Here is a 288,358-nt window from a genome sequence, read left to right on the forward strand (position 1 = left end):
GATAGCCATTACAAATTAAACGGATTCAACATATATTGTAGCATAGTTTGACACTTTTAAATATACGGGAGCCAACGTTGGCATGTTCGAGAAGAGGAAACTGAAAACAATGGTGAACCCGATCAAAGGCTTTCGCTAAGTCTACTTGTAGTTTTACCACGTGTTCATGTTGCACACGAAAAAAAGAAGACACAAGGAGCCACAGGTAGGAGGCCCAAATAGGACGTATGTGTCATACCTGTGCTCCGTGTGTCGTTTTGGGGGTGATGCTCCCTATGCCATGGGTCGTGCGTTCACGATGTATGTTGTAGTCGTCGTAGTAGTAGGCAGCCACCTCCGCGGCCGGACTAGATGAACGCCACCAACGCCGACTAAATTTCAAGGCCGAAAGGCTGCCGCAGTGATGTCAGAAGGTGGGGGCGCAGTTACGCCGTGAACGCGGCGGAAAGCCTGTGTTTCACGCTCCCGGTCTCACAGCTGCTGCGGCTAGATTGGGCCGAATAAAAGATGTGGAAAAAAGTTTTACTGAGCACGCTCAGTTGAGAAACTGGGCCCCGAACCTCTGACGTCACTGCGGCAGCCTTTCGGCTTTGAAATTTAGTCGGCGTTGACGCCATGCACGCACCCTTTTTAATTGAGGGGGAAACCCGTGCGCGTTAATCATAATTAAAAAGATGGTTGTTTCTGATGAAACATCTCACAGAGACGAGTATTGGCGGCTTAATCTCCAAAGAAACTTGACATGACTTCGATGCTTACTCAAAAACTAGTGTCAGAAGGACGCGCAATGAGCACTATCTCACCATGCAGACAGGGTTAAACGTTAAGCTCGCTCGGCGTAATCTCTTTGGTTTTAGCTAGGTTTAGTTGGGGTTGGGCTGCAGTGCCTTGGATATAGTGAAGTGTATATAGCGGTTCATAGCCATGAACTAGAGGCGACAAAAAGTTGGAAGTAGGCACGAAGCACAGGCTGTAAGAAAGTGCGCAAGTGCCACCTCTCGTTTACTCCTTGGAATGTGCGCTGCATAGCGGCACTTTTATACGCTGAATATATGATGAAAAGATGCGAGATGGCAGTATTTTAAGTGTTGACTAGATGAAGGGACGGATGGATGGATGACCAGACAGACGGATGCACGGACGGACCCACGGATCAATGGACGGATGCATGGACGGACGCCTGGATGGTCACATAGACAGATGCACGCACGGATGGAAGCACGGACGAACGAATGGATCCACTAATGGACGGATGGACGCATGGACGGTCGCACAGACGGACTTAGGATTGGATGGAAGCAAGAACGAGCGGGAGGATGGACGCTTCGCCCCACTCATCATCACGCACTCCGTGATATGCTGGGATTTCTTTCGCGTGCGATTTAGCGCGTCGCGAGTGTCAACCGAGTCTCAGTCCTAGTGGTTCTGATTGAGAAAACTTTTGTTGAGTCTATGATCCACAAGCCAGCTTGACGGAGATATTGATCTGACCATAGCCTCCTTTATTATTTATTAGAAAATAAAGAAGGCTATGATCTGACTGAGTCCGAGATAGCCCGTTTGAGAAAACTTTTAATGAGTGTCAGTTCGAGTGAGTCTGGTTGAGGAAAACAGCAGTGAATCTCAGTCCTTAGTTTGATTGGAGAGATATTTCGTGAGTCTGTCCGGGTAAGTCTGATTAACGAAAATTTTGACCAGTCCGATTCCGAGTGAGTTTGGTTGTAAAAAAATTATGCCAGTTTGGCTTCGAGTGTGTCTGCCTAAACAAAGTTTTAGTGAGTCTAAATGAGCCTTAAGCGTGAAAAATATATTTAATGAGAAACCCCCGTATTCTAGAACGTCCCTTCACTCAACGTTTCACCTTCACGTGAGAAAGCCGATGGAAGCGCCCTCTCTAGTCACGGCAAATCACTGCATATCAGCGATAATGTGACGTGATTCTCGAACAGTGCAGCGTCATTTTCAGCCGAGCAGCGGCGCAGTGCTCAGCTCTGTCAAGTGAACGGTGAAAGTTGAGTCGAGGAGTGTTTGTTAATACGGGGGTGAGCCTTAGTGAGCTCCATCTGTTTTGTCGACCTTTGCTCGTTACCAAGGCGTCACGGTTCCCGAGCCACTCACGCAATCTAGCGTCTTGTGTTCTTACGCTGACTCTGTTATTTTTCGCATTGCTCGTGCTGTTCCTCGTTTACATGAACCTGTACCAACCAATCCAAGTAAGCACTCTAGTGCTGACGCTTCTATGAACAACACCGTATACTTAGCGTCTTAATGGTCGTGTCATAAAAAAAGTGCTGCTCAAAAAAAAAACACACTGCACGTCTCTTCGTTGTCTGCTTGTCCATGTTTCTTTCGCGCAGAGTTTTGTTTTATGGCATATGATAAACTCCCCAACAACATCTATTATTTATTTGTCGCATATGAAATGACTCAACAAGAACTGAAAGCTTGCAAATAGTCACACCGGCAGCATCTCTGCTGTATTCGGCTGACCTCTCGACAGCGAGTGGTGCCCATGAAATACAATAGAGGCGTTCAAATTGGCTTCGGCAAAAGCAGAGATGAAAACATCCGAAAAAAGTTCATTCCTGAGTAATCCCTCTCACCGCCTTGTTTACCCCTAACTCATTCACCTCGAGAGTGTGATTGAGTGAGCGGAAACTATTTTTGAGCAAAGGAGCCGATACTGGACAGGACTGGACGGGACTCGCTCACTGGATTTCTTGCCGACTGGTCGTGCCCCCGCGATCTCCGACGACTGCGCATCTCTGGCCGACTGGGCTCGTCCTACGCCGTCTCCTGATGCCAACAAGAGCTCTCGCCGAGTAGTGCCCCGTCCTCGGACTCCTGCGACCGTGTCCATCTTTCCTATCTTCTCCTTACTTCCGGATGTCGCTGCCCCTGCGCCACGCTCTCTCCTTCCCCCTCTATCTATCTCTATACCTCTTAATCCCATTCTTTTATTGCTTCCTTACCACCCCTTTCGTTAGCTACTGTTGAGGTGTCCTCCCCCTGAGAGACAATTACGGGGCTCACTTTTCTCTTCTTTCATTTAAGAATCACTCCCCCTCCCCCCCCCCTGGGACTGGACGCCCCGCTAGCTCAGTCAGGTGGGTCCACTGAGGATGGTGTCGGGAGGTAGGACCTCCTTGCAATATCCCGGACCCTCTAAACGGCCAGGATTTTGTTGTTCAGTTCTGCGCTTCACGTGGTAGCCTTTCAGATGTTTTGTCTAGTAGTTATGACCCCGTGTTCAAGGGCCACCTCCAGAACACCGCTTTAGAAATACACTACTCGTCGTGAGAGTGCGAACTATGGGGAGAAAACTCCGGTGCAGGTAGAGTCTGCGTAGTATATTTGGTGAGATATACAATTTCATCTGTAGTTGTCGAAGTTTCATTGCTTGTCTTTTATTGAAATTATATTGCTAAGGCATGTTGCCGGGCTAATTGGTGGGGTTCATTATTTATATGGCCACAGCGCACCACGACAAGGACACAAACAAAGAAAGACACGCACACACAGCGCTAACTTACAAATAATGTTTTACATTATTTGTAACTTACAAATAATAATAACGTACAATAACAGTAGATCGATAAAACCTGAAAAAGGTCATGCCCGTATAAATGACAATTCAGGTTTCAGATGGAGGAAAACTGTTCACCCTAGTTTATGACATGGCGTTATCTCAATAAGCGAAGTCAATGAATCCTTGAAGTCTATTGACCTCCCTTCATTTCGCGTCTGGAAGGGCTGCTGCATCGAGATGTTTTTTAGGCTTTCGACTTTGTTGCCAACGGTTCTTCAGTCAACGCGGCAGCTCGTAGCGTACTGGTCTCGTTCGGCGGAACCAGTTTATTTACACAACTTCGCATTTTTGCAACTTTTTACACGAAAGTGTTTGATGCCGGCGTCCACTTCGGCCCTGTTGACGTACTTCCATCAAGAAAGTGACGCTGAAAAAAATTATACTACGTGATTTTAAAGGAAAAAAACTGGCAGATCTCACGTACAGTGGGAATCGATGACATACGAAGCACAAATGAGAAATGTTGAAATATCACTTTAAAATCAGCACAACGTTACGAGGTGGAGGTAAGTGATGTCGTATATGACTTCGTGTCATCATTATCGTGTTTCGACGTGTCGCTCACTATTTTCATACATTTACGTCACGTGATACCAAACTTAGCATACGTGGAGCTAGCAAAACGGCCATGAGAACGCTATGAGCGTGTTATGTTAATACATGACACGCGTGTCAGGATTATCATGTTTGCACCATTCATATATTTTGTAATTCATTGACGTCAAGTAAGACCCAATTCTGTATAGGTGTAGCTAGCAAAACGCCCGCGAGCGCATCATGACGAGCCCTATATACTCCAATGTAGCGTAAACGCGCGCGCACGCTGGACACCACGACGCTACGTTAACAAAACGCGAGCACTCGAAAGCCGCGTTCACACTGAGCATTCCGGCTGCCGAAAGTGCTCCAAATCCGGTCCGGCGGCCGCGAGATCCGCCGAAAGGTCCCTCTCCACGCTGATCGCTCTCGGACCGATTTTTGCGGCGTCTGCCGCCGAATCGGTCACCGCGGACCAATAGGAGCGCTAGTCAAAGAATTTTGAAAAATGGCGGCCAAGCCCTCCTCACTTGTTATGCCGCAGTGCACGCAACTGAATGTTAAAACCAACGAGAGTTTAACCTACTCTGTGCCTACTTCGCGTCCGTATTTCGTGGAAGAGGTGACCGAGCCTGCTGTTGGAGTGACCGAGCTTGTTGCGGTCCTGCAGAGCAAAACGAACCCACCAACGCCGCTGGCGTCGGTGGTTTTTCTGCTCTTCGTGCATTACAAGACAGCCACTTGCCAGCAAAGTAAGCAGTATCGTCTTTTCTTGCTTCTTGCGTACGAGAATCGTCGAAGTATACACCACCGGATAGCGTAGTAGCGTTTGCGAGCCGCGACAACAACCGAGTGACAGTGCATCCAGCCCGCGTTCGCCCCGTAGTAGATGACATATTCGGCGGCGCGGGGCGCATCCAGTGCGAACGACGCTGCGTTTAGGCGACAGGGGAATTTCGGTCACTGTAGAAAGCGGATGTTTCAGTGTGAACTAGGCATAAAGTCTGACGCCATGCGCAACCAGCGTCCGTCGGCGCGGCCCGACGGCAACCGGCGTGAAATTCGACATGCTGCATTTCGCACTGAAGCGTTACCCAGACAACACTGCGTCTCCCTCTTTTGGTGAAGGAGGGACGCCGGACGCGTTGAAACGTGCATGCGTCAAAGCAACGCAGCGCGGCGCGAACCTGTGAATATAAGGCTAGGCCGGCGCCTGTCGTGGCAACCCCGGCATGACGCGACGAAATCAACGCTGGGGAGCACGTGCACCACGCCAGGTCGAAGTGTATTGGTGCGTTGACTGTGACATGAAGTCATGTTCTCACATGACACGCATCTCATAATTATCATGTGTGCGCCAGTCACATACCTTCGTCATCCTTTGGCGTCACGTAATACCAAATTTTCATATGTAAAGCTAGCGAAACGGCCGCGGGCGCATCATCATTGTGGCATATAGTCATGTTTTTACATGGCATGCATGTCGTGATTATCATGTTTGGATGTGTCAATTACCTTCATCATCCATTCGCGTCCTGTAATACCCAATTTGGTATAGGTGAAGCTAGCGAAACAGCCACCAGTGCATCATGAGCAAGGCATGCAGCCATGCTGTTACATGACACACTTCTCCAGATTATCATGTTTGCACTAGTCACATACCTTCCTCATTCATTCACATACTGTAATACAAAATTTGGTATAAGGGATGCTGTTACATGACACTCTTCTCATGATTATCATGTTTGCACTAGTCACATACCTTCCTCATCCATTCACGTACTGTAATACAAAATTTGGTATAAGTGAAGCTAGCGAAACGGCCGCCAGTGCATCCTAAGCGTGGCATGTAGTCATGTTGTTTGATGACAAGCATCTCATGATTATCATGTTTGCACCAGTCACATACCTTCGTAATCCATCGACGTACTGTAATACCAAACTTGGTATATGTGACGCTAGCGACATGGCCGCGAGCGAGCCATGAGCGCGGAATGTAGTCATGTCATCACATGACACGCATGACATTATTTTCATGTTAGGGTCTGTCACCTGTGTTCGCCATGAAATCATGCCATACCATACCAGTTTTGCAACATGCCATGTCAACGAAACCACCGCAAGAGCTGCAGGACCATGTAGTGTAAATTATGACATTTATGACTTGCATGTCATGATTTTTATGTAATGAATAGTGAAATATGTTCCTCATACAGTCATGTTATGCGATACCAGGTTTGGTTTGGTATCGATACCATTATCAAAACGGCCAGGAGAGCTAAAAGTCGTAGGCGGCTAGATAGATAGATAGATAGATAGATAGATAGATAGATAGATAGATAGATAGATAGATAGATAGATAGATAGATAGATAGATAGATAGATAGATAGATAGATAGATAGATAGATAGATAGATAGATAGATAGATAGATAGATAGATAGATAGATAGATACGCTCAATGTCGCCGAAGCTCGCTAAGAAATGCTTCGCATTTGAAAATTGGCCCCGTATCTGCATGTTAATCTGCAAATATCATCAAAAAACGATAGTCTTGCGTGTGAAGAGAGTGAGCAAAACCTTTATTGATGTTCTGGGCAAGAAAATCGGTGTATGGTATTCTGAAGGTGTTGCAGAGTGCCTCAAGCGTGCAGCGGAGGTGAATGAGCGCATCAATTCATGTCACACTTGAGAAATGTGCGCTATCTGGCAGTTTTCTTGGAAAACGAGACGCGCGGCTCTGAGACGGGCGTGCGCGCCGGTTTTATAGGTGATAAAGTGGAGAACGCAAGGCGGTGGGTAGGTGCCACCACCGTGTCGTCTTAGCAAAGCGTTGCTAACACTCGTATTTTCGTGAAAGCGTTGCATGGTCAGTGCCGCGTGATAAAAGCTACGGTAGTTAGAATTACTTATGTATGCCTTTTCTAGTAAAAGAAGCACATGCAGAATATATTCGTGTTGTTATGGTGCCTCACATATGCACAACTATTCCGTTTTAATTGACAATCCCACAATTATGAACGCTGAATTTTGAGCAACATTGGTGGGTGCTGTGGATGGAGTTGGCCGTTTGGCGTATTGACTGATGCCATTCAGAATACCCGGTACCGTTAAGGATGTACCGACAGACAGACAGACAGACCAAAATTTTTGCGTCGAAGGTCGTCCACGAAGCGGCCGCCAGGTACTCCCTGTCGGTCCCTACGTGGGAGACGCCCGCTACGCGCTAAGCGCGTCCTGCAGGACCGAAATAAAGTTTTTTCATTCCATTCAAGGTCGCCTAGAAAGACTATCGTCTTTAAAAAAATTGGCCCTGTATCTGCATGTTATTCTGCAAATGTCGTCGAAAGACAATAGTCTTGCGTCTGGAGAGAATAAACAAAAAGTTTATTTGATGTTCTGCGCAAGAAAATCAGAGAATGGTATTCTGGAGGCGCTGCGTTAGAGTGCCTCAAGCGTGCGGTGGAGGGGAACGAGCACATCAAGTCATGTCACACGTGAGAAATGAGCGCTATCTGGCAGTTTTCTTGGAAAACAAAGTGCGTGGCTCTGAGACGGGCATGCGCGCCCGTCTCAGAGGTGATAAGGTGTAGAACGCAAGGCGAGGGGTAGGTGCCACTATCGTGTCGTTTTAGCAAAACGTTGGAAATGCTTCCCTTTTCGTGCAAGCGTTACATGTAAAGCGCCGCATGATAAACGCTTCGGTCCTAGAATAACTTATGTATGTCTTTTCTAGTAATACACGCACATACTGATATATACGTGTTGTTATGGTGCCTCAGATATACGCGATAATTGCTTTTTAATTGACAATCGCAGAAGTATGAACGCTCAAGCTTGAGCAATATTGTTGGGCGCTGCGGATGCGGCCGGCCGTTTGGATATTTACTGCCTCCGTTTAAAGTGCCCTGTACCGTTAAGGGTGCTCAAACAGACAGACAGACAGACAGACAGACAGACAGACAGACAGACAGACCAAAATTTTTGCGTCAAAGGTCCCCAAGAAAAACTATCGTCCCTAAAGTAGAACGCAAGCAAATATTGCACTGAATCGAACCAGCAATCTTGTTTCTTAGCGCACGGCGCTAAATACTCCACCATGGATCATACGTTGTCAGCAGTTCTAATGGCAAGCCATTTGTATACGCCATGCGCCGTTTGGCAGCCTTCAGAGCTTTGAAACTTCAGCGCGTTTTCTTCATCAGTGGTGAGATGGCGCTGCAGGCTCGTGTTCAGCGTGCCCTCAAGATCGTAGCCTCCACGGAACGTTGCCTCTATGGAGCGTGGTCTCTCCTTCGCGTGCGCTCATCGCACTTTAATGGACCTCTCCAAAAATTTGTGCGTGCCTACTACGGCTGCTGCAAAGCATTATTGCAAACTATAGCGTTGTAGGAGTGTCGTCTGCTCACGGAAGCGTTGGTTCACCCCGTTTTCAGCAGCGCGCGGGCATACAAACGCATTGTTGCGGGAATATCACGCGTAATAACCCTGCTCTAATCTTCACTCACAGAAGAGGCACAATGCAGAGCAACGTGGAGCAAGCAAACGCTAGTATCTTTGATTATGAATGACCCGGGAAAACGCCCACTTACCCACGAAAAGGTTCATTTATTTGCAAAGTTTTTTCGGCTTTCGTGGCAAATCCCGTGTGCTTTGTTGATCGTATTTCCGCGTAGCAAAAACTTTCTTTGTTTGTTTTATTGTCGCATGACCATACTACTTCATTATTTGTATTTTATGTCGGACAATATCACTCGTCAAATACTTTCTCGCGATACACAGTGCAATACCGTGCACATCGCGAATGATATTGAATGTCGAAATCCCACCGTTATAGATGGCGATATTTATAGCGCGAGAACAAAACGACGACACAGAGACAAGAAGGACACGAAAGACACGAGCGCTACTAGTTGGTATGGCCAGACGATAGTTATAGCGCGAGAACAAAACGACGACACAGAGACAAGAAGGACACGAAAGACTAGCCCAAGCTGCCACACTTCTAAGTTATAGATGGGTTCGAGCCCCAATATGCTCCGTAGATTTCAACAATAATTCGCCGTTTCAAGTGCTGCGTGTCAGAAACGTTGGCCTTTGAATGCTGAGAGTAGTAAAAACCAGGTACCAGGACGTCCATAGAGCGGATACTTCGCATGCAGTATTTGTTTTTAAACAGCATAAAATATGCTGTCTCTGCGTAGTTCCTGTTTTCACGACTGTGAGTTGGAACTTAACTGAAGCAGTTTTGAACTGACTGCGCGATGGTCATGGGAAGTTAACAAGTGAAAGAAATTTTTAACGGAATGAATGTCAGTGTGCATGATTTACAGAAAATTATATTAAACTGTTTGAGCTCCCGTGATCTCTTGTTTCGTTCCAGTTCATGAGTATGCTAATTTAGTAATTTTTCGCTTGAATAGGTGCCTCTCCAAGCTACCTAAAATATACAAGCTTTTCTGTCCCTTTTGCCAAAAAGGCATTGGACAAAACATCTGAAGGACTTGTCACAGGCGTATTCAGAAGGAAAATCTACCGCAGCGTCTACATTCTTATTGTGCTAATAAGCACTCAGCATCTGAACACAGTGTTTTTAAGCCAAAAAACATTTATACGTATAGCTGTGGAAGGCTGTTAACGGTAAGGCTGAGTTTAAAATCAATAACGAAAGCCTCTTTCAGTGTGGGAAACGTATATAAGGCCACAGCATTCACATCAGCTGGAAATGTGAAAGAAACTGACGGCGAGTGTAGCTTTTATCGATAATAATGAAACTACAGGTAGCCCTATTTGTTTTCACACAGAGAAAAAAATTGCATGCGCAAAGCCAAAATAGTCGAGGTCTGTAGGTGTATGGTCAATAACAAGCAGATTCGATTCAACGTAACCATGTAGTAAACCCAAAAATAAACCCAGCGTAGCAATATGTAATAGAAAAACTCAAATTCACCCAAGGTGATATGAAGGCGACAGACAGACGTGTGGCTTTTTTTTTTGTTCAGTCAACTAAATGTCCCCCCTCTTCCTTCAAAAGTTTTTTGCACCTCATGTGGCTTCGCACTGGTTGTCAAAATAATTTTTAGGAAGTTACGAAGCGATATCTTGAAATATTAATCTTTTTCTGCGTGAAGGGCACGTGTGAGGCCATCCTGCATCAGCCTTATTTTGCTTTTCTGTTTATGCTTCGTTCGGGTTGACGCAAATAAAGTGCAATGCTGTTTATCTTGCAGTTTATTTGCATCAACCCGCCACGGTGATCTAGTGACTAAGGCACTCGGCTGCCGACCCGCAAGTTAGACTCGCTTTGCGCTCCCGTGAAAGTTAATCTTGTTTCGGTTTATTCAATAAGGTTTTGTAGAGAAAAGGAAAAAAAAGCGCGACACACCGGAAATACAGGGCCTCTCTTCTTTTGCTAAGTGTATCTGAATGTATATTGGCCCCACAGCAGTGCACGGCGTAGTGGTTAAGGTATACTCAGTTGCGGACCCGCAGGTCGCTAGATCGAATCCCGGCTGCGGCTGCTGCATTTTCAAAGGAGGCAAAAATGCTGTAGGCCCCTGTGCTTAGATTTAAGTACACGTTAATGAACCCCCGGGTGGTCCCAAATTCCGGAGCTCTCCACTACGGCGTCTCTCATAACCAAATGGCGGTTTTGAGACGCTAAACCCCAAGTATGAATCAAACAACTAATCACAACTTCTAGTCGCGTCGGCTGCAGTCCGAATAAACAGGGTGGCATCTCTAGACATGCGCAGACACCTGGTCAGCTCAAACGGCTTCAAGTGCTGCCGTGAAAAGACATGATACGGGGAGGCTGCTGTACTAATCCACCCCTTTAATTTTTGCATCTTGGTTCTGGGTATGTCCTTTACAAACTAAATAGCATAACTTGCTCACCACCGTTTCTGAACGTCTTTTTTATATCAGCCGAGCATTTGGAGCCTGCAAATGTGGTTCTATCACAACAATAAGTGTTTTCTCGGGTATATCGAAAAGTATAAACGTACGAAAGAGTTTTTTTTTATTGCGGCCTGCAGCAAACTCACCGTAAATCAGTGGTCTCTTCTGTAGGCTTGAGGGTACTTATCAAACTACGTCTTGGAGTTGATAAAATGATCATTTTATTACAGAAGGTACAATATAAATATCAACGCTTTTGGACACACATGAGGATATACAGAAACACTTGTAGAATTTTTTCTCGATAAGCGATGTTTCACTGCCGGCAGCTGTAGACAAAACACAATTAGCATATTGGCTCCCACTCCCATCATATAGCAGAAATAGCAAGTAGGCGTACATTTTCAAGGAATATTACTATTGTGAGCAGTGTAACAACAACCTTTAAAGTTGGTTGTAAAGAAAGTGTTGCAGAAACAGTGTCACTTTCATAATTGACCAATGTCCTGTTGTTGCAAAGGTGAGGACTGCTCATTCCTATTCCCGCAAAATATGTTCAGATTATACAGTGGTATCAGGTGGGCTTCAATATTTTTTGGACCTATAGTTCTGCGGTGGTCATCTTATGCTATGGTATTCTGTTTATCGCTTGGAATAGTTTATAGCATAACCTCGAAGAGAACACAAGTGCAAGGAGAGCCTCACTTGTGGTGGTGCTGATGCCCTGCACCAATGAACCAAAAACAATGTGGATTATGTTATTACTTTGTCAGGCTAATGAGCAAGAGTGGGTTTCGCACAATTTCATCTTCCATTTTATTTGTACACTTACCACAGCGAATCAGCAGTAGAGTAGTGCGTCCTCGGTGCTTTTGCGACTTTAATCTAAAAATATGTTTCTTATCATAACCAGGCCAACTTACAATCAACGTTACTTGAAATTACAGTGCTTTTAGGACGCTTATGGCAGTTGCTGCATAGGTTCATCTGTGTTTGCATTCGTAGCCGTCACGCCATGTGATACTTCGAAAGCAATCTTTATGCGAACTATGCAACAATGTTAAAGAATCCGGAATTTGTTTCCTAGCATGCTGACCTCAAGTGTGCGTTGCACAATAGCGGCATACTAATTGTCGCGGTGGTGTTGATAAGACCTGTTCATTCTCGTATATGCTGTGTCACCCTTCTTCGATGTAAACCCCTCTTTCAACAAAAAGGAATGTCAAGTAGTACAGTCACAACACTTACCTCACATTAAATACCAGAGCCAATGCTTTACACAGGCTAATAGTTGCCTTAAGGCAAAGAGACCGAGGAGGTGCGCGTTCACTATCTAAATTTACGTAAAAGAGCCCGGAAACGATCCTATGTTTCATACATAGCCGACAACTTTAACTTCCAAGAAATCTAGCCGAATATATATTGTTGAATATAGTTATTAGCTGTTGAAGATTACTTTCGGAAATTTGTGTTGTATGCGATTGCGTAGTTTCTTGCTAACAAGAATGACAACATGTCCAGAATTGCGCCACTTGTCACCGGAAGAGCAGTGGTAAAGAAATCACTGTGTGCGCTACCGAGAATAAACATGACACGAAATCTTCATGAAAAAATAAGATCTGGCGCCTTTTTACTCCTTAAGCAAGGCTAATACGAGCGTTCAAACGTCTTCTTAATTTTGTGCTTAACCGCTTTGTCGCCGAAAAATAGAGAGCAGTGTTTTTCTTTGCGTACTACTTATTGTTTGATAGACGCTTCTTTATCGCATAAAAGTTTGATGCCAAGCAATCAGCAATCAATGATAATAGCACAGAGAAAACACGTAAAGTTGTGTATGAGTAATGATACAGAAGAATATACACGGACGGACACTCAAATGAAATGTTGTGATAAGATAACATAGAACGTAAAATGCAAAGTGCAGTCTACATGTATAGGTCTTCCCAAACAAGAATCATAGAAGAAAGCTTGTGTCAAACTGATAGAGATGCATGTAGGTCTTGTTTTAAAAATTCAGCTTGAAGTATACACTTTCTTATACACGAAGCCCTCGCTACAACGTGTGCATTTCTCAGCTCCTTCATGGAATGTAAAAGTTACTTGTTTGAAAGGACATGGACATACCAGATGCGTGGTGGACGACGACATATGTTATGTGTACGCAGGCATGTGGGCCAATATATGGTCGTCATTTTACGCCATTTTAAACAGCACTAGATGTATCAATATTGTTGTAGCTCGCTCAGGTGGCAAAGAAAGCACTGCATTGAAGGAATGGTGAAAGTTCGAGATTTTAGTAGAAGCTGACAGATTTCGGTAAGTTCATTCAAAATCCACAAGGGCTTTGATGAACTTACTGATTGGAGCGCACAATCCTGTGTGCTTTTACCAGTAATTTAATTCTTTGAAAATGTAGTCTTCGCAGAGTGTTTTTTTTTTCTTCTTGCATGTGTTTCACGAGACTGTTGCAATTAAAGGAAAGACTTCGCTTTCGGAGATGAATTGCTTGAGTAAATTCGTGCATTGGTTTAAAATACACTTTGTGGAAAACGCAACTTGAAGTAATTGCCGCTCTGAAATAAACGGCACAGTAAATACATTTTCTGTCAAGGACCACGTGTCTCTGCCGAAAAATCATCCAAAAAATCACCCTGTATTGAGCTGTTGATGAAGTTTCATGAAGCAGGATCAAAATATAATATTGAAGCCCTTCTAAATTCTATAGCGTACAAACATTTACACTGCTTGATTATATTGCTGTGCCAACGCACAGTTAAAATATTCATTCGGCAATCCAGTAAACAAATGCTACTAATATAGCTGGCTGACATCAATGACCTGAACTTTACACAAATTCAGTTTACTTGAGCACGATGCCTTTTAGTGCATTCGTCAGGTTCATGAATAGTGACTTGTTGACATGTCTCATAATCATACTAACGTTTGACATAGTCCATAGTTATGCTGTATGCATTGTTATTTTCTGTGCGAGCATAACGAGTCAACACGTATCTTTGGCTGTAGGAGACAGTAATTGTACCACCAATGTGCAGAACGTACAGCGTCATATGAAATTAAGTGGCAGTAAGGCAACAGGATATTTTCCCAGATTGCCAGCTAAGACATTGCCGGGCTTGAGTAATGTGCCGGCAAAAACTAAACTTTCGAATGCCATGCTCAGATAATCAATAAAAGACTATTTTTCTGTAACTGCGCTCTGCGGGACCACATGGGTGAAAGAAACAGCTGAGATTTTCATTACAAATGATGAAATGCTTCCTTGTTCACCTTCCTCAACCAGTTGAGCGTCCGAAGACCTCCACAGCGTTTGCGCCTGGCGTTCATCTAAGGATGCTTTTCTTTTTTTTTTTGCCTACATGCGTAGTTCGCTTTGCCAGCTGCAATGTTCGTGTTATGGTAAACGCATGCTATGTGGTATTCACTTTTTCACGGCTTGCTTTTTGCCGTTGGAGGACCCTTTGCCGAAGTTCTTCCTCGTCCCCTTGAGACTGCGTACCGTGGGTTCGAGGAGGCCTAACTGACGCGCTCGTTGGCGTTCTTGAATCTTCTGCCTTAACGTCAGTAGTGTCGATGGACTGGCCCCGGTACCGTGCTTGACGTGCTTGCCCGTTAGCGCGCGTGGGGCTCTCTTGCGCATCCCGCAGTTGTAGGACTCCAGATGGTTCCCAGCTGCTGGTCCCAGTTCATCCTGCTCCTCGAGTGGTTCCAGCCCAGGCGCCATGGGGGAGGCCAAAGTCACCTGTGCGAGGAGTGGATTCGGCATCACACCGGACGCAGCTATGCCCTCCAGGTGCCGTTTCAGGAGTTCGTGCTCGTGCAGCCGTTGCATAATCTGGGTGTAGTAAGCGTATATGCTTAGCGGAAGTGCAGCGGGGGCCAGATGCCGCAGCTGTTGCAAGAGAGTCTCTTGTGGCGCCCTTGGGTCACAGATTGGGGAACATGGTCGTGAGTCCGGCTTTGAGATAGTTTCGATGTGAACCCGTGCCTGCTTGCAGTCAGCCTCGTCTTCATCTTTTGTGGAACCTCGCTCCGGAGTTTTTATTCCACCTAGTATCCTTCTTTTAAGCGTCAGGGATGGTGATCGCTGATCCCGTGGTGGTGGAGAGGAGATCGAAAGTTCCTCGTTGCTGGAAGGTTTCATAGTGTCACTATTTAGGCGGTTCTGTATTTCGCTATCAGACTTGCAGCGTGCTCGCATCAGCCGCTCCACGAGGCTCTCACTGGTGATCTCGAAGAGCTTTGAGCAGCTTACTGCCCTCTTTACCGCCTGGTCTTTGTAGTTATTGCTCTCGGTTTCAGGCATGAACGACTTGTTTGATGATAAATCCTCCGGTGCATCATTCTCCTGCCGATGCTGATGAGCAGAGAGCGCACGTGACTCGAGAAATCGGATGAGTGTAGGGTTAGAGTCCTTGTCTGTGCGGTACGGGCCACTCATAAGAGGAGCACGGGTTTGTGACTCGGGTCTGGTATCTTCTTTTCTCAAGTCTAAGAGATCATTCCCTGGGGCTCCATCGTTTCGTGCACGGCACACGCAAGCGCAGTGATTTTCTTTGTTATCTTGACACCGTTTGTGGGTGGAGCCAGGGTCATCACTCACTCTTGTCATATTATTTGTCGCTGAATGATGTTCACCGACATCCATGAGGCGTGCGCTGAGTTCCGTATACCTTCCGACACCATGTTGAAAAGCAGCGGCAGGTGTCGGCAAAGCGTTTAGAAGTATCTTTTGCCAAGCATGATTGAGCGCCCCCGGGTGAATGGGGCGTCGGCGCACTGCTGTAATAGTCTCTCCTTCTTCACATTCCTCGTCGCCTGATTGGTAGTTTGGGCTCTTAGGCGACTTTTTCCGCAGGTCCATGGGAAAGTCATAGTAGCCATTGTCGTCGGTATCATCTCGACACAGGTCGCTCTCTGGGGTGGATGATGACGAGCACGATCTAGGCCTGAGCAGGACATCGCCGTCGCAGGACTCCTGCTTCATAGCGTCACCACACTGGCCTCTCCTTGTTGTCGGGGTTAGTCGCCTTTCTTCTTCTTGCGAAGTGTAACCACACCTTCCCAAGCCATCCTGGCTCAGTTGAACCTTCTTCAGTAGATGAAAATGTGCTCCTTGTGCCTTTAGTTCAGGGTTTCACCGCAGCCAGTGGAAGACGCAAACACAGGGCAGAGGAGGTTGCACTCAAGCCTCATTCTTGAAGAATGTCCGTCAAATTATAAATCCTGCATGAAAAACAGAAAAAAACCATGAGTTACTTACATGCTTGTTTTTCATTGACAGTATGTACAAATAAAATTTTCACGATTGCGACAACCCTAACTACTGTGAAAATCAGAAGTGTTTGTAGAGTATTTCAGTATTTATTTTTTGTCAAATAGCTCCAACTACTCTGCAGATCACATTGTCTCGACAAATGAAACGCGTTGTTCTGTTAAGAGGTCAAGATAAGGCAAAAAGTGCGTCTTGTAGCTGTAAACACGAAATTGTAAAGGCGCGCTGGCGCATCTTGTGGTACCAATTTAGCAGAAGGATTCAAGCAACAGTTATGAGACTCTGATCTATGACGTCACAACATTATAGGTATGTATTTAGTGCCTTCATCTACACGCTCAAATAGGCTCATTCATAAGTTATTCCTTTTTCGTGTTTTGCTTACATTCAGGTTTACATCACTTGTATGATTGCAAACTGTAATACTGGCTTGCCTTTATAAATATCAATCAACAAGCATACCAAGCGACAAAACACCTCATTATTGAACCTTAATGAATATGCAAAAGCACATCAAAGTCACTTTAAAGCTAACAGTAGTTGAAAGCAGCGCCTTTTGTAAAGAGGATCGCATTGTTGACAACATTGATGGTATACCAGTTATTGGCCTTGCGACCAGCGTTTTCATCTGAATGAGATAGGAATCTATGTACCAAGGCATCCGTGTAGCAGGCTGCTGTCTGTTGCCGAGTTTCCGAAAAGGGAACTGCAAGCTTTGCTCACTGAAATAGCCTGTTGTTAGTTCAATCCTACTTGCGTTTCTTTTTTCACTCAGCTTCAAATATCTGACGCGTCATTGTGCTTCGCTTGATTCGTTGGTTTTAGGACATGCTTGTCTAGAGGCGTTCGAGAGCCGATATTGTTAGCTTTTCATAAAAGGTCACTGGTGATAGCACCGAGAGCTGAGTATTAAAAAACATAAAAAAGGAATAATTTAGCTGGCTGGCATGTCTTCATTTGGTGAAAAGGGAGCTGATGCACATACGTACGAAGGAATAAAAGAACGACAGTGGTCGCAGGAGTTTATCGCTCTGTTAGCTGAAGTTCTCTGGCATGAGGCTAAAACACCCCACTCCGGTGAGCCACCCGCGTCGCAATCCTGGTGCCACCTCAAAGCTTTACCCTATATCCACCATACATCCTACAATTTGAAGAAGATTAATTGCGAGCCGTTGCAATGTGCCGGGAGTTTTTTCTGCCCCGCGCAAACTGTCAAAGCTCTGCCCAGCTAACGGTGGCTGCATTTCCGATGGAGGCGCAAATGTTGTAGGCCCGTGTGCTCAGATTTGGGCGCACGTTAAAGAACCCCAGGTGGTCTAAATTTCCGGAGCCCTCCACTACAGCATCTCTCATAACCATATAGTGGTTTTGGGACGCTAAACCCCACATACCAACCAACCTGCCCAGCTAACAAGAATCCTTTAAGAATTTCTTCAGCTAACAAGAATACTTGAAGCTGTGACATGAAGCACCAGTTACCTCATGTAGCCTGCGCGGTTATCGTTCTTTATGATATTCCACTCTCACGTACAGAGTCGTTTGTCATACAAACTGATTGGTGCATCAATGTTCGAGCAAAGAAACATTAATTGTCTATAATCAGTTAAGAGATGGCACATTTGGCTGTGGACGTCCCACATAGAAAGTGTCCCGAATTTCAGGGGCGTCAGACTTTTGGGCACAAGCCATGAATGAACGGACAGGGAAGAGATGGAAGCCTTTTATATCTCGACAAGAGGTAATCGCTGTGTTATCCAATCTTCGGTTTCGTTATTTGGCGGTTATAAGAAGTTCTTGTACGTGATGTTGTAATCTACAGATTGTGATAATGGTATGATTGTTCATTTCTATTACATGAGTGATGAGCGTACATAATCATTACTTATGAAGAAAAATAAAGTTAGTTGTAAGTTTCCGTTTGTCGGTGTCGGCCATTTCCTTGCAATCTAAGTACGCAGCCATATAGTTACATACTAAAACACTGGTGCATGGTGCTGGATAATCTACAGCGCGGCCACAGTCATCTGTTTGTTTATAAAAATCGAATTGAATTATTCCTAGCTTGCAGTTAATTGAATCCTCGTGAAGTGGGTTGGAACAACGTCTGAATCCATTCGAATGATAATTTTTGTGTTACTGCGTTAGAGGCTACTTCGGAAAGCGCTTCGCATTGTGCGTAGGAGAGATCTTAACGATAAATAAAGCGGTAGACGCGGTTACTGTGAATAAATTCTGTTGAAGTTTAGCCAAGAAATAGTGTTGTGGCCATTTCAACTTATTCAAACAAAGATGTTGATTACCACGACAGTACAGTCTTGCTGCTTATAGTATATCACATTACACGATCATTTTAAATGCTCATTCAGTTTTCGAGCCTCCACGGGTTGTTACCGCGACTGATAACCAACAGTGAGGGAATCTACATGCAAGGCTAGACAGGCAGCCTACCCTCCGGGTAGGGTTGTATCTATCGATGCTACAACCATTTTGCAACAATATTCCAAAGCTGAAAACAAGCGTACTGGAAAAACAAAAGGCGACTCTCACGAGAGATGCAGCAACAGAATGAACTCGCCGTAGCACACTGCTATTTAGAGTGCTCCTAGGAGTGGAGCTTGACAAAATACATTTGTGCAGCTCAAACTGTTTTAATTACGTGCCTGACATTTCAACCAAGCAAAATTAGCACATACGAAAACAGACATGAAGACAAGGCAGACAAGGTCAAGGGCTTTAATCAAATAATTGCACCCTTTCTGAAACGGCCATTAGAATAACACTATGTCAATTTCTGAAAACCAAAAAAGCCCTTCCAGTACTAGAAAACGTTGAATCTGTGATATCAACATAAAATAAACCAAAGACTTTTATCGAAAATATAGCTCAGGGCATAAAAGTCGCTTCATGACTGTTCTCTTATAGCACCCGCCGTCACTCCATAGGAGTGAGGACTCGGAAGCGGTTACAGCCGCAGAACTGCTAAATGAAGCGAGAACACGGCCTGAATTCACTGCAGGTCCTGATGGTATAATGACGCAAAGTTTGGGATTAGGCTAGTTGGTATTCCAATATTAAACTGCTCAGCGCGAAACATTTTAGACAATGAATACAAGAAACGAGGACTAGCGCTCACTTTCAGCTTATTTATTACTACTAACAATACTACAACTGATTTATGACTATTAATATTACTACAACTGATTTAATACTACTGGACGTTTCGGTGATTTATTATTTAAATAAAAACCTCCATAAAATTTATCCCCTGGGCGCCCTCAAAATTGTTAATCACGCATTTAGAAATTCTTGGATTCATTACCTGATGGCGATTTGCGAAAGAATCACATCATTCAAAAAAGGCAAGGTGCTGAGTTTACCTCAAATATTATCAGGCCTACAGCAGTCACATCGAATCTTGTAAAACTTGGAAGTGCGAGTGTGACAAATTGCCGAATGTTTGAGTTCCACGGTTTTTTGTGTGAATAATGGTCATTTCGCCTGTCAAGTACTGTCTCCTACTGGTGAGCGCAAGGCAACCAGATACCGGAGTGACCACGGGTGTTGCTTTCAGGACAGCTCCGAGAGCGGAACTGGAAGCGATGACATTGTACACTACTACGTCAGCAGTCAATAATCGGGGGATGACACCTTAGAGATTTTGAGGAGCCGCAATGGAAAGAGACGATTTTTGAGCATGTCTCCAAATTGGAGTGATTCCATCATACAATCTATATGGAATACCAAGGTATTGACCCTCATAATAATGCCAGTTCTTACTAGTTACAACATGAGACGCCTCAACCGGCAAGCCGTGTCTGTGCATCTGGAAGCACTGGTTTCGAACGATGCAAAAGAAGTCAGAGTGAATAGCCGCAAGAACATCATGGCGAGTGACGACAATCATATAACTGCAATAGATATATTGCGTAAAATTATGGAACTTGATGAGATGGAAGTCCACTCTCATATATCGCTGGGCAAAAAAATGAACACCGGGTTATTGTAGGATGTTGACGAAGCCATTACCACATCGGGCATACCAGCCTTGATCAAGCCGGCTTCTGAAGATACCATTATGGCAAGTATGTGTCGTATCGAAACATTACGACACATAGGGATTACATTTGAGAGCGAATCACTTTCATCACACGTAAAAGCGGGCTGTTTCCAACACGCAGTTCGCCATTTTGTAACAAAACCGCTTCAGTGCTGGAAGTGCATGAAATTAGGTCACGTAAGTGGTGTGTGCACGAACTCTGCCGACTGTACTTGATGCACTGGGCACCACATCACGAACTCATGCCAGGACACGATACTGAAGTTCTCAAATTACAATGAGCCACGTAATGCTTCTTCGAAGGACTGGCATTTTATTTTGCAGATGACGATTGGCCTGAACACCGAAATATACATGCACCTGATGATGCACCTGATGATGCATCAGACTTCGACACTTCATCGATTTTTCATTAACCTGATGGACGAAAACGAAGAAGTTATCGGAATGGTCAGCACCCTAGTCCGACACCTACAGCCCGAAGCTTTTTGCAACTGCTGCTGCGCACTATCACTCAAGTTCTTGCAAGCTTTCAGATGCCTGCTGCTTGAGAACGCAAGCGGCACAATCTTGGCTGCACCATCGGCCAGCTTTTGGGTGCATGGGGCTGCTCCTACAAGTTACGTAATGCAACGAATGTGCTCATTGGATTAGGAGACGCGTTTGACTCACCATCTGTGATAATGAGCACAAAAGTGCCGTTATGTCGACGGCATCAGTGACTTCCCTCTCTTTCTCTCGCTTTCCAGCTTTTTTCCTCCTTACCCCTTCCCCAGTGCAAGGAAGCCTACCGGGGCTCAGCTATGGCTAACCGCACTGCTTTTCTTTCTTTTTAAGCTCTCTCTCTCGCGCGCTCTCTATTGAAACTTGTCGAAAAATCTTTACATAATCATAAAGATCGTTGGATGCCAGAAAAATGACACCGAGCCCTTGCCGAATTGGACGCAGGCATGCTCGCTCTATTTGGTATGCACACGCTGATACCGAAAGTAGAATATAGCTTGCCCAATATCAGAAACAAAATTGTGCTTTAGTAATGTTAGACGTCACGAAATCCTACGATAGTGTAGAGCATGTGAAACTAATAGATTTGCCTGAGAACTTAAGATTGCCAAACTACTTTGAGGCATGAATCTATGGATATTTAGACATCATGAAAGCCTATTCCAGTGTACAGCATGCGAGGCTGATACATTTGCTTCAGAACTTAGGACTGCCACAATATTTTGTGTCATGGGTTTCACCGTTGTTAAATAGTAGATAATTCCATCTCAATTCTCCGACATATACAAAAACGCAAGGTCTCCCGCTAGGAAGAAAGTTTAAGCGGAAAGACAGAGAGGTTAGCCAGTTATTAGACCGGCTGGCTACCGTGTGCTGGAAAAAGGAATGAGGGGAATAAAAGATGATAAAAAGAACTGTTGCGAAGAGAGAGAGGGAGAAATTACAAAAAAAATAGTGAAAGAGAAAAGGCAGCATCAAAGAGTATAAGACACTAAAGTCTGTCTTTGAGGCCAGTTGTCTGCAAAAAGCGTAGCAGAGCTTTCAAAGCCTTCTATGCTGGGGATGGGCTCGGCCAATGACCCAGAATCTTTTGTTCCGACAAAGTCCAATTCTCCAGCCTATCGAGAGCTGCAGTGACTTCTTGTATTTGCGCGTTGAAATGGGTGCACTCACATAGAAGGTGCGTGATGATTTCTTCGCAACTGCAGTACGGGCATGTAGAAGAGCTGGCCATTCGAATGAGATAAGGTCCCGCTAGGGTCAGTATTATAATATCACCGCTACTACCGTAAACACAGGATCCAGCCAGCGCCACCACGGGAGGCTGTGGAGTGATAACTTTAGTCAAGCTTCCTGTATAACCGACGCTCCTCACCAATACCTCCAGTTTACCCGGTGAAACCGCTGTCAGCAGAGCTCTGATTATGCGTTTTTTAATGTGCTGTCAGGGAAGTCACTACTCTTTATGTAAGAGTGATGATAAGATTATATATAGGAGTGATGATATATAAGAGTGCCCACATAGACTATTTAAATTTGAATCGCAGTGTTTTCATATCTGCAAGCTTTCGCTATGTGGGGAAGTTGAAGAAAATATTGGTCCTGATATTGCCAAGATGCTTCAAATGCTCATGGATAGGTCTACACAAACCTGCATAAAATGACTTGGCTGACGTTCTAAAAAGACGACGAAACTCATCAAAATATTCATCAAAATATTGAGTGTCTGACCAATACATCGTCGCTAGTGCAAAAAGAAGTTAAGAAAGTCTTAAAGCAGACTAATACTACTGCTGACCTAAATGCAATACCAGGAGAAATAAAGAAACTATAAAAGCGCAGCAATAAAGTTGGTAGAACTAGAAGACTAAAGTGGAAGATCTAATCTAGTACTGTTCAGAATTAAAGCAACCAAATATGGAATGTCCAACATGCGAACCTCATTCAGAAAGTTGTCAAACAACTAAGAGAAGAGAAGCTTGGCGTTTGCTGCACATCTATTGCACGAGCACATGGACTAAAAACGCCGTCATGAAACAGAACTGTCATCGTATACTTTCAAGATTACTTGGCAAAACAAGTCTTAGGTAATTAAGCGCAGTTAAAATGCACACGCATAATTCTTCAAACGCTGATACACTGTGCTGATATTTTTTCTTTATCGCTCGCGCCATTTTTCACTGGAGTTGCGCGTAGCTCATGAAGTGAATAATGGCACGCGCTTTGTTTTGTGCGTTGTTTGCTGGCGATATGTCTTGTGGCTGCGCCTATAAGTACAGCAACCAGAATACAATTGACTGTGCTTTTTTTTTTTATCGAACTTGAACGCGATAGCTTTAGTAAGAAGCAGTCTCTGCACAACATCGTCTGAAAGAACGTAATTCCGTCATAGAACACATTCCTTGCGAATTACGGTTCTGTCTTTATTGCTCATGCTAAAGCATGACTGAATGCTGTATGTACATTAGCGTGCTTCTTTTAAGATAAACGTACTTTTTTGCGGCTAACATTGCATTGCATAACAGTAGGATCTTTCTGAATGTGGCCAATATTCTGCCGAGACTCCACCAAATCGCATATTGGCAACGGTTATTCCTTCTTGAACAAGCTACAGAAACTGCTTTACGAAGCGAACAGTTACCAGCTATGATAGAGCTTCTAAATTGCACCTATCGTGATTGTTAGGATCCGTTGGATATTAATGCGGAGAAAAGTGAATGAAGGAATATATCTAGGCTACACTAGTGAGGATCACCAAACCAAATATTTTTTAGGGGTTGGGGGATATTCGCAAAGTAATGACGCGAGTGCGATCTGACGCTAGAAAAACATTAAAACAAGCGTGGTCAGAAAATTCGAGAAAAAAACACTGTCTTTCTAATACCTAAAATGAGCTGGTATGGCACGTAGCTTAAGTTACGTATCGTCACTGCACTGTGACGTCATTATGACCACGAATTTCTTGACATGTAGTGAATTTCTGTCATATGGTGACGTCATCTCGTGATGATCGTTTTTACATCACCCGTTACCGACGACGCGAGACGCCGACCATCATATTTCACGTTTAACGAGGGATCTAAGGCTTTCGTTAAAACGATTAGCACGCCCGTGATATCGCTGATGGGCAGCGCCAGTTGTCAAAAATTTATTTTTTTTCAGTTAATTGTTTACTTTTGCATTGGCATGTCAACGCATGCATGACTGGATGCCAACTATTATTTAGATTTTCGGGGACCTTTGTTTATTGACGTAACACGAGACCAAATTATAGCATCAATGAGTTTGGCCACGAAGATTTAGCAGTCAGTTAAGATTATGATTGTTAGGTAATAATTCAGAGACATTCTGTACCAATACTTTTAGCTTTGCAACAAGTTAGTCACTTGTCCTCTTTTAAACAAATATATACATCGTGTCTAAACGATCAGCTCCTTTCTGTACGTTGTTGCTATATTTCATTGAAGACCAATCTGAGCCGCATATTTTGCAACAATTTTGGGATAAAACCTGAAACCTGACGCAGTTATAATATAATTTTTCCACCACCTTGCCGAAAGCACAGGAAGCCGCCTAGACAGAGACATGGATGGATGGAAAAACTTTATTTCGTCAGAAAGCAACTGAGGATGATTCCGTGTTAGATGGCCATCAACCCAAGGTTGGCGGCGACCTGTGTGGCCCACTCCACGACCCTTAACTGGACGACTGGGTCTGAGCTGGTCAACACGGCCTCCCAGTGCTCAAGAGAGGGATCACGCATAATATCCACCGGCGGCGGCACTATGCTACATTCCCAAAGTATGTGATCATATGATGCCACAGCCTGACACCATTTGCATTGCGGCTTAATCTCCTCCGGGTACATTTTGTTCAACACGTAAGGGTTGGGAAAAGATCGCGTCAGCAGTTTTCTCCAGACGCATTCCTGTGCCTTAGTCAACCGCTTGTGCGGGGGCGGATAAAACCTCCGCTCTAGTTTATAATGATTCGTTATGTCATGAAAGGACACCAGCCCATCTCTCGCGGACCTCCCCGGAACTGGCGGCTCACCTACCCGGCTGACGAAACCTTGAGCATTCAGGAGAGCCGCCTCGTTCCCAGGGTTCCCAGAGTGTGCTGGTACCCAGACAATTTCTATTTCTCTCATTTCTCGTCCCGTGGCCTTATGCAGAAATCGTGCAGCGGTCGCCGATATTCTGCCCCTCGCCAGATTTCGGATGGCTGTCTTTGAATCACTGAAAATCAAATCTGACTGCGAATTAGTTATAGCTAGCGCTATTGCCGCTTCCTCTGCAGTTTCCGAGGAGCGGGTTTTGACCGATCCAGAAGCGATCAAGCGCCCCCGCCTGTCCACCACCACAATTACAAAAGCGTCTATGTCCTTATATTCCGCAACATCTGTATAGACTGCCGCTTTGTACTCGCCGTACTCAGCGTGTAAAGCTCTGGCTCTTGCCTGCCTGCGCTGCGTATGGTGAATCGGATGCATATTTTTGGGCAAAGGTTTTATGTACAGGGCCTTGTGTAACTCTCGCCGCACCTGAATTTTAGTGTCCCCAGTGGGAGCCTCTGCTCCAATGCCATTCCTTTCCAATATAATCCTGCCCGCTTTGGTTGTCGAAAGCCTAGCGTGCTGCATCACCAGATGCGCCTCCCATAATTCATCCAGGGTGTTGTGTACCCCTAGTTTTAACAGCCTTTCTGTAGGCGCGTTGTTAGGCAACCCAAGCGCTGCCTTGTAAGCTTGCCGGATCATAGCCTCGACCTTACCTTTTTTTGCGGCATCCAACTTCATATAAGGTGTCGCGTAAGTAATCCTGCTGAGCACAAACGCCTGTACCAGCCTACAGAGTTCTTTTTCTTTAACCCCGCTCTTACGGTTAGCGATTCTTCTGATTAGCCTGACAGTAGCATTGACCGTGGTCTAAAGTTTTTCAAGGGCCACCCTATTCTTCCTGTTAGTTTGCAGATATAGGCCAAGAATTCTAATCGTTTGAGCTTCAGCTACCGGCCTACCCCCTACCTTTACCTCTAACGGTGGTGGCGGAATATAGTGTCTTGCATGTAGCCCTCTGGGTTTGTCTCGAACCACAAAGAGCTCGGACTTTGGCTGAGAGCATGAAAGTCCCGCCTCCCCTAGACAGAGACATGAATCTCGAGCTTATGATATGGAGTGGTTGTTGCTACCTGCTCCTTTTCACGTCCATAGCACTTGCCTCAAGAAAAATTATATATGATGTGATCTTAAAGCATGCTATCAATTGAAAAAAAAAACATCTGCATCACAGAACTCTCCATGAATCTGGTTTTAAAGTAGCAAGCCGTACTTACAAGGCTTTCAGAAGAAAATAATTTTCTAATGAACATTCATTGCAGTGTTCTCTATCATATGATCATCATTTTTCTGAATTCACTAAGCTACCGGGGTGCACAAGGGGCACAAAATCATGCTCCTTCAATGAATTTGGCGGCGCGGCGAAAAATGACACCGTGTGCAGCACGTGCCGAAGGCGGAAAGAAAAATCGAGGAGTAAACGCGCGTGGCGAAGAGTGTTGTTACTTTCCTAATCGCGGGCAATACTGAACCTGAGTCACTTGCGCCATCTCGCTGCTGATAATCGAAAACTAAAACTTACGTAGCTCAGATGTCTGTTAAACGGTGTATTTGTATATCATAACGGCTTGCTGTTAAATTGTGGATAAAAGTTCGTGTTGTGACGTTGTGGCTAGCGTCCTTAGGAGTGCGAGGTAACTGACTCGACACCTACCTGCGGGGCTATATTCGTTTTTATTTCTTTGAAATATGCTAGTATATATTATACTACGTCATATTCTTGACGAAAATGCGTCAGCGAAGCTGTAGTAAACCCCGGCCTAAAACACAATCGTGTTACGATAAGTTCAGTTGTCAATCAGCGCTCGTGTTATCTCTTTTTGCCTTCCATTCCTCACCCTCAGTGCGATTTACTCCCAGCACTTTCATGCTTTCGCAGCAGCCCCTACTCCCTTGTGGCTAGAGCCTTTTGTCCATGACCTCACGGGTCGTTGGCAGCGCGGGTCTCTCAAGTAGGAACGTCGTTCACGCTTCCTCGATTATGAACTTGACGAACGAACTGCAGTAGCACCTACCAGCCGAGTCATTCGCCAACGGCGCCAAGGCCTCTTTGGTGGTTCCATGGTACCACCGAACGAAAACCTTGCTACCACCTTCGTGTGAGAAGGCCACGATGTTTGGTCGTATGGAAACGTCACGTACGCTTCGCGCGACACCCATATTATTGCTAAGACTTTTACAACGCGTGAGCATCCGCATGACGCTGTTCAAGCTTCCTTGGCGTACACGTTGCCGCCAAGACAGCGAGCACCTTTCTGCTGTCCGGTGACACTTCTCACACTTCCTGTTGCGAAAACCTTTCGCCAAGGCCTTCATCAGTGCCACTGAGGAGTGCTGTTTAAGCTACCTCAGAAGAGCTACCCAATACTGCAAGCCCAACGACCACAACACGCGGATTAATATACAGTGCCACGCACTTGCTGCGTGAGATTGCGTGAATCCGCGTCACGGTGAATGTCATAAGAGCGTCGAACTTATGTGGTTCTTAAATGAAAAACAAGAGAAAAGTGAGTCCCGTAACTGTCTGCATCAGGGTGTGACGCCTCCACAGTAGCTCACGATGAGGGGGGGTAAGGAGGGATGAAAAGTGTGGGGCTAAAAGGTATAAAAATTAGAGAGGAAGGAGAGAGTGAGGTGCAGGGACAGTGATCGACGGAAGTAAAGAGGAGATAGAAAAGATGGGCATGGTCCCAGGATTCTGGGGACGGGGCACAACTCGACGAGAGCTCTTGTCGGCGTCAGGAGACAGCGTAGGGCGAGTCCAGTCGGCCAGAGCTGCATTGTCGTCGGGGATCGGCGTCAGGAGGTGGCGTAGGGCAAGCCCAGTCGGCCAGAGCTGCGCTGACGTCGGGGATCACGAGGGCGCAACCACTTGGCACGAAATACAACGAGCGAGTTCAACAGCGTCGAGTTCTGCGATGTTTTCTACCATTCTGCCGGGAATTAAGTGCCGCTGACGCCCTGCTGGATGTAGCCACCTCGCACAACTTGGAATCCCATCCTGCCTAACAACAAACGGAGCTTCGGGGTGCCCTAATACAGCTCTCATACCAACTGGGCTGCCTCGCGTCCGCACTCTCTTGTTTTTTGAATTCTGCTTTACCACTTCAAGCTCCTTCAAAATTTGAGGACTTCTCTGGATTGCAGGACGACGTGAACGCATGGTTAGAGAATGTCAATGCACTCAACTCTCGCTATGCCTGGTCTGGTTATCAGAAATGGTTGTTGCCATAGACCATCTTCGAAGCGAGGCCAAGGCATAGCACAACTACGATGACATCATGTGACAGCCATGGTCGGAATGGTGTACAACTCTGATTGCTCCTTTCAGCCCTACTTGCTATCACGCCGCCAACGTATGTGACACATCTCCTACCGATGTGGAAGCTCAAGAAGGCCATCTCAATCAGGCTGAAACTGCGAACTACAGCTCACCATAAGATAGATGCACAGCCGAACTTCGTACAGCACCCGTGCTCAATATGTACTCAAAGTCTCCCTCATCAACCGACGCCACCGAAATCTCTGCCAGTGACCGAGAGTAGTTACTTACCACATTCATCGGGAAAGCCTCCCCCATGCTCTTTATCACTCGGGCACTAGAAGTAACCGGCATGTGTCGTACTGAGCACCCTAATAACGCACCCATATCTGTACACGGATGCCGGTAACACGATGGGTTCCCGAACATTCAACGATCCAGGCATATCCAGTGATGCTGACAAGATGGGCCTCGACCAAGCGAACCCGTATGCCTGGCCGCCACGGCAGTAAATGCAAAGCAAGCACGTGGACGTTATACGCAAAGTTTTTTGAGGGAAGCCTCCATAGACGATGCGGACGTGTCTTAGACGCTATGGTCAGTACTATTGAAGATTTCTTAGTGAAGCCTGAGTTCGATGCCAGTGACATAAATTCTAAGTGGTACGACTCCAATTTTTGTAGCACTTTATTGACTGCCGACACTTCGAGCACCTCAGAGCGGCCGCAAGATCATAAGGTGCATAGATCATCAGCTCACATACTCGTCGCCACTTTTTCACCACCACCATAACTCATCCATTCACAAGCGGCGCAGCCAACTGAACACATTGCGACATTGAACAATTGCAATTCCGCAATGTCTTGCGCTGTTTTTAACCAAATGTCAATTGGATCTGTGGTGATCAACAGTCCAATACGCCCGACAGAGACATCTTCGGTACGTTTTCACAAGACAAAGAACGGAAGAGGCCAACTGCACCGACAGAACTCACCTCGCCCGCCGGAAAATACACTCGCTGATCGCCAATCATTGAGTCGAGTGGTCGGTGTCGTAAACCACCCCATCACAATGTTTACGCCACGCTACAGCGCCCACAGGAAATTAGCCAATGACCACGCGGTGGCATAATCAGTTCCGGCCACGAGAACCATCCTTGAGAAATTTTCGGGCAAAGTTCAAGCATGGCCGGGTTCGGCCACTTCGAAATGGTCAGTGTCGCCTACCGGCGACATTACCAGCGGTCCGCGCACTCGCAGTGATGGTCAAGTATGATCACGAAATGCGGCATCGAAGCCCAGGCGCGAGGAGCTAGTGGGAGAAAGAAATTGGTAGAATAAGAACAGCCCTCCCGCGAATGGGTGTTGCCTCTTGTTTTCTGTCTCACTTTTGAAAGCATGTAGACGTGGTAAGGTGCCCTTTAAGCGGAAAAGGAAAATCAATTACTTTCGCATCAGCCAGTTGTGAGATATATGCTGGGTAGATTGCTTTGTGTGCTCGTTTAGCCTTCTTCTCTTCTTTTTTCTTTCGCGTGGTGTCTTATGTAGATATATGCGATCACCTCCAATGAACAATGAGCTGTTACTGATTTACTCAGAAGACTACAGATCAGGACGGGGCGCTGTGCCCCATCCTGCTCTGTAGTCTTCTGCGTAAATTTTTTCTCTGCAGTTTCGAGTTTTGCTTGAACAGTTTAGGTATTTGTTTCGTATTTATACAAGTGTAATATAATGACGCCTAGGCAAAGCCTTCTTCCACTCATGAAGCGTCAGATAGTTGTTGTTGGCTCGAGTTCCTCTCTGGACGTCCGCGGTCGACATCGTTCGCTAGAAAAAAAAACACGGCACGTGATAGCAGCAACATCGTTCTCAAAAACGCAATAAAACACCGAAAGAGAAGAACTTTCGTGGATCAGGCGTTTATAGGCGCTGACGCTGTGAACCAATGCATACCTAAAACAGGAAATGTTTCTCCCACTGTGGGGTATCCTGGAAATGGTCACTTGTTTAACAACAGCTAGTTGAACTGATCGATATATGGGGTTTAACATCCCAAAACCACCGTATGATTATAAGAGACGCGATATGTTAGGGCTCAAGAAATATCGACCACCTGGGGTTCTCTAACCTGAATCCAAATCTGTGCACACAGGCCTACAGCGTTTTCGCCTCCATCAAAAATAAACGACTAGTCGGTTGTGCCACTAGGCTACCCAAGCCAACGAAGCATACAAAGCTTTTAAATTTGGTCTCGTCATCATATTAACTGGCTAATTTCATGATGGCGTGGAACTGCTGGTGACACATAATGAACAACGTGGTATTGCGTCATCAACAGTCGAGGATATAAAGCAGATGTCCCACAAGTTCATTGGGCTAAGCAGGAAACTGTTCTTAGTACTGCGGACTAGTTCTGATTAAAGCACATTTTGAAGTGGCTGTCCTGCACTTGTGTTCCTGCCTTGCCCCAAACTGTGCTTGAGCATTGCTTATGAAAGTGTGTTTATGCTCAAGTTGCTGTTGTGAGATGATGTGCAAGTTTACCCTGCACCTACACAAAAAAATTATTTGAAAAGCTGCTTCAGGGCCAGAAGGCCTTGCAATGTGACCCAAATAAATTAAGAGCAGAAATAGTAGACACGTAAAGACGTTGGAAAAACTTAACAATAAAGATCAAGAAAAAAGCAACGTTTTCTTCCTTTTCCAATTCCAAGTGAGCTCAGGATACATTTGATAGCTCATACCCATTTACCTGTGGCATCATTCCCTCTCCTCGAAAAGCATTACCTCAATGCTGGTAATGGACATTGAAAAAAATGATTGGGGGTTCAACGTCCCAAACCACCATATGATTATGAGAGACGCTGTGGTGGAGGGCTTTGGAAATTTCGACCGCCTGGGGTTCCTTAACGTGCACCCAAATCTGAGTAAACAGGCTTACAACACTCCTGCCTCCATCGGAAATGCAGCCGCCGCAGCCGGGATTCGATCCCGCGACCTGCTGGTCAGTAGCCGAGTACCTTAGCCACTAGACCACCGCACACCATGACTCCACGACGCATTGTTACGACATTTTGCGCTCACAAGCCGAGACCCTAAGCAGCTACGTACCAAAACTAATCTGCAGACAACAACAGGGCAAATCAACGCCGAAGTGCGGGCCTCACTACCAGGCACCATCGCAAATACAACGCTTGTCTTTACTTCTGTTGTTTGTGGTGTGGTGCGCAGTTCACACTGCAGTTCTAATTTTCGACGAAACCTAAGTATTCGCACCAAAACGCCGTAACAAGTCATCCGTACTAGTATTACGGTAGTGCCCAACCAGAATACAGGGGCGCAATCCCAATGATACCAACCACTGAAGTATAGAATTCATGAAAACCGGGAACAAAGCGACAAGGTAAATACAAAAGCCTACTACTACTGTAACAAACTTCCTAGTGTGCTCGTGAATATTCACAATGGCACTTCAGACATCAGACAATAGAATAATATCAGTTGCCCTCTTTAAGCTGACAGCCTTATCATGAGTTAGTGGCTTAGCTGGCTCTACCAAAAACAGTCCCGAGAAAAAAAACACACGTGATAAAAGCCAGACGTGAGCCAGAGGCATAAATCAAAGATGCAGCGCGATGACTTTGTTTGTTCGGTTCAGAATAACTATTAAGCTGACTGGTCTTAAGCGCAAATAACCAATTCATTCAGTGTCTCGTTTATGTGTTTGCTTTGCTTCGCAATTCCCGTTCTTTTTCATCACTGTATGATACTTGAAATTATCACTTCGAAATTCACAACTCCGATACTTGGCCAATTTCGCAGTGTCTGTACGACTCATGTTAGCGAATGAACGTAAGGATCGCAGCCATGTCTATGAGCAGTTTGTTAATTAATGGATATGTGAAGTTTGTGAACAGATACGTGAAGGAGTCCTTATGAGTTCGAAGCATTGCCACGTTTTTTCTTACTTGGCACTGGAGCATATAAAAGAAGTGGGGATAATAGAAATACTCAAAAAATTGCTTTGAAATACACCACGATAGTAGCCTGATAGCTGTCGTAGTGTGATGTGCTGGCGTTGGATAATGTCCATCCTATAGGAAGCTCATAAACAGCATAATTTCATCGATGAACATAAAATATTGAAACTCGAATGATTAAGTACAGCGTTCTCTGCCGCTTTGTTAAACTGTTTACCGCCATATCAACTGCGCACATGTAGATATCTTGCTTTGATATGGTTATCATGAAAAAGGAAGGAGCAGAAGAGAAATAAAGAGCGCTGCTTCATGTCCTCTTCTGCTCCTCTCTCTTTCACGACATGTTTTCCGCTCCTCAGGCATCCGTACCTTTGCAAGTTAGGCATGAACGCGCAAAAAGAAAAGTCATTTTTTTGTGTACAAACTCGTGCCAGAAAGCATTTGGTTGTCGATCAAACAGTCTCATTGTGCTTCTTAACAAAAAGTATTCACTTGAAGACAATGAACTTAGGAAAATCACGTATTTTGTGAATCTCTTGGTTGCATTTACTCAGGTGTAATAGCTTCTTGCTCTTCGGCATTGACAGCGAAATAACCGTCACCCTCACTTTTGCAAATACTGTTGTTGTTTTTCACCTATTGATAGTGGCGCATACCCACTATGGGGGCCTGGCCAAGAATCGAGTGGTTTTAAAAATTACTGTTCAGATTTGGAATGATGGAGGTATAACAGAAAGATTACCGATAGCCTAGGAAAGTGTGGTGCTCAATGTAATGCATACAAATATTTACATGAACGAATTTTTTCTTAAAACAGAGCAATATTCTGATTTTATACGTATATAATTATGCGTACATGTTGGGATAATGAAACTGGTTAATTAGTCGACCTATTAGTTTCATCAGTATAGTCCCGGACGGCTGCGCATACTGTCGCATTAGAGAAACCAGAAATGGAACCTCCAAAAGACAAAATGACAAGCACAGATAAGTCCATACCAATACCGCGTAAAGGTAGTCCTAAACGGGATTTTCGTAATGCGTTAAACCACCTGCAGGTCGAAAAGAAATTATCTATTCTTTCCCGTTCATCACAAAACGCGCACAGTGGCGAAGGTGCCTGAACACACCTGTGTTTATAGAAATTTAGATTTGGCAGCCGGCAACGGAGCCTTGTGATAGCTACTTCTTGTTTACGAGTGCGGCAAAAGTCTCTTCGCCAGGGATATAACAAATGGCGAAATTCTGTACAGTTTGTCAGTGCTGAACCTTTAAAGACTTCCATAAGCGTATGTCTGCGGAATCGAGCAGCAGTAACATAAGCGGATGATGGACAGTGCGGTAGAATCGATTTGTTGATTGGCGACTTAGCTAAGGGATCGACTATTTCATTTAGAAATAAACCTTTATGTTCAGGCACCGAAACTAATCGTACTTTTCTGAAATGTGCAGGTACTAGTGCACGGAGCGCCTTTGTTACTTGATTATCAGCACCAACAGAAAGTGCCGCACAGAGAGATAAAGAATATGTTATTATGACAGCTGATGTGATTGCTGTATCTAACTTGCGTAAGGCGAGCACTACTGCCGGAAATTCTGCCATAAAAACGGGTATGAAATCAGGTAGTCGAAGGGAATAAATCCAATATAAAATCGGGCTGAAAATACCAACCCCTGACTTTTCATCATATTGCGATGCTTCTGTAGCAATAATAACGTTCGTTGTAATACTGCGTAGGTGATCGTGTAGTAAACCATCCAAAATATTATAGGGAAGTAATTTGGCAGTATTAGGAAAAATGTCGCCAAACTTAATTTCCACCAGAGCTGAATTATTACGACTCGGTATGATGTCGCATATACGTACGTTTAGAGGCTCCAGTAAATTTTGCACAAATATATTTTGTGGGGTGTGAAATCGCGGCCATGTAGCAGCAAAAAATGATTTCAGGGTGTAAATAAAGGCTTTTTCTGAATGTCCTAATGGTGACTCATAAATTCTTGAGAATGTCTGAACAGTGAGAAGGCGAATTCTGCAAGAAAGCGGAGGGACCCTCGATTCGAGATACAACACATTGTTAGCAACAGTTTTGGGAAGGCCAAGGCATAAGCGCAAAGCTTCTCTTTCGAGAAGAATTAGAAGCCGCAACTTATAAGCTGGAACTCCAGAGAAAAGTACACAACCAAATTCCAAAATGGGACAAACGTACATGCGATATATCAATACCAATGTGTCTCTTCTCATACATATGCGATAGTTGCTTAGCCTATGTAATATGCCAATGGCCCGCACACCTTTTCCTGTGATATATTCGATATGAGGTTGCTATTTAAGCGATGTGTGATAAAATACTCCAAGGTATTTACCAGATTCCACCTGTGGTATATTTTCATGATGGTAAGACAGAGAGGTGTTCACAGACTGTTGCAGCGGGAAAACAAGGAGAGCGCATTTACTCGAATTAAGTAGAAAGCAGTTGCCATCAAGCCAGCTCTCCAATATACTAGGGTAAGTTTGCAGCCGTTCATATAAGGTCTGAATGTTATCTGCCATTGCAAAAAAAAAAATGCGATATCGTTTGCAAAAACACAGGTTGTTATATCCTGCTTACGTGGAATGGTGCTCATTACCTACGGTACTTCCCTCGTTTGGGTATGAGTAGATGATGAAAACCCATCTTTAAGACAATAAAATTTTCTGTCTGCAAGAAAATTGTGAACTCACGCTACTATGTATGATGGAAAATCAAGGTAATCTAATCAATCTATCCAAATACAGTGCTCCACATTATTATATGCTTTGGCGATGCCTAAGGTAACTAAAGCTGCATATTTTTTTATGTAGCCGAGCTAACTGAAGCCTACTTTCTAAATCAACGTGGGCATCCCAAATTGGAACTTCCTGACTATCTACTGAAAAGCAAAGGCCTATCCCTATTGTAGGCTCTCCGCATTATCTCGGCTTCCAAAATGACTTTCTCTCCCATGATTCCTTCTGCTCGAAATCAGGCTCCGTGCCCTACTCCAGCTTCTATTTGATATACTGAACAGGCTTTAGTGCCTTGCTCTGTTCGTGTAAATTTTTCTCTGCTTGGCCGTGGTTTTCTGTGTCGTCCGCAGTTTCAGGTTCAAGTTGAACTGTTTTCGTAGGTATCAACATAACTTTTTAATGAGAGAAATGCCATTTCACAACCACTGGTTGACAGAGTCAACTTAATCAAAATAATAGGTTAAGTGACTTCATTTTAACATTTGGTCTGTGGCGTGGTTCAGACGAGCATTGTGTTTTTTTCAAAGGCAGCACTTTCTTGTTCAACAAGAACTGCAAGTCCTAAGCTATTAGGTTTGGACCTTAAATGGTGTAATTCTGAATCGTTCATAGAGAATGAGCTGACATACTTACATCTCCAAAGTTAGTTACGTTATCAATGTATCCAAGACTTCTTTTAATGGTAAGCACTTGGCTTGCGGAAGAATACGAAAAGTCACACAGCTTTCCCTCAGCCTGTCAGTATAGCAGATGTCGGTGTGCTATTCCTGGTCAAGAAACGAGACCTTCGTCGAACGCGGAACTGAGAAAATAAACTACGAGCTTATAGCAACTGCGCGCACGTAGATCTCTGCGCCCGAAGGCGTTTTTCTGCAGATGAAACAATTGTGCTGGTGTCATCGGTGGAAGTTGAAATGACAGGTCCACTTATTGTTCGCGCTGAAAAGAGAGCAATATGCTATTCTGGGAGAAATAGAATTCTTCGTCGCTTGTACACACGCCCTTGTTGAAGTGCACAAGGAAGCCTTCATATACAAAGCAACAGTAGCACAAGTACGTCTAGACAGTGTGAAAAGACATATCTTGAGCAACAAATTGGTCTCAGAGCTTTTGTTCTAACTTTCGAGAGACCTTCCCCATTTATAGCGCAGTGCTGTTGCGAAAGCACTTTAAAACTGAAATCTTTCAAGATGTCACTAAACGCAAGTAGGCTTAGCAGTTCTTCCGTTGCATATGCAGATAAACTTAAATGACGTCTTTCAAGCGTACCTTTAGAGGCAATCTTGCTGTTAACATCTGTGTTGTGCAAACATCACCCATTCCATAAAAAGCGGCTAAAAGCGTTAAACAGTGCATATGCAATGTTCTAAATTTTTCAGGAACGTGAAGCTCTAAAGAACTCTCTCTGTTGGCTTGTTGGATGTTTGATTAATGATATATCTTGTACTGGCTCTCAAAGACACCATTTATTAGTTATCTTTTATTGCACATATCTTGCCGACGCGCAATATTGTATTGTGTAAATTTCCCCCTCAAATCATTCACGTACGCTACCAAGAAAACACCTGGCAGCAGCAGCTGTGCCTAGTGTACACTATAACAATTAGGAAGCAATGGCCCGGTGATAAGTGAATTCAGCAATGCCTACCGCAATAACGAAGTGTTTAGTTAGGTTCATTGCCTATCCAAACAACAATGAAATAATATTCCAACACGAATGACGAAAACCTACTCTTCATGAAGTCAAGGAAGGTAAAGCAATTATAGTACTCTATTAATTGTAGCTATTTTGATATACGTATAGAGAAATTCAAGTGAATGAAAAGACAACTTGCCGCCCTCAGGGACAAACCTTCAAACTTCGGACAAATCATCTCGTATATTACCGGTCCATATGCGTTCGCCGTCGTCCTCTTGTGCCATGCATTTATCCGCATGCTCACAGGCCAGGCTCAGTCATTGCAGCTGCTAGCCATGACTGACTCCGTATAACAATTATTAGCGGATGCATGACGTAACATATCATCTCCATACGAGTGTACAACTGAGCGTGGCATGTGGTCTTACAAAGACAAAAATTACCTTTAAGCTCTCGCATCTTACTTGAAGGCGTGATATTGTTGCGCTTGTTTATTCGAATCATTCGGGTTTCACTTTAAAAGACTGATAGCAACGCCCGGCGACGACCACGCTGCAGTGTTTGAGAAGCTTCACGACTGTTGATGATTGTTTTGTTAACACTGTGCGCAAGACGTGGAATAATCAAGTTTTCTGAGACCTTACACCAGCACCAGCGTCAATGCTGTAAGATTCAGTGGCTCCTACGTAAAATACGACGCATTATTCTGATAATTGTAGTCCGAACACCGGTGCCCTGATCACCGCCCTCAGTGTGTCGCGTTAATTGCTTCTGTCTTGCCTTTTCATTTTTCCGGGCACAGGTTCACCCGAGGGAAAGTTAAGTCTTGGATGAACTAAACAGTGCCTTTTTCTACGTCACATCCCTGTGACATTACTTCTAACAGAAGGCTCGTTCATGAGCTGCCTGCTGTTTAAAAGACCACGTGCTACTTGACACTAGTCAGCTAAAAACATAGTTCTGTACCCGCCATCATGCCTACGAGTGGCGCAGAATAGCACTCATGGGTTGGCATGCACATAAATGCTTGACAATGTTGACGAGGAGAGGACCGTTGCCGTATCTCGATTGGGAAGAGCATCGTGAGCCCTGCTGGAACGTTGCAGCTTTAGTTCCTGTTGGTGGCACGTCGTCTATTCATCTACTTGTTTTTTTAACATATTTTACTTCAAATCATTATCATAACTGCTAAACATTTATAACAGTAGAATTCAAATCTTCTATGGTGCCCTTGGCTTCGTTATCTGTTGGTTACTTCTTTTTTAAAATCTCTAAGATAATTACTATAGCACCCCTGAAACTGCACAATATATATCTCCTATATGTATATATACCGGGTGTTCAAAATTAAGCTTTATGATTTTTTTAAAATTAGGCGCTCGAAGGCACGTGAGAACCACTTGTGCAAATAAGTTAAGCGGCCAGGGGGACAGAAAGTTAGATGATAATTATCGCTGTCAGCAGCCCAATTAACTAAAATTTAATAATTAACTTTTTACTGGCTGCGGTAAGTTGGCATGTTTATATTGAAAAAATGTAGGCAGTGGTGTTTGTACACAGTTTCAGTTGGAAGATTTTTTCTAGCACGCCTGTGTTCCGAGATATCCGGCTCCAAAGTTTAATTGTCTTTCGCACGATTACGCATGCAAGAGGGTGGGGGTCCGCGCAAAGCTCCTCCCTAAAGTGACGCATCTGTTGCGTGTGGTGTTTAGTGTGTGAAGAGGGTGGAAGCGTAGGCATAGGTGATAGCAATTACCCTTGCCCTCTTCGGCCGTCGAAATCAAAAATCGAAGAACGCTTGCAACCAGTGTCGTAACACGCAACTGCAGAGCCTCTAACGATAGTGGCAGATACCATGCCGAGATAATGGTGCGAGCGGAGAATCTGGATGCCAGTGCGCGTGCGTAATAATCACTAGAGAAGCATGCGTGGTCGTTGCCTGGGCTACGCGAATAGCGTGACTGCTGATGTCCGAGTACTGTAACTTTTATTGAAACAAGAGCAACAACTCCACCAATAATAACTGAAACAGTTTTATCCTTGCTAACGCATATTTCCTGCTGCTACATAAGCATATTTCGGTCATGCACAAATCTCATCGAAACTCTTCACCTCTCAAGACGTCAATGCCCCAAAAAGTGTTCAAAATGCCTGCCTTCGGCAGCAACGCAAAGCATGAACCGCTGTCGCGTCGACTCGATGACTCGGCGCAGTACTTCTGCAGGAATACTCGCACAGGCAGATGTTATCCTGTCCTTCATGTCATTAACATCGCTGGGCTCTGTTACGTAAACTCGATCTTTAACGTAGCCCCAAAGGAAAAAGTCGAGCGGAGAAAGGTCAGGTGATCTTGGTGGCCAAAACATCGCTCCTGCGCGCCCAATCCACTGTTGTGGAAAACGTCTGTCCAACCAGTTCTTCGCCCTGGTAGAAAAATGTGGTGGTGCTCCATCGTGCTGAAACCATACTTGGCGCAGGTCATTCAGGGAAAGACTGCAGACAAGATCATCAATGACAACACCTAATATTTCTTCTGTGTACATCTTTCCGTTCAAGTTGTCCTCAAAAAAGTGAGGTCCGATGATCCTGTCCCCGAGTATGCCGCACCACACATTCACACTCCAGCGAACTTGATGCTTGTGCTGCCTCAGCCAGTGTGGGTTTTCTTGTGCCCAATAATGGGCGTTGTGAAGATTAACACTTCCATTTCGGCAAAACCGAGCTTCATCAGTCCAAATTATTCTGTGCAAAAAGTCATTTTCTTGATCAGTTTTGATGAGGCCCCAATTGCAGAAGTCAACTCGCCTTTCAAAGTCCGCCTCATTTAGGTCCTGATGAAGGTAAACGTGATATGGATGGAACTTGTGCTTTCTTAAAACATTTGTGACTGTTCCGATGCTGCGACCGCACTGATCGGCAATCTGTCGGATGCTGAGCTCTGGCATCGAGGTTACGCACGCGACAACGTCGATTTCAAAGTCTTCATCGACGATTGCCTTCCTGGTCCGTCTCGGAAGGTGGACAGAGCCTGTTGTGCAGAAGCGTCGAAACAGGTTTGTGAAAGTGGGCCTTGTTGGAAGGGGACGGTGTGGGTGGCGAGACGCGTAAAGCTCCATTGCTAACGAAGCGTTGCCATTCATTTCAGCCATTGCAAGCACCACGTCTACTTTTACTTTGGTAGAATACCTCACGCCAGAAGCAGCCATATTAGCTCGAAAGGACTCCACGTGGATTTCCTTGGTAGACCTTCAATGCAGAGACGCTGTGCTCTAACCGGAGGCACCCTAGTGCAGGACGGTCCTGCTAACGCGTTCACAAGAAGATGTCTCAGTGTGATCTAAAGTCACGAAAAAACGTCGCGAAAAATGGTCTCCTGTTATCGCGTTCATCAGGATCATGCGTAAGGCTCATGGCGCACCGCGCTGTCACATTTTGATTTCGCCGGCCGAAGAGGGCAAGGGTAATTGCTATCACCTATGCCTACGCTTCCACCCTCTTCACACACTAAACACCACACGCAACAGATGCGTCACTTTAGGGAGGAGCTTTGCGCGGACCCTCACCCTCTTGCATGCGTAATCGTGCGAAAGACAATTAAACTTTGGAGCCGGATATCTCGGAACACAGGCGTGCTAGAAAAAATCTTCCAACTGAAACTGTGTACAAACACCACTGCCTACATTTTTTCAATATAAACATGCCAACTTACCGCAGCCAGTAAAAAGTTAATTATTTAATTTTAGTTAATTGGGCTGCTGACAGCGATAATTATCATCTAACTTTCTGTCCCCCTGGCCGCTTAACTTATTTGCACAAGTGGTTCTCACGTGCCTTCGAGCGCCTAATTTTAAAAAAATCATAAAGCTTAATTTTGAACACCCGGTATATCTGTTATGTATAACTACTTATATATATATATATACATATATATATATATATATATATATATATATATATATATATATATAATATATATATATATATATATATATTTATATATATATATATATATATATATATATATATTCTCAGGTTTCATTATCTGCCTTACATGTTTCACTCATGCAACGAGGTACGATTCACCCATTCTCTCTCAGATAACCTTAAATAAATTCATTTATACCTGGTACCTTTAGGACTGTGTTTATTGTTACAAGTCTTGCGACACGTACTGGCCGGATCTTATTACTTAATACATCTGTACTTTCAAGAGGCACTAATGACACATAGTTCAACTATGAACTGCTGTATATAACCACCAAAACCTTATATTTTGTTCGCGCGCAAGCTTACCCTGTATAAAAGACTCAAGTGTTCTTCACGAAATTAATCTCTGAAGTACTTATCTTAAACTATTATTTGCGACAAAATTATTTGGTGGCGATCCCTCTTCGTTGACCTCGTAGTAATTAATTAACGCCTCTTGTCAAAACACGTTCGCAGAATACTTATACCGAGTAGGGCTGAACCTTTGCTTCCGAGTGTTCTGTCGTTGGGAGCTCACTCGTTGACACATTGTCACGCGCATGCGTGCCTTGCTGCGAAAATATTTTATTTACTTTATGACAAGTCTTTTCATCATTTTGGACACCATTGTTTTTTTCTGACCAATGGTTTATAAGCTGTGCATTTAAATTTTTTATAAGCATCGGCATTTGCGCTATTGATACGCAGTTATCTACTATAGTAGGCGTGAACCACGTATGGCAGTAAGCAAACGAGCGAAATAATATGAAGCAGCTTTTAGGTGTTAGCGCTGGATTGCTTTTCTAGTATACCCATAAGTACTTAAATAGCAGGGAAAAAAACACCAGGCCTGCGTGGAAGCGCAGCACAGTCACAGCAAATGCTGAAAGATTGGCCTTTCAGAGGCTTTTCGAAACACTTTTTGGTAACTGCTACAAGCACACTGCTCGGTACCTACTACGCCATGAATAATCATTGTGTAGTAGGACAGCATTCACTATGCTATCCTTCTTAATTCTTTGGAGAAGCATGATAGCCGCTGCACACGTGTTACGAGTCTTGTTCAATTTTTATGCTGTGGATAACGACGATGAACAATTATGCCCGAGGTGGGTATGTGCCACAGCTTATAATTCGCAACTCAAATGACCTTGAGAGGGCACTGCGGAGTTGCAGCATGGCGGATTCACAGAGGTCACCGCGTCCGCTGTCGCTAACATAAATATGGAGTTTTCTGTAGGCAGAGTGCAGTTGGCGCAGTTTTGTAGGGAGGGGGGGGGGCTGTTGACGCTGAGAATCTTATTTTAGTCGGCCCCAGGGGTCCTGCAAGCGCGAGCGGCGTTCTTCAAGTGGTCGCGTTGTGTGTGTAATGCACATGGCGCACCGCGTCTCTGCGAAATTCCTTTACATACTTTGGGCACCGCAGCGACATGTAATCACTGGATACAATGGTCATTTAATAGTTTCGAGATAACAACTTAACACTGGGGCCTCAACTGGAAAGAAGAAGTCAGCTTGGCCGTTCGTTTTTTTCTTCATGGGTGGCACCATCCTACCGTACTCTTACCGTATAACACTGGCGCTTGGACTGTTTGGACCAGCTTCTCTATGCAGTACGCAGCTTCCCTATATTGCCGCTAGGTGCCGCATGATTGCTAGAGTCGCGAATAGGTGAACAAGAATAAGTTTTCTCGCGGGTTGAAGCATCGGACTACCCACTCGTTACGCAACTCGCATTGTCTGACGCCTGGCTGTTCCTTTTATGTTTTAAAATAATTCATTACATAAACGCTATAATAAAGGAAACACACTCAAGGTGTAAAGCTTTGGGAATAGGCATCAATAACTTCAAATCTACTGTTGCCAACATTTCTAGAAAACATTAATAATTCTTCTTTACTAATGTATCAGGAATGGTACCTTGTAGACAGTTGATGGGTATAGGTAGCTTAGTATCACAATAACGAATACCTAAAGTGGCATACACCTATTAATAAAGTGTGTTCTAGGGCTTCACAGAAGTCGTATTTTATACAAAAAGCTGCACGGAGAAAGTATGGACTTAAAGCTTCTTGATTTGAAAACTTTTAGAAGGCCGATAATAGAATATGCCAGTATTGTCTGTAGTCACCACCAAAATGGGCTGGTAAGTTAACTTGAGTGCGTACAATGGTTTGCGGCTCGCTTTAAATACTCAAGATTTAAGCAAAAACACTCAGTCACAGAAATGTTAAAAGTTTGTGATCTGGAGGCACCGCACAAGCAAAGACGTAAAAATAGATTGAAGTTTCTTTTGTCAATTAGCAGACAGTGAGTTTAAAATAACAGAAACGGCTTGAGTTTAAAATAACAGATCAACCTGAGTACGTCCACTGCAGGACGAAGGCATCTCCCAAGTTCCGCCACTCAACTTGGTCCTGTGCCTTATTCGGGCAAACTTCGTAATCTCATTTGCCCACCTAATGACAAGCTTTGGCCGCAAATAACACACACACAAAGTAAATGAACACTCAACGAGAAGCACAAGGGGCTTGTGCTTGTCGTTGAGTGTTCCTTTACATTGTGTGGGTGTTATTTGCGGCCAAGGCATATCATTAAGCAACTACCAACTAGGCCAACAATCAGTATTGCCCACATAACTTTCTGTCTCCTACTAACCCGCTTGCCTTCGCTGGGGACCCATTCAGCTATCCTTAATGACCAGCGGTTATCCTGCCTACCCGCTACCTCCCCGGCCCTTGTCCATTTCTTCTTCTTGATTTCAACTATGATATCCATAAAACCGATATGTTCGCTGGTGCAATCTGCTCTGTGCTTGTATCTTAAGGTTAAACCTATCATATTCGTTTTCATCGCTCACTGCGTCTTCCGAAATTTAGGTTGAACCATATTTGTAAGCCTCCAGGATTCTGCTCTGTAGGTAGGTACTGGCAAGATGCAGCTGTTATATACCTTCCTCTCGAGGGACAGTGGCAATCTACCCGTCAAGATTTGAGAGTGCTTGCCAAATGTGATCTCCCTTCTTTTTCATTCCACTAGTTACTTCGATTTCGTGGTTCAGCTCCGCGGTTATTACTTGTCCTGAGTAGACGTAGTCTTTCATAACTGTGTCATCATTGTGTCATTCGTGTCTTTTATTTACTGAATTTTTCTTTTTAGTAGTGGTTATGGGCACGGGTGGCCTCCGCGGTGGACTACTATGGCACCGAACGTGACCCATGTTCTGACTTCACAAAAACTGTCGCTTTAGAAGGCACTTGTCGCATGAAAGCCGGCGTGCATTCAGTAGATTCCATAAATATTAAGGTTCGAACAACCATCAAACCAAATATTCTAAGCGGAGGTTACAAGGATCCTGCCACACTTTTTGACACACACACACACACGCGCACATACACACACACACATATATATATATATATATATATATACATATATATATATATATATATAGAGAGAGAGAGAGAGAGAGAGAGAGTACGAGACACGTTGGTTTTGCACGGTATATTCTGACTAACGTTTCGGCTGGTGGACCAGCCTTTGTCAAAGTGCACCAGCCGAAACGTCAGTCAGAATATACCGCGCAAAACCAACGTGCGTCGTGCCAGCGTTACTTCCTTGCAGCAACTATATATATATATATATATATATATATATATATATATATTTATATAACGATCTAACACACAACAATAAGGCGAATTAAAGTATGGGGGAAGTTATTAGAGTGAATTTTGTTGTAAGTGTAAAGAAAAAAGTGGATGCAAAGATAAGTTGCCGTAGGCAGAAATAGAATCTGCGAGCTTTGAATAACGCGTTCGATGCTCTACCACTGAGCTACCAGAGGACTATCCCCCCAGTCAAGTTATTTCGTATATATGTGAATTTAAACTCTTTATGAGCCTGTTTGGCGTCACTTAGCACATGAACTTATTATGAGCTGGCTGCTGGCCAACAGTCCCTCGTATACAAGGATGCCAGTACGAGACCCTCGTTAATATATTAGGGAAAAAATTGTGTACTGAATAATAATATAATATCACAATATTATATTATTACAATAATATAATATCTAAGAAAAAATAATGCCAAGGAAAGTATAGGGGAAGTTATGAGACCGAATTGTAATGCAAATGTGAACAAAGAAAAGTGGTTGAAAAGATGACTTGCCGTGGGCAGGAACCGAACCTGCGACGTTCGAACACCGCAGGTGCAGTTCCTGCGGTGTTAACGGTAGCAGTACTTCACGGGGAATGAAGTCTTTCTTTAAACAAAATTCGATGAACCTTCCATGGCATACCGAACAAGTAGTTTGGTCAATGTAGGGGTATATACAATAAAAAAAGTACTAAGCAGCAAAAATGGCGGCCATTGTCAACGAGAACCTCAATATGTCTTCTCCCTCTTCTTCTCTCACTTCATGATTGTGATATTTGAGAACTCGCAACATTAATAATGTCGGTCCCATAATCAGGGAGGCAGTGAAGTACCAGAATTGCATAACACCTTCAGTTATTATTCAGACTTTGAAGATCACCATTCCAGTAATGCGTTCTGTGCAGACACCGAAGTGATGTGCTTGGCGATAAGTCAAAACTGTCGAATTCATGGCTTCAGCTTGGCGGCAGTGGAAGTTAACCTGTTGGCATATTCAGTTGATAGTGTGGTGTGTTGTACGAATAAAGATAGTGTAAAGGAAAAGATAAGTGTCGTCAAATAATTTTGTAACGTCACAGGGAGTGTGTGAAATAGGGGAAATCTCTTGGGCTTTTGCATGGTAGGTGTTCCTCAAAGCCGGACAATTTTGCGCATGTGTACAGGAAAGAAGCACCGACAACATTCCTTGCTGTAGCGCTAGAATTCTATGAAGGTAGCGAGAGTATTGGTCGTGTCCAACAAAAGCGTTGATGTGACGATGTAGTTAACAGACAAGCGGCAAGGCACGAATTTGTCTAGTTTTGCAAGGGAAACTGTGGGAAATATGTTTTTGATCACTGAACTGGGGTATGTTGTGCAGGTGCTACATTCTTCAAGAGTCAACGTGCGAAGGCTGCACAGAGTGTTCGTAGATTTCATACGGGGCTCGTAATGGCGCTCTTAAAGGCAAAGGTGCAACCAAACCAATTCGTTGAGGCGTGTGAAGGATGGTAGTCTGGATTTGGCGCAACTCTTTGTGCGACAATTAGTTTTGCTCTCTGAAAATAGATCATCGACGTGGTGTCAGAGATTTATTTTTGCTTAAATTATACTAACTCAGGTTAGGCACTGCCTTACCAGAACTTCGTATCACAACGTATAGCAGGCCCATGACGTTGTGTGGCTATGTCAAGGAAGAGGTAGATGGTGTATGTTTTTCATTAGTTCATTCTTGGGGGGTTATCTATCAAGTGTGAGAAGAAAAGAATTGAGTGTTTATAAAAAGTGGCTAACAATTTCGAGTACTAGGTACTCTATTATGGGAGAACGTAAAACAGTCCCTTGGGCCTCACACGTGATGAGGCCGTGTTGACAAGTATTACGTGTGCGTACACAATGATAGGTCCACGCGACACGTTGGCGTACAAAGACGTATGTGATATGGTTTTGCCAGTACCACTGTGCAGAGTCAAATACGGTTGAATACCAGGACAAGATGCTCTGAAGTGGGTTGAAAACATCCAGGTACTGACAGGTGTTAACACATTTTTCGGGGGGTTACGAGCAGGAACACTACCATGAAAACATTCACGAGAGATTGGGGCTGTTTTACATTGTGGAGTTCACACTGCTTGATATCTACGAAGCCAAAACCAATAGACTAAGTTTTTTGCACTAACGGCACGTCGTACATTTTCGCGACATTTTGCAGAGGACCATAATGAAAGACCATCCACTAGATGTACACAAGATAACGTATCTCGCCGTAAAAAAAACGAAGACGGGGTCCCGTTTGATGCAGTGATGTTGACTGTTCTCCTCTGTATAAGGCGTGCACGAATGACCGTATACCACTTCAATCCGGATGCGAAGCCAGCAGTAATTTATTTTACCCGATGCATGTCTTCAGTCATTGAGTGTAGCAAAACACAGGAGGAGCTACCAGAATGGTTGCCAAGGTTGGAACCTCTGATAACCCTTAATTACGTTCATGTCAACAGCACCTGACGAAATCAGACTGTTGACATGTTTGTTCATGGTTTCGGGAGTCTATATACTTGTTTTTGAGTGTGCATTAAATTAAAAAATGAAGAGCACCCTTGTTAACACAGCATATTGAGGGGTAAGACATCGCTTGTTCGAATTTGTGGTATCGTGTCTTGAAATCGTTTTCTGAACTAGTTTTCTTCGTGCCTTTTACACACAAACACACACACACACACACACACACACATATATATATATATATATATATATATATATATATGTGTGTGTGTGTGTGTGTGTGTGTGTGTGTGTGTGTGTGTGTGTGTGTGTGTGTGTGTGTGTGTGTGTGTCTGTGTGACGTAAGAAGGTAGCGACGGTTGGTAGAAGCAGATGAGGAAGAAGTGCTTTTAGAAAAAACGTGGCGTATGAGCCAGGCCACGTCGCCCATTCATCGTAGCGTCACACGAGTCGACAGGATGAAGACCTGGCGGCCACTTCATCAACCAGCCACCATCTCCGAACGTCTCAGCAAGACGCAGTGACCGAACGTGGACCACGAAAGTACAACCCAACACTACACCAAGACCAGCATTATGAAAGCACCATCAGACGACCTTCCCATCCCCAAGTACACCGGAGCAGCGGACGATGGCCCTGTACAGGACTGGTTCGACCTGTTCGAGCACCACGCAACCGCTGCATCTTGGTCGGAACGGGAAATGGTTACGAACTTCAGCGACTACGTCACCGGTGAGGCATTTAAATTTTACCTCACCCACATATTCGACAACGATGAGTCTTGGCAAAAGATAAAACAAGAAATGATCGTTTGGTTTAAAAAATACGATAACGACTACGACGAAGGCTTGCTTGTAACCCACCATCCACAGACAACTGCACTCAGTCGTCAATTTTACAGGCAGTCTTCAACCATTCGAACGCACAACAAGATTCTCACTCTGACAAAAGATGAAGTGGCACACGAGTTCAGTGGCAGACGACAACGCGTATTTTGGGAAAAACAAAGCCATCGAGCACGCCTCCCTTCTGCACGAAAGTCGGCATTTGCGAAGTCATCGCTTCAGCATATCACCCGAGACGTTGCCCAACCACCTGATGGCGTTCACTCATCGTCAGGCATACATGGTCCACCACCTGGTTTTCTACGACTCAGCTCTTCAAAGGCTCCTAACGGTCACTATTCGTGTCATAAGGACGCCTTGTTCATGGTAGACCAGCTGACACATGGGGAAAATACCAAACAACGCCAAGATGACTCAAAGAGTGAAAATCAGTCTTCACGCATTGGAGCAGCTTACTCCCCATCTCGCAGACTTGGCCCGCCTCCTGGTTTTTCATCGCTTGGCTCTTTCGTGACTCACAATGTCCATCTCACATCTAGCACGCTCACAATGGTCGAGATAGAGCTGCGGAACTCGGACGATGCTACGCCAAGCCCTGGACTTACCACCCAGATTCATGCGCCAGAACAGCACGCTTCGTTAGTTGCACAGAAAGAGGGCCATTCACAACTCAAACCTTACCGAACTACCCCTTTTGCGGTGTTGCCGTCCAGTGCGCAGCCACCAGAAACTCCAAACACAGAAGGCTCAGACGCATCGAAAGTCGCATGCTACCAGGCGCAAGAACCACTCATAGTGAGCCACGAAGAAGAAGCCCCTGATGAACTATCTGTCAACTCTGAATGTTTTTTGTCGCAAGAGTTCGTTTCCACGGCACCACAGACTTGCCAAAATTTGCATTTTCAACCTGGTGACGTCACATGCGGTTCCCTCATGCAGTGGTCGCCAATCCAAGAATCGAACCTATTCAGAAGTACATGATACATCAAACCTCGTACACAGTTGTCTTTTGGATGCGCCCTTCATGAAACCCGTCACCAAAGCCTCTGAAGAGCAGGCTAGCAATAATGACGCACCACCAACCATGCCCGATGAGCAAGAAACCTGTTCACCATGCATCAGCTGTCTACAGGACGCTTCAAACCTGAAAGTAAATGAATGTCCCATTCCGGAAGGCTTGCCACTACAGCCATCTCCTGAGCAGCATCAGCAAAGCAAGCATAGCCAAGCGCGCAACCTCATGCGACAACAAAATAGACTGCAACGAAGGCATCGACGAACCCGAAATTCAACGGAAGCATACTCACCAATTGAAGAACAGCGGAAAACAGGAATTCTAACCCAAAAAGTATTCGAAGACGTCAAATTTTTTCGCACAGAGGAAAGTCGCCAGAGACGCTCCCTGCGCCTGCAGTTACAAAGACCGCAGCACCACGCAAAACGCCAAGAAAGATGCGGAAGCACTTCTTGCATACTGCCAGCCCACAGGCATCACGCCGTCACAATCCGTCCACGAGCACGCATTTTAGAAGCAAAGCGTCTGTCGCAGCCACGACTCAACTTCCAACGCATGAGACATCCGACCTTCCAACGCTACAAGGACTCCTAACCTCTTTCGTTCCTCAATACTAACCAGGTTGTGCCATCATCATTTTTTAACGCTGAAGGCATGGTTATGCTCTCCAGAACGCAACAGCCAACCTCGCCCACCAGAGGTCTCCTAGATATCACCGGACTGCCTTTCCTGTGAACACTTTGTGCAAGTGCATGGAACCACCGTGTGGCATGGAACTACTGCATTTTCTGGCATTATTTTTTTATTATAAGACTCCATTTGTTCATGCTCTCTAGATTGTAGCTCGCGCATTCTTTCGGGGGGAGAGGGAATCATGTGACGTAAGAAGGTAGCGACGGTTCGTAGAAGAAGATGAGTAAGAAGTGCTTTTAGAAAAAACATGGCGTATGAGCCCATTCATCGTAGCGTCATATATATATATATATATATATATATATATATATATATATATATATATATATATATATATATATATATATATATATATATATAATATATATATATATATATGTATATGTGTGTGTGTGTGTGTGTGTGTGTATTGTAATGAAGACAAAAAGCCGTTGTTTCTGTGTTTCTATCCTCTGGCGCAGTCGTTGAAAACACTGCCTTAAACCGGACACCACGGTGCTTGTGCATCCTCGGCGTTCCGGAGCTGCGACACTAGAAAAGGCGTCCGTCCTTTCAAGAATGTGGAACCTGTCTACCCAGCACCGCACCGACCCCAGTTTTAGAATGGCTTCAAAGCCTCCTCATCACGTCAAACCAAGCCGACGTTTCAAACAATGTCCAAGGATGACGTTAAGGCCCCCTTGCTGGCTGAACTTTTGTTCGTCGGCGCCGCGACGCCAGTTCATGACATTGCATCTACCGGGCACCTCTCGTCTGCACCTTTCGTCGGGGAACATGGCTGACTCTCCCATCAGCGTCAATTTCATGAACTGGTGGCGATCATCCAACCAGCCTCCAACGGACGCCGTCCCCTCACCCTTGGCTATGGGTTACGCTGGTGTGAGTACGAGGTCGCTCTACCATCCGCAGATGCGAGTCTTGAGGTACGAGAGACGAGACGGCGGTGATGAGCCCGTGCCGAGATCAGCGCTTTTATTTGGGACGCGGGCGTAGGCGGAGTCGCCGCTGCAGCGTCCAACCAGGCCAGGAGCTAGGCTGTTCTTATATCTCGTGGTTCGCGCTTCACGAGGCACGCGGTTTTCTTCTTCTTTAGTGCGGCAGCCGGCCAAGATTGGCGTGACGCTACATAGGCTCCACCCCTAGCACTTTGCACTATTTCAAACTTATACAAAATAAAAATCAAGAGAAATCGAATCTATGTAGCATGAGCGGCAGTCTGAGGTTTGTCCGTGAGGAAGTCCCAGTTGTCATCGTGAAAAAACTGGGAGATCCCACGTTTAGCGGGAATCAATGATATGCGAAGAAGGAATGAGAAATGTTATGCCACTTTGAAATCAACACAATGTTACAAAGTGGAGGTAAATGATGCCATACATGGCTTCTGTGTCATGAATATCATGTTTCAATGTGTCGCTTACCTTCGTCATCCATTCACGTCACGTGATACCAAATTTAGTATATGTGGAGCTAGCGAAACAGCCAAAGGCACGCTATGAACGTGGTATGTTGTCAATCTCTCACACGACACGCGCCATATATTTGCACCAGTCATATATTTCGTCATCCATAGACGTCACGTAATGCCAAATTCGGTATATGTGGAGCTAGCGAAACGGCCACGAGAGCATCATGAACGGCTCAATATACTCCCATGTAGCGTTGAAGCGCGCACACGCTGGGCACAGTGACGCTACGTTATCAAAACGCAAGCACTCAATAGTCTCGCGCGAGGCGCGAACAGCGTCTGTTGGCGCGGGCCGACGGCAACCGGCACAAATTGCGACATGTTGCATTTTGCGCCAATGCGTTACCCAGACAACACTGCGTCTCCCTCTTTTCGTGATGAAGGCACGCCGGACGCTCTAAAACGCGCATGCCTCAAAGCTACGCAGCTTGGCGTGTGCGCCTGCGAGTATATGACAGGACCGGCGCCTGCCGTGGCAACGCCGGCGCGACGCGACGAAATGAACGCCGGTGAGCACGCGCACCGCGTCACGTCAAAATGTATTGGAGTCTTGACTGTCATGTAGTCATGTTCTCACATGCCACGCATATCATGATTATCGTATTTACCCAAGTCACACAGCTCGTCTTCCATTGGCATCACGTAATACCGAATTCGGCATATGTCAAGCTAACTAAATGGCCCCGAGCGCATCATCAGTGTGGACTATAGTCATGTTGTTACATGACACGCATGTCGTGATTATCATGTTCGTATGTTGTATGTTTGTATGTGTCGTTCGTTCGCGTCACGTAATACGAGGTTTGGTACTTGTGAAACTATCGAAGTGGCCACGAGCGCATTATGAGAGTAGCATGCAGTCATGTTGTTACATGACACGCATATCATGTTTATCACGTTTGCACCAGTATCATACTTTCCCCATTCGTTCACGCCCCGTAATACGAAATTTGGTATAAGCGAAGCTATCGAAGCGGCCGCCGGCCCATCATGAGCGTGGCATGTAGTCATGTTGTCACATGACATTCATGACATGAGTTTCATGTTAGGGTCTATCAATTGTGTTCGCCATGCAATCATGCCACACCATACCAGTTTTGTAACATGTCATGTGAATGAAACTACCGCGTGTTGAGCGACCATGAAATGTAAATCGCGTGACTCATGACACACATGTCATGATTTTCTTGTTATGACTAGTCCATTATGTTAATTTTAAAGTCATGTTATGCCATAGCAAGTTTGGCTTTGATGCAAATATTGAAACGGCCAGGAGAGCTAAAACTCGTAGATTAGATAGATAGATAGATAGATAGATAGATAGATAGATAGATAGATAGATAGATAGATAGATAGATAGATAGATAGATAGATAGATAGATAGATAGATAGATAGATAGATAGATAGATAGATAGATAGATAGATAGATAGATAGATAGATAGATATCCTCCAAGCCGCCGAAGTTTGCTAAGAAGTGCTTCGCATTTAAAAACAAAAAAAGTTGGGTCTTTAGCAGTTCTGGTGAGCGGCACTGGGATACGCAGAGCAGGCTAGGGTGTCGAAGGGCGAAGACTGCTGAAATCAAAGGTGGTCGTCCGTATGGGCGGTTGACGCAAGTTACGTGCCTACGATGCAAGTGTGACTGTTAGCGATAACCAGAAGCCAAATGGTGCGTTGCGTGGCGTGTATGCTGATGGCATGGGGCCACAGGCCGACATTTGCTGCAACGTGGCGTAGCAATGTTCCCACGACGCCCACCGTAGTTAGTAGGCTGCACCTCAAATCGCGAGGTGGCGCTGGAAATGCGGCATTCATGTTGCTGGTGCTGCGCGCGACGTCGTTGCCACAATGGTGACTGCGCATGCGCGGAGCACTGATGCCAGCCTGTCTCCCACATTTCACGACGTGTCTGAGGGTGCCTTCGCCGTACTTCCGCCTTCTTGCGGTGAATGCCTGCACCCTGGGGTACCTTGGAAGGGTGGGTAAAAAAGCTGCCCGTGTGTTTTGCTCTCGCTACGATGACGACACTGTGTTTGAGTCTCAACTCGGTGACGTGTGAGGTCGCAGCCGGGTTTTGGAGCATTAGAAGCCTGGGCGCTTGTATTTCTGGGGCCTGGCAACTGGCGTGTCAAGGCCTCGTCCAGGAGGATGTCGCGAATTGCAGACCCTGCGGTAAGACTGGACTTTGAACCAGTGGTTGTGGTCCCTTGAAGGTTCCTTGACGACCAGCATGTGGGCAGGAGAGCATGCTGATCGATTGCTTGCGTGTCTGTTGGAGCATGCGCACGTGGTTCCAAGCCTGGCTGGCCTGGCCTGGCCGGAAGGTCGAAAGTCGGCAGTTGCCATCGACAGTCTTCGTGGTGCTGCCAAGGCCTGGCATGCCTACGAGATCGTCCGGCAGGGATCCTAGTCCGAGTGGTTAGCTGTTGACCAGCCTGTTTCGCCCACTTTCCGCTAACTGCGACTACCCGCCACCCCGCTAACTCACTGCCAACTGCGGACACCAGTTGTAAGACGCACAGCATAGACAGTAGAACTCAGGCCCCTACCACACTTCCCATCGTTGATGACACGGATTCGAACTATTCTGACACTGAAAATGACGGCAACTGAATATTCAACCGGCAGTGTCCATTTATTTGTTATCGCAATAAAATTATGGTTCCAGACGTATCAAGCAAAGGATTGTTTTGGTTTCGGCACCGGCGACAAGCTAAGTTCCATCATAGTTGAGAAACTAGCTCTAACCTATGCTAACCATAGTTAAAACACTCCATTGAACACGATCGCAGACTGCTGGTAAAAGGAGCTAGGATTGAACTCTACAACCTCCAAATCACATTAGTTGGCGAAATGAATTGATCTTTTCAGCAGTGCACAGTGGCACTTTAGAGACATACGTCAGGATTTATGCAGTGAGGAGCGGCGGAGCGAAAATATTTAGAAAAGCGCAACTGGTTGGAAAGTGTTGGTAATATAACCATTGGAACCATTGATTTTGCTATGACCAGCTACGGCAAACTATTCAGGCAGCCCCTTGCCTTCTCGCAGTGATGCACATTCGCAAAACAATTGTTTCTTTCAACCATGACTGAATAAAGAAAGACCACGCCTATCTTTACAACAATACGGCGTTTGAAGCTTTCTAGTCCTACAATGTCCTTTTTCTTGTGAATTGGAGATTAAAGTTATTTGAGAAAATTAATCGCTGATAGACGAAACGCTTGATAAATAGAAAAGCTAACCAATGCAGTGAAGTACAATATCGTTAGATAAGCGTTTTAAAGTTCAAGACCTGACAATCAATGACGTGTCCTGAATTTTTATCGTTCAAGGCCACACAAGGTGAGTATTTTTTTATCATAAAACACACGTGACCATTTTTTAACATATACAACTACTCTCCTAACTAGACTCTCTTCATGTGCACATCAATATTTTTAACAAGGTGTAAAAATTTTCGGTAAAACAGGCAGCTGGGTAGTTTCAAGGCTTTTGATTGCCCAAATGCGTTAAAGCTCGTGCAAGATGGATACATTCATGGGGTGGGATTGCTCATGGACGCAGATATGAACGTACTCTAAAAGACAGGCCATAGAAATGTTGAAATGGAACATACATGCATAACTTATAAATTTCAGCACCGAAGAAGCAGTACATAGTCATTTCACAATGTTCTGCAGTGTTCAGAAGATAACTGTCAACAAACTGCTGGCAGTGTGTTTTTCTAAAGAAAAACATCCCACAGTTGAGCATTGCTATCGATTGCCACCTACATGCTTTCCCTTTAAGCAAACAACATGATGTCTAAAAAAAGGTTGCTTCAGCACTAAAAATGATTGTTCGTCTCACAAGTCAAATCTATAGTTTACAAGATAACGGTTAAAGATTTAAGGGACAAAGAAAACGGAAAGTTAAATAACTTTCCAAATGTAGCGTCTTTATTGAAACTCTTTTACACAGCATATTTGAAACACAATATTTAAGCACTCTGTTGGAGGAAAGCAATAATGATTACCTTTAGGTAATGAGAAACAAACCACTCTTTTAGCCAATTTTTACTTTTTGTTTGCAGGCTACAAAATAAAAAATTTCCTACCTAGCTCCTAACATAGTTCACCTTCGCAATCACGACGCGAACCCTCAGATAAACCTTTTCATTCGCTACTCACGTTACTCTGAAGCTCATCCCGCACAGGCGCTACACCTTCATGCGAGTACGCAATGAAATATTTTTCAGGAACCTGACCGAGCAATGCACAGATGCTACGAAAATGTACGTGAGAAATGCACAACTTACAAAGTGTTGCCGTAACATCCTTGTCAAAATATTGTTATTAATAAATGGAGGCAAGCGCGATCCCTCTGATTTTGAAGAAACTCTGTTTAACGTAGCACATTTTTAGCTGATAACCCTAAAGTAACGCCTTAGAAATCGAATGAAGGAGTACATAAGCACTTGTGAAAACAATATTTTGGAATGTTAAAATACATACGCGTGAACGCTTTTGTACTAAATCTAACCTGTCTGCCTTCTCTTAGCATCAAGATAGCAAGTATCTTGACGCTTCATCTGCTCTTTCTCGTCTTGCAGATTCCTTTGTTTACAACATTTTGGGATTGCTTTGTTTTGACAAGAAGGGCGGCTGTCGCAGACTTTTGCCCTTACCCTCCAAAGGTCAAGCCTAGCACTTTTAAACACACATCTGGTTTTATTTTGAGTTCATGAAGTCTAGCTCATTGCTCGCTGTTTGACTGTTAGAGATCGAATTTACAGAGGGTAGCTTGGCATTTCGTCATTGAAAACTGCTTCCCAAGATATACCTCAATTCTTATGGAGGAATCTTTCAATGACATATGAAAGAGGCATTCTCGCTATGCAATAGACGTTTTCGATTCACTCATGTTTCGAGTGAACTGCCTACAGTGCTCTTAATGTAACTTTACTCTTCAGATTTACTGTAGGCACGAAACGCGCATGTTTCCAACAAACAACAACCTTCCGTAAAGAATGGCCGTTTCAGAGGTGCCTCCTCACCTTTCCTCATACTAATGAAAGCAAAGAAAAACACCACAAGCCCCAAGAAATCCGCCATAGCATTGTAAGTGTTCGCTATGTGTCCTTTGGGAATTTTACAAATATATTTAAGAGTGTTCTACTAAGTGAAACTTATTGCTTAGGTCTTCCCGTTCTTCCGAAACCGCGGCGTTCCTGGCCGACAGTGGCTTTTCTATGGAAAAAATTGGGACACCTGCGTGGTGTTTCTGTGAGCGGACTGATAAATGGCTTGTCCGGCCTCCTTGCTGAACCAGACGGTGCCGCTAACATTAGGAGAAATGCCGCCGCAGAGACAGCGGCTGGCACAGAAGCATTTGGTTGCTGAGACAAGATACATTCTAACGACAAAGCACGGAAGATTTTCCGCTTCCTAATGCAAATTTGATGCTACAGCGTTAAAAAGCTCGTTTCTCTTCAGAAATTACGACGTCGGTGTCGTTGGTAGAGAGCGAAAAACTACGAATCTGTGCGGCACCAAAGAATCGATAAGTTTGCTCTTAAAGTAAAGAAAGAAAGAATTCTGGGTCTGGGTGATGATCGATCTTGAATCATTTGCGTGGCAAGCAAGTGTTCTACCACCAATACGCACGCTTGCTTGGAAATACAGTGAAAGTAAATAGCATGCTTCACAAACACACGTGTCTTGTACACATGCTTCACAATACCATGTGTAATATCGCAATAATGATCCGTGGTACAAGCTTACATTGCGATCGGGTGCCAGAACATCCAATTATCATGAATTCATGGGTAAAAGCGGCCCACCCACTACAAAAAGCACACACGTTACTGCGTATTTTCGCTTGAGGCTACGTAGTGGGTGCATAGCAAGTCTTAAAAGATTTCACGCGCACAATGACCCGTGGTTTAAAGCACGCAAACCAGCATACAGAATACAGCCTTATGCGAAAGATTTACTGACACAACCGATTGTATACTCAGTACACACTGGAGACAGGATATCGCTATCACGTGCAACTCCTAAAGGCGGAGCTTAAGGATCCCCCAATTGTATAAATATGTAGAATACTTCTTGCAACTACCCTTTCCTGACCGGTAGAAAAGAAGAAAACGTTTCAAAATGGGCCACTTTTTTCAGTCATCGTATACAGCTTTTATATCAGAATAGAAGAATACCACTATTTCAATGCAATACCATTTCCTTATATTTCTGATTGCACAGACAGATACCACGTGCGCCGAATCAGAGGTGGCTATGCAATGAAGAGCCAGGCACAAGATGAGGAGAAGAAATAAAGTGTATTAAAGGAACATGCACCAGTAGGGCAACCTCTCATCGAAGCACACCATTCAGTGGAGATAGTCGTTATTGCACGTGCGACCATCTTCAGATAAGAAGCAGCTTTTTCTCAGGTCTTTGTTCGCCCCTCAGCCACTGTCCGCTTCCCTACAGCGCGTGCATCAGCTCTCGCCCTCTCCTCTCGTGAGTGCAAGGAGGTGCGTGGGAAAAGGTTGCAGAGCGCTCAGTGCCACCTACTAAAATAATTCAGGCCTGCTCAGGGAATGGCTTGTGATTCCTTTCAATTTTGACCATCTCCTCTTGCCCTGTAGACGTGCGAGTGCGCTTCTAGGATTTCTAAGTTTTTCGAAGCCTGTAGTGGAGTGCTGGTGTATTTTTTTTCTGTTTGCGACTGCTTGAAGATAACCAGTTTTTTGCAGTTGCGAACAGTAGCAATACCAGGATTTGTAACATCTGCACGTAGCGCCATATGTCGTTAATAAAAGCGGTGGCCTGCTGGAACTGAATGAGAAATAGGCAAACAAATATTAGCTGACAAAAAAAAAACTAGTTCTTAGAAACGACTCTCAGTTTCATACTGTAGAGATTTATTTGAACAGTCTGGCAAAGTTCGAGTGCCAAACTACAAACTTCGTAGCTTCTCAAAGGGATTATATTTAACGAGGGGGTCCCATGCGTGTCTGTGGGCCGCATAAAATTGTCCTTGGAAGCCACACGCTTCTTAATGCGATACTGCAATTTTACCAATATTTACCAGTGGGTCTCTGCTACGTATAACGCGGAGTCGTTTTGGATAAGTCGACTTTCTCAATAGATATCTCTTTTTTCACTAATTTCATATTTGACAGGCTGCCGCTCCTGCAGCCGAGAGGTGCCGCCACGTTCATATGCCCGCAATTCCTAAGAATACTTGGTGATGTGGTGCGGTTCGTTAACCGAATGTTGGCGTGGTTTACACTTGCAAGCTCTCGAAATGATGCAGTGCTGCAGGGTTAACTATCACCAATACTGACAAGGTCACAATGGTACGAGGGTTTTCATATTCAAAGGACGATACAAGTGGGAAACGAGAGCAAGCTGTTCATCGGGATGGTATCCAAATACGTTATTTCCGTGTTTTGAAGGTATGCGTGGCTATATTACTTGTTCGTGTTTCATGCTCCTTTTTTTGTGCATTTGTCTTACCTTGTGGTACTGTTTCTGTAGTATGAATTCATACCGACTGGCCCAGTTTTCGGTCCTTCTATATATTGCTTGCTTTTCAGTTTTACGAGCAGTACATCTAAAAGATTCAGTTGCTCTTGTAAAACCACGTCGTGTGTGCCCCGAGTTATTTGCGTAAGCCTTGACATTCAACACATTTAGCTTAGCGTCGCTCAACCCCATCCCCCTTGATAACGTAGCGTCCCGAGACATTGCTAGGCAGGGTTACCACTGAGGTTCAAGTGAAACTCGCAAAACAATGACAGAAATGTGCTGAAAGTCTCCATTTTTCTTCGAATTTTGCCATAAAAGTCACCACTCTACATATGTGTGGCATCAGTAGTAATAAACAAGCCAAATTTTGCAGAGACTTGAGGAGTACGGTACAAACCAATAACAATGAATTATATTGACGTTTTAGAAAGCCAGTCATATCACATGCTTCACCATAGTAGCCCTGAAAAAGGACATGCATGCATTAGCAGCATCCTTAAATGATAGTGCCTCATAACGTTGTGTAGGCTTGCATTGTAGCGAATACTGGATGAAGCAATCACTACAAGAGATTGGCGTGCGTAGACATACTGCAGGTTTAGAGAATTTCATGGGCTTGAATTCATGCACCTGATGATGAAATAACATAATTTAAAGAGAACGCAAATTAATTCTGAAGTATTGCGTAACTGTCGCAATGCCCGCACAACGCTTTATGGGTGGTTATGCCTACGATATATTCACCACACTGCGATTTCTGACGGCTGCCCAAAGAAAGTTGATTTGTTGGCCCACACAGAAACTCTCTTAATTACACATATAAGCTCAATATAAAAAAATTGGGGATACTACAGCACGGAAAAAGTCGACAAGATATTCACGACAGTTGAAGCTGTGGTCAGAATACGCAGCCTTACCGTGCCCTAGCCACTCCAGAAGCGAACCTTTAAATAAGCGTAATCCTCTAAAAGCACCTCAAAATGTAGTATAACCCTGCCACCTCGCGGCACGTGAAGCAGTCCACTGACCTATATTTTGATGTAAAATTGCTGGCGGACACATCAGTACGCCAGTACCCCAGGTGAACTAGGATATACCCACGAGAAACAAGACAGACATACTAAATCGTTCATTAGGTGCGCTTTGTACCGGTGCCGCGTCTAAAACTACGTAAAATAGAAACACTTTTGTTACCTATTTGTTGTAAAGACACTAAGTATCAAATGCATAACTCAGTCGACACCTAAGCCGAAAAGCGCCGAAACTACGCTATGCCAGATTTTAGGTCACTCCATGCCTCTCAAATTCGCCAAACTGGTGAAAAGGAGCCACAAGTGGCAACGCTGGCGCTAGGATACATCGCGCGCATTTCGTGAGCGCGTTGGCCAAGGCATGGTCTGCTTGGCAGAAAAACGATGGCGTTACGGAAACGACGCACCATCACGCTTCACTCAAACACGCTCTTAATAAAAAGATTGGTTTATTCACTAAGTACTAGCCCGTTACTTCTCACAGAATCCACTAACCAGCTAGTAAATGCAGCTAGTAAAAGTAACCCGAGTCAAAGGCACTACCTCGTTGCGCTCGTAACAAACACTAGCCCTAATACTAACAGGGTGTTCCACCACTACGTGGTTGGGTAGTTCAAATTACTACCTAGTTAGTAAGTAAGTAATGCTGACTCGAGTAGTTAGTTCATTACTAAATTCTTAGTAAGGCTCGCAAATTGAGATTTACGCCTATTTTAATAAATGTTCATGTGCATCGCCTTAATATGATTCTTTTACAGAAGTATACAGAAGTATAGGACAAAAACGAATTACCATGGCCCTCGTAAATTATTAATGGCTTTAATTACATCACGTAACTATACTGGGGTAAGTGCGCATCACAGCACCATACTTATAGAGATTTGATGACATGATCATAGGATCAAATCAGATTAACTTATGTATGATCATATGAGAACCTCATATGCTCATATAGATTCATATAAGCATATTATATTGTCATGGGGGTGAGAGAATGAATGAAATAAATATATTTACAAAATATACAAGGAGAGTCAGCTGCAGCCAAGATGGAAGAACAGCAGCAACAACAACACGAGCACGGTCGCTTTCATCGTCTTCATCGTCTATGATGCTCTTTCGTTGCCGATGTCGTGTAACATATAAACCCCCGCTGCTGGCAGCGCCGTCTCGGCGCCTTAATCAGAGTAGGATTATATGCGGATATGTACGGTTTGAGGCGGGTCACGTGGACGACGTCAGTGGCAGGTGCGGACGACGACAACTGACTGTCCAACGGAGCAATCTCGTATGCGACATCGGTAAGCCGGCGTAAAACCTTGTAAGGCCCTGAGTAGCGAGACAGGAGCTTCGAAGAGAGGCCAACGTGGCGGCATGGTGTCCAGAGGAGGACCAATGAACCTGGAGAGTAGGAAACTACTCTGTGTTGGCTATCGTAGCGGGCCTTTTGAGAGAGCTGCGAGCCAAGAAGACGTTCCCGTGCGATATGGCGGGCCACTTGAGCCCGAGCGATGGCATCCCGGGCGTACTCTGTAACCGTTTGCGTAGTTGATGGAAGAAGAGTCTCGAAGGGTAACGCTAGATGGCGGCCGAACAATAAATAGAAGGTTGAGAAGCCAGCGGTGTCGTGGCGTGACGAATTGTACGCGAATGTCACATAAGGCAAAGTACTATCCCAAACAAGGTGATATTTGGAAACGTACATGGAGAGCATTGTTGTCAATGTTCGATTTAGGTGCTCGGTAAGACCATTTGTTTGTGGGTGACAGGCCGTAGTGAGCTTGTGACGCGTCGAACACGAGCGAAGAATCTTGCTTACTAATTTTGAAAGAAATGAGCGACCACGATCAGTCAGCAGCTGTCGAGGAGCGCCATGGTGAAGAATTACGTCATGAAGCAAGAAGTCCGCGACGTCAGTGGCACAGCTTGTCGGTAGCGCTCGTGTGATAGCGTATCTTGTGGCGTAATCAGTGGCTACGGCTATCCATTTGTTTCCAGTCAGAAAAGTAGAAAATTGATATATCGTAGATTATCAGGTGCAAGCGCCGAAGAACATACCGATAACACGTGCCTCCACCCCTCGCCACGGCGCATGCTCCGGCCTCGGGCCAGGGTATTAAAACCAAGACAGCAGCCTCGTGAATAAACATTGTTGTTCCTTCTTGTTCTGGCCATGCATCGTCTTATTCTTCGCCCTTACGATACTACAGTGGCAACGAGGATGGGATACGGTTAATTGCACTCCGACGCTGAGACCAGAAGAATGGGATCCCGGCCCCCTGCCTTCGACGACGCCGTGAGTAGCTGGAGCACGTATCGTGTCCGGTTGGAAGCCTACTTTGAGGGCAACGATATTACCGACGTAGCGAAACGCCGGGCCCTACTGGTTTCCTCGTTGAGCGACAGTGTCGTCCGGATATTGCAAGGGCACCAGCCGGGGGTCGCCATCAACTTCTTGACGTACGATGACGTTGTGAAATGCTTGGAAAAACATTTCAACCTTCAGGCAAACGAAATAGCAGCAAGCTATTCTTTCTTTATGCGAAAACAAGATGAGCAAGAAAGCGTCCGGGACTACATTGCTGAACTGAGAAGACTGGCCGTAAATTGTAATTTCGGGGCGACACTGGACTGTATGTTGCGGGACCGAATCATTTGTGGGATTCGGGATGAGGAAACGCGCCGGTGCCTGCTGGGCCGCAAGAACTTGACTCGTGAAGAAGCCGAAGAATTCGCCTTAGCTTCTGAGAAAGAGAACGAAGACGCTCGGGGCATGCGTACTTCATACGCCCGGACCGAAGGTGGCGGCGTCAACGTGATACAGCAACAAGGCAGACAAGAACAGAGCAGTACCCGCTTCCGAAAATTGACGACATCTTTGCGGCGCTATCAGGAGGCGAAGTGTTCAGCACACTCGACTTACGAAACGCATACAACCAGCTTCCCCTGGATGATGATGCTAAGAAGATAACTGTGTTGAATACACACAAAGGCCTCTTCGGCTACAACCGCTTGGCTTTTGGCATTGCCTCAGCGCCTGCGCTGTTTCAGCGGCGCATAGAAGCCGTGTTGCAGGGTATACCAGGGGTGAAAGTTTACCTGGACGACATTATTGTAGCAGAAAAAGAGTATGACACAACGATACTGCGGCAAGTGTTCGAACGACTTCGGGCGAACGGCCTAACACTGAACAAGGAGAAGTGCCACTTCCGGGAGAAAGAAGTGGTATTTCTAGGGCACCGAATCGATGCAAAAGGCCTCCACCCACTGCAGGACAATTTGGAAGCAGTGCTAGCGGCACCACCACCGACTTCGGCAAGCCAGCTTAAATCATTCTTAGGACTGGTCACATACTATTCCAAATTTCTACCGAACTTGTCGTCCACTTTGGCCCCGTTACACCGACTCTTGTCTAAAGGAGCACTGTGGTGTTGGGGGCCCGCACAGAGAACAGCATTCCAAGAAACCAAGCGCGCCATGAGAAGGGCGAACTTTCTTGTGCATTACGACCCCCAAAGACCCTTGCGGCTTGAGTGTGATGCGTCGGCCGAGGGTATAGGCGCAGTTTTGTCGCACCGCATACAAGGAGTGGATCATCCCATAGCGTTCCGCTCGAGAACTCTAACGTCGGCGGAACGTAATTATTCACAATCGGAAAAGGAGGCACTAGCGCTGGTCTTCGGCGTTGTAAAATTTCGAGATTATTTGTTTGGCAACAAGTTCACTCTGGTGACCGATCACAAGCCTCTGACTGGTTTGCTAGGTCCAGATAAACCCATTCCGCAAATGGCAGCGGCCCGCATTCAACGTTGGGCGCTGCTCTTAGCAGCTTATCAATACGACTTGGAATACAGAAAAGGAGAGCTAAATGCAAATGCCGACGCTCTAAGCCGGTTGCCATTACCGGTTCGCGATAATGGCTGGGAAAATGAACTAGCCGAATATGTCCTGCATGCGCAGGCTATGGATGATTTTGTTTTGTCTGCGCAGAGTATTTCAGACCACACCAGCAAAGATGACGTACTTCAGCAAGTGAAGACTTGGATCTTGCAAGGCTGGCCAAGGCGTCTCGGTTCAGAGGAACAGCAGTACCAACCGTATTTTGCACGGAGGCATGAATTGGCCGTGAGTAACGGGATACTTTACTGGGGCCACCGTGTGGTTCTGCCTAAAGCTGCCCGGCAATTTGTTTTGAAAGAGTTGCACGATACGCACCCAGGCATGACGGCAATGAAAACCTCGCGCGCTCAATTTTCTGGTACCCAGGGCTAGACGGTGAAATTGAAATGCTTGCAAAACGGTGTCCCCAATGCGTGCAGTGTTTGCCCATGCCCCCAGCGCAGGTCCCGGCAAACTGGCCAAAGAACAACAGACGGTGGTACCGCCTACACGTGGATTTTGCTGGTCCCGTGGAAGGGCATATGATCTTCGTCCTCGTCGACGCCGAGACTAAGTGGATCGAAGCAGTGCCCTTGAAGACGGCGACAGCAGCGACTACGGTAGACACACTTAGGTGCATTTTCACGCGATTTGGCATACCACGGACTGTCGTGTCGGATAATGGTGCGCAGTTCACCAGTGCAGAGACAGCGCGGTTCTTCCGGGAAAATGGGGTGCGCCACGTAACGACGGCCCCATACTACCCGCAATCCAACGGTTTGGCGGAACGGGCAGTACGCACCATCAAGGAGGGCCTGAAGAAAAATCGGGTGGGAACGCTGCAAAGTTGGCTTGCCAAATTTTTGTTGCGTTACAGGACAACACCGACCCGAGAGGAGCAGTCGCCCGCGGAAAGGCTTTTTGGATTCCAACCACGGACCCGCCTGAGCACCTACCTGGCAGAGGAAGACGGGGCGAAGAGGGAGGCTACCGTCAACGGAGTTCCGAACTCTGGAAAGAAAGAGTTTGCACCAGGAAGGGAGGTGTGGAGTCGACAGTACAGTCAGCTAGGTCAAAGGTGGCTACCCGGAACCGTGACAACAGTCGAATGCAAGCGATTGTTAACCGTTAACACGCCAAGGGGGGTGCAACGTAGACACGTCGATCAAGTACGACCACGCGACTCGTCGACACCGGTTAAGAAAGAACCGTGCGAAACGCCAATGGCCATGGAGCAATTGCCACTCTCATCCAGCGGCATCCAGTCAACTAGCAGCAAAGCCATTCAGGCCGGTCTGTCCGAGCCTGGTGAGGAAGCGTCTGGCGGTGGCATCGAGCCAGCAAGTCCAAGGTCCACGGCAGAACCACTCCCACTCCGACGCTCCACCCGTGCCCGCAAGCCGCCGGATAGGTTCTAGCTCAGATGGGAGGAAGTGATATATCGTAGATTATCAGGTGCACGCGCCGAAGAACATACCGATAACACGTGCCTCCACCCCTCGCCACGGCGCATGCTCCGGCCTCGGGCCAGGGTATTAAAACCAAGACAGCAGCCTCGTGAATAAACATTGTTGTTCCTTCTTGTTCTGGCCATGCATCGTCTTATTCTTCGCCCTTAAGATACTACAAAAATGGTCCAACGAGATCAAGACCGACGCGGTAGAAGGGAACAGTGGATATGTCTATTGGTTGGAGCGGACCAGCTGGTGGCAAGGTGGAATGTTTGGAGCGCTGGCAGGACTCGCATGCAGCAACGTATCGGCGCACAGAACGGTAAAGGCCTGGCCAGAAGAATTTACGCCGCACGCGATCGTACGTGCGCGTGACCCCGAGATATCCTGCGGTTGGGGCGTCGTGAAGCTGTTAAAGTACAGCGGAAAGGAGTGTCGCAGGAACTACGAGTAGTAGCTCTGGTCCATCGGCGCTGGTGTTGTGTCGGTAAAGAATTCCATCGCGTAAAACGAACAAGTGTAGCGACGGGTCTACGTGGGGCAAGCGTAGACTCTGCATGGTAGACCGCAACTGGACATCGCTGAGCTGTTCCTTGCGTATGTCGGTGAAAGCCGAAACGGCGAAGACACAAGGGTCAGAATCATGTGCTGAAAGGTCAGGTGGGTCCACGAGGTGACGGGATAGACAGTCGGCATCCTGATGCATTAGGCCAGATTTGAATGACACGTCGAAGCTATATTCTTGTAGTTTCAAGGCCCAACGGCCAAGTCGTCCTGTTGGATCTTTTAGGGACGACAGCCAGCACAAGGCATGGTGATCTGTAATTACCGAAAAGGTGCGGCCAAACAAGTATGGTCGAAATTTTCCGACTGCCCAAACTTGTGCGAGGCACTCACGCTCTGTAATGGAAAACTTGCTCTCCGAAGGAGAAAGGAGGTGACTAGCATAAGCAATGACGCGATCCTGTCCTCGTTGCCGCTGGGCGAGAACAGCATCAATTCCAAGTCCGCTGGCATTGGTAATAACTTCTTCAGTTTGGGCTGACGAGTCGAAATGGGCCAAGATGGGTGGGGAAGTAAGTAATGTTGTAAGGGTGCTGAAGGCAGTTGCTTGGCCAGCACCCCAATAAAAAGGCATGTCCTTCTTCAGTAGCTCCGTAAGTGGTCGGGCAATGTCAGCAAAATTCTTCACGAAACATCGAAAGTAAGAACAAAGGCCGATGAAACTCCGTACATCTTTTGCAGAACGTGGTATGGGAAAATCTTTGACAACTCGAATTTTGTCAGGATCAGGTTGCACGCCTCAAGCACTGACAAGGTGGTCCAGCACAGTTATTTCCCGACAGCCAAAGCGACATTTGGAAGAGTTGAGCTGAAGTCCTGCTTTCCGGAAAACTTCAAGAACATCCGTTAAGCGGCTAAAGTGGCTTTCGAATGTAGGTGAAAATACGATGACGTCATCGAGATAGCACAGGCACGTGGTGCATTTGTATTCACGCAGGAGAGAGTCCATCATCCTTTCAAATGTAGCTGGCGCACTACACAATCCGAATGGCATAACCTTGAACTGGAAAAGTCCATTCGGTGTGATGAATGCGGTTTTCTCACGGTCTCGATGATCGACAGAAATCTGCCAGTATCCTGATCGCGAGTCGATAGACGAAAAGTAGGCAGACCTATGTAGGCAGTCGAGAGCATCGTCAATCCGTGGCAGTGGATAGACGTCCTTACGTGTTACGTTGTTTAAGTGACGGTAGTCTACGCAGAAACGCCAGCTGCCATACTTCTTCTTGACTAGCACGACCGGCGATGCCCATGGACTGCAGGAAGGTTCGATGACGTCTTTTGTGAGCATTTCTTTAACTGCGTGCTACATAACTTGTCGCTCAGCATTAGACACGCGATAAGAACGTCGTCATATGGGGCTGGCGTCTCCAGTGTTAATCCTATGAGTTACAAAGGATGTCTGACCCAAAGGGCGGTCATCAAAATCAAAGATGCTGCGGTGTAATTTCAGCAGGTGCCAAATGTCAGCTGTCTGTGCTGGAAGAAGGTCCGGAGCGATCATCTTGTGGATGGTGGCATCCGCTGTGCTCTTCGAGGATAAAAACAGAGCAGAGAACGAAGAAGATTCAGCAACGAACGCCGAAATGGCAGCATCTATAGAAAAACCTTTTGCCAAAGTCATACCACCTGGGATAACTTGAGCGCACCAGCTGAAGTTTAGGATCGGAAGAGATGCTGTATTTCCCGCGTCTGTCAAAAGTGTGTGAGGCACGGCAACATTTTTGGCCAGCAGAGCGTCAGCAATAGGTGTCAACATGTAGTCATCATAGGGAACCGGAGGGACAGATCTCAGGTTCACGTAAGTAACGGCTTGAGGTGCTAGGCGAACGTGATCTGTAGAACACAGACGGGGTTGAGCTGGTGTTGGGTCGTCATGGCAACAAAGTAAATCAAGTTGAAGCATGCCAGTTTCAAAATCAATAAGGGCAGAGTGGGCGGGTAAAAAGTTCATGCCGAGGGAACATTTCCGAGTTCGTGGGAACATTTCTCAAGCACAGCAAATAGCACTGTCGTGAAGCAATCAGCCACACTTATACGCGTGGAGCACATTCTAGGCATGGGGAACGTGCCGCCGTCGGCGACCTGGATGAGTGGCACTGTGGGTGGCGTTAAAACTTTCCTAAGGCGGCAATGAAGTTCTGAATTCATCACTGATACGTGAGCCCCGTGTCCACAAGTGCTACAACGGGTGTGTCATCTACTTCAACGTCAATAAGGTTGCGTCGAGTCGGCAGCATGGTCAGAGGACTTGGCGGGCAAGTGGTCGATGCAGCATCACCTCTGGGAGCTGCATAATCGAGTTTTCCGCGGCAGGTGGTCAGTCGGCGACATCGGTCGGCGTAATTGGGGCGAGCGAGACGATGGGCGACGGGAGAGCGGTGAACGGGACTTGTGAGCATGCGGAGATGGAGAGCGACGACCATATGGCGGCACAGAAGGAACGTCTTAACTGGTGGCCTGAGGTGACTCCCGGTAAGTTTGAAAGCGTCCATGATCCCTCTCTGGCCGATGGGGGTACCCATAGAATGCCTGATGCCAATACCACCGAGTGTTGCAATGGCGGGCCACGTGTCCCATACGGTGGCAGTTGAAACAAATTGGGCGATCGTGAGCAGTCCTCCACTCGGCTGGATTGCGAGGGCGCGCCGGAAGATTTTGGCTTTGGGCATACGAAACAGGGGGTCGACGACGGTTGATCGGCTGAGAGGGAGCTGTAGGGCACTCGGAGGCCAGTCCAGCATTGGAAAGCTCTTGTCGCACAATGACATGTACCAGTGGCACCATCTGAGGGCTAGAGTCACAGGCATGGGAGCACGTGGACGCAAAAGACAGAGCTTCAAGTTCACGTCTGATGATCTTGGTCACGTTCTTTATAGTTAACCGCGTTTGTAGCGCAGGCCTGTCTTCGCACGACCAGGTTGCTGCTGTGTTTGGTAGTCGAGTGAAATTATGGGCGATACGTCGACTTTTTTACGGCCTCAAAACGCTGGCACTTCTTGATGATAGCATGGACCGTGTTGCAGTCCTTGCATATGAGAAGGTTGAATGCATCATCTACAATGCCTTTCAATATGTGAGCTACTTTTTCGGTTTCTTCCGTACCGTTGTCCGCTTTTCAGCAAAGGGCAAGCACGTCCTGTAAGTAAGTCACGTAGGACTCTGATGACGGTTGCGCACGAGATGCCAACTCCTTCTTGGCTGCTGCCTTTCTACCCACAGACTTGCCGAAAAGGGTACGCATCCCAGATTCTAATTTCATCTTCGTGGTTCTCGAACCACACTTTTGCTGTTCTTTTCAAGTAGAACAGGGTATTGGCTAACGTAAGAGTTTCATCCCAGCGGTAATTCTTACTTGTACGTTCGTACAACGGCAACCATTCTTCGATGTCGACATTATCTGTGCCACAGAACGTGCCAGGATCTTTTAGCTGCGGAAGGACAACACTTGTTGTTGCAGTCGCCTCGGCGGGAGCCGGTTCCTGGTTTGCAATTGTGGAAAAATCCAAGCGTCTGCCACTGCGGAGCTCCGTTATATCGTGTTGTACCCCGCACCACCACCAAATGTCACGGGGGTGAGAGAATGAATGAAATAGATATATTTACAAAGTATGTAGGGAGAGTCAGAGGCAGCTGCAGCCAAGATGAAGGCCCAACAGCAACAACAACACGAGCACGGTCGCTTTCATCGTCTTCGTCGTCCTTGATGCTCTTTCGTTGCCGATGTCGTGTAGCAACATGCTCATATGAATTTAAAAGAGCATATAATTTTTATACTCACATGATTATATGCTCATAACATTTTCAGAACTCACATGAGGGGATCACCAGAACACCTTTCCAAGTAAATCTTGAAGACTTGGACATAGCAGAATTCTACTGTAGCAGCATTGAAGACTGTTTGTTTCTTGTTTTCTATGCCTCATCATGTCCCCTTTTATTTGCTTATGTGTGTGCCATTACGTAGCACGAAGCTTCTCTTCCAAGGTAGTCAATAAAATTAGAGCTTCACGAAATATTGCTAAAGATGTCACTATTGCGGCAAAATATACTGCGGAATCTACAAAAGATCTGGCAATGTGGATGGCATAGTAGTTGCTTAGTTGAAAGCACTGAGAAAGGTTCCCTGGTTAGTTACGGCCAAAGTTACTTGCTCTACTAGCTGGTGGCTAGTAAAAGTATGCCGCCAAGGTAATAAAATACTCCAGAAACTAGTAAACACACGCGTTCACCAACTGATTACTAACTATTTTTTAAAAGTGCAGCTTCACAAGCGGAGCAAAAGATGCGTTTTATGTTCCGCTGCTTGAGCACCGAACACATCAAAATTAAGCAATCAACGACCATGCAAAGATGCTCTAAGAACAAGCGTTCGTTCTTCCGGTTTGATAACCATTTCGCTATTTGCGCATTTCACCGTGGGCAATTTGTAACACATTCACCTATATTGTTCGAAATGAGAAGGAGGGCTGGCGCGGGACGTCGTGAACCTTTATGCACTGCGTAGCATTTCATACTGCTGCTCAGACCACATCTTTCAGGCATTGTACTTATGTGCCAGTCTCACGAGCTTCTTCACCGAATTTATTTTCTTGAATTATGCACTGCTGTCCGTGAACTAAATTTTGGTGCCTGCAGACACCTGAAATATTTTTCAGTTTTGTAACTTCGCAAGAAAGGGCAATGTAGGAAGTTAGTGATAAAAAACTTTCTGTTATGTTTTTCAGGTGTGTGAGCTTTATTTCAAGCCAGAATACCTAATGACGACTACCAATTTTACAAATCCAAGAACCGGCACGACTGTGCAAATGTGCTCACTCGGCAGATAAAAGAGCAAACATTTTGCCAACGGTAGGAACGCTTTCCGTTGGCCTCCTTTAGAGTGTGTCATGTCATGTCATGCCAAAATTTACTTTAATAATTTCGCACAATTATTGGGCCATCCAATTCGCTCCTATAAATTGGTTGCGTAATTATTAGGATAAATTATTTTCATAAAAGAAATAATAAATCGCTTACAAAGATATAGACAAAGAATTTAAAGCGTAATACGTTCCTTGAACCAGCGCTAGCCGAGACGTAAAGGTTAAAATATAGTGTTTCACTTGTAAAACTCACCGCTCAACTTTTCATGCAAGGTAATGGTGCCAGTTGCTTCACAGCAGCCCGTGAACACTCGTTCGGTCAAGCACGTGACGTCACGGTGGCAGTGAGCAGGCCAATAGTTAGTTTTCAAAGTTGCATTGATCTGCTGCCTCCACTTCATTTCTCCTCTCCCGTTTATGTCTCCCCGATAGATGTGACCCGCCGTGGTGGTCTAGTGGCTAAGGTACTCGGCTGCTGACCCGTACGTCACGGGATCAAATCCTGGCTGCGGCAGCTAAGTTTCCGATGGAGACATAAATGTTGTAGGCCCGTGTGCTCAGATTTAGGGGCACCTTAAAAAACTCTAGAGAGAGAGAGATAAAGATGCAAGGAAAGGCAGGGAGGTTAACCAGACGCACATCCGGTATGCTACCCTGCGCTGGGGAAGGGATAAAGGGGAGAAAAGAGGTTGCGGAGAGATGAGAAGGTACACACAATCACGAGCACACTCGGGGAGCACACACAGTCTACAGGCGGTCACTAAGGTTTGTTGACTTTAGGTAAAGTAGCAGTGCTTTAGTTGCTTTCTGCGCAACTGAGGCAGATGCCCAAGGTCCTTGTATCTTCTGCACACAAAATGGTCCGGGGTCAAGTTCATTCAAAACCATCCGGAGCTGGCATCGCTGTGTGTCGTAGCAAGCGCAGCTGCACAGGACGTGTTCGATGGTCTCTTCAGCTCTGCAGTAGTCGCATGTAGGAGTGTCTGCCATACCAATGCGAAAAGAGTACACCTTTGTAAATGCAACACCCAACCAAAGGCGGCATAACAGTGTCGCATCGGAGCGGGAAAGTTGTGATGGTAGCTTGAGCGAAAGATCCAGTTTATAAAATTGACACCTTTGGAAGCTGGTAGACGACCAGAACGTGCTTGTGAGATCTCGAGCCAGAAGGTAAAGTTGTCTTGCTGCATCATTCCTTGATAGAGGAATCGGGACTACACGGGTTCCTTCATGGGCTGAGCGGGCTGCATCATGGGCTAATTGATTTCCGGTAATACCGATATGTCCAGGCAGCCATTGATATATAATATCATGCCCTCGTGCTAGAGCTTCATGATGCCAATGTCTTATTTCTTGTACCAATCGGTCATGACTCCTCCTACGCATGGCAGACTGCAAACTCTGAAGTGCTGCCTTTGAATCACAGAATATGACCCATTTTCTTGGACGTTCTTGAACGAGATATTTTAAAGCAGCCCTTATAGCAGCAAGCTCTGATGCCGTAGATGTAGTCATATGCGACAACTTAAACTTGATTGTCATTGCTGCAGCCGGAATTACAGCGGCACCTGATGAGCTGCTGGACGAGACGGACCCATCAGTGTATATCTGCGTTCGGTCTATGTACAACTCATGTAATAATAGCAGTGTTGCTTGCTTCAATGCTACTATGGAGTGATTGCTTTTCTTTTTGATTCCCGGAATTTCTAGACGTACTTGCGGCTGGTCGAGGCACCACAAAGGACATGCCATTCTCGCAGGTGGCATATATCCTGATGGAATGCTGTTTAGGTGCTTGGCTATGACGTCTTAAAACGTAGCACGTGGTCTTCCGGAAGATAGAAGGGCCAAGTGGTGGTCGGGGACACGGCTAGCATGTCTAATGTGCGCTCTGAGGCAATTCACAACTCTATATGTCCTGACCGGTTGGTCTATGGCAAGCATGATTGTGGCATAAGTAGAAGCGCATCGGGGCAGTCCTAGGCAGATACGCAGTGCCTGACCCTGCAAACTCTCCAATGAATGAGTATTGGATTTGCAAGTGTTAGTCAGTACCGGCAAGCTGTAGCGCAATAAACCCAGAAATTGTGTCGTTGTACAGCTGTAGCATGGAGGCCACAGAAGTTCCCCATGCTTTCCTGCACATAAGTTTCATTATATGCACAATAGATAGCAGTCTCTTCTTCAAGTACGCACAATGTGGGCTCCACGGAAGACTTCTGTCGATTATTATGCCCAGAAAACGATGCGTCCGGGCATATTTGACACTCTGCCCATTGATGTAAACAGGGTATGGCGTCATTGGTTTGCGTGTAAACGCCATCAACGCACACTTCACAGTTGATATAGTTAGGCCTTGTTTCTGAAGGCCTAGTTTCAGGCCTTGTTTCTGAAGGTAGACTGTTGTGAGGGTTGCTGCCCGCTGTATTCATGCACGCACCTGAGGGCGAGTAACTGCAGCGCTCCAGAGGCAAATATCATCGGCGTATATGGATAGGCACACCGACTTTGGCAGAACCTTCACCAGACCAATGAGGGCAACATTGAACAATGTCGGGCTTAAAACACCTCCCTGAGGTACTCCGCAGTAGGTGTAATGTTCAGCAGTTGTACCCTCATATGTTTGCACAAAGAAACCCCTGCCAGATATATAATCTTTTATCCATTGAAACATTCATCCACCAATGCCCGTTGCTGCGATAAAAGTGAGGATGGCATCGTGAGCTACATTATCATATGCACCCTTCACGTCAAGAAAGAGTGCCACTGATATGCGCTTGCGACTTTTTTCTTGTTGAACAAATGTCAATAAGTCAAGGACACAGTCGATGGAGGAGCGGCCCGGACGAAAGCCTGCCATGCAAGAAGGGTATTTGGTGTATCGTTCCAAGTACCACTCGAGACGAAATAGAACCATTCTTTCCATCACCTTTCCGAGGCAGCTTGCGAGGGCAATAGGGCGATACGCTGTCAAGTCCAATGGTGATTTTCCCGATTTCAAAAGTGGTATTAATCGACTTATTTTCCATTCTCGGGGAACACGGCCGCTGAGCCAGGAGTTGTTGAAGCCTGTTAAAAGTTCTTTTCTGGCTTTTTGTCCAAGGTGTCCCAACGCACTATAAGTAATAATATCAGGACCTGGCGATGACATGCGCTTAGAAGCAACTAACGCACCTTCCAGTTCTTCCATGGTGAATGGAATGTCCATTTCTGGTAATCGCGTCTCAGGAACGATGACGGCGTCGATGCTCTCGTTCATAATATTCCCGGCAACTCTCGTGCAAAATTCTTCAGCCACCTCGAGTTCTGTTTTTCCATGATGGAGTGCCAAAGCTTTAAAAGGGTGCCTTTGCTGCGGAGAGGAGCGAAGACCACGAACTGTTCTCCACATATATGACAGCGGTTTATGAGGGTCTAGAGATTCGCAGAATGCTTTCCAGCGTTCGCTCTCCAGCTTGTAAATGCGTCGTTGAATCTTTTTCTTGAGCCGCCTTGCTTCCCTCAGATCGTAAATTGATCTTGTGCGTCTGTATCGTCATTCAGCACGCCTTCGTATAGCTCGTAATCTTTCCAGTTCGATGTCAAACTGTGTTATTTTAGACGAAAATGGTAATTTACATTTGGACGCTTGCATAGCTTCTGCTGTTGTATTTTCCAGGCTGCAGGCGAGGCCTTCTTGGCAAGCGTCCTCAACACGCGATGTAAACATCGACCAGTCAGTGCCAAATACAACACCGGAAAAGAAATTTTTTATGATACCATCGATCGTCACGTAGGTGGGTATGCGATCACTCCCATGAGTCTCAATATCGCAAAACCATTTAACTTTGTGAGAGAAGCACCGTGACACCAATGTCAGGTCAAGGCAACTGCCATACGTGAGACCCCGCAGATATGTGGGGGTACCATCGTTCATGATGGAAAGGTCGTAATCGGAAGCGAATGTAACAATGTTCCGGCCCCTGACATTCATTGTAGTGCTCCCCCAAAGCATGTGATGGGCGTTGAAGTCACCGGTGATGATTCAAGGCCCATCGGTCCTCATTAGGATGTCTTTTAATCTGTCGCAGTGAAATCGCGATGACGGAGATATATATCCACCAATAAGCGTGAACGAAACTGCATTCTTCTTCACACGAAGACACACGTACTGATTGTCGTCATTTGAATTCATTGGGTGCGAAAGATAAGTCAAGTCTGTGCGAATGTAATCAATTACTTTGCTTCGTTCTTCGCAAGCGGCTGAACAAAAAGCTTCATAACCGGACAATCTATAGAAGTTGATACATTTTGTTCACATATGACAAGTATAGGGAATTGATTGGTCTAGGTGGTCAAAATTTCCGGAGCTCTCAACTACAGCGTCTCTCCTAATCATATGGTGGTTTTTGGACATTAAACTTCTCATATCAATGAATCGATCCTCGACAGCTCTGCGCTTTTTTAGCAGCGCTGGGTGTTCGCTTTGAAGAACACACACGGTAATACACGCAAATCGAAGGGGTGTAACATAACTGGTACACAGCATAAACATAACTCTATAAGCCAATAAAACATACACTGAAATGTACAAATAAAAACAATAAATCCAAACACAAATGAGTACAAGTGCTGCTTCGCATCCGCACATGGTTCCTTTTAGTGGCAGATGACCGAATTTTTCCAATGCGAATGCATTTTTAGTCAGGCTGTGTCAGGGATCCGGCGTTGTCCACGGTGGTGTCTGCGAGCCAGCAGATGTTATGTCTCCTCTCTCACTCCTTCTCTCAAAGCAACAGCTGTGGGGCGTGCGCTTTGCCTCTGTCAACCGGAGCATGTGTTGCGAGAGAGTGTAGGAGGAGGTAGGCGCAGTGCTTCGCCGCTTCTCTTTTTTTTGCCGTCCCCTCCTTCTCCTTCTTGCGCCTCACTCTCTGGTCCGCTCATGCCTCACTCTCGAACATTCACTGGCTGAGCGCTTTTCAAGAACATCCGGTATTGTAGGCTCGAGACGCCGCTGTGAAACGCCAACACCGAGCCAAAATTGCGGGCGCCTCACTTTCGCGTGCACTTGCTCCTCATCGTCGACCATTCGCTGGCTGGGCGACTCTCAATGCGATGGCAGAAGTCGGTGAAGGCAAAAATCTGACGGCAATAGTCCCTTCTCTCGGTGCAATCGATGCATTCAAAATTACTCACGATTCGCTTCGGGTAGGGGAGGGGCATTTTTTTGTTGACGACGAGTATATATCCGTCATTTTCTTCAAACATTCCATGGTCACTATGCCTCTTAACGGCCAAGAACGGGTTAGATGCCTCAGCTTCATCTATATATTCAATGTGATCTTTTTCTAAGTATTTTGTGGTGCCAGAACCGGTGTTTCTCCACAGCCACAAGTTTACCGACAAGTGATACAACTGAGCTGAACAACGATGAAGTGTATTAAATCAAAAACGACACTGTTACGTGGTGAACTGCAGAAGTTGAGTGAGCAGCGCATGCTGTTAAATACACTAGAGACTTCTTGGAGTTATTAAAACAGAACCTCGCCAAGACAGTAAAGAATCATTAGGCGTCAAACGTGAAAGAGCTGTAGCAAAACTATGCGCTCATCAAACCGCACGTTAGTGACAACGACTTCACAAGAAAGTACACAGCCGTCCAGAAAAGAAAGGCAGATCCCACGTACAGTGGGAATCAATGATATGCAAAGCACGAATGAGAAAGGTTGGTATGTCACTTTAAAATTGGCACAGCGCTACGAAGCGGAGGTAAATTATGCCGTAGATGGCTTTCATGCCAAGAGTATCATGGTTGGACGTGTCAATTACCTTCGTCATTCATTCACGCCCCGTAATACCAAATTTGGTATATGTGAAGCTACCGAAATGGTCACAAGCGCTTTCTGAACGACTCACTATAGTTCTACGTAACGTTGACGTGCGCCCACGCTGGCCGCAGCGATGCTAGAAGACAGCACAACGCGCAGCACTCAGTATAGTCTGACGCCAAGCGCGACCGGCGCGACCAGCGTCCGTCGGTGGGGTCCGGCGGCAACCCACACGAAATGCGACATGCTGCATTTCGCACCGATGACGTTCCCAGACAACACCGCGTCTGCCTTCGTGACGAAAGAAAGCCGGGCGTGCGCAAACGCGCATGCGTCAAGCAGCACAACGCGGCGCGTGCCTGCATATCGCCGCCTGGCGGGGCATCACCAGCGTGACTCGACGAAATGAACACCGCGCACACGTGCGCCGGGTCCCGCCGAAGTGTGTCAGCGCCTTGAGTGTGGCATGTGGTCATGTTCTTACATGACACGCATCTCATGATTATCATGTTTGTACCAGTCACACAGCTTCGTCAACCATTCACGTGACGTAAGGCCAAACTTATATGTGAATCTAGCGAAACGGCCGCGAGCACACTATGAGTGTGGCGTGTAGTCACGTTGTTACATGACGCACATGTCATGATTATCATGTTAGGACGTGTCATTTACCTATGTCATCCGTTGGCATCACGTAATATCAAACTCGGTACATGTGAAACTAGCAAAGCAGCCGCGAGTGCATCAAGAGCGTGGCGTGTAGTTACAATTTTACCTGACACGCACCTCATGATTATCATGATTGCACCAGTCACATACCTTCATCATCCATCTACATCCTGCAATACCAAATTTGATATAGGTGAAGCTGTCGAAATGGCCACGAGCGCATCATGAGCGTGGCATGTACTCATGTAGTTATGACACGCATCACATAATTATCATGTTCACCAGTCACATATCTTCGTCATACATTCACGTTCCATTGATATGTGGGGTTCAACGTCCCAAAACCACTATATCATTATGAGAGACGTCGTAGTGGAGGGCTCCGGAAATTTAGACCACCTGGGGTTCTTTAACGTGCACCCAAATCTGTGCACACGGGCCGACAACATTTCCGCCTCCATCGGAAATGCAGCCGCCGCAGCCGGGATTCGAACCCGCGCCCGGCGGGTCAGCAGCCGAGTACCTTAGCCACTAGACCACCCCGGCGGGGCCATTCACGTTCCATAATACCAAGTTTGGTATAAGCTAAGCTAGGGAAATAGCCGTGAGCGCATCATGAGTGTGACATGTAATCATGTTGTTATATGGCACGCATGTCATGATTTTCTTGATAGAGTCTGCCGCTTGTGTTTGCCATGCAGTCATGCCATACTTCGCCAATAGTGCAACATGTCATGTGAACAGAACCGCCGCAAGAGCAGCAAGACGATGAAATGTAAATCATGACATTCATGACATTCATATCATGATTTTCATGTTATCACTAGTCAGTCACGCTTGTCATACAGTCATGTTATGGCATACCAAGTTTGGTGTCGATACCATTATCGAAACGGCCAGGAGAGCTAAAACTCGAAAGCGGCTAGATAGATAGATAGATAGATAGATAGATAGATAGATAGATAGATAGATAGATAGATAGATAGATAGATAGATAGATAGATAGATAGATAGATAGATAGATAGATAGATAGATAGATAGATAGATAGATAGATAGATAGATAGATAGATAGATAGATAGATAGATAGATAGATAGATAGATAGATAGATAGATAGATAGATAGATAGATAGATAGATAGATAGATAGATAGATAGATAGATAGATAGATAGATAGATAGATAGATAGATAGATAGATAGATAGATACGCTCAAAGTCATCGAAGTTCGCTAAGAAATGCTTCGCATTGAATAACAGGCCCTGACACACCATGCAGACTCAACTTGCATCGAAAAAGCATGCCCAGTGGATGTACGAAAATAGAAGCCCAACTGCCTTATCGTCCTCCAGCTTAGCATGATTCCGCAGACTGTCGGAAACGAAACTCTAGAAGTTTTTCAGTGAACGGCTTGAAAAGAAACCCCACGAAAACGATGCCCCTTCAAGCAAGCTATAAAAAGGTACTCACACAAAATCCTTCGCCTCGCGTTTTTCTGCTGCAATGCGTTGCTGGGGGCCTGCTAGTCATGACACAAAATATCGTTTGCTGCAGGACACGACAGATAAATATACAGGCTGCTCATTATCAATCAGTTTCAGTTTCTGTTTGAGAGAGTTCCAAAAAATGGGTGCAACTTTCACCACCTAGCGTGTGCAGCTCTTGACCACGTCAGCACACAAAACTGTGACGCGCTTCCGAGCAGTCCGCATAAATAATTACTTTCGAATAGGAAACGGGACTGAAATGTCGCCAAACACATAACTTTTTAAGCGTACGCCACGGCCATGCACTCGCAACCAGCCGTCGAGAAATATAAACTCCGGGAACAAACGTGGCATACGAAAAACGGGTCACATCATCATAACTTCTTTTGTTGACCGTAGCGTGGTGACGTGAGAGAAGTAGGGGGTCACTTCGGGGTCTCTTCCAATGATGTCGCAAGCGCTTCAGAGTGGGTGGCTTACGAAAGCTTCAAGATGAACTTAAAATACCATCCAAGCTATATTCGCTCTTGATATCGTGCAGATGATATACGAATGTTCACGAGAATCGACCCCACAGGCTATCTCAGCCCCGAAACTTTGTGTCAGTACCCCTTTAAGCATGCTTTGTGGCGGCGTGTGGCGTCGACAGATGGGCGGCAGGAACGAGCCATAGAGACATAAAGGGAGCAGTCCCACCACCAGTGCCTGCTTGTACACAATAACAGTTGAAGCAGATCATGTGCAAATGCTCCCACAAAATAGTTAACATAATGGTATGGCTCATTTATTCACGGTAACTGATTTACAGATGACATAAGGGACACTGCCACCGACCCAATGCTACCTTAAGGACCCACAAATACTCAAAATATCAGACACATAATCGTGAGTAGCTAAGTTTTGAATCCTCAGGAATTGCTAGCCTAAGTAAACAGTGTCTTCGGGTAGGTCCTACAACGCCCGAATTATCAGCCGGCCTGAACAATGTGTTGGTCCACGTGGCCCTGTTATGTGGTGAAGTCGGCACGCAGCGATCTTGACGATGTTCAAGCCGTCTGGAATATAGCGAGTTCCGGTATACCAGCGGATCGCCAATCGGCGAAGAGTGAATACGTGAGACAGTTTTATTCCTTCACTCAGCCGAGTCGACGAGTTCTACGATGCAGACTTTGCATCCAGACCAGACTTTGCGATGCAGACCAGACTTTGCATGCAGACTTTGCGATGCAGACCAGCTTTCAGCAATTGAGGAAGGAGTTGCACAACTCCCAAACTCTCCGTAGACTTGCGGAAAATAGTCGTTGGCCTTTACCACCAACGAAGCAGCGCACCAGTCGAAATATCGCTACTAGTTGTCGCACTTATCTTGGAACTATGAAGCATGAAAACTTGAGCAAGTTGGTAGATTGACATAATTGAATATACGAACAACGCAACCGACAATGACAGAGGAAGATAACAACATAGAGTACTGATGTTTAACAATAAAAATGACATTTTGGAAAGTGTCGCGAGTTGAATATTTGTGCACTTTGAGATCGCATAACCATGCCGCTCTAGCAGCAAGAAGTTACCTACGCCGCATCACCTTGGTTTGCACACGCGATAATTTTTTGGCACTCACCGAGCTGGAAGTAATGAGGGTGGAAGTTGGCACTAGTCTGCCTGCAAGGTGCGTCAGCCCGGGCAAACCAAAGTAGAGTGACCTGCTGAACCAATCCATCATTAACGCGAGGTGGCAATGAACTACGTTTATTCGGCAGAAAGTATGTTAAAGATGCTGTCCTTCGTCCGAATAGTCACGGCATCTATCGCTGACAGCTGCCTTCTCAAAGGAAAGGTTCGAAAATTTTGACAACTGTTCGTTGTTTCATTGAAGGGAATAATGGGCAGACGCGAACAACCATTTATGAATTGGATGGCACTACCAACAAGAACGCGAGAGGCAAAGAGCGTGGCACGGGGGATTCAGTGTCAGGAAAGAGAGACATTCTAATAACAAAAGCTCTTTAAGCCAGCTTTGAATGTGCAAAATAAGTCTCTATTATTCATAAACTTCGATGTGCTCAAATATTGACAACAAGCCTTTTGAAAACAGTTGTCAGCCATTCTCGGGAAGAAATTTTTCGTGAAAACGTGAACTCTCGGAGTATGTGCGCAAAGCAACGTGAATATTACCAGCAAATTTGAGGAATATTTGTACGAGCTGGAAGGCAGATTCGGCATCTCTGCTGTTATACGCAAAGTGTTGGGCGAAGCGATGTTCCATTAAGAATGGCGTTTGCTAAAACAAATAGTTCTACAGTGGGAATTTTATTGCGAAGAAATAAGAGACTTGCTTATAAGCTAAGAGCTGAAGCTTGTTGGAGCTAGCTCGTTACACGCCGTAGAGCAGCAGTAGTACTCTTTGTCAATGTAATATACAAAAAACATCATTATCAGTTCAAAGGTAACATAGCTGACAGATAAGTAAGATATCTGTCAACCTAAGATATCTGTCAACGAATAGGTCGCCGCCATACACAATGCCATCAGAACGGCAATTTCTGCGAGATTTTTTAGCAATCGCTATCTCCTCAGATTACGTTCTTTAACTGTGAAAATGAAGTAAATTTACGAATGAGTGGCCAATAGACTTACCATGCCTGAGATTCAGGAAAAGCAATATAATCAAAATACAAAAATACAATTTGAAACCTGTGACGTAACGCGCAGAAGTTTGTAGTTCTAATTTCTAAAACACAAAACTTAAGGCTTGATATAACCGTCTTAAAATATAGGAGTCATGCTCAAGACACGAACAACACAGCTCTCGCAGCTCCATTTTTAATATAAATCGATTCACCGTTGACTTTCGCATAAAGAAAAAGTGACCACTTCAGCTAATGAAACGACCTTCGTGGAGTCACAATCACAATCGTCTAGAGCAGTCAAGTGCGGATGCTCATGCCACCTGCCAGCTGGTACCTCACGTTAGCTTCGCGCTTGCAGTATGTGTTAGTTTGGTATTATTGCGGCGTCGTTCGCCAACATTTTTTTTTCCAAAACAAGGCAGCCCGAGTGGTTCTAGTGAAATGTGATTCCAGCTGCAGTGTATATAACCATGACAAACGAAGCCATGGGATCAGGCCATTGGTATAATACATTTTCCTGTCAAGATACAGCACGGTAAACCAAGCCCGGCCAAGGAAAGGGTGGACTTGCTGCTAGCGACGTGCAGCTACCTACTTCTCGCCATGCGTTTCACGCACGCCAAACACGGCATTTACGTTCCCTCTTCGCTTGTAGGGGGCCATTAGGTTGCCCTACCAAGCCTTCATTGGAAAACAGAACACACAGTGCGTGGGGTGATGATATTAACTTATACAGAATCAGCATAAGGAACCTCACAGCGGCACTGGCACTGATTTTATAAACATGCTGACAGCATTCACACACCTGCGATCGCAATAAAACAAGTGATAAATTTAATAAATATTTCATCACATCAATGGCAGAAAGGTTACAAAATGTGAAGTTTGCAGTTGAACAGGTAAGAAGGTGAGCTATAATGTCAAGGCTCTCATATAGCTTACTACTCTGTCATTGGAGCTTCAGTGGTTTGGTGCCGATTTTTAGGGTGCATGTAAAGTGATCGAACCTACCAATCAACGACGATGCCCTGGGTCTGCCACTGATTGTGCAGTTTGCGGACACATCACGGAGTAATTACGATAAAGGGCCAAATTGCAAGTTACAGATTATTGAGGTTGATATTTGCGCTCATAACCAACTTCTTTGCATGCCAAAGCGTACTGCGTCCTTAAGGTGACCGTGTCGTTGCAACTTTGCAACTTTCAAAGTTATTCGACTAAACATTCCATCATTTAGGGATTCTTTATGTTCCCGACTCGGCTGTTTCTCGGTGACTTAAATTGCATGCATGTAAGTCATTTTAGGTATCTTGCATGACGAAACAACCAATTATGTAGCGTTTACCATGGCCTCTCCATGCGGTAGTCATTAAATAAACCTTTAGCTCCAAGATATTGGCATGTAAGCCAAAGAAAACCATGGCTTTGGCATGTAAGTCAAAGAAATTGTGATTGCTCCTTTTTGGTAATGTCGGCTTCATCATTTCGCTATATTACTTCTGCCGAGGTAAAACTAGCATCATCCCCGTAGTTTCGTCACTTTCATGTTATTGTCGTCACACGGCCGCCATCGCATAGACGCTTTCAAAAGATGGTTGGTCAGTCGACAGACATGAGCTATCATGCTAATCAAATCCATCCAACTTCATCATACAATCGTCACCGTGCCGTTATTTTTACGGCTTCTTAGTGCGGGGTCAACTCGTTTTTCTGTGTTATCGCGCCATTGCTGTCGCACCAGCGTTATTTCAAATAGTATTCGCCTCCTTTTACATCGAGCAATTTTAGTCGTTTTTATTCGGTAACCATAGTTATTTCTTGGAGGTATTTACGTTGCTATCGCGTCGCTTTTACGTTTTCCTCATCAGTGAAATTTCATATTTACACCAGCATTTCACAAGTCCTTTCTCAGTGAAAACATTTGTAAATTGTAAATGTCTTTGTTATCATTCAGAAAAGCGGGTCCCCCAACGTTGGTACACTGCTCTTCTTCGTTGTAGCCTGCGCCATAGCCTTACTGCTGCTTTCACATAGTACATATTGTGCTTGCGATGCGATCAAGAGGGTATTACTCCAAATACTACTTCAGAAGAACTAAAGCCCCTGCACTAGCATAATTGTGCCAAGCGTTGGGATCGTTTCTCGGAATCGACAAAATGCAGTGGAGGCTCATAAGTAAAAGCTAATGGAAGCTCTCATTCTACATTTTTGTGTTGGAATAAGAAATGTTTGGTCGCAAGATTCGCAGTACCGTTTACGAATCATGCGTTTTCTAGTACAAATTTTTAGAAATATACTTTTTATCGTAATTTATACCCACTGCATAGGGCAAGACTGTAATATCTCCGGCCACCTGCGTGTGCACGTAGCAGTGCACGCAGCATTGCATACACTATTCATCTGACACTAAATCTAGAAAACAATATTTATAGCGGAAGTACCTCTTTCAGTTCAGAGGGTTCTGAATATAGATTTGAGTGGCTGCCAATTTTTTTTCAGTCCCTAATGCATCTACAAGGTCTGCATAGAGATCGTTTCACTTGTGCGTAGTTTAGAGAGAACAATAGGGCATTGTGTGGCTGTTCCGTTCTATGTGATTACCTCAGAAATGTAAGTAATGCTAACAATTTTAGCTACAGGATTTACATATACTTAAATATGCAAACTGAGATCTCTGAATAAGCAGTTTTTATGCTAGACAGGGGGGGCGCTCCCTCTTGCCTTCTATTAGGGGTGAAGCTCCACAGGGTGTGGTTCGTTCCCTCCTCTATAGTATGTATGTACCCGCCACTAGTTTATGAATTGCTGAATAGGAGGCGTTGTGTGTATATTTTCTTCGAAATATTATCACCAGATGGTGTTAGTGGTTTTCGTAATGTTGACAGTTCCATATAGTTGAACAGACCGACGGACGCACAGACAGTCAGAGGGACGGACCGATGAATGAACGGATGTATTCATATAGATATTCATATGAATACCCTTATCACCCATATGGTTATCCATATCCATATACGGGTATCTATAAAGATATTCATGGGTGCCAATACGTGTATCTATATTCATATTAATACCTATATGACCTCTATGGGTCATATGGGTATGATGATGATGATGACGCATATGGATATCCATATGACTATCTATATGGGCATCTCCAAAACATATGCGCAATGTAAGTAATAAACAACTTTGTATATACAGTACACACGTGTTGTCACGTCTTCGCATGATCGAGTGCGTAATGTACGGGGGTAAATTATTCCCCGGAGCTTCGCCCACTCCTCATAATTCAATGTGTGGATATGCTGTGATCTTTTTTACTATTGGAGCCCTTGGTACATTGATCACTAGCTCATTTCTGACGTCATCATGTCATGCTTAGAGCTTGCGGTCCGAAGCGTAGCAGAAATGTGACATCTTAATTTGAGTTGCCATTTTGCACCTAATAGCCTATTCCCTTCTCAGTAATGCATTCCATACGTAATACGTCCTCTTATAGCAGTTTTCTCGCGCAAGCGGAGCTCGTGCACCGTTGAAGTGGTGCACGAGCTCCGGCCGTACGTTCGTTCTTGCTTCCATCCATCCGTGCGTTCCTCCGTTAATCCGTGCGTCCGTGCGGCTTCTATTCGTGCATCTATCCATGCGTCCATCCACCCATCCGTTCATGCGCCCGCTCGCCCGTCCTCTCGTGCGTCCATCCGAGCGTCCGTCCGTCCGTCTGTTGGTGCGTCCGCCCCTGTGTTTTTCCAAGCAACCTTCCGTTTGTTCCTGCGTTCGCTCAGGCGTCCGTCTATCCATCCGTCCATCTGTCCATTCTTCCGTCTCTGCATTTGTCCATGCATCCATCCGTCCGTCCTCTCGTGAGTCCATCAGGGCGTTCGTCCGTGCCTCGGATCCTGCTTTCGTTCATGCGTCCGTCCACCCGTGCGTCAGAACCAACTTCTTTGCATGCCAAAGCGTACTGCGTCCTTAAGGTGACCCGTGCGTCAAACAGACAGACAGACAGACAGACAGACAGACAGACAGACAGACAGACAGACAGACAGACGGACGAATGCGACCAGTGGATGATTCATGGTCTACCGATAAAAAGTGTGATACGGTGATACGCACAAGGTGGTGGCGGTTAGCGCTCGGAGATGAAACCCGGATGTGCGAGCATGCGAGAAAATAGTAATGACGTCACACGAAGACGTTGCCGATCGCATGTTTATCGCCGGCGCTGTACGCTAGGGGGGGCGGTGTAGTGAAATTAGAGCGGTTCTGGCACACGCACGCGTTCATGTCAGCGGATGGACAAGGTTGCCGAGCGGCGTGCGCGCAAGGCGGCGGCGGCTCACGCTCAAAGACGGAATTTCGATGTGCAAGCGCACAAGGAAGAAGCGTACCGTGAAGCTGCGTGGCGGCGCCGACAAGATCCGGGCGTACGAGAACGGGAGGCCGAAGCGGCGCGGCAGTGGCGTGTGAACGCACCTTCGCTCCACTCTCCATCATTCACCGCGTGGATATGCTGTCATTTTTTGGCACTGCTACATGCTGTGGCTTACAGAAATTTCACTGAGCGCACTGTGAAACAGCTGGGTCGCACTGGTAGGAGTGCTAGCTTGACCGCTGTGACGCTGGCGCACAATGTGAAGCACTGCAAACATTGCGATTTTCTCTTGAGTGCACTAGTATATGCGCTGCCTCAGCTTGTGCCGCGTGCTCATTTATGTAGCGTGTGCAGTGGTATGTTTTGGTACCGTTTGATTCAATGGTATGGATAAATACTACCCTATCAGGTCCCGAGCATGCCTCACAATTTGTCTCTTGGTATAGGCAGAATTCAAGACATTCATAATGTGTGATATGCGAACTCACTGTCATATTTATGTTTTCCGTTGCAACGAGGGGAAAAAGATGTTGATAACTTGAAACAAGCAACAGTGAATATTTCGCTTTCTACAACACTTTATTTTTATAATACACGTAGTTGAAATAACACCATTCATTCTTGCGGCGCACGTGCGCACTTCCAGCAATTAACGGACGTTTTTCGCACGTCCCCCCGGCATACCTATTTTGCATCAGAGATGTATTGTAGTAATTATTTCATGTCGCAGTGTATATAAGCCTGGAGCTGGCCACCACTCGTTTGTGCTTCAAACAAAAACTAGTTTGTGCTTCAAGTTGACGAGACGTAAACGAGCTCCGCAATCGCTTCACAAGATTTGCCAGTGGAGACGTGAAAGACAGCTGTCAATAGATATCGCCACACTGGAAATGCATGCCTGGCAATGCTTGTCCTTCTACCTATTTCAGGTACAGTTTAGGTAATTGCTAGAAATGTTCTGATGCTCAAATGCAGAAACTTCAACCACTGCAACTTACCGAGTGCCCCATCCCAGTGGGCATTAGGTCTATCATTCTGACCGTGTTATAGAGAGAGAGTGAGAATTTATTAGAAGGCAGAGAGGTCGGCCTGAGCTAGTTCGCTCTAGCCTGCTACTCTACACAGGGGATAAGGGAAAGGGGAAGGAAAGAGGGATGAAGGGTGATGATGGGGACAAGAAGAGGTGGTGCGTATGTACAGTAGCCACTTAGCATAGTACCCTACAGTCTAGTTTCTAGTCCAGTGGTTTTTATAAAGTCTAGAACAGCCTTTGTAGCAGTTTTTGACACTGTTTGGTCGTTCATTGCTGACAATATGTGGCTTTCACTTAATGGTGTTCGTCCAATGCTTGCCAACGTTGCAGTTAGCATTTTTCTTTGCGCCACGTATAATGCACAGTCACAAAATATGTGAGCTATCGTTTCGCGCACTTGGCAGCGTTCACAATTTGGGCTGTCCGCACGGCCAATTAGGTGAGTGTAGTGGCGAGTGAAGGCGACGCCCAGGCGAATTCGGTGCAGTATATTAGCATGTCTTCGGCTGATTTTATCTGGAAGACGAAAAGTCATACTGGGGTCTGTTTCCCGCAGGCGCTTGTTCCGGTGATCTGTTAGCGACCAGTAAGTGGCAGCGCATTCGCGCATGAGTGATCTCAACAATGTGTTGACGTCACCTCGCGAGTAGGGTACTTTGACGTACATAGGAGCGTTGTATATTGCCGCTCTTGCTTCGCTATCGGCTGTTTCGTTGCCAACCAGGCCACAGTGTCCAGGAATCCATTGGAGTGTAATCAAGTGACCACTCCTGTGTGTTAGGTCAAATGCTTGGACGATTCCTAACGTTAACTCGTAAAATTCGCCTCTTCTTGAGTTAGAATAGATAGCTTGAAGCGCTGATTTTGAATCAGATAGAATCGTCCATTTACGCGGTGCTTGGTCGTTCACAAATTTTATGGCTTCTTGTATAGCAACAAGTTCTGCAGCTGTCGAAGATGACCTATGATCTAATTTGTACTGTCGGGAAATACCGAGTTGAGGGATCACGAAGGCTGCAGCTGAGGCGGATGAAGTTACGGATCCATCGGTGTAAATGTGTACAGAGTCACTGTATCGGTCATCTAAATGTGCCAAGGTGAGTTGCTTGAGGGCAATATGAGAGACATGTGACTTATACGAAATTCCACATATGTGAAGGCACACCAGTGGTTTAGTCAATGTCCATGGAGGCACTGCAGAGACTACGGCAGGTGCGAAGCCTGACGGGATCATGTGCCTATGCATATCGAGGCATCGCGAATAGGTACAGCTTGGTCGGTCCACTTGTAGCGAAGACAAAGGGTGCTGTGCATGTCGGGTCAGTAGACGAAGGTGCACTCGAAGAGGCTCACAGGACGTGTAAACCTGTATAGGGTAGGTGCGTGACTCCTCTATAGTGCCAGAGGTAGATGTGCACCGTGGCAGGCCAAGACATATTCTCAGTGCTCGTGCCTGAAGGCTCTCTAAAGTGCGGAGGCACGTTGCCCGCATGCTGGAAAGCACAGGTGAGCTGTACCTTATATAGCCCACAAATAATGCCTTGTATAACTGCAGAAGACTTTTCTCCGAAGGGCCCCATCTCAGTCCTGCTATAACACGAAGGACATATACAAAACTGATTAGTTTGTTTCGCAGCACAGTCACATGCTTTGACCAGGACAGGTTGCGATCAATGACGACCCCTAAATAGCGGTGGTGCTTAACCACGGGAATCACTGCTCCGTGAGCGAAGATTGGGTACCGCGACATTGATTTCTACGTAAATGCCAATGCAGCACATTTTGCTATTGAAAGTTCCAGGCCTTGACGACGTAAGTACTTAGATGTTATTGATGTGCCTTGTTGTAGCCTTGCTCGCAGTTGTGGTCGCGTTGCTCCAGATGCCCATATGCATATGTCGTCCGCATACGCACTGATCCTGACAACGTCGGGAAGCTCAGCTTCAAGGCCAATTAGTGTTATGTTAAAAAGCATGGGGCTCAAGACGGCGCCTTGCGGAACTCCACGGCTTACGAGGTGCCTGGCCGTGTCACCATCGGATGTCGACATAAAAATGGTACGTCCTCTGAGATAGCTCGCTATCCATGCGTGTAGTCGGCCACCTACGCCGATGTCTTCAAGTGCATCAAGAATGGCCTCATGGTAGACGCTATCGTACGCGCCCTTTATATCTAAGAAAATGGCCCCTACCAATCTCCGACGTTGTTTTTCCTTTTCAACAGAAGAAACTAGATCTACAACACCATCTATAGATGATCGACCACTACGGAAGCCATTTATGAAATCTGGTAAGCCGACATTATTCTCTAGCAGCCATTCTAATCTTGCCAGCACCATGCGTTCCATCACCTTACCGATGCAACTGGCTAGGGCAATGGGTCTATAAGAAGACAACTCGTGTGAACACTTGCCTGGTTTCAGTAAGGCCACTATGCGGCTGCACTTCCAACTCTCTGGGACTATCGCTGTTTCCCACGTAGAGTTGTAGAACGACAAGAGAGCCTGCCTTGCTTCCTGGCTGAGGTGATATAAAGCCGAATAAGTAATTCCGTCAGGCCCGGGTGCGGACGACCGTCGGGACGTGGAAATCGCAGCGTCGAGTTCGTGCATTGTGAATGGTAAGTCGAGGCGATCGTCGCTGGATGGCGGTGAGGCTAAATTCGAAGGTAATATCGATGAAGAGGTCATACCTACGAGTAAGTGGCAGTAATCTTCTGCAACCTCTACTTCAGGTCGACCTTGCTTTAGAGCCAAAGATCGGAAAGGGAACAACTGTTGAGTGGGCGTCTGAAGGCTTCGCACAGTTTGCCATATTCGAGACAGGGGTTTTCTGGGATCAAGAGAGCTACAAAATACCCTCCACCGTTGCCTATCTAGCTTATCGAGGTGTCGCAATACATGTCGTTGTGCTTGGCGTGCTGTAGATAGGTCAGATGGTGATTTCGTCCTCCTGTATTTTCTCTCTGCCCGGCGACGAATTGCACGAAGGTATTCATATTGTGCGTCAAGTTGTGATCTTGGTAGCGGCACATTCACAAGTTTCGTATGCGTTGTTAAGGCTGACGCAATTAGGCTTTCTATTTCAGATATAGATTGAATGTTCCCGCATTGAGCATTTACAGAAGCTTGGAATCCTGGCCAGTCTACGCTTTTCACAGGCCGGGGAGACGAACAACGGAATCCTTTTAGCTGTATATATGTAGGGAGATGGTCACTTCCATGTGTTTCAACGTCTACAAACCAATAGGTGGTAGGCAAGAGACTTCTGCTCACAAAACATACGTCTAGACAGCTGCTGTACGATGCGCCACGGAGGTAAGTAGGTGAGCCATCGTTAATGGACATAAGTCCCTGATTGAGCACAAAATCGGCAATGTCCCTACCGCGGATGTTCATTGAGGCAGAACCCCACATGGGATGATGTGCATTAAAATCCCCAACCAATATATGTGGTCCAGGGCAAGCTTGGAGAACAGACAAGAGATGGGGACAGTCCACGTGGCTTCTAGGAGGAATGTATCCACCAATGATTGATATTGTACGTCGCTTGTGCTTTATAGATAGGCAAATATAGTCGTTAGAAGCATGAGGAGCCACGGCATGTCTCACGTACGTTAAATCTTGACGTACGCATATAATTACTTTGCTCGTATTTCGATCATCACGTGACCACAAAGTGACGTATCCGGAAATACGAAACGACGACATCATATTCGGCTCACATATTACAACCAACGGAAATTTGTATTTAAATATCCGTTGTCGAAAGTCAGACAATCGGCTTCGCAAACCTCGTGCGTTCCACTGCATTATAGCAGAGGTGCGCACACGTTCATCGTAGAAATTCGCCATATTGTTTATGAAAGGGTCAGCAGTAGCGGTTCCAGCACGTTGAGGATCTGCACTGCTGTTTTCGCTCCTGGCGTGTGTAGCTCGTTGAGAATCGCACGAATAGATTTTAGTAGATGCTTCAGCATAGTTTGGCTCTTCTCAGTGTCTTGCCTATCATTTTCCGCCCTCTTTGAAGTTGCAGCCCATGATGTGGTCTTTTTTATTGCTCCGATCGGTAGCGAAGGCCACTCAGTATCTGAAGCATCGGCGTGCAACGCGGGCGTTGGTCCACTTTCTGCATCCCTGGAACGTGGTGCGTACAACATGGGTGTAGCGGCCTGATAATGCGCACGTGTATGTTCATCTGTTGCTGATGGTGATGCATCACTCCTATGTCCACTATGATTTCGCTGGTGCCTACGTTTTGGACGACGTCTGTGTCGGCGGATGGATGTGACTGCCTCTCTGTGTGTCGAGTTGTCTCTGACCATCTTCCGCAGGACGCGAATTTCTTCTTTGATCTTCGGGCACTCCTTCGACGTTGCTTCATGTGCACCAGAGCAATTTGGGCATTTCAATGGAACAGCAGTATCGCAGTTTTCTACCTTATGAGACCCGCCGCACCGCTGGCAAGTTGTCTCACTTTTGCACACTGCGCTGACGTGTCCCAACTTGCAGCACTTGTGACACTGCAAAGGCCGTGGCACGTAAGGGCGCACGGGATGTCTCACGTATCCAACCTTCACGCTAGAGGGCAGAGTCTCAGAATCAAATACTAGTTTGATGCAGCGAGACTGCCCGAAGCGGCGTATGGTCACGATTTTGACTGTTAACGTCACAAGATTCTGCAGGTCAGCGTCTGTGATGTCAGCGTCGACGTCATTTATCACGCCAGTCGTTGTTCCTTTCCCGTGAGCGAGAAACGCGCGAACGGAAATACTTCCGAGCTGCGTGACGGCCTTCAGTTTGTCAAGAATGGTTTTGTTTGTCACATCAACTGACAATATGTTTTTCCTGCTATTTATGCGAATTTCACTCACTTGAGCAGGTGCTACTCGCTCGAAATAATTAGTCAACGACTGCCTGTTTAGTGAGTTCAGGTTGTCTGATGTAGACATGGGTACATACGAGATGGTGAAACATTGCTTGCCTTTGTCTAGCGCCGGTTGTGGCTCCGCCGTTGATGACGTCCTGCGAAGCTTCCTTTTCAACCGGCGGGTATGGAATGTCCTGAAGTCGGCTTCCGATTCCATCTCTTCCACTGATGAGCTCTCGGTAGAATCATCACAAGGAGCAGATGCGCCAACGCGGTCACCCACGTTCGGTCCATCCTTATGCAAACGGCTAGGGCCCGCTGTCTCGTTGGATGGATGGTCACCCATCCCGGGGGGTGACGTCTTCCGTTCCGCTTGTTCAGAGAAAGTCAGGAATTCTGACAGTTAAAGAAAAAACGATAGTTGTTCAAGGCAGAATTACGCCCGAACGCACTTCTTCTTTCTTCGTAACGAGAGAGCCCCCCTGACCGTGTTAGTGTACATGTTACCGGTGCCTTTCGCTTCAAATACAGGCAATTTTAAAGTGTAGAGATGACTGTAAAGTTTAGTTTAGAAATCCATAAATTTAAACCGACCATTTTTTCTCTGTGGGCGGCGCCCCCACAAGGAGCCCTGATCATCGATACGACGCGCTTTCAGCAACGCAGGCTGTAACTGAAAGGCGAAGCCGGACGTACGAGCCGGTAATTCTGTGACTCATATGTAAGAAAACGCAACTTTCAGTTGGTAATTTGGTAGGCGTGAGTGAACTCACCCACTGGCAATCTTTTGCAACAGACTCCGTTAGTATTTCATGGGCGTTTTTTTTTTAGTAGTAAGCATCGACATAGCTGAATATCTGTGCACTGGCACGTCTACTGCATACTGCCATATCGTTGCTTGCGTGAGAACGCTACTCAATATTCTATTGTGTGTGCAGATTTTTCGGAATGATAAGAGCGCGGATTCCAAACCGCAAGGCAGACGCTTTTTTTCGGGTTGCTTTTTTGATGCATCCATGCACTTTATATGACTTCTTTATTGGTATATTTATTTGTGGCGAATAAGCACTTTCATTTAATGGTGTAAAGCCATTTCTCGCTGCGTACCTAACACCTCCCAGTAGGATGCCACTCCAGCGCCCCAGTATACAGCGCGATTATGAGCCCATAATCCAGCGTGGCAATAGGCGCTGGTGCTCATTGGCGCTCACTTTTGCAATAAGGGGAGCTCTTCAGCCTAGGAGGAGACAGTGAAAAACGAGACAACATTGGCAGCAGTGCGACTGGAAACCAAGTGGTGCGTAATCAAAAGCTCAAAGCACGGAGAATCAGTGAGAGGATCAGAAGAATGGCGAGCAGCACAATGCAACAATAACGAATACAAAGAGCGTTTTGCTAACAATCGATAGTGCACAACAACAAATCATGGCGATGCTGCAGGTTTGAGGAGGACAAGACAACAACTGCCCCCAACGTGATCTTGAATAGAGCAGCAACGACATCAGCCGCAGTAGTAGGTGCCAGTGGAGGCTTCCTGGTCTGGTAGCAGAATTGTAATGGCCTCAACATAAAGAAGGCACTCCGACAGTAACACCTGGAACAGCCAACGATGAGGCCCAACGTTCTAGTTCCGTAGGAAACCCCTATCGAGGTGGTCAAGTTCTGTAGCTGCGAGGCCAGCGTCAGCCCGTCAAATCTCCAAAGATGACCTGCAGCACTAGTAGAAGGGCCTGCATACTTGCGACGAAGGATATCACTTTCGAAGAGCACGAGGTACTGGGTACGAACACACTGTTGAAGCATACTTTCATGGATGTGGTCGCCAGAAAGAAGAGTAGAAAGAGAGCACATTTATTGAAAATGTCTGTACGTTTAGCATAAAGCAGCGCGGCATATAAGAAACAAAAGTTCCAGGCTTTGCTAAACAAGGCAAACTACATTGCTTGACGAACCGGCTCGCTGCATTGCCGGCTGGTCATCTGCGGAGAATCGAACGCGCTGAATCATGCCTGAGGCCATGGCAGGACGCTGGTCAAGGGCCGGCACCTCCTGCAGGACGTGACTGACATAGGGTTGATCCTTATCACCAACCCGGTGAAACCCACGCGGTTCAGCAACTTACCCTATACACGATGCCGGGCCTCGTGATCGTTCGGAGTGGCGGAAGCAACATTCCGAACACGAGAGACTTTTGCTAGAGGAAAATGAGTCAAGAGATGGACAGTGACTGCGACATCATGAAAATAGCCATCCTGGTCACAACGGAAGCAGAGACACCAAAGCTGTCAGCATGCACAAGGTCGCCGACTGAGACGACTACCGAGGATCACTATGATCCGAGAAGATGGTGACTAAGGACCTCAAGGAATGGACGGTGGACCTCATGGAGCAGGCCGCTGCAGTGGCTAGGGTAGTTGAGATGGACACTAGCACCTAGTGTAGTGGTCGGACAACCACCTGGCCACCCTCATTGAGGACAAGCAAGCCCCCTGGCAGGGGGAAAGTGCAGAGTACCAACTAGGAGCTCGCCGAGAAGATTGCGGAGCTAAACCGAGGGACCTAGGCTTACTACAGAAAAATTTGTGCCCTGCAATGGCACGAGATCTGCAGCGCCATAGACGGAAATGCATTGAGGGAGGGCGTTGACCCTGTGCGGCACCTTCTGGACGAAAGAAAGATTATGTCATTCCAGTAAGACCGAATAGCCAGTATGTTGTACGCAGTCTTCACGGATTGCGGGGAGGACGAGATGCGAAGGTGCGTGGACGCCAAGTTCCTCCCGGCCACTTTACAGCGGCATCACAAGACTGCCATTTAGCGGCCAACTTGAGCCTGGACATAGACATTTATGTAAAATAATTCACAGCGGCCGTGCAGCACCTCCACACCAGGTTCTGAGCAGGCGCAGATCGAGTGACGAACATGGTGAAGAATCTCGGTGAGTTCGCGATCTACAGCCTGATAAACTACTACAACCATTGCTGGCTGGCTGAGACACTCCCGAGACAACGGAAGGCTGCCATGACTATAATGATCCTCAAACTGGGCAAGCCACTAGACGTTTGTAACCTCCGGTCCGCCTCGCTTACGTCCTGCGTGGGCAAGTTGTTAAAGCATATCCTGATGAACAGGTGGTGTAAGTACCTGAAATAGTCGAGGCACATGGTCTACGGCTTCAGGTGCAACATGTACGCGCAAGACGCTATGATCTAACTCAAGAGTGACACTTGGGACACCACCGTGCCGCACTCGGCCTGGACCTGCAGAACGTCTTTGACCAGGTAACCCTATCTGAGGTGTTGACGAAAGTGTCGAGGCTGAACATGGGTGAGCATTCGCACAGATACATCAGAAATTTTCTGTCCAGTCGCACAATTGAAATACACGCAGGCGAGTTTGGATTGTCTACAATAAGGTGGGCAGCGTGCGAATCCCGCAAGGTCGGTAATCTCACTGCTTTTGGTTCACCTAGTGATGATCGGATTTGTCGCAACACTCCTACACGTTACGGCATTAAGAACAACACGTAACAGAATCGAAAGTTGCACTAGTTGGATATGAATGCTATAACTGCCGTTTGCTGTCTCTAAAGACATGAATCTAAGGACCTGAATCTTAAGGAAATAAAAGCACCAGTTCGTAGCTAACGAGCTACAGAGAGAACGGTGGTCACTTGATCCATTCCAGGTGGACAGCAACCACTTTCGGATGCGCGGACCGTGCACCAGCTTTCCCGCAGTACATGATAGCTAGTGGCATTGCAAAAGAAGTGTGCTACTCGGCTACCTAATATAGCATATACAGCTACTCTAATTTGAGCAAAGCGTAAGAAACACACGCTTTCTTGTTCACAGCGTCGGATCATCAACGTAGCGTGACAAAAACGAAGGCTTTGCATTGTCCTTAAAAAAAACGTCTCTAAACATTTTATAAATGAACAAATACGCTACTTAACAATTTCATATTAATCATTTGCTTTACATATTCATTGTATTTGTCTTTTATTGATGATATTGACAAGCAGGAAGACAGCTACCACAGCACGACTTGTGGGCTTTGAGCATGGGCTTAAACAAGGTGAGATTCTCGTATGCGTAGTCATTCCACTCAAGATTAGTATTCTATCTATCTATCTATCTATCTATCTATCTATTTATCTATCTATCTATCTATCTAGCCGCTTACGGCTGGGCTATCTCGTGGCTTGAGATGGCGTGAACCGAACTTAGCATGGAAGGTTAAGACGGTATGACGAATTCGACGTGCTGGTCAATGCATAAATAACGTCACAATCCTGTCGCGTATGTCGCCAAACATTTTCCTCCAGACAGTGGCACGTGCCCGCTGGCGGGTATGTGCCACTTATAGATAGCATTCGCCCAGGAACGAGGAGAACCCACATGAGTATTTTTAACACGTGAGCTTCAAGAAAAACCAAACTTCGGCAGTGTTGACCGAACGAATACACATAAATGCCAGGGTTCCTGTAGGAGTCGAACCACATCATTGTGCGAGGCCATCAAGCATTCTACCGCAGAGCCATGCCAATTCTCGGAACTACTACTCAAATAGACGTCAAACATCTATTCAGGTTGCAGTGCTCGCCATCCAAATTTATGAGCGTTACATATGGACTCATATGATGCAGCCGTAGCGCCGGGTTAGCGTAAATTGTAGTTAGATGTCGTGCGCTTAGGTTCATTTATGTAGCAGTGTCTAGGGCTACCATTCTCACGAGCACTAGCACTTCACATCAGCTTTTCTCTTCTTGTGTTGCTTAACTCTTCTTCCTGTTGGCATTCTGCAAAGCAATGATTATATAAACACCTGGAACTGTTCAACATATGCCTTCGCGTGTTACTTTTGTCGATATATTTAGCGTCATTTCGTAACATGTTGCCCATTCAAACAAATTACAATGCGGCCACCTTCCCTCCACATGCTTCGAATAACATCAATTGTATTTTTAAGTGTGATCTGGCAATTTTTTCAATTATTTGAAGAAATGAGCAACGCAAGAAGTCTCAAATGGGTATATTAGGATATGTAGTTTTATTATCATTGCTTTTACTTAGACTTCTAACGTCCCGCTTGCGATAGAATCTTCGAAATAAAACACTAAAGTAAAATCACATCTCCAGGGTGTCTTTGTTGAAATTCTTTCAATCTTTGTTCAAAGTCTTTCAACTTCGTAAAAAGCGCTTACGTAAAAGACTTCTTGCCCACCCATGTGGCACGGGTATTACAGGGGTGTCAGGGCGGAGTCCTCTGATTACTCGTTCACAATGAAAATCTACCATACATAACTTTGTTTAGGTAGGCCTGTTTAAAGCTGGTTGCGCTTTACATCTCACCAATAAGCCCCAACTGAACACGATGTCTCAATAATTCCTTCGCCAACTCCTGTAACTGGTGCAAATCATGGTGAAGGCATAGCTACTTTTTCATAATATTCGTTATGCGATTCCACGCAATTCCTTTATACACTACACGCTAACTTCGCACTTTATTATTACTACATATAAAAGGTGTTCGAATCAGCATTCCTTGGCATCCTGTCAACGCATGATCTCACATGATCGAAACACACTGATGTCAATTGTAACAAGGCCCTTAACCCAGTAGGGGCCAGTGTATTTGACAACATACACCTCCCTAATCAGGAATAAAAATACATAACGTAATATTCTGCATTCTCTCATTGAAATTTTGGATGATAAAGGTTGCAGCAAAACGCTAACTTCGTATGATAATTTTGTCCATTTTTTTCTGTTACACGGGTCATTAAACTTTCAGAAATTTCTTCAGTTTTCACAATTTATACGGTAAAAAATATGCTTCTGCTTTAGCAAAAACAAAATAATCTCTGCACAGCGCGAGAAGTGTACAGAGAGGAGTGTAATCTTTGCTAGGAGGTGTAATCACATCTGAGTGTACTTTTTATAGTACAATGGTAGTTCATAGGAGCACACGTGTATCTATTTTGCGGTGCGTCAGAGAATGAGCCAGATATTTTTCTTTAAATGAGCGCCTTTTTTTTGCTATCTGAGATCCACGAGGCTGCGTGAGATGGCGATGTGAATATACGAGAGGCCGTTGAGGTTTTCATTGTCGCTTCTGAGCTTGACATAGGCACTCGGGAAGAGAAAGGAATTGATGGCGGTGCGAAGGGTGCTAACAATGAAACATGCTAACAATGAAAATATAGAACAAAACAAAAATGAAGTTTATAGTGTATGTATTTTGACTGGCAACATTGTTTTTTTCGTAAAGGCGAAGCATAAAGAGTCACAGTTGCTATGCTGTCAAACAAGAACACAGTAGTTTTTATAATATGTTAGCAGGTGCCCACCCACTGAAAAGAAAACAAAACAAAGCGTATCGCCACTGCCAACTCTCGTCAGCAGCTTAAAGAATGACATGGATGGGGTTACGTTGTACGACTATGCAACAAATAACTACAGATATTTATTCTTGGAACAAAGGGATGCAGGCCCACATTTACCCAGATGACAGAAATGGCCGCAGACAGCACATGCGTGGTCCACAGCTGCACAGTACCTTTCAGCAGACCCCCTGCGTGCTGGCTTGTGGCTTTCAGTCACATGATAGCAAGACATGCGCCTGCTGTACCTAACAGAAGCTCAAGAAATCTCTAGCGTCCGCTGAGCTTGCTATTACTCTCTATGAATACCGACATTCTGACAAAGCTTGAAAAAGAATGCACGTATGTCACAATACATTGAAATTTTCCTGCAAGAAGCGCGACATTAGGCTTTCCCTAAAGCGTTGGTACTTTATTAAGCTATATGGACCATAATAACTTCGGTAGTCGTTTGGCTAGGGCCATGCATACTTTCCCTTTTTTCAACTCATCCGCTTTGTTATTTCTATCTTCATGGCTCAGCGTACTTTCTAATTTACAGTATAATAACTGCTGCAAAAATCATTAAACTCAATAAAACCTTGCGCTGAGTGTTCTCTATTGCACTTATAATAAATAAATGTGTCCCATTTCAATACAATCTAACCACTGCTTCTTTCGTGGTCACTGATAGGTAAAAAAGCCCGTTACTTACGTGGCATTCTGCGTGTTGGACCTCAAAAAATTAGGCTTTGAACATGTAACTCCCTCATTCATCCTTAATTCGAATGTGCTTTTGTTGTGTGCAATTCTTGTCGACTCGATGGTAGTAACCAACTAAATTCTAAGCAGAAGAGCAGAGACCTTTGTTTGTAAAGAATATAATAGGGATTTATTGCCGTCTAATTTTCTTCCCAAGCTTCGTCTCACTCCTTTTGTAATGCGTAGCAGTCTTGAATGACTAAAATATATTTGCATGTTACTAAAGTTTCCTTCTCTTTCTTCTCTTAAAAACTACTGGGCTTTCTTAAAACCTTCAACAATGAGGAGTGAACTCTCCCTAAGTATATCATTCTTGTTGACACGATCGCTGCAATTTTTTTACATAAATGTTACAGTTGGTTCATGTCAGTGCTGAAATTCGCCATTGAGGCCACAGTAGGTATAAAGTATGTGAAATGTCCTAATGAATTACCACCCAAAACTTTGTACCGACGGTCTCTATTAGAACGCGCCTTTCATACAGAAAAGCAATTAACGTTCGAGCAAGAACCTTTTCATGGCACTGCCACTGCACCATGGAGCCCAAAATAAAGCCATGACAGAAAGTCCACTGTGCCCTGTCAGGTGGTAGAGTGCTTTTTTTTCTATACACATTGAAGGCGAAATTACCAAGGGCAGCCTTCTCTCCATTTTCTCTCTTGTCAGCTTCGGGTTCGCTGCCACGTTGGTGTAGACCCTAATTCCAACATTTAACAGAACCATTCTTAAACAAGACTTGAGCTGCTCTTGAAATTACATATGTAAGAGCCAACGCGACTGCGTATATCCGGCCAAGCAGTGGAATGCATGTGCAACGCGACGCTACCTTTGGTACACTTCCCTGCCTAAGCAAAGCGTGGCTCTCCGCAATCATTGAACCTCATTTCATCTTCCAGCTGCCAAGCTACAGCAAGCACGTGCACAGGCCGAGTTCACACCTTTATTGTTCCTTCAGCTGTGCGCGACCAGAGAGCGATTCCTCCGCCAGCCAGGGATTGGTAGGGAAGCTGTTAAGCAAGAAGTCACCGCCAGCTGCCACGATCTGCAAAAGCCGTGTGCATTGCATAAAAATGGCACCTCGAGAAGGACTCGCGGGTACATTCATGTCAACTTTCTAGCCAAGTGTGAGGGTTCGCATGTAAATAAAAAGGAGCCACGGTCGCGCGGTTTGGCTAAAATTCGCCAATTAGGCTAATTTTTCATGCTCGGGGCAACCGAAAGACGGTATTAGCAACTTTTACAGTGATTATTATAATGATCAAAACTTCATTTCTCCCAAAAGAGGGGACTGGCCCAGAGGTCGGTTACGCATGCTTATAGGAGGTCAGCTCTTATGAGATAACAACTCGGGTGAGGCACGGTGCCATAGTTCACCGCCGCCACCACCACCAGCGTCCGTAACCTATATCGCACAAAATGAAGAAAAAACTTGTACAAGGACACAGTGGAGCTCAAACCCGCGTCCTCTACGTGCCAGCCCAGTATTCTACTACTGAACCACGCCAGTGCTCGGGACTTGTTCACAACCTTGCCTTGGGCAGGCTTAACGTCGGGAAAGTAATCGCATTATTATGACTAATGCAGTGTTTTAGAACAGCAAAAGAACAACCAAGCGTCACACAGTAGCGTAACGAGTGGGTCGTTCGAAGCTCCCTTCCATTACAAATCCTTGTTCTTGATCGCCTATTAACTGTAACGCAAACGCATTTTAGGCATAGTTCGTCATCATCGTCAGCCACTGCATGAACAGTTGGCACAAAATACCTTGCAAGTGTTTAGCGAAAACCACACTTCTCAGAAGATTGACAAATGATTGCATAGTGAATGCCGACCTACTACCCAAAAGTTATTATTATTAATCCTGTAGTGGGTGCCCAGTAAGTGCGCTCCCAGCAGTTACCTCGTGAGTGTTTAAAAAAGGCACTGAAAGGCCGCGGTTTTAGCTTTCCCTGTGACTGCTGCACCTTACACTCAGGCTGGACGTTCTTTCCTCCCACAATTCAAACCTATATCAATCTCTTGTGAGGTTGTAGCGATTGTTATTCGAGCAAGTGATGTCAAACCATGGCGACCAAGGTGAGCTTCCAGCTCTGAAAACTGATTTTGTGGCTTTAAATGCACACCACAAAAAGACACATGTTTGAGAAATTGAGTGAAAACTGTTGCATGGTGCCTCATTGAGCAGACCACCTATGGCTGAAAACAGCTGTTCACTGAATTTTTAAGCTAAAAGAACAATAGAAGGCTCCCCACAACGAGACACTACCCTCATCTAGATTAGGAATAGGGCATCCGATGAACTGTCTTTGCTGTTTGATGATATTTGGTACGAATTCCGCAGATCCCACGCACCTTCAGAATTGGTGTTATGCCGGTGGAGGGAAGTTGTCGGTGTTGTAATTTTATTATTGCGCAAATTATTATAAATGATGCTTGAGATATCTACAAGTATTGTTAGCACACACACCTGTTGAACAGTCCAATGTATTTTAGATAACGAGTTGTTTACAGTTGCGCAACGATGCCAACAGCAAAATTGAAATTAGGAAAATCATAAGCTCTAAGCTGATACGTGGACCTTCTGTTCGCGATGGCGGCAGCTCTTTAAAGTGCTATTTAAGCCAGTTTCAGTGAGTGGTGCATTACTGCAATTAATTTTAACCAGACGTATCGCAGGAGTACCTATTACTACATGCGAACCACCTTCTTGCTTGCTTGCTCCTATATGCCTTGGCTCGCACCCACCACAGAAGATCGGCCATTAAACTGGTGGTTATTGTAATGGCGAACAACAAACTTCAAGTTTTGATCAATACAAAATATATATTCAGTCATTTAGACACCATTATAGTGGATAATCATGAGGTGACTTACGAATAAAGTCGGTAAATATTTATTATTTGAAATGAATCAATAGATGGTAATTCCAATGAACTAGACAATTATTAGGATAAAAAAACAAAGTTTACAAGCAATCTCCTTATGTTTCTGAGAAATTCACGAACTGCTACACAGACGCTCCTGTTGCTGTGGCCCAGAGAAGAAGCCCCAAGGGAAAGGATGTTTTCATAATTTAGGGTAACGTTTATTTTCTGAATATAGTTTCTGAATGTTTCTTCCTGTGGCCTGTGGAACGTCGGCAAATAAGTGAAAAATAATCAATGTTTTGTGGCTCTTGACAGTAAATGCAAACCAAACCTGTAGTAAAGAAAACTGGAGAGGCGGAATGAGTCATCGAAATTTTGTGAAGCACGCTTCTAGTTTGCGCACTGGCACCATATATATTCCCAGAAAAAGAAAGATGACGGTATTCTTCAACTGGTAACCTAATTTTCATAGAATCCTGAAGTAAAAAAAAAACGCCAAGCCTGCGCAGAAGGCACTCCACAGTCACAGCGAAAGCTAGAAGAGTGGCCTTTCAGAGCTTTTTCTAAACACTCATTGGGTAACTGTTGCAAGCACACTTCCTTGATGCCCACTACGGCATTATAATAAAAATTTTAGAGTAGTAGGCCAGCATTCGCTATGCTATTTTTCGTCATTCTTCTCAGAAGTGTGGTATCCACTAAACTATTACGAGGAACTTTGTGCCAATCGTTCATGCAGTGGCTGGCGACGATTTATGCCTGAGCAGGGTATGTGCCACAATTAATAGCTGAAAAAAAGCTTTTGTAATAGGTGTGAGCATTGCACGACCCACTGGTTACGCTATTCGCATTGTGCGGTGACTGCTCAATCTTTCGCTGTTTTAAAACACTTTATTAGTCGCATGAATGTGATTACTTTCCTGACATCAAGTCTGCCTAAGGCAAGTTTGCCAACAAGTACCAAGCACCAGCGCAGTTGAGTGGTAGAATACTGGGCTGGCACCCAGCGGACTCTGGTTCTAGCCCCAACTTTGTCATTAATATTAGGTTTTTTTTTTCTATTTTCACGCGATGTGGTTACGGACACCGGCGGTGGCGGTGGACAACTACGGCGCTGTGCGCGAGACCCGAATTGTGATCTCATAACAGCTTTCGCTGTAAAATAGTTACAAAATCGGGATTCAGTGACAATACTGCTATCAGGTACAGTTGACAATACAGGGCCATGTAGGGACCACCGCACGAGAGTGTCAGCCATTACTTTTGCAAATATGCCTCGGTGAGCTGGTACCCCCCCCCCAAACACACTAATTAGGCGTTTTGGAATCGAAGAAGCGAATACATTGCAGAGGAAATTCTCTAATGAAGAAGCTGAGGCTATGGGTCTACACACGGTAAGCGAATCAATAACCATGTTCCTGGTCCATGCGCAGGTGCGCCCGACGAAGAAAACAAATATTTGTCGCAGCTGGCTCTTTGAGCTGAACCGACCAGCTGTGCGACCACTCTTGTAAATGTATTTTGTGAATATTCAATAGCACAAGTGACTCGTCAATCACGTAACAGTGAAGTTTATAAAATTCAATTGTCAGCATGGCCACCATAAGTAGCGTGTCACGGACGTTAGGCTCTTTTCCTAAAGCAGTTGCGAAACAGCTCTGCGCATGAATACTTGATTGACGTGCATAATCTTTGGGTTCGATTCCTGCTGGGACCCTGACATTTTTCCTTGCACTCGTCGAGTCAATGCGGCCGATGCCTGCTTTTTACTTAACGCTTTCTCGTTAAATTCACCGATGCTTCTTCAAACTTTTTGAAACATGGGGGGATTCCTAACCTTCGCCTTCAGGAGTTGAATGCGATAGCAATTTTCGGTCCACTTCGAACACTTCATGCATGAAGTCTTTTCGAACTTGCAATGAACCGACTACGTTGCTTTAAGAAAATAAGTGCAGTAATGTCTGTGTCTTCTGCATTCAGTTGCCGGCTTTAAATCATAAAGTTTTTAATAATCTAATGGTTTCATACGTTCTATATTCACATGTTCCAACGCTCAGTGGCAATGCGTGCTTGTACCACGCATTATTACTGGACTATTTCATGTTGTATTGTGAAGCATGAAAACAAAACACGTGTGTTTGTAAAACACAAAGTCACTTTCATGGCATTTTCAAGCATATGAAGTTATTTTCAGTGTATTCACAAAAAGATGCCGGGCTGTGTGGTAGAAATTCCGCTTTGCGCGCAAACGGCCCTGGTTCGGTTTCCACAGAACGCAAAATTTTTCTTTTTTATGTTCTTTGCATCTTTTCGATTTTCGGTCACGCACAAGATGATTGTTTTTCACTCACAACAAAAGACGCCGCCACCAAAATTTCTGCGAAACAAGCTCTTTAGAGCAGTCAATATTAAAGGTCATTCATACACTCGTGGATGCTTTTGTAGACCAGACACAATAATGCAACAGTAACGCTTCCATCTTCACACGAAACGTAGAAAGGGCAAAGGAAGTGGCTATTGTGATGACCACAGGCCACACGAGCGCCTCATATGTCATGACTCATCAGTGGCTCGCAGACGGCCGTTCGAAAGTACGCCAGCGGCAGAATATCTCCCGAGGCATTGCAGACCCTTAAAGCCAAGTAAATTCACGAGCGTACTAATGCGCGCGCATTCCTCGGTTCTCTGCCCACACACCCCTATAGGTAACTCGGAGGACAGTCCGAATGAAATGTCACACAACGTGGCTCGTGGTCTTACGTTCCGAGTCGCGTTAGGGGAAGTGTACATGCACCACATACATCCCGACGTCTATAGCTTTATTCTATGACAGCACTGTACTACCAGAGCCACTCTAGACGATAAAAAGTGAGAATGTGCAGCAATATTCAGAAATTCTGGGGTCACAGCCTCTAGTGAAGACCTTCAGGCACATTGGCAGACTGCACTGCTCAGTTCGGACCTGGACAAGCAACTCTGGGCAATCTAGCAGGCTAAGTAGGCTACAGAGAGACACGGTCTCTCCGTTAGCTTGTAGGTAGGAGTCCAACCAAGCAGTCTGTCGGAAATTATTTAGTTTACCTCTCTCCCACTTTGACGATTCCCAGCTACCTATAAACTGCCAATCCTCTGCAGTGCATACTACCATACTGTGACCATTTATGTACAGGTATGTACCACACGTGTCTGTAAGAAAAGGCTTCACGACGTGTGCGGCAGGGGCAGGATTGTGACGTTATCAACACCATAACTAGTGACCCATTCGTCCCGAACTAATTTGTTCTCCTCCAAGTTGAGGTGGTAGTCACGACACTCAAGCGCACCGAGGCGTAGCCGGCTACAAAGAACATTATATATATATATATATATATATATATATATATATATATATATATATATATATATATATATATATATATATATATATATATATATATATATATATATATATATATATATATATTTATATGTATATATATATATATATTTATATGTATATATATATATATATATATATATATATATACGCACTACGAACAGGATGCCGCTATCGCATTCAACTCCTACAGAAGACAAAGCTTTAGGGTCCCGTAATTTTTTCAACAATTGCGTTTCTTAAAAGCATGGCCAAATCTTAGCACAAAGCACACGGGTGTGTCTGTATAACTTTTCCCCGATGTCTAAATTCCGCGTGACGCCTCAATATCATTAACCGCCGTGACCTTCAATTTTCTGTTTTTGAGGAAGAAATTTATGTATCGAAGTGTTAGAATTTACTAGACAGGAATAGTTCGCTGTAGTGTAACCAGAACCATATGATGAAAGGTTATGCTAAGCACAATGAAAGATCGTCCGATAAGTGAGCGCCAAGTTTTAGACCCCTAACAATAACGCAAAACTTCGTTCACCATTGAGTTACTAAAACACTGCTTTCACACAATATTTAATACTTGTCATGTTTGGGACGACTCCAAGCGCATTTTATGATGTGCTTTAACTACAAGGCGATATCTACCCAAAAATGATATCTGCGATTGGATGGTGTGACTACGATACACAGTCTTCTTGAGAAGTGCCCGATTTGATGTTATTGCCATGCATACTCAGCTGAGCAAGGCCAAATGTGTCTGTAGATCGTGCTAGTCAAATGAACAAGCAGTTAAACTTGCAATAGCAGAGCGGGGAAAATCGTCCCTAACCCAGTAATTTCTAGTCCCAGAAAACATAAAGAAAACAGGAACACTAGTAATGTACATGCACTTAAAAATAAAACAAAGAAACAGACGTCATGAAAATAGTCACGCAATGCTTTTATTTGAAATTAGAGCTTGTTACACACATGCAACACTGGGCGGTAAAGCAACGGAAGGCATAAGGAGAGGTGAAAGCCAGCTCAGCTTACATTTATTTTGTCTGAGTGCAGTAACGAAACAATGATCTGAAGCTGAATTTTCGGAGGTTTTCTAAGTCTGGTGAAAGTGGGTAAAACAATTACGGTATTTATGAGGTACAGATACACCTGGCACTTTGAGCAAGATACAAAGGTGTAGCTCTCCTTGCATGCATTGCATCTAGTTCCGCGCTCGTTACAAAGTGGCCAGTGCTGGGATCCCTCCTTTCGGACGTCTTGTGGTGCTGCACTGAGGAACTTCTTCACGACTAGGACGTTTTCTGAAGGTGGTCATCCAGGCATTCTGCAAAACTCCAATGCGGTCGCGAGCTCCAACAGAAAAGTGCGCAGCGGCATAGTACGAATTCTTTGCTGTTGTGCATAACGTTTATTCAGAAACCATGCATTCACTGCGACCATTTTGATAGTGTGCCAGAAAATATACATGTACCATCGCTTCGCCTGCATTGAAAAGCGATAGCTTTAGCACATCATGCCTTGTAGATTAACACCGCTCATTCACAAATTGCACATTTGAACAATAGCAGGGCAGTCAACTGGTATGTCCGTCTTCTGCTTTTTGTGCCATCTTTTGACCGTTCCTAATGTTTCAACAACCACACGATTGGGGACTAGAGTCACTGGCCGCTTGTCGAACCACTTTGTGGCAACCATGTTGTTCTGACCACACGACGCAACACGGAAGTCCAACGAGCCACGACCTTTGATTTTCATTTCTTTCTCGTTCATCAACTTGTACCATTGCAATCTGTTTTCTCGGGCAGTGTCAATGTATGAGATTTTCCTGCTTGAGGGCTCGTTTACCAAACGGGAACTTGAAAAAAAAGTTATCGTCAATAGTTAGGTTGTTTTCTCGGTCAGGGAGGCTTGAACAGAACTGATTAACAACACCGGCTCCAAGACCGAGCTCATATATTCCTTGATTGCCGTAGAAACCCATGCTGCAGGTGCTGGATACACGTAAAAGTCATAGCAGAGCCCCGACTTTCCTGCCCAGGCACAAAGTTTTATACCCCACTTGTGTTTGGGCTTGCTTCGCAGGTACTGCCGTATTGGAGACCGTCTACGGAAAGGAATGAGCATTTCATCAACACAAGGCTTCGTTTCTTCCGGAATTTTTGTCATGTTTCCACGCAGTTTTAATATAGAGGAAGCACTTTCCAGCATTTATCTTTTATTGCTTTTTCTGTTGCAGCATCATTGTCGACGAAGTGCAAGTGGCTTGTCATCTTCTAAAATCGGTTCTGCGACATAATTTGTGCTACAAGCTTATACCTGCTTCCCTGTTCCCAGTATGCACGTGCATTGCACATGTCCACGTGGCCCATACGGAAAAACATTCCAAGCAAGGAAATAGTTCTTCAATGGACATGTCTAACAGTGCTTCAATTTTCTGTATCTAGTATTTTTTTGGTTTCTTCCGCGACGCGTGTCAACATCGTTCTTGAAAAAGCAAGTGAAGCAGTTGGTTCGCTGAGTAAGGCTTGGAGAGAGGCAAAGGCAAGTTATTTTCTAAACGACTTTGTGGTTGCTTAAATGATCTTCCTCGTATAGCGCTTCTTGGCGTATGTCACTTTCAGGCCTGCTAAGGGTGTCGGTGCCGTGACCTCATCCTCGGACTCCATCGAACTACTTTCTTCATTAGAGTTTCTATCAACAGCGTCCACTTCCAACTCATCATCGCTACTCTCATCAGATATATCACTCTGGTTGCAATCAATATGGCAAAGCAAGTTGCCATTGCCAAGGAAACGCTTTCATCATGTCCCGGGAGCAAAGACGACGACATACCAGCCTGCATATACCAATAACATAAATTATAGAACAAAGACGACGACATACCAGCCTGCATATACCAATAACAGAAATTATAAACTATTTTACTGCCCTCGAAAACCACACTGGTTGTATTAAGCACAACAAAATGACATCAAGAAACTGCTAATAGGAAGGATGGAGTCACATTGCATATATGCAACAGCCGTTCAGTGGGCCACTACTGCCCACGGTTGCACATGTGCAACGTAAGATGTAAACAAAATATTTCACTTGAACAAAAGCTACTGATGCAAAATCAAATAAAAATAACCTTTCTTTCAATATTAGGCAATCTGAGCTTCTTGTGGGAAAGTATAAACTAGTTAATTGAAAAATAAACATACCTGGTCATCGGAGATCACGTGTGGCTTGAAAGACGCCATGTTTAGAGAAGCATTGCGGGCACAACACTGCCCCCGGTGGCGAAATTGTAAACTGCTGAGACAGAAATACTACTGATTGAAAGGGTAACCTGAAATTTTTTCGGAACATGGTCGTCTGTGCCACTTGTGTGTTGGCAAACTGCACGTTGCAACATATGCAACGGTGGGCAGTAGTGGCTTATGGATGACCATGACATGCGCACGCATATGCTAGTTTTATGTGGCTAGAAGACGACGCAGGGAGCAATCAACAACTAGGCGCACTTCACCCAGTGGCCATCAGGTGGCGATTTCACTCGATCGTGGGTCGAATACGTGCATTTTCTATATAAGTAGTGGCAAAACCACCGCAGCAACAAGAACGATGGTAACAAGAACGATGGAATGGGGTACACCTCTAATAAAGTCGCTAGCTTCGAAGCCGGCGAAACAGTCCCTCCTGAAGAAGGGACTGAATTGGTCCCGGACGCTGGACTAGTCTAGAGTTTGTAAATATGAACTTGAGGAACTTTGTATAGAAGTGGCGAGAGAGGTTTTTTTTTTCTTTCGTATCAATTTTCATCTTTCAAGATAAATACGCACGAAACGAGCGCACATGTATACACTAAATGAGGGCGAACTGGTACGATTCTTTTTTCACGTCTGAACAGCGTGCTCCTTTTGTAAGCGTAGCCGTGGCAACCAGCGAAGTTACCTTCATGCTCTTTTTAACCACTGCAGCTTTAAAGCGAATTTGCGGTGGAAGCACGAGACAAGAGGCACAAAGCGTCCCAACGATACGAGTGCACGCCGCCCCTCTCACTCGTGCGCACGTATCTGGAAAGCTGGATGGGGTGACATGATGTTAACTGCACTGACCAGGAACATACTGAAGCTAAGCGTTCTTTCAGTATCTTCATCTGAAAAATCGCGCTAAGCTAACACAGGCACAATACGTAAGGAATAAAATACACGACACAAGACATCAAGTGCAAACTGCACACTCAGTGCACCTACCAACTCGAGCGAAGCTATTTGTTGCTCGCCGTCTGGTGTCCTATTTTTCATTCGTTTTGCGTTGTGGTGATGTTAACTGAGGAGTGAGCACACTTTTTGAGATGACTAATCTGGCCACCTTATCGCTCTTCTCAATGTGATTAGATGAGATTAAAAGGGATTCACTCCTTACGTATGTTCAACTGCGCTGGCACGGTTCCTCCCGTATATATTCTACAACACCCTACTCATTAGATTACGGTACACCTGACAGCGTCGCTGTTAGCTTCTCTACTTCATGAACGTTGGCAGGGCCCGCGCACTAATATAGTACAGGCTTAAAAACAACCATACGCACAATACGGACTGCTGTGCTTTATAGAAGTAGAGCCCTACGCTGTTTTTTTTTTTTGATGACCATGACGACTTTATGACGGTATGAATGATGTCCAGAGCCCCATCGTGAGAATTTCAACTTTATCATCTGCACCGTCACATGTTTTGCTTCTCGGCCTTATTACGCTGGCCACTTATTACGGTAGACTTCGGCTCGCGGAAGTCTCAGACCTTAGGGTGGAATAATAATGAGTTCTTACTTTAAAACCACTGCGTTCTTCTTCATGACTATTGTAAAATATCGCATTTCATGCAGCGTTTAGCTTCTGCAGGTGTCTAACTTTTTTATTACAAATTAATTGCGCTTTACTTCTTCCTTTATAAAATCACTCTTTCTTTAGCATTAAGCAGTGGCACAGAGGCGCACCTACATAATGTTTCTTTCGAGTTGCAACTAGTTTGTAGATTGTGGGGTAGCGTAGCACACCATTATTTTTGTTCCATCTGAAACTAGTTTCATGAGTTAGTGAACATTTGAACACCAGTAAAATTGTACCTTTGTGTTCCGTAAGAAGCTTTGACCCACTGCTTTTGCACCCGGTGTTTTGCAGCTGAAATAAGGAAAAACATATTGCCAATTATTTTTGCAATAAAAACCTCACACGAAATTGTAATTGCGACAAAATTGCCTCTATATAAAACCATATCAAGGACCATTCGCACCGGAAGAACAGTATCATTCAAGCGGGCGGTTTAGAATAAAAGCTTTCATAATGACTAATAGCGCGCGCTGACTTTCACAACTTATTAGAAATGCTACGCACATCCCGAGAAGTCGCTTTTATTCTTAACTTAGGATATTTATGTATATATGTTGGCTGTCAAGAGATACGCAATACACTACTTTTGTGCATGAAAGTACTACTGAAATGAACAATAAATTTTGCGCAATCAGAGAGAGTGAAATTTCAGTGGAGTTTGTAGGAAAATCTAGACAAAGATACGTCTGTAATCCACCATAGCTACAAAGTTAATGATGCTGTTTAGTGCCCAAATAATGATAATATAAAAAGTTCTTCAATCCTTTTTATTACATGGCGCGAACAAAACTTCACATTGCAATCACTTCTAAGCATAAAGAGAATTGCTTCTGCCAGCTTGATTAAAAAATTAGGCCACAGAAACCAAGCTGCGACGATGTCATCTAATGTACCACTACTAGTGTGGGTTTGGGGGGAATGCCTTTTTTTCGTCGACCGGCTCATCGGCGTTTCGCTCCAAACAGTTGGATTTCTACATCACACCTTTGTTGCTCTGTTCAAACTCGGCATGACCATAGTTGCTGACGACATCTTCGGTAAGCAGGTATCCCCGCACCTGCAGGACAAGTATGATCCCTATAGCTGCGCCCACCTACGTGGCATGATGACGTCGCTCCTCCAGTGCCACGCGAGCGGTCATAAAAAGGACCCCCATTGCTTTGAGTGGCACTGAATACGACAACCAAGCCAGGACAATGTCACCTAATGTACCCCTACTTGTGCAAGTTGGTGACTGTAAACGTGGTTTTCAAGGTGAAGATATTTGCTGAGTAGTGTCACTGTGCTCACACACTATTATAAACTGCATCATTGACTGTTTTGCGCTCGCGGGTCTGTCGATTTCACTTGAAGCAGTTGAGCAAAACCATGAACCTATTACTCAAGCGATGTTTACTACTAAAAAGTCATAAAACTGTCTTGTCAGAAATTTCGTAACTGCATTAGCAACAGGCCTTATCCGAGCCCACTATGATTTCAGTTCAGAAAATATTATTAATCACTGAGAAAAAATTTCAGTGCATAGATAATGCGAATGGTGAGCTGCTAAAGCTTTGCCTTGCAATCGATATTAGCGTACTCAACTGAGTTCAGTAAGGTTGACGACTTAGAAGACCGCTCAAGACAAAACAACCTGATTATTACAGGCTTAAAACAAGAATATTATGAGAATGATGATGACTTACTGGAAAAAGTAATTGATATATTTGGTGCAGTTTCAACAGAGAACTGAGTTCAACCGAAAGAATACGTAGACTGGGCAAGAAACTCCTGGCAAAGACCATCCTTCACTACTTGAAGTAAAGGTAGTGAAGAATTGTTTCAAGCTAAAAGGCACTCACAATAACATTAGTGAGCAATACTGAAGAGGCGTTACAGAGATGCGGAGAAACTTGAGCATCTCAAGTCTACAAGAAAGAAAGATAGGAATGAGAGTTAGACTAGTTTATGAGAAAGCTCTCCAAAACAATGTTTTGTACACCTAGAGGGACCACATCAAGAAAAGGGTGAAGTGCTCAACCCAAACACCAATGACCTGAAAGGCACAAACCCGTTCACTTAGTGTGTTGCATATTTACATAGTGTTTACAAGTGTGTTGAACAAAAGCCACATAATTGAAAGTTCAACCTTGAAACACGATCAGGACAAACACGGAGATAAGGTTCCACAGTGGTGTACATCATGTGGAAGTTTCATCATTAAGCCAAGTCTTAATAAGGAAGGGTCAAGATAGTAGAGGAGAAGGAGTGTCCCTTATAATCAAAAGAAAGATAAAGTATCAACTTTCACCACACGCTGGCGATAGTCAAGCCATACAGGTAAATATGAAAACCATATGAACATTGGAGTTATGTAAGGACTCCCCTGTTCTCCTGCTACGACTCTAGCCAACTTCAAATGTTTTATGGATGCAGCAGACTCACAAGACAAATCTTTATTGATTTCAACTCAACAGTTAATCAGTGTGATTCGTATTATTTTGCAGAAAATGAAGTCGTACATTGTGAACGTGTTTTAGACATTGCCTTTTATTGTATTCTCAGACAAATTGTGTCCACACGTGATATAAAGCTTGTATCCTCTATTTTCGACCTTGTATTTGTATCATCGTTTTTCCAGGGAAATGTTAAAACAGGTGGAGTAATCGAGGGCACCTCATATCATAAGATGCTTAAGCATTCCTTAAATATGACTTCTGCCTGGCTTCTTAATAAATGCAAAAATGTTCTTGTATTTCTGCGGCTGCAGCTGACTTCTCTAGCTTATAAAAGCTTGAAAATTATTACGATATATTTGTTTTTCTGCAAAATTCAAATGTAGGTGGAGAAAGACTGTGGGGTTATTTCTCACAGGCTGTCACCGAATACATTCAAAGTTTCATTTCAATGCATCGAAAATAGCTGAGAACAACTCTTAGGTAAAGCGTGAAATGATACACGTAAAAAGACAAGTGAAACGAAACCAGAAACCTCAATTAAAGAAACCTTGCTGTCAAGGGAAAAAACTACTCACATTATGAGTCTTCAATGGAGACTAGATAAAATTCCTGAATTATGTTTGATAAATCTCAACCATAAAAGTTTCTTAAACAAAACACTGAAAACTTTCTTGAGATACGTGAATTCAAACACACAAAACCTATCTTGATGCCATTAAAGAAAACACACAGACACGCACTAAAAGCGTTGGTGTCTTTTTTGTCTATAATTACCCCCGATGATAGAAAAAATCCGACTTCTAACAAGGCTTCTGACTCACCTGTGAGAAAAAAATAGCGATTAGTGAAGAAGGAGTATACGCAAAAGCCTTCAATAATGCATCACATGCTCAACTGTAGTTAAATATAAACGCCATCTTTAACACCTCAAGTTAACGCAGGGCTTTTTCTCCTATTTTAATAATCGAAAGCAATACATTCAAATCGCCACGAAACAATCAGATATGATTAAGGTAACTTATGCGGTATCACGAGGTAATGTCTTGGGCCAACAACTAGTTTTTATCCAGGACTTACCTAAAGATATTACCGCTCTCATGAGGTTTTTTGCATCTGCGAAAAGTAGTTTTAGTATGCCAGACAGAAGAACGAGATTATTGCAAGCTGGCCCACCTTCAACCGTTCGAGTGAACTGCTCCTTTTAATAAAAAAGAAATAAAAATAGCTCAGCAATATATATATATATATCCAGAGCACAAAAATGGAAAACGGAATGTTTGCCTTATGTTCTGGCTGGGAACCATATTGCAATAATCACGTGATCACAAACATGATAAAATTAGAACAAGCCAAACGCGCCATGCAACGCTGGCTGCACATATCACCACACCACGCGCTGGAAAAAGGAGGCGGGTGGTTTTAGGGGCGAAGCTAGCGGCACACGTTCGTCCCTCGTAGCTGTTGTAGTAATGCGTCACAAGCATAACATTTTGACCTCCAGGGTGGTGCCGGTGAGAGATTTTTTCTGTGCGTTCCTGAACAATAAAAGATAGTGCTCAATGTACATGCCAATGGCTGTTAAGGGGGAATGAGAGACAGGAGAATTCGGCTTTTAGTCAACGCGCACGCTGCGAATTTTTTATTCATCAACAACGCACAGAAGACAAAAGAAGGGTTGCTACGTTATGCACGCTGGGCGTAAACTCCTAGGTTTTGGAAAGGTTTAGCGAGCGTTAGGCCGCAGTGGCATGAATACAGTGAACTAGTATATACCGTGAACTCGAGGCGGTTAATGGTGGGAAGTAGACACGAAGCGCAAGCCGTAAGAAAGTGTGCGTGTGCCTCCTCTCGTTCAATCCTTGGAATGTCCACTGGATGGCGATGTTTCTATGTAAGGAATATATTAAGAAAAGATGCAAGATGGTGGTACTTGGAGTGTGGACGAACGGACACCCAGACAGATGCATGGACGGATGCACGCATGGCTGCACGGACGAATGGACGCATGGACGAACGCAGGAGCGGATGCATCGACGAAAGCAGGGACGGACGCACAGATGAACGTGCGGACGCATGGATGGACGCATGCACGGACGGGCGGATGGACGCACGGGCAGCCACACAGACGCAAGCATGGATGAACGAAAGCAAGAAGGAATTGACGGACGGATGCTTCGCCCCACTATCCATCGTTCATTCCGTGGATATGCTGCCATTTTTTTTCGACAGGGTGGCACGCGGCAAAACGCAAAAGAAGAGGTTGACGAGGTTTTCACTAGCGAGCTCAGGACAACGTTTGTGTATTTAGTTGACGGGTGCAAGTTCGCCATGAATAAATAGCTGTTTTTAGCTTCCGGGGTTGTATTTGTTCAAAATAAACTGGTGAAGGTGCTGGGAATGATTGCAAGCCCATCTCAGGTTAGAAAACATAGCCCAAAACCCCGAAGGTTGGAGCCAGCGCAGTTGACTCTCGTACACCAACGGACGAGTCGTCACCTACGAGGTGAGCAGCCTGAGTTCGGTGCCCTCTTAGATTCTTCGAGACCAGTGGAGGAGGTAAGTTCCAGAGCCCCTGAAATGGCCGCCCAAGCGACATGATTTCCATCTCACATCGTCATGCACCCGCCCCGAATACCAGAGGTCTTTCACGGTGATATTTTCGAGGATTCCGAGGACTGGCTCGACGGTTTCAAACGCGTTGCCAGACTGAATGGTTGGAACGAAGACAGGAAACTTGGCTATGTCTACGTGGCACTGCAAGATTCTGCGCGTACGTGGTTCGAAAACCACGAAGCGTCCTTATTGTCGTGGAACGACTTTCGAAGAGAGTTTCTTGCTACGTACCCGAACACGGACCGCAAAGAAAAGGCAGAGGCTATCCTTCAGATGCGAAACCAACGGAACAACCAGAGCGTCGCCATGCGCATTGAAAACATGTCCTGACTGTTTCGCCAGGCCGACGTGAAGATGGCTGAGGAAAAGAAGTTCCGGCACCTGATGCGTGGAGTGAAGGAGGAGCTTTTTGCAAGCCTGCAGTGCGTAATCCACCCCGCTTTTTTGCGGAGTTCAGATCAGAGGCGACAATGATAGAAAAGACCCTGCAGCAGCGCACGCAACATTACAACAGGGACGTAAGCGTCTCATCTGTTAGCGCAGCGTCGACAACCCTCGCGAGTAACATCGATCTCTAGCATGAAATGGTGAGGGCTGTTGTGGGGGAAGAACTTCAGAAAATACAAATGACTCAAGGTCATCAAGCGATATCCACACTTTCCGACGTTGTGCGCGTAGAAGTGCGGCGCGGTTCTTCAACCACAACCTCAGGTGCTGCCGCGCGCACAACCGGAGCCTCCCCCTCAGTTGTCGTGCGCGCAAGTTGTACGACAGGACCTCGGACTCATGAATTCGACGGCAACGACTGCTGCGATGCCTCCGACGTTTTTTCCGAGCACGCCGCTACCAATGCCGGAAGCAAGACCATGTAAGAGCGATGTATGGCGCATTGTAGACCGGCGGCCCCTCTGCTACCACTGCGGAGAAGCAGGTAACCTTTACCGGGCGTGCCAGTATCGTCGAGCGTGACTGCATGGTTGTTCAGTCGATGCACCGTGCCCGCGGAACGGTGAACGGCTCTAAAAATCGAAGAATACTTGTCTTCACGCTATTCATCTCAAGGCACGCAACAGTGGTAGTTACATTTGACAGCAACGATGCGCTATCGGTCGCCGAGTCCTCATCCGTCATCAAATCTCCGAAGACCACGTTCACCTAGCCCGCGGAGGAAAAACTAGAGCTAGCGACCTCTGGAGGTGAGGCCGCGGATATACTGACAACTGAAGACCCTTCAATGTTATCCCGACAGGACGGCGGCAGTTACGCAACGACGGACAAGTGCAGTAGTAGTGACGTTACCTCAGAAATATTAGTAACGATCGACGACGTCGAGGCCAATGCGCTAATAGTCAATGGTGAAGACTATTCCGTTGTCAGTAATGCTCTCGTAAAGAAGCTGAAGAAAGTGATGACTGAATGGACCGGACCTCAGATACGTACCGATGGAGGGCACTTAGTCCCGAGCGGGTTATGCACAGCAAGGATAGGAATAAGAGGATGCGTGTATGTCGGCCGCTATATTGTGCTTCCTGAATGCTCCCGTGAACTGATTTTAGGCATGGACTTCTTGCAAACAAACAATGTAGTCATCGACTTGCAAGTGTCCCAGGTTTCGTCTTCTACAAAGAATGTCGTCGCCATCTGTCATGCGGAGAGACCAACCGTTCTACCTCTCCACATTGTGGACGAAGATGTAACCAAGCCGCCACGTTACAGTGTGACCGTTCATGTGAGGAGTGAAGCTCTGCGTGACTGTGACGGATTAGCGGACGGAAGCATTAAACTGCTACTAGAAAAAGGACTATGCGTGGCAAGAGGCCTGACGAGGCTTCGTGATGGATGTGCGGATGTCCTATTAACTAACTTTGGAAATAAGCTGCAGCATGTCTCAAAAGGAACATCCGTAGCATCGCTGCATGAGTATGTGCAAGTCTCAGCTGTTTGCACTCTTAATAAAGCTTCAGAGACAGTAGATAACGTACCCTAATCAGTAGACATTGACAGAGAGCTCTCCTCATCTCAGAAACAACAGTTTGCTGACCTCATCAGAGAGTTCGCCGAGTGCTCCTCGACTTCGTCGAAAGTCGGACGTACTCCCGTCGCAAAGCACTGCATCGTGGTTGAAGAACACGTGAGACCTGTGCATCAGCGCCCATACCGAGTAGTACTAAAAGAAAAAGAAGCCTTCAAGAACCAAGTGCAGGAATGCTCAACGTTGACGTAATCCAGCCATCCAACAGCCCGTGGGCATCACCGGTAGTGCTAGTCAAAAAGAAGGACAATACTCTGCGATTTTGCATTGACTACAGAAAGCTGAACCAAGTCACAAAGCGTGATGTTTACCCACTTCCGCGGATCGATGATGCCTTGGATAAGTTACGCAATGCTCACTTCTTTTCATCATTTTAATCGTCTGCAGAGGCAAAGAAAATTCTACCATTCACCTTCCGATGTCAACCAGAGATGTGTGTACTGCCTGGTCTTATGAAGCTGATTCATGAGGCTCGGATCACCAACCAATTTGGTTGGTTCCGGAAAATACTTGGCCATCACAGAGGGACAACTCGGAAAAGTCCCGTCAGTTGCTTTCCGAAGCGCTATAATATGACAAATTGCTCAAACTGGTGAGTGAGTGCTTACGACAAGCTACAGTGCGACAAGTGGCAAAATTAAATAACACAAACCCTGATCTTTAACTACTACGGCTACGCATGTGTCGACGCCACGCATACAGAAGGGCCCAGCGAGATCAATCGGACGGTGTATAGCCGCTTAGATGCAGATGGTGGCACTCAAAACAACTTCGTCGAAAGAGCTAAGCTATATTTTGTAGTTTGCTACATACGGCAAGCGGCTTTGGAAGTGTATGGCGGATACTGAAAGCTCTACGTATACCACAGATAAATGCAGGAATCTCATTGCGTCTTTGTGCAAAACGACCGTCGGACCTCCAAAAATTTTCGTAGAAACGTTCACAGACCTTTTGCCTGTCCTATTTCATTGAAGAACGCAAACAGCGGCTAAGCCCCGCAATGTACTATGGCCCGGCCTGTCAGAGAGATGAAGTAGATTTTGCTCTCGAGAAGCTGCGCCACTCACTGCGCATGTTGTGTCGCCGCACAACCCCAGGTGAAGATGCTATTACGCACCAAGCCTTACGAAACATCGATGAAGCCTTTCATGAGCACATTTTGGATAAATAAAATAGAGTGCGGCAAACGTAAGTCATCTCTGTTGATTATAAATGAGCTATCGTAAAGAGAATATTAAGATCCGGGGGCCTTGCAAAGCTTCTAAAGCCATAGCTGTCCATTTCACTTAATTTTAATATACTGATAGAACACATGGCACTGTAGATGCCAAACTATGGGAGCTAAAATAATTTTTCCTTTCCCTGTTGTTATGAGCGCCTTTCATCGGCTATCGTTCTACAATCGATATCATTGCAGATCTCATATCATCGCTTGAGTCTGCTCGAGGAAACTGCACTCTGCACATATGCTATTTCTGGACGTACAACAAGCCCTTGATTCAGTGCCACATAAGGCGATTCTTCCTAGACAGAACCTAGACAGAAGGTTAGGTGGGCAGATGAGATTAAGAAGTTTGCGGGTATAAACTGGCAGCAGCAGCACAGGACCGGGTTAACTGGTGAAACATGGGAGAGGCCTTTGTCTTGCAGTGGACGTAGTCAGACCAATGATGATGATGATGATGATGATGATGATGATGATGATGATTATAGCGATTTTTCTTGCACTTATGGCTGTGGGAAATTAAAGTCAGCTGCTTAATTTTGCGCGTAACTCTCTGTCAAAGCGCAAAATGAAAGTACTTGTGAAAGCTACGAGTGGATCGGAAACTCTTTAGTGCGGTGTCTCTCAAGGCAGAGTTTTATTACCGCCTCTCTTCGACAGCGTGCTTGCCAGACTTCCAATAAATTACCTCAAGAATATGAGCAATGCGCATCTGCAGTCCTTCCCATCAGGGTCCACGTCTACACGGAATCTTACAGAGAGCGTTTCATACGGCTTGAGAATACCTAGAAAAAGTGTTCTACAGAATTCTCCTGCTAAATCAGCCACCATTGCTTATCAGGCAAGAAAAAGTGGGAAATGTGCTCGAAGAAGCATGAGCTAGGTTCACATTATACCAATAGCGTGGGTACAACAACATCGCTACAGGGGGGGGGGGGGGGGGGGGTGGTAATTATCGATGATCGCCTGTCTTGGTGCCCTGCCGTTATTTCAGCGGGGCAGAAATTGAAGTCGCTCCTGAAATACGTGGCTGCCTTGATTGTGAGGAACGCTGGCCACAGCCCTAAAGGTTTATCAATCAGCAGTGCTTTTTGGCTTGATGTATGCTTTGCCTATAGTGAATGTGCTGCCAAGTTTGATGTCTAAACGTGAACGGGACCATTGTGGTGCCCTCCGAATATTACTAGGCTTACCTCGCAATGCGTGATCTGTTCCCCCACGTGCACCAGTTATCCGGGAGGATGCACGCTGGCGAAAGAGCGCTGCACCATATCGAGCGCATGTACCGAGGACCAGATTGTAATGCACTTATCTATTACCTTACTCGCCGACAAACTCTCGCATGGGGGAAATGGTGGCATCATTCACGACAAGTACGCGCAGTTCCTAAAATCCAATTTCTTTCATTTCTCCTAAATAGTGCAACAAATACATCTTCCCCATTCAACTTTTCATTCTCGGAATACTAAAAACGTCTCACCAGCATGTTTTGGCAATATTTCAATTGACCCAGTTAAACCTGTTTGAAAATTTTGACAGTCATCTTAAAGTTTTTACAGACGCATCTGTATACAATGACATCCAAGGTGGCTCAGCAGCTTTTTTTTGCCCTTCTACTAACGTCCAACGGGTGTTTTGTATACTTCATCCAACCTCTTCAACGACTTCGGAACATGTATACCTGCAAGTGATGTTGCGCTGAAATACTTACTAGAAGAATTTGAAGAATTGAACTTTGTCATACTCAAAAATTCTCGTGCTTTCCTTAGCAGACTCCACTCGCCTAATTATATGCAGCATCGTTAAATCTGCCACAAAACCTATTACACGTAGGGTGTCCCTAATTTGCCAGTGAATGGCTTCACATGTTGGTATTCCTGATAATGAAAACATCGACCGCCTCGCTTCAACTTGTGCCCACAACAAGTGTGACTACCACGAGTGTGACTGCCAAGAAATTTTATGGCGGTTTGACAATGCTCGTCTAATGATTCACCGGCCACTTCTAAAGCAGCATTCCGACCAGCGTGTCGCAAACGGATTGTTTCCTCCTGGCATTCGTGGTTGTGGATTGAATCGTCATGACAGAGCCCTGTTATGTAGGTTTGGAGTTGGTTCTATGTCAGTGCGCGAACGATTAAGCCGTCAAGAACGTGCTGACAGTTTGGTATTTTCATGGTGTGGCTCCTGTGACACACAAACACACGCAATTTTAGAGTGTCCTACATTCGTTGTGCAGCGATCACTACTCGAAAGAAATTATGGACTGATTGGACTTAGCGGCAGGGCCCTTCACGATTGTTTTTTCTCAGCAGAATGTGCTTCTAGACGTGACCAGACCCATAGAGCCCTTTTAACTTTCTGAAATAAAGCGGACTTGGCTTCGCGTTTATAGACATTTTAGATGTGACTATTTATTTGTTTTTGTGTGTGTGACTTCCTTATTCTCCTGCTTTCCTGTCCTCTATGTGTCCTCTTCCGGAAGGAGGAGGCAGGCGTCATGAACGTTTTGGGGACAGTTGTCAGCCTGTTTCCTCACTATTTCCTCTGTGTCTTCGTGTTTTCTATGTATACCAATAATAATAATATTAATAATAATAATAATAATAATAATAATAATAATAATAATAATAATAATAATAATAATAATAATAATAATAATAATAATAATAATAATAATATACTATTATAAATAATAACTCAAGTGCCTTGTCAAGAGGTGACTTAGTCAGCAGACACACTCTCATTGAGCCCTCTTCATATGCATTTTGTAGTAAGGACAAAAAATGAAATGAGATGAAATCTCGTTTGTCACTGTTATCAGTAAAGTACAAGAAGTACGTAAAACGTACTTTTAATGCGTAGAGCTTTACTGTAAAGATTATGACAAATTGTAATCATATAGAGAAAAAGACTATTCTTGAACACTATCCCAGTGCCTAACCTCTGAAGGTGTGATCTATCTGAAGCTAATGAAAGAAAGGATAGTGGCAGCCGCCCGTGGTTGTTCTATTCGTCCCTAATATTTTGGCAACTCGCAGGATTTCGCGAAACTGTTTGCTACAAGAACTGAATATCGCTGCCCTCCCAAAGCATTAGGCAGGCGTTTTGCCCCCAGTTGCCAGCCTGCTTTCTCTCTCTCGACTTTGAGTCGTTGTGCATCTGTTCATGTGAATTAAATCATAATATTATTATAATAACTAAAATATTTATAATACAGTGTAAACTACTATTAGTATTAAAATATATTGTTATCCTAATAATGTTCAGGGCACCTTCCATTCTTCGTGTATCCGCTAATGCAAAACATCACATTTGATTTACACGGCATTATCAAAGTCATTGACTTTTCGAATAACTCGTCATCCACAACAGTACAAGGTATGAACGCTAAAGTACCTAAAAATACTAAACATGTGTGTAGCCTGTTTTTATCACTCATATTTTATTATTCGCTCGACAGTGGTTCAGTTCCCCGTGACTGGCAGGTGGGCAAGATCATCCCAGTCTTCAAGAAAGGAAACAAAGCATCGCCGAGTAACTGCCATCCCATTTCCACCAAGCGTCACGTCTAAAATATTGTAGCATATCATAAACTCTCATACTTCTAACTTCTTAACACCTGTATATTTTTTCACCAAAGTCAGCATCGTTTTCGCAAAAATTACTCCTGTAACACATAACGGGCTCACACATAAACCTAGACCATAACAATCTGACTGACGCAATAGTCTTAGATTTTGAAAAGGCATTCAGCAAAGTTCCCCGTGGTTTTCGTTTATTAAAGCTACTCCGTCTTAACATTCACCCCTGTGTTTTAAACTAGATTTGTAGCTTTTTAATCAGCTGTCATCAATTCGTCCATGCCAACTCATACTCTTAATCTCTAACACCCGTTCTTTCAGATGTACCGCAAAGTACCGTAGTTGCTCCCTTCCTCTTGCATATATACATTATTGATTTCGCTTCAAACATATCTTCTAACATCCGTCTCTTCGCCGATGATTGTGTTATTGCCCGCGGAATTACTAACCCATTCACCACTCTATATTACAATGTGATCTCGCCCGCATGCAGAACTCGTATAAATCTTGCCTCATGTCCTTGAAAGCTTCTAAAACTGTGTTAATATCTATCTACTGCCAATATCATCACGTTGTTTCTGACTACAATATCAATAACAACCAGATTTTTACAGTTGATTCGTTTAACTATCTTTGTGGGACCATCTCGCGTGGCATAACTTGAACATGTCCTAACAACCACATCATAAATTCTGCTAATTGTATTCTAGAGTACTTACGCCTTGATCTTTCGCTCACTCCCCCTTCTATTAAAACGTTGCCTTCGATACCTTTGTCCGGCCAAAGCTAGAGTATGCGCATGCGATTTAAAATCCTCATCATAAGAACCTCATAATAGCCTTCGAATCTGTTGAGAACCACGCGTCGCCATTCCAAATATCTAACTATTAATGCACCTCAAGCATCTCGGCACTTAAGGCAAAGATTAACTTATACGACCTCGATAAGCACCGCGAAATTGCACGTCCTAACCTTTATCGTAAATTCTTCCTTTTTTGCCATTAGATAACGCATACATCACAAGAGCTCGTCGCATTTACCGCCGCAGTCATTGTAACGCCGTCTATCCAGTGCAAGCCCATTCCGTCACCTTTAAACAATCGTTTTTTCGGCGCACAGCCCAAGACTGGAATGACCTTCCCACTGAAGTCACCACAATCACAGACACCCGAGCATTCAAGCAGCTCATCTGAACCATCCCGTCATAAATACCCTTATAAAATTATCCTTTCTACCACCCACTTCTTCATGTAATATCCCAATTGGGACCTTTGAGGTAACCAAATAATGAAATGAATAAATGAATAAGAACCCAACAACTTACGTATTCGTAAGAAATTATTTTTAATAATATCGATGCTTAACGTACTATTAGAAAAGTCAATCAGTAAATAGTAAAATGGGTTTATAAAACAGAACGTTTGTCAATTTAGCCCAGGATCAGTGAAGCCATTACTCATTGCCGTTGTGGAAGAAACCGAGACCTTGTGACTTTCTTTTACTCTGTACCTATCCTTCTCAATAAAAATAATAAAACGCGACCCTTGCTGGAGCCATCTGTCGTGTAAATTATGCGCACGAAAGCATGACAAACACTAAACCTAACCACAACCACTCACTCTTTGGGATATAGCAGCTGCTCTCTAGCAATGGTTAGTTGCCGTACGTTTATTCAGTGTTATAAAACAAACAAAAGGAAAAAACAACACTATTATGTATTCTCTAAGCAACGACGAAAACAACTTTCGTCTTCTCTACTACCCTTGCCACTGCAGATCCAATAGAATTTCGGCATTCACAAATGCTCTGCGACAAAGTACAAAAAAAAAATAAAACCTCACGTAAACAAAGCAGGGCTAGGTTGGTGCTTGCGGAGCGGGAGAAAGCCGCCTGTCGAATGAGCAACAAACGCGTCAACAAAGCGGACACCGGATGGAGCCCGCCAGAGGGGGCACTATTTCACGAAAAAAGACGGCTATCCTCAATATTGACATTTATATTTTATTTTCACACGATTCAGATGGCTGACCATCGGGAGTGACCTGTTTTTGAAAACGGTTACGCTGCTTTTGCCTGTGTTGGTTTCAGTTTTACTATAAAAAAGCCTTGTGATATGGCTTGCATACGGTAGCACCTCCATTCAATGAATCGCACAAGAAAACACTGGCTTTTCATAGACAAGCCCTTTCCATTGAAAGTGAGCAGGCAGCACGCGTATTTGTATGTGTGTTGAATGAATCATATATGTATGGGTTCTCGCATTATTGTGGGCCTTGTTTTCTATGAAATCGTTTAGAGTTTTTGGGTAATAGTCTCAAGCTTTATTCAAGTTGCACAGAAAGCTCTGAGCCACGCCTGTCCACCAGCACACCAGCTCCGTAGTGAGCCAACCGAATTTGCTCTTTTGATGGATTCTGCTCGGAAAGCACCAGCGCGATGCTGAAGTGAGATCCCCAATAGCTGCAACTCACGTCATCGTTGATCAGCCGAGGACGCCCGAGCGTTTCTACGGTGACACGTATGAAGTCGCCGATCACTAGCTTGAAAGTTTTTCAGCACATATCCGATTGCAAATAGATGAGCTAGAGATTGGGAGCTCCACCGCGTTTATGTCGCTTTGAACGGCAGTATGAATGGATATGGCTTGAGAACCATGAAGGTACTTTCCGTTCATGGGATGCCCTCAGGTGAAAGCTGATGGACACGTTCCCGTGTGTGGGATCGCTTGGTAAGAGCCGAGGCCTCTCAGAAAGCGAAAATGCAGTGGAACAACAAAAGCATAACATATACGTCGAAGATATGGCCTGAAGTTTTCGCCGGGCTTATCCGAATATGAGCGAGGTCAAGACGTTTGGCAAGCGATGCACGATGTTAAACAGGAACTTTGGTCGGTTTGTTTTAATTCAAGAGTGAGTAAGGCCTAGAAGTCATCTTCATTCGTATCATTGTCCCCCGTCTTCTTTTGTGCTGTACTTACTCTAAGAATTTGTTCAAAGCCCGCCATGCACCATCGCTGATTTCCGCAGTGAAGCTTCTACTAAGGGAAGCACGTTTCAACAGCACGCAAAACTCTGCTACCGAAGAGTAAACGTTGCATATGCATGAGGAGTTTTCACAGTATTAGGGAACAGTATTGTTGTCCTACGAGAGCTCATGCGGTCAGTGTTTCGAGAACTCCAGAGGCAGCAGCTACACAGCAACCCCGCAGCAATCTCCTTGTTGGCGGAATTGTTCGGCGAAAAAGTTAGCCGAGCACTCCATTAGCAGCAGCCACATTAACAGCCTCAAACGTCGCTACAGGTGCAGCCAGCGATCTCATAGGCCGAAGTTCTAAAAGGAACATCTGGACGTTGCTTTGTTACAGCACCTACACATCTACTTGGACCTTATTTCTACCGATTCAAGGTTTCTTCGCAAACGCTTTCTGCCTACAGAATGGAAAACCTGAAACGTCGTTACAGGTGCAGCCAGCGATCTCATAAGCCCAGGTGCTAAAAGGAACATCTGGACGTTGCAAAGGTGTGAAAATAGTCACGTTGCGGTAAATTCGTGCGTACTTATAGATGGCTACAAAGTTACTGCTTTAGTGTACACAGGCGGAGAGAATTCAGTTATCAGTAGAGAGCTTGCCAGAAAATTGAATGTTGTGCTGCCCCCTTGAACATCACCACGAGTGCGCACCGCAGGAGGACGCCTGATTGACCCAGATAGCAGATGCACTTGTAGAGTCGCATACTGTGGCTTCACGTACGGCGCCAACTTCATCGTGCTGTCAAAACGCTCCACGAATTTAAGAAATAAATGAACCTTTTTCAGGTGAAGTAATAAATTTAAAGAAAGCATGCATGTCGTTCTCCACGAAGAGTGTGATGAAGAGTACGACATGGTGCAGATTGTGGAGGACGACATCACGGTACCTCCAAGATCCAGCATAGCTGTCGCCGTAAGAACTAACGTATTCAGCGACCACGAAAGAGAGTTTCACTGAACTTCTTCTCGAAAAAGATGTAAGTGCGTGGTTAGGGGCTTTATTCGGCTATGTGATGGGTGCACGAGTCTTTTGGATTGCAATTTCGGAATGGAGGTGCAACATGTCAGGTAAAAAATCATCATTGTCCGCCTGAATCACTACGTTAGGGGAGATGCTACTCGAGGACACTTTTTTTAATATTCACCCTAGTGCAATAAAACTTGAGCTGTTTGCGGAATCTTTTATGTTCATTTCAAAAAAAAATAATTAGCTTTCTTGCAAGTTGCATTCTTTTAGCTCTGCAACAAGGTGAAGTTAAACCTTAACCCTTTGGCCCCTCTCTTTTCATTCCTAAACCACCATAATCTGTTTACCATTCGTAGTTCATAAGCTTTCAAATAAAGTGTGAAATGCAAATAACTAATTAGGAAGCACATGCAAAATATATAATAGGCGTGAAAAATAATGGACGTAAAAAGTCCAAATTTCACCTACCCTAGTAAAGGCTTGCACACAATTTTTATTATAAAATAAAATATTGAATTTTAAACAAGATAGTTGTATTTGTCATACCTCCGAAAAATTTGGGCATAATTTTATGCAGATCTAACCACTAGAAGTGCCCGAAAAAGGAAGGGCACATCGAAAAAAAATGACAAATTCTGTGTTTTGAGAAAAACAAGTTTTAAGGTTAAAAGTAAGTTTTATTCAAGAATGTTATCAATTAATCTAATGAAATTCAAACAATCTATCCTTTTTGAAGTGGCCACAGCCATTAAAATACGCTAGCACCATGAGTTTGTTTTTCTAGGCTTTTTTGAGCCGACTCCTCACAGACATTTCGCTCACAGAAAGGGCCATGAAACGCTTGTCTAACTTCTGCTCCATCTGGCAGAGCCTTGTGCCTACTGCAAACTATGAATAAGTTCGACAGCACTGCGAAATCTAAACGAAGTCTAGTGTCACGCCATTTTGTGGCCATGCTTGTGCCACATACCGTCGTACATAACGGCAACGTCGTCCCCGCTAAGTTCCTTCACCACGAGCTCTTCCAGCCTCGCAAGATTGGCGCTGACGTCATCCATTGCCGCATCACGAACTTTTCGGCTGATGGATGTGAATGACTTTTAATGCATTGGCTTTTGCAAGCCAACCAATTCCGCAAATCGGTCCAGCTGCTCGCAGCATATTCCTACCGAGTGCGCCACACAACAGCTTTCAATTGCGAGCAATGGTTTTTTTTTTCATTCATAATAGAGATAAATACATGAGAAAAGCATTGTTCAGCTGCGCTGCTCGACAAGACATGTACCCCGTAAATAGGCTTCACAGCACATACAGGCACGCAGCGGCCAGTGGCGGTCTCCGACCCGTACCACGTAATAAGCCAGTCGCGGTGCTTGAAAAACGCGCAGAAGCGTGCTTCTTTTTATTATTTCGTGCACTGCATCAGCGAGGGAAACTTTTGTTATTTCAAGAGTGAGGCTCGACTCTTCGGCTCATGCGATCAACAATGGCGAGAGGGGCGCGTTATCGCCGGCAAGGCACTCGAATACTGCACACTTTCGACCTTTATTAGGCACCTTGTGCTCTTTAGATGCAATGTTAAAGCATTTCCAGTTAAGTCTCGACCTGTATTTTTTTTCATAACAGTAGAGGTACTATTCTCATGAAAACAGGCGAAAATAAAAAAATCGGTAATTTTGAAAAAAAACTCGCGTTTTTGGACACGCATCTCCCCTTAAGATTACAAATTTGGCTTATCCTAACGTTCAATTCAGAAGACATAAACTGCATACTCACAAGTTACAAGTATCGGAATCGCCAAAGCCCTGTCAACGGACCAGCAGATGCGGCAAATCGAGAGCCTTGAACAAAAGTTCGTCTCCAGTTTTCCAACGACACCGGAAGTCCAGAGGACGTCAATTGCCAAAGATCGCATCAAGGTCGAGGAATCGGGGATGTCTATTTGCCAGCGCCCAAACCGAGCGTCACCAAATCAGAAACAGGTTGTGAGGAGTCCAGTTGAAGGAATGACACCATTCAACCCTCAGGCAGCCCATGGGCTTCCCTTTGCTGGTGAGAAAGAAGGACATCACATTGATCTTTTGCGCAGAAGTTGAACGTCGTCCGAAAACGTTATGTCTAATTAGTACTAAGGATCGATGACATAATGACATGTTACGGGATGCGTAGTGTTTTTTTTTTTCCTTTTTGGACCTCGAAAGCGGATACTGACAGATGGAGTTGGAGGAAAGAAACCGCGAGAAAGCAGCGTTTGTCACATTAGATATGCTCTACGAGTTGAATGTACTCCCCCTCCGCCTCTGTTTCGTTCCTCACATGCCTCAGCGTGTGATGCACACTGGGCTTTCTTGGTTAAATTAGCAATCCTCTCCACTAATCTCAAAGATGTAATCTTTCCTACCACCTTCGATCAGCATGTAGGACAACTGGGAACTGTGCTCAATGCTATCCTTTCAGCAGGACTAACGATAAAGCCTCAAAAGGGCCATTTAGGTTTTCATGAATTTCTTTTTTTTTTTGGTCATCATAATCAGCGCAAACAAAAAAAGGAACATGAAAGCACAAGGAACTGTTTTACAGAAGCGCTGTCTAACACCTGAAAATTTATTGAAAAAAGTGGTGCATAAAAACGGCATTAAAATCTTATCACCCACCCTTCCCAAATTATGTAATCGCGTAGGTTGTACATAATTATTTCAGGATTTGTGAGAGCAATTGAAGGCTGGCTGACGCACCTGCGTTTTGCTCTTATGATTTCAAACGCGTCAGTGGTTTCACGTGTACGCTGGTGCTTGTGCCTCACAATCACAGCTATTTTGTGTAGCTCGGCTGTGCAAACGCACTGATGGCCGAAGACAGAAAGAGGGCTGGTGTGTCTCCCTTAGATGGACGTTGAGAGAAGGTCCCATCTGTCCACTGTACGTACCATCACATGACATATGAATAAATTATACCACAGTGAAACGTTGAGAATGCTTTATAGAACAACCTTCAGCGCCAAAAGTAGCCTGCTCCGTCTGTACAGTTTTGCCAGCATGCGCCATTATGAGAACCCAAGTCAAAGCGGTTTCAAGGTTTTCCATGTGAGTGTGTACCACAGATGCTCAATGTTGCTCAGGAGCAACGACTTGCCCATAAATAACCATAATTTTTTGACAACGCAATTGGCAATTTCATCCTTTCTTTCTACATGCCAGATTTTTCTTGATGTTGTGGATTAAAAATAAATTATGGCATCCGAGAGTTAATATTTACCCAGGAAGGGCAAGAACAAACATGGATATTTTTAATGCGTGAGCGTTAACAAAAAGCTTAAGTTGGCAGCGTTGACCAGAATAGTACCAAAAATATAACATTGGACATGCACTCTTATATAACAGCCATCACATATGGTTAACGCTATGTGTAGTGAAGCGCCGTCTGCTGATGTTTATTTATTTAGCTGTCGATCTAGGGCTGCTTTTCTTGCGAGCAGCAGGGCTTCATATCAACTTAGCGCTTTTGCTGTTGCTAATAACATGTCGCATTTGGCATCATGACGCAACTGTAAACAAGTGGTTCTATGTCTGTGCTCTCATTTTTACATATCGTTAGCACAGTTGGCGAAGTTTCGCTCAATAAAGAAATTACAAACAAGTCACTGTTCATCCACACGCTTCCCATAACTTCGATTTCCGAGGTTCGTGGGATCTGTTGAATTTTCTTTGCTACCACATGTCACCGTCCACTGAGTCCACTTTGTACAGATTTCAATGTATATCAAGCGAATAAAACGGCCACGAGCGCACCATGAGCAGGGCATTAAGTGATGTTGTACATGACTTGCGGGTTGTGGCTGTCATTTTACCACTGGTCATTCGTGGGTGTCATACAGTCTGAATACCGATTACGACGTAGATAACACAAGCCACGCACGCACCACAAGCTGGCATTTAAGTCAAGTCCTACATAACGTTATTTACATGTTGCCGTCTCTCATTTATGTTTGCCATACAGAAATGCCTCGCCCGTGCCAATATTTCTTTTGCATATCAATTTCACTAAACAGCATCGAGTGCCCTGAGATCATATCATGTACAGTGTCAATTTTTATTAAATAAACACGGGAGCGCGTGGCCTGCGCGCTTCAGCGACTGCTGGCAGCGCGTTCAAGCGGAAGCGAGAACAACCACAATTTCTTTTCGGGCCATCTCGCTGCGAGCAAAGGAACCATTCATTCTTGATATAGAACGAGCGTTAAGATTGCGACCCCCTCCTCCTTTCAAGGCGATTACGCGAGAGCCGGTAATCGCCTCCAACCAGTAATCACCTTGAAGGGAAGGCGGTTGCAATCTTGCCGTTCTATGAATCAGCAACGAATGCTTGTTTTGCTCGCCGCGAGATGACGCGAGAAGAGACTGTGGTTGCTCTCGCTCCCACTTGAACGCGCTGCCAGCAGCAGCCAGAGCGCGCAGGCCACGCTTCACCGTGTTCTCTTTAAAGAATGTTGCATTGAATGGCATGCCAATTACGTCGGGTTGTGCCCCCAAGCGGCGGCTTTTTCTCTTCTCATCCCGATTTTCATGACAGCCCCTATTTGGCATTGTTCACTTCGACCCAACAGCTTCGACGCAGATCCAAATCGAGACTAGTAGTATTGGGATCGGAGCCATCCTTGTTCAATGCCAACAGGGACAAGACCGCGTTATCATTTACGGTAAATCCCCTCACACTTGCACGGCGCAACTATTTAAGTACAGAGCATAAACACTATGCTTTTGTCTGGGGACTTTTTTAAGTTCCGCCGATGTTTATATGGGCATAAATGTATCTGTAATTACGGACCACCATGCGTGTGCTTCCTTTTAACACTGAAAGAGCCTTCTGGCTGGCTTGGGCGTTGGGCTCTAAATAATAATTCGAAGTATACAGCTTTGCAGTTATGTACAAGTCTGGGCGGCTACATCATAACGCTGACTGGCTTTCTCGCGATCCTGTTGGTGGATCAAGCACTAACCCCGACACCGACACGTGCGTCCTCTCCGTTTCGCAGCTGACCCACATCGCTGACGAGCATCACCGTGATGCCTCCTTGTGTGCAGTCACTGAACGCCTGGAATCATCATCTTCGCACCGGCCTCATCGCTCGTTTGTAATCCAAGTTGGTGCAGGCACTCTATCACCACAATTTTCACCCAGACGGACCAGCCCTGCTGCTCATGATACCAAGACACGTTCGCTCGGCTGCTCTCCACGAACGTGACGTTCCAACTGATGGTCAGCTTGGTGTGTCGTGCACATACGCCCTGATCCGTGGACGCTTTTATTGGCCAGGGCTCGTGCGTTCCGGCAGGTGACATGTTGTGGCGTGTTAAAAACGTCAGCGCTGCGAAACACGACTCACGCTTCCCGCTAGGTGACTTCATTCGCTCGACATTCCGTCCGAACCAATTTCTTGCGTTGCCTTAGACGTACTTGCATAGGTGGGCAAAAAATTTGGAGCTTACTTGCCGAATGTGGTTTCCGAATGTGCTCCACACCGTTCGCAACAACGTGACAGCGTTTAAGAGCTTGTTTTGCGGAAATTCCGGTGTCGGCGTCGGTAGTTGTCAGGGAAAAATTATCATCTTTTCAATGACCGAAAACTAGAGAACAATGCGTATAAAATAACTGATAAAGAACCCTGCAGTAGAGCGGGAAGCGAACGAGGGTTATTTAGGTACGAGTGGGAACCAAACCCGGGTTGTTTCCGTGGCAGGTGGTTGTACTACCTCACGGTCCACCTATGCTTGAAAAAAACTTCCTGTGCTTGGAAATGCAGTGAAAGTAGCTTTCATGCTTCACAAACACACGAGTCTTGTATGCAAGCTTCACAATTCAACATGAAAGATTGCAGTAATAATGCGTGGTGCAAGCGTTCATTGCCAACGGGCATCAAGATATGTAATTATCATAATGGCTCCGCTGTTCAAAAAATCATAATGGCTCCACTGCAAAAAGCCACACGCTACTGCGCCTATTCTCTTATGGACACGTATAGTTTTGTAAATACGCGTTAGGAACAGCATGTCACTATTGCGTTCAACTCCTAAGGACGAAGCTTTAGGGTCCCCTTAATTTTGTTCTAGTTACTTGAATCTCGGGGTTAGGTTCCGCCGTTGCTACCTGTCCTAAATAGCCGTAGTATTTTACAACGTCACATGCACTATTACCTATCTCGAAGCGCTGTGCTCTTCCGAGGTTGTTGTACATTACTTTCATTTTCTGCAAGTTAATTCCAGACCTACGTTTCTACTCTCCTTGTCTAACTTAGTAATCATGAAAAGTAATTCGTTTCCTGAGTTATCAATGCAAAGCGCAGGTTACTAAGGTACTCTCTGTTAACACTTATCTCTAACTATTTCCATTGCAGGCCTTTGAAAACCTCCTTCAAGCACGTGGTAAATAGCATTGGGGAGATTAAATCCTCTTGTCTTACACCTTTTTTTATCGGTATTTTGTCGCTTTCTTCATGGAGCATTATGGTCACAGTTGTCCTACTGTACGAGCCCTGTAAGAGCTCCCGCTACTTTAACCGTCCTATCCATATTCGTAGTTATTTTGCTTTCCTTGTCCCTTAGTGGATACATCTGGTTTTCGCCTATCCTAAGTTCCTGCGTTAACATCATAGGTGAATAAAATAATAATAAATATACTGAGTTAATAGTTTTTCTTGAGATACTTCAACGCAAAATTTTTCCTCTTTCTGTTGGTGTCTGTCCAACATTTCATCCATCCGTCGAAATATGGAGCCCGTGCTCAAAGCCCGCCGATCTTGATCTGGTGGCTGCGTTCATACTTGTGAAGATTGTAAATCAAAAACCAAGTATAAGGAAATATTCAGGGCGTAACGTCAATACGCAAGTGTTAGGACGTGTGTCTTTTTTATTTAGAGTATTCTTAGTACGTAATAATAAATAGCGAAGCGTTTATTACATTGCGTTGACATTGCAATGCAATAAATGAGAAAGCGGGTGCCTCCTACACTTCGCCAAAAAAATGAGGGGTTTTAACTGGACAACCCAGTGCTCTGCTGAACCTTCCAGTGGCTCTGCGTTCTCAAAAACTTTCGTGTTTTCGCATTACTGCCAGATTGCGCCATATAACACGGAGCGCCTTCAGAGAGAATACTAGCTTCTTTCAACTACTTTTGCAGCAAAGCACGTAGTTAAGCAGGCAATTTTTATACATCATTATTGTTAAGTTTATGACACACGATGTAATACTCAGCTCACGCCTGATTGGATTAAAACCAGGTTGCTCAAAATTCTGTGTGCATGCCAATCTAGAGGCTCGCATTAAGCTTGCTGAGCACAGACGACAATATTCGACTTTAGTAACCTTTGATTTAGCCAAGACCTACGGCTGTGTAGAACATTTTATTCGTATCGATGCCTTAAAAGGCTTAAATTTTTTTGCACAGCATATTACCAGTTCGGATTTATGAATTTGTAATACATAGAAAGTTTTATTGTTTACAACGAGGTGTTTCTAAGTATAGCCAAACAAGTGTTGTTTCTCTGGGCTGTGTTTTCTCGACAGCATTACTTAACTGTATCAAGTTCAATACCACTGAGCGATAAAATACGAGTATATGTATTTGGAGATGACATTGCATGTTTTCGTGTCTGACTATGATATACATTCATACATTTAAGTACACACTCTTATTTAGCAACATTGGAAACCTGGTTTGATGATATTGCCACATTCCTTCCTCAACTTTTGTTGTCACCACGTTGCACTGCAACTGCTTCCTTAAGGGATCCGCACCTAATGACCAATAGCTATCGAATCATGTTAGAACCTACAGATGCGATTACGCGCTCAGCGTAAATACTACAGTTTCTTCTACAGTTTACATGGTCACTAGTGATGACGGTGCAATATTTGAGGGCACATGTATAAATACCGACGCGCTTCAGCGCTTGTCAGTTTATCGACGACCAACTCTCAGCTCGCTGTTATAAGTGCCAGTGTGTTGCTGTAATCTCATTTGCCGTTTACCGGCCACCAAGTTCGGCCAAATAAACTGTTTCATCATGGGCATACCGGCCACTGGCTTCGTCAACGTCGCGACTACATGGCAATATTCGAATGAAACTAAAAGTTACTAAAAGTGCTATAATCATTCATGCTTGGAGGTTCAAATAATATTTCTCTTCAATACCATCAAGAAAGAGTTTCCCTAGTTGACGGTATTGAACGTATGTGTGTACTGTACGTTGAAAAATTGAGCTCCGTAATCACATTTACCATAATAAACAGAAGGTGACACGTATTGTTGGGATAGGTAGACTTTGCTGGCTTTGTTCCAGTGTAGGCAGATAACGCTGATGATGATTTGCCAAATAATTGTTCACGCAATTCTTTAATTTGGCTCTGTACAATCGCTGTGGGGACCAGCTTGCAAAATAAGCTCCTTGCTTCTTTTAGAGTTTGGAGCTATTCGCAGTCGTTTAAGTGTGCCAAAATCTACTGCTACAAACGTTTTCTATCTAGAAGCTCAGATACCCACCCTCGCCTTCAGATTCCGTATTTTAACAGCTAGAGCTTCTTGAAAACTTAATGAATACGCTTTTGAAAGGCAGCAAAACGTATTTTGTCTAAAACCAATGTTTCTTTTCTGAATGAACATTGATATATAAACCTCAAGTGTTCTTCGTTCAAACGTTACTAGATGCAAGAAATGTCAATATATTCGACAGCACTGCGACAGACAATCCCATCAGCAATGTGTAAGTAGGACTCAATTATATCCTTTTAACAAATACTGGACATTCGCCCTATATTTATTTGAGCTAATGACGCTACAAAAACCGAAAAACGTGTTCGAAATTTTAGTCAAGAATTTAGAAATGTTACTTAGTACTCCAAATAATTCTTCCTAGGAGGCTGCTTCATTAAAATGTATCAACAGCAACGTCCGAGGGCGCCTCTGCGAATTTCAGTGTGAAACAAGAATACCTTCCTCACTTGCCCATATATTTTACGTTCTTGTGATCTTCAAATATTATTTTCAGTCACTAGTCAGCCCTCATCTTTGCCTCTTCCGTCTTCCGTATTCGTCAATATCGCCCTGTACCCAAAAATGTGGTAGCACCAACTAGCCCAACTTTCAATACTACTGCCCCTCTTGATGGTCCAATTGTGCCAATCCTGCCTCCTAAAGTTATGTTTTAACAGCGAGGTTAGGGAATTTTTTTCTTCTTGGGGACTCTTGAAAGATTACTATACCGAAGTCAGAACTCTTGGACTTGCACTTCGCATGAAATAATAAATGGTGCCCCACACGTAAATTTAAACCCAGTCTGAGAACTGGCTAACCTCCCTGTCCTTCCTGCTTCCATCCTCCTCCTCCATAACAAAATCGCGATGCCTGATACCACCACGTTTTATGAGGAAGAGCACGTGAGGTGCGTGTCAAAAGCTGGAATGCAGGGGTGGTTCAAGAGGACACGACGGTGCGCATACGCGTCAGGATCACATGCGGGATCGGTCAAAGCAAAGCCCGTGGCGCGTGATCCGAGCTGTGGCTGAAAACCCCCGAAGATGAGGTGTCACTGTCCTGTGGAGCGCTGACGAGGACGATTGAAGAAAAGAACGTCGCTCTTGCGCTAAGGCTCCATTAGCCAGAATATCAAGGTGACAGGGTTAGGGTTCCAGAAGGCAGCCGTCGTTCACGGTAGTTACCTAAAGACGCCCTCCGAATCTGCGGCAACTTGCTACAGCAGTTCCCCGGTAGCCAGTTGTTCTTCCCTTTCTCCACAAGAAGGCGGCGACCCACTTTGCAATCCCCGTAGTTCGACCGGGTGATAAGTAAAGACGACTGAATCGTCAAGCAGGCACGAACCGAGGCTGACGATGGGAAGACGTCTTCTATGCCATCAGCGACAGTAACACTTCGTCGTAGTCCTGAGGGTGCCCTATGAGCAGTAAGAATGTTTAGTTGTTGTGGGAGCACATGAGAGTAGCTATTGGGAGGTCATCTTGGCTAGGGACAGATTTGGGCTTAAAACTGAAATTGACTTGCATTGATGTTAGTTCAGGTTTCGCTGTACAGCTGATTATTGTGTCCATGTTTACTTTGAGGGATGCAGTTTGAGTGTATGATTATGCTTTTCCACTGTGTAATATAAAATGCGTTTGCCATGCTATTTCAGAATACTGTCTCTGTCTCCATTTGCTTTACTACAAGTGGTCCCGAGATAATCATGACATCACTTAATTTGTACTAGATGCGAAGCAGCTCTTTGACTAACGTGTGTAATGACAAACATGCGCTCGCTGGTATGCGCCGCAACGCGTTCTCCTCGTCACAGGTGTTAGAGCGATGCCATGTAGGTCACGCCGCAGCTGCGCGTTAACGTCATGCTCCCGTCACAGTGCGCGCTGACGTCACTATCTCCCTTGCCTGCCACGTTCTTGCTGCAGCACCTGCAGCACCTGCAGTCGCCGCCTCGTTCGCTTTCCCACAACACATGCCGCTACCACCACTCGCTACGCCGCGAACTCGTCGGTACAACTAGAAAAAAGATCCGGAACCTCTCGAACACGCTCCTGCTCCGAGTGCGTCGTCATGCGCGTTGGCGAAGTCGCGATCCTCACGTTGTACCTCGCTCCCAACCAGCTGAAGGAACAGGTTCAGCGCTGCCTTGAACAGACGCTGCCAGATCGCGGCGAGGCGTGTCGACACGAGCCTCTTATTGTCCCGCTAGGCTACAACGTTCATGTTATTGAAGGAGGAGGAGAATGGCTCGTCGATTTTATGCGTGACTTGTACTTGCTCAAGTGCGTGTCGGTGGCAGAACGTAAACTACCCACCGTGATAGGGGTACTTACATTGATCTTATTTTTGCCAACTTCGACGTCGCGTGTCTGAAGGAACCTTTTAGCGTGCACTTTGCAATTGATTGATTTGTGGAGTCTAACGTCCCAAAACCACGATATGATTTTGAGAGACACCGTATTGAAGGGCTCCGGAAATTTCGACCACCTGGGCTTCTTTAACGTGCAGCCAAATCTGAGTACACGGGCCCACAACTTCGCGAATCACAAAGTCGTGATAGTCAAGGCGAAACGCGCGCCTGCTCATGTCCAGCACCCGTGTCTCTACTCTGAAGATGCGACGACTACGAAGCCTGGTCAAACGCTTTGATGAAACTTGCACGAAACCCAACCCGCCTCCCATGTCATTGCATTTCACATAAACGTTTACTTGAGTAGAGGCTACACCAAGTTACGCTTCAAATCGTCCTTCCTGAACCCGCGTCGACGCCCGTTTCAACCGGGTCAACGCCGCGCGCACCGCTGCAGCTTCGCATCTTATCGGTGTTCCCTTCGGGGAGATTGTCCATAAATGTGTTTATATGCATGATATTTGTGCTCTAGCTGTAATGAACTTGAAAATTTCGATCATTTTCTACTAAATATCGCGATGTCCGGAAATAAAAAAAGAATGTTTTGATTTTTTAAACTAGGAATTTCATTTAGTACTCCAATTGTTCTGTCTTTTGGGTGGTGGTGGTATCTTTAATTTTTCCACACCAAAAACAAAATAATAGATAGAAGGACCCCTAAAGAGACTGTTTGCGCTATTTCAAAGGAGGTAAGTGGGGAACCCTTGGAATACTGCAACATCCACCACCACTGGATTGCTGCTTCATTGGAATATAGCGACAGGAACGCCTGCGGTGCCCTCTGCAAATTCCTTTGTGACACAAGTAGATTACCTCACCAAGCCATTAATCAGCTTTCTTTCCAAACCAAGCTAAAATTTAGGTCTATATTTTACACAGCATTAGTTTAACGTATAAAGAACCATGTATTTTTATTAATTATTGAATGAGTCAAAAATTATACTTCTTTTTATAGCAATTGTTTCTATGTGTCTAAATTTACCGTATTGTAATAGAAACAAAGTAATCTCATTTCCTATTACCCCGCGTATACCTTATTTTTGGATTACAATAACCGCCGCCATCTTGACCGATTCCCCTTACTAGGTAAGAACCAGAATGGAGGTGCAAGCAAGCGAGCAACCGTGCTGTCTCTGTATTTGCTGCTTTTGCAACTGCGCACTCGTCGAAAGCTTTTGGCGAACTTAAGCTGTCATCATGGGGTAACGTGCATTCGACAGGAACTCCGTCGCGCTTCCTCGCTGATGGAACCTGCAAGGCGACTGCCACGGCAAGTGTCGGTCCAACCATCAGTGAACGACATCCAGGCCTCCAATGTTCTCTCCACTGTGCTTCTGGGGACATTTTCCAACGACGTGATTCTTCGCGCCAACCGGGCGCTCAGGCTCTTCTCACCTAGGGACGGAGTACATGCCTTCTCGATACCTGACAGTCTTTCGGCGCTCCAAGCACCGTCCGTGGACGGCATGCTGGCTACCTCAACGCCTCAACATTACTTCATTCAAGCACAGTACTAGTTCACGACACAATAACACGCAGGTTCCGCTTGCCTGGTAACGTCGTTAGCGCTGCCAATGGTACGGATCCCGTGTCCACGATACTGATCAAAGCTGAGTTTCTTAAGGGCACCGACACCATGCCCATGGTGATGCATTCTACCGCCACAAGGACTGTAGTTGGTGTACCCTCTCTTTCCAACCCGATCATCCGACAGCACCTCGGAGCTGCAGCCCTCATTTGCACAACTTCGCTTCACGACTAACGCCTTGATAGCGTCAAGCTCTAAGCTGTCAGTTGCCACCTTGCCCACATTGTGCACACTCAATGTCATGTTGGCTGTGGCCGCGTCGCGAAAACTTGAGGCCAGCCCTCCCGAGAATGGTCGCTGGCTCCGGCGTTTCCTCACGGAGTTCTCATAGCCACTGGGCAGCCTGGCCTTATCATTCTCCGACGTTTCGCCGGCCGTATGACCTTCACCGTTGGCATTTGAACTGAATTTGAAATGAAATTAAATGAATTTGAAAGGAAATGAATTTCAGGGCGACGCCGACAACTGGGTGGCGACCATAAACATTGTCTGAGCTGGCAAGGCATGGTTGGGCCAATAAAGATGATGCGTGGCCGTAGATTGCATTGGTAATGCTGCCACGGTGAGGCATTAGCGTGAAGACACGAGGTAGCGGTCTTGCCAAAATGGCCAGGACACTCCGTGCTATTTTTTAACAAGATTAGCCACACGTTATGATTGAGATAGTAAGCGAATAAGTTTCCTTCGCGAAATCATCTTCGCGAGTAGTGCTTGCTCTCAAGCCATTTCATGGGTTTTGTCCACTTGGGTAACGAATTCTTGGAGTCGGATCTGGCAATCATTGTCGCAAAGGTTAAAAATTGGAGTATACAGGAGAGCTTATTTGCAGCCTCTTATTATATATCGAATGGAGTCAGGTTTTCAGCAGATGCCTGACTGCATGTACGATTGTAACAATTACATAAGAGTCAGAAAGTCATTTTTTCTTGGGTGAGTGACTTTGTCCACCGTTAAAACTCTTACCAACATTTCTTGTTTTCAAGACTATTATTTGCGAGAAACTATGTCCTACGGGCCAGCTCGTAATGTCGTGTAATGTGTTATTCGTAAAAAAGTTAGTAAGCAGTTAGTAAACGTGTGTATTTGCTTGTACCGAGCCCATTACACTACATTAGCAGCATCCTATTATTAGCCAGCAGGAAGGAAAGCAAGTAAGTTTTGTCGTCATAAGCCGAGAGAGCTTCCTTGGTGTTTTTAACTGGTTAGCTGCTAAGCTGACAATGCTGCTAGATGTTTTATGGAGAGCACAGTATTATTTGCTGTATTAGTGACAGCCCTTAGCAAAATGTAGACACATTCCCATTTTATGGATTACCTGGAATTGAACTTTCTGTGCTACACGATGGTACGCAAGTAAGCAAATAAAGCGGCACACGATAATTTCAAGATAAAATATATTACTCCTAAATGTCTGGCTGCTAACCAGCACACGGCGTACTATCCTGAAGTCGGATTATAAATAGCCTTAAAGCTGCTACTAGAGGAAATATCGGTGATATAGTCGAGCAACCCTGTGTGTGTTCTAGAGTGTTTTGTTTCTGTCAGTATATGTTGCTGCGATGCATACTTACTGTGGTAATTCCATGAAGTAATTAGTGCCCAATTATCAATGTATGAAGACAATGCCACTGGTTTTCTCGCCCTGTATATTTTCGTAATAGAATTATCTAGATATTGTTGTGCGCACGCACATACAAACAAAATGGTCGCAAACTTCGATTACAGAGTTAAAACGGTTACTAAGCTGCTAGCGTTGTTACTAACAATCTGATAATAAACTAATCATGAAATTCAGCACTATTCATTTACTATAACTAGGCAGAAAATGTCACTGACTGGTATTTTACTACCCTAACTAAATAAGAGGTACTTTTTGTGGCAAGTCGACGGTTAGCATTTTTTCAGTGAAAATGCCGAAAACAGTGATTTTTAGCGCATGGCTGGAGGCTGTAATCTCTCAGACGCCACTTTCTCGGTACCTGCTCAATGTCTCCAGCACAAGGAACTACTGCAAAACTCACCAGCGTTCAGCCGGGCAGCTTGGAGTGGTACTGTGCGCGTCGATCCAGGGCCTTAACGTTGTCGCAAGTCCTCCTCCCCCACCTCCTCTTCTTCTGCTTTTTTCTATGGAGGCTGACGATGCTCGCAACAGGAACTGGCGGATTCCTGCAGAAAGAAAATAGCAGAATATGTAAAGTAAACACTTTGTCTTTATGGTGAACTTAGAGAAGTCCGAGATACTGAACTAATGAAACGAATTGCGCAATAAGTCTTCAATGATCGTCAAACATCACAACTTTCTGATGTCAATGTTTATTGATTTCACAGCACTTATACAGACACTCTCGTCCCATACTTGCTGTCGCCTCGCCTTTGGTGTTATTGTGTTATCTGGCACAGTAGGAAACCGAGTCAATAACAGAAACGGTGTATATATATATATATATATATATATATATATATATATATATATATATATATATATATATATATATATATATATATATATATATATATATTTGGGGACTATCTCGGAAATAGACACTTTGACGCTGTTCTTGTCTACTAAATTGGTGTGAAAATGGTCACATTTTCATTTTAGAAATAACGTTCAGCGCGAGAGTGCAACCACGCAATATCCATGCGCTGTGATAGATGACTGACGAGTGCAAGACTTCGTAATCGGTGATGGTACCGCAAATATAAGGCGAAACAGAGAAAAAGTAAACTTGCGTTGCCTAGTGCCGGAATTGATTCGTAAAGCCCAGATTCTCACGTAGAAGAATGAGTACACTTTCTTGACACAGCGTCCTGTCGCATTTCATAATTGTAACTGTTTACTAAACATAGCATCCAATTGTTATAGCAAACATTTAATGAATGTATTGTCAATGACGCTGATACGGGGGCCGAAATAGGGGCAAGGTGTAGCATTGCGGCCAATTTCCCATGTATGCCTAGGTACAGCAAACAACGGGGTGATGATAAGTGGGGTATACCATCCCACAATCACCATATGGTTGTGAGAGACGCCGTAGTGGCGGCCGTCGTGGTAGCTCAGTGGTAGAACATTGAACACGTTATACGAAGGTCGCAGGTTCGGTTCCTGCTCACGGCAAGCTATCTTTTCACCAACTTTTCGTTCTTCATTTTTACATTACAATCGGTCTAATAACTTCCCCTATACATTCCTTGCCATTATTGTCTGTTCGATGCCGTTATTATTGTGTCAAAACACGGAAAAATGAGCCAGACCAAATTGTAATGTAGGAGGAGGAGGTAAGTTTATTTACAGAAAGGCAGAGAGGTCGGCTTGAGCGATAGCTTGCTCTAGCCTGCTACTCTACACTGGGGGAAGGGAAAGGGGAAAAGAAAGATTAATGGATAACAATGGTGAGATAGATAGGTGAGTATGTAGTGTTCTTTCTAGCTGAGACACATTTTATAGCCACGCACATAGTCCAGTTGTTTCTAAAAAGGTAATAACTGCTCTTGTGACCGCAGTTGCACTGTTGGTGTCTGGCCAAGGGCCCAACATGGTCTCATCAGTTAACGACCTACTGCGATATAGTTCAGTAGAAGAAATCAGTCTTTGTCGTTCACGTGCGTATGCTGGGCAGACACAAAATATGTGCTCAAGTGTTTCTGGCACATCACAGTGTTCACAATTAGGACCGGTGTCACTGCGACCAATGATATGTGCGTAACGTGTGGTGTACGCTACACCAAGACGAATGCGGTGGATCATACTTGTGAGTTGCCGTTTCAATTTAGGAGGCATGCGGAACCTCATTTCCGGGTCCCATTTGTAATGTCGCTGGTGTCGCCATTCTGTTTTGGTCCAGTGCTGAAGTGTGTATCTGCGCATCACGCAGCGAAGCAAGGCGTTCGTGTCAGCTCGTGAAAACGCAATGCGTACTTCAGGGGCACTGCTTAAGGCATTCTTAAAATTGTAACGTAAATATGAAGAAAAGTGGGTGAAAAGATAACTTGCCATGGGCAGGATTCCTCTGTTATTTTTGTTAACTCCCTTGTTTTAATTAAATGCTTGTTTGTGTGAAATGAAATCTCCGTGTCTGCTCATGAGTGCGTAGGTCAGGCCCACACATCACCACACGTGCAACCTCGCACGCGTCGACCGCCCTGAAAATAAATTTGAAATGTGCCACTTCGAGACCTTTCAGGCGCCGCAGGCCGAAGCGTAAAGTGGAAGCCTGCGAGTCTGCGGCACGTCGATGTTGGATCGGCGGGGCCTCACCTGAAGTGCGTGACATTATCTGGCTATCGGAGCCTGCCCACGGCAAGTTATCCTTTCACCCACCTTTCTTCATATCTGCATTACAAATTAGCCTAATATCTTCCCCTATACTTTCGTTGGCAACATTGTCTGTTAGGTCTCATTAATATTGTGTAAGAACACGGAAAAACTGAGCCCTTAGGTATACACCACTTTCTATATAAATATATATATATATATATATATATATATATATATATATATATATATATATATATATATATATATATATATATATATATATATCTTGTTTCCTGTTTTGCTTTTGCCGTTAAATATACATTTCTGCATATCTTTTTGTAACAAACATTTATGTCTATACACGTGCACGTGATGGCGTAATTTATGAGGTTTAACGTCCCAAAACCACCACATGATTATAAGAGACGCCGTAGTGGAGTTCTCCGGAAATTTCGACCACCCAGGGTTATTTAACGTGCACTCACATCTGAGCACACGGGTCTATAGTATACAGTCTTTTCAACTCCTTCGAAAATGCTGCCGCTGCAGCCGGCGTTCCATCCCGCAACCTGCGGGTCAGCAGCCGAGTACCTTAGTCACTAGACCATCGTGGTGGGGCGTGCTAGCGCATCTCTGAAGCTGCAGAATGACCGCGCAACTGAGTAATAGAACAGCATGAATTGTCATGTACCGGTATATGAAACAGTGTATAAGTACATCTTATGATACAAGTTTGCTTTTTAGGAGGTTTTGGGGCGTCCATAAGTGTTGCGGAATGGGTGTCTCTATTTTACTCCAATTAAATTTGGGGGAAATAGAACTTACTGCAATTCCTCTGGTCTACACTGGTCGCAGATAAAAACTTAGCTCATACTCAGTCCCAGAATGGCCAGGAAGTTCAATTCCATTCCTGTAATTCCTCAGCGTAGGAAATCCATTTCGACAGTTTTGATGAGTTAAGAATGAACGACTTGTAATACTGATGTCTACAATTGAATTAAGAACGACAGAAGTATGCAAGACGCGTTACCGAAGTTGAAGGGCCGTAGCTTGGTGACCTATGTCTTGTGGTACAACCTCCGAACTAATTTTCATAGCGGACGCTCTCTCTACCTATAGTAATTGCATGGCAATACTGTTTAAACAATTGGTGATGTTTTATTTTGTTTTGGCCTAAATGTGGGTAGTACTAAAATGGCGTAACACCATAGTTTTATGTTGACAACAGTAGTGTTCAAGGTGACTAAGCGGATTCGCCACGTGTTTGTAGTGGTTGTGAGTATATAGAAAACAATGAGATTTAATAAATTGAGAATACAACCCTTTAAAACACTTTGTGGCTCTTATTGTAACTAAGTAAATAACTGACACACTTTTATCACTTCTAAATAGTAAACTGTGTAATGCTGACGGTTTCGAAATTGTGCCTGCAAAGTTGGCAATATATGCCATCACACCAGCCCTGGCACACATCTACAATTTCGTTTCATTTTGTTGAACTTTTCCAAGAAAGCTTCAAAGTTGCTAAAGTTACAGTGTTGCATAATGGCGAAGATAAAAATGATTTAACTCTATACCAATAGTAGTCCCACCGATTGTTTCAAAATGGCTAGAAAGGGTAATCCGTGGCTGTATTACCTCCTGTATAACTAAACATGCAATAATGTCAAATATTCAATTTGAATTTTGAAATGACAGTCTACAGAAACTACCCTTCTAAAAGAAAAGGAAATAACATTAGAATCTTTCGAACGTCAGTTATATACAATTGGGAAACTTTGTACATTATTCGAAGGCGTATGACTGCGTAAACAATACCATAGTTATAAAAAAATTGAATTATTTCGACTTCCGTGGTGTTTTTCTGAAATAATAAACTCTTACCTTCAGCACCGCATGCAAAAAGTAGTTATCAATAATTACACGTTCAATGTGAAACCACCTATTGCAGGGGAACCAAAGGCAAGCATCTTGGGTCCGTTGCTCTTTTGCACTTTTATTAGTTGTTTAGCAAGCATTGAGCGTCATGAAAAACCTATTGTATATGCGGACAACACCACTATTCTTGTAACTGCGAAATATGCTCAGAATGTTATGAAAATTATCATATTGGAGCACTGCAAGCTCGTTGAAAATCAACGTCAATAAAACAAAAGCCGTACTTGCTAGACCGAAAATTCAAACATTGGCATTTCCACGAGTTTATATCTCAATAACTCCATTTTCCAATCACTCCTTCTTCGAAATGCCTAGGTAATATATTTGAGCAACATTTACCACGGAAACCTCACGTGGAAATTGCGGTGGGTAAACTATCTCAAGTGACTAGAATACTATGCTAGTTGCGTTTTTTTTTCAGAAAGTCTTAAAGATTTTGTGTCTAAATCCCTGTCTATATCATACATAAGTTACTGTCATCTCGTCTTGGGCACTACAACAATTACTAACACTGATACCCTCCGTAGAATGCCGAAAAAAGCCATGCGTTGTATACTAAACCCTCCTTACTTAACATCATCGAGTCATTTTTTTGAACTAGGCTGCTGACCCGCAGGTTCGAATCTCGGCTGCGGCTACTGCACTTTCGATAGAGGCGAAAATGCTGTAGGCCCATATGCTCATATTTGGGTGCACGTTAATGAACCTCAGGTGGTAGAAATTCTCGGAGCCCTCCACTACGGCGTCTTTCATAATCATGTGGTGGTTTTGGGACGTTATACCCCACATATCAATCCTCTTTTCGGAAAATTGGCTATGTCACTAATACCCGATATTCATAAAAATATAGTATTCGGGAGGTATACGAACAGTATTACAAATAAGAATGACACCCTAAACTTTATTTTTATTTAATGCAGAGACATGAAGCAATCAGCACCACGGTTTCAAAAATTTGGGAAATACAAAGGTAAAAAAAATTTATACCTACCAGATGTTACGTTATCAATTTGCATAGCAGTAAAATGTGAAAAACAAAGTAGAACATCCCACAATGCTGTGTGATAGAGTGAACACGTTTTTCTCTTCAAACTTTTATGTGGCTTGCGCTGCCATATGTATTTCTTGTCAAAAAGAAAAATTTGTTTCCACTTTCTATAAGTGATCTGTCTGTGAACGTTTGTAATATCACTGAAATAATTGTTTCTTTTTTTCTTTTGGGGATTTTCTTTAATTTGCTTACCGAAGAAGCTTATGTAGAACACAATAGTTCATTTGTTTATTTTCTGTTTTTTTTATATTCACTTTGCTTGCTTTTTAGCTATTCGTTATGTATCAATGGCGACTAAAATTCATTGGTTTGTATATTGTATTTATTGAGTTGTGTGACCAGCCTACAATTTCTGTTTTATTTTTGAAATTCTCTTCTCCATTGTTTTGTTTCTGTCTAAAAGACAGGCGGCCATGGACCTCATCGAGCCTTGTTAGCTTTCTTTGTATGATCCTCAACATTGTACGAATACTGAAATAAATTTGATTTGATTGGATTCCTAGGAAAACAATTACAAGGTGTATGGAAGGTTTAGCCGCCGGCTTAGTACCGCACGATGGATACCACTGGCATAGAGCTGTGGTTACGCGAAAAGTGGTTACGTGAAAATACAGAATTGTAGGAGGTGCATTGTTTATATTTTACCACGCTTGTGATCATCAAGCCATTTTAAAATTACTGCTTTATTGTCATGTTCTGGAACACTGACTTGGTAATGCATAGAGTTACAAAAACAGCACGTGCTTTATTTCAGAGAAACGTACCCTATTTTCGTAAAATGTGTATTTGATTCCAACTTGATTAAGAGTCACAAATTTTGGAATGATTAAGATGTCATTTCGATTTTGGAGTGGCACCTCCGCAACACTGGCGTCCACCTAACTGACAGAAAAAGGAAACGTGGTTGAAATGAAGGTGTAGTGCAGTGCTGGAAAATAAAGGTGAACGTGGCTGTTCACGCAAAGCTCGTACATGCGAAGCAACCTGACGAAAGTGCCAGTGGTCTTTGTTTTTCGTTCTAGAACGTTTAGGTTCAAAACCCTAAGAGCACCGCTTACACTTGATCGACAAAGAGCGAAATGCGGTAAATGTGTTGTTTAGGTGGTGAAAAGTCCAACGACTCAATGGTAATCTTCACAACCATGCAAAACAGCCTTTGAGAACTTCACGAGGAAACATAGGCCCATTGGTAGTTATCATCGGTGGCATTAAAGTTGACAATGCGACGCTTGACTAGGACTAGTTTCTCTCGTTGGAACTTTTTCCAAACCTATCTGTCTCAAATACCAGACAAAAAACCGCCATAAAAGCAAGCTGCCTCAGTTGTTAAAACGACAATCTTCAGTGTCGCATGCTTGATTTCGCCCATTTATTCATCCCTCCATCCAGTCTAGATATTTATAGATATTATGATCCCCAACAACGTCCCACACCGCAACCTCGAAAGCAACACTTCACCTGCATGCAAATACGCCGAAGAGTAAGGCTTCCGTTCTTGACCTCAGTAGTACCAAATATTACGGTAGAATTATGTAGCTTATTATTAAATGCTTCAAAACGATCCACTGCTTTCAATGTTGGCAACTTTTGTTCACAAATACACCTTCTTTTTTTGGTCGGCCGAAAAGCTGTGCAATAAAATACTACCAGTCAATATAGCAGCTATACCTAAACCAATAGTGAAGTGACCTTAATGGAACACTTGCAGTTCTCAGACTGAATCTCGCACTGACTCGGTGAGCGAGTTTGTAAACGTGTGAATGAATGAGAACTTCGTAGACGCAATCAGCCTACGCTCCCTGAAAACCTTCTTCACCTAAGAGTGTTTCGCACACTGCCTTCAAGATCGAAGGAATTGCAAGATTTCTGCAGCTCAGCCGGTATTGTGCTTCCTACAGGATCCCTTGTGATAAATTATCTTCCGTGATGTTAAACAGATGCCACAAGTTTGGATAATCTGGTGACGTCATGGCGTCTCGTTAGAGGCGTCATCAATCAGTCATATGTCATCACGGGACTCTTCTCACTGCTCAATTGATGCCGACGCTGAAGTCAGATTTCCGGTTTTATGAGACATATAAGGTTCAAGATATAAGCAGCGTTTCTGAATGCGGAGTTCAGTGTATGAAATCATTTCGAACTTGCTATGCACCCACCGCGTGGCCTTAAAAGCTACGTGGACGTGCATGTTGTGCTGGGTGACTGGCTTTACGCTACGAAGGCATATATTATAACCCAATCTTCTGATACCTGCATGGCAATGTGCGTTTCAACCACGCGTTGTTACGTTAATACTTCATATTGTATTATGAAGCATATATATATATATATATATATATATATATATATATATATATATATATATATATATATATATATATATATATATATATATATATATATATATATATATATATATATATATATATATATATATATATATATATATATATATATATATATATATATGACGCGTGTGTTTGCAAAACATGAGTTACTTTCCCTGAACTTCCAAAGAGAGGAAGTTATTTTCATTGCAATCACCAGCAGAGCCGTGGCTGTTTTTTTTATTTCCAGTTTTGCATGTGGTACAAACATCAATATAGACCGCTATGAACAATAATATACACAACATAAGCGATGACAAGACAGTCGTGGAACTATTTATGGTTACAGTGCTGAAATTCTTTTAGGTGTGGTAGAACAAACGCTTACCACGCGAACAACCCAGGTTCGATCCCCACTCAGACCAAGAATTTTTTTGCCTATTTTTCATGAACATCTTTCTCGCTTTTTCGGTCACATAGAAGATGTGGATTTTTCGTTTACACACAACGACGCCACCGAATACGTAATTCAGAATCACTCAAGAAACATCTCTGACCTTTTGGCCTCACAACGACTCAGATCATAAAAACTTGTCCGGGGCCGAACTCATTCAGACTCCCACTAATTTTTTTCTACCCGACTCACTCGGACACTGCTTCACCAAAATATTACTGACCCTCGCTCACTCAGACTAACGGCTTGATCCGAGTCTGGGTGAGTCCGAGTGAGTCGACTCAAAGGTGACTTCAGCGACTCCTGACTGTCATGTTCACCTAAAAGAATACCTACAAGTGCCCCCCGCCCCCCCCCCCGCCCCCATGTACCTCCAACCTATGGACGGGTGTTTGTACTGGGGCTTCGCCACGTGAATTGTGATTGGCTCTGCCCGTAGAGTATCCTTACCACGGTGAAGCCCGCTTGTTGAAGTTGCCTTAGTCACGCAAGCGTTGTAACAGCACGTGTACGCAGTCTTCAAGTGAAATAGGCGCAGCACAGGCGTAGGCGGTCGCGTTTGAAAACTCTTCGCTGCTACTTCACAATATACCTGTGTATTACAGACGCACTTGTACACAGAAACTTACGATAATGCATCAAGAATAGCAGAACGTTCGCCCAAAAATGAGTAATAACATCTCCCCTGCAATCAGCCCAAGGAATAATTCAATCAACCAAAGGAATAAGCACAATTTAGAACTGGCTACTCAACAATTTATCGCAATCATACTATCAATTAGGGGATATAGAAATGCTCTGAATAGGCCCAACCAGTATACATAGCCTTCATAGACTAAGATGAAGTAGAGATATCAGCAGTCATGGCGACACTGCCGAATAGTGTGTCGAGAAAACATATATAACCATCCTGGAAGAAATCTACGTTGAATCAACTGGCACCATAGTGATGCCTAAAAAAGCGACAGAATATCAATAAAAAAGGATGCAAGACAAGGAAATAGGATTTTCCCAGTTCTTTTTACCGCGTGCACGAAGCAGTTTTTCAGAGGCCTCGAATGGGAAGAGTTAGGAATGAAAGTTAACGGCAAACACCTTAAAACCATGCGCTTCACCAACGACATTGTATTTTTAAGGGATTCGGGGGAGGAATCGCAATTTACGATTACTGAATTAGACAAGCATAGCAGAACGGTAGCTCTTAAATATAGTCTGGAAAAACGAAAGTAATGTACATCAACCTCAGAAGAGAACAACGCTTCCAGATAGGTCACAGTGCACTGGAAGATATGAAAGATACCGTTTACTTCGGACAGGCAGCACCCACGCTGCCGAACCACGAGATTGAAGTAACTACAAGAATAAGAATGGTTGGAGCACTCTCGGCAAGCATTCTGAAATCATGACGTAGATTGCCACTCTCCCTCAAGAAGAGGGTATATAACAGCTTCATATTGCCGGTACTACCTACAGAGCAGAAACCTGGAGGCTTACAGAGAGGGTTCAGCTGACATGGAGGACGACATAGCAAGTTATTGAAAGGAAAACGAGGGGTGTGACCTCGAGAGACAAGAAAAGAAGGGAGTTGGCAAGGGAACAAACTGGGGTTAAGGATATCATAGTTGAAATCAAGAAGAAATGAACATGGGCCGGGCCCGTAGCTCATAGACATGATAACCACTGGTCATTACGAACAACTGAGTGCATTCTCAGAGAAGGCACGTGGATGACAGGGAGGCAGGAAGATAGGTGAACGGAAGATATTAGGAAGTTTGCTGGTATGAAGTGGCAGCACCAAACACAGGACCGAGTTGACTGGCAGAATATAGGAGAGGCCATTGTCTTGCAGTGGTCGTAGTCGAGCTAGTTATTATTATTATTATTATTATTATTATTATTATTATTATTATTATTATTATTATTATTATTATTATTATTATTATTATTATTATTATTATTATTATTATTATTATTATTATTATTATTATTATTATTATTATTATTATTATTATTATTATTATTATTATTGACGCTGGTGGCGTTAGTTTGTTCACGTCTGAAAATATTATCAAAAACCTTCCGGATGACCCTACCGTTATAACAACGCAGAATGAAGAGCATGCCATCGTTCACTCGATGTAAAGATATTTTGCTGTTTTTTATTAGAAACAGCGTTTGCATGACGAAGGAAAGTGACAAATATTCAGTTCCATGGAGTCTACAGTAGCGTTAAATACAAGTGCTGCGTTTAGCGGCCCTTGTTTTTTTAATAGGGAACATATTTGGTGGTGCTACCACTCGAGAACTGCTTAGCTAAATCTAGATTACGCGTCTGGGCACTCCAAGTCAGTGAAGAGGGGATTCATCAAATGTTGTGTCATGTCCAATTCACAGCTAATTTTTTCAGTGTGCACCATTCTAGTCAGAAAAATGATGGGCAGAAAACTAATAGTTACATTGAAATCAAAGAACCGCAGGCAAACTGGTTCTCATCCCATATGTACATAAGTTAACACATAACTTCAGACGTGTTGCCAGCAGATACAGCATAGACGGGAAGTTTTCGGCAAAGATATGCATCCATGCCTTAATTAGCCCATCGATTCAAGAGTTTGCTTCATGAAACACTAAAAACGGTTGTGAAATGCGTAAAAGAATGGACCATATGAAATATTTTTTGTGTGGTCAAGTGTACGTCGGCCAGTCCGGAGGATGTGTCAACGATTGGCTTAGGGAGCACCACGGGTCTATAAAGGTCTCAAGCAACGCTTATCTTGTGGCTCACTGTAAAATCTTAAGGTGTTGTCCCGTGTTTAATGAAACTAAAATATTTTTCCGGCATTAGGATTAGCTTGCTCGCTAGATAACCGAATCATACCACATCCGGAAAAAAGAAACATGACTCCATTGGTCAAGCCACAATTGTTCTGCACGATAAGGACTACGTGTACCTCAACACATAGTGCTTGTAATGTGTTGTGTTAATAACAATGCGAGTGATTCCTGCAACGCCCTGCTTTGTTGCGCATGGGCGCAGAATCGTGTATCTACTTTACATCCTTTCGTCATTACTAAATCGTCAGTCATGATGCAAGCGCTGTTCTTTGTACTTCTAGTTTTTTTTTTGGTGATCTTCAACGAAAAATTTCAAACAGAAACGTAAACCATTTGGCCAAACTTCTCATATTGCTGCAGCGCACTACCCCGTTTTCCATGCCAGTCATTGGAGCACCTAACTTTTTCATATGCGGTTGTTAATTAGCGGAAATTCGGGCACAGGGTAATCAGCACCAAGTACTCTTTCATCGTCACGGCGACCATGAATTAATATGAGCCTTTCCGCATTCATATGAGGCTTCCTAGTAATACGGTTACTTGAAAGTGGCGTGAGTTTCCTTCGATGAAGGCGTCTATTCATTGTGTATTCATTATGTATAGGTTCCCTAGGCGTACATAGCTTGGCCAATAGTTAGCGGAGTAACATGATATACGTGAACATGACCAGAGTTAGTCGCAGTTGGGGCACAACTGGGTGAGACACTTCATCATCATCATCATCAGCCTTACTACGTACACTGCAGGACAAAGGCCTCACCCATGTTTCGCCAGTTAACCCGGTCTTGTGCTTGCTGCTGCCAATTTACACCCGCAAACTTCTTAATCTCATCTGCCCACCTAACCTTCTGTCTCCCCCTAACCCGCTTCCCTTCTCTGGGAATCCAGTTAGTTACCCTTAATGACCAGCGGTTATCTTGTCTACGCGCTACATGCCCGGCTCATGTCCATTTCCTCTTCTTTATTTCAACTATGATATCCTTAACCCCCGTTTGTCCCCTAACCCACTCTGCTCTCTTCTTGTCCCTTAAGGTTACACCTACCAATTTTCTTTCCACTGCTCGCTGCGTCGTCCTCAATTTAAGCTCAACCCTTTTGTAAGTCTCCAGGTTCCTGCTCCGTAGCTAAGTACCGGCAAGATACAGCTGTTATATACCTTCCTCTAGAGGAGTAGTGGCAAGCTACTTGTCATAATTTGAGAGTGCTTGCCGAATGTGCTCCACCCCATTCTTATTCTTCTAGTTACTTCAATCTCGTTTCGGCTCTGCGGTTATTACCTGCCCTAAGTAGACATAGTCTTTTACAACTTGAAGTGCTCTATTACCTATCTCGAAGCGCTGCTCTTTTGCGAGGTTGTTATACATTACTTTCAGTTTTATGCTGATTAATTTTAAGACCAACCTTTCTGCTCTTCTTGTCTTACTCTGTAATCATGAGTTGCGATTTGTCCCTTTAGTTACTCAGCAATGAGTAACCGCAATGAGTAACTTTAGTGACCGCGAAGCGCAGGTCACTAAGGTATTCTCCATTAACTCTTATCCCTAACTGTTCCCATTCTAGGCTTATGGAAACCTCCTGTAAGAACGCGGTAAATAGCATTGGGGAGATTGTGTCCCCCTGCCTTACACCCTTCTTGATTGGTATTCTGTTGCTCTCTTTATGAAGCACTATGGTAGCAGTTGATCCCCTGTAGATTTATTCCAGAATGTTTATACATATTTCATCTACGCCCTCATTCCGCAGTGTCGGCATGACGGCTGATATTTCTGCTGAATCAAACGTCTTCTCGTAATCAATGAAGGCTATGTATAGTGGTTGGTTATATTTTGAGCATTTCTCTATTACCTGATTGATAGTATGAATTTGGTAAATTGTTGAGTAGCATGTTCGAAATCCTGCTTGTTCCTTTGGTTGATTGAATTCTACTGTTTGCTTTACTCTGTTAGCAATTACCTTTGCAAATGGCTTGTATACTACAGAGAGCAAGCAGATTGGCCTGTAATTGTTCAAGTCCTTGTCATCTCCTTTCTTATGTATTAGGATGATGTTAGCATTCTTCCAAGACTCTGGTACTCTTCCCGTCAGGAGACACCTCGTAAACAGGGTGGCTAGATTTCTGACACAATCTGCCCTTCATCTTTCAGCAGATCTGATGTTACCTGATCCTCACCAGCAGCTTTGCCTCTGTGCATGCCCTCCAAAACTTTTCTGACTTCTTCTATCATTACTGGTGGTGTGTCATCTGGAATACTGCCAGTTCCTATAGAGCTAGAGGGTGTTAAATTGGATATATAGGGCTCAGTGAGGTTAGGAGGACATATGAGGCCTACACGGTGCTACAGAATGGGCACGTCCTTTGCTATCGGTGCTCTGCAGACAGAAGAGAACTTGGAGTTGGGTTCCTAATTCACAGAAACATAGCTGACAACATATAGGAATACTATAGCATTATTGAAAGGGTGGTAGGTATCGTAATTTAACTGAATAAAAGATATGAGATCAAGGTGGTACAGGCTTACGCGCCTACATCCAGCCATGATGATGCTTCAGTGGAAAGTTTCTATGAAGACGTTGAATCGGGAATGATTAAGGTAAAAACACAGTATACTATTGTGATGAGCGATTCTAATGCAAAGGTAGGGAAGACGTAGGCTGGAGACCAGGCAGTAGGAGATTATGGCATCTGTACTAGAAACGCCAGAGGAGAGCTACTAGTAGAATTCGCAGAACGCAATAATTTACGGATATTTAACACCTTCTACAAAAAACGGAAAAACCGTAGGTGGACATGAAACAGCCCTAATGGTGAAAATAAGAACGAAATAGACTTTATAATGAGTGCACACCCAGGAATCGTGCAGTATGTGGAAGTGGTTGGCAAGGTGCGATGCAGTGACCATAGAATGGTATGGTCTCGAATTCGCCTAGACTTGAAGAAGGTACTACACAAACCGATACGCAAGAAGCCACTCAATGAGCTAGCACTGAGAGGGAAAGTACAGGAATTCAGAGTGTCGCTTCAGAACAGGTACTTGGCTCTTATTGAGGAAACCAAGCTTAGTGTACATACAATGAATGATAATCTGACGAGTATCATTACGGATGTGCAGTGGAAGTTGGAGGCAGGGTAGTTAGACAGGACACTATCAAGCTTTCCCAGGAAAGAAAGAATCTAATTAAGAAGCGTCAAATTATGAAATTCTCTAGTACAACAGACAAAATAGAACTGGCAGATCTTTCGAAGATGATTAATAGGTGTAAGGTATGCGTTGTAATAAGGTATAACATGGAGATATTTCAACACGCTCTGAAAAACGGAGGAAGCGTCAAAGCAGTGAAGAGGAAACTTGGGATAGGCAAAAGTCGGATGTATGCAATAAGGGACAAAGAAGGCAAAATGACTACCAACATGGATAAGATAGTTAAAATAGCGGAGGAGTTTTACGGAGATCTGTACAGTAGCTGAGACACTTATCGTGCTGGAAATCCGGATGTTAGGCACCAAAAACACTTGATAATACATAAGGTTGACTGTTGTATAAAGTTTCTTGGTGTCTCGTTCCAACAGAATGTTTCTTGGAACATGCATGTCTCAAAATTAGCGTCTCAAATAAGTAAAAGCTTTGGCTGTCTCTACAAGGTGAATAGTCTTGTATCCGTGTGGTTGAAACGGCAGATGTATTATGCGCTTGTTTTTTCTAAACTAACTTATTATATTCTGGTCTGGGGAAAAACTACAACTTCTAACTATCAGAAACTACAAGTACTTCAAAAGAGAGCTTTGCGGTACATTCATGGTTACTGCGGCAGCCCCCAGGATCTTCCCACTTCGCCCTTGTTTTGTCATTATGCTATCCTAAAGTTAACCGAGTCTACTTTTTTCGTCTGTTGCAGCATATTAAAGTCAATCAATTACATACTCAAAACAATACTTTGACTAATGATGCATACCACTTTTGAAAACAAAGCCTGCGGGTCCCAAAGACGCGTAATAACTGTGGCAAACAATAATTAACTTATCTGGTGACTGTGGCTGTGAATAAAATTTCTACAAATGTTAATTTTTTTTGAAAAAATATTTAAAAATAAAAAATTGGTTACTTGACTCTGGTGTTTATTATGTATACCAACATTTTCACTGCTATATGCTTAATAACAGCTTATTTTGATGCACTTGAAAGTGTAGCTGATTCATGTATTTATTATGCTACGTTTTCAGTTATATTGTTTTGTTAACTGTCGCCAGACTTTACAATGAAGCCGACGCCTTTGTCAGGCATCCCAGTTTTTAGCCCCGGCTTCTTCCTTTGTATGAAAGGAAATAATAGTTCACTTCACCTCACTTCACTTCTTGATACACCCTGTATTTAACATCACCCATACCAGTGTCTTCTTCTACCAGAACAACAGCATAGGTAAAGATGTGCAATGAAGCAATGAACCAATCAAATTGCCTTGAGCAGCCCCATGTTTGATAGTGTCACATGGCAAGGAATAGTTTTCCATAGGCAGATGTTCAACAAAATTTGTGGAGAAGCTAGATATAAAGGTGAAAAAAATTAAGCACATAAAGCTAGAGTTTTAAACAATTTTCATTCTTAATTCTATGAAATGCGTTGGAGAAATTTTAAAATACTTTGGAAGTCAGTAATGCCTTTTTTTTATATTATAGGTTTTTTTCTTTCACCAATGCTACTTCATTTGATGATCTTTTACTGAAACTAAACTATATACTTGTTACAGGTCTGTACTTTCAAAAGGTTTGAAAGACAAGCTTATATAATTCTCCAAAGGCATAAAAAAATGTTTGTAAAATAATTATGCGCATATATTTTCCGAGAAATTCTTTATCTTTTGTATGAAGACTGATCTCTTTCACTTTTTTCTCTCTGAACTACGCCATGAAGGCTCAAAGAAAACGCACACGCAGTGTTTTCTCACCTCTTTGTCGAGTGGGCGGTGCAACTAAATTGATTTGAAAGACCAAGCAACAAGCTCACATCGGGACTCTCAATGACTCTGCAATCCTACTCTTGTCATTTCCTAGTACCAAATATTTCTACACTGCTATGAAATCTGCATCTCAATAGATAGAATAATCCCAGTTTTAGGAGCTTGCTAATATTGCTCGCGGTTTGTCGTACGGTGGCTAGCGGCGTGTACAACAGTTTTATCAGTACGCGCACTTCTGTGGTCGCCACTCATGCACGTCTCTTCAGTGATTCCAACAATGCTCAGTAGATGGCACGGCGCCACACAAAGCGTCGGTTTTCGATGGCCATCACACTCACCTCCTAAAAGTGGCTTTAAAAGAAAAGGAAGTGAAAAGTGTGGTGTCATCACCTCAACAGCAGGTCACCTTAACAAAGCCACATGGGAGATGGGTAGTGCCGCAAAAAAAAAAGGGGGGGGGGGAATGTGAAAAGGAGAGAAAAAGAGGAGGGTGTCATAGATGTTTGGTTTCGCCGCGCGAGAAAGAACACCACCTCCGAGCTGGGAGGAAAGTGAAAACAAAGCTGAAGAACGTCTGATAGTTGCATGTCTGCCATTTATGAGCGTCAGGCACATTACTAATAGCCGCAGCCAGTAGGGTATAAAAGGGCAGGTGGTTAACGTGCCGATCGACGTGCCTAACACTGTGCAGTGCCAGCGGCGAAATGTGCCAGACGTGCTGCCTTCGACATACACCTCATGCGCTGGCTCGGTAACAAGGCTTTGCGTAGAAATGGTCTCACCAAGAAACGTCCCGTGCTCCTCCGAGCAAGCTGTTCTATCATCGTTCACTTTGTAAATATAGCGGTGATTGTCTTTATTTCACACACATACAGTAATGGCTATGTGTTGCGCCTTAAGCAATCGCCATTGTGATATTCGTACCAATCACAAAATATAAATGGGAAGTCTCCTTTGCATGAACTATCTCAACCAGCTTTAACACTGTGGCGTAGCCCAGAGAACTGTGAAGTATATTTCGAAGATGTAGACAAGCAGGTGCGTTGACGTTGTACCGGGCATACAAATTTGGCGCAACGCACAACGCAAAAAAAAAATTTCAAAAGCAGATTGATCACTGGACTGCATTTTTTTAGAGGAAGAACAGCGGTCTTATGTCGCAACTAAAATTGGCAGATCACACGTACAGTGGCAATCGATTATATGCGAAGCACGAATGAGGAAGGTTTAGATGTCAGTTTAAAATCAGGACAACGTTAGGAGGCGAAGGTAAAATATGCCGTACATGACTTCCATGTCATGGATATATATGTTTGGGCGTGTCATTTACTTTCATCTTCTATTCACGCTACCTGATCCCAAATTTGGTTTATGTGGAGCTAGCTAAACGGCCGTAAGCACGCTATGAACATAGCACGTAGTCGTATTTTACATGACACGCATATCATAATTATCATATTCGGGCATGTCATTTAACTTCCTCGTCTATTGACGTCATGCAATACCAAATTTAGTATATGTGAAGCTAGCGAAACAGCCGCGAGCACACCATGAGCGTAGCCGGCAGTCATGTTGTTTCATAACACGCATCAAATGATTACAATGTTTGCACCAGTCGCATGCTTTCGTCGTCCATTCACGTCCCGTAATACCGAATTTGGTGTATGTGAAGCTAGTGAAACGGCCGGGAAGACATCATGAGTTTGTCATGTAGTCATGTTGGTACATGACACGCATCTCATGATTATCGTGTTTGCACCAGTCACATACCTTCGTCATCCATTCGCGTCACGTAATACCAAATTTGGTATATCTAAAGCTAGCGAGACGGCTGCGAGCGCATCATGAGCATGGCGTGTAGTCATGACTAGGCTTGTGCGAATATTCGAATGCTTCGAATATTCGAACAAATAGGTGAGTATTCGAATTCACTTCGATTTGAATTTAAATTATCGAATATTTTCAAAGTATTCGCAATGAACGAATAAATCTACATTAGTTCGACTGTAAAGGTTGTTTCTCTGCACAGTAGTAAAGCAAAACCGCAAAAACGCCTGCTCAGGACAAATTTGCTTTGCCGCGAAGCCTGCCTTCAGATTTAAAGGGGCCCTGCAACACTTGCTGAGCATGGTCCGAAAACGCTGCCGATCGGTAGTCGAGGCAAGTATTATAGCGCAGCACTTGGCCTGAAATTCAAAATGATTTGAAATCTAAAAATTGCTCTCTTCTCTCGGCAAATGACACTACCAGCTCAAAAATCACTTGTCACAGCCATGAAAGAAAATATGGCTCTGGTCACAGTCATTGGCTGATTTGAGCATGGCGCGCTCGTCGTTATTGGACCGCCGCTTGTTCACAAGTACGTGCAGGATCGCATTGAAAGGCCTCGTATTAGAAGAAAAAAGAGAGAGAAAAAATGCTTAAGGTCACTAGGTGCCCATGATTGCTTTTTTTTTTCTTTTTCCGTGCCATCCTTCACTACTTAGCTTCTAGCTCTTTTGACTGGTCGAGAATGGAGTATGCAATTGCAGCATGCGACAAAATTTGGAACTCCGCTCGTACTGGACTGATTCTTGAAACTTTGCGGCGGTAAATTTGTGAGGCGACAAGCATGTTTACTGGCTCCATGGATACCTGAAAAAGTGTTGCAGGGCCCCTTTAAAGGGACATGTTACCCTCAAATGAATCCTTCATTTTATTGAGCTTGTTATGATGTTTTATATAATTTAAGTATAATAAATTTTAAAACGTTATGTATCTTACGGGTTATCACTCGGATCCTACCGATACTACTAATCAAAGTTGTTTTGACTTCCTTTCAACAAAAAAAGGCATTTGCATAGAGCCCCTATTTAAATTCAAAATAAATATCGTGCAGGTTAGTTAGGTTCTGATAAATATTCCCTTTTTTTATATGTCATACATACTATTCGAATTCGATTCGAAATTATTATCAAAAATCACTATTCACTTCGAATTCGCTTCGATGCCGAAATTCACTATTCGCATAAGTCTAGTCATGACTCATGACTTACATGACATGCATGTCATAATTTTTGCGTTAGGTTCTGTCGCTTGGGCTCGCCATGCCGTCATGTCATACCATACAAGTTTTGTAAGATACAGTGTGAAGGAAACCACTGCAAGAGCAACAGACCATGAAATGTAAATCATGACATTCATGACATGCACCGAGGCGTAGGCGGCTACAAAGAGCTATCAATTGATAGATAGATAGATAGATAGATAGATAGATAGATAGATAGATAGATAGATAGATAGATAGATAGATAGATAGATAGATAGATAGATAGATAGATAGATAGATAGATAGATAGATAGATAGATAGATAGATAGATAGATAGATAGATAGATAGATAGATAGATAGATAGATAGATAGATAGATAGATAGATAGATAGATAGATAGATAGATAGATAGATAGATAGATAGATAGATAGATAGATAGATAGATAGATAGATAGATAGATAGATAGATAGATAGATAGATAGATAGATAGATACGCTCAAAGTCGCGGAAATTCGCTAAGGAATGCTTTGCATTCAAAAGCTGTACGGCGGGAACGGTGGGTACACCTAGCGGTCACGCCAAGCTATTGCGCACGACTTGTCCACCTTGTTTCTTTGGTCATTCGTGTATTTCACTAAGCGCAACAACTTTACAATGAAATTTTCAGAATTCATGCATTTCTCTTTTTATTCCACGATCACGTAGTCACAATTGAAGGGATAGAAAACTATATCCAGCATTGCTTTAAAGACGTGCTGCAGAGGTTGAAAACGCAGAAACAAAAATGAGACAGAAGAGAAAGGTATTATATTCGAGAATATATCTTATAGCACCGAGGAAAGGGCTGACCAACAGTTCTACACGCCTGTGGCGCCTCAGAGCAAATGTTACTGGCTGCTCAGTAAGGCCCTTCAAAGAAGGCCTCGCAAATATCTCGCAACACAACTTTCGTTGTGGGAGTACACTTACTAGCGGGATTAGAAAGTACTAAATTGGTGAAAGTTAACGCGGTTTTGTCGTGAATGTGCCTGTTTTTGTTCATGTCCTTTGCCTGCGCTACTATCAATTATCATGCTACCATACCAACTAGCCAAAATCACCTCCGTCATTTGCGTTGTTCGCGTGCCTTCTATGCAGCCGTAGACATTTTCATGAACGATGACGACTCGGAAAGGTCGAAGTACCAGGCGAGTCACAGAAAGCCACCCACAATTTTTCAACATGTCATTCAAGCAGACGTCTGTCAAACCACATCATACTGTGCCATTTGAGAACAAGGTCGCGTTAAGGGGCATATTCTGCACGTTTCTCACCTGTGCATACCACTGAAGAGTTTCCATTTGTGTATACACAAGCGGTGGTGATTAGCTCACTTCTCCCGCGTAGTTTATTGTTACATTACTTAAAACACTAAGTAAGCATTCCGAACCGCGCTGTACCGATCTATTAGAGCAAACTACACACTGCTTGTGACTGTGCATTGACTTGTCGGATTCTTCACAATTCTCACGCAAGGTGCCGAGACAGCTTTTGTGTGTCTAGTCTCTGCCTAGTTTTGATTACGCCGACTACAAATTAAGACCATGAATCTGTCATCGACTACAACAGGCCACATCTATTTAGACATGGTGAGGCTGGCCTGTTGTGTCCATGTTCTCATTGAGTTCGAACAGTCTTAGTGGGCTTATGTACGTTGTTTTCTTGGTAATTATCTGAGGTTGCTTAAAAAGCCACCATCGCACCTCGGCTAAAGAAATCGAAATGTGAACGCAGACACGACACTTTTGTTACTTGTGTGTGTGAAAGCTGTGATGTGTGAGATCCTCTCTGTGCATCTGTTCACCCGTCTTGGTTCAAGGATTCAATTTAAGGTTGTCGGAGCGCAGTCCCTCCAGCTCAGAAAAGGGAATGGTGGGTTCATAAAATTCATTTCATTCCGTGGGACAAATTCACGTCAAAAGGACAGGTACCGTGATGTCACGCTTCTGCGCTGCGTACAAGTGGCCAACCGACGCGTTACTTTCTGAATACGAACTAATATAAACACCGTTCAAAAAGTGCCACGCCGGGCACAACAGAATCTAAGACCAACTTTTAGGAGCACAATGGCAGCCCAAATAATGGTAATATTGGCAGTCAAAAGAACACAAAAAGTCACTTTATATGCAGTGATGACTCTATACATCTACGTTGACACGCTGTTTGGATCCACTGAAAGCCATTCTTTGTTCGCGAGGCAGTGTGCATGCAGAACACACCCAATTCCCTCCGTTTGTTGCTCTTTGAGAAGCAACTGACTCGTGGAAACAACAGAGATTAAGTATAACTGAAATTGTATCAGCAGAAACGGGAACATTCCAAGCATCGAATGCGGAAAATAGTCTCTCTTTTCTTTCCACCAGAAGTCTTTTCCAGCCCGCACTAGGGTGGACAGTGAGTTGAGAGCATCAGAGCGTTCCTTTTTCTGCCACCTCGGCAAACCTGCGTTGGTGTTCTTGGCATGATTCAAATGGCGTACAAACCGGCGACCTGGAACACGGACAGAAGTCGGCTTCTATAGTGGCCTGAGAATGGCGTTCACTTCCAGATGATGCTGGGTTACCTTCGTTTATTCTCGCAGTCTTTCCAGTTGCATCTGACCGTGAAAAGCACTCGTGACGCTCTACAGTGTTCCGGTGCACCCAGCCCGAGGCTTTGTCCTTTTTTCACTTTATAGGATTGTTGCCATGTTTGAAACAGGACAAACACAGGAAAAAGAACTTTTCGTTAAAAAAGGTCGCACAAGCGGCAGTTATGGCGGTGTTTCTTCGAGGAACGCTGGCAGTAGTCCTGCGCAAAGTATGAGCTGACAGATCGAGTGATAATCACGTAGTTTAATTCGAAAAGCCAAATCGTTTCGAGTGGCAGCGAGTTGGTAGTACTTTGCCACTTCAAGGGTACACTCATTCAACCACAATTGCTCAGTGTCAACAGTGCGTAGCCCTAAGTATATTTCAATGCGGTGTAAAAACATTTAGAACCTAACGCAATTGAAAGACTGTGTTAGAAAAAACTCATTCCATCGTGGTATGCAATAAATATTTCAAAATAGTGATCGTAGATTCAGGAGAGTAATGAAAGCACACAGATGACTGAGCATTCTGTACATGAAGCGCGAATACAAAAATACCCAATTTCCTAAAATGTCCGAAAGACGTGCTACTATAGACTAACACATACACATTTATCACACACTACATAATTTTTATGACAATGTATACAAAAATATACATAACATGATGAGTCTTATAGTATATATGTACGGGAAATGTTATGGTCTAGGTTTTTTTACATAATTTTATAGTAATCACATGGCACTATTACGGACAATAACTCACAAATATTATGACTCGCCCCCCAAAAAAGCAAATACGTACATATTATATTGAAACTGCAGAAGAAAAAAAATTAAGAGCTTAGAATCTGTAGCACACGCAAACGCTCGGGAACTGGCCGAGAACTGGGTCATTTTAACAAGATACTTTTGTTTCGTTTGCTTACATCTTTTAAAATGTAGATAGGTATCAAGGAAGCTAGAGAAGAAGAGGAGCACCGTCATCTTTCTTCTCTTCACGCCCGCCTTTTCGCGGTTTGCACTTGCAGGTACTTCTCTGTAACCTTATACATGTGGCAGCTACTGTGTGAGAACATGGCTGCAAGAACCAGGCAAGGTCAAAAACCAGCCACACTCAACCATTGACCAGCGACAGGAAGCGGCATGACTTCCATCGTAGAAGTTCCTTTTCCTGAAAAAAGAAAACTTCTTCTGACAGGAAGGGCAAAAGTACAGAGCACAATCGTTCCTAAATGTGATACAAATCACGGTGACAGTGACCTGCTGCAGCGACCTCTCATAAGTTACACCGCAAACAGAAAGCCCCGATGCAATTAGAAGGCGTACAAGGCGACTGCGTCAGCAACTACCCGAAGGAGAGAAACTATTAACTCATATAAATCATGAAAACCTGCTTTCACGGCTCTCCTAAATACCATTGCAGTTACGCATTGCTGTAGCACATGTTGTTGTTCTGACTCTAACAGCGGGCAATTAGGGCAAGTGGAAGAAGAGTTATGAAGAATTCACTCATACCCACCAACTCAACACTGCTGATGGGGCAAAGCATTGCGCACTGTATTGTGAATTGCGGCCAACTATTTTGTTCTGCTTTAACAGCGTTTAACTTCGTTCTTATTAAACTTTAGCCTTTGATATGCTATGATTTAGAGGTGGTTGAATGTAGATATTTTTCCGATGTTGTGGCTTTTTATTTTGTTGGTTCCAGTTAAGAGCGTTTTGATAACCTTTTAGTTGTTCACAGATATTTCGGCTTCTACATCTGCTGTATACGCTGAGCGGTGGTTTGTGGACGGAGGAACACTGTGCAATATTAAGGTGCTTCGCCCCTAAAAGAAAAAAAGTTAATAAGCAGAGGCTGCGAGCGGCCCTTACATACAATAACCTATCCCAGCTTGTATAAGTTATCGGATGTCTTCAACTATAGTGTGTCTCATATGTCACGTTAATTGGTGCATCGCAAATGGTGGCTTATTTGTCGTCCATCTGTGAAGCAGCACTCGACGTGAACTTTATGAATCCCAAAAGACACGTGAAGTGACCACACTCAAGAACAAAGATCACAGTTCAGCCGAGTCCCCACAACCGAAAGTACAGAGCAACACACATGAAGATGAAGATGTCTGAAAAGCGACGATGTGTCTAACGAATCCCCCTATGTGTTTTTTATGAATATTAACTGAAGACAATCGATCTGTTGGTTTTCGCCGCAGGCACTTGAACCTATCTGTATGCCATCGGAAAAAAATAAAGAACACTGTTATATGCAAGCGATTTTCCCGCCTTACTGGTATCAATATGCAGCTTTGCAAAGTTGACGCCTCTAGAGCCAGCACACGTGCATAGACTAACGTGCACATGCACAGCAGTGCTCAATTCAGTCAAATAAAAAATATTCGCGTATTTTCACCCTAGTGTTTCTTGTACCTCTACAGCCAAAATTACTGCTGAAAATACGCTTAAAACTGAATCTCTTGTTACTGTAGCTCATAAGACTGCAATAGTACCCTTTGTGGAAGGCGTTCGAATGATATTTTTGTTAGAAATGTCTTCTAATGCTAATGCAACAAAGCGCAGATTTATTTAAATAATACAACAGATATTGGTCATAAGATAGGAAGCATGCACTGCGTAGAATGCCTTTGGGCATTTCTCGTAGTCGAAATATGCTCTAACGCAAATAAGTGTGCCTGACACTTCATATGTGACAGATATTAGTTATTAGACTGCAATTGAATCCTGTATGTAAGACTTCTGGATGTTACCTGTATTGAAAGTATTTTCTGAAGTGGTAAACCACCCCAAAACTTCATGAAATCACAGATATTGGTCATAAGATTGCAACTGAACCCTGTGGGAAAGACTTCTGAACGTTGTCAGCAGCCAAAATGTTATCCGACGCAATAAACAACATTCGACGCTTCATGATGCAACAGACATCGGTCATAACATTGGAACAGAGCACTGCGTGGAATGCTTTCGTATGTTATCTTTATTTATTTTCAAGTACTACAGCCGTGTTTCTTGGTGGTGCGGTCCTGCGGCAGGGAAAGACCCAGTGCAAGGGATGATTGAGAAAATGCCTTTCTCCTTTGAGTAGCCGGAAGGGACCCTATGAGTTTTAGCAGGACAGGTGAATTTTAAGGAATTACCTATTCCCACCAGATGCAGTTGAAGAAAGATGTATAATGATCATGTAAACGGTATTTATTACATTAATGAGTATATCAAAAATTGAGGACAGAATAGCAAAATTGACTGTCGCTTATATAGTGTTTGTTTCCATTATTTGCGTTTTGGTGAAAAGCCTCAGCCACTGTTCCAGAATAATTCATTAGCAGATGGCATAGCTCTGTGCGTACCCCTGAAAGCAATACAAGGTCCCTGTAATAACTTCTCAAATGAACTCACTCTCCCACTCGTTTTCCATTGTTTCACACTCGTTTACCTAATACCCCTCAAACTCAAGCGCCGTTGGCGGTAAGTCTAGAACCTCCAATGGGAGAAAATTAATGTGGCTGCCTCTTTTACAAAAAACAAAAAAGGTAAAAATCATCTTCATAAATATGCTCGATGGAAACACCTTACGCGGAAACAAAACGGTAGAGTTACATTCAAGATCACGCTGGGTTTTTTAGCGCTCAACGTTTCCTTTCGTCTGCTTTTTGTTGAGGTGAAGATGGTCGCTGCGTTAGAGAGTTGGCAAGGCCCCGTTACACCGTTAGGTTTTGAGACGTGCCACCGGAAATAGGTCGGCTGTCAATCACTGCCACGAAAATAATTCTTCTCTCTATCCGGGTCAATCGTCACTTCCGATGCTGCCGACCCGACGCTTTTTTTTACTGTGCTAACAATGAGCGAAAAAAAAAACAATAATGACAACGTAGCATTGCGCGAATCAATCACGAGCCGAAAGTCTAAAAAAGGGTCAAAGTGCTTGTGACGATGCGCTCGGTAGTCGGTAACGTGTATTCGTTTTAAAAGTAGCGCGCGGCTCCATCACAGTGGTGCAGGTGTGAAATGTCCGCTTTCCACACAAAAAACCCGGGTTCAAGCCGTAGCAGTAGGTGGTAGGCTCTGCCGAAGTGTCACTTAATTGTTACAGCTGTATTGGTTTGCCTTTCTTAAATATTGCTTCACTTGCTGCATATTTGAACAAAATGGAAAGAAAATCCACCGTGAGCGTATCTCTTTGCAGAGGCACCACACGGCATTCAACAAACACGAAAGGTATGGCCTCCAAGCTTTTAGCGTATACGAGACTCGGCCTACGTGGGCTCGAAGCACCGTGTTCCATCGCTGTCCGCTGCCACTCTTCAAAATAAAAATTTAAAGTAAACGGCCCTCGGTCAGCGGTCATACCGGGAAAGTCTAAATGCATCAAAAGCAGCGGTGTTCTGCCTGTTCTTTCAGTGTTCTGTCTGACAATAAAAAAAAAGTGGTTTGGCTAATAACAATAATAAAGCGACTAAAATGTCTACAATACGTGAACAGGTGAACGTGTTGACATCATGAATGCGAATGTAGTTAGTATTCCAGTACAACTGATTTTGCAAACATGCACCTAAATAAAAAGGAGGACGAAAATCTAGGCTCTATTGACGGCCCACCTAAGCAGAGAAATCGGAGCATATTCATGGAGGGAAACGTGAACAGTGCAGCGAAGTTTCGGACGATTTTAGCGGCAAACCATGAATCCTCCATGTGTCTGTCTGTCTGTCTGTCTGTCTGTCTGTCTGTCTGTCTGTCTGTCTGTCTGTCTGTCTGTCTGTACGTCCGCCTGCCTGTCCGGTCATCTGTTCGTCCGTCCATCCGTCTTTGTGTCCGTACATTTGCTAGTGTGTCCGTCCGCCCTTCCTTCCTTGTGACGTTTCCTCAATTTATCCATCCGTCCGTCTATCTGCCTGTGCGCTCATTCATTTGTCTGTCTGTCTGTATGTCTGTCTGTCTGTCTGTCTGTCTGTCTGTCTGTCTGTCTGTCTGTCTGTCTGTCTGTCTGTCTGTCTGTCTGTCTGTCTGTCTGTCTGTACGTCCGCCTGTCTGTCCGGTCATCCGTTCGTCCGTCTTTGTGTCCATACATCCGCTAGTGTGTCGATCCGTCCTTCCTTCCTTGTGTCGTTTTCTCAATCTATCCATCCGTCCGTCTATCTGCCTGTGCGCTCATTCATTTGTCTGTCTGTCTGTCTGTCTGTCTGTCTGTCTGTCTGTCTGTCTGTCTGTCTGTCTGTCTGTCTGTCTGTCTGTCTGTCTGTCTGTTTGTTCGTTCTTGCGTTCGTCCGCACCTGCTGAGTGAGTCATAGAACTAGCCGGTCACGTACCCAGAGAGACAAGCATGTACAGACCCACGGCTCTTAGAGTATCACCCCTAAAATAATATATGCAAATCAATGTTTGTGCTCACCATAATTACGCTTGCTGTCAAATCTTTTCGTCATTAGTTCACAATTGGTGTTACTCTTTGTTGATATACGTAGCAAATTGGATGGATAAAACAACTTTATTTGTGGTTCCGGGAAACATGACCAGAGCACAGTGAGCTTCTCCCGCGTTAAAAAACCAAATTTAAAAAACAAGGGCACACTAACAAAGCTATAACAAGTGATACTGAGAAGAACTCCGCCATCTACAGCTGCCATTCGAACCCACGTCTTTGATCCACTTTGGTGGAGCCGCACAAAACTCTTAAAACGGCTACACATTACAGACTGCCGACCACAGCGCCGGGAGCGTATTAATCCTGTTTGGGCTTCCCATTCGTTCCGAGCACTCTCCTGTAAAGCAATGGCAGTAAAATATATGGGTACCTGCCTCTACAGGCGGAGATGTGAGTAAAGTATCTTAATCTTGAATGGTCTGCATTTATTTTTCGGCATTGTACCAGATAGCATATGACTAGATAGCCACAGCAATTTGGCCAGATCTGAACACCTGCGCAGACTGAAGTTAGATATTTCACACGAAACCAACATACTTTTCTCCTTCATAACCACAATTGTAGAGGCTGGCTCCTAATATGCCATGCCGCTAGTGATCGAGGAAGTTTCTTCGATTTCCAACCACCATGACCGTATATTGACGGGGTCTAAATGCAAAGAATCATAATCAGAATAATAATAATAATAATAATAATAATAATAATAATAATAATAATAATAATAATAATAATAATAATAATAATTTAAAGCAGCCTCACACTAATGGTGTCAATCCTGAAACAACAACAACGGTGAAGAGCCTTCATTGGCTCAAGAAAACCGATGAAGAAGGTTTTCTCTCTTTTGTTACCTCTTGTCCTATCTCTTCCCTGCCTTTTTTTTTTCATTTTTTGTCTCTATTACTCTCCATTCCTTCTTTCCTATTATTCCTTTTGTTCACTTTATTGCTCGTTATATTTCTTTTCACTTTATTTCCTTTTTCTCCCTATTTATGTACATGGATTTGTTCGAATGCCTATCTCTATTTCTTTCTCTCTCGGAACTCGCTCTATCTCCCATTCGCGTAATTGCATCTCAGGCCGGAAAATTCGGCACAGCGAGACGGCGCACTCCAGTGGCACATGTTTGAAGAGCGAAGAATACGATGAAGAGGAGAACGATGGAAACGCTTGAGTTATTGCGTGACACGTGCTTCAAATTTGCAGACCATGAATGATGATGATTGTTTTTTGCGAGCCTATAACGGCAGGAGAAAGCATAAAAATACCACTGTAAAAATGCATCTGTTAACTTAGACATCACTACACGTTGTGGTTTCCGTTAATGTTGTGCATTGAGTGTTATCCTTTGAGTGGCGCTTATTGTTATAACGTAGACACGCAGTCAAACCGACGCAAAGGCGGTGTACACCCCCCTTGCTGCTTCGCATCACCTCATAGCCTGTTTTGCGGGAATTTAATTACATTTGAGCCAAAACCCGGACGTTAAAGTTGTCGCGATGATCTGCACGGGCGTTGGACTCCCGTCGCGTGTCCGCAGCCCACGCATTGGCTCGACGCTGACGCTTGGCCTCGGCGTTGGCGTTGCGTTCGACGAGGTTTCGTAGCCGACGCTGCCATTGCGCTTGTGCATGTGCAGCCCGCGTTTCATCTGTAGAGTTTTCCCACCGACGCTGTGGAGCGGAGGCAGTGCTCACGTCATTCCCTCCACCCCAACTCCGCACGCCGCTCACGCAAGGAGAGAGTCATATCCTCAACAACACTCTTAGTGGAGAGCAGGTGGCGCATGCGCAGTAAGCGAGGTCACTCCAAACGCACACCAGATTGAACTACGTTCTAAGCTGCTTCGAATCTGAAATTGAACAATTCGTCCGCGGGGTTCGGGCACGTGTTTAGATAGAAAAAAAATGCATTAGTCGTTAACTGCAGCAAGTGAAAGAAGCCGTGCGTGGGCTTTGTATAGCGCTGAGGTATTGCCGGTGGCGTTTTAGTGACTCTCATACCCTAATGCATAGTCATTAAACATGGCACCAACGACCTGAATAGCGGTAGATAGTGAGCACTTTCTACTGGGCGATAGAAGTGGGAGGTCTCGGGGTAACACCTCAATACGACAGCGCATGGTTAACTACTTCATCATTTTGCTGGCTTTTATCTAGACCTTTCCGGTGCGCCGAGCGTGAGTGACGTACTCTGTAACTACATCGCTACCGAGATGTAGGCTTGGATGAAAGAATAAAATAACACGGAACGAAATAGCAGCCCCATTGTGCTAAGGGGAACGAAGCGACAAGTGGCGGCTGTTTGCGAGGAGGCGATGCAAGCGACGTCCAGCCGGGGCTAGAAACAACGCGGCAGACGAAAGAACCAAGAAGACAAAGAAGAGCACTTGGCCCCGTAATGGTGTCACTGCGGCTCACTACTTCCGCGGCCACTTCCGGGTGGCACCTTGGCGGCGACCTTGTTTCCGCCCCATCACGACTTACGAGGGAGGGGAGATTACGTAAGAACCGCAATGGCGGGCTTCCCTTCTTCCTTCTGCTGAGAAGGGCTGCTGCGATGACTGCCAGCACCGCGGCCCACATGTCGTGCGTCGCCGCTCCATGAGAGAAATGCAGCCGTGTTTCAGAGCACATCGCTGCTGTACACTTCTGGAACTGATCGGCCTCGCGTCCTGGAAGCCGACAGCGCTTTCTCCGAGCCAGTGAGTGGTTGTGGTAGTTGTTTTGCTGACCGGCTTTACCGGGGCAGCACTGCGGGAGAGACTCTCAATCCGGGACTCTGGTGACGAAATCGACTGCTTCCGACACGAGAGACCTTCGATAAAGCGGGACGATATTAGTTTTTTTATAATGAACAAGGACTCAAACTCTGATTTACCCTGTGATTCGGAGCTCGTACCACCCATGGAAGGTAGAAGTGTGGTTTAAGTAGGAGAGGAGAGACACAGATCAGCGCAAACTTACCACTAACTTCATTTTCCTTCATAGTAAAAAAAATAGGCTTATGCCTTACATGGTAGGTATGAGAGCCATCACATCATCAAACTCTGTAGAATAAAAAAAAGCCACGCAAGAACTTTATTTCGTGCATTCCATAAGGGAACTGGGGACCAAAGGCACCACCTCTTGTCGCTATATGAAGGCTTTCATCACTTCCCTGGCCGCGCTATTATGGCTTCGGCCCAAAACTTCCACACACACATGCAATGCCGGACAAACGCAGGCAAGTGCGCAACGTCCTATTGATTATAGACAATTCGTGTTCACTTGCAAGAACCTTGATGCACCGTCTAGTTTGGCCTACATATGACTTTCCACATGAACGCGGAAGCTCATGGACAACGCCAATGGCGCAGGCTACGTGGCAGCTCGTGTTTAATGCCACACTTTCCAGCATTCTTCTGAGCTAAAGAAATTCTCAGGAAGAGCTTTGCGAGCTTGCTTGGGCAAAAAAAAAATCACTGGCACATTGTTCCGGGTCGCAACCTTCTTCTAATTGTGAGAAGTGCAATGCATATAGAGCAACACTTCCGGGTAGCACCTGGATTCGGGCCCGGGTGTCTCACCGGAGTGGGGTGTTTTAGTCTCACAGAGGAGAACCTCTGTTATTGACGTAACGAGCGTGCAAGGGTAACCGTATTGTTTGTGCGCAACCATAGTTATACCTTCCAAGCATGAATCAACTCGCCCAACAGCAAATTTTATCGAATCCTCCAATTTCCAAGATTGTAGTGTATCGAATCCTCAACCTCTTGAATACATGGCAACGCGAACCCCATAACTGCGCAGCGTTTAGGGCGTCGAATCAATAGCCTGTAGTAGTTAGGCAAAAATCAAGCAGAAATCGTATAGCCATGGTCAATCAACGTCCAGGAATGTTCAGTATCACGCAACAAATATGACGGTAGCACTGACCTTTCGCCTGCTCAGCTACCTCAATTATAGTTCCTGTATAATATATACAGTGACCTGTAATACGGATTTGTTTCTGTCATAGTCAGGCGTGATTGATTGATATGTAAGGTTGAACGTTCCAAAACTACCACATGATTACGAGAGACGCCGTAGGGAAGGGCTGCGGAAATTTTGACCACCTGGAGTTCTTAAGCGTCCACCCTAATTTGAGCACACGGGCCTACAGCGCTTTCACCTTCATCGAAAATGCAGCTTCCGTAGCTAGCATTCGATCCCGCAACCTTCGGGGCAGCAGCCAAGTATACCTTATCTTCTAGACCACCACCGCGAGACATAGTCAGGCGTGGAGTAGCCATTCCGTCTTTCAGGTCTAATATTCCAATACCCCGAAAGCTGACGGGCCGCTGCCAATGGTAACTAGTTCCTAGTGATACGTGATTCGAATTTCTTCGTAAGTAGTCAAGTGTGGAATAGCCAGTCAGTCTTTGAGGTGCAAATTTTCACATATCTCGAGAGCTGGCAGCCGCTGCCTGTCATCCACCAAGTTCTTTGAGCTTAAGATAAGGAGCGTTCGCTGGAATAGATAGCCATATTAGTCAGCTCATAAAGAACAGTGGCAGCCCTTCTAAATATTAATTTAATCTTCGCATTCTATTTATTTGGAAATTGCCCAAAGGATCACGCCATAGCGATCAATGTTACATCAAATGTTTTCCTTTGCCAGCGCCCATATCTTGCGATCTTACTTCCACTAAGTTAACAAAGCTTCGTCTTGTTCGCTAACGTCACACTTTACCCATAAACATACTAAGACACCGCATAGTGCAATCAATATTTAATTGGACGGAAAATAAACCATGTGCTGTTATTATTAGCCCCATCCAGCTTTGACACATACCGGCGTTTAGTTTGGCAGTTTTCTAGCAGGTGCACACATGACTTTAACCTTTTTTAATCTCGCGCGATGCCAAGGAAAGCATCATGGTAGGACAAAAAATAGAGAAAGTACAGGACGTGGCTTAGTTTGTCGCCGTTCATCGTCCGTGGTGACAGGGATAAAACCGGCGAGTTGTAACATTAAAGACGCTAGTTGTTCCCCGCTTCTACGGCAACAAATGTTTCTACGCATGAGGAAAAAAAAAGAAAAATAACGCTCCCTGACTGCACCGTGAATTTCGAAAAGGCAGCCAAGCGTATTCTTTCCTTTTATGTTCGTTACAGCATCGGTGATAAGTCCGCTGTTTGTCTGATTGGCGACGCAGAGAAGAAACCGTGATCCTGTTGACGCGGTGGTGGCGTCAAGCAAAATTAAGAATTAGCTGAACTAATGTAACCACAGTCAAGTCTTGTAAAGCAATGTTGAGAGTTGTAAAAACTTGTTAGCTACGCATAACTAAGCAAATAAAATCGCACAGTAACAAACCTTATTTAAGCCGAGCTTGTATGCCTAGTAAAGCAGTGCAAGGTTAATTGTGCGGAGATAAGTCTAATATATATATATATATATATATATATATATATATATATATATATATATATATATATATATGTATATATATAATGCCCGCTAGCACATGTATTAGACTGAATACCAATGTCCAGACATGAAATTGCACATATGAAACTGCTACAGCTTTACTATCATGCACAGTGCCGTGGGGGTATGGTCGTAATTCTCCAGAGTGGCTCTGTTTCAAAAGAAAAAAAGCACCGGTGCTTGACAAAGAAGAGAATGCTGCTCATGTAGAAAAAAAAATACGGACCTTGCGCTAGTTCTGTCAATGCTGGTCAGTCTCTTGAAGTATAGTGCGTATTTAAAACACCTTAATATGTTATAAATAGCTTACGTCATGTTGTCCATCAATATGTTGCTTTACTGATTTTGTAGTTAACTGAATAAGCTCATGGTTCTCCTTCCTTTGTTGCCTAAGTAATGCGTAGCCTAATAAGAAAGCAATAATGAAAGAAGACGAACATGCTTCATTTCCATAAATGAAACTGCCATTGAAGCAAAGATTTTGGGCGGAACACTTAAGCAAAGAAAAACAAGCGACTAAATCTCAAAAATCACGCACAGGTAATAAAAACTGCTGCAGCATTACCTGCTAGATAACAGAGAGAGAGAGAGATAAATAGAGAGGAAAGGCAGGGTGGTGACCTGCTAAAACTACGTTATGTTAATGAGGTGCGCCGTAGAAGAGGACTGGAGTGGGAAAACTATGCCCTAGAGGTTACATCCCGTGCTTTGCACTTAGCGGGTGCCGCTCATTCTCTTCTGTTGCGGCAGAGGAGAGTGCCCGAAGTTTCGATCTACTGAGGTTAATTCCCTGCTGTTCACACCTACGTACACGAAGTGACATAACTACATAGGATGGCGTTCATGGATAATATATTTCCGTGTCATTTGTGATTGTAATGAGTTAATTGTCATTATAATCATTTGATATGCAAAAAAGATCTGTCTGTTTTGGTCACGCGAATAGGCGATCTCTTGATTGATTGATTGATTGATTGATTGATTGATTAATTGATTGATGATAAAGAAGGCAATTCATAGGTTCTTTCTGTTTTTGGATACATCACCAGAAAGCGTATTTTTCCCAATTATTTATTGCGTAAATTGAACCGGCATTCTCTGGCTACTCTTCTTTTATCAATGCTAACTATGCATCTAAACGTTCGTTCCAGCTAATGCTGTTGTCGCATATGTTATGTATTTTGCGACGCCAGTGCTTATTGTAGTGGAGAGCAATGATTGTAATTTAATTAAAATACGCTCTTTATATTTCACATATAGGATGGCGCAGGTGCATTAAAGGAGCTGCCACTCTCCGGTCGCGAATTTCCACCCTCGACTGCCCGATATAGACCAGGGTTCTCAAACACGTGGTCCGCAAACCTGTCGCCGATCGACCGCCGCCCTCGCGTGACTGTCATCATTACAGGTTACTTCACTTTTTTTCTTTAATAGGTGTGGTCATGAGTTACACAGCTATGACTCGTCTAGAGCATTTTTTTTTTTTTGGAGCTGACGACTGCAGTCAACATATGTTGATACATAACCGCAAAACAAAACTCTATATTTCAGAAACATCATGCAATATCAGACAGTTATAGTTTACCGCGCGTACCGGGATAGCGGGTTTACCGGTATAGTGGGATCTGGGTGCGCATACGCAGCAACGTACGTGACTTGAACACTCACCGTACTCACGCTGTTTTTAAGATTCAACGTTACCGTATAGCATTGCTTACGTAGTTTACGTAGAACATAGCGGTGGTTTAGGACACCCGCTTCGAAGTGGTTTTGACATAGGTGTTCCCTTATCCACTCTGTTCTTAAATTGTCTGTTAAGATTACGCCTACGGTAACGTTCCATTGCTCGTTGCGTCCTTCTTAGTTTAGGCTGAACCCTTTTTATAAGCCTCTAGGTGTCTGCTCCGTAGGTAAGTACCGGCGAGATGCAGCTGTTATATACCTCACTCTTGAGGGATAAGGACAATGTGCCCTTCATAATTTGAGAGTGTATGTTTGCCGAAAGTGTTTCACCCCCTTCTTCTTGTTCTAGTTACTTCACTCTTATGGTTCAGCTCGGCGTTTCTTACCTGTCCTAAGTAGACATTGTCTTTCACAACTCCAAGTGCACTATTATCTATCTCGAAGCGTTGTTCTCTTCTTAGGTTGCTGTACATTACTTTAATTTTCTTCGGAATTATTTCAAGACCTCTCAGCTTCTCATTACGTTCCGCTTTCTGTGGTCAAATGTGAACTCTTACGTAAGGCGCTTGGCACGTGAATGTCTTAACTCTCAACGCTCTAAGACGATGACCCGACACATGAAATCCCCGATTCTGTCATTTCGCCCCCCCCCCATGCTCGCTTTGATCACGTTCACGTTGACTTTGTTGGCCCGCTCCCACCGTCTCAAAGGATTGGCTACATCATCACGTGTGTGGACCGATATACCCACTGGCCCGAAGCTTTTCCTCTCGTAAAGATAGCGGCCTTTACGTACGTTAGCCACTAGCTCACCTCGGCGGGGCCAGTTTTGGGAAAATTTGTCAACCACAGGAAACAAACTGTCATATCACCTAATGATTCCAACAGTCGCTCGACGCTCACCGAAGAATGTTGTTCTCTTTCTAACAAAGTCTTTTCACAATGCTTTTTTTTAATTCAGGTGCAGTTTCGATGCCGCAGGTATATATCACAGTGAGTGTTTTTGCAATGAATTACATCACAATACCATTTGAAGGACTTAATAACTTAACCCGCTGACTTAAGCTGTCTTCTGCATGTGGCACTGATAAGATAAACGCGAAATTTCTAAACACTGAAGTGTACTGTTTAATTGTATTGTCACAAAAAATTTTAAGCATGCTCTACAGTGTGCATTTTGCCAACTGACTGAAAGATGGGGAAGCTTATTCTTGTTTTTAAATCCGGAAACCAACACTCTCCCCTGAACTACTGACCCGTTTGTTTAACAAGCATTTCCTGTAAGATGCTGAAACACTTAATTCACTCTAACCTCCTAGTATTTCTTGAAACCAATGCAATTTTCACCATGTTTCAACATGGCTCTTGTATTCATCATTCTTGCGAAACCCAGCTTCTACCACTTACACGTTACGTCATTTTCACACTAGATAAGAAAACACTGGTTTATGGCATTTTTGTCTAGACTTTGCGAAAACCTTTGATAATGTTCGGAACAATTACTACTGCTTAAGCTTAGCGCACTGGATGTCTACTCTGAAATGCATTGAACGATTTCTTACTAACTAAAACCAGTATGTTACCCCTAATAATCATTCCTCAACTGCTTGTGCAAGTAGACCTTGTGTACCGAAAGGTTCTATTTTGGGTTCTTTACTTTTTGTTAGTTTACGTCAGTGATCTAACAAATAGTATTAAATAATAATAGAACTGTGTGTAGACGACTGTATTCTCTACCGCACAATAACTAACAAAGACGACAAATTACTCCTTCAAGTTGATTTTATTAGCGTCTGTGATTGGTACAATATGTGTTTAATGGATCTTAACGTAACTAAGTGTAAAAGTATCACAATCACACGTTCTTCTATCACTCCCAAAATTTTCAATTACACAATAAATGGCTCATATGGTGGTTTTGGTAAGTTAAACCCCACATATCAATCAATTACGCAATAAATGGAACTAAATAAGAGCAGGTTAACAGCTGCAGATACCTTGGTGTTCACATAACAAATCATCTATTGTGTAATTCTCACATTACCTACTTTATTAACAACGCTAACCGTTCTCGTGGTCACCTCCGCAGAAAATCTCGCCAAGCTCACCCCCACTGCAAGTCACAGCTCAACCAAACACTAGTCCGTCAAACACTACAGTACGTCTGTCCTTTGGGACTCAGCTAATCAGCGTTAATTAAAGCTTTAGAAGTGGTCCAAAACCACTCAACCCACTCCATTCATACCAACAATGCTCGTTTTGCCCGATTGACCTTAATGAAATCCTTGTCACACAGCCGCGAATTCTCGTGGACACAATGCAGAAACATATCCCAGAACGGCTGCCATTGGGTTATTGTTCCATCGAAACGCACAAGTTCTGACTCAGGTAACCTGGCACCAAATGCGCGCTATGAACGTGCCGTCTTTGTTGACCTTGCATCCAGTCGGTTGTCATCAACTACGGTCGGTGGCTCCGTTGTCAGAAGAGACAATGAAGTCCTGAACGTGTCAATATTGTGCTACAGAAAGGCCAACGCGCTGACAGCAACTTCGTCGTATTTCATGGCAGTATCGTAATCAAACCTACTTTCTCGTCGGTCATGAATGCTTACTATTCAGCGTTGAGCACACTTAACTGCAACTTCGTCGCCTTTAACCGGCATTGCAGGACACGACCCGCAGAAAGATAGAAGTGTCCGGATTGAAGGACCTCGTTTACCCTGTTGATGATCTTCGTGTTTTGCACGCGGCGGGTGGCCCACTTGTCCTTGGTCCACTCCATGACGGCTCGATGCAGAGGTATCCCCCAAAAGAAGCGGCAAGATGCAAAGGCGCTGACTGGCTTCTCTGGTAGTTCGGCCCGAAAAATACGCTAAGAAAAAATTACACTTTTGTCGGGTTTCATGTCGCAGACCACAAAGGAGTAATATGGCGAATATGTCCACAATATGGTGAACAAATCTTTCACAAGCATTCCATCCGCTTATCCTGCCCGTCCCAACGTGGGAGCAGCGCACTGTGCGCTAGTCGCGTTTCTGAGGACTACAAATCAAGTTCTTCCGTATACCATCCACATTCTACCGCTCGAGCGCATGGTCTCTTTGTCGTCGTCTCTCCTGCGCAATGTGAGCACAATGGATAAACTGTGAGCAAACGTTTGCAAACCGCTCTAAAACAAGAGCGCGTTACTCTCATGTAGGAAGCAAAGGTGCCTATATACGTAAGCCCATCTCCTTCCAGACGGTGACGTATCGTGGCGTGGCGTAGTGGTTAGTGCACGCACATGCTGACTTTGTGTTTGGCAGCTGAAATGCCGTGTGCTTGCTGCCATTTTCTGAAATTTATTTCTGAACATGATTCATGTAGATCAACAGCACAACTAATGAAGTACCTGTAAGAACCTCAGAATGCTGAGTTAGCCAACCAATAAGAGATTTTTTTCGTTTGCGGTAAAAGTAATGATTCCTCTTCTGAGGAGTACGAAGAACGGGTTGTTAAACGGGAACCACGGGGGAGGGGGGTAACAGTTCACCCATTCACAGTTACCCTCAAAAGATATATGTGGCAGTGGCAGATTAGTTACTCTCTAAAAAAGCAACCTCGATATATTTCTTTCTCCTTCACATTCGATAATGTACGGTGATTCAGCAGGATTAGGTTCCAGCGTATCCGCGGAACCTATACCCTTGTCGATATAACCGATATCAACATATGTGGTTTATGAATTCGGAGAGAATATAAAAGAAAAATACATAGTTGATCCTCCTGTAATATGGACTGGTGTACACTAAAGTAAAAACTATCCTTGCAGAAGTATCGGGATTGTTACTGTGCCTTATTATTAGAGAGCTTGTACAATTTCTGTTTGTGTTTGGCAGCAATACCACACCTTAACGTGGATGGTCTCTCGTCGGCGCTCAGTGGTACATCTCCAGCCCTAAGACTAACGTCCGTGATTGATAATCAAACAAACCTTCGTGAATGTAGTTAAGCGTGAGAGCATAATCAACTTAAGTGGTGTAGCAGCAATAAGAGAATGCGGAACTAGGCCTAAGTTTGCCATTCCATGGCATGTTAAAGAGAACACCATTAGTAATAAGGGCTGCAGCGCGAGCACGAATGTGCTAGAAGAAACAGACAAAGTCGAGGTACGGAAGGCAAAAGAGGACAACACGAACACCATTAGCAAACTAGAGGGAAACGCAACTTGCGTTATGCTTATTCCACCCCGCTGGCCAAGGGCACTGAGAAAAGAAGGTGCGAAAAAGCGAAGGTGCCTTTGTGAAGTTTCGGGGATTGTGGTAAAGTGGATAGCGTGTCCGGCATCGGTTGTTGCGCACCGAGAGGTCATAAGTTCGACTACAGTAGGTTGAACTTTCTTCATCGTCAGTTGATCGTATTCATTGCTTCTATGTAACTTCCATGACAAAAATACGCAACTGAAATCTTAGTTCATACCGGCATAAAAAATTAAAATTTCGCAAAATTTAAACACCACGTAGCGCGCTACGGAACGGATATATATAGGCGTAAGGTTAAGAGATTGGAACGCAGAAGACAAAACCGGGGTACAAGCAGGAGTTACTAATATCCCAGATGACATTAACCGGGAAGAACCAACCTCATCTGGCAATGTAAGGCGACAGACATAACTGGCTGTCAATTTGAGCAACACGTCAATGCCTATATACCAGAAAGACCACCAAGGGATGCCAGGACTGAGGTAGAGAACATGAAATTAGGAAATCCTCAGGCATATTAGGGAATCAGGTCACTCAATACAGAGCCAAATATATACCTGCAGGCATAAGAGCGCAAAAATAACAAGGACTAAGAGAGAGTTCACAGTCTACTTCGGTGGAACACTGGCTAAAATGCTCGGCTGCTCACCGACACGTTGCCGGCTCAGTCCCATCCGTCCCAGTCGCATTTTGATGGAGGCGAAATGGTAGAAGCCCATGCACTGTGCGACGTCAGTGCACGTCAAAGAACACCTCTTGGTCAAAATTTCTAGACCACTATTGCTTTGTCATATTCTGTCATGGTTTAAAGGCATACAACTTTATTAACAGTGTTAGGATTGGTTGCCTTGTATCCAGTGAGGCGTCTCGTCATGATTTTAGGAGCGAAGCTCCTTAAGGCGTGGGCTGTGCGTCCCCTGTATGTAGCCACCTCTCGTTCAGTTCTAAGTATTACGCTAGCCACCGCCCGATCTAAAGGGTACAGCCATATACATCCGTCCATCCGTCCGTCCGTCCGTCCATCTATCCATCCGTCCGTCCGTCCGTCCATCTATCCATCCATCCATCCATCCGTCCATCCGTCCGTCCGTCCGTCCGTCCGTCCGTCCGTCCATCCATCCATCCGTCCATCCGTCCGTCCATCCATCTGTCCGTCCGTCCGTCCGTCCGTCCGTCCGTCCATCCATCCATCCGTCCATCCGTCCGTCCGTCCATCCATCCATCCATCCATCCATCCATCCATCCATCCATCAATCCGCCCATCCGTCCGTCCGTCCATCCATCCGTCCATCCGTCCGTCCGTCCATCCATCCGTCCGTCCGTGCGTCCATCCGTCCGTCCGTCCATCCGTCCGTCCGTCCAAAAGATGCGAGATGTTATAAACTAGACGGCGGTACGTGTAGTTGATTATGAAAGATGCGAGGTGTTATAAAATAGGAATGATGCCACATATGGCGCGTGTCATCGTTCGATATAGTGCGGCGACGTACGCAAGGGGGAGCGTTGCAATAAAATCGAGTGGGCAAAATGTACGGAGGATTCATGGTTTACCAGGTTTACCTCCGGAGCTTCGCCCACTCATCATCATTTACTTCGTGGATATGGCGGCATTTTTTCTTGGTTTGTATGACCATGCGCAGAGTTCGTATATGATGTCCTTTCAATTAAAATTATTATTAGCAAGTCAGCGCTCATGATGTGTCTACTCTTTTTCTGTCCTTGATTTTTTTGCGCTGTTTTACCTCTACCAGCGATGAATGATTCCTCGCTTACATTCTTCGGCAGCAACCTAACCAATGGGCCATCTTTTGCGACTTGAGGTCAGCCTTACAGGCACTACGGTTTGTAATGCAGCACAGTTTACACGAACAATCAGTATATCAGATAAGGCACTACTACCACGAAGCACTCAAGGATGGTCACGGTATTGTATTTCAGTGGTTGCCGAGTCATTGCTGAATTGTCGGCAATGACCACGCGTATGAAGCTGCTCGATCGGCTCATGACCAAGACCTGCACACGCCTATACCAATCTTCAAAATGGACGCTGCAAGGCGACTACAATCGCTTGCTCGCCGTATAACTCTCCTACAATGGAATACGCCGGGTTCCTTCATTACGCACCTGTATTTGATCGACCCAATCTTGCAACCTCGTTTGCCATCCGGGCTCCCACGATGCACTGATACTTTACTGGGTCGCATGAGGTTGGGCGTTACATTTACGAATGAGTACTCTCTTCTCCTTCGAATGGCGAGCACTTCGGCATGCAACATCTGCGCCTGCGAGGAAACGCTTGAGCACATTCTATGCCATTGTCCAGCATACCAATCTGAATGACGTAATATGGAAGCCAACCTCTGTCAGCTGGATTCACGGCCGCTTACAGAAGAGAATATCCTGGGATCTCGGCCGACGGTTTCCCATACGCGCAATGCCAGGAAAGCCCTCTTGTACTTTTTAAGGACCACCAGACTTGACGACCACTTGTCAAAGAACAGTGTGAGACCGTGCTGTGTAGTCGCGAGCTGACTATGCATCCTTCTCTTTCTTACTCCTCCTCTTTTCTATCTATTTTCTTTCTAATATTCTTCCTTTCCCCCACCCCAAGTGTAGGGTAGCCGACTGAGCCAAGCTTGGTTAACCTCCCTGCCTGTCCTCGCTATTTATCTCTCTCTCTCTTTCCACTTACCCGGTTCGCAATCCTACTCCTACTCTGCGTAAACTATAGATTATTTGGAGAGGCCTTCGCTTAGTAGTAGTTCGCAATAAAATTTTATGGTGATGATTATAACGATGTTTTTGCTAGCTCCACATCCTCAACAAAGCAGTTAGCACTATGTCATCTGATGTTTTAAAGGAAACCTTTCAGCAACGGCGCTTCATACACCTGGAGCATTTCAATGCCCACAACGCCTACTTGCTGACACATAAGATGCCATTCTGACATAAGCTCATTCCTGCTGAGCCCATTTAGCACCACCTCATCTGTTTCGTGGCCAGTTCGCAAGATTTTTTCACGTGGCCCACCCGGCGTAACGTCCACGGCGCGCGCCACCCAGGCGGCACGCGTTGCGGGGGCTGCCGTTATTGTGCGTGCGTTGAAAAAAGCGCCTACGGCCACCGTTGGCACGCACCACATGGGTTGCGCGCAGGATTCACGGTGGCGCACAATGTCAAGCGGTCATGCATCGCTGCCCCAGAAAGCCGGGAGTGCGTCAGGGCCTCGGGCAACGAACGCGGAAAGGTGTGGCTCGTCCTGGCTGGCCATGGAATGGTCACTGCAGTGAGGGGACGAGCATCACGCGCACTTCTACAAGATCAGCGGAGGGAGAAATGGAAAGAGAAATGACGGAAGCGAAAGTGTAGTGGTTGGGATGAAACGTGGCATATTTAAGCTACTTTTCGATGCAGGAAGAGCATTCAGCTGTATTGGCTGTGAAGCTCAGAAACGACTGCCCCGGGGTATTGAGCCAACCGAAGCAAGATCCCAGTGTGCGCCTTCCCCGCAATGCCTACCCGATGCTCCTATTCGCTTAAATATTTAAACCATACTTCTTAATAACGTGCTGGCTGCAGATTCCTGCAGTGGTAATTGCTCACTTATTTAGAGCGGGAGTAGAGTTCGTAATGAAGACATTGCGCAAGTGAAATTGGAAACAACAGTGGTAAACAACAGAGCAAATATTTGGATCGCTTCTTGTGGAAGAGATGACAAACGACATCTGTAGTGCAGCAGAAGCATTACTGGTCAGAGTGTCTAATCGTTAGCCAAATTGCAGAAAGTTCCGAAACATTTTACCAGTGTTTGTTCATCGACAGTGCCCACAAGGTGACACACGCTACGTACGCTGTAAACAGCAGCGTGTGAGAGCGATACGCCAGCAAATAAGTGAGGCCCTACAATGAAGCCTGCGTTGTGTTGCTTCATATTCACACACTTGAGCACGCTGAGTGTTCATGTGATGTGACTATTCGTGGTTTTCGAGTTTCACTAGTTACTCCGAAGGCAGCGCTGCTTCCCAGCACTACGTGCGGAGCAATTTAGGCGGCCATGCCATCGTCATCGTGGTAGAGTGTGTCCCGAGATCGTGGATGCCATGTCGGCGATCGTACTATGGAATCGATCCTATGAAGCACGGTCACTTGGCGTAACGCAGGCCATGCGAGCGTTAAAGAGAAGTCCTCTTTCACTGGTTCTTCGAGTGCCTTGACCTCAGAGTAATTGCGGAGAACTTTAAACAAAAACACGTAATAAAAATTGAAAAGAAGGAGAAGAGAGAAAGAAAGCGAAAAAACATGACTGATTCCTTCGTCCGAGGAATCGGTGTAAACGTAAGAGTGAAAATTAACATCAATAAGTAGTGCTAATTGTGTAGTGATTATGAAAGTTCCCACATTGTCTATTCATGTTTTGCAGCTAAAGCGCTTTTTGACGTGGATGAACGTCAACAACGTTGATGCCTTGTGGCAGATCTCTATTACGAATCTTACGCCTGTTATCATCGTTGAAGCGCTGTGGTAGATAAAATTGTTAACACAGCCCCGCCGCGGTGGTCTAGTGGCTAAGGTACTCGGCTGCTGACCCGCAGTTCGCGGTATCGAATCCCGACTGCGGCGGCTGCATTTCCGATGGAGGCGGAAATGTGGTAGGCCCGTGTGCTCAGATTTGGGCGCACGTTAAAGAACCCCAGGTGGTCGAAATTTCCGGAGCCCTCCACTACGGCGTCTCTCATAATCATATGGTGGTTTTGGGACGTTAAACCCCACAAATCAATCATTAGTGCACTTATACGTTAGCTTCATCTCTCTTTCACATATTATACACGTTCTAAGCTTGTATGCATGCACGTGCGTGCGTTCCTATTTGGTTCCTATATTTTTACTTGTGCTCCTTCGTAAAATAAATTCTTTGTTTCAAGTTAATAATATCTGGGGCTCAATGTCTCAAAACCAAGATATGATTACGAAAGACGCCGAAGGGGAGAGCTCGGGAAATTTCGACCATATGGTCTTCTTTACCATGTTCATGAGCATCTACCATTTCGCTTCCATCAAAATGCGACCGCCGCGGCTGGCACCAGTGCACCAAGCTTCGGGTGAACAGCCAGAACAGTGTAACATTTATTCGAAGTTAGTGCCACGACGTACCTCAGTCTTTTCTTTTCTGTGCGATATACACCATTTTCAGTACGTGGTCTAGTGCTGCCATTTTAGATTTAAAAATGTTGCAGTGTTGTATCCGTATGAAATGAACAAACTGTGCTACGATGAATTTGCACGATCAAAGTGTTTGCGCTGGTGCGTTGAACGTTTCTTGACCATTGTCTTTCCATATTACGACAAGGAAGACAAGCAAAATAATCGCTTATCAGCCCAAGATGTCCGCGCCCATGAACAAAAAGTGAAATCGTATGTGGGTAGTTCACATTCAATACCAACATGCCAGAGCATATTTTCTTTCAGATGTCACCGGGTTACTTTGTCTAACGTTGAGAAGATTGCAGGCGAAAGATCTACGGTCTACCAGGATTAAATAAAATTGTTTAATTTATTCGTTTCATTTATCATACATTTATTCACTCATTCGATGGATTGTGCATTGATTAAGGTTAAAGTTACATTACATAACATTTCAGTTCATTCTACTTAACACTCCGAATGAGGCACTATATCTGTATTTGACGTCACTACACACTTTTAGCATCATTTGTGTCCACGCGGCCGCAGGATGCCCGCAGCCTTGACCAATGAGTCATATAAGGCTCTCACCCTATTCATCGTCCTGCAATCGGTGGAATAGCTTCTGAGCGGTAAATTTGTTTCAAATCAGCGACATGTTAAAACAACAGACCAACGGCTATACGTGCAAATACATTTCACTCACGCGATTCGCTTTAACTCGGCGGCAGTAGTGTAGTGGTTATGGGGCTTTACTGCAAATGGGAAGGTCACGGGATCGAATACCTGTTGCGGCAGCTGAATTTTGCATGGAAGCAAGAATGTTTGAGGCGTCGTGTACTTAGATATATGTGCACATTAAACAACCCCAGGCGGTCGAAATGGCCAGAGCCCTCCGTTGCGGCGTCTCTCATAATCATTTCGTGGTTTTGCGATTCAAAACCCTAGATATCGTTACTAATATTGATCCGATTTAAATATTAATTACCCAGTAAAATATTTAATACCAAAGTGTCTATTATTGTAAAGCAAACGGCGATCTTCTGGCGTTAGCCTGAAGTTCACTATTCGCCTCGCATTAATAGACACTTTAGTTGGGCGTACGTAACGAGCCTACATACGCGGCACGATACGTTGCGTATACGCTGCATGCGAAGCGCTCAACAGCACTTTTAGTTCACCGTATTGATCATACCGAGATACGTTTGGTTCAACAAGACGTATGTTCTTAGAAATAAAACAGCTTTTGGGTGCTTTTTAGCGCCCTCGTGCGGTAGCAGCGCAACATCGTCCCTCAATGTAAAATATACTCTGTTTGGGCCGGCTTTGTTGCTCTCTGCGTTCGACGCTATCGCTAACGCTTTGCTATCTGGTTCCTATATCAATCGAGATATCGTGAGATTGTCACGCCGCGTGCGCTTCACCTCGTCACGTTATGTACGCCGCGTTTTTTTTTTTCTTTTTCTTCGGGCGTACGCACCATCTCTGGAATCGATGCGTTACGTATTGCACATGTGCAGTTCTCTCCCGTGGCAGTGCTGCGTACGTGGGCTCGTTACGTACGCCCAGCTAAAAGTGTGTAGTGACGCTGCTGCATCGCGCACAGTTCGCTACGCAACAGTGCGTGTGATACTCCTTCACGTTTTTACAGCTTTCACTGACGACGTCGTTTATCACCTCTGCCTGCTTATCCATGAGTGCGCGCTCAACAATGCTCACTGATGGTGGCGCCTTCACGTTCGAGAGCCAGTTCTTCTCCTGGCTGACCACAACCACAGGCGTTTCTATCACCGGCATTGCCTTCCATGGTTATACTTTCCGCTGTATGTCCACCCGCAAGCATCACCACCCACTACACGTATTCCATATAACACTGACGCCCTAATCGTGCCACAGTGCAACGTTTCCGTGTGAGTTGGTGCAGCTTGTAACAGCCCCGTCGTATACCAGTCTCTCGTGCAGCGCTATCAGTGTGGCCGCATCTCGGTAGAGATGCATATCGGAGAGACACGGAAAGCGCAGTGCGTGCATAAACTGGACGCCAATTGCGCAGCGCGGCCCACGCCCTCTCTCAGGCCTCCGCTTCCGGGCGACGCTCAAGTTCGACGTGTGCCGCAAAGGACGCCAGCGCTAAGCAATGGGCGAAAAAAAAAAGAACACTACTGCGTACCATGGTGTATTAGCATTAGGCAATTTGTTCAAACAGAAGTTCAGATGCGTATTACAAGTCAAGATGGCGCGGCAGTGTGTACCAACAGTTGTTTTTGTTGACGTCTAGCTTAGTCCTAACCACAATTAAAGTTACCCCACCGCGTTGGTCAACTGACTAAAGCACTCACCTGCTAGCCCGTAGGTCGCGGTATTGAATCCCGGCTACGGCGGCTGCATTTTCGATGGTGGTGACACCTCAGGTGGTCGAAATTTCCAGAGTCCTCCACCGCGTGTCATATATCAAATGTTGGTTTTGCGACTTCAAACCCCACCTATTAGTCGTAACAACAATGTTTTCATACCATCAGTACATCCACTAGCAAGAAAAAACTGACGGCTACTTGTGCACTTGTTGAGTGGGAGGAGAACATTGCCGTGCATTTCTGTCTAATATGATTACATATACCGGTAATATGTCGGTAAGATTAGCCTACCTAACATTTATGTGGAGTTGGAATCAAATGGGAAAGTCGCGGACTTCTCTTTAACACACTAATTTCTGCGGAAGCACTAAAATTGAAGCACCCACCTAAGTACCCCTGGTTGGGCCAGATAAGTATTTTGTAGAATGTATGAACTTTGATGGGACTTTGAAGCAACTTTCGGCATACCCTTCGTGAATCGACACATGCCTCTGTAATGAAGGAATAGAATACCGCATGCTATAGTGTTAAGCCCAGGCGGTCCAGGGCCACGTCTACTCGGAACACTGTGATATGCACGTATTTTGTTATGGCGGACATCGTGACCGATCCTCACAGTGGTCTGGCCGTGACATCGGCTTGCATTCGCTGAAGGCTGTGCGCACGCTGTTGTGAACAGAACTTCGTTTCATCTGTCATAAAAATGCGCTGAATGCTGCCACTGTTCTCCGCATCGCAAAACAACAGTGGAACAATAAGCAGTGAAGAAACCCAATGTTTTATTCAATCAAGTGCATCTATGCTTCTGTTCTAAGCCTTGCGGTTTGGCACACCAGCCCGTTCGATTCGTTGCTGATTACAGCTTCAGTATTGGTGGGGTGCCGATGTGCCAGCTGAGTAAGAAACAGGAGATTCTAAAGCAGCATTCGTTTATTCGGTTCTTTCCATACGTAATACGTGGCTCAATAAAGTGATGCTCGTGTTGAAGACCTACACAAAGCCCACCTATACAAAGGATACATATTGTGATATGCTATTTGTTTCACAGACGAACATGGCTGTGCAATAGTACAGCGAAAAAAAAAATAGAGCTCACTCACACTCACTAATGCAATGTATTTTTCGGTTGGAATTCACTCGCATTCAGATTGACCGAAATTTCCTCAGCCGGACTGACTCGGATTCTGACTCACAAAAATATTATTCTGTCTCAGATTCACGGCAAAATCTGAAGCGGAGTGAGTCAGAGCCAGTCGACTCATGAGTGCGTTAGCGTAAATTATGTCCTTTCGAACTCCATGTGATTTCTCTTTAGCACCCATTTACGCATAATCGGTGCTATACTTCTCGTCGGCGGCCTCATCGATGCGTTAGTTGTTATGGTTTATGGCATAGCGGGTAACCTGCAAATGTGCGTGTAGCAGTTTCCGAAAAAGTGCTATACGAAAAGTCTATAGAAACACCGCTTTTCCTGCTTTTGCTATGACTGCACTGTGTGTTCCGCACAGGCTTGGCAGTTTTAATTATACTGAACACATTTCTGTGAAACGACCTGTGTCTTATTTTTTGTTTTGTTTTTTATTGCTTCTGAATATACTTTCCAGGCTTGACCACTTTGCGTACAGCGACAATACCTTAACTGACGACAAGATAAGCCACAACCTTGCACCGTTATTCATGGTTACTTTTGATGGGGACTTACGAAGAGTCAGTTCGAATGAGCTTTTCATTCACAATACATGGCGCATAGCGTTGCTTTTTCTCGAAGTATGTAATCAATCGCGAAGATTGCGATCAATCGTGCCTCGTCTAATTACACTACGCGAATTCCGTCTGTATTTTTGTACGGATGTGAACATAAGTGTGACTAATTGCAGAGAATATAAAAATTACATGATAAACTTTAGCGAGAGCAGAGCAAACGTTCGAGAAATTGCCTCGCCTTTAATCTTTTAACAATTTTGTTATTTTGCTAGCATCTACCAACTAACACTGCTCAGCAGAAATCTTCTGCTTGTAAGCACAAGAAATCGTGCAACCATCTTCGACGGTAACCATAAAAAATTGCCACGTCCGATGCATATCGTATGAAGAATTGTTAATTTAATTCATTATTTGCCCCTAGCAATTGACACTGGACGATCATACTATATTGAGTAAGAGTAACGATAACTTTCTCTTCAGGGTCATTTTTACAGTTGTTATAATTGCGACACTTCCTGTTTATTGTGCCGTATTTATTTGCCTTACTTTCCTGCGGAGACGGCATACTTACTCATCCCTGTAAGAATTTACCTACTCTCACATCAGCATCTCGTCGGTAAAAGTGAAATGAATAAGCGTAGTAGTGAGTTACTGGCTATATTTATGGCCGAAATGCTCCATGCCACCACAAATCAACCGACTATACTGCCACGCAAGCTCCGGTATTTCTGTGTTTTGCATTACCGACCCAGTGTATACTTGTAGACATTGCCTTGTGCATACCGCAGCATTCTGGCGAGGTTTCTTCTCGCACAAACGCAGCCTCCAGCTATATAGCTAGAATGATGTTTAAATGCTGGCGCGCTTTGCCGTAGATCAGATTATCGCCGACCAACGCTCCGTTCGCCATTATCAGTGTATATCGCTTGTAGTTCTACTCCGGTTTTCTCGGCCACAAGCTCGGCCGAATGAACAGTTTCGTCTTGGACTGCTTCTTTTGTGGACGTCACAGCCGCGTGACAATTAGGTGTACGGAGTTTTCAATATCCCCCACGATACATTGTTAAATTATTGACTTGAGGCTAACTGAGCTCGATAATAGTTTTATGATAAATGTGCAGAGATGCAACTAAAAAACACTGGTTAAAATGAGCACTGTGCTGTGAAACTCCTCTTTGTACTTCGTTGCATGTTTGCACGAAATAAATCGAGTGAATTTGCAGTCACCGGGTGGTAACGAAAAACATCCGAGGAATCTGAGATGCCAGTATTTGACATGCAGTCTGCTCGTGAAGGCATAGGGAAAAATCGAAGGTACAGGTAAAAATAGGCTTCAAAATAAATGGGCACTGACGCGAACGTTGTATGTGCCATTGGCACACAATGTTCTCATGGTAGTCGCTCACCGCAATGTCGACCCTAGCTCTGATGTTATAGAAGTCAAATAAAATCAAATTAAACTTTATTTCGCCCACAACTTTGTGTGTTGCGGAACACGAGGGCTCGAGAAAAATTGTAACTATCCACTTGAGAAGCCAGTTTTACAGGGCATACAGCGAGAGTGCACAATACAAATACGGTATTTATGGAACATAACACGTATACTATTGTCGAAGAATACAATAGTTACAAGAAATGCTATATAATACGATATTTATACAATGATAAATCCTTCCGAAATCTTGACAAGAAAATGAGCTTTCTTTTACACAATTTTTCGGTGAAGAAAAGAGGAAAATGCAGCAAAATTTGGAAATGTGCCCAACATAAACTGTACCCATTACAAGGAGGAAATGTATTATTCCTTGGTAACAAAAGATGATTTATTTGCATTGTTTCCAGTTGTTTTCAAATCAATAACACATTCATGGAGTTGATTTAACAGTCTTTGAAGCGCATGACGAAGCATTTGTTGCATTACATGATGCATGAAAATGGCTATTTCCAGATGTCATCAATACGAGAATCATAAGTCCTTGTAAGTGGTGTCGATTCAGATAATTTACGAGGTAGCTCTTCTGTGTCATGTTCACATTTATGAACAGTTGGTTCATAAGTATAACGTAATTTTATTGGAGCAGCTCTCTTGAGCAAGTCCTATGAAACAATAGTTTTGCAAAAGTACTTGTGAAAAGGCTCTTGGAGAACCTCGATCGGAGGTCTTTGCGTCTTCTATCTAAGAGACTGATGGCCCCTAACAAACAAATTTAAACAGGCACCACGATAACAGCATGTGCACGTACTATTGTTTTTTCTAAATAAGCACTTATTCACATTTTTGAAAGTTTTAAATACATCTTACTGCGTATGAAACCGTGCTTTTCTTGAGAACATCTTAAGTAGAAAATCCTTATAAGATGTTTTCTCTGAAGCCGGGTGGGGTATAACTTCCTGCAAATTATGCAAGGTTTGATGCGCTGGCTATACCTATAACATCTTAATTATATTCCTAATCCACTCACACTAAGCAAACGAACACGCGAATGTTCTTTATTTGGATATGTGTTAGTTTCGCTCCTCAACGAACTTAATTGATTGTTAGCCAACTGGTGTACAAAAAAGGTTTTCTTAATATATACTCGTTCCCGTCATCTCTGAAAGCAGAGCTGCGGACTTAACTAAAAGTTATACTAGAGAAACGTACTTAAGTCAAAATTTTTGAGCCCACATATTTGATTCGGCCATGTCAAATGCAGGAACACTTTCCCTTACTATTGAAGAGGTCTATGCATTATTACTGTCACACGACGCACAAACGAAGCAAGATGGCGCAGCAACGGCCGCTTTTTTTCATGAGTTGTTGTAACACGCATTTCTAGAGAAATATTTATGTCTCGAGTACGCATCTGTACATTGATTTCACCATGATCAGCAAGCTGCTGATTTTTTATTAGTTGGTAATAGCGCATATCTTACCAGAGAACCAAGCATGTAGCAAGTATTCTTAAGTTGTAGAATAATCATTGAACCATTGTAGATGATCGCCAACACCTCACCTTTGTCAAATGCAGAACATCTGCCGCCACACGTATGTAGTGTACAGTTCAATCGGTGTAGCAAATGTGAATGAAAGAAAGGATTTGCGGATAAAATAGGAAATTATTTACGGAGCAGGAACTTGAACACCGCTGACGCAATTCGACCGACATTGCATAGCCACGATGTGTGGATAGCAGAAACGTTCCTGCTCCACATTGTTGACCGAAATTAATTCTCATTTCTCGCTCTGCGCCTTCTCGCGTTATAACGCTCAGCACGTGCCACACCACGCTCAGCAAAGCAGCACATGTTTTTCCCGATGCAAGAAAACGTATCGGTGCGACCGCCCTGTTGGTAATCCGAGTCCTTGCAGTGCGCGCGGTACTTCGGCAAAACCGGTCAGAAGCCGGGCAGCGTTATTACCGCCGTCGGCCGCTTTACAATGTAGGACGGACCGAAGAGGAAGAAACGGCGGCTGCTGATGAGCTGGGGCCACTTTCTCTTTCCGTGCGCGAACGAACGGGCGTTACCTTGAAGAGAGTCGCGGAAGCCACGGCATCGCGGTACACGCCTCGCCCACACACCCTGACCCAGCTGCACTGGTTCTGCACGCATATGCATGCACCCTTGTTGGGGCCGACCAGGAAAGGTGTAGCGCTGACACCACACACCGACACTCTCCTCCAAGTTTCTCTTGACGCCCCAATTCGTTCGAAGAGTTGCGCCACCACCCAGATGGACTTTCGGGACGTGCTCGTTTAGCCGTATACGGTCTATTGAACGTTCCGAGCGCCCGTGTGTCACTTGCCGCGTATGAACAGCTGAAGCTGTGGATTAGTCGGCGTGTTTGGGTTTCTAATCGCGTTTCCTCACAAAAAAAGACTTAATGTCCCTTTTTATGTAAACTTCGAGTCTATGGCGATTAAGTTTGTCAATGCAAAAGCCTTAGATGCCTCATTAAATGTAAAAAGTAATCGTAGGCGTCAACGCTGTAAAGATTATGTCATCTGCGGCGTCACCAATCACCAGAAGTTTGACGTCATGATGGAATCACGATGACGGGAATTCAGGGTGCAGCTATCACTTCTCATTCTACAGCCAATTACAGATTACGTGGTTGTGAGCTTTAAGTTGAGAAAACCATTGTTCGATCTGGGAGTGTTGATAAGCGCAAGCCTAAATTTGCTGATGCTTTTTTTTCAATAGATCGATCAACAAGTGCTTAAGTCACCCATCAATCTTCTAGGTGAAGAGCACCATTGTCTCTAAAACAAGACATAATTGATGTTGTTTTGCAACACATGTGCAAGTTTGGTTGGCTCATGATATGTATATATACTCATTTTAAAAAGAAAAAAAACGTGGTTGATCTCTCCGTCATGAAATCGGTATGGTACCAAACTAAAATTTAACCTTACAGAAGTAGGTGAATGTACTCTATATTGATATTAGAGGGCTTTTACAATATGTCTTAATGTTTGACAGCTATAACACCATTTAATGTGAAATGCTCTCTGAGACATTTTCATTCCGATAACTAACTTCCATTATCAATATTGAAAAAAAAAAAACCCCATGGTCGTACGTGCTTGTAGTAGCTGGTAGTTTACGATGAGTGCGGAGTAAAAGTGACATTGACATGACAGTTAGAACAGCTTCACTGAATACATAGACGCGGAACTTGAGCTAAGCTTACCTGTAAAACGTTGCAAACGGTTTGCAGTGCTGTGGATGGTACGGTTGCCCTCTACCAATCATGACGGAGCTCATTATATGATTAGCTTCTACGCGACTACCACTTTCATGAATTGGACAAGTGTCCATTCTGTGCGGAAAAGTGCGTAGTATGCTAATAAACTTTTTTAATTTTGTAGCAGGTGGCATTTGACACCTTCTTGAGCAGATGTGTTTATCTTTGTACGGGACTACATTTGGTCTAGAAAGACTGTCCTCGCTTTATACATTTATATTTAAGGTCACCCGTTCCTGGGAGTTCTGTTATACGAGTTCTTCTCACATCAGAGCTTTTTGTCAAGTGTCTATGGCCCGTGCTAAAAATATTTGCTTTAACAACTGAATAAATCAGTTTAAATAAAATCTTGAGGCAATTAGCATAGAAATAACTGAATTAGTCAATTCCAAGCTTTCTTACCCAAAAAATGGATGGTCTCTTTTTTTGCTACTTTCACAGCAATACAACTAAAAGATGTCAATGCATAATGTGCTTGGCTTCTGTGAGCAATGTGTTCCGAGAGCGTTTCTTGCCCTTCAAGCTGCTTTAGTATCCTCTGCATCGTCATTGTGGGCACCATGGAAGAGGAGGAGAAACTTAGGATGTTCAGGAGCAAAGTGGACACAGTGAGTAGCGTCTCGTCCTCCTCGAAGCGCTCAGCCTCAGAAGTTCCCTTCAGCACTGTAGAGGCTACAGGGCACCTTAGCGAATAGGAACGACGATTAGCCCCTCGAAATGTATTATTCTGCGTCTCGTCGTCTGCTAGGTGCCCCTCAAAAACCGCCTTGCAAATCGGTGGAATTAACGGCACTTCACAGTCAGACCACTTAAGGCACGTATAGTCTTCGCAAGAACACGAGCACTGGTCAGCAGTTCCTCGAGACAGGAATGGTTAAACTGCTTAGTAGTGTAAAAGAAGGCATAACTTGCACCTCTGACGGCATGACCCTAGATGAGCGAGGCAATCAACAGATACCTTTATTTTGGAAACACTAAAATAGTGCAATCCATGTACTGCCAAATTTAGGGACAAAATAGGTCTGAATAAATTAGAAATTGTGCGCCAGGGTATTACGAAAGAGTGAGATTATCACGAATGGCTGTATGCTCTTAATTATGCCGCATACCACCGCATACCGCTGACCTTTCGAAATTCTTGAAAAAGTGACCTTTAAACATATATGAAAGCTATAAAAAAAGAAGCGGAAACCTCTTTTCAGCACTAAACATCGCATTAGGTATATGTTGTATTTCAAAATGTGACTGTTAGACTGTTACTAAAATCACCGAATGTTTATTGGCTGCAGATGATGTTAGGTTACTCTTTCCGATAATCAAAACCCTGTGTAGTACACTGCATTATGGAAAATTTACTCTCGAAACTTTCCAGGAAAATTGATGTGCCTCAGTTTCTGTACGACCTCACAATGATGGCGTGCAGCACATTTTCTTTAGTTGGGTTCTACTTCAATGGATGCATGATTTCGTGGGTCATTTGTAGAAATTTCGTTATTATGCACAGCTTTCCAATATTTGCTGTTATATATTCGTACTCGTGGTTTCCTCCGACGCACAATTCACCAAGCTAGTAAGAACACAGAACTTTTTGCCTACAACTCAATAGTCCGATCCTAACCAGAGTACTGTTCACTTATAAGGAGCTCTCACCAACATAAATCCCAATAAGAGGCTACAATCATCACAAAACAAAGCTGCTCGGCTCATCGCCTCCCATTATTTTTTTTCTATTCCAGCACATCTAAAAAAATCGAAGAGAGCCTTGACCTTGCAACACCACAATGTAGACGGCAGGTGTCTCATTTATTATTCTTTCATAAATTATATCACAACCTTTCAACTTCTACTTCCTCATTGATAACAGCGACAAACACAAAATCTACACGCTTGAATATTGCCTTAAAATTTCGTCAACCATTCCCCCGTACTGATCTACTTCGTTCTGATTTTCTTCATTTGGTTATCGAGGAGTGGAAGCGATTGCCGAGATATATGGCTGAAGAAAAAAATGCTGATAGATAATCAGAAGTCCATAAACAGTTCTTATTGCCACACACAATATATTGAGGTTTACTGCACTCTTAGAATCTCTGAGACATTTTAACTTTATCAAACGGTAGCCTGGTTCTTAACAAAAACCACTGTACGTTTTAGTACGTACATGTCCGAATCACTGTATTGCTTTTTGTAAATGCTTCTGCTTTCTACCTGCTCTCCCCACATTTTTAGGTACATTGTTTATTAACTTTGCTCTACAAGCGCGTTCTGTAAGCATATTTGTTTTTCACTTTGTTATTGATTTTCCCACATTTATGAAATATGTGTACGTATGTTGTTTACAACCTTTTCTTTTTCGGTGAGCATTCGTTTACTCTCTTTCCTATTCTTGATTGATTGCACAAGCATTTCCCTTAGTACGAATAATTGAATACCGCTATTTTCAATGTTCTTTGTGTGAAATGTTTTGTCCTCATTTGAAAAAACTATCCTGCCCCCCCCCCTTCTCTATGTTATGCCTTAAGGCAAATAAAATGAAAAATATTATAAATGCACTGCTTTAGAAAAACGTGTGCAGTTTATAAATCATTTGGCATTATTCAGTGTAAACATTTTCAAGTATTTGATGCTCAGTGTCTCAAATGTAAATATTACAATAAAGGCCCACTGTCGTGCAAGAACCGCCGTAGAAATGGTGAAACAATTTTGAGTAACAAACAGTTCAAACTCCCACCTTGTTATAGGAGCACTGGGGAACCAGCAATATTTGCAAGCGCTAAAAAAAGGCTTCGTGGAAGCTTTAAGATTAACACGCCCGATGAAAAAAAAAAAAGGTGTACAGCCCAACTCCAAATAGGTCCAAATACGACCAAAGGCGTGTGCAGCGAAGTTCATTTACACTCTGTAGTGGCGCAACTGTGCCTGAAAAGTTGTTCTGACAACAACAAAGATCGTACTGGCAGTCTGGTGCATCGTTTCATTGTAATCGTGTCGCAACGCGCAGCAGAAAAAAAAGTACGCCAACAGAAGCACAAATCAGCCCAGGCCAACACCGCCTAGATTCCTATGCGATGGTTGTCTGACGCATCCCATGTGTGTGCCCGGACGCTGCTGTTCAGTATATTGCGGAGCGTCGCGCTCGCTTTTTTTACTGGTGTTCTAAGATGGACGAAAACTGCTATGTCATATTTTTGAGAAACTTTCTCTGGCACAAGTTATCAACCATGCAAGTAGTTTTACTCTCGTAAGCAGAAACCATACGACACCAGGTAAGCTTTAAACCTGCGCGCGCAAAAAAAAGAAAGATGGCTGTTATAAATGAGCTACAGAGGAAACACGCTACGCGTACATATAGGCTGCGCATAGCTGTTTTTTTATAGTAATTCAACTGTGGTGTACGCACGAAAACGTTTAAAAGAGAAAAGACAAAAACTAAAAAACGCCCTACTGATATAGGTGAAACCCCCTTCGAAGGTAAGTTTCACTTCTGCAATGAAAGAAAATTATATTTTTGATTTTTGACTAATTATGTTTTATTTCATGCATTGTATCACAATAATAAATATTTTTATTGTCGCAGTCACTTGCTACCTAAGAAGCATGGCACCTGAGGATAATTGCACACGTCAACATGCAGGAAACAAAACACAGATACCAAACAAGGCGTATTTTATGGCAGTAGGAGCAAAGTAGAAGTTATTCTACCTAAATTGTGAGAAAGGCCTCGCCGCGGCGGTCTAGTGGCTAAGCTACTCGCCTGCTGACCCGCAGGTCACGGGTTCAAATCCCGGCTGCGGCGGCTGCATTTCCGATGGAGGCGGAAATGTTGTAAGCCCATGTGCTCAAATTTGGGTGCACTTTAAATAACCCCAAGTGGTCGAAATTTCTGGAGCTCTCCACTACGGCCTCTCTCATAATCATATGATGGTTTCGGGACGTTAAACCCCACATATCAATCAATCAATCAATGAAACTTTGAGAAAGATGTCCTACTTAGCACAGCTCATTTCCGAATGCACCTCGTTACTCAGTGATTATTCACAATAAATGCATGCTTCTTCATCATTGTGTTGAAGTATTCTCGTTCTGTACGAAAAAAGTATTCCCTTTTGATAATTACACCTGTTGCCGGCTGAAAGCTAAGAACGAAGATTCACACGCCAGTCCAATAAAGCAGAGTTGCAATTTTTTACCTTCGAATGCACTGTTGAGTGGAAATGTTTGCATATAGTAGCTCGAAGCCATGTTTTTTTTTCTTCACGTCAGGCAGAAGAAGGCATGGGTATCGGACACTTGGAGTGACGTAGCTCGCAGAGAAAGGAGGACAAGAAGAGACCTGAAGAACTTTTAGAGGGTGTCGCCTAGGCGTGTCATCAGCCTCGTTGTTCACGACCGCGGTCAACATGACGGTACTGCGGGCTGAAGGTACGAACACAAGGCTTGTAGACGCGATTTAAAGAATGTCCCGCTTAGATTACAGGATGTCAGGATAGTCCCTGCCGCTATCGGTAAGCATCACCACAGCATTTGAGGCTCTTAATGTAAGGCAAGCTGTGAGTGCAAGAACTGTGCTACCTACAAAGTCGCACTATTTCGCAAATGCGTTATTGAGTTGAGCGTGCGCTCGCGTTGAACATGAACCCACGTTTGGAAGTGAAATACATTAAAAATGTCATATCAATCATTGTGTAGAAATTCTTTATTCTTTGGTCAAAATCGCCAAATACTAAAGTGAAACACCCGAGCCACGTGAATTTCCAGCATAGTTTGTTTAGCATGCCACTCTTTGTGCAACAGCATATAAAGCACCCACTCACAGAGCACAAAAGGGCGGATATAATAGAGCATTGTCTACACATGAGTTCTACTATTTCGAGATTACGGTATATAAAGGTAGACATGAGTATTTGTCTTCCTGTATTGCGTAGCTTTGTATTAGGAGCGTAACTCTTTTTGATAGTTCAATTGATTGATATGTGGGGTTTAACGTCCCAAAACCACTATATGATTATGAGAGACGCCGTAGTGGAGGGCTCCGGAAATTTAGACCACCTGGGGTTCTTTAACGTGCACCCAAATCTGAGCACACGGGCCTACAACATTTCCGCCTCCATCGGAAATGCAGCCGCCGCAGCCGGGATTCGAACCCGCGCCCTGCGGGTCAGCAGCCGAGTACCTTAGCCACTAGACCACCGCGGCGGGGCTTGATAGTTCAAAATCAGCTTGAGGGCATCTATCTATCTATCTATCTATCTATCTATCTATCTATCTATCTATCTATCTATCTATCTATCTATCTATCTATCTATCTATCTATCTATCTATCTATCTATCTATCTATCTATCTATCTATCTATCTATCTATCTATCTATCTATCTGTCTGTCTGTCTGTCTGTCTGTCTGTCTGTCTATCTATCTATCTATCTATCTATCTATCTATCTATCTATCTATCTATCTATCTATCTATCTATCTATCTATCTATCTATCTATCGGTCTATCTATCTATCTATCTATCTATCTATCTATCTATCTATCTATCTATCTGTCTGTCTGTCTGTCTGTCTGTCTGTCTGTCTGTCTGTCTGTCTGTCTGTCTGTCTGTCTGTCTGTCTGTCTGTCTGTCTGTCTGTCTGTCCATCTACGTCTGGGTGCTCTAGTGATGACGCCTTTAACTTGAGGTGAACTAAAATTAGTAGGAGAGTGTAAGATTGTCTGATAGATATCACTCGCTGGTCATGACATAAATAATGTCACAATTCCGTCGTGTACGTCGTCACACCCTTTCAGCGAGGCTGTGTGGTAGAACACCTGCTTGGCGCGCAGACGCTTTGGGTTACATCCTCACTCAGACGCAAATGTTTCTACTTTTCTTGAGATAGCAATTATTTTTGCCGCCATCGTCGTGTCCCTGGTTTGTAGAAGTATGTATCAAAGCCACAAAGGAAAATAAAAGTGTTCACATAAGCCCCTAGTTGTCAAAATGCACAAAAGAGCATTGGCTGCCTTGTAAGCCGACAACTGTTGGAGAAGGTGCTCCTGCAGCATCTGCGTGAAAAGCGGCTGATGGTGCAATCACCACAAAGAGTCAGAAAGTGTTCGTCTCTCAGAGGTAAATTGAGGGCCTAGTATACTATCCTTGTCTTCTTCGATGAAGCAGACCTCACATGCCGGCTATTCGCTACCACAGCAATGTATTAAACATTACGCATATGGTACTGTGCCCCAGCAAGCTCTAATCAGGCGTTTATGGGAGCCTCAGGGTCCCATAAACGAACGCTGCATATGTTATGTACCCCGCTCTTCGATGTATGCCTGTGCTCTAACAATGAATAATGTGAGTACGCCGGACATTAGGCTACCTTATACACATCGCACTGTAGTCGACCCGACAGGGGATCGTGCGTCATACTAAGTGCTCATTTTACATGAAGACGTTGATGCTCCTTGAAACGTTTCACTCAAAGACAAACTGCATGCACAGCCAGCTCAAGAGAGACTGCATGGTACGACAGTGATTCGCGCAATGCGGGGGATATGCCGTCATATGTCTGATCACAAGCACTATTACTTCCTTTTCTGACTTTACTGACGCAATTAAACAATGTGTGTATATTTAAGGTTGCCCATGTCACTAAACGCACACCCTGAAATTTTATACCTACTGATGAACATAGTAATCATTATCTTGGGAGAAAAGAACTTCTACATGCAGTCTTTTAAAGGTAAGTCTACACGCAACCAGCCGGTGCATCTCTTCCAATAATAAAATTTCCTTACTAAGCAGTGTTTGTAAAAATTCAGAATAAATCTTCGGAACGAGCTAAGTAGCCTAAAACGTTTTTCGCTGACTGCAGTGATTCTGAAAATGTGCTTAATTGCTTCCTGTCTCTCAGTTTCCATTTTCGACTCATTTTCTTTTTCTCAACAGCTTTCCCTGCGTTAAAGTAAAAAGAAATGGGAACAGTGCATTTGTTCTGAATAACACACATCGTTTTTTTTTTGTTGTTTAGCTCTCACTTTATGCTCGCGAAAACTTTAGAGAACAAGCATAGTGTGGCTGATTTCGCTGCTTACGAGTGAGGGAAAGAAAAAAGTAAGATCATTCCGAATGCGTTCAGCGGGGACAGTCTTACAAGGGCCTATCCGAATGTTTACGCAAACCATTGCCTAACTTATAAATATAAAATTGTGAAAGAGCAAAAAAATCTAAAGGCAGCGCACCACTGCAAGGTGCATGTGCCGAAACATAAAGACAGTTGTTTCGGCTGTGCTTACCCTAATATATAATTTCGAGAAATGCTTGCTCAGGAGAAGAGAGGGTTACCAAGAACACAAGTATCAATCAAAGGAACAAGTTACAGGAAGCGGAGGAGAACAAAGATTTATGCACTGCAGGGTCATAACACGGGAGAACAGACTTCGACACGCCTGTGGTTCGCCGCACGCGCGTGACCACATGTTTCTACAAAGAGCTTCCTTTTTCATGCGGATTCAAACGCTAGTTGGTCGACGATCAACAACCTGCGAGCGCTGCAGCGGCCAACGTCACGGCGTCAGCGCTTGCGAAACATATGAGCCCATTGTCTGTGCGGCGTTTTTACACTGCGCCCTGACACACAAAGCCGGAGAGCGCGCACCACCGCGCTCTTCCAACGAGGCCCCTTGTGACCGACGTGCGTCTATAAATAAGATCCAATGGCAAAAAAGGAGCAGCCGTTGCTGCATGCGCACGTAACAAGCGAGGAAGCACAATGGGCGTCAGCTACTCTCCGTCTCTCCTCCGATGTTGCTTTCTCCCGGCGCCGTTTAGGATGAGAGGGAAGACTAGCGCGGTGGCCCGGTTGAACAATCGTGGAGCTCGGGACGCTAGTCTGTGCACCTATCACCCCTTATCCAAACTTACTGCTGCAGTACATGGGCTGGCTCAGTACAGTGATTTGTCTAAACACGTTTGCCGGCGCACGACACAGCGTCGCACGCGGCGCGCCCCTTCTTCCGCGTGCAGTTTTGAGAGTGCGCGCTGCTTGTATCCACGTGACTAATTTAGGGTACTTGTGAGCCCGGTCAACCCGCCCTTCCCTGCTTTCGTAAGCAACGCTGACTAACTTGTCCCGAAATATTATGATGATCCAGACCATCGCAGTCTTTCCGCAGGTCACACCGGCCTCTGGATGGAGCAGCATCACCCACGTTTATTTTTATCCTCAAGATATTGTCTTATTTTCTGCCAGCAATGTATGGATGACAAATGCTGGCAGACAGTTTAAGTTATATAATTTGCATTTAGTGTGGCCTGGTGCGAATTCGCGGTATTCAGTGGTGTCACTTACGACGTGGTGTTTCATACACGTTCTTAAAACCTCGAGAGTAAGGAAATACAAGTATCTCCGAGTATGTGTGGATGAGGGGGACAGATTCATCAAGGTAGAGGAAAAAGCATTTGCACCGGAGGAAAACTGGAACATCGGAGTAACCAAAACACTGGACATAATGGAGATACAATAAATTTAAAGTGATTCTTGTCTGCGTCGACATTGTCTTTCGGGAGTGAGTTCGCTGCTCTTTATAGAATAGAGTGGTAGTTTGCATCGTCCCCATCGGCAGGGACAACCGAGAAGCATAAACACTGAGGTGCTTCACCCCTAAATAAACACCTAACAAGCCCGCTTCATGCGGAACATGCCCGTATTGCAGTGGTCCATAATGGTCCGCGTTAAAACTACCTTAGCATTCGGCCGGGTGTGCTGCCTCGTCAGGGTATATAGGACGATGTTAGTGCCTGGGCGATAAAGCTCGTTTTTCTAACGCAAACCATGGTGCAAGAACACACATAGACCACGGCGGCAACGTGAGCAATAACCACGTCATCTGCTTATCATTGTCAGGAAGTTCCGTGAGAAAAAGATAATCGTTTGTACGCAGAACGTTGGCAGAGCCGCAATCCAGGCTAGAACAGACGGGCACGTCTCGAGGTACTTTTTTGGTGCTTCGTGGGCATATTTAGTAACCAAAGTAACGCGAAATACACAGCAAATTAGAAAATACTTCAACGAAAGCTAGCTAGCCCGTGATCGTTTGTCTTCTCCTAATGTTTACCTGTACTGAAACAAGGCGCAGCTGCGCTGTTTTGTATTAACATATCTATTTATTTTGCTAGTGATGACGGTTTTCTGTGTTTATTCATCTTGAATTTTCGCGCATCACTCAGACCAAATATTTAACTAAGCTTTATAAAGAAGGTAATAGCCCAAAGCGAAGCATTGGTCCAAGCCCTTAGTTTCAGAAGCAATGGATGAGGGCGGGATAGTATAATCAGTCCAGTATCAGACGTCAACGCCGCAGTGTAGGCCCCAAATCACGTCAATGAAATTCTCTATGATTTTTTTTTTCAGTGCCCCACCCTTATCCGCGTCTAGATACGCTGATCAGATGCGCGTTCGGTCGTTTCCATCGACAGTACGTCAGGACATCGCAATTACGGTCTTCGCGAAAGCCAAAGTATATACAGCGTTGGAGGGGAGGCAGGCTTATCAGAGACCGAGCGAAGGAGGAGGCGCGTCTTTCGGCCGCGTTATTTCACTTTCGCCGCTGTAAGCCGGCGTTGTAGGCGAGGTTGCGGCCACCGCGGCAGCTGACCCCGGCCAGACAAGGATCGGGTCGGCGGAGCCCCCACTTCCTGGGAACCAGGCCACCACAGACCGGCGCAGCCCCACGACGAGTCAGAAATGCACGCGGCCGCTCGCTTCTCTCTGCGAATTGGAACGCGTAACCGCCGCCACGAGAAGAGCGAACGTCGTCGGCGAAACGCTCAGAACGCCGGAAGAGAGATTTCGGCCTCAAAGAGGTGCGCGCCTTCTCTCTTCCAGGCATTTAGAGAAGGACGGCCGCCGCTACGTACGCCGGAGCTGCTGGAACACTTTCACGTCATCGCCGACCGCGTCCACGAGCGCCGACAAGTGAGATCGACGCCTCTCTTCACAAGTTCCTGCTTTTGCGCGGCCAAGCAGTGGAGAAGAAAAAGAAACGCCTGATTCTCCTTGCACTGATTATCCCGGAAGATGAGCACTCGAAAAGGTGTGCAATCAATATTTGTGTTGTGAGAACACACTGACCACACAAACTCTGTTGGGTGAGAACCTGTTGTAGAACGCGTTTTTTTTTTCCGAATTAGCATGCCAAATTAACACGTCGCTATAAGAAGCTCGAAGCGTACTCTCCTGTTTCGGATGCTATTATGACAATAGCTATATCTTAATACGTCTACGACACAATAGAAATACAATAGTTCAACATGTTATCATATGCAACAATTGTATCAATGACGATTAGCGCTGCGTACGTGTCGTCACCTTCATTGTTTTTCTTTGTGTCACTGTTTCACGCCGTCAGAGAGTATAGCCGGTGCAGGCTAATGCAAAGAAAATGATGATCATGGTGGTGATGGTGATGGTGATGATGATGATGATAGTGGTGGAGGTGGTGGTGGTGGTGGTCTTGGTGGCCTAAAAGCATGGCTCACACCCACTCTGGAGGATTGGCCATAAAATGATTAATTAGATAGTCGATCACATATTACTTTTAAATCTAATGAACTTCAAAATGGTTAGAAGAAATCCAATTTTACGAATTGAGAGATTTTCAATTAGGACCGCCTTTATTCCATTAAGAATCTTTCCAAAGCAGAACAGATATCCCGGTGAGATTGTCTTATTGAGGAGGCTTTCAAGCAGAGGATACTAGAAATAATGATATGCAATATAATTAAATTAAAAGCCGCTTTAAGAATGTTTTTCGCCAGTGACATGAAGCGACTACATGATAAAGAGCAGTGCTCGATTGTTTCATCCTTGTTACAAAATGAACAAAGAGGGAAATGAGCCAGACCAGCTCTATGGGTGAAGTAATTTAGTTTTACATTTCTACAGTGTCATTTGGTAAAAAAAAAAAAACTCCTTTACGTGTTGACGCTTAGGTGAGTGATTCGTTTAGGTCAGTGATTATTATTTTACCAGATTATTCAATTACGGCACGCCTTCCGAATCTGTCGTGTATAACGAGTGCTGATGTGGGAATAATTGAAAGTACCGCACCACTTAGAGTGGCTTTTGCAAGAGCTGTCCGCCATTTATTTCATTTTTATGTTCTTGTGTACCGGAATGAAGGCGGCGTCAGAGACTTCTTTTTCATTTATGTGTGGTTTCAATATTACATACCCGGCCCTCGTGATAAGACTGGTCTTTGTAATGTTGAAGACCAACATTTTTTTTGGTCCAGCTTAGTGGATTATTTTAGTGGCCGGTGCTCACATTCGGCCTCGTTTGTGCTACTTATGCGAAAGGGCAACGGGGGGGGGGGGGGGGGTTTCAAACCTATGCCCTAATTTTTTTTTACAATTTTGATTTCATATCTATGCATACACATGCATATATAAATACACACGTGGACATATGCAAAGTATGGTTACCCCTCTCCCCTCTCCAGGACGAGGAAGAAACATTAATGTGAGAATCCCGTGGCCTCAATGGTGCGTAGCCACGCCTAAGCGTCAGCACGGAGCTCTTTCGGCCTGGCGACATCTTCGACCCGTCGGGTTGCCCAGAGCTGTTCCTCTGGGTCTATTCGAGCGCTTTGCACTGTTTTCAGCGGTCGATCTTGCGCGAAACGAGAACAGTTCATATGGGCGCATAGCACTTTTCTGAAGCAATCTTTTGCTTTGGGCTAACATCCATCCCTTGACATGCACCGTCATACCGGAAGTGTATCTCCTAAGTAGACATGCAACGGGTCCGGTACGCTCCACCAAATTTGAGCGCCTTCGGCAAGCCATCGGACGTGAGCATCTCGTCAGCCGCACTGACGTAATGGCGTCACTGCCGTTCTGCCACTGTCTATTGAAGTGTCGCGTGATCTTGTTGCGGGAGGTCATGTCGTGCCCGTCAGCCCCGTCGTCCTAGTGGTTGTGGCTGACCACTAGGCTGGTCATGTCAGAGTCAACTGGTTGAATTTTTAAGCGTGTTATTCTTAACCTAATTTTTATTGCCTTCACAACTTATTTTCACCAGTTCCAACCCAAATTGGCCTAAATGGAGCACATGTTTTCTTTTTTTCAATTTATAAGATATATAAAAAGATGTTGACACACAAGCAAGGCGCCGGCTAATTCTTAGGCCTTCAGTGAATGTCGAACACATTTCCTAAAAAAGAAATAAAGAGGAGCACATTCGATGTAACCGACACAAGTATAGCAGTGCCCACGTATGGTCCTTGTGGACATGTATTCGCTCGTGTGTACATAACAGTCGACAACCCATACACTTCAGCCCACACACAAGATGCGTGTCGCATAATACTGCGCATAAGTACGACATGTGTTACACAAATTAAAGTTTGTTATTTCCTACTACTTGTCAGCGATTTCACTGTCTTACAAAAGCCGTTCTAATGCTTTTAAAGCTTACGTCTGTAAAGCACCGGTTGACCACGGCCCAGAAGTTTCTTGATACTGAATGAACTGTTGTCTTATGCCAACAGTTCTCATTTAAGACGGCGTCTCGGCGTGTCATGATGTGGGCCGTCTATGAAAAGGTGAAGGATATGTGAATCCGCTGTAAAACTGCGAACGACAACTGGCCAATCCATTCGCACCTCCTCCAGCGCTTCAACGCAGTACACAATAGCGGCCCACCTCACAAAGTGTTTGGAGCGTGCCCTAGCTCGCGTAAATTATCTGCCATGGCAACGCGCTCAATTTTTAGACTTTGTGGGACCCGTGACATAGAAATTAAGTTAATGTTTTCAGTATGATCGTATTCGTCACCTTGAGGAGCGAGTGTAAATCATATCTATTTTTACTGTCATTTTTTTGGGGGACCACAGGGCAACATAAAGGGAAAAAGTTGTTTTCTTTTGAAAACTTCTGCCAGTACACACCTACCAGTCCCCTAAAGAGGTAGCAGCGCTCCACAACAAACGCTTTATTTCTGCAGCACATGTTTTGTGTTTGCAAAAAAGAAGTGAACAGTCTATATACCTTACTACATAGTACACAGTACGGTCTGTACTGTACTATGGGAGAGCCCTGCCCAACTAGGTACTTTTTTCAGCCTACGTGTGACCTTCATGCATGTACGGAACCACTTTGGCCTCTGCCACCAGAGATTTCGAGGCATCTTTTGAATCGTCGTACTCAATATTCTTGAAAGGTATGAGGCACTTCAATATAAAACACATATTTTAGGCACATGTTTGCCTCATAATGCGAGCTGTATGTTTCATTAAATTTTCATAATTAAAAATTATATTAGAAGTGTGCTTGCACCTAATTCCTAACTCACGTTTTGTTCCCTGAACGAAAATGATTTTTTGCAGAGACATAATGTACTGGCCTGTGAAATGAACCAAAACGAATGAAATTTGATGAATATTAGGAACATAACGAATAAATAACCTAAAATGTGTGCATTAGGGCACCTTCGTATAACAAGCAGCCGTATTAAACCTTGCGGTGCGATTTCACTTATTGAAGTTCATTTCACACCTGCTAGAATGATAACGAAGAGTGCCAAACTTCAACAAAAATGTTCATTAGCAAGAGAGTCACGACCAGTTGCGTTCGAAAAATTACCAGAAATAGAAGTTCTGAGAAAGTCAACAAGAAAGATTTGAAACAGGTGTAGCGCTTCACGAGATAAATATGAGAGCTAAAAGTTTCAATATTTGTTGCCAGATTCATTGCGGACCTTACTATTGTATGCCTTTTTCTCGAGCAGCCAGTGTAAATTTTTTTTTCTAGCTCGCTTTGTAACATCAGTGTCACAACGGGGCGCTTTCGCGCTATAGTGCTTATCCTTTGTAGGCACGTTTTTCTAGGCTCAGTATAAATTTGTCTAACATTATAAAATTTGATTCTATTTTCAATGTTGGAGTGTCACGCATCTTCGAAAAATCTAATTTTATAGTTTACAGGTTCACATATGTGTACTTGGGCGTGAACAAAACATGCACCACTTTACACGTTCCCCTAGTGAGAAGTTGATGACCTTTAGATTGAAAACGATGTGTTAGCAATTTTTTTCAATCAATCAATCAACCAGTCAGTCAGTGTATTTTATAAAGACAAAAAAGGAATAATTCATAGTAGAAACAATACAGGCTTTGAGGCTTTTAGAGCATTTTGACATATTCCCACTTGATAAGATTGCTAAATAACCTAAAAACTACTAGATGTCAAGCTAATATTCAAGATTTCGAAATAGTGCCATCAAATTATGTGTAGTACGTAATGACAGACGAACTCGGCACGGGGGTATAGCTATTTTTACAAAGAAGAAAATTCCCTTAACTGTTCTACCGGTTGCGGAAGGTGTAGAAGCGGTTTTTTGTAGACTACTTTCAGTCCTCACCCAAACGTTGTGTGTTGCGTATTCGAAGCCCTTCTGCCAATCTTGAGGTCAGGCGCTCATCGTACGCGCACATGCAAAAAGACGTGTTTGGATGTAGGTTAATCGTACTTCGGGATTTTAATATGCCAGATACAATCTGCACACCATGAGAAGCAGTATGGCATGCTTTGATATGCTTACAGACATGATGCTCGCATTTAATCTTTCTCGAATTGTAACGGAGACTACAGCACACAGGCAGCAATTTCCAACATTCTTGACTAGGTGTTTTTGAGTGAGCACTTTCAAGCAGGCGATACAAAAATTCAACTAATTGAAGGCATGTCGTACCAAGAAATCAGTTTGTGCTCCCTCCCTGTGCGTGATGCTACTTTACCAAAAAAAAAAACAAATAATCACTTACTCCGACTTCAGCAAGGCAGATGATAACAGCATACTTGACTACCTTCTCTACGAACTGAGTTCTTTCGAACAGCTCGCCGATGCTCCCGACAGTAACATAGACATTATCTGGCAAAAATTCAAATCATTCGTGCTCTTTTGTATTCATACATATGCTCCTGTTCGTACAAAGAAGAAAAAAGGACGTAAATAACAATTTGCGCACTACCAACTGATTGCAAGATCGCAAAAATTATCCCTATCATCAAGTCAGGAATTAAAACCAAACCGCATAATGACAGACAAACAAAAATTAAGGCCCATCTCCGTTATTAGCACTTCGTGCACACTGCTTGAACACAAACGTTAAGCATATATATAAACACTTACCTCGAGGAAAATAGCTTTCTATCACCAACGCATCATGGGTTTCGACAGGGATCATCCAGAGTTACTCAACTTGTTGAACTTATACATTTTTTATTTTATTTATTTATTTAGATACCTACAGCGCCCAACTGGGCATTATTGTAGGAGGGAAACAAACAGGAAAAGATACAGGTAGTATATACAACATGAAAAGCAACAAACATTATGTAGGAATAAAGATAAAATCAACAAACATCTGGAGTAGTATTGATCAACCAAACCAGGCAGACCTTATTTCTATTGATTTTTCAAAAGGCATTGATTGCATTTCACATCAAAATTTCATGCTAAAATTTGAACACAAATTAGGTGAATGACCCTTAAGTGGATGGATTCGCAATTCTTACAAATTAACCACACCAGTTCTAAACTCACTCATGTCACCTATGGAGTTCTCCAGGGTAGCGTTTTGGTTCCTGTACTCTTTCTCATCTTTATCTATGATTTACCCACTGACAACCCTGTAAACATAAAAATTTTTGCTGACGGCTGTATAAAAAAATTCTACAAAAAAAGTACTTCGCCAGTTTACCATGTCACTTTAAATAATGCTCTAAAAAAGTTTCCGCGCGGTGTGCACTCCGGAAAATGAGCCTTAGAGTAAAAAAAAACTGTTCTTTTGCGAATAACAAGAAAACACTTCGTGGATGAGTTTTCTTGCACCATATATGATGACCCGGTAACGCTGGTCTCGCAGCACAAATACTTTGGACTAACAATAACCTCCGACGTTACATGGGCTCGCCATGTCTCCATTATTGCCTCAACGGCACTTAAGTGACTCCTCTTTTTTAAACAACGCCTTCATCAACCACTCTGTGAGACTATAAATTCCTAGCTTCTAATACACTCATTAGGTCAGTGTTGGGATATGCTAATTCAGCGTGGTTTCCATCAACCAGGAAAATAATATCCACTATAGAGGGAGTACAAATAAAAGCAATTAGATTCATTTTCAATAAATATCAGCTCACAGACTCGCCGAGTGCTTTAATCAAGTCGGCCAGATTACTTACAACTGAAAACCACGCTACGCTGATTGATTGATTTGTGGGGTTTAACGTCCCAAAACCACCATATTATTATGAGAGACGCCGTAGTGGAAGGCTCGGGAAATTTCGACCACCTGGGGTTCTTTAACGTGCACCCAAATCTGAGCACACGGGCCTACAACATTTCCGCCTCCATCGGAAATGCAGCCGCCGCAGCCGGGATTTGAACCCGCGACCTGCGGGTCAGCAGCCGAGTACCTTAGCCACTAGACCACCGCGGTGGGGCTACGTTGGTAAGCCTGAAATCGCTTCATCCACTAATTCATAACAAGCTAAATATTACCAGTTCTAAATACATCTCTATGGAGACACAAAAATAACTAGACTAAAGCATTCATACAACCTCAATAAATACTATTTTAATACAACGTGTTTTTAATACTCCTTCTTCCGCTAGCCACAAGGCAGGGGAGCAACTTACCTTCCACTACTACCAATACCTACTTAGTAGCCACTTTTCATTCACTATTTAAAAAACACTTACATGAAAGACAAACATAGAACTACAAACATTTCGGGGCAATCATTAACGATTGATTTGACCCTTTGTACCCACATGCCACAAACTACCATTGCAAGGTATGCCCTTTTTGTACTTTTTTTTGGTTAAGCTCATGCACGCGTGACTGATGGTATAACTTAATCGTAACTATATTGATGTGTTAGGACGTGATTTTTATATTGATTATTACATTTCCATTAGTAAAAAAAGTTCAGTTATTTTGCATTAATTCCCTAATGATATTTTTTTTAACTTTGTTATACCTATAGGTTGCGCCCTTCCTACAATAGTCTTTAACGGAATTGACAGCATGTTCTAAATAAATAAACAAATGAATTGTTCACACAAAACTGCGGCACTATCAGTTGTGGTTTCGTAAGGCTTAGGTGAGCCAACATTTCAACTTGTATCTTTTGAAAAAAGGTGCCGTAGGCGGAAGCTTTATACAGCGAAATTACGGGCAATAAACCACCCATTTAACATAACCAAGAATTGAAAAACGACATTTTGAGAGAAAACTCACTTTTTTCACTTGGCCTCATACCTCAAGAAGCGGCTCAGCAGCATACACGACGACCGACCCAGAGACGCCAACTAGGTGAGTGAGTGAAACAACTTTATTGTTGATCCGGCATAAAGGTGAAGAGGTAGGAGAATAAAAGGAAAACTCTGGAGTGCTCGGACGTCCCGAAGCAGCAATCTACTCGCGTCAAACCCGTGGGAGCACCGCTTTCAGCTGCTGGCGTTCCAGGACTCCAAGTATGTGCTGGACCACGTCTTTTCGGTTGCCTGGCTCTTGGCTCATGATTTTGCTGACGATGATAGTTGGCATTGTTTCTTGCTTACCCGGCGGTGGCGCACAGTCCCAGAGGAGATGTATCTGTGCTGCTTGCGCCTTCTTGCCGTAATGGCATATATCTGAGGAGTAAACCTCCGGGCAGACTTGTTTTGCCCATACAGAGGTTCACATGTCTTGTACTTGCAACTGCCGTAGTGTTGCTGCTTCGCTACGTTGTAGCTCTCGGTGAGGTGGTCGGTAGAGGCGTCTGCTCGCTCCGTTCCACTGCAGAACGTCGCCGTAGGTTGTGATGGAATAATCTCCGTCATAAGCATCGGGTCGTTCCGGCTCCGAGGAATGTGTTGATGAAGACCCCCGGCTAGTTAGCACGTAGGCCTCCATATCTGCCCCCTCGTTACAGTTCTAAACAGCGTAATTGTGCTTCGGTTGACCACTTCATAAATATCCGTATGCTATAAAATACTAAAACGATGTGTCACGATAGGAGGTCAACATGATTCAACGACAATAATTAGTTTTCAATTTTAAGAAAGAAGGAATTCTGAAACGCCTCTATATCTCTCAAATAAGGTATTTAGCACCCAGATAAAACTGACCGTAATGTAAAAAAAAAACAATACGGCCATGTACGAATTTTTATCTTCTTACATTGATCTATATCAAGAAAATTCAGCAGTTGCCACGCTTTTCTTTGTAAGTTGGACCAAATGAAATGCACTAACGGAAAAGAAAATGCTTGCCTTCAGTGCAGCCAGAGGATTATAGCGCCGAGTCTTGCTCGTACGCGGATGAAAGAATTCGCAGCATATCCCCGGAGTGAATGATGAGTGCTGCCAAGCGTCCATCCCTCCTTTCTGTCGTCCGTCAAGCAAACGAAATCATCAACTATACGAAAACCACTAACGCGTTCTAGTGATAATTTTTCCAAGGATGGATGGATGGATGGATGGATGGATGGATGGATGGATGGATGGATGGATGGATGGATGGATGGATGGATGGATGGATGGATGGATGGATGGATGGATGGATGGATGGATGGATGGATATGGATGCACCCTTTAGATCGGGTGGTGGCTAGCGCCACCAAGCCGTAATACCTAATGAACCAAAAACTATATTTATTTTTTTCCCTTAATAAGTGAGTTTGAGGATTCGTACTTTGCTGTGAAGAGTTTAATTTTCACTCGTGCCTTGGCTTTAGCCACCAATCAGATAACCTCCTTCTAGTTAAGTCTACCCGCTTAAAGTTTATTTTGCCCTCCCGCTCCCTAAACCCCAGTGCTTTGAAAAACTCTGCGCCATCATCCTGAACTATAGGGTGAAGCCCTTTACAGAACATTATCAAGTGTCCGGCAGTTTCTTGTTCCTCTCCACACGCACTGCATACTGTGTCTACACCTTCGTATTTGACCCGATATGTCTTGGTTCGCAGTACTCCCGTCCTGGCCTCAAACAGTAGAGAACTACCCCGAGTATTATCATAGATCCTTTCCTTGGCAATGTCCTGCTTAAAAGTTCGATAGATCTCTAGTGCGGACTTCTTAATCATGCCCATTCTCCACATGTCAGTCTCCGTTTCCTTCACTTTCTTCTTAACCGATAGTTCTTTTTGGTTTGGCCACCTGCTGTTTTCTAAGTATTTACCAGTCAACTTCCTGGTTCGCTTCCTCCATTTTGTATCGACATTCTTCATGTACAAGTAGCTGAAAACCGTCCTAGCCCAACGCTCTTCCCCCATTTCTCTCAATGGCTTCTCAAATTTTATCTTGCTGCTAGCTTCCCTGCCCTCAAATGATGTCCATCCCATATCACCTTGTACTCCCTGATTTGGTGTATTCCCGTGAGCTCCTAAAGCAAGCCTACCTATTCCACGTTGCTTAATTTCTAATCTTGCTTGAACTTCTTATCTCATGCACAAGACCGCATTGCCGAACGTCAGCCCAGGAACCATGAACCCTTTCCATATTCCAAGGACATATACACACAACGCCATCTGTTGAACAATTTATATACTAGAGATGGCTACATACTACTACTACTACTACTACTACTACTACTACTACTACTACTACTACTACTACTACTACTACTACTACTACTACTACAGAGAAGGGAACGACCCATAGGCTAAGGAGCTTCGCCCCTAAAGAATCATGCGCACGCCGGGATCCCGTGGGTTCTGCTTTCTGCCGCGATCTACGCCGCTGCCGGTATCCACACTAAGTGCGCCCTCTCGCGGTAGCCGGGTGCGCGAGGTGATACTCTGGTTTTGCTGGGGAGTGCTGCGATGAATGGCTGCGGAAAGAAACACACCGTGCGCCCGCCATCTAGGAAGCCATCTTTAGCATTCGGTGTAGCGTTTGGTATCGGGTAAATCAACAATCTTGGGAAGTTACTCCCAAGCCACTTTGTGTGGAAACGCTTGATTTCACGCCCGCCCTTCTCCTGTGAAACACAATCGCTCTAGCTGGTTGCTGCTGATACCGCAAGTTCTGTTTAGGGGTGAATATAAGCACTACGAATATTTTTAATAAAAGGTTCGTCGTCTCTGCTAATAGTATTATGTATGGCTGAGTAGGGACGTCAAAAGGCTGAGCGACATATATTAGGTCATTTATGTTAACGAAATGTTCCCTGCCACATAATTGTCAGTCCGTGTCACGACGAAGTCAAAGATATCGAGGCACCGGCACCAACTGAGTGACAAAAAAGTTTGAGCATGAGGCATTAAACGAAAACAGTGTGGGTACACTTACTGGATTGCGATAATGATTTTGAGTTAGCGTTCCGTAACTGTTCAACATTCGTAGCAATTCTGCATAGGTCGCTATGTTATAAAAGAAGAATGTTTCTAAAGCTGATCAACAGCGCATTAGTTAATTCCATTTGTTACTGATGGACGTCTGGTAACCACACTGGCTACCAAACAATGATGCAAGGCGATCGGTGTTCTCTCCTTGGCGTGACCAATATCTGTCGCCACGCAGCATTCGCGCCTGCTCACGCCGCCGTTGCCCCGTAAAATAAAGCCGCATCCTTTTCTCCCCATCAGATTGCTTCCTAACTTTGAGACAGCAGTGGAGCGATTCCTAGCGCGTCTGTGCCGCGAGTGAGTGAGCCAAAGCAGTCTTTTTTTTACCAAAGTGGTCATTTACGACCGCATCGGTCACACGGCCGATGCTGGTTGCAAGTCTGAATGAGCCTGTATTCAACGGGCTCTTGCCGACTATTAGAGCGAAGGCTGTTATGAGATCAAAACTCGGGTCAAGCGCGGTGCCGCAGTTGCCCGCCGTCGCCACCGCTGCCGCCGGTGCATGTAACCACAATCGCGAGAGAAAAAGAAAAATAGCACCAAGAACACAGTAGGGCTCGCAACTGGGTCCGCGGTGGGCAAGCCCAGTATTATAACACTGAGCCATGCTGGTGTTTGGGACATGTTCGCAAACTTGCCTTAAGCAGGCTTGATGTCGGGAAATGAATCACGTAACGTGGTTAATAAAGCGCTTTAAAACAGCAAAGCAGCAACGAGGCGTCACACAATTCGAATAGCATAACGAGTGGGTTGTCCAATGCTGCAACCCATTACAAAACTTGTGAATGATCTGCAATTAACTGCGGCACATACCCGCTTCTGCGGGATTCCTCATCGTCGTCAGCCGCTGCTCGAACAATTAGCACAAACTTTCCCGCAAGTATTTAGCGTATACCACGCTTTTCAGAAGAATGACGAAAAATGGCATAATGAATGCTGGTCTACTGCCCAGAAACTATTATCTTTATTACCATAGTGGGTACCCAGCAAGTGTGCTTGCAGCAGTTACCAAATGAGTATATATAAAAGGCTCTGAAAGGCTGCTCTTCTAGCTTTCGCAGTGGCTGTGCAGCACCTCTGCTCATGCCTGGCGTTTTTTTTTTTTTTTGTCGCGTCGTTTGAGCTTTTTTTCCGCATCTTCCTCGTCCTTTCCTCTCTTCTCGCTCGAAGCATTAACCTATGTGTACACAGATCCTTCCACTGGGGACCATTCTAGGAAAACGATGCTATCTCGTTACCGCCTTCGTGCCAACGACGACCATGGAAGCGTGTTAGCATGTAAGGCGCTCCTCCTCGAGGGGAAGGTGCGAAATCTAGGCGCATGTAAATATAAAGCAAAAGCAATATAGGAAAAGGAAGTTCGGCGGCCAGATGGTAAACCGCACTTCGTATACAAACCTTACGTGCATCTGTTACCTAAGATTACGGCCGGGCGTAAGGTTACGGTGGTTATAAATAGCCACTCGTTCAATGAACATTGCGCGTATATGAAATGCGTCTGCGTGCAGACTTGCGTTGTAACTGCATGGCATTCATGCCACGTTCCAGCGGGAACACAACTACGCGGGTATGTGTAGTTTAGAAGAAAAATGTGGTCTCTCAGTTGAGCATCGTACGAAGGTCAAAGGAAAACGTATGCAGCTTACTCGGAGAATAAACCGTTCAAGTAACCACACGATTTCCCAGGCCTGACGGTCGAATTCACAGCCAGTTGAGTGATCGAGGCGGACGTTGATCAGAATTCATTTGCTGCCTAAACCAATAAAAGCCCAGAAAACAGTCGAGATCTCCGCAGGCGTCGCTGTAAGCCATCAACTCACCAAAATCCTGAACAGTTTCTTTGTACATTCGTACTACGCTTTGACGAGTGCATTCGGTTAACAGACAGTTGCCGTGTATATTTCTCTATACTTCATTTCGTTGACACAAGTTCGCTGTCATGATGTGTTTTTTTTTTCTCTATGAACAACCATGACCAAAAAGGTCATAGCTGTTTCATCAAGTCTTACATGCGATTTATGTATAGTGACCCGGTTTAAGCTATATAGTTAACGGCATTTTTTTAGCAGTGAAGCTCACTGAGCTCCCCGTAATATGTATGTCGGAAACAGAAACATCTGCAAGAACTGGGATGCACTCTGTGTATTATTTATTTATTTATTTGTTTGTTTCTGCGCATGAGCAGAAGATGGAGCGAACGCAAAAGGCTTAGGAGCCTCACAAAAGGTCTTTGCTCCAATTGCTGTGAAGCACGCAGGCCATCATGAGCACTTAGCCAGCTAAAATTGATCAAATTGAGAAAGGAGATAAAAAATGTACACATGCAAAACACTGTAATGCATTCAGAAGGTGTATTCAGAAGCTGTATGACATTTTGCGGCAGCTCTTACAAGGTGAGTCAGCTTTTTATGCTTTCGCCTGTAGCTATAAACAACGTAGAAATCAAGTGACAGCGGCATGGCACCATTCCAGAGACCCAATTCATAAGCAAGGAACCCGGTGAGCTGAAGTCGACAGTCGCGTACGGAAACACGTGTGGTCGTAAACACGCATACGGGCCACTAACATGCACACCCCAGGAGGGTGTGAGCTGACTGTGGTAAAACATCCTTCGGCGACTGAAGTAACCTTCAGCAGAAACTGAAGTGGCACATGTAAGATGTAAGGAATCAGATTCGTCGAATGCGATGGCTGAACACGCAGTAGCAAATGCCAGAAAATAGACTGTAATAGAGCAAAAACAACGGAAATCCCAAATAACTGGACTTCTGTGCTTTATCTTCAACCTCTGACAAATGAGACAACTGCGCGCATTTTTAAACGTAATGACGTCACCTTCCCGCACACGGGCGAAAGTTGCTCTGTCCTATCCAAAAAATATGCATACCCGCACTCTTTGCACATTTACTTTTCATTGTGAACGAAGCTCCCACGCGAATGCTTAAACGTTCTGCTTTTATGTCAACATTCGTGGTCATTGTTTATTTTATTCGCAATAGGCTTTGAAACTACAACAGCTACGAAACACCAGAAAAAGACATGACATTGACATCACGCCCGTGCAATGCATGGTTGGGGTAATAGTGATATATCACAGCAGGCTCCTTCGCGTACGTAGTGCACTGTGGCACGTCACCGATAACTTCAACAGATATCAAAGAAAAAAAACAAGAAGCAAAAGGTCCGCAGCGGAACGTGGAACCGGTAACCTCGTGCTCCTCACCCTGTGACGCTAACCACTAAGCCACAGGACGCCTCTTCTCCAACATGTTAACGGTGAACCATTTATATAGACCATGAACGGCTTGTGGCCCTCAGAGCTCGGGAACTTCAGTGCGTTTTAGTAATCAGTACACCAGATGGCACGACGGGCGAGCGTTGGACGCGCTCTAATGGTCATAATGCCGCGCCACCCCGCGTGTCGCTTTGTGTGCGCGCGTCCACATGGCGGGCTCAAAGTGCGTATAGATTACTCTACTGCAGTGGCTCACTCGCGCGGGCGCTTTTCTCGGAACTCGGCTGCCACCGCAGGTTTGCTCCGAAGTTATAGTAGTTAAAGAAAGCACGAACGTCACTTCACTTGCTGCCACAGCGGCGTTTAAGAAAATAGCGTGCTACTTACACATGAAGTATAGGATCATGAGTGTTGTTTGAGCTGGGTCCTGTGTATGCTCATTTCGTGTGTGCTTTTCGCTTGAGGAGGAGGAGGAGGAAGAAAGTTTAAGCGGAAGGACAGGGAGGTTAGTCCGTTCTTAGACTGGCTGGCTGAAAGGGGTGAGGGGAATAAAAGATGTTAATCTTTTATTCCCCTCATTTTATTTGAAGATTTTTTATTCCCCTCATTTCATTCCCCTCATTTCATTTAAAGATGTTCAGATGAGAAGAGAGAGAGAGAAATTACAAAAAAATTGTGACAGAGGTAAGGCAACCTCAAAGAGTATAACACATTAAAGTCTGTCACTGAGGCCAGATGTCCGCAAGAAGCGCAGCAAAGCTTTCAAAGCCTTCTGGGCTGAGGATGGGCTCGGTTAATGACCCAGAATCCTTTTTTCTGACAAAGGCCGATCGTCCAGTCTATGCAGAGCTGCAGTGAGTTCTTGTCTTTGCGCGTTGAAATGGGTGCACTCACACAGAAGGTGCGCGATGATTTCTTCGCAGCTGCAGTAAGTGTATGAAGAAGAGATGGCCATTCCAATGAGATAAGAGTATGCGTTCGTGAAGGCCACTCCAAGCTAAAGGCGGCAAAGAAGAGTCTCCTCTGCTCGAGATATCCTTGGGGGAAGACAAAGCTGCAGATCGGGATCCAAGTTATGCAGGTGCGCGTTTGTGAAGTCTGTTGAGTTCCACTGTACCAGGTTTGCGCTGCAACTTTCGAGCTGCTTACCATGCTTCACGTGCCATTGCAATATGTTACTGCAGCATTCATTCTTTCAACCTTGTGGCGAAACAACACACAGTGAATTCTCCACCACCTCTGTGGGAACACGTTTCACGTTGATGTTACACCGATTTCTAAGTAGAGGGGTCGACCACGTTCTTTTTTTTTTTTTTGCAATAATAGAGGGAAGTGTTAGCATACAATCACTGTACCCCTCGGAATGTTAGGCCTTATTGGAAAAAAAAGTTCCACTATTTCACCGCTGAGTGCAAAGTGCTTCTTTGTCACTGAAAGAAAAATAGGAAGGGAAATTGTCGCATGGCATTAACGTTGACAAAGGTAGCAGTCAGCGACTAAACAACATTCCAAGCATTGCGACACGGTTTGCGCAAAGCATTGTCTTTGTGGGTGTAACTATAACATATCGAAACAAAACACTAAACAAGCGTCGCAACATCAGTTACTAAACGAAAAGCCATTAGAGACACTATAAGAAAACGTTGCAGTATCACTCATTCAATCTTATAAATTGCCAGTGGCAGGCGCCTCATAAACGCGTCTGTCTTGCGCATCTATGAATTACACAATAGAGATTGATATTCAAAGAGCAACGTACAGGACCACGTGAGATATTCTCACTTCGTCCTCGTTATTTTTGTTTATTTTTCTGAATATAGCAATTCAGTAGTATAGCTTGTTCATGCATGGTAATAACTCTACTGAACAGGCTTATCTCTAAGCCACGAGTTCCATTGAGATTCGTTTTCGACGTGCGTGTGCGTGCTTCTGAAAGCGGAGCCACACCTTGCTTGTCTAGGCTTAACTACCAGCTGTCGCGGGCTAAGACTGGAGCGAGCGGTGCGCTTAGCGAGTGAGCGTCGCGTAATTACACACAACGTGGCGCTTCGTAACGCCGGCGATTACGCATTCCGTCCGTTGGGCGAGCATTAAACGCTTCCCACTCGCCGCCGCTGCCGCAAGTGGGTCAGCGACCGAGGCGCCACATCCTCTCGTTCTCTCCTCCTCAAAGACTGCCACGGCGATCGCGTCTGGCGCGCTCCGTTTACGTAAGCGCTTCGCACGCTCGCTGCACACACGTGTATGCAGACCACATACAGCGGTGCGGACACGGAATGGATATTAATTAGGCGATCTTTCGGTCTCCTACAATAATTTTCGAAGAAGAGAACGAAGAGGAAAATGAAGCTTTTCGTCAATGTAAAGGGGCTTGGCTAAAAAATATAATTAAAGAGAGCACTGTACCAATGAAGTTCATTGTGGGTTGGCCAGGAGGACAACTAGAAATGAAAACTGACAACCAGATCACTGCCCAGAGAATCCCTCTACGTAAGTGCGAACGAGCACGAATTACGACCAGTCGCAACGAGGTGGTAGAATACCAACTTCTATGGGTATGTTCTACTTTGTAAAGACAGGCAGTATCATATCATGGCACATGCTGTCTAAATGTCCTTGGTTCACTAGCAGCCGCTCAAAGATTCCTTAAGGAGCTAATGACGACAAAAGATGATCACGGGTACGACTTGTAAAGCATATACACTCGCGATATGCTCAACACTAACTAAAATATCAATCTTGCCCCGCCGGGGTGGTCTAGGGGCTAAGGTACTCGGCTGTTGACCCGCAAGATGCGGGATCGAATCCCGGCTGCGGCGGCTGCATTTGCATGCGAAAATGTTGTAGGCCCGTCTGCTCAGATTTGGTTGCACGTTAATGAACCCGAGGTGGTAGAAATTTTCGGATCCCTCTACTACGGCGTCTCTTATAACTTATAGTGGTTTTGTCACGTTAAACTTCACATACTAATAATTAAAATATCGATATTTGGGTTAGGATCTCACACTTTAAACAAATACATATGCGCAGTTTTCATTGTATCGCAGTTCGTTGGTTATTTTGTTTCTCAACTTCATGCCGAAATTCTTGTCGGGCGCTTTTCGAATTCCGAGTTGTGAAAAGGACGTTTGTGACATTTTTGTTGGTTTTATTTTGTTTTTTTTTGTTTTTACAAGATATTGAACCTTCATTGAATATCTATAGTAAGGGTTCTTATCGAAGTGACCCTGAAAGACGCTATTATCAAGGCTACGAAATATTGTTGTGGTGTCACGCCATTCTTGGCCTGCTGGTCGTGAAGAAAACAAAGTGAGCCGCATGGCTAGTGATGCGCGAGTCCAGCGCAGAACAGAATGGCCTAGCTCTTCACCTGGTGGGAAGCGGCATCCGATGCCGACTCGCTGCGTCGTCGTCCGAATAAAAACCGCGACTATGGCACGGCTGCATGAGCAGCCGTCTCGTCTCTCAGCACTACATCGTTTTTAACCTGTGTTGCTTAGCAATTACGTACTCAAATTGTAATGCCCAAGAGTATATTGGGCTCCCCATCCTACGTAAGTCGATACTCGATGACAACCATTCAACGCAAAACTACAGACTCGTTAGTAAGGTGCCAGAGATATGCGAGCGTCAGAGCTCTTGCATTGGGCGTCATCATTTGTTGCAAGCTTGAAAAGCGCAGACCAGCGTCAGTTTTAAAGAAATGTTCACACCAATGGTTTACAAGAATGGCTTAAGGTCAAAGGTGCGGGTTTTTTTTACTGCAAGAAAGAATAGTATTCAAATGCAAAAGTGCGGTGCAACGAATTAGCACAGACAACAAAAACGACACAAGGAACACACTTCCAAGTAAATTTCTCGGGCCACCGAATTGGTTCATATATTGAGAGAATACACATTTCACGTGCATGTACGTGAAGAGTGCGCATGCATGTAGAGCAAACAGGTACGATTTTCATGATGCCGCCGCCAACAGGACAAGTTCAGTAATAAACTCAGAGAGCACCAAAATTCAGACAAAGTACCAAGCCACACAAGGTGGTCTCTCCCAGAAATTCCAAAGTGCGAAGATGAGACCGTTGACATACGACAGCCATACTCACGGTGGAGTGTGAACCTAGACAAGAGAGAGTGTGCTGCCTTCTATCCAAGCAATGAATTTTGTTGAGTGGGGCTGGCTGAACATTGAATTTGACCAAAGAAGACGTGTGTTGTTTTGAAGATGTGGGTGTAATGCACTGTTCCCATTAAATTCTGACTCACGTCTAGACCTCAATTATCTCAAACTAGCTAATCAGTTTAAAGATAGATAACACAATCTTGTCGAAACCCGGGAAGCAAGAATTAAAGTAAAGAGGTCTGTGTAGGTCACGTGTAGAAACAAAGAAAAGACGATGAAAACGCTCAAAGCGACACGATGCTCCCGACGACGACAGAACACCGTCAACATCAGCAAGATAACATCGGTGCTTGAAAAGGCCAGTGTTCAGCAGATCACTCATATTCTGCAACGACTGTAGGTGAACAACGCAGATCTTCGAAAGGTCAACGATAAAATAGAAACCTGCCTGCCAGAGGACGAGTTCGAAGATGAATATTAAGAAAAGATTCAGTACGATGACAAGGCCAACCAAGAAATCGGCCGCCTCAAGGCAAAGGTAGCGTCAATGCAGGTGAGTGCCATCACCTCAAACAGCGTAGCAATACTTTGTCCGCTTCCCTCTCATACTATATTCATCATAGCGTCAAGCTACCGAAGCTATGTCTGGAACCGTTCAATGGTAAGCTTTCTGCATGGCAGGCCTTCTGGAAATGCAACCGTAAAGCAGTACAGGAGGAGAACGAATTAAGGCCTCTCAAAGAACGAGAAGCTCCAGTACCTAAAACCACTGTTAACGAGACGAGCAATGACAGCGATAAGAGGATCGCAGGCGACGGATGTTTGCTACTAAGGTTTGTTTGAGTTTGAGTTTAGTTTATTTACCACGTACAGTAGTACAGTAAGTGGCTGGGACAAAGGAAAAAAGCTGTATAAAACAGCTTGACAAAGCCCCATATCCCCATGGCAACTGTGGCAACAAAAACGGCAAAATCAAATTAAACACAGGACAGTTTAATTAAACACAGGACAGGTGCCATCGAACTATTGCAGAAAAGATTTGGTGACAACGAACGAGTTCAACAAGAACTTATCGCAAAATTTAAAATTCTTCCCAGCGTACCTTCACGAGAGAATGCACGTGAGCTACGGTGCTTGTACGACCACGTACAAGCGCGCAATCGTGAACTGAAAGTATTACGTACAAATTCGTCATCTTGTTCAGCAATATTGAATGACGTTATTCGCTTTGAGCTGCCCCCCCCCCCCCCCCGAAAAAAAATATGGCTGCAGATTTCCACAGAGAACTACGCTGAGCCCGCAGCGCCACAACATCGATGAGTCAATCGCCACAACATTCAGTTGCAACATCAGCGTCAGGAGTAGACAACAGGCTAACAGACATTCCAAGATTTCTGCTCGTCAGGACAGGAAACAAAGAAAGATGGGCAGAAAGCGGACATGCCAAGAAGGAGAGCAACGCCGAACGGAGCGGAGAGAAAAGTAAACTGAACCACGCGCGAAGCGCCATGGCACTTGGGGGGGGGGGGGGGGGGGAAGTGGTTCTTAAAATTGGAAAAGAAAAGAAAAGTGAACCCCGCAACTGTCTGCAGCTAAGTGCGACACCTCAGCAGTGGTTCACATGGGAAGGGGAATGGGGGATAATAGACTTGAGCGAAGAGAGGAAAGAGAAAGGAGAGAGCGAAGAGGAAAAAGGCACCTAATTTCTGTCTGCCTTCAGGCGACACGGCGCAGTGCCTTATAGGGGTGGGGAGAAGGAGGGATAAAAAGAATAGAAGGAAAGTAGAAGCAGAAGAAGACAGCCAACGAGAGGAAAAAAGAAGGAGATAGGAAAGTGGGGATCCGGTCGAAGCAGTCCAAGGGCGGGGTGCCACAATGCGAGAGCTACACGGCGTCAGGAGACCGCGGAGGGCGAACCAGTCGGCGGGAGCTACGCTGAAGTCGGAGATCGCGAGGGCACAACCGTCCAGCTTGAAATCCTGCGAGCGAATGCCATGGCACTTCACATGCAGCCGGTGCATGCAAGCGAGGAGGTGTTTCTTCTGCGAGTCGACGAAACACGAGACACACCACTCTACGACTCCGCTCCCTCCAAAAAGAAAGACAAACAAATTAGCACGGGCCAAGCGCTGCTTTCGTTGTACGTCTTGGGGGCACCAGTCAGCCGAATACAAAAGAAAAGTGAAGCGCACCCAGTGCACCAAACACCATGCATCGTCCGTGTGCATCTCCGACTGAGAGAAAGCAAAGAATGATCGCCCTCAAGCAGCTGTGCAAGAAATTACCACAACTAACGTACACGCGTCCCCTCAAAAAGAAGTTTCTCGGCAGACTTTCCGTACTTGGGCCGAGGATACAACCGAGGTGTTCTCGATGGCAGAAGCCAAAGACATTTATTGGAGGAAATGGCTCTAAAGCTCTTAACCTGTGTGTTTTGGGACACAATAACTTCCAGCTCAACACCTTCACATCGACGGTTGCGGAAACAGAGACACATCAAATCATTGAACGGTGCTTTCTGAGTCAATATGGGGACAGTAAAACAATGATTAAGGCCATAGACAGACAGACAAAGAAGTTTATTGAGACAAAGAACTTTATTGTTTAAAAATAAGGTGCCATCAGCACTCGGTGTTCCCTGGTGGTCTCCCTACCAAGTACTGACCGAGCCCAATGCTGCTTAGCTTCGGTGATCGGACGCGAACCGGCGCATTCAGCATGGTATGGCCGATGGCAAGGCCATAGAAGTTCCATTCATAAGCAAAGCTGTGGAAGTTGTTCCAGTTGACCATACCTTCATGCTAGAAACTGAATGTATTGAAGGACTGATCACCGATAAGCTCATTTATCTAGGAATGCCAGCGGTTCCGGGAATAGCCCTGTGGATTGGAGCAGATCATTTTCGAAAATTGTTGTCAGTGCAAGTTCGGCACTGCGCAGACAACAATGGCTTAGCAGCTGCAAACACAAAGTTTGGTTGCACATTCAAGGGTCCGTTCAGCCTCAACAGCTCTCTGACCATGGTGACAAATGTTTGCGTTCTAAATATTGGTCTAGAAAGCCATAGCCAAGAGCAAACTATACTGGAATATATCAGGAAGCTGGACGCCATTGAAATCACCAATGAAGAGAACGTAAAGCCGGACAGCGTCAACTATGCTCTGAGCAGCGTCGAGAGAAAAGGTGACCGTTATGAGGTGTCACTTCCACGAAATAAAGCTTCCAGTGTTTTGGCAGATAACCAATATATGTCTATAAAATGGCTGAGAAGTGTAACAAAGAGGTTATGCCTCAGTAAATACCTCGTGGAAGAATACGACATGGCCATCAGAAGCTACATGAACGAAGGGAATGTAGAAATATTAAACAATGAAGTGGCATCTGAGCATTTTTGCCTCACCAGCTGGTCATCCAAACTCAGTCAAATACAACTAAACATCGCGTAGTATGTCACGCTTTGTCTCATGCACCAGAACAATCATCTCTACATGAACATTTTGATAGAGGACGAAAGCTTATTAGTGACGTGGCACGCATTGCGCTGCGCCATTTTCGCCGACACCTGGTTGTTCTCGTGGCAAACACCGACAAAGCCTTGCTCCAAATCGGCGCGTGACCAGAGGACAGGGATGGTATAAGATTCCTTTACTACAGTGAAGTACGCAGTAATTCTTACGTCCTTCCAAATATGGAAAAATGCAGAATGCAAAGAGTGCCGATCGGTACTACGGCGTGCCCGTACCTTCTAAACGTCGTTATAATTCACCACTTGTAATGTCAGGGCAAAAGTTAAAACAACAACAAAAAATTATTGTGCATATCCAAAGACTCCTTTTACGTCGACGACTTGGTTACACGAAGAACTACTGAGGATGAGGCACGGAAGATAGCTGCACAAGATAACAAGATAAAAATCGACGCAGAAATTTTCCTAAGAAATTGGTCATCTGATTCGAAAAAGTTAGGATGGCTTTGTGCGGCTAGCGAAACAACGCTCCGGACGAGCCGCAAAAAGAATTGGAGCTTTTGTGGACACCTACTGAAGAAGAGATGTCCCTATCGGCCGCGGCCGCACCGTATGCACAGGAGTCAGTCAGCACAAGGAGCGCGTTACTACAGGCATCACGAGGATCTTTGACCCTTTAAGACTGGTATCGCCATTTGTGGCACGCGCCGAAATACTCTGTCAGCGCCTTTCGAAGAGAGGAGGCGGCTGGTGGGAGCACATGGCAAAGCCCGTGAAGGTATCCCTTCGAAACGTCCTCGGCCATCAAAGCCTGTATTTTGAAAAGCTCACAACGGTCTTGGTGAATGTAGCGCGATGATAAAATCGCGCTCACTTACACACATCTCAGAGTAGCTGGGTGAGCCGTCAGTGCTGAGGCATCTGGTGACAGGAAAAGACTGATAACTTTACCTGCCTCCACGTCAAAAACGATGTTCTCACTTCTACAGCAGTTGACATTGACTAGCACTACATTTCTATCTTCTTGGAGTCTTAGCGACTTTCTCGGAAACATTCAAGCGCTGACTGAAGCATGCCATTCTAGCTTTAACTGAACAAGGAAATCTATGCAGGCTAATCTTTACATCACTGCAATATTGGGTGCAGCGCCACGTACAAAATTGTAATAAGTTGTTCACAGCAAAGAGGCGCACTTGTAAGCTTTATTTTGCGTTCATTGTGCATATAAAACGAGAAACCATCTGATATCGATAGCTTTAAACAATTAGGCATTCCCGGTCGGATCACCATAACAGAAGATATTGGGAATCTCCGCTCAAGTTTAGAGGCTCTTTGCCTCTAGTGTAAAACGAAAAATAAAATCAAATGGGTCTCCTATAGCAGCAATATTAATTCAAAGGGTTTTGCTATAAGAGAAAATAGCACCACAGACCACAATATATCATTCTAACCATACTTAATTTCTCAAGAGAAGAAACTCCTCTTTTCAGCCAGAACCAAGACTTCTTGTACCGTAGTGAAGCCAGTCTCTGCCTGTTCATATGCGAATAACACAACCTCCCCTATCGCTGACCGACTCAGTAGGCCCCTTGGTAAAATTTCAGCATCTTCATAAAACCGTCAAAGCGTGGCGTACGGCAAATTTACCGACTTCTCACGTTGCTCTGCTTCACAGTAAAAAATAAATAACACTACTGAGTGTTTTCATAGTCCAACTGTTGACTTCACTCGCCACCACAAAATATCGCTTACAATAATGTTTTAAATATATTGAATTGAACAAAACTGAAAAAAAATACGAAACATATGATCATTATTATCATCATTATGAAGCACCGAGTGTTTGTTAAAACTGACGACTCTTAGAACGCGTCCTCCGTCGAAGTGCATGTGCGAAACATCTGTACACAACAGCGTCTACAGAACGTTCATAGCGCGCATATGGCTTTAAAAAGTAAAAGGCCTCAACACCGTACAAACACCGACATTCGACCACCAATCAGTCAAAGCGTCTGACAGAACAAAAGATTAAAATGTATCGCGTATTTACGTCCCGCAGAGTGTAATCGTGTTTGGATGCAAGCTCTCGGCGCACACGTGCTCTGCTCTGACGTCACTGCGAAACCACTGTGGCACCACGTTATCGCGGGACCTTCTTTCCTGTCCTTAATACATAAAAGGTAGCGCTGAATAATCTTTTGAGGTCATTTTTGTGGTGAACTCGGCTCACATGTGTCACGTGCTGCCCCTGCACGAAGCATGCATGGTCTCAGAAGACTAGGGAAACATACATAAAGAGCGGACACTACCGTATGGCTCTGCGGCCGAGCTACTGCGCTGCTTTTAGCGCCACGAGTGGCTGGTCAGACCCTATAATGTCTTCAGCATTAATAAAATAACAAAAACATTTTCACCCGAAGGTGGGATTTGAACACATACCCTTATGCTTCGAAGGCGTGTGTCTTTACCGCTAGACTACAGACCCATGCTTCTACGATGAGAATACATGTACAGTACATCTGAACCACATGAATGTGCACCATTTGTGCAAAACAAATGCAGCAAGACAACATCTTCTAGTCACACTTTACTGTTTATTTGTGGTAAGCCAATAAACGTCCTCAGCGGGACACGATGTAGATGGGTTCGGTAAATTGCACAAGTCAATAAGGTTTCTTCTTTGCAAAAATTTGATGCCAAGCATACGTTTTGATTGTCCTCCTGAGGAGGCTATTACATCTGTTGATAGAGACTCAGAAGCGAGAATGGGTACGCCGTCTAGCAGACGATAAAACCCTTTCTTGCTCGGCCGCCAAAAGGTATGAGTGGCCACTCCTAATGTAGTATATTTCTCTATGTCAGAAGCGTCTACCCATGCCCATGACATAGGAAACCGTTGAGCACTTCTCACTCAAGTCATGAACTTCCTAAAGCGATCAGATCACCTTCGCCTGGATGGAAACGTCATTAAAAGGTGTAAACTGTAAAAACGGGAGCTTGAGCTGTTCTTAACCGCGTCGGAGACAACCCATGGAGTGGGGCGACGAAAGTGGCACTATTACTCAGCGCGGCCGGTGATGAGGCTTTGAATGGTTATAACAACTTCAGCTTGACCAAGGGCGAATCCAAGAACGACTTCTAGACAGTGGTTCATAAATGCAATGAGTATTGCGAGGCCGAGCTAAGTCAAGTGCATGAGCAATTCATGTTCTGGAATTGAGTACAAGCAGACGGTGAATCAGACGAAGAGTTTGTAAGAGAAAATGCGGCAATGGGGGTTGTAGTAGAGTTTCATCACTTTGCGTACGGAAGTCATTTCGTCCTCGAAACCGACGATCGTCCACTGGTAGTGATCTCGAGGAAAGCTATCGGGGAAAGCCGCCTCGACTGAAGCGTTGTTTTTTTCGTTTACTGAAACATGATTTTCAACTGAGTCCCTACCTGAACAACAGCTGGTCCTGGCGGATATGCTGTCGCGAGATTCCGTCAGCAGTCTGGAGAAAGACTGTGTACATGAAGACGTCGAGATGCATGCCATAAGTGTGTATTTTCATTGGTGAGCAAAGCGACGCAAAATAGGCTGGCGAGAGAAACAAGGAAGCATGGCTACTTGACGAATGTGGTGGAGCAGATGGCGAAAAACAAGCCAGTGGAAGGCAGACAGGTAAGCTATCTGTCATAACTGCAGTTGTGCTTGAAGGCAACAAAGTGGCGATACCGCCAAGTATGCGACGCGAAATTCTAAGGCGCAACAGCGATACCCACATGGGAATAAACAAATGTAAAGCCAGATTACGTCATCTAGTGTGGCCAGGTTTATATTCAGATGTAAAAGTGTCGTTGCTGGGTGTGCAGTTAGCCAACAAACAACACGCCGCTTAAAAACAGCCGCATGGTCCACTAATACGCTCGACACAAGTTCAACCACGCTGCCGCGATGGCGTAGATGACGTCCAGTACGGTGGAAAGTCGTACTTGTTCGCATACAATACACATTTACCGGAAGTAGAAAGACTCCATGATACACCGGTAGTGAGGATTGTCGAAAGACTGCAAGAAATATTTGCTAGGTACGTCATACCCCTAGAGGTATGCACAGACAATTTCCCACAGTTTGCAAGCCGAGAGTTCGCCATTTTTGCAAAGGACTACGGCTTTAAGCATAGAACATCAAATCCGAGGTTTACACAATCCTATGGCCCGGCCAAAAATGCCTACAAACTGTCAAAAGAATTTTCAAGGAAACATTGACAAGAAAAAAATGACTTTTAGACGGGCCTTTTTAGCTTCAGGTTCGTCCCACTGTGAGACGGAAGGTTCCCAGCAGAGTTACTTCAAGGTCGACAACTGAGGACGCCCATACGAGATTTCAACGAGAGCCCCCAGACAGCCGTTCGGAAGCATGGAAACGTGCAACCAAGGCGCCGGAATCTTTACCCGTTCACCCCAGAGCAAGTGGTACAACTGCAGGAGAACACTTAGAAAACGGAGGTTAATCTTCTTAGCCAGATGCAGTCGAGATCACACGCGGCAATCGCCGAGAAAGGCAACGTTCTGTGACGTAACCACCAACACCTTTTGCCGACAGCGGAATTCTTTCATGGCATGAAAGACTATTCAGACAAAGAAAGCACCAGTGATGACGTCATCAACCACCTGCAGTCCACAACTGACAGTGCAGCGCATGTGACTGGGAGCCCTGAACTAATACAAAGTGCCTGAAACCGAAGACCACCACACAGACTCGGTTACGGGAATACCTTTGTCCATGTTATAAGTAAACAGCAATGCAGGGAGTTGAGTGTATTTTCTGTTGTTTTCGTGTTTTTGATTCAGTCTATAAGAAAGGAAAATGTATTGTGTGCGTGTACGTGCCACACAGTGTTATCATGTTTGGATGCAAGTATGATAAAACATGAGTTCTCAGCGTACACGTGCCGTGCTCTGGCGTCACTGCGCAACCGCTGTGGCACTACGGTATTGCGAGACCTTCTTTCCTGTCAGCAATGCATAAAACGAAGTGCTGAATAAACTTTAGAGTTCATTGTTGTGTTGAACTCGGCTCACATGTGTCACGTACTGCCCCTGCACGAAAAAAAAAAACTTGCACAACAAAAGGCTCCTAAGCAGAACAAAATAGAAGGCCCCCACACCATAAAAGCGGCCAAGCGGTAACGTGAACGATAAGTGAAAAAACCGAAACGTTTGTGAACAATAAAAATAATTGATGATATGTGGGGTGTAACGTTCGAAAACCACCATATTTTTATGAGAGACGCCGTAGAGAAGGGCTCCAGAAATTTCGACAATCTGAGTTTCCTCTACGGCTGCACAGCCAAGTCTACGAAGCCAAAGTACGCCCTCTTTTAATACGCTTCGGCATGTATTCCACGAACGCTAACTTTTGTATACTACGTAGCATATAGGGAAGTATAAAAAGGAAAGATGTGAATAATATCAAGATTGGTCGCATTCTTACTAGGAAGCATCACTCATGTAAGTCTTTCGTTCTATGCTGTTTCTAGTTTTCTGGATTTCTGGCACAACTAATTTTTCCTGTCCTGGTAAACAACGATGGTGTCGCTCGGTTGAAGCAAGCTCACATGGACGTTTGTGAGCGAGCATGAGTGCGTGAGCGTTAGGTGATCTGTATTCACCGAGCAGGGAGGAACGAAGACAGCGGTACATTATCAAATATTTTGTTTCCTGCACTTGCAATCAACAAGAATTTTTCTGGGAGTGATATATCAGCAGCAAAATTGGGACTCCAATCAATATAGTCGCCTTCAAAGTGACACCGGCGGCCTTCCAGTCTTCAGCAACATCAGCTCCTTGGAAGAAAAAGTGCGATTGGAAACTGTACGTAAAACCAATAATCCTTTCCCTAAATTGCATAGCATACCTGGCTGGTGCTTAGCTGCCTAGTATTGTTGATACGATATGGCGTGAGATTGCGTACCATAACACCGCTCTTGTCGGCGTCTAAGGAAGGAGTCGTTCCTTGCGCTTTGCTTGGGTAGCAGACGCGTTTATGTATATTTCGCCGTTGACTGTGTAAAAACAGTGTTCTTGGCCGAGTAAAGACTGCGTTTCACCTACTTGAATTTACGAATGCAAGACGCCCACTCATGACTGATCGGTGGCAAAATTTCTGTTTCCCATCGTTGCCTTCGCGTCCCTTAAAAAATTAACGTGAGCGTCTCCAGGAAGTTCTTTAATCCCTAAAAGAAGAAAAACTATGATACAGACCAAGTTTGCACTGGCATTCATCAAATAGTGTCAGGTCTTTGCGTTGTTTTTACCATCACCCAGTACCAGCTTTCCGTATTTTTTTAATAACAAAATAAATCTCAACGCTCCAAACAACCTTCGTATTCTTTCCCTTTAAAAATCAACATTTCATTTTTTGTCTTCCAAATAAATGTCAGGATTATTGCATTATGGTCATGCGAAAAAGTAGTTGTTGCATGCGCATGCAAAACCGAAATCGCAAAAAAAAACGGACCACTTGGCGTAGTAACACACATGCAGAAGCTCGTGCGAGTATAGAAGGATTTTGTTTTTGCTCGCGCAAGGCATGCTGACTGATAGAATATAAACATGCATATTTCATGCATATGTTATGATCACCACCGTTTATATTTACGCTTACTTAGGTCGAAGGACCATCCTCTTTTCCAAAGCTCATTGTCAGCGTAATTCATGTGCCAAATTCATTGTCGGTGTTGGAAGCACGCTTTGACTGCTGCGTTTTGGCACCGAGATCACAGACTGGCTTCTAGAGAAGGCAATCGGGTGAAAGGGAGACAGAAATTTAGGTGGGATTATGGGAAGTTTGCGGCTATACATGGCAGCAGCGAGCAAAGGACCGAGTTGACTGGCGGAACATGGGAGAGGTCTTTGTCCGGCATTGGGCGTAGTTTTGCTCATAATGATGATGACTTGGACATCAGCGGCTTTGACGTCCTAAATATTGATAATACTAGTATTTGGGGTTTTACGTCTTTAGACTAGTAATATTACTCTGTGGGATTTTACGTTCCAAAACCAAAATGTCAATATACGACACGCCGCAGGGAGTGCTCCGAAAATTTCTGACATCTGCTGTTCTCTAACGTGCACTAACACTACACTCTACACGAGACTCTACCATTTCGCCTGCATCGAAATGTGACACCAGATGAGGATTGGACACTGTAAAGTAATTATCGTACTTGTAGGGTACTTTCAGAATTTTGTGGCAAGCGCAGGGTAGTAGGGCGGTGACGTAGGGTAATTTCACCATTTATCTTGTCATTGATAAGTAAACAATGCTGAAGATCCACGCGACATACCCGAAGAAATCATTCCATGAGAGATCTGAATAGGAATTTTCTCAATTTAAATGTCATCAACGCACAAAAAAACAAAAGATAATGCGTCAAACACACTTTTGCGGCGTTTTTTTTTCTAGGGTGTTTCTTTTTTTATTCTTCGTCGTCTCCCATCTGTTGGTTGCATAGGCGGACTTTATGTTGCGACAGGCGTCAGCTTCACTTATGAAAGTGAAAGCTTCAGATGCCTTCAGATCAAACATGAAAAGTGAAGGTCCACGCCAACGCGAGTGTTGCAAAAAAACTTTGTAAAGCCGGTGCAACATGATGTGATTGTGGCTTGATATATTGCCACAATTTTTTATGTTATCTTGAAGTCAATACGACGTCATTGCAGCATCACAATGTGACATCAAAAGATGGTGTCATCAGATGTCATCGTGGCACGATGGGCCGATCTCGGAGGCACGCCTGAACGTTGTAGAGTGTACGTTATCTGTACGTTATCGTTGCTAAACAGCGCTACTTCCAAGTGTTGGGTAAAACGTAGAGCATAAGGAAGTTATGTAGGGTAACGTACGGTGATTTTCACCTTGGCGTAAGTTATATTCGAAAAATTTGTTGGCAACGCAGCACCAGATATGGACGATTCTGCTGGAATTGAGGGCACATGGAAGTAGCTAGAAAGGAGCCAAGTAGCCAACACCACTTTTCTTACGTCAAGGACCTAAAAAGCAACCAAACTGGTGCAAAGTAACCAAATTTGGGAATTCTAGCCGCAAGCGACAAGTGGCTTTGTGGTCGTTGTAAGTTAGGCTTTAAACGCCATGGAAAGGTTCCGGGGTAAATTTGTTTTACTGCGCACCTGCATTGAGTGCTTACTCTCAGTTTACACGACGCGTTGTGCGAGCCTGTATCGTCAAGGGGCCGCACTGCGTAGGCAAATGGTAGAGGCGACCTGTGGCGCCTTATCCATAACCGCGTGGTGCTCTCTTTTCCGCGTTGCCGGCGGTCGCCGAAAAGCGAAAGTGGGCGCCCGCGTCGTCACGAGCGACCGGCGCGTCCCGAATAAACCGCCCTGCCAAGAACAATGGTGTCGCGGCCCGATTCGCCATGGCGTCGACCTTTTTTTTGTTTGTTTTTCTTTCCCGACAAACTCTCCTTGTGGCCACGCAGACGTAACAGACCTGTTCGGTTCAACCTGGAGGTGTAATTACTCTCTTCACCTTCCCATCATCTCGCCGGTACTCGGCACGAGTGCTTTTTTTTTTTTGCTACGGATCCGCGAACATACGCAGTCGCCGGCTGTGCCACAATGACGTTGTAACTGTTGCTTCCACGAGGGCCCGAAGCATGCATTGTGGCGGTGATAAGTAGGAAACACTCAATAAGCATTGTGTCATCTATTATTACCACGTTATATATATTCACGCTGGACTCGACATATTGTATGCAAGAAAGAGACGACGAAACTTTCACGGAAGCGTCTTTACTTAACGTTTCCAGCTCCAGCTGGAGGACCAGCCTTCGTCAAAGTAATGTGACAAACTTGTCACATTACTGGTCCACCAGCTGAAAACGTTAAGACGCTTTCTTGAAAGTTTTGTCGTCTCTTTCTTGCACACACATATATATATATATATATATATATATATATATATATATATATATATATATATATATATATATCATTTGGACATATTACATATAGCACTATCCACGTAAATAAGGCAAAAGGAGGATTTAAGCCTTCTGACTAAGGCCTTGTCAATGGGGCAGCAGAAGCACCAAATTCGAAAGTTAGAAATCAACTTTGAACATAAGCAATAATACAACAATTTAAAATCATTTCGCACAGTAATACTTAACCCTAACATATTCAGAGTAATGGCGTAATAATAGTAACAGCATAATCACATGGCCAACAGGAACACAAAGTCACAGTTACTGACACAGTTATTATCACGTAGTAAGCTTTCAATTCAATCACTAATTATTCTTATCATTAGTGAAGTCACACTTCCACCAGTACTTCTGCAACACATTCGAGTCTACAACGAGAAAGGTGCTCAGCATAATTTTTTAAGATTCACAAGCTGTTTTCGAATTTCTGCCTTTTTCATTATTGCTGGAAGGCATATCGGAGGAATTCGTCGCATCAGATTACCAAAGCTATAGCTATTGCACGCTTTCCAGTCTTTTCATTGCATTACCATCATCCAATTACGTATTTTTGCGTGGCATTTTGCATAAATCATTGAATTTTATAGCCTCACTGATATTGGGCTCGGGGACGTACCGTGACGCCACCAAGCGGAGACGTCCTATCGACGTGTGCGGTCGGATTGCTAAGCTAGCCCTCTCGTGTGCAACTGCTTTCGCTCCTCGTTTTTTTTTTTTATTCTTATTCTTTTTGTACTTCACTCAACGAACTCATGAAAATTATGCTCCATCTTCTTCACTGACTGTACCAGTTGCTAAATAACAGTACAGAAAAGTTTTACGTTTCTCATACTGCTTGACTGCCGGAGTCGTCCGCTATAGCCACCTATGAAAATCAGAGGTGCCGAGTGCGCTGCTTTTTTAAAAGGTAACGATTCTTTCCGTGTCGAATTGAAGCATCCAATGGGTAATAATGCGTGCTTGCGGCAAATAGACTAACCCCCGTATTCACAAACGCTCCTCGACTCAACTTTTCCCCTTCACTTGACAGAGCTGAACACTGCGCCCTTGTTCGGCTGAAAATGACGCTGTGCTACTGAAGAATTGCGACCGATTATCTCAGATATGCAGTGACTTGCTGTGCCTATAGAAGGCGCTCCCATCGGCTTTCTCAAGTGAAGGTGAAGCGTTGAGTGAAGGGACGTTTTAAAATACGGGGGTTATTTTTTGCTGAAAAGAATACGAGCAAACACACTATGTCATTGATTGTAGGTTTGCATCTGAAGAGTCGCCCTGGTTGACATGACAGGCATGCGCGAATTCACATTTTTGTTTAGAACACATAGCCTGATGAAGGACAGCGTAAACGATGTGGGAAGCAACACAACATTTTTACAGCCGCATGCAGCAGCAACCTTTTTGTGATAATTATACGAGCAACGCCAGAGACACCCACGTGCGTGCCTCATTCAGAGTTATAGCTAAGTAACATTTCAAACGGAGAAATGTTTCTCTGCGGTATGATCCTAATATATACTACGAAAATTACTTGCTATTGTCACACGATGCACATTAGATCGCCATCGAGCCCCACATGGGTGAAAAGTGTGAAAAATTGACGCAGTTCCACAGCATCAACAAATAGGTAAATCGTAATAAAAAAAATGTCATCTCTATCGGGCTCGATTACCCTAGCAAATGCAGTGCGTGGCAACCAAACTATTGCGCGCCCTTGGATGAGCATGCTATAATGTAGGTCTTGCGTACCGTGATCTAAACGGCAATTTCACGTTTCAGTAAAAATGTTAGTGTCAAATCTTTTTACGGCTGCATTCATAAGCTGTGTGTCATTTCACGGCAGCTATTAGAAGGGGAATCTACTTTCGAAGCTGACTGCGTTTTTGCTTGTACACCAAACAACATCGAGAAGAAGTGGCAGTGGCTGTGGGCTCATTATACAGGCGTATATTCAAAGAATCATGTGAGCTGAAATCACGGACGTCAGGGGCGTAGGCAGATACTTTGTGTGCGAATCTCTGTGTTTTGTGCACTGCAGCGACGCCATTGGAAATGTCACAATTTTTTCAGACAGCATGATCAGCCGCCCACTATACAGACAAACTAGCTGATGACATGTGCTACTTGTGTCATGCTTCATTATTCAAAACGTGTCCGAATCAGAAGGGGCATTAACAACTTGGGGAGTTGGGCAAATTAGTGAACGTTCATTATATTCGAACTGCGCCATGAGACGATACTCGAAGAGCGAAGCCTATGGACAAACAACTGGGTTCATTGGAGGACGAACCAACACTATGCGCCAGATTCTGTGAAAATATTTTATTATATACGTCGTGCTTTTACGTCGTGTTTTTGGGCAAACAGAACTACAAACAGGCCGCTGAGTTTTCTAGGACTGTTCAGAACGCATGGCTGAGGTCTGAGGCTTGCTGTTGAATTTTCGTATCAATTTACGTTGCAATTTTCGAGTATTGATTTACAATTTAGGTTGTATGCCTCCTAATGCAGCCAAAATATGCATCCAGCCATAGCTGCTCAAAATAGAATCGTTTTCACTGCTTCGTGAGCAGCACTCGAAAATTCGGCACCCACAAGATGACGCAAAGTTTCTAATAACAATTGTGAATGCGCGCTTGGTATTCACGCCAATTGACTGACACAGTACGCAGTGCACTCCTCCACGTGGTGAAAGACTAGCGTAGCGCTAGTGGCGGCCAGCCGGCTAGGGAAAGAGATAACAGGCGCCGGTGGCTCGTGGAGCACGGAGCCTAGGCTATTCGTACGCTTCTGGGTGACTAGACGGCATTGGTGCTGCTCTACTTCGGCATCTCACTCCCTGTAAGTCTCGTTCTTTTCATTAAACCAGTGATGACGGCATATCTACACCGAACGCCGTCCCATCGCTATAAGACAAAGAAAGCATGTGGCCGTAAGTTCATGGAAAAACAAAAGAGGTGGACGCCGTTGTTTCGTATGTTCAAGGCCTTTCAAATTGTCACTTAAGAAATTTGCGAACAATGGTCGAGTGAATGAAGTTTTTTCTGTGCCGGCTATACACCCAAAACTTTGGTTAAAGATGGTGTGAGTGAGTCACGTAAAGGTGATTGCGTCATCTTTCACAGGAATACGTATGTACCTCGTGATGTCCATATAGTGTATCATTGACGTGCGGAAGTCGTATACAGGGCGAGCGCGAGATGCATCAATATGTGATCAACGGATCACGAGCGATCGCTTTCTAACGCCCCGCCCCGCCTTTGCATCTACCAGTGCACTGTGAATGGGAGGCAATGTTAGAAGAGGCGACAGTTCTGTCTCAAGAAAGGACGCTGGAAGATGGGGCTGTTGTCGAAAACGAAGTCTTGAGGCTACAAACATTTGTGCTCGTGCGTCCTGAGCATTCGGGACCCACCAACCAAGCAAAGCCGTCCATGCTTTTATGGCCATTGCATCCGCCTCTCTGCCACCGCATCAAGCACAGCTCGGGGACCGCGTCCATGCCTCCTCGACGTCTCACGACCTCTTCGGTGCGCAAACGCTGTCCGTGGACGGCGTCGAGGCGTCCTCGGCTGCTCACTTTTCATTTGTTCACTCTGAAGCACCGCATGGCTTTTCTCGTCTGGAAACGCGCTCAACGCTCACTTGTGCATGGATCCCGTCAACCGGACTGTACCATCCTATCAACTTTCCGCGGACGCTATCCACGCGTTCTTGGCTGTGGATTCTTCCACCGTGAGTTTCGGAGACGCTGTTTCCTCGTAGATGCCTCGTAGATGCGGACCACCTGACTGCGCCGCGGTGCTGCATCATAGCAACGCGCAACTCCGCGTCCCGATGACTCATGCCCTCGTAGCGTCGAGCTCCAAGCTGTGTCCTGCCGCCTGGCCAACATTGTGCGCACTCAATGCAATGTTGTCTGCGGCCGCCTCAGAAACCTCGAGGCAAGTCCTCTCGAGAACCGTCACAAGCTCTGGCGTTCTCTCGCAGAGCTCTCTGAGCAAGTGACCTGCTTGGTGCTGGCACACTCCGCATTTTCGCCCTCCGTCCCTCCATCACCAGCTTCTTGCAAACCTTGCACTGCACGCGGTATGCCCGAGCATCAACGGAATACAAAACATTGGTATGCCCCACCGCACAAATCGCTTAAAGTTGACAAAGCTATCCAGCTAAGACTAATTCAGGTGAACACCTATCCACATTCGGAAAAGTGGCATCACATAAACCTCAGTGCATATCTATATCATGCAATGTTCATGGTGCGAGTCAAGAGCGAAGTTGCAACACGTCTTATGGGACTGCCGGAGCAAGCCAATGGAGGTTCAGTCGCCTCTGGTGCTCACGCTACTGGGAGAGCCTTGATAGGCCGTCCTCGACCGACCTGACCTGTAGACCCAAAGGGGTTTCCTGGATCAAGCCGCTCGAGCTGCAGCGGCCACTGGTGTCCTGGAATGGGGAAACCACACTTTAAATTCTCCCCTCCTTTTTTCCATAAATAAAATGTTGCATCATCTGCGAACTACCAGTGTTTCGCGGCTTTGAGGACGAAGTCTTCGGATGGATTGACGCCGTGAGGCACTTGTAACTCTCCATTCCTGTACGGAAGATCGAAAGTGCGTGATCGCCATCAACCCCCTTCACGGTGCATTCTAGGCACGGCACAGGTACGAAGGCATCGAACAACAATTTTGGTCGAATTGGTGTGTGAAGTTGAAAAGTCTCTTTGGGCTCCTTTCCACACTTGCGACCTCCTTCCAGCCAACCTATTCACTACAACAAATGCGAGATGTGTGGCAGAGCATCTCAGCCATCCACCACCCTTTCCTTTCTTGTGGAGTGAGATACAGAGGGCAACAGGGTTGCTGGGCCTTTTGCCAATGTGCTGACTACCATACATCCAGCTCACGTGGGACACCAGCTCGATGTCTCGTCGCAGTCTTCCAGCCCGACAACAAGCAACAATACTACCCTGGAGCCTCAGCAAATGCGCTGCCGCCTCCAAACTCGACACTACCTGAGCACGTGGAGTCGTCAATCCCTGTCCTGCCGGGCGAGTCACGAAATGGCACACCCTACAAGCCCATGATACCAACAGTGTCCAGTGGCACCAGCAAGTTCGATATTGACCAGTCTGAGTCATTTGTGTGGACCCCGAAGTTATTGGACGCGTGCGTTGATGCTCCTCGTTCCCGAAGGACGATTCCTTAGAAGAAACATAGGTTCTAACCCAGGTCATGGTCGTGGTCATTGAAGGTCGCATTTTGATGGAAGCAAAATGGTATAGGCCTGTGTGCTGTACAATCAGAGTGCATGTAAAAGAACCCCAGGTGGTCAAAATTTCTCTAACCGTCCCCTATGACACGTCGCGTATTCATACCATGTTTTGGGACCCTAAACGCAAGATAATAATACTGGTATTGTCATTATTGTGTTATAAATAAAACTGACAAAAGATTGCATATTGTATCAGTTGAAAAGGAAAAGTCGGTTCCGTCAAGTTTACGTCAAGCCTCAAAATTTCCGTGTGCAGTAATAGTCCGCGATCCATTTAGAATCGTTTTCTTTTTTACTTTTATGCCATTTTGGCCACGTTGATTGCGTTAGCACAATTTAGCGTTGTACAACATAGCTGCACGTGCGCCCCAATTATGACGTGACTGCTTACTAATGTGCATTCGTCTCTACGAAAATCCATGCCCGAAAGAATGCGTTTGGGTGCTGACTGAAGTGTTCGATATGACGGCTGTGGCACTTTCTTCTATATTTCTTTGCTACGTTTTCTTTCTTTGTTCATCTCCTATGTAAGGCAACAAGAATACTGCCTTTTAAAGGCTCCCACCACACCCATTGTTATTTTGGTATACATTTATAAAAAGACACAACCTGTGGATTCAGCCACGTAAGTTTGTGCTTTTAACGAATTCTGAATATGTTCACAATACAACTAAATTTAACAACAGCATACATAACTTCCCAAAGTACAGTTTGGTCACACTAGAAAACCGCGATTTTGGGACGTTAAACCCCACATATCAATCATTAGAAAACCGCGAGCCGAGCATTGATTTCAAAAATGTTGTCTTTCCGTTGCTGCAAAAGTAGTTCTGTTCAACAACTTGAACTAATGTGCGGAAAAATTTCAGTTCATAGTGTTCTTGATGGGCGCGTAATCAATTGCAGAACCTAGTGATTCTCACAGAATTAAACAAAACATGTCTGTGTTGCTTTTCTTTGCAACTATATTGGCAGTATCTCTGTATCAAAATATAATAGTATTCGTTCGTTACGTCCGCTATACCGTAGTCAGCGAAAACAATGATTCTAATCGTCGAACGAAAACGCCAATTCAGTTAGTTGGATGCTTGCGTCTTGCGTACTTTTTGTGACACTCAGCTAATACTTAAAAACATCAACAATCGCGAATTCGCTCCTGTCTATACGGCGAAGAATTGTGGCGTTTTACGCTATTAAACTTATAAACTATATCGCAATTATGGCTCGAACTCACTTAGATAATAAGGTTGCATGGTTCGCTTGATATCACTACAACAAGTTCTTAAGTTTAGCCGTTTGTAGTTGCCTCACACATGTAGACATGAATGTATACGCCACATATATACGGACAGCGATTAGTCGCCTTCATGGAACTGTTATGTTTGACATTTAGCATTCATTCTGAATGTCCTGCTATTCAACAGATAATTTGCATCTTATTTTAAATGTGAAGCATTTATAGCGAACTTTGGTGAGTTGACCGTATCTATCTATCTATCTATCTATCTATCTATCTATCTATCTATCTATCTATCTCTCTATCTATCTATCTATCTATCTATCTATCTATCTATCTGTATATATATATATATATATATATATATATATATATATATATATATATATATATATATATATATATAGTCTAGTAGATCCTCCGTGAGCGGTCACAACGTGGTTTATTTCGACGTTTCGGCCTAGAGTCTGGCCTTCATATATATATATATATATATATATATATATATATATATATATATATATATATATATATATATATATATATATATATCTACAACATTTATATCTCCTGGCCATTTGGAGAATGCGATCTATACCGAAATGCCCCGCCAGTGGCTAAGGTACTCGGCCACTGACCTGTTAGTCGCGAGATCGAATCCCGGCTTCGGCGGCTTCATTTGCTCAGATTTGTGTGCTCATATTTGGGTGCACGTTAAAGAACCCCAGGTGGTCGAAATTTCTGGAGCCCTCCATTACGGCGTCTCTCATAATCATATAGTGGCTTTGGGACGTTAAACCCCACAAATTAATCATTATACCAAAATCAGTATGGCATAACATGAGCGTATAAAAACCATAAATGACTAGTAATAACATGAACATCATCATATGTATGCTGAATGTGAGGACTTACATGCCGGGGTCTTGCTGCTCCTGCGATGATTTCGTTCACATGACATATCGCAAAACTCGTATGGTGTGACATAACTGCATGGCGAACACAAGTGACAAGCCCTCACGTGTAAATCGGGACATGCGCGTCGTGTAAGAACATGGCTAAATGTCACGCTCATGATGCACTCGCGGTTTCTTCGCGGCTTCACATAAACCAAATTGTGAATTACGTGGCGTGAATGTCGGATGGAGGTATATGACTGGTGCAAACATGATAACAATGACTTGCGTTTCACGTAAGAACGTGACTACATGCCACGCTCATGATGCACTCGCGGCTGTTTTGCTACTTTCACATATACCAAATTTGGTATAACGCCATGTGAATATATGACGAAGATAAGTGACCCATCCGAACATAATAATCAGTATATGCCCGTCAAGTAAACCATGACTACATGCTACGCTCATAGCGCGCTCGCGGACTTTTCTCTAGCTTCAAATAAACCAAACGCCGGCGCAAACATTATAATCAAGACATGGACGTCAATTTCGGCGTACGCCCGCCCGGTAATTTTATGCTGATTTTAATATAACAATTCAAACTTTCTCCTTCGTGCTTCACATATGATCAATGCCCTCTGTACGTGGGATTTTTCTTTTTTGTTTCTAGAAAGCTTTCGTGGTAATTATATGCACAAGCTTATTGCACAGCGGGAGGACGACTATCCCCAGCCATGACAGGTCATTTCCACACTATTTCAAAGAAGCTCTGAATGTGAAGCAGAGCTTGCACTGAATCGCGAGAAATGAAATCTGGCATGATTATTCGCTTCACCCTTTCACTGCCTTATTAGGCACCATTGCTCCAGTTTTGGTGCATTCATTTGTAAACGATGCAAATGCCCCATGGGAGATTATTGCAGAGAGCGAATATATACTGCCATGAATATTTCAAGGAAAACATGAATGTAAACATAGACACACATGTGCAAACGAAACACTGTTCTCAGAACCAAAAAAAATGACCATAAACTAATACGCAATATAAAGAACAGGTAAAACTAAACATAGAGGCGAAATACAGCCAACATTACATAGTGTAATAGACACACCAGAAACCAACTCGCATGCGCATGTATTTGAAAACATCGGCAATAATTGTACACAACTCATTCTATACGACCCTACACATCGGCATTTACTCTACACATAAAGCACTCTATTACAAGCATGCACAGTCAGCCAATGAAGTACAATTTTTTGGCATGGAACTTTGTCCACTTGATGACCACTGCATGTACCTTCAGCACGCTGTTTTTTCCTCTTATTTTTTTTTATATGAACACAACGGGGACTTTATTGCACAAATAGGGTTTCGTCTTCTCCGAATAAAAAGTGTTTATTTTACCCCGGCAACGAATCGCTAAACTTACGCTTATATGCACTATCTAATATAATGAGACAACTATGAAACTTCGAAATTAATACAAGTTTGAACAGCAAGCAAGTGTTCAACAAGCAGTGAATCACCAGGCTTGAGAGAGGACACTCGAGAGATCAAGTACCAGAGGAAATTGATATCCGTTAAGGAATGCCTGAGCTTTGCACAAGCCGCTACATTTTTATAGCTTTCTGTGGTAAGTACTTCATTGAAACGTTAGCAATATTGAAAATTGAGATAATATGAAGTCTTTTCAATTTGTACTTCAGATGCGACTGTATCCAAATCTTCATGGCTATATCTATACGTCTGAATTTAAAATATAATAAAACTACTTATAGACATACTCATGGGCTTGCTTATTTCTGTTGTTTTATTGCTCAATAACCCGTCTCATGGCTCAGTAGAAATAAAACGTCTCATTCACTAACTATATGATTCTTGGAAAAAAACTTGTCATAGGTCACACGTTTTCCAGATTCAGATACTACGGTTGGTCATTCGGTATCCAAATTGTGCGTGCCATTAATTATATACCGGCACGAAATTGGCGCATCCGGCTCAACAACGTGTTTCGAAATAATCCTTCCGGTATTCAATAAAACGCAGAAATGGAAGATCTTACAGTTCTTCTAGGTTTCTTTGTCTGTGTTTTTATACTTTTCCTAAGTGCAGGAAAGGCATCGGACCACCCAGCTGACCAGTTTTTTTGAACAGAAACAGTTCCCCTCTCGCGTCAAAGGCTCTTGACGAAGCTGGCTACTGTTGGTGCGACTATTGCGTCACACCTGCGAATCCGAATAAATGAGGCAAAGTGCAATGGCCACTGTACTCACCGAGTGAAGCTCTTATCCGCTCGTCCTGGTTACGTAATCCTCGGCGGGGGAGCCGGCACACACGCACACTCAAATGTGTCTCCTGGAAGTCGCAGGGAAGCAGAGCGTCGGACTCGCGGTTTAATCCTCGCGGAGCTGAAACACTCCCGAAACAAAATCGAATGAGTGAGCAGTCACGAAGCCGCGACAAAATCCACAGCAGCGTCCGGACGCGAGGTGCTCTCTCACAAGCGAGCGAAACGGCGCACGTGCACTAACGCGCACACCGCTTTCACCGGCAACGCGCAGCCGGCAACAGCAGCAACGCACACTCTTCAATCCGGAAGAAAAAACGGAACCGGTCGAGTTCCGAAGACGCAGTTCCTCACGCCGCGCCGTTTATCCACAGAGCGCATAAGCGGCGCGCAACTTACGCCGCCATTCTTGTGGAGGGCGCTCTCTTTTGCGCTGATTGGCTACTTTGAAAGGCGACACAATCCCGCGCGAGAACACGTGACTTGAACGTCAACAAAAGCAAGAAAAAACGTTGACGACAAGCTACGTCACACGATAGGCGCCCAATGGGAGTGCTGCTTTCGGTTTCGGCTTGAAGCAAGTGGGTCAGAGCGTGCGCTTTCAGTTTCGAATGAGCTGATGCCGCGTCCGGGCTGTTCAGCTCTTTCGTGCGTCCCGCCACCCTTGTCTTTTTGCCTTCTCTTTTTTAGCGCCCGTGACACCGCAAACGAGGAGGACAGAGAGGAGAGAGGACGTTTCGGCGCGATGCTTTGAGGAGGAGGAGGAGAGGCCAACTCTTTGGTCCCATCGCTCGGGAGAGTGCCGCGAGCGCCACAGCAGGCATGGCGGCCGGCCGGTCGCTATGTTGCAGGAGCAAAAAATAGCGGGCGACGTTTCGGCTCTGCCCGACCGGAAGGAAAGGAGGAGGGAGGGCAGCCGCGCTCAGGAAGAGCACCTGCCTATTTTCTAGGTCAAAGTGGCCCCCGTTGCCACCGCACGCGTCCCCTCCCCCCCCCTTCCTACCCTCCTCTCCTTGTTCGGTGCAAGGGGACCCGGAAACTGGGGTCTTCCTGAACGCACGGCGAGGGGAAGTAGCCCGATTGTTGGCTCGCGCGACCTCTTTTGTCTCGTCGCACTTTCTTCGGCGACCGCGTTCCCTTTTGCCTCTCTCTTCACCATTTGTCTTTTCTTTTCAAACCTCGTTTCCTCTCTCGCACCTTGCCCCGGTGTTCTAAACCCGTTTTCTTGCTTGCCTCTTTTCGCCCACTCTCAATTGCCTATTTTCTTTTCCGCGCTGCTCCCATCTTCTCGTGTCCGGCAGTGTCGGAAGCTTCGGTCCTGTAATAAGGGCACCCACAGTCGTTTTTCACGGCTGTCCCCCCAGCAACAGCGGCACTGCTTTCCTTTCATCACATTATGTAATTATTAATTCGCAAGTGCATCGCGCCACAAAGCGCCAAGTGCTGACAGCTATGATTCATAGCCAAACAATATTTATTTAGGTATAAACTGCAAATTGCAGAAAGAAATCAAAGCATGTTCGAAAACCCCAATATTCCTTCAAGAGGAATCATGAGCTTAGGGGTGTTCCTATGTGTGAGATGAACAGGTGACCGATAACACTGGTTTCAGCATTGAATACTCATTAATGCGCTGTAGTAGAGAGCTCCGGAAATTTCGACCATCTGGTGTTCTTTGAGGTCGCACTGGGCCCGGACCTCTACTACTTCCACTTGCTTGAAATTCTGCCACCGCTTTCGATATCAAACCCGCATTTTCGGGTCAGCAGCCACGCACCGAAACCATGTACTCGTTTATGCATTAGTATTGAATGCGTGTCATCCGATGAAGCATCAAGCTCGGAATTGGGAGCTCCCGATGCCACTGAAGAGCAGAGGCACTCGCTCGTTTACCGCGCAAAACCAATGGCGCCAGAAAACTGACCACGATGCATCTGCGTCTAGTGCCCACTATAACCCAGGAATGTTGGTTTGGCTCTGGGCTGGTATTGCAGCTGTTAATGCTTAAGTTTCGTGTATTGTGTGCTCATCTGTGCATCAGTAACAGCCAGCGCAGTCCCTACTAGCGCTCAAGACTTCTGCTTTGCTGGGATGTCTTTCTGGTGTAGCTTGCTATGGAAGACATGGTAGTGGAAGCGTCTTGTAGCATGGACCAACCTCCCGCCGCAAGAAAGCGCCTCAGCTCTTCAGTGGCATCGGTATCTCCTGATTCCGAGCCTGATGCTACATCGGATGTCACAGAAGTCTTCATACCTGCTAAGAATTGTCGTCCAAGATGGAAGTCTTCGACAACGTCCTCAAGTGAGGACACTGTCATATACAACAACATCAAGATCACGACTCTAGCCTACGTGTCTGCTTACGGGACAGTAAGCCTCAATGCTATCTCCAAGCAGACGGCACATGACTTTTTCTTCAACTTGGCGACTGGTCTTGTTCAAGAGGTTCATGTGAACCCGCGGAACAATATCATGGCTGTTGACGCAACAGATCAAAAGGCGGTACGAACCCTACTTGGTCTATCGCATCTCTGTGGTGTCAGCACGCGCGCTTTTTTACCCCAGGGCACGAATGTAACAGCTGCTGTTATATCTGACGTCGACACAGAATTTCAAGATGACGTTTTGAAGAGCCTTATCGTTTGCACGCCTCCATGCAAAATCATTAGCGTCCACAGACTGGGCTCGTCAAAGTGTCTAAAGATTGTTTTCGAATGTGAAAAGCTTCCTAATCACATAAAGGCTGGGTTAGTGTGATACCCAGTTCGACCTTTCGTACCAAGGCCCTTACAGTGTCATAAATGCCTCAACATTGGAAATGTGCAGAGTTTCTGCACAAGTCTTTCGGTTTGTGCTAAATGTGGCGGACAGCACAACGTAAAGTTTTGTGACAGCTCGACATCTCACTACCGTAACTGTAACGGCGAGCACTTGGCAACAGACAAAGAATGTCCCACCCTGAACAAAAAATTGAAGGTTCTGAAAAAAAAAAGAGCCAAGGATAAAGCATCAGGAGAGTACTCGTCTACCCGCTGTAGAAAGCAAAACTGGTGTACCTACACTTCCGAAGTATAGTACTAAAAACGAACCTCCGAGGAAAGAGCAGAAGTGGAACTTCTCCCTCTCGGCAACATCGTGGCTGGCGTTCCACAGAAAATGTCCGATGCAGTCTCTGAAAAGATTGCTTCTCGCAAAGCGTCGGAAGCAGCTTTTACTAAGGCCCCACCTACAGTGGACAAGATTGCAAACACAACGGCCTCTGTCGAAGACGTTGTCCAGATCATCAATCTACTTAAGATGCTGATCAATCTCATTAGATTACTGATTGATGGTCTTCAGACACCAACGACAATAGCCACAGAGCAGCTTTTGGAGTCACTCGTCCCACTTATCGACGACCTTCATTAAAAAACAGTATGAACAGTCGAAAGTCCCACCCCTTCGTGCTTCAGTGGAAAGTCCAATCATTACATTTATACGCGTTTTTCTGGTGACAAATTTTTGTGTGTGCGTGTCCCCCCCCCCCTTTTTTTTTTAACTTTCCTCTTCGTTCTTTTTCTTTCTTCTCTTATTTTTTCTAAGCCTCCCCTTCCCGAAGGCGCAGGGAGGCTTTGTGCCTCTATAGGTGGCAGTTGTCAGCCTGTTCCCTCCATATTTCCTCTGTTTTGTGTTCTGTGTGTACTCAAACCAAATAATAGTAATAATCGTTGTCTAATTCCAGGGTCGGCCACAACGTTTCTAAACGCGGGGTAATTAGCCTACCATAAAGTTACGTCAGGATTTTTCCTTTTCAGGAAGAGTAAGGTAGTTGGCCTGTAATACGATTTTCTTAACAGGCGTCGGCTAATGTCGACTTTTGGCGCGTCGTCAATCAGCGAAAAATGTAGACGAATTAAGCGACATCTCCGAGGATGTAAAGCCTAAGGAGTCACGAAAACTACGTCGTTGTTTGAATGAAAGTGGGACAGTCAAATTACCCTGTAGTTAGCATGGAGCCAAGGCAAAAAACAACGCGTCAGACATGACCATGCTACCACACTTGTGCTACTCCTCGGATAGCCTTTTTCCCTCTCGGTCATCGCCCATTGGTTCAATGCGTGAAGGGGGGCTTCCAGATTGTGCCACGGCGGTAGGTTGCAGTTATTAAGGCGAAAGCCTTAGACACGTTTCAAAGAATAGAACTCCATCGATGCGAACGCGAGGAATTTAACAAATTATCATCGTATACGACCTCATCCCCCGTCACTCTAATGACGTCATCACGACGTCACATACCACCACAACTTTTGACGCGTTATGAGCTCCATGAAACTCACTCTGACAATAATGCTACATCATATGTGACATCGTCAAATGCTGGCGACAGCTGAATGTAGCTTTTTTTCCCCCTATAGACGAGCTAAGTTCACAGCACAACTGTCCGAGCCCTGTCGTATGCTTATTTTTGTTCTCCTGCTTTTTACACAGGAAGCTGTATATAGCTAGGAGAAACGAAAAACCGTTTGGCATCGGCGTCACAAGCGGTCTCCGTTGCATGTGCTATCAATATCGTCATTCTCAGCGTCATACCCAAGCACGCGTGCCATTGGCAGCGTGGTGGGTGACGACGTCTATCCCGTCAAAGTCGTGGCGTCGAGCCAATACCAACTAGACTAACTTAAGACCTCTTCACCCCTCCCCACATGAGTGAGCTACGTCACACTAGTAGAATTATACTGCTTTAGTGCAGCTCAGTTTAAGCTTGAGGAAAGATACTATACAGTCAAGAAGGGGGAAAAAGAGACGACAGTGCGAGCACTCACTCTGTCGTCTAGTAGAATTATGTTGCTTTAGGGCAGCTCAGTTTAAGCGTGAAGGAAAGATACTATACAGTCAAGAAGGGGGAAAAAGAGACGACAGTGCGAGCACTCACTGTGTCGTCTAGTAGAATTATATTGCTTTAGGGCAGCTCAGTTTGAGCGTGAAGGAAAGATACTGTACAGTCAAGAAGGGGGAAAAAGAGACGACAGTGCGAGCACTCACTGTGTCGTCTAGTAGAATTATATTGCTTTAGGGCAGCTCTGTTTGAGCGTGAAGGAAAGATACTGTGCAGTCAAGAAGAGGAAAAAGGAGACGACAGTGTGAGCGCTCACAATGTCGTCTGTTTGTTTGTTTTCCCCTTCTTGACTGCATAGTACCTTTCCTTCACGCTCAAACTGAGCTGCGCTTAAGCAATATCATTTTATAATGCACCAACTCGCCTTGTCAGCAGTACTTCTCACACTAGCAGCCCTGGTCAACACATCCTGTTTTGTCAAACCTGTCAGTTTTGCTGGTTTCGCCCCTCACCTCGTTCTCTCGGCAAGACATTCACTCGGTAGTCGCAAAGTTGAACGTTGTATACACGTTTTTTATTCCTTGAATAGCTTTTTTTTGTTCTGAATTTTCATTTATGCAGGGGGTTTTTTCGCCAGTGGGACTTCGTGATTGTGCACTTCTGCTTGTCTTTATTTGTGTAGTGTGAAGTGAACTGCAGACGAACACTGGAACGCTACTCGTGTGAGAAATTTGTTGAGCCACACGTTGTCGTGCACTTCCAGTGACATGGGCCGCTGTTGCGTTCCCAGCTGCAAAGAAAATTAAGACAATGGACCAAAGGTTCATGTGTTTTCCTTTCCGAGGGACGTTGGCCGCAAGGATAAGTGGCTGCGAGCCATTCCGAGGAAGGATTTCACTGCAAGTGCCAATTCCAAGGTAAGTAAACAGAAACAATAATTACAAATAGTCAATGCACATGTTTTTGGTTTTCACTTAGTGTTCTTAGAAGGTAGTAATATATATTTTATAATAGTACACATGAAGACCTTGGTCAACTATTCGATATAGTCGTTCAATCTACAGAGTAGTAGGTGAGTTATTTTTTGTTTATTTCGCTGCTTCAAAGCAGAAGTGAGTTGATTCGTGTGATTTTCACAATGCCACGTTTGCACTGACAGCAGGCTGCTAAAAAAAATTCACAGCGTATTCATGGAATGATTATGAGTTGGAAGAAGCGCTGGAGGGGTTCATCGCAAAACCGTGAATCATCCGCGAATATTGCCTATACACATCAAATAGGTGACAAACGCTGTATATATTTATACAAGAAATTTCATTATTCGTTCATTCAGTCATTCTTTATTTCCAACAAGTCTTTTACCACCAGTTGGGGGGTTCCTCAGGAGAAAAGCGGTTGAAAAACAGTGATAGCTATACGGTGGTAGCGGTTCCTAAGTGGTAGCTATACGTTGCTTCCGTTCCCCCTTCATTATGATGGCTTTATGGTCGGTGAAGTGGTGGATCGGTGATGGGGCGTAGTGGTATGTTTGCAAAGACGAAGCAACGGGCTGTTTGCAAACGTGGGATTATAGGCACCATGCAGTCAAGTTTTCCATTGTGACAGCATTGCCCGAACGCATTGCCTAGAAGAAAAAAAAATGGCAGATCTCACGCAGAGTAGGAATCGATGATATGCGAAGTATGACTGAGAAATGTTGATATGTCACTTGAAAATCAGCCCAACGTTACGAGGTGGACGTATACGATGGCGTACATGACTTGCGTGTCATGATTATCATGTTTGGATGTGTCGTTTACCTTCGTCATCTATTCACGTCTCGTGATACCAGATTTAGTATGTGTGGAGCTACTGAAACGGCCGCGAGCACGCTATGAGCGTGGTATGTTGTCATGTTCTTACATGACCCATGTGTCAGGAATATCATGTTTGCACCAGTCATATATTTCGTAATCTTTTGATGTCACGTAACACCAAATTTGGTATATGTGAAACTAGGAAAACGGCTGCGAGCGCATCATGAAGGGCCCAATATACTCCTATCTAGCGTCGACGCGCACGCAAGCTGGGGCCAGCGACGTTACGTTAGCAAAACGCGAGCACTCTGTGACGTCCCGTTGTGGCCGCCGGATATACTGTGTTCCGAGGCGGCCTAAGAAGGACGTCTACACTCTTTTAAGATCAGGAAGGGACTGCCATACCCTTTTCTTTGTTCATTTCACGTTCCTCGAGTGCGCGCGAGCTCGGCGCAGATCTCCTTCGTTTCCCTCGCGCAAAGGCGCGAGACACTGAGGGTCGTCTGCTATCGCTCGTCACATGCCTGGTTTGGGAAACTAGTCGTCTCGACTTCATACACAAAACACTACGACAGATATACCTAAACTAACTTAAACAGTCCTGTCGGTAACTATTTACGAAAGTCAACAAAACAATGTCTATCCACTGTCAGGCACACGAAACTATATATACAAGCACCAACAACTATTTCCACTGCACGACACTGATGTACACCTTAGTCCGAAGCATTGGGTTGCTCCATGTGAGCGATGGGGCTCAGATATAGTCTTAATTTTTCAACATGCACAATGTCACTTCCCATGTTGTCCGCGAATTCGGTCTCGTAGTTCACGGGAGACAGTTTGTTCAATATCTTGTGAGGTCCGGTGTAAGATGTAGTTGTTTTCACACCTGATACTGGAGCCTGGAGGAGCACCAGTTGTCCTCTTTCAAACACAAAGTCCTTGTGGTGCTTGTCCAAGTGCCGCTTTTGTTTTTCTTGAGCCAGTTGGATGTGCGTGGCTGCGAGCTCCCTGGATTTTTGTAGTCGTTTACGCACTGCCGTGAAATAGCTTGATTCTTCTTTGAGCTCTTCAAGCTCTCGGTGGCTGTATACAGCATCTAATGACAGCACCGAATCCCTACCGTAGACCAGGAACAAGGGAGTTTGGCGAACCATGTCCTGGTACCCGGTGTTGTATCAGAATGCAATATCACGGATGGCATCGGCCCCTTTTTCTCCCCCGGCGGTTTTCATGGCAATCATCTGTTTGATTGTCTTATTGGCTGTTTCGCACAAGCCGTTTGCTGCGCGGTGATATGCGGTAGTGGCAGCATGTCTGATGCCCTGATGCTTGAAGTATGCTTCAGTAGAACGTGCCATCATTTGAGTACCGTGGTCCATGATAATTGTGGCTGGGCATCCGTGCTTTAGGATGAGCCGTCGTTCGACAAATTTCTGCACGGTTGCGGCCTCTATGTTCTGGAGTGGTTTTTCTCTCCACGAACTTTGTGAGGTAATCAATGGCTACAATGATGTACTTGTAACCTCTTGAAGTTTTGAATGACCATATTATGTCCATCCCAACTGTGAGAAATGAGCTGTGGACTTCTATCGGCTGTTATAGCCCGTAAGGCACCGATGTCGACATCTTCATCCTCTGACAAAGGTCACACTGACGCACGTATAGTCTGACATCTGCATAAAGCTTCCGCCAGTAATCCTTAGATCTAAGGGCATCGAATGCTCGCCTGATGCCCATGTGTCCACCGTATCGTCCTCCATGCATTTCACGGAGTGCCTCAGCTTGTCGTTGTGAGGAAGGCAGAGGAGCTGGGCCTTGGTCTCTTTTATACAACACGTTGTTATGCGTGATAAACTTTTTCGCACGCGTTTCTGTTGCTTTTTCGTGCCCAGCGCACCCCTAAGCATATCCAGGACTGTAGCGCAAAATGCATCGAGACGCTGCTCCCCACCAATGTTGTCACAGAATCGCACTGATGGATATGATACTGCAAGAATTGGTTCAGCATCATCAACATTGGGGGGGGGGGGGGGTTCCTGAAAAGACAATCTGGGGCGATGTGCAGAATTCCTGATTTATAAATGACATCAATGTTATATTCCAGCAGAATTAGTGACCAACGAACAAGGCGTTGGTTTCCTTCCTTGTAGCGCAAGACCCAAAACAGTACATGGTGGTCGCTGACAACTTGAAATTTTCGGCCAATCAGGTATGATCGTAGCTCTTCTAATGCCAATTTTACTGCAAGAGCTTCCAGTTCCGTCGAAGAATAATGAAACTCTGCGCCTTTGAGAGATCGACTCAAGTATAGCACTGGACAATATTGTCACTCTTCGTCTTCTTGCAGCAATAGACCTTTCAAGCCAAGCCGAGATGCATCTGTGTGTACTTGGACACGAAATTCTGGTTTTTTGGAGAATAGCTTAAGAACAGGTGGCTGGCACAACGCGCACTTTATTGTCTCAAATGGTACTTGCTGATCTTCCCCAAAAAAAGTTGCGTTTTTCTTTAGGAGTGATCGAACAGGTGCTGCGAGAACACTGTAATTCGGGATAAACTTCCTGATGTACGATGTGAGCCCGATGAATGATTGTAGTTCCTGTACATTTCAAGGAGGCCGGAAAGTATGAACCAATGGCTGTTTTGATGGGTGAGTAGATACACCGTCTATTGTGACAACATGCCCAAGGTAATTGATGGTAGTACAAAAAAAATAAACACTTCTGTGGCTTGAACTTCAAGGCTGCTATTTCGAAAGGCTTGTAAATATGTTCTGAAGGTGCAAAAAGTGTTACTCAATTGTCCGGATGAAGACTACGCAGTCATCCATATACACAAGGACATCGTCTAATCTAATACCATCAATGATCCTATCCACGGCTCGCTGATATGTGAATGAGGCACATTCAAGGCCAAATGGCATCCGGAGGAATTCGTAAAGACCCCACAGCGGGGCGAAGGCAGTCTTTTGTATATCATATGGAGGGATGGCTATCTGATGAAATCCAGACACCAAGTCCACAACAAAAACGTCGTGTGTTATCGCTCGTCCCACACTCTATAGTCTGACGCCTGGCGCGACCAGCGTCCATCGGCGCAACCCGACAGCAACCGGCGCGAAATGCGACATGCTGCATTTCACGACGATGCGTTACCCAGACAACACTGCATCTCTCTCTTTTCGTGACGGAGAGACGCCGGACGCGTTGCAACGCGCATGCGTCAAAGCAACGCGGCCCGGCACGCGCCTGCATGTATATAGCAGGACCGGTGCCTGGCGTGGTGATGCTGGCGACGAAATGAACGCCAGCGAGCACGCGCACCGCGTCACGTCAAAATGTATTGGCGCCTTGATTGTGGCATGTAGGCACGTCCTCACATGACCCGCATCTCATGATTATTATGTTTGCACCAGTCACATACCTTCATCATCCATTGGCGTCACGTAATACGAAATGCGGCATTTAGTATTTAAAGCTAGCGAAGCGGCCGCGAGCGCAGCATCAGTGTAGCATGTAGTCATGTTGTTACATGACACGCATGTCGTGATTATCATGTTTGGATGTGTCATTCACCTATGTCGTCCGATCGCGATGCGCAATACCGAGTTTGGTAGATGTGAAGCTAGCGAAACGGCCGCCAGCGCGTCATGACGTTGGCATGTAGTCATGTTGTTACATGACACGAATCTCATGATTATCATGTTTGCCGCAGTCACATACCTTCGTCATCCATTCACGTACTGTAATACCAAATTTTGTATATGTGACGCTAGCGAAACGGCCGCGAGCGCATCATCAGCGTGGCATGTAGTCATGTTGCTACATTACAGGCATGTCATGATTTCTATGTTAAGGTCTGTCGCTTGTGTTCGTCATGCAATCATGCCATATCATACCAGTTTTGCAACATGCCATTTGAATGAAACCACCCCAAGAGCTGCAGGACCATGAAATGTTAATCATGACATTCATGACATTCAAGTAATGATTTTCATATTATGACAAGTCAAATATGTTCTTCATACAGTCATGCTAAGCCACACTAACTTTGGTATCGATGCCATTATCGAAACGGCCATGAGAGCTAGAAGTCGTAGGCAGATAGACAGATAGATAGATAGATAGATAGATAGATAGATAGATAGATAGATAGATAGATAGATAGATAGATAGATAGATAGATAGATAGACAGATAGATAGATAGATAGATAGATAGATAGATAGATAGATAGATAGATAGATAGATAGATAGATAGATAGATAGATAGATAGATAGATAGATAGATAGATAGATAGATAGATAGATAGATAGATACGCTCAAAGTCACTAATGTTCGCTAAGAAATGCTTCGCATTACAAAAACGCAGCAATAGGTTGGGGTCAGTCCAAATAACACGTGATGCCCGCGTGTCCCTGCCTGTGTGATTGGCCGGAATGCAGCAGAGACACACGGGGACACGTGTACGCATTTGTTTTCTGCGTGCCCCTAACGGCCAGGCTTTCCTGGCTTTTCAACTAGCATCACCGCTCACGACCACCCTCATTTTGGCATCCGCTCAACGCGCAAGATGTCAGCGATCGGCAGACACTAGCCACCGCCAAGTGAGTCACTGATTTTTTATTTTCGTGAGGCCACAGACCCGCCCGGCTAAGCCTAACACAGAACGCAAGACTATCGAGGGACGTGCCGTTAGCGCACAGCGCGTGCTGGCGACGCTCTAGAGTTTCCGCGAGCAATGCACCGGCACCAGCTCACTTGGCGTCCAGTTTGCAAGATATGCCAAAAAGAAGAAAAAAGTTGGCAGCATATCCACGGAGTGAATGATGGAGAGTGGGGCGAAGCATTTGTCCGTCCATTCGTTCTTTTTTCCGTCCGTCCATTCGTCCGTCTGTGTGACCGTCCGTGCATCCATCCGCCCGTCCGTGCGTGCGTCTGTTCATACGTCCGTGCCAGCGTTCGTCCACGCATCCGCCTCTGCATCTGTTCAAGCGTCCATCCATGCATCTGTCTGTGTGTCCGTTCGTCCATCTATTCAACACTCCAAGTACCACCATGTCGCATTTTTTCATCATATATTCCCCATATAGAAGCACTGCCATCCGGCGGACATTCCAAGGACAAAACGAGAGGTGGCACACGCACACTTTCTTACGGCTTGCGCTTCGGGTCTACTTCCCACCTTCAACCACCTCGAGTTCATGGTATATACTAGTTCATTGTATTCATGGCACTGCGGCTCAACGCTCGCTAAACATTTCTAAAACTTAGGAGGTTACGCCCAGCGAGTATAACGTAGCAACTGTTTCTTGTCAGATAGTGCTCAATGTGCATGCCAATGGCTGCTAATGGGGATCACAGCGTGCGCGTTAACTAAAAGCCGAATGCTCCTGTCTCTCATTCCCCATTAGCCAACGGCATGTACACTGAGCACTATTTTTTATTGTTCAACAACGCACAGAACAAATCTCTCACTTCGGAGGTCAAAATGTTATACTTGTTACACACTACAACGGCTACGAGGGACGAACGGGTGCCGCTATAAAAAGCTTCGACCCTAAAACAACCAAAATGCACAGTTACCAGCTGGATGACGATATGAACGCCATGCATTTTTTATTCATGATACCTCAAAGTCCCCTAAAGGTAGAGGTTTTACATGAGGGAGCGGCATATCTACAAAAACAGCTCTTCTATGATGCGTTTGGAGATGGCTTCGTCGCGACCTAAGTGCGGAATGCAGACTTCCTGGCGGTATGACGAGAGCAGTGGCAGAACAACTGAACTTGAAACCGATTGGATCACGAGAGCAAGAAAAAGCAAGAAGGATGCGGGGGAAACGCAACGCCAGAAGAGAAACTTCGCAAGGAAGAACAGACCAGCTATGAAAACACGAGCGGTGCACATAGCGGCAGGTCTAATGGCGTCCCCTTGAGCAGCGTGCAGTGTAGGTCCATCATAAGGGGTGGCGACTTTTCGCAGACGTGAGCACAAAGAACGATCAATCACAGATAAACAAGCACCAGTGTCTATTAAAGCGTCCACGTCATCATCATCATCATCATCATCATCATCATCATCAGCCTGACTACGTCCACTGCATGACAAAGGCCTCTCCCATGTTCCGCCAGTTAACCCGGTCATGTGCTTGCTGCTGCCAATTTATACCCACAAGCTTCTTTATCTCATCTACCCACCTAACCTTCTGTCTCCTCTTGACCCTCTTACATTCTTTGGGAATCCTGTTAGTTACCCTTATTGACCAGCGCTTATTATGTCTACGTGCTACATGCCCGGCCCATCTCTATTTCCTCATCTTGAATTCAACTATACATATCCTTAACCACTCTTTGTTCCCTAATCCACTCTGCTGTCCTCTTGCCTCCTAAGACTACACCTACCATTTTTTCCATTGCTCACTACGTCGTCCTCAATTTAATCTGAACTCTCTTTGCAAGTCTCCAGGTTTCTGCTCCGTAGCTAAGTACCGACAAGGTACAGCTGTTATATACTTTCCTCTTAAGGGATAGTGCCAATCTGTCATAATTTGAGAGTGCTTGCCAAATGTGCTCCACCCCATTCTTATTCTTCTAGTTACTTCAATTTCTTGGTTCAGCTCCACGGTTATTACCTGCCCTAAATATACATAGTATTTTACAACTTGAAGTGGACTATTAACTATCTCAAAGCGCTGCTATCTTCCGAGGTTGTTGTACATTACTTACATTTTCTGCAGATTAATTTTAAGACCCGCCTTTCTGCTGTCCTTGTCTAACTCTGTAATCATAAGTTGCAATTCGTCCCCTGAGTTCCTCAGCAATGCAGTGTCATCAGTGAAGCGCAGCTTACTAAGGTACTCTCAATTAACTCTTATTTTTAACTGTTCCTATTCTAGGCCTCTGAAAACCTCCTGTAAGTACGCGGTAAATAGCATCAGGGAGATTGTGTCCTACTGCCTCACACCCTTCTTGATTGGTATTCTGTTGCTTTCTTTATGAAGCACTATGGTAGCAGTTGATCCCTTGTAGATTTCTTCCAGGATGTTTATAGATGTTTCATCGAGGCCCTGATTCCGCAGTGTCTGCATGAATGCTGATATTTCTACTGAATAAAACGCCTTCTCGTAATCTATGAAGGCTATGTAGAGTGGTTGGTTATACTCTGGGCATTTCTCTATTACCTGATTGATAGTATGAATGTGGTCAATTGTTGAGTAGCCTGTTCGAAATCCTGCTTGTTCCTTTAGTTGATTGAATTCTAATGTTTTCTTTACTCTGTTAGCAATTACCTTTGTAAATAGCTTGTATACTACAGAGAGCAAGCTGATCGGCCTGTAATTCTTCAAGTCCTTGTCATCTCCTTTCTTATGTACTAAGATGATGTTAGCATTTTTCCAAGACTCTGGTGCTCTTCCGATCAGGAGACGCCTCCTAAACAGGGTGGCTAGTTTTTCTAACACAATCTGTCCTCCATCTTTCAGCAGATCTGATGTTCCCTGATCGTCACCGGCAGCTTTGCCTCTTTGCATGCTCTCCAAAGCTTTTCTGTCTTCTTGTATCATTACTGGTGGGGTGTCAGCTGGGTTACTGCTAGTTCTTATAGTATTAAGGTCGTGGTTTTCCCGGCTGCTGTACAGATCTATGTAAAACTCCTCCGCTAATTTAACAATCCTATCCATATTGGTACTTATTTGGCTTTCTTTGTCCCTTAGTGCATATATACGATTTTTGCCTATCCCAAGATTCCTCTTCGCTGCTTTGACGCTTCCTCCGTTTTTTAGAGCGTGTTCAATTCGGTCCATGTTATACTTTCTTACATCAGATATATTACGCTTATTAATGAACTTCGAAAGCTCTTCCAGTTGTATTGTGTCTGTTGTACGTGAGACTTTCATGCTTCGACGCTTCCCATTGAGATTCTTCGTTTCCTGGGAAACCTTACCCGTGTCCTGTCTAACTACCATGCCTCCAACTTCCACTGCACACTCTTTTTTTTTATTTACACTCATACTCACAGCACCATTTAGGCATTACAGTGGGAGGGGGGTTACACAGAGAATTAAGAACATTGGTAGTGAAAAACTAAGGAGAAATAGCGGCATACATTGTTGTCAATACACATGAATTACATAAAGATCAGCTAACCCAGACGAAGAGAGAAAACAAAAATGAAATTTGTACTGTACAAACATAAAAAACACAAAAACGACGTGATAAGAACTAAACACTGCATAAAATTTGACTGCAGCTGAAGACAGAGTGAGATGTCGAAGAGCGAGCGCAAAAGCTTCGTTATTTATTATGCTCACCTTGTCAGCAGGCAGACGATTCCATTCAGAAATAGTGTTGGGGAAAAAAGTGCTGGTAAAAAGATTCGTCCTGCAGCTGTATTCTCTAACCTTGAGCTCATGATCTGTTCGCCTTGATACACAATGGGGCTGAAGAATATACTGAGTACGGCTATTCCAATGTCGCCATTATATATATAGTGAAAAAGCTTCAAGCGCAAAATTTGCCTTCTTTTTTCTAGAAGCTCCCATTTTAATGTTTCCTTTGTAGCAGTAATGCTAAGGTTTCTCTCATAGCTACCGATAACGTATCTTGCAGCCATGTTCTGGACTCGCTGAAGCTTGTCGCAATCGGCATTTGTGGGAGGATCCCACACAGTGTGCCCATACTCTAATATTGGTCTAACGTAGCTCTTGTAGAGAAGATCGCGGGACTGCCGAGGAAACAGCTTTGTGTTACGCCGCAAGAATCCCATCACCTTACATTCCTTTGCAGCAACATAATCGACGTGCCTGTGCCAACACATGGATGATGTAAGGAATACGCCCAAGTACTCATACTCTGAAACAGTTTCAAACGGAGAACCAGACAAGTTTTAAAGTGTCGATGCCATACGGATTTTTTTTTTGTGAAACGCATATGAACAGTTTTCTGCACGTTTATTTGCATACGTGAACAACAGCACCAGTTTTCCGTTTTCGTTAAATCATTTTGTAAAAGAACGGTATCATCGACGCTTGTAACTTCCCTATATATTATTAGATCATCAGCAAACAATCTGATGGAAGAAGCGATGGTGTCGGGAAGATCATTCATGAATAATAAAATAGCAAGGGGTCCAACACTGAGCCCTGAGGGACACCAGATGTTACGCTAGCCATACCCAATTTTGCGCCATTTACCACTACGTACTGAGAACGCAAGGGCAAGTATTCCCGAATCCATGTTATTACCTGTTCATTGATATTAAACCAACGTAGGTTACATTAGAAGCAGCCCGTGATCTACGAGTTCGAACACTTTCCTGAAGTCTACAAATATCGAATCAACACAGGAGCAATCATCCAGTGAAATACAAACTTCGTGAACACATTCTGTTAATTGAGTTATACAGGAAAGCCCTCGTCTAAAACCATGCTGTCTTGGGTTAAGAAGATTTTGATTAGTTGTGTGTCATTACATTGCTGCCCAAGACGTGCTCTAATGTTTTGCAGGTTATACTTGTCAGGGATATTGGTCTGTAATTGTTGACTAGTTCACGAAGACCTGATTTATACACAGGCACAGCGCATGCCACCTTCCAGTCGCGTGGCAGGCTTTCCGTGCTCAATGACTCCGAGTATAGAACCTTAAAGAAAGGCGCGATGAACGGTGCACATATTTTGAGAAAACCGCCTCTCAATCCATCCGGTCCTCCTGCTTTGCTAGGGTGTAAGTGTTCGAGAAGACACTGGATGCCGTTTTCATCAACAGCTACGTCATCCATATCTTTCATACAACTGTTAGTAGGCGTAGGCAAAACGCTGTTTGACGAACGCGACAAAAATATGGAGGAAAAAAATGTGTTAAAACAGCTGGCCTTATGCTATTTCACATTTCTTTACTGTCTTGCTGAAGCGAAGGAATACACACTCCATCTTTTTTATTACATTTGACCAGATTCCAAAACAACATTTTTGTTGTTTTGAATCGAGAAGGCAAATTGTTGAAAAATTTTTTTTTCGCATTATGGATTTTTGTTTGGAGAAGTTTTATGATGGTTTCAAGTTGCTGGCAAATATCAGAGGCGGGGTTTTTTTTTAAGTTTTGTATATACCCTATTCCGTTTACCGGTAAGGCGCCGCAGCTCACCATTAAACTATGGCTTCAATTTAGTACGACGTGTAGTCGTACTAAATAAATAGGTCAAGCATTTTTGTTCTAAAAAGTAGGCATACCCTTTGAATGCTGTGAGCACCAGAACGGTGTTCGAATTCTGGAAAGAAAGCTTCCAATGCAAGGCCTGTCTGGTTTGCGTTTCCCTGGCTGTAATTATACATCTTTCTTGATGCGGCTCTCTGAGTCTTTTCGTATGTTAGCTTCATTTCACACAAAACAGCTTTATGGTCGCTAATGGCAAGTACCACCAAAACCGTTTTTACCCAGTTTGGTTGATTAGTTAAAAATAAGTCTAAGATATTATTTTGTCTCCATAATGATACTCGTCAGATTATCAATCATTGCATCTAGACTAAGGTTGGTTTCCTCAATAAGAACCTAGTACCTGTTCTGCAGCGACACCCTGAATTCCTGTACTTTCCCTCTCAGTGCTAGCTCATTGATTGGCTTCTTGCCTATCAGTTTTTGTCGTTCTTCTTCAGGTCTAGGTGAATTCTAGACCGTACCATTCTATGGTCACTGCATCGTACCTTGCCAACCACTTCCACATCCTGCACGATGCCTGGGTGTGCACTCATTATAAAGTCTATTTCGTTCTTATTTTCGCCATTAGGGCTCCTCCATGTCCACTTGCGGTTTCCTCGTTTTCGGTAGAAGGTATTCAAAGTTCGTGAATTATTGCGTTTTGTGAATTCTACTGGTAGCTCTCCTCTGGCGTTTCTAGTACCGTTGCCATAATCTCCTACTGCCTGGTCTCCAGCCTGCTTCTTCCCTACCTTGACATCAAAGTCGCCCATCACTATAGTATACTGTGTTTTTGCCTTACTCATTGCCAATTCCACGTCTTCATAGAAGCTTTCAACTGAAGCGTCATCATGGCTGGATGTAGGCGCGTAAGGCTGTACTACCTTCATCTTGTATATTTTATTCAGTTTAATTACAATACCTACCACCGTTTCATTGATGCTATAGTATTCCTCTATGTTGCCAGCTATGTTTCTGTGAATTAGGAAACCCACTCCCAGTTCTCTTCTGTCTGCCAAGCCCCGATAGCAAAGGACGTGCCCATTCTGTAGCGCCGTATAGGCCTCATCTGTCCTCCTAACCTCGCTGAGCCCTATTATATCCCATTTAACACCCTCCAGCTCCTCGAACAGTACAGCTATACTTCCCTCACTAGATAAGGTTCTAGCGTTAAACGTTGCCAAGTTCAGGTTCCAATGACGGCCTGTCCGGATCCAGAGATTCTTAGCACCCTCTGCTAAGTTGCAGATCTGACCGCCGCCGTGGTCAGTTGCTTCGCAGCTGCTGGGGACTGATGGCCGTGAGTTATTTGACGTATGCATGTGGGAGGTAGTAGCCAGATACTGCACCAGGGTGGCCAAGAGAGTTTAGGTTGTGAGAACGCCATGGTAAGTGCTTTGTGGATCGGTTTGGAGAGCAGCACACATTTGCATGCGAATGTGACGAAGTATCGCAAGCAGCAACCTCAGGCCATCAGATGTGTGATTCCGCTAATAAGAAAGACTATCTTGAGTGGCGAAATAGGGCACTTGACGGCGTAGAGCTCTGGAAGTGGGGTAAGTTGATAAATCCACCAGAAAGTCGAAGAACAGGCAACAAACCCACGTATCCTTGCGTTGCTTCACTGACATGTCGGTGACGTTGACTGGCAAAAAAGTGAACGGTGAAGCCGTGATGGATTCTAGAGGTGAGTGGTAAAGAGCGTCACGTCAGAGGACTTGTGGCCTGATTAGTACATAGCATGAACGTAGTACTCTTGCAGCCCGAGTGCCCAGCAACCGAGTCGTTCCCACTTGATCTTTCAGCGACGAGAGCCAACACAGAGCGTGGTGATTCGTGACGACGTCGAAAGAGCAGCAATGATGGTACGAACAGAACATAGCCAAAGCCTGAATTATGGCGAGGAATTTTTCGGTGACAGAATAATTGCATTCGTCTTTATTCTGAGTTTGACTCTGGCTTTTTTTTAGCCAACATATCATCAGCAGGCCCGCAGAGCAGACGAAAGGCTTGGCCTATCTGGTCCTGACGTGGGAGTCGCCCGCTGCACACTGACGCGCACCTTGCAGGACCAAAATAAAGTTTAAAATAACCAACCAACCAACCAACACATCATCGTGGTGCTTCCGTGGGTGCTTCCGTGGGCGCTACCGAGTCAAAGTTTTGGCGTATCGGAGCGATCTTGGTAAGCGCTGAAGCGTCAGTAAAGGTGTGTCGCACTCTCGTGACAAAAGAAAGGACGCAAACAAGCAAACAGACTGTTGGAGGCTCTCAGCAAGTTCGTAAGAGGGGCGATGATGTAAGCGAAGTCACGCACAAATTGGTGAAAGTGGGAACAACGCCTGATAAAACTTCGAAACGTCTTCATTCAAGTGAGATTGGGAATTTAGACACGGCCCGGAAATTCGCTGGGTTGCATAAGGAGACCAGCTGAGCTGGGGCACACGACAATCACCTGAAGGCAGACATAGTGAGTTGGAAATTCTCTAGATAATACGACGATGTCGTCCAGGTACCAAAGGCAGGTGCTCCACTTGTAGCCGCCAAGGACGTTGTCCATCATCCGTTCGAATTTAGATGGGGCGTTGCGCAATTGAAACGGCATGACATTAAACTCGCAGAGTCCTTCAGGCGTGATTAAAGCGGTCATCGAACGATCAGTGTCAGCCATTGGTACCTGCCGATACCCCGAGCGTAAATATAGGGACGATAAATATTAGGCTCTTTGTAAGCATTCGAGAGCACCATCAAGGAGCGGAAGAGAGAACACATACTTTCGGGTTATCTTATGGAGGCGGTGATAGTCGGCACAGAATCGTGTGGCTACATTCTTCTTGCGCGCAAGGGCGACAGGAGAGAACCAGGGGCTTTGGTACGATTGAATCACTTCGCGTTGAATCATTTCGTCTAATTGCTCAGTATTAATGTTGTGCTCCACCGCGGAAACTTGATAGGGTCGTTGGGTAAAGCATGAGAACCGGTGTCGACGTGGTGAGTGACGCTCTTCATGCGGCTCAAGGTTGGCCGGGTGCAATCGAAAGATGAGTGGAAGTCGTGCAGAAGAGAGAGAAGTTTGCTGTGATGCGATACCGGCAGGCCATCAGCAATCAAAGGGCGAACCTTATCTAGGGCTGAAGACGTCACAATGGGTGACGTCATAGCGATGTTCAGGAAATCCAAGAGGTCAGCGCCTTGTATATGCCCCACAGATACCCCTCGAAGCAACGTCATGGCAAACGTGAGTAGGCAACAAGCGTGATCATCGCACCAGATTTACCTGAGATTGCACCAAGGGCAGTCGTAAACCGCGGCGACGGAGGAATACTTCCGACGTAGTGAACAGTACTGCCCTGTCCGGCACAGTGTTACATGTTAGGGTGGCAAGGGTACACGTGTTGGAGGATGGGGTGGAATTTACGGTATGTGTTCTCCGCGACAAGTTTGTAGGAAGGAGGATCGTCTGAAAGAGAGACCTGTAAGGGCGTAAGAGTGACTTCTGCACGAGGGCAGTCTATGATGGCGATATGGCTTCAGAAGCAGTGCCACCCGAAAATAATGTCGTTAGAGCAGGACGGTAACACGAAAAACTCAATCGCGTAGAATGCGCCTTGGATAGTAATCCGCACCGTGCAAAAAGCTGACGGCGCAATGCCCTGGGAGCTGGCAGTACGGAGCATTTGTCCTGACAGCGACGTCATCAGTTTCTTTAGCTTGCGGCACAATGTCTCAGAGATTACGGAAACGGTGGCTCCTGTGTCAGTAAGCGCTACGGCAATGGTTGCTTTGACATCGACGTCAATAGCATTTTGTGGCGAAACACATACAGGCTTCGGGCAGTTCAACTTGCCTTAAGCTATTGCCTCCGGAGCTGCTGCAATAAGTTTCTATCCTTTGTAGCGGAGCGGCCACGCAAGGGGGGAAGAGCGTCATCGAAGAGAAGGGCGTCGGGCACTGGAGGAGGAGGGGCAGTAATCTGGAATTGGAGTAAGTGGTGTGCTTGGCAACGAGGGATATAGGGCATAGTCACTGCGTTGAAAAAAGAAGGTACGTAGCGGCGGCAGTGGCGAGTGACGTAGCCAGCGACGCCACAGGTGAAGCAGATGGGCCTGTAGCGTAGCGCTAGTGTCGGCCAGCCGGCTAGAGAAAAAGATGACGAGCACGGGTGGCTCGTGGCGCGAAGCGCCTAGAAGCTTCGTAGACTTTCGGCTGCCTGGACGCCATGGCCGCCGCTTTACTTCTGCAGTTCGCTTCCTTCCCCCAGACTCGTCCTTTCATTGAACCAGCGAGGACGGCACGTCTTCGTCAGACACCGTTCCATCGCTACAAATGGGTAACCACGTACACACGGACAAGCGGCCGACGCTGCACAAGTGCCGCTGAGCTCCGCGGCTATGTTCTAGCTAGCGCAAGCCTGGCAGCCCCAGCTCGATCCGCCCCTGGCACCATTTCGGACCTCTCACCTAGAGTCATGGTTTAAGAAATTAGCGGCAGCCTTGGATCACAACGGCATCTGGATCTAAGAGTTCATGTTTGGGGTATTGGAATATCACATTACACATGACTTTGAATGCCGCCTCACCTACTTCTTCTGGAGCCCTCACCCGTACGATGATCTGCGAGACGCCGTGCTCACGTTTTATGGCATCAAACGTGATACTTCCCCCAAAAGCGACACAACTGCACCTGGCTTATAACCATCGAGGACGCCTGCTGCACTGCAGGTAGTTCAGACCGTTCCCCTGCCGACCATAACTGCAGCCAAACAGGTAACGGAGACCAATCTTCCCTGCCAATCGACCCGTCGTTCCAGAGACCCGCCGCACCAGACTCTATGGCTGTTGCTTCCGGCGTGCCGGATATGCAACCTCTCTCAACCACGGATCCGATGCTTGCCATTGCCCCGCGCACCATCAGATTCACTGAAGAAGTCTGCCTAGCTCCACTGTTTGTCTTTTTTGATTACCCCAGCCGCGCCAGCTCATCTAACTGCAGAGCCCACGCCTGTCCCAACAGGTATGGAAGGTCGTGAAACGACTCCCACCATAGAGTCAAAAGCTGCTGTCGCGCCCTATGCCATCACTTTTTTCAACACACTGATGCCGGCTGCTGAAACGCTCGTAGGCCGTCAGCCCGACCGCGACGTCTTCTCCTACATCTCAAAACGCAGCCAGTGTTTTCCAGACCTGCCTGCGAGCACTTCTTCTCACTTGTTTGAGGAGCCAGGTCACACGCCCTGTCACCAAACCACAAAGCATGTACCAGCCAGTGTCACGGACAGCCATTCCGCACTATCCCTACCTTCTTGTGAAGACAGGAGGAGCGGCATCATGTCTATACACAGCACACGAATCGTGCCCCGTACAGAACACACAGCGTGTTGTCGACAAATGAACTGTTGTTGGCGCTGAAGAAGCTGCAACGCATGACCATTGGCGTTATGTAGACCACGGAGTTCGCACCACTTCCACCACCACCATTTGCAAAGCGCCCCTCTGATTCGCTCACTGCTCCCGGCGACACGCAATCATCCGGGTCCTCGCCCTCTGCATGGTTCCCAGTGTTGTACACCAGAACTGTCGGACTTCTCTTAACGCCTTTCACCCTGATGACATTCTAACTTATCAGTGGACACTCTAGGAACTGCCGCTCATGTACATAGCTTATGTGTTCTTCTTACATCTTTTATATTATTTTTCATTGCGTAACACGCTAGGCAGGGAGCCGCTTTAGCATAGCGCTATAGTGGCGGCCGGCCGGCTAGAGAAAAAGATGACGAGCACTGGTGGCTCGTGGCACGAGGCGCCTGTACTCTGCGACAACTTTTCTTGGCACTAAAGGGTAAGCTACGGAAGCAGAACCTCTGCACATGTAGCACTACGTGAAGTATTTCGTTTTGGCGCGCGCCTCGTAACGCTGTAGAAAGTCACGGGGGCGCACCATCAGCGCTTCATGTGGACGCAGACACCACTTAGCGTTTGAAAGGCACGTGAAAGAACGGGAATTTTTCGCTGTTCGAAAACGCGAAGTCTCAACAAATAAAGTAAATACGACTATCTTAACGGTGGGAGCTGCGTCCTGTCTCAAATAGCTTCATGTAGAAAATAAGGAAGGAGTTTTGATGTTCCACGTCGGAAATAGGAGCGCTACTCTCGGACTACATTCACTGGTGGTAGGATGCCCGCAATTTGGCTCTGTAGCCATGGAGAAACATACTTACATAAAGAGCGGACACTCCCGTAGGGCCCTGCGCAAACCTACAGCGCTGCTTTCAGCGCCACGAGTGGCTGGTAAGGCCCGCTAATGTCTTTAGAAAAAATAAAATAACAAAATGTTTTCTATTCAACGCTGGGATTTGAACCCTACCCTCATGCTCCGAAGGCGAGCTTTTTTACCACTATCCCTCACATCGATGATTCCACAAATAGAACACCTGTACAGTACATCGAAACCACATGAACGTGCCCCTGTGTAAACAAATGCAGAACGACAACAATTTCTAGTCAGATTTTACTGATTTTTCGAGTCAGGCATTAAACGCCCTTAGAGGGACAGGCGGCAGAGCGGATATAGAAAATCGCACAGCTGAATAAAATTTCATTAGGCAGCATCTCGAAAGCGTCGTCCTTGATGCCCTTGAGGGTGCGCTTAATTTTCCCCTATTCGGCCGTAGTGGAGTTGATACGGTTGCAGAGGTCTAGCACATCTTCAATGTAGCTTGTGAAGTTCACACCTGGGAGCTGCGCTCGCTGACCCAAGCGCTGCTGTACCCGAAGTTTGAGAGCCGATGGCTGACCGATTACGTCCGCAATGGAAGTCTTCAAGACAGACCAAGTGGGATGGTTGCTCTCGTGGTTGTTTTACCACAGCTTAGCGATGTCCGTAAGATAAAACTGGACGTACCAAGCTTGATTTGGTCTTCCCACGTTTTACTGGCACTGGTACGCTCGTACTTCGAAAGCCAATAATCCACATCCGAGTCCCCAGAGCCTGTGAAAATGGGCGGCTATCTCTGCCGACACATGGCACTGCAGGTGACGTGGGTGGCTGAGGGCCCAGGCTGTAAAGGGTTCTCGTTATTGACGTCGTATATCAGGGAAGCTCGACAAACGTTAAAGTGCCACTCACCAGGCCCCATACCCAAAATTAGTTAGACAGTGGAAGTTGTTGGGTTTTCGATGAGGAACATTTTGCCGCAAAATTTTTTGAATGGGCTCATCACGAGCGGAAAAAATTGCCCGCAGCTTCCCTCGGGGGAACACTGAGGAGGATGCGGAGCATATAATTGGTTAACGGGGTGTTAAAGTGCGACTTACTTGGGTCGATGGCTAAATTGGTTAACGTGGTTGTGAAATGGGGTGTTAAATTGCGACTTACTTGGGTCGATGGCTAAATTGGTTAACGTGGTTGTAGGAGGGGGTGTTAAATGAGTGAACACGTACACACGTATGCGAAAGGGCGGCGCTGGTCGAAGGGACGTCGATCATTGTGTTTGTGGATTCGTTGGAATTCATTTCACCGCGACCTTGGACGTCGACGCGCCGTACAAACCAACCGACGAGCGGCAACTGAGCGAGCGAGCGCCGACCTTGAGTATATATACAGCGCGATGGCGCATGCACTGTCAGCTGTCGAATGTTCGAGAAGGGGGAGAAGCGCAACGGCGCATGCGCGCGCGTCAGCTGCCGATGTTCTCGAAGCGCGACGGTGCATGCGCGCGCGTCAGCTGCCGATGTTCTCGAAGCGTGACGGCGCATGCGCGCTACATTATACAGCTAGCGAATGTTCGTGAAGAGGAGAAGCGCACGCGGTGTGTAGAGGAGGAAGGGTGCACAGATGGTGGAAGAGTGAAGCGCGCGCGGTGTGTAGAGGGGGAAGGGATGCACAGATGGTGGAAGAAAGAGGAGGAAGCTTGCGGACGGCGCCACACTACAAGCCCCGAGTATTAGATGCTCCGCATCTAAAACAGGTTTTTGAAGCGGCGCAAAACAAAGATGAGAGGAGGCGAGCTCGAAACCCTTGCCACTCCTCCGCGTAGCCTTTGCAAGCCAGATCTCTTCCCCACCCTTTCTGGCATCTGACCAAGAGGTGACGTGCGCATGACGTGCCCAAACAAGCCCAACCCCCGAGCAAGCAAGCGTTGCTTTGTTGACCAGCGTTATTTTGTGGTCTTCTGCCTGTTTCTGCGGGATAGTTTGGAAACGCTGGCTTAGACGCAGTAGAATAGATTAACATAATGAGTGCGCGAATGCGTAGGAGCACTACACGGCTGTCGTCTGCTCCATGCGCTGACCACGGAGACATGAACGCACGCAAAACGCCGACACATTAGCCCCGCATCTCGTTGCGATGCGCGGGAAAAAATGGAAAACAGACGCTCACATTCCCTTATTGCGTCTCATTATTTATCTAGCGTTTTATTGATCTTTTCAAGCAACAAAGTACATAAACTACGCATGCCGTGTTAAAAGCTTTTCGCCATATTACGTGCCATTGTCTGCAACGTCAGAGCACAGTCGTCTATGTCAAGTACCAACGTCACTGCATTGCCGTGTACGTAGGGCCATTCATACACGCACGTCACGCTCTCATTATCTAGGCGTGCGTCAGCAGAGGGGAGGCCAAGCAGCGTTCATCTTGAAATTCGACCCATTTTCGCGGCGCGTAGCGTTGCAAATTTTGGCACGCGTGATGTTGAACGCCTCGTCTATGCGTTGCGCTTATCAGCTCAAAATTTCCAAACCTGGTGAGTGGCCTTTTAAACGTGAACTGTCAAGGAGAAACGGGCGCCAAGCAGCCAAAATGCGGGCAAGCGCGAGCTCGAGTCTAGTGCTGCTATTGACACTGGTGCTTGCTTGCTTGCTCGTATCCTTCATCGTCGTCTTTCGTTCAGTACAATATAACGATAGATAGATAGATAGATAGATAGATAGATAGATAGATAGATAGATAGATAGATAGATAGATAGATAGATAGATAGATAGATAGATAGATAGATAGATAGATAGATAGATAGATAGATAGATAGATAGATAGATAGATAGATAGATAGATGCTCATAGTGTCTGCATGCAGCACTCAGACAAAAGCTTCGCATTTAATAAAGACTATACACGTATACATTTGCTCTTGTAAACATGCATGCTTATTAGCTTGCAACAAGAATTCTGTACAAACGCACTTATTTAAACATTAACGACGGGAAAATAAAAGCAAAGAACCATACGCACAGTTTTGGATGTCTTGGCTGGACAGAAAAAATTACTTGCGTGCTAGGCAAAACATGCATGCAGTCTTAATCTCCACGAGAACAAAATTCTACATTTTTGGTTCCACTAAACTCAATCAGTTTTCTCCATAAACATTGCTAAATTTGGGTAGATTGAAATTATCAATTGAATCATGTCAAGTAGTCAGTATAGAAACTGCAAAAAAGTCAGAAAGCAAAAGTCAATATTTAAATATGTTATTTCTTGAAAAGAAATTTTGTCGTCTCGCAGACTTGCAACCGAGAGAAGACGTTGTGACTTGAAAGTTATTCCTGCTGATTCAGCTTGACTTATGTTTCAAATGTACACTTTTTAAGTCATTCAAGAAATTTAAGGTACCTTTTGTATGTCACATCCAACAATCCCAGGAAGTAGCTTATGACAAAATACTACAATGAAAAATAGAGTCTACGAAGTATAGGCTGTGGAAAGTATTGGCGAGGTTTTGTTAGAGTATAGCATTAATAAGCTACTTTTGTGCGCACACTCTGTACCTGCTGATTCCAGTGTAAATTCTCATTAATATTGAGGTCTAAATATTTAACAAATAGACTTCTTGAAGAGCATTCATCTCAATAGGATTGAATAACATAAATAAAATTTAATAAGATTGAATAGGATTCAGTAAGAATCAATAGCACCGAAAGTGAGACGAGCTGCAAAATGACAGAGCCAGAGTCGTCCGCAGTATCAGTGCAGCAGCCTCGGCTTGGTAACTAACAGAGCGATATAGTCATCATGGCGCTCAAATTGCGTAATTGTTTGTAACCTGAAAATCTAAGAAGCATAGGTGCACCGGATAGCTCAATGACGCCTTGTGTACTATGCAGGAGTAGTGTGAGAAAGGGGACATGAAAATAACTCCAAGAAGATTACCTGCATTTCGGTATCAAATAAGAAACTGCCATTACGTTTACGTATAAAATAAAAAATAAAGATGCAAATTGAGCTGGTGAGGTAAAATATCTCAGTGTTAGAATCACTTCAAAGGTACCCTAGTACAATCATAATACACTAGGTTATGCCAGTATTATCTGGGGCCAACACATTTAGAAGCTTCTCGATGAGCTGAAACAGATCCAAAGAATGGCAGCCAGGTTTATGAATTCATGCTACCAGAGAACGCAATCAGTGAACGCGCAACTTCACAGGGCCAACCTTCAGAAGTTGTCACAGCGCAGAGACAATGCATGCTTGATGTTTCTTTATCACCTGTATAATACCACATTAAACATCGATCCGACTTTCTACTTGTACCCTCCAGCCCGAGTGTCACCACGAATCAATCATTCACATATTATTTTACCTTGTCCCACGAGAATCTATCCATTCTAGTTTTCTTTTTTCCTCGAATGATTGTTGATTAGAACGAGCTTTATTCCAGTGTATTTGTTGTTTGTTATTCAGCTAATGTTTCTCAGTGATGTTCGCAACAGATTTTAACATAGCACTGTATAGTTTGCTTTCCCAACGCTGTAACTGCCTGTGATGACTAGCAGTATTGTAAATAAATAAAGATAACAGTAAATATTCATATAGTGTCACCTAGACCAATACATACCGCAGTGGGGTGACATGCTTTACGCGCGGCAGTTCATCTGTTCTGATTATCGGACAAATGAGGAATGTTTTAGCAGCAAAGACCACAGCAATTTCCTAACCAAGTTATGTGCGTTACAAAACCGCTCGCATTCGTTTCGGTTTCGTATTTGGGCAATGCTGTGGCGGTGATGGATGATGATCAGGTTGTATTTCTAGCAGTGAAGGTAAGCATTAATCTGGGGGGGCCACAAACTACGCTTATTAGAAATTAGGTGATAGGCAGCGTCGTTCGGGATTTCCGGCTGCGCTATTCAAGAGGCTCCTACAAACAGGTTTGTGAGGCAAACTGCCAAGAGTGGCGGTCGTTCCGCAATGTTCCGAATCAAGATTTATTTACAAAACTGTCAGCATTTGGTATAGACCGTAAAATTATTTTCTGGGTCTCCAGTTTTTTGACGAATCGGACACAAAGCGTGTCTATTGGAAATCATGCCTCCCAGCAAGTTCGGGGTAACTTAGCGGTTCAGCAAAGCTCTGTCCTAGACCTCATTCTATTTCTTTTGTATATATTAATATCCAGTTCAATGTTCGTCGTGGTGGCACGGCTCAGCGCCTTTAGGAATGGGGAGAACAGGGAATAAAGATGATAGCAAGAAGAGAGGACAAAAAAACAGAGTGAAAGGCGTGGCAAAAAAAACGTCTAATCAGCACAGTCAGTAGTGTGAAGCAAAGTCTCTCACCTATAAGGCATAAAAGTGCGCACACGCACAGAACTCTAAGAAGGTTCGGAGGGCTTGCATCTTTGAGCGCGCGGGAAATCATGTCTTCCATCGTTGTGGCAGGTACATCAAGCAGGTGATAGCGGCTCACTAGCATGTCATGCTCCGTGATCAGGTCAGGAAGGAGCGATTAATATGCTGGAGCGTTTCGTCATCACCGCACTTTCGGCACGCTTGCGATGAGGAGCAGCCCCAGGAATAGATGTGCGCCGCAGGCCAGGTGCTGCTGATACGCAGGCGAACGAACAACCACCGCTCGCATCTGTTGAGGCCCGTCAGCGAAAGGAATAGTGGAGGTTTGCAGCTTGCCACCCGAGTGTCAGGGTAGGCCTATGGTAAGGTATCCGTTGTCGCTGCCGTGAGTAATCTCACTGGGCTACCGCCTTGGTGCCTGGCTTGTCGCAGTGGTGCGCTGCCTTAGCGGCGGCGTCCGCCTCCTCGTTGTCAGCTATTGCAGTGTGCGAAAGGAGCCAGCGGAGGGACAGGCACACACCGCAATTTTTGATGGCTGTCAGTTTGGCGTGCATCAACGCCACAGTTACGCCTGCTTGGTCTGGTTGCAGCAGCGCTTGTAGGGCTGGTTCGGAGTCGCACAGAATCGCTAGAGGCAGCTGGGGTAACGTGGCAGCGAGGTGGTCAGCTGCCAAGTGAAGGCCGGCCAATTCAGCTGTGGTGGAACTGGCGTGAAAGAATTTTCGGCACCACACGGTTGCTCAGTCGATGGCTAGACGCAGGCAGCCACGGCGGAACGCGGGTTGTGCCGAACGGGCAGTCCGTGAACACCAGGAGCGGCCCCTTAAGCTTGTCATGTAGTTTCTGCATGGCTGCCTGGTAAAGCTTGCACGCCGGTGTCCGCTTTTCCCTGAGATTATCCAGCTCTATTATTACGTCCAGAAGCTGCTGATGTGGAGGAGGGGCCTAGACAGTACTGGGAGGTTCGGGAACCAGCTCTTCATGAAGAGCGCCGATCTCTACCATCCGTGACGCTTGCTGGCTCCGCAGTCTCCGAATAGGGCAGCGCTTCCAGGGGCCCTGTGAACGCGGTCCACATGATGCAGCGCCTGTCGTGGCATCAAGATTGACAGAGGCTAGGTCTGGGCCTTCGCCAGTGTTGCAGGTATGGGACACTGACAGAAACGTCTAATGAAGCGCCGAATCGCCATGTGGTGTTGCCGCTCCAGCCGCTCCTTACGGCGTGACGCCAGCTGCACGAAGGGCAGTGCGTAAGTTTACGCTGCCGTTGTAGCCCCATTGTAGAGCCTTAGGGCCTACTGCGAGGTGTACCCGTGGCCCCTGCTGAGCAGCTTCCTTACCGCAGTCCCGACCCTGGTGGCCTTGTAGGCAGTGAGTTTATGGCCGGTATCTAGGTAAGGCGCTGGTCGATCCTTACCACAGGTACGTCACCGCCTTGCTCCACGGGATCGGTCGATCACCTAGCACAAGCCTTCGGGTTGCCCTCCATGCAGCAGCTCTGGGGTGAAGCAGCAGCGCCTCTGATTTCATAGGTTACACTGTCAGTCCGATTGCCCTAAAGAAAGAGGTGACAGTATCCAAGCAGCATTGCAGAGAACGCCTTATGGCCGTGAAGTTCCGCCTAGGCCCCTTAACACACAGTGCCACATCGTGTGCATACAAGGAGCACTGCACGGGGTAACGTTGTCAATGGCCATCGCGGTCGGCAGCCCCGCTAGCACCAGGTTGAACAAAAAGGTGTTCAGGACAGAACCTTGCGGAACACCTGCCTTCACTGGCCGTGGAACACTGAGCGCGCGTCGTACTCTAACCAGGAGGGTCCATCTTGCCACAAAGGCACTGATAAAGTTACGTAGGGCATCTCGCGATGCCGAGTGTGTCCAAAGCACTTTTTATGGCTATATGAGGCAGCCTGTCAAAAGCACTCTGGACATCCAGCAAGACCAGGAGGGCCACTTCGCCATTGCTCTTGGCCTCCACCAGCGTAGAGACGACGTCCGCGATTGAGTCTGCTGTGCATCGGTGGCGTTGCAAGGCCGCCTGCTATTTTGGTGGAAAATCCTTTGCCCCTGCAATCCGATTTAGGCGCACCAGTGCTATTGCTTCCATGAGCTTCCAGGCAGCATAGGTGAGAGAGACGGGCCTGTAAACCGTTCTAGCAACACAAGGGTGGCCAGGTTTCCAGGTCGGCACCAAAAAAAAAGCGGTCAGCCATGCCTCAGGTTGGGTGCACTCTCTCAGATTTCATTAAAAGTCCTCAACAGGTGTCGTCGTAAGGCTACATTCAGGTTGCGCAGCGTCTGGTACATTACGCCATCGGCACCAGGGGAACTACGGTGCTTGGTTCTCGCTAGAGCAACATTAATTCAGTTCGTGTTCCGAAATAGGCTCCTGACACAGAGATGCAATATGGCCGGCCGTCCATACAGGATGGCGTTCTTGCGGTAGCTTGGGAGCAGGCATGTCAGCGACGGATCGGCTGGTGGGAGATATGTGAAGTGAGTAGCCAGTCACCCTGCCACTTATTTTTCACTAATACACAAGTGGATGGCCACCGCAATGACTGGTGGCCGCACCGTTGATGCAGTGATGAGAAATCGTAGAAGGCGTCATGCTTTTGCACCACCTCTTGCCTGGCTCAGAGTGTGGCAGATGCCCTGCCAGCTTTGCGGCCGGTGATGTTTCGCTCGCCGCCGACATAACGCATCCACATGGTTGAAAAGTCTACGGTGTGCTGGGTCCTGGTCCTTTAGGTATCTTCTCTCAGCCATGCGCCTCACGGCCCGTATGTTCAAGTGATGGAGGTCTGGCACAGTATGGTGCACTCGCACCTTGGTCTGGCTGATTGCCGCCTGCACTGCCGCTGCTACCAGATTCAGGAAATCCTGATCTTCTGGGACGTCTTGAAGCTGCCTTCGAGAAGCCCACGAATCGACTTCTCTTTGGATCTCTTCTCTTTGGGATCTTTTTGCTCACAGGTGAGATGACAATCGGCAGGTGGTGTGAACCGCAGGAGTCGAGCGAAGTTGTGCATTCGTACTGGTCTCCTTCACTGGATCGGGTGACGCCTATGGCACAGCATGACGGTCGTGCTGTTCTTGAGACAAATGTAAAGGAACTGGTGTTCAAAACTTGTAGGTCCAGTTGATGGATAACGTGCACGGATCCCTTCCTCAAGAGGAACAGGTGTGAATACCTCACATGGTGTGATGAGCATTCATGTCCCCATATAGAAGGTAGTCGCTCCCGAATCTAGCCCTGAACAGTAGCAGCATGGTGGCGTCTCAGCACTGTCCAGGCTGCACATGCACGAAGGCCACTGTCGTGTCTACACCACGGAGCCGTACTTTCACAGCACAACACTCAAGAGCTCTTTCAGTGACATCAGCCACGTTTATGTGCACATTTGGTAGTTCACGTCGCACGTACACTGCACAACGTGGCCTACCCTGGCGATTTGCACTCGTCGTGCACGGCGCGTCCTGGCACGTGTCTAGAATGCACGACGTGACGCTTTGGTAGCCGATGTATCAGGGAAGTCGCAAGTCGGCCACTGCAACGTACACTTCTTGCAAAGCAAGGACATCATACGCACTCAGCAGGAGATGTGAGAAGAGGTCTGCATGCCACCGCCGCAACGAGCGAGTGTTCACTGAAACACACACGGGTGGCGATTCCCTGCAGCACGCATATGAGGGTTAGCCATCTTGGCTGCTATGAAGCTGTACGCCGCCTGCATCAAGGCAGATGGAGCGCAGCAGGTCCGCAACCACTCTTAACAGGAGCCTGAGATTTGCGTTTTCCTGATTCATATGGTGCTGGGAGGCTGCCCTCTCAGGTTGGCGAAACTTGGTAGAGTCTGGTTGCTTGGGAACAGCCAGCGGACGCTGCTGTTGTGCGCCTGACTGGCCTGGATGGGTCGAGCTGACCGCCACCTTAGGTGGAGCTCCCACTCCAGCAGCGTAGCTCTTGCCCGTGGCTGCTTTAGCTGGGGACCATCGGCGCCACTAGGGCTTGCCCGCAAGACTGCTTGAGCCTAGTGGTGAGGTGGGTAAGTGAGAGCTGATGCCTTGATGGTGGCCAGGCGCCATTCTCTTTGCCACAGCTGACAATCTACAGAATCAGCTGATTGTGGCCGGTCACAGCGCAGGCATCTTAATTTGTTGGTACAGTTGCGCCTTTTCCGTGGTAGCTACCACACCTCAGGCACCGCTTTGGTCCTCAGCAAGCGGCAGCGATATGTTCATAGCATCCGCCCCGCAGGCACTGAAGCGGGAGAGGTCGGGATGGCCTCAATTTGAAAAATGCGTACCCGGGCTGGAGGCACAAGAGAGGTGAACTGCAAGACTAGTGATGACCCTTGTCGCCTGGCTGCAATCACCGGCACCTCGAACGTCACGGCTGCCAGGAGGGCTTCGTCGGTATAGTCGCCGTCAACGCCTTGCACCACACGCCTGCTTTGTGAACAGTCAGCAGGGAGGCGGGCAGTCACGGGCATTCCTGCTAGCTCTGATTATGCTAGGAGGCGATCCATCCATTCTGGTGTAGATTTGTCTGCTGCCGCAATGTTTTTTTCTTTCGTGTTTACTCGCACCCCCTTCACTTCGAACAGTGCAGAGAGAGCTAGCGCAAAGGCAAGATGGTAGATGCTGTGAAAGGAAGCACCTGGGCTTGCCGGTCGGAAAAGAACAGTGCATGAGTCTAACTACGACGATGCAGAAGCCAGCATGGTGTGTTCAGTGGCAAATACTGCTGTAGGAGCGGTGTGAGACGTTGTGGGCGCATTAGCAGGCCCGGAGGCAACGTGGACAGGCATAGCCATAGGTGCAGTGGCAGGACGAGGACCAGTGTTGGCAGCGGGTCCCTGAGATGTCGAGGCTCGCTGACGGCGCTTCTTCGACTTGGAGGGGACGGTCTGAAGCTCAGACTCGTTGCTTCTGTCGGTTTCGTGAGTGACGGAGTCTTCATGGGCAACCGCATCATTTGACAGAGTGGTAAATGACGTAACCTTGACAGATTCACTCGCTACGTTGTCCATCTTCCACGAGGCACCCTCAGCGTCGCTGCCTGACTCGCTAGGACGCGAGCACTTTTGCGTAGACGTAGTGTTCATGGTGGCCAGATCAGGTTCATCATCTAATTGCAGTAGTATGTTCTGCGGATTGGTGAAGTGTGCGCACGGTAAGCTTGTCACAGCGCAAGACTCGACACATTCCGCGACGAACAAAGAAGAAGTCAGAGCCTACCAGTTGAGCCACGATCTTCGGGTTGGGCTGTATGGAGCGCCGCTACTCAGATCAAAGATGCTGTGGTGCTAGTGGTGGGGCAGGAGGCCATCGAGGACGTCAGGCCCCTAGCAATAGTCTCGACGTCGGCAGCAAGCACTGGTGGCTGAAGTGTGGTCGGTTCGTCGCTGATGACTTTGCACAGTCTCTGCACCTGTTCAAGACGCAACCGCACCACGTTGATACTGGAGATGAGGTTCCACAACACACTGGTGCACGCGAAGCTCGACGAGCGCCTGTGTCATGATGTGGGAGCCAGGGCACGTGACGGGTGTTTGAATGGTATAGCCGAGAATGGTAGAAAAACCTCTTCCATGGCAGTCGGAATGATAGCTGCCCGATAGACGCACAGGTGACAGAAGACTCTGTCGCAGAGCTCAGGTCACCGAAAGTGGCGGCAGCAATCTAAGTGCATCATCTGTAAAAAGTACGCTCCTCGACGAAACGTTAAATGTTATTCGACCATTACAGCAACTATAGGTGGCGCAGTGGAAGATCGAAATGGCGGACGAGACGGTGATGTTGCGAGAGTTTATGTCAGCGTCGTAGTGCATGAAGACGCGTTCATTGGTTTATGACTACTCAGAGACCGAACTGCGTCGCTGTTTCACCACCGTGTGACAACTTCAGAGCATGTCTACATGGCACCGCCTGCGTCGCTGGAATGACCGAATAAGAGTCCAGGAACGCGAGGAGCACTGCGCGGGGCACGGTAGCGTCTCTCGCCGACTCGATAACTCCGGGCATTACGTATGCTCTCTCTGAACGCGCGAGAGAGATCGGGCGCAGAGACGGGTCGTCTCATATAAGACACGAGAGGACCAGCAAAGGCCAGGGAGAGAGCCAGAGAAATGTATTGAGCGGTTAAATGCGTTTCGGAATGTGTTAATGAGAGTGGTTCTTCTTGAACCGCAGGCGCTCACAGACATCTCAGCCAAAGCCAATGGGCCACTGGAGAAAGCGGTGTTTGCCCCGGAGAACACGCTCCCGCCATCATCAGTTTGACGCCCCAACGCCGCGGTGTTGCAAGTGTCTGACATCGTGACCCAACTCGGCGGGAGGTCTCAGGAGAAACTGCTGCGCGCGGGCCACGGCTGAGACCACGTCACTCACAACGCAGCTATTGGCGCGCCTGCTTCAGAACGACGTAATCGATAACACAGCCAATGTAGACAGCTCATGACACAACTGCCCGACGGATTTTCGTTTCTCTTAGCCACATACACGTTTTGCTGTAAAACACTTAAAGGGGTCGTAAAACGCTCGCACTAAAACGACAATGCGAAACAACCAGCGTTCACACGCACTAACTAGGGGACGTGAAAGTAATGCTTTGCTGATCGAGGAACGCGGAACTTTTCGGTACGTTTGAGTGCGCGCAATCGAGACACCCATCAACGTCGTTGCCATGCGCAATTAGTCGGCCCTAACTGTAACTGTGCAGTTGACGTCACATTAAGCAGCGTTTTTTTGGAACGCGTATTGCGTATGGCAGACGCCAATGCGCGCCTCTTCCGCGCGCTCGCAGATGCCATAGAGTTCCGCGTTCTTCGATAGGCAAAGCGTTTATGTAGCTCCACTCAGGCTCTTGATATATTTAGAGCGGGTTGCTACTGATGGTGCCGCATTGTCGTTGTAAAGCAACCTTTTCACGACCCCTTTGACTGATAATCTTGAACGCATGCGAAAGCTACTCGCTAGATTCATATACTCTGTGTATTATATGAAGTCGATTGGCAGATTCGTAGTGGCCGACGAACTCTGCGCCAGAGCACTGAACTTTGGCGGAGGGAAACACAAAGGAATCCACCAATCGAACACACGCCCTCCCTCTGGAGCAAATGGCAGCGCCAGAATGAAACGCGATGCGCGCGTCTCTCTTCTTGCATGAGTGGGCACACTGGACACAGCGACGCTACGCTAGCAAAACGTGAGCTCCGACGCGAGGTGCAACTAACGCGAACAGCGTCTGTTGGCGCGCCCAAAGTACACTGCAAAAAATATTTTTCCTTGAATACGTAAAAAGATGCAGGCAAAATGCTGCCAACCGCTTCCGTAAAAAGAAAATAGTACACCAGAGATCAAGTAGAACACACAGCACTTACAGCTCGTTCAACATTCACAGAGATCTCCGCAATGAAAAAGCATAGTAACGGCTACTACGGAACAACCCCTGCTCCGTAGGGCCATTTCTTGCACATTATTATTAAAACTATTGCTACATGTCAGTAAACAACAAACATGTTTCCATTAGATTCAATATGAGGCATACGTAATCAGCAGATCTTTCTTCTACTAGTAGAAGTTCATTCAAAATTTTCTAGGCCATTATTCTAACTAATCCTGTTGCAGCGTTAATTGGGAATTTTTAATGCACCTGCACATCCTGAAAAATTTACAAAGTTAATTCAAATGTTTAAAAATCAACAAGGACAAGTTTCCTGTTCACTGAAATCGAATTTTATTTTCCCATAATCATAAAACGATATGCAGCACAGACATGCTGCAAACTGTGTGAACAAAAACTGTCAAAAAATTTATTTTATTTTGGCAGCTTTGTATCTGGAATTTATAAACAAAGAAGGAATATCATAACTTCCAGATACGCAAAGCACCTGTGTTGTGCAGATACTATTGTGCAGATTTCTGTTCTGAAAAAGAGGAAAAAACATTTTGTCAGCACAACCACACCAGGCGAGTACAGGGCAAAAAACAGTGCGAGCACAATAATTTATTCATTTCAACACTCCTAATAAGCCTTGTTAGAGGCACTGGCTTGCAGCACAAAAATAAAGGATCACACACAATAAATAATAGTACATATCATACAGAATGTAATGGCTGAAAGCACAAACAAGTTCATAAACAAGTAAATATTACCTAACAATATTATTTGAGGCAAAAGGAGCAGAGTAATTCAGTCTGTTAAACAATACAACGATTATGGTTATGCCTAGCAAAATCACCCAGCATTTTTTGACCATCATGAATATGGCAGAAAATATTTTCATGTTTCTCGAAGTTAGAAACTCGTTTTGGTCATTTAATTCCGTTGCCAAAAATTTTGCCATCTAGTTATGAGAGTCTGTAATATGGCACCGACTGAGCTAAAAGTCATCAAACAACAGTTTTTTTCAAAAGTCGTTCAGGAATGCACTCAATAAAGGCATTTCCAGCAAGGTAATGAAGCGATCTAACTAAATATAATGACTTATGTATATGAATTCTTCGAGAGCTTTTTCTACGAGCGATATTAAATAATATTGCCAGGTTTGGCATTTTTTTCTTGGAAACATGGCAAATTCAAAGGACACAAATAAAATGTGTGCTGGTGATCTTTTGACATGCTACAAATCAAAAATAGTTTATGTACTGAAGTTAAGCAGAAAGTCTAAAAATTGTGAATTTCAATTTTTTGGAAAAAGCTCTGTATTCAGCATCAAAAAGCTTGCCTTGGTGGTCGGACAAAAAATATGCACATTTCATTTTGATGCCCTATGTACTACCTCAATATAGGTAAGTTACTAAAGAGTATTATATTATAAACTCGAGAAGCATTTTTTTTTGGAATTCTTTATCTCCAGCAGCTTTACTCCTACTTAACTCAAGCGGCATGAAGCACTCGCAGGGGCAATCTTCAACAGACTTCCACAGACCTGAGGTACACACAGCAAGCTTGACGCAGAGCAACTGAAATTGGAACGGCACTATCTTCTGCATTCCATTGCTAACATAAGTACGCTACAACGAAAGTCGCGCGAGTGTGAAGACCAGTTGCGTAGCGAAAAGATATTTTTCGTGTGGGGGTGGTGCATGAGGGGAAGACGACTTTAGTCATTTTTATGTACATCCTTGTGTGTTTGTATGTAGTTCTGCATGTGCACACCACAGAGCGATGCAATCTGCTCAATTTTGCTGGCGAAATCGAAACTGGTGCGCCAAACAGTGCATCTATCATTCACTTCAACAATGCCCTCCATGGCGACACTGTTTCTCTTGCATTCGGAGAGAAGATTAAGTGAGCGTCGATAGGCGGGCACAAAGCAAAGTGTCTAAACTGACGGTTGATAACGACTAGAGAAACTGTGTCGTCATTGAGGGCGGTGTCGAAATGGATAGTAGATGTGCTGTCTGGTCCATTGGTTTTCATTTGGATAGATAAATTAGGCAGATTGCATCACTCCACGGTGATTATCAGTGGCTGCTTTTCCAAAATTTTAAAGTGGCTATAGACTTTTCGTAGAAAGAATTTGAATTAGCCCATTTGATTCGACCAGCTACTACCACTGGTAAAAATAGGCAATTGTCCTAATTGCTATAATTACTGCCGCAATTAGTGTTTGTGCCTATCTGAAGATTCCTTTTGTCACAGGAAAGGCAATGCTGCAACTCGCACGCAAGTAGCTCATTTCTATAATTTATAAAGGATATTGGACACATTTTTTGAAACACCCTGCATTTCATACACGTGCAGACAATGCAAGGTAAAAACAAACAATGAAGAACGAGAAAGAAGAAATATCGAGATCATAAAGAGACAGCTCCGTATCCAGGAATGTTTTTCGGATGGGGTGGCACATGTTGATGGCCATAAAAAATGACTTCCTTCATTCCTTATGGTCAGTAGAACAACACGCAACATGCGAATTCGGGAAGAGGGGACGAACTCCTGGGGCACCCCTCTGGCTACAGGCCTCCACTTAGCACACTTCCTTGGAATACAGCAGATGTCACATAAGCAGAAGAAATGTTGTCATTATTAACTGATGTAAACAGAGGTCTGCACAAAAGAAAGTCTTTAACGCAAGTGAGCACATTCAGATGAATGCTTTGCTGTGTTAATAGAATATGTAGGGAGAAACTCTATCAAGTGCTGTAGAAAAATATAGAAACAATACGTCAGCCTGAGAGCCCATGTCAAGTAACAAATCTATAGAGTCAAAAAAGCCAGCATGTCTAGTGTCACATGAAAAGACTTACTAAAGCCGCACTCATATTTGAGAATGATGTTATGAACTTACAGCTAGAGGTCTTGCCTTGCAACGAGAAAGCTGCTACTAATCACAGATTAAACTTCTTAATTGTTTTACAAGTTGGTAATAATGGGTCTGATCTTACTTGTTGAAAAGTGGCCTAAGCATGTGTTCTCAAAATCAAGGTATAGTTGGTGACTTTTTATACAAACTCCTTCATGGCACTGCCACTCATCTCACTGAAGATATGTAAAATTACGAACGAAAATTCGGATGCCTCAATGGGTGCTGTTTTGACTTTTTGTGCTCTAGCTGACTTATTTGATATGCTGTGAAACACAGTAATAACGTGCCAGCGATGTTTACAAGACTCTTGCTAGGTTGCCAACACTGAATGTTTGCACTCACTACGACTCAAGGTTTCCAGTGTAAAATTTCACGCAGAAATTACAACTGCGGATCTCGAAGGTCAATTTTTGAAGGCTATGTTTTGAATGTGTGATGTCGAAATCAAGTTTCAAACTGGATAATGACAACAAAGTAAACATCATCTACATAATACATGTTTGTTTCACACTCACTAATGTGGAAGATCATTAACAATGAGTGTGAAATTTTGACTGTAGTGCTATAGTCTCATGCAATGAAGCTATGGGTGTGCTTGTGAGCTGCAAAATCACCTGTCACTGTTCTATGCTGCTGGACTGAACGCTGAACCGTCCAGATTTGGAAGTGGAGGATGCAGAAAATAGTGGCACTTGATAATTTGCTGGTCATGCGGTAACACAAATTCCTGCAACATCACTTCATCAAGATGCTTGTGGCATGAACAGTCATAGTGGCGCTGGCATGAGAGGTGACAGCTGGTCCAAGAAGAATAAAAGCAGCACCTGGACGAGAATAAATTGTGTGACATTGTAACTGCTGTGTCATGACCCTGTGACATGAATAATGCGACATGCTTGTCTAACACGATGTGAAATCTTTTTCATCAGCCACATGTGCGCATGCCTGCACACTACTGTCTGTGGGATGTGGGTATGACCCACATGTGATTCACTGCCTATGTTAACTCAGGAACAGCAAGAATGCACTTTGGAAATCTGTGAGTAAGCATTAAGGAGACAGTACAACAGTACATCTGTTGCCAATAATAGCAGCTTCATAACGAGTGAAAAATTTCAATGAAAAGATACAGTAAATATTACTTACGGCTGCATTTGAACCTTTCAACTCCAGATGGTGTACATAGCCACACTAGTTGTTGTAAATGCTCCAGAATTGACTAATCAGGCATCATATCAGACTAATGTCAAGTGTGTTTGCAATGTGGACTATCGTTGTTCAAAACAATGTAATAAACAATAAATATGTACTTATATATTATTCAACAAGCTATATTGAAGTGCTTTTTTTACCTGGCAGAAATTATGATGTGCACATCATGGGCACCCTGGCTTTCACCCGATTTAGATAATTCTGAGGTCTGTGCTCTTAAAAGCACAGATGTGAGTGCAGGCATAATATTGTACCATCAGCTACTCCTGAGGCATCAGTGCGATTGACATATCTGGTACGCCCTTGATATGCTGACAGCTTCTAAGTTTACTCAAAAATATATATCAACTTAGTAACTATTGACTCAAGGAGTAACAAAATGCTGCCAAAACAGCTTGCCATTGAATCTTTCACATGAAATCGATCTTCACAAATCATGAGATTCCCTGTATTGTATTCGAATTCAGTCCAAGAGAATGTTGAAAAGCCACACTTTAAAAAGTTATTTTTATGCCCTCTGCTGCACTGGGAATAATAATTATATACAAGGTATAACACTAACAGAACTTAAAAAAACAGTATGTTTATAAAAAGTTTGTTAACTCAAATGTATGAAAGAAAATATAAAAGTAAGTGTATATGGGCTTCAAAAACATCTTGACACTAATCACCTGAGCCAATTACTTGCCCTGTAATCTTTCATTTCTCTCTGATAAGAATAAGAGCTTTCCGATTCAGTATACAAAATTTGGCACTATTACAACCCATCATGTAAACGATTTTATTATTTATAGGCTAGTAATGACCAAAGCACATAGATATTGGAGTGTGCAAAAAAGGCATACCTTTTGTAAACTTGAAAGCTTGTACTGAAATAATTGTAAGGTTTGTTTCCAATTGAAAAAATAATTGATCCTATTTCAGTCACAATATTAAGATATCACTTCTGTCTCCAAGTGAAAAATGAATTGATTCTATTTCATTAACAACATTAAGGTATCGACTCCGTCCTTTTAAGGTGGAAGTGACATCAAAGATATTAAGTAGCTCTCACCCTGCAAACTTCAAACAGAACTGAAGAGAAAGAACACAACTTTTCAATGAAGCTTGACCTTAAAAGAATCAACTATCTTCATGTAAGTGCCCCACTATGGTTTAAATGTTTTTTTCGCTTTTCTAATCTTTGACCACCAGTCTTTAACTGGAGATAACGTCAGACATATAATCTGCAAAGGCTTTCATAAACGCCAGTAGTGTGTCTTTGTATTCCTTTTTTTTTCATCCGTGCGTCTAAACTTTGCTGCAAATACGCAACGGTCGGTAGCACCTCATTGCCACTTTGATAGCAGGCATTGTCACTTTAATACAGCTGTATTGGTTCATAACAAAAACGTATGCTTTTTTTCGATTTCAATAGATCCTTTTCTCAATTGTGGTGTTCCTGCCACTTCCAATTCTTATCGCACAGGTAATAAGTTCTTGCATGTATCGGTGTCCCTTAAGAGTGTTGCATAAGCACACTGTTCGAACTGTCACAAGATACCGTAGTACGGTTTGGATCTCTCGTTTACTCATGCAGGCTAATACTAGATGGCAAAATATTAATTAAGCATGCACGAAATTGATATGTTGTCTAAATGTTGCTCATGCCTGTGCAGTTAGCACACACCACTGAGACGCATTGCTTCAATGTATGAACACGGGCAAGCACAGAGACCAGCAACCACATCAAAAAATATTCTCTCTTAAAATAAAAAGCGTTTTCATGACTTTCTCTGACAGTAACCAAAGAAAGTTAACACTAAATGTGTTATTTATCGTAGTTTGTTACTAGGACGTCCTCAATGCTAAATTTACAACCAAACATGTACAAAAACCCACAACTTTCTAAATTTTTCACCAGCTTTAAATATTATTTCACGCTGTACACATATCGAATTACTCTTTGCTTAAAGAAAACAAAACTCTGATAATCAGCTAATGCGAACTATCCTATTTCACTAAATGTTTTCTCTCTATGAAAAAAAAATCTCGTATATGGATCATATTTCTCATTTACTGAAAATTCTACGATTGTTCTACACAGAAAATTTTGTACTTAGCAAATTGGAGATTACCAGATATTCAAAAATAATTCCTGGGGTTTTACGTCCCAAAATCACGATATCGTTATGAAGGTCGTCGTGGTGGAGGGGCCGGAAATTTTCCATGTGGTCATCTTTATAGTGCACTGACATTGCACAGTACACGGGCCTCTACCACTACCCGTCCATGACAACGCCACTACCACGGCCGGCATCGAACACGTGGCCTTCGGGTCAGCAGCCGACCACCGTAACCATAATACCACCATGGCAGATGAAGCACAGATGCTTTTTATTATTTTTACAACGCGTTTCGAGTCGTGGTTTTTAGCTTTTGGGAAGATTTCACATGCTTTTTTAGATTTTTTTAGTTAAAAGTTCTCTCTGGCTGTTCGCACCTCGGTGCTACCTGCCACCAGCCACCTTTTATTAGACAACGCGGAAAAGATGAACTTCGGCCCGACGGGGAGAACACGCCGGTAGGCTACAGCGCGCCAGGATTTCACGGTAGATGTCGTCTTGTCTTACGGCGCAGCAGCGTACCGGCACCATAAACAGAGGCTCACCGTCCGTAAGCTCACCTAACACCACCAGCATAAAAGGAGGCGCACACATTACAGGGCTGCACTATGGTGCGGACAAGCCCGAACACTGTCGGCATAGAGTAATGCAACTGCTGTGGAAACGTAATCAGAGCGAAATGAAAACGTCACGCTCGAAATGTAAACGTGACCAACACAATCAATGCGCTATTTCCGTAAATGCTGTATTTTCTGCTCTCAGTACGCACTCCGTGCGTACTGAGAGCAGAAAAAAAAAACGTGCGTGATGAAAAAACGTGCGAAAAAAAAAACGTGCGTGAAAAAAGCTGCGCGAAAACGACATCGACAAAGGAGCGCTGAGATTATGGCCTCGACTTTACTCGAAGCGGCCTAATCTGAGATATTGCGTAGGTGCTATATGAAACAGATCATTAGTGGCACGAGCTGTAACCCAAACGGCGAGTTAATGAGAAGTTAGGCACTTACCTCCAAGATGAAGACCAGATAAATAAGCAGCGCCAGCTGAGTCCCGTTCAATGTGTGCGTCCTGGCCTTTGAGTAGCGTAGTCGGGCTAGTGACTAGAGTAGTGACAGCCGACGGATGAGTGACGATGGCGGTGCGGCCACCGCGGTCGAATGGTTCCTCTTTCCGCGATACCCGCCTAAACTGCCATTTGAGAACAAATAAAGTTTCGTAGAATAAAAGCGGTGCAGAACACGTCGGGGCGATGGATGCAATGATGGTATGCGATGGCCATATTAGTATAAATATCTGAAGATCATCCGTATTGCAAATTATTACCTTCGTCTAATTGTTTGTTAACGGAAGAGACACTTGTTTTTTGCACAATTCAATGAAACATCTTTGGTAAACGTGTGCTGTATCCATAATATTCGTGAAGTGGTGAAGTCTGTGATTCTTTAACGTGCGCTGTATCCTTGATATTGGTGAAGGGGTGGAGCGTATTTATTTCTCTGACACCATATCTGCTTTTGTGTCCGTGAATAAGCACAATTTTTTGCAGTGTAGGCACTGTTCCAAGGCACTGGTAGCTTGCCGCCGACTTCCTGTCGAATCCGACGATTTTCGCTGAGTAGAAAAGTTTCTCCGTGGAGTGAATCTCGCGGCGGACCTGCCCCAGATCTGTCAATGGAAAATCTAGGGAGCACTTTCAATCTGCCAATGGAATAGACTTGCTTGGCGTGGAGCAGAAGAAAGTACTACCGGAAGTGCTCCGAATCTGCCAATGGATGACACCAATACACAAGGCAGCGTCTCTGAGCTACTAGTGAAAGCAAACCTTGCACTACTTTTCCAACGAAGAATAGCTTCTATGCTTAAATTCATTTATCATTTGTCCTAAGGTCATTTCGAAGTTTCAAGGTCATGTTATTTACGCCGCTTTTTCCTACACTCATAAAGAACTAACCATAGTAAAGCAATCAGGCAACCTTCAAGCCACGTTTACACGCACAAAAAAAAGTTGGCAGATCCCATTTACAGTGGGAATCTTTGATATGCGATGCACGAATGAGAAAGGATGACATGTCACTTTAAAATCAGCACAACGTTACGAGGTGGAGATAAATAATGCCGTACATGACTTCCGTGTCATGATTATCCTATTCGAATGGGTACTTTACCTTCGTCGTCTATTCACATCACGTGACACCAAATTTAGTATATGTGGAGCTAGTGAAACGCCCACGAGCACGCTATGAGCATGGGATGTTGTCATGTTCTTACATGACACGCGTCTCAAGATTACCATTCATAGCACCAGTCAAATACTTTGTCAACTATTTACCTCACGAAATACCAAATTCGGTATATGTGGAGCCAGCAAAATGGCCGCGAGCGCATCATCAAGGGCCCAACATTCTCCACTGTAGCGTTGATGCGCGCGCACGCTGGGCCCAGCGACGCTACGTTAGAAAAACGCGAGCACTCTATAGTCTGACGCTAGGCGCGACCAGGGAATGCAACATGCTCATTTCGCGCCGATGCGTTACCCAGACTACACTGCGTCTCTCGCTTTTCGCGACGGAGGGACACTGGACGCACTGAAACGCGCATGCCTCAAAGCAACGCAGTGCACCACGTGCCTGCAAGTATGGGGCAGGACCGGCGCCTGGCATGGCAACGCCGGCGTGACGTGACGAGATGAACGCCGGCGAGAATGCGCACCACGTCACGTCGAAATGTATTGACGCCTTGACTGTGGCATGTAGTCATGCTCTCATATGACACGCATCTCAGGATTATCATGTTTTCACCAGTCACATACATTCGTCATTCATTGGCGTCACGTTTGGTTTATGTGAAGCTAGCGAAAGGGCCGCGAGCGCATCATCACTGTGGCATGAAGTCATGTTGTTACATGACATGCATTACGTGATTATCATGTTTCGATGTGTCATTTACCTATGTCATTCATTCGCGTCGCGTAATACCGAGTTTGGTATATGTGAAGCTAGCGAAACGGCTACGCGCGCATCATGAGCGTAGCACGTAGTCATGGTGTTACATGATACGCATCTCGTGATTATCATGTTTGCGCCAGTCACATACCTTCGTCATCTATTCACGTACCGTAATACCAAATTTGGCGTTTGTGAAGCTAGTGAAACGGCCGTGAGTGAATCATGAACGTGGCATGTAGTCATGTTGTTACATGGCATGCATGCCATGATTTTCATGTTAGGGTCCGTCGCTTACGTTCGCCATTCAATCATGTCAGACCATATCAGTTTTGGAACATGCCATATGAACGAAACCACCGCAAGAGCAACAAGACCATTAAATCTAAATCATGACATTCATGACATACATGTAATGATTTTCATGTTATGACTAGTCAAATATGTTTTTTATATGGTCATGTTATGCCATACCAAGTTTGGTATAAATACCACTGCCTAAACCGCCAGGAGAGCTAAAAGTCGTTGAGGGATAGATAGATAGATAGATAGATAGATAGATAGATAGATAGATAGATAGATAGATAGATAGATAGATAGATAGATAGATAGATAGATAGATAGATAGATATAGATAGACATACAGGCATACAGACAGACAGACAGATAGATAGATAGATAGATAGATAGATAGATAGATAGATAGATAGATAGATAGATAGATAGATAGATAGATAGATAGATAGATAGATAGATAGATAGATAGATAGATAGATAGATAGATAGATAGATAGATAGATAGATAGATAGATAGATACGCTCAAAGTTGCCGAAGTTCACTAAGAAATGTTTCGCATATAATACTCACTCTCGAAGTCAGCAAGTTCTCACTGGAACAAGTTACTTGACAGTGTTGTGAATTGCATTACCATATAAGTATTTGTTACATTAGTGCAAGCTATTCATTGCTGTTTGAGATTGTCTTCTTTTTTGTGTTTAGTTCTGTAACCACTCCTGCAAAGGCAGATTGAATGTGCAGTGTGTTCAAATAAAAATAAAAAGTAACATTACGCACTAAATAGAGAAAGGGAGAAATAAACGTTTATGTAGGAACAGTGTTGCGAGCGAGGCCCAGTGTCACCCTAAGGGGGGAGGGTTCCCTAGTCTAGGAACCCTCTGGCTTCGACTGCCCTATTGGGCCTGGCGACGAGTTGTCGCTGGGCTTCCAGGTCCTCGAGGACGAGCTTGGCCTCCCACGTTTCCATTAGAAAATAGAAAACGAATTTATTATGCATCACTTATTCATTCACTTCTCACATCAAATGGTTCCTTCATGGCATAAAGCAAAAACCAAAAAATTGAAACACTGACTAAAATTAAGAAGTTTCAAACACTGAATAAACTCTTTAGTGTTTCAAACCTTTTTCAATTGTGGTCGGTATTATTTCCTTTTGTTTTTGCATCATATCTCTTCCCGATGCGATAAATCATCGTGAAACCAGAGATTTCTTCACGCTTTCATGACTTGCGTAAAGCTTGCTTTTAAATGAAAAACGGATACCAGTGCAGTATCCGGATAATAAAACGGATACCAGTACAAAACGGATACCAGTGCAGTAGACACCGGGGGACAGAAAATAAAGGCGCCGAAAGGCAGCTAACTG

At 44.8% G+C, this 288,358-nt stretch overlaps 1 protein-coding gene and 1 non-coding gene across 6 annotated transcripts; both read right to left on the reverse strand.

Moving 5' to 3' along the window:
* Nucleotides 1-11,223: 11,223 nt before the first annotated feature.
* On the reverse strand, nucleotides 11,224-242,293 carry LOC119164630 (uncharacterized). 5 transcript variants are annotated; one of them, XM_075874288.1, is made up of 4 exons: nucleotides 241,728-242,128; nucleotides 139,624-139,768; nucleotides 99,017-99,120; nucleotides 11,224-16,269 (listed from the first exon to the last, which is right to left on the reverse strand). In XM_075874288.1, the coding sequence occupies exon 4, from the start codon at nucleotides 16,028-16,030 to the stop codon at nucleotides 14,465-14,467; it is 1,566 nt and encodes a 521-aa protein (XP_075730403.1). In that variant the 5' UTR covers nucleotides 16,031-16,269; nucleotides 99,017-99,120; nucleotides 139,624-139,768; nucleotides 241,728-242,128; the 3' UTR covers nucleotides 11,224-14,464. The 5 variants fall into 5 exon arrangements, 4 of the variants coding, with proteins under 4 accessions (XP_075730403.1, XP_075730404.1, XP_075730405.1 ...); XM_075874289.1 differs by lacking the exon at nucleotides 99,017-99,120; XM_075874290.1 differs by lacking the exons at nucleotides 99,017-99,120; nucleotides 139,624-139,768; nucleotides 241,728-242,128 and adding exons at nucleotides 34,105-34,270; nucleotides 55,074-55,281.
* On the reverse strand, nucleotides 222,198-222,316 carry LOC119165940 (5S ribosomal RNA). The gene has a single exon (XR_005109085.2). It is a non-coding gene; the product is annotated as a 5S ribosomal RNA (ribosomal RNA).
* Nucleotides 242,294-288,358: the final 46,065 nt, after the last annotated feature.

The sequence above is a fragment of the Rhipicephalus microplus genome, chromosome 9 (assembly GCF_043290135.1).
Source record: "Rhipicephalus microplus isolate Deutch F79 chromosome 9, USDA_Rmic, whole genome shotgun sequence".
In the NCBI taxonomy this organism is placed as follows: Eukaryota; Metazoa; Arthropoda; class Arachnida; order Ixodida; family Ixodidae; genus Rhipicephalus; species Rhipicephalus microplus.

What these genes read in the sequence shown, in the direction of transcription:
- LOC119164630 (XM_075874289.1), bottom strand. Translation starts at nt 16,030, where the DNA reads ATGAAGCAGGAGTCCTGCGACGGCGATGTCCTGCTCAGGCCTAGATCG.